At 52.8% G+C, this 239230-nt stretch overlaps 12 protein-coding genes across 24 annotated transcripts; 6 read left to right on the top strand and 6 right to left on the bottom strand.

The window, feature by feature from the left end:
* The first annotated feature begins 27855 nt into the window (after positions 1 to 27855).
* ARID1A (AT-rich interaction domain 1A) lies at positions 27856 to 89894 on the top strand. 4 transcript variants are annotated; one of them, XM_075774066.1, is made up of 21 exons: positions 27856 to 28075; positions 29762 to 29993; positions 52586 to 52798; positions 53496 to 53957; positions 54949 to 55062; positions 70489 to 70729; positions 71129 to 71218; positions 71912 to 72079; positions 72703 to 73018; positions 74282 to 74427; positions 74519 to 74646; positions 77017 to 77226; positions 77787 to 77994; positions 81902 to 82034; positions 82382 to 82554; positions 82734 to 82884; positions 83013 to 83144; positions 83255 to 83351; positions 84815 to 85688; positions 85978 to 86108; positions 86933 to 89894. In XM_075774066.1, exons 2-21 carry the CDS (start codon positions 29856 to 29858, stop codon positions 88658 to 88660), a joined length of 5853 nt encoding a protein of 1950 aa, XP_075630181.1. In that variant the 5' UTR covers positions 27856 to 28075; positions 29762 to 29855; the 3' UTR covers positions 88661 to 89894. The 4 variants fall into 4 exon arrangements, with proteins under 4 accessions (XP_075630181.1, XP_075630180.1, XP_075630178.1 ...); XM_075774065.1 differs by lacking the exon at positions 27856 to 28075 and adding an exon at positions 28354 to 28785; XM_075774063.1 differs by lacking the exon at positions 27856 to 28075 and having other exon boundaries at positions 28814 to 29993.
* A 1479-nt stretch (positions 89895 to 91373) lies between these two features.
* PIGV (phosphatidylinositol glycan anchor biosynthesis class V) lies at positions 91374 to 99573 on the top strand. 4 transcript variants are annotated; one of them, XM_075774068.1, is made up of 4 exons: positions 91374 to 91763; positions 95787 to 95940; positions 97363 to 98520; positions 99159 to 99573. In XM_075774068.1, the coding sequence occupies exons 2-4, from the start codon at positions 95854 to 95856 to the stop codon at positions 99462 to 99464; spliced, it is 1551 nt and encodes a 516-aa protein (XP_075630183.1). In that variant the 5' UTR covers positions 91374 to 91763; positions 95787 to 95853; the 3' UTR covers positions 99465 to 99573. The 4 variants fall into 4 exon arrangements, with proteins under 4 accessions (XP_075630183.1, XP_075630182.1, XP_075630186.1 ...); XM_075774067.1 differs by lacking the exon at positions 91374 to 91763 and adding an exon at positions 92317 to 92396; XM_075774071.1 differs by lacking the exon at positions 91374 to 91763 and adding an exon at positions 92605 to 92677.
* Positions 99574 to 100249: 676 nt separating this feature from the next.
* Positions 100250 to 115007, top strand: ZDHHC18 (zDHHC palmitoyltransferase 18). 2 transcript variants are annotated; one of them, XM_075774072.1, is made up of 10 exons: positions 100250 to 100554; positions 103105 to 103265; positions 105044 to 105193; positions 106605 to 106742; positions 107228 to 107276; positions 107745 to 107847; positions 109357 to 109466; positions 110736 to 110835; positions 113180 to 113272; positions 114150 to 115007. In XM_075774072.1, the coding sequence occupies exons 1-9, from the start codon at positions 100298 to 100300 to the stop codon at positions 113219 to 113221; spliced, it is 1110 nt and encodes a 369-aa protein (XP_075630187.1). In that variant the 5' UTR covers positions 100250 to 100297; the 3' UTR covers positions 113222 to 113272; positions 114150 to 115007. The 2 variants fall into 2 exon arrangements, with proteins under 2 accessions (XP_075630187.1, XP_075630188.1); XM_075774073.1 differs by lacking the exons at positions 113180 to 113272; positions 114150 to 115007 and having other exon boundaries at positions 110736 to 112120.
* A 3037-nt stretch (positions 115008 to 118044) lies between these two features.
* SFN (stratifin) lies at positions 118045 to 119279 on the top strand. Its single transcript, XM_010299452.2, has one exon. It carries the CDS (start codon positions 118156 to 118158, stop codon positions 118894 to 118896), a length of 741 nt encoding a protein of 246 aa, XP_010297754.1. The 5' UTR covers positions 118045 to 118155; the 3' UTR covers positions 118897 to 119279.
* A 5085-nt stretch (positions 119280 to 124364) lies between these two features.
* GPN2 (GPN-loop GTPase 2) lies at positions 124365 to 129890 on the bottom strand. Of its 3 annotated transcripts, none has more exons than XM_075773884.1 (6): positions 129802 to 129890; positions 128320 to 128758; positions 126644 to 126800; positions 126299 to 126459; positions 125535 to 125665; positions 124365 to 125004 (listed from the first exon to the last, which is right to left on the bottom strand). In XM_075773884.1, the coding sequence occupies exons 2-6, from the start codon at positions 128734 to 128736 to the stop codon at positions 124932 to 124934; spliced, it is 939 nt and encodes a 312-aa protein (XP_075629999.1). In that variant the 5' UTR covers positions 128737 to 128758; positions 129802 to 129890; the 3' UTR covers positions 124365 to 124931. The 3 variants fall into 3 exon arrangements, with proteins under 3 accessions (XP_075629999.1, XP_075630000.1, XP_075630001.1); XM_075773885.1 differs by having other exon boundaries at positions 128320 to 128761; positions 129802 to 129882; XM_075773886.1 differs by lacking the exon at positions 129802 to 129890 and adding an exon at positions 128935 to 129100.
* A 606-nt stretch (positions 129891 to 130496) lies between these two features.
* GPATCH3 (G-patch domain containing 3) lies at positions 130497 to 135272 on the bottom strand. The gene is made up of 7 exons (XM_075773927.1): positions 134873 to 135272; positions 134151 to 134569; positions 132669 to 132843; positions 132248 to 132307; positions 131853 to 131974; positions 131586 to 131713; positions 130497 to 130990 (listed from the first exon to the last, which is right to left on the bottom strand). Exons 1-7 carry the CDS (start codon positions 135225 to 135227, stop codon positions 130771 to 130773), a joined length of 1479 nt encoding a protein of 492 aa, XP_075630042.1. The 5' UTR covers positions 135228 to 135272; the 3' UTR covers positions 130497 to 130770.
* A 1443-nt stretch (positions 135273 to 136715) lies between these two features.
* Positions 136716 to 139858, bottom strand: NR0B2 (nuclear receptor subfamily 0 group B member 2). 4 transcript variants are annotated; one of them, XM_075774040.1, is made up of 3 exons: positions 139620 to 139858; positions 138426 to 139526; positions 136716 to 137978 (listed from the first exon to the last, which is right to left on the bottom strand). In XM_075774040.1, exons 2-3 carry the CDS (start codon positions 138967 to 138969, stop codon positions 137698 to 137700), a joined length of 825 nt encoding a protein of 274 aa, XP_075630155.1. In that variant the 5' UTR covers positions 138970 to 139526; positions 139620 to 139858; the 3' UTR covers positions 136716 to 137697. The 4 variants fall into 4 exon arrangements, with proteins under 4 accessions (XP_075630155.1, XP_075630157.1, XP_075630156.1 ...); XM_075774042.1 differs by having other exon boundaries at positions 138426 to 139009; positions 139562 to 139858; XM_075774041.1 differs by having other exon boundaries at positions 138426 to 139012; positions 139562 to 139858.
* A 317-nt stretch (positions 139859 to 140175) lies between these two features.
* Positions 140176 to 149518, top strand: NUDC (nuclear distribution C, dynein complex regulator). Its single transcript, XM_075773821.1, has 9 exons — positions 140176 to 140338; positions 141634 to 141711; positions 143906 to 144106; positions 144577 to 144660; positions 144982 to 145095; positions 145532 to 145726; positions 146343 to 146426; positions 146751 to 146869; positions 148580 to 149518. The coding sequence occupies exons 1-9, from the start codon at positions 140243 to 140245 to the stop codon at positions 148629 to 148631; spliced, it is 1023 nt and encodes a 340-aa protein (XP_075629936.1). The 5' UTR covers positions 140176 to 140242; the 3' UTR covers positions 148632 to 149518.
* Positions 149519 to 154097: 4579 nt separating this feature from the next.
* Positions 154098 to 162824, bottom strand: KDF1 (keratinocyte differentiation factor 1). Its single transcript, XM_075773990.1, has 5 exons — positions 162784 to 162824; positions 161333 to 161502; positions 158120 to 159233; positions 157127 to 157201; positions 154098 to 156468 (listed from the first exon to the last, which is right to left on the bottom strand). The coding sequence occupies exons 3-5, from the start codon at positions 159213 to 159215 to the stop codon at positions 156386 to 156388; spliced, it is 1254 nt and encodes a 417-aa protein (XP_075630105.1). The 5' UTR covers positions 159216 to 159233; positions 161333 to 161502; positions 162784 to 162824; the 3' UTR covers positions 154098 to 156385.
* A 4469-nt stretch (positions 162825 to 167293) lies between these two features.
* Positions 167294 to 167834, top strand: TRNP1 (TMF1 regulated nuclear protein 1). Its single transcript, XM_075773970.1, has one exon. The coding sequence runs from the start codon at positions 167297 to 167299 to the stop codon at positions 167831 to 167833; it is 537 nt and encodes a 178-aa protein (XP_075630085.1). The 5' UTR covers positions 167294 to 167296; the 3' UTR covers position 167834.
* Positions 167835 to 189332: 21498 nt separating this feature from the next.
* Positions 189333 to 197103, bottom strand: LOC104629625 (terminal nucleotidyltransferase 5B). Its single transcript, XM_075773745.1, has 3 exons — positions 196635 to 197103; positions 191813 to 192864; positions 189333 to 191336 (listed from the first exon to the last, which is right to left on the bottom strand). The coding sequence occupies exons 1-2, from the start codon at positions 196815 to 196817 to the stop codon at positions 191845 to 191847; spliced, it is 1203 nt and encodes a 400-aa protein (XP_075629860.1). The 5' UTR covers positions 196818 to 197103; the 3' UTR covers positions 189333 to 191336; positions 191813 to 191844.
* Positions 197104 to 203860: 6757 nt separating this feature from the next.
* Positions 203861 to 234105, bottom strand: SLC9A1 (solute carrier family 9 member A1). Its single transcript, XM_075773880.1, is given in 13 exon segments — positions 203861 to 205796; positions 206626 to 206698; positions 207023 to 207124; positions 207540 to 207654; positions 207802 to 207975; positions 208448 to 208518; positions 208918 to 209007; positions 209267 to 209469; positions 209814 to 210031; positions 210466 to 210716; positions 212079 to 212539; positions 233598 to 233946; positions 233948 to 234105. Coding segments are annotated over 13 exon segments (2556 nt in total). The 5' UTR covers positions 234074 to 234105; the 3' UTR covers positions 203861 to 205473.
* Positions 234106 to 239230: the final 5125 nt, after the last annotated feature.

The following is a 239230-nucleotide window of genomic DNA, read 5'->3' on the forward strand; positions in this document are numbered from 1 at the left end:
AGGGAGGAAATCAAATTAGAGCGTTTCTTTCCCCATCAAAGGACGTTAGTCCTGATACAGGCTTGTTACACTTCGCCATCAGTTATCCCTGTAAGAATTCCAGTTGACCGAGACATCGTTTGGAGGTACGACGGCGCGTTCTGTACATAAGGTGGCAACTTTTCACAGCTGTTTTGCAACGCGCTTGTGCGCGTTACCTCTTTCCCAGTGAAAGAGGCTGTTTTCACGTGCACAAAATGCACCGGATTGAGGAGAGGTGACACAAAACCCAACGCTGCAGAACTTCAACGCTAAAACGCTCTATCAAGCCTATTAAATGCCATTGGTACCGGCAGCAGAAATTGCTTTGCTGGCTAATCAAATGCGTCCCCTCTTTGCCGTCGAGAGCGCAGCACTGCCCGAAGTCCACCCAGCCTCGCTCGTGGGCTGATGAGCGCCTGACAATTTTCTGGTTTCAAATTAAACAGAAAACTAAATTAGCAAATTAATTGTTTGCCGTGTTTTGCCTTCGTCCCCATCAGCTGCCTCAGGACCTGCAGCCAATCCAGAGCCCCTCTCCGCAGTCCCGAGTAGAAGGTGGAGCCCTGCGCTACGTCCTGCTATCTACCAAGTGTCAGTCATGTTAATTTTAAATTACTTTTGTACAGCTTGGTGTCAAAACGATTAAAGCATGAAAAGAAAAACTGAACTAGAGGGAAGGAACCGGGGGGGGAGAGAGAGAGAGAATGAATAATTTACCTTGCATTTACAGCAAGGACACTTAGATTTCTTTAACTCCTCAACTCAGAAGCCTGAAACTTTATATTTCCTCGACTGTAACCTGCTTGGGACTGTTGCCTTGTAGTCTACAGGGAGGCAATAACTGCTCGCAGCACAAAGCCGTGATTTTATCTCAGTTTCTTCCCAGACAAGACTTTTCTTCACACTGCACTCACCGTTTGTTGCAATCCCCAACACAGACAAACCCACCCACGCAGACCTTTTCTCCCCCTCTCAGCGCTCCACTCCCAACTGGGTTTACTCCATAACCCGCACGTACTGTGCTAGATAATTACGTACTCAGAAAATATAGAAATGCATCATCAGATACGGCCTTGAATGTGCAAGAATTAGACTTGTAGGATCGCAGCATAACAGCCCTGTAGCTCTCTGCATCTAGTTCACGCGACCGGCCCGTATGCATTGTGAAAATTTTGGGTCTGGGGCACAGACTGCTTTTATCTTTCTTCTTAACTCCATCCACAGCTTCTTTCTCTTTCCAGCTACTGAATGGCATAATCAGCCGCCTTTGAAATATCATTCTAAATCTGTTGAGACCAGAACAACAGCAAAAAGATTTGTAAGAGGGCAACTCAACATCACCAGAAAATGTAAAACTAGTTTAGACACTTCTGTTGATGTTCACTGTGTCTTCAGCTTACACATAGGAGCATCTTCCAGTCATTAAAACAGGGTATAAATATTTTGAATTATTTTGTCTTGAGGGACTACAACTTGCAATGAGGTGTCTTTGACAGGTGATCGCTAGTAGGGTGACAGAGCTGTTTGGGAAGTAAGAGAGACCAGATAACCGAGTGTAATGCATCCTGCAGGACATGTGTGGGCTTGAACGGATTTGTCAAATTTAGGCAAAGAAAACCTAACCACTAACGGGTGTTTTCTGAAAAACGAGCACACTGTCTTGGCTATTTTTGTTCTGGCTTGTGCTACCTTCTCACTACCTCTCCTTGGCAGCCGCGGAGAGGAGACACCTGTATCTTCTACCTGCATTTTGCTTCCTTGGCCTTAGGACTAACACAGCCTTGTCAGATCCCAAACAGATCGCGTCACGGGTTGAAAAGCATCCTTGAAATTTCCTCCTCCAGAAGTATTTGCTCAACTTCTCAAACATGTTTGCTTTGGCTCGGTAATCTCCACCTCTTCATCCTCGTGGCTGCAGTCGCTGCGACCTGCAGCGTAGTCTCCAGTGAGAAGGTGGGCGCAGGAACCGTCGACGGTAGGTCGTTCGAACAAACGATGCTTCCTCTCTCTGGTCCCCCGTGTCCGTGCTGCCTGTGCCTGGAGCACGGAAACGGTTTGCAGGGTTTAGGAGCTGGGACCGGACAACAGGTTTCCACTTAAGCACACGGGCATGGAAACGTTTCTTTCATTAATAGTGGGATTCCCTTCGCATGACAATGTTTCTTCAGCTGCTGATTCACAAATACATCATTCAACTGACTTTTTGGGGTTTTTTTTGCTTTTCCCATTTGGGAAGCTCCTGTAAACTTCCCTCATCCTCCGCCAGAGGCCTAGCAGGAGGCTTGAAAGATGAAGAGCGGAGTCTCTTGCAGTATATTTCAGTAATATCACTTCAGACGTACCACGTGGGAGTACCGAGTATCAAGTACTCCAGTCTGATAACCACAGCTTTCCCTCTTTAATATGCACTTAGCACCACAACAGCAGCTATATAAAACTAACACCTTTTTTACTAGATTCTGCTAGTCCAGATTCAAATTGATCTCTGCTCACTTGAGTAACTTTAAAAATAAAAAAACATTGTCAGCTGGAACATGACAAATCCAGGTGCAAATACTACAGCGGATCTGGTAATTATTTAAAATAAAGCACAATTCTCAACCAGATTATCTTTTTTTTTCCCTAACCAAACAGGACTGCCTTTCTACCTGGCGCTGGGGGGCTAACAAAACAGCAGGAGAGGGATTTGCGTTGGATCTATCATCAACAATACTGTTAAATCACTTCCAACTGCAAAATCTTTACATAGCAGTTATGAAACGGTTTCAAATTCTAAATCGTCTGCCGGCCAGGCAATTAACATCATTAATTGAACAAAAATCAGCCAGTATAATTGATTTATACTTAATTGCAGAACCTGAAACTTGTCAAGGTGTATCTTTACATCTTGCACTGTCGTGCTGGGGATCCCTGGGTGGGGTGCGGGAGGCACATTATCACTCACACAGTTCTCAGGAATCACTAAAAACACTCCAGTGGTTAATATTAAAAGTCGTCAGTACTGGAGTGGTTTCCATAAAAACAAGAGGACAAACAATAACTTACTCAGACTACAGCAGACTAAAAGGACATTTAGGAATAAAACACTTTTCCTCAATTCATGAAATCAGGGAATTTTTTCCTCTCCCAACACTTGAATTTCCTGCAGTTGGACAATAAGAATTTGAGTTCTTCGTTTTAATGTGTTGGTTTTGTGGGTTTTTTTAGGCTTTTGATAATCCTCCCATGATAATTTAAACTACCTACCAGCCAACATAAAGCTTTTCAGTCCAGACTATTGAATCAGCTCTTTGTTGGTAGACACTTTATCCCCTTGAAGTATCCACGATGATTTATTCTTATGGGACGTGTAGACAAAGTGACATTTTCCTATCTCCTGCTATCTAAACACAAGATTGCAATTACTCCAAAACAACTAGCATCAGAATGTGGTGCGCTATCGGCTTTTCAATAGTGACTGTTTATTAGCTTTCCCCAGGACCTGCTTTTTTTATTGAGGGGGGAAAAAAAAAAAAAAAAAAGGATCTGGAAACAATCGATTCTCAGCCAAAGTTTTTTTTGAAGGAGTTGTTTTTAGTTTGCTGACTTGCTCCAGAGAAAGCTGTCTGTGTGTGAATTCGCAGATCTGCTGATGAGTAATCAGCGAGCTTTTGTGTTTTAATATTTTGATGGTAGAAGGGAAGCAGCACAAGACTGACAGAATAAATACATATATTTACAAGACGTTCTGTACTGATTGGAGTACAAAGACCAAAAACAATAAAAGTGCAACAAGGAGCAGCTAACTAAAAGTCAGATATTAAAAGGGAGCCAAGGCCTAAAACAGAGCATGGATCATCTTTAATTGACCAGTGCCGGAGGAACGTAAAGCGAATGGATCTTTCTTTGTCCTCCAGAGCTGGAGGCTGCTCTTTCAGTATACCCCAAACTATGTAATTTAGAGCTAAAACCAATGAACGAGACAGCACCTTCAAAGAGATCGGGGGGCAGAGGACAACCTTCACCCTCAATTCCCATTTGGATTTTAGATTTGTAAATGAAGCCACGTACGGATTAAGGAAATGGAAGAGTAGGAAAGGTGCCGGGCATCTAGAATCAGGAAATTTCTATGGAAATGCTTGGTCGCTAACAGGATTTACGGGTATCTACTTGCTGTAATGGATCCTTCTCTTCCACATAATTTCATTACACATTGCCTGCTTTTCCTGAGTAATCTCGGCATCCCCAAAACTCACGGATTCAGCAGAGGAAGGCAGATTCTTTTATTTTTTTTTTTTTGGTGGCAAAGAGGTGCATTGCAACAGCAGAGAGGATCAACAACTCCACATTTAAAGGGTGGAAAACTCTGGGAACTGGCAGAGCTGGAGAGATGAGCTTGTAAAAGGCAACAAGCTAGAGGAGACAGAGGAAGTCAGGTCTTTAACTGTTAGAGTCATTAAAGCCCGTATCTAACGAACCACACGGTATTTACTGATGCTGTGTGTCCTTGTCTGTGTATTACGGGCATTTATCAGCAGACTCGCTTCCCCCTCCTGTTTTTTACACTTTTTTTTTTGTGTCTGTGTGTAGCTTGCATACACTATGCATTTTTACTCGTCTCGTTAAATAACGCAAGTACAAAGGTACAGACTCGAAAGCCCTCTCAACTTGCAAGTATCCTTGAGCTAAGTCTAATGGGAATGAGTTTTAGCCCCTTAAGAAAGTCTGGGAAGCGAGAGGAAGAGAAGTATTCAGAGCAAGTGTATTCAGAACAAGAAAAGCCATCCAGGTGTGAGAGCTGGCCCCATTTCCTCGATTTCTTCACCCAAGAAAAGACATGCGAGTGTGCTTTCTGCTAGCTAAAGCAAGGAGCTCTGCGCAGGAGGCGGCCCCGGCTGGCAGGGTGCAGGGGCTAGCAGGGCAGGGCAGTGTCCCCGCCGTGTCCCCACGGTGTCCCCGTCCCGGTGGCTCTGCAGGTCCCTTCCACAGCCGGCTGCAAACCGAGGCCGAGCGTCGGCGGCCGCCCTTGCCATGGCAGCGCACGCCTCGCCGAGCGCAGCGGCAGGCAGAGGGCAGCAAAGGGAGGGTTTTTACTTTTTTTTTTTTTTTTTTTTTTTGTTCTCAGCCCTTTGCAGTTGGAGCTTTCCAGCCCGATTGTGCTAAATGCTTATGTACCAGTGTTTCCATTTACAAACTCGGCCTCCCCTCCCCCCGGGCGCTCTCGCATTAACTCCCCGCCGCTGCAGGCTGCCGCCACCGCTCTCCCACCGCCGGCCCTCTCCCGCCGCCCTGCCGGCCCACAGCGGGGCCAAGCGCCACCCGAGGCGGAGGGCATCGCCTCCCCCGTCCCAAAGAAACCCGGGGTGGAAAGGGAGCAGTTTTGGGGGGTCGCTGTGTTCCTTCCCCCCTCAACCAGGCTGCTTCTCCCCATGCCCCCTCCCCGCCAAGGCCGGGATGAAGGGCTCCTCGTCCCGCCCGCCCCGTCACGTTCTCCCGCTCCCCGTCCCTCTCTTTCGGGGGCACTGCCCAGGTTATGAAGGGGAAAAAGGGTGCCTGCCCCCCTTCCCCAGTCTGCACAGCGGTTATGAGGGAGTTTATCCCTCACTTCTCTCTGCTCCATCTGCACAGGAAGAGGGGGTAGGGGGGATCGGTTTGAGGGGTGTCAGCGGGCTCGGGGGCTGGCCGGACTGCGTGTGCGCGTCCCCGGTGAGGGGGCGGCGAGGGGGCTGTGCCGCGGCCCCCCCCCCCCCCGCCCGCTCCCGGCCTGGGACTCTTTCCCTCCCGTTCCCCCCCCCCGCTCCTAAGCGGGAGTTTCCAGGAAGCGCTGAGAAGAGCCGCAGCACCGCGCAGCCTCTCGCACAGCGAGCTCCTTCCGCCGAGACCGTGGCAGGAACGCCAAGTAGTCCCAACCGCCTCTCTTCCCTCACCCGGCAAAAGGCTCTGTCCCGCTCTCTCTTAGCGGGATTACCGTTACAGAAACGAGGGGAGAAGTGTTTCTTTCCCCCGCCCTCACCCCCCCCCCCCCCCGCCCTTGGAGGGGATAAGTCAGGAGGAAGCGGAGAGGGGGAGGGGAGGTGAAAAAACCAAGCGCCGGCTCCGGCGGAAGGGTCCGGAGGCGCGGAGGAGTGAGGAGGTGCGGGGAGCTCTGCGCGAGGGAGGGGGGGTGAGCGGGAAAACGCGGCGCGGAGCCGGGAACAGCGCCCCCTCCCCCCTCCCGCGGGGGGGCCGCGCACGGGGTGTCTGAGGGGGCGGCCGGCACCCTGCCGCCTAACGGCTCTTCTGCCCGCGCCGAACGGCAAAGTTCGGGGAAACTTTCCCCTGGTTTAGGGTGAGGGTCTGAGGTCGTGCCTCAGCACCCCCAGCCTCACACGACGCGGTGTCCTCCTGACAGGTGAGCGCCCTCGGAGCAGTTTCTACACGGGCCCCGGGGCTGTCCCTTCTCCCCGTGTTGGGTTTTTCACGGCCCCCTCCTTGAGGGCCCGCGTTTCTGTCAGCTCACCTGGGCCCTCCCTCCGGCCCTCACCATCAGCCGGGGAGGCCGGTCTTCCTGCGCCCCACAGATAAGGAGCTAGGCTCACCCCACCCCACCGATGGCCACCGCCACCACACCGGGCGACTTATTGGCTCCTTTTTCTCGATAAGCAGACCTCTGAGTTGCCGAAATGCACCGCCACGTTTAGGGAAGTTTGCCCTAGATTCCCCCCCAATCCCCCCCCCGGATGTTTGACTTCGCACAGGACCCCACAAATCCTAAAGCTGCCCCTACACGAGAGCTTCACATCCTCCCGTTAACCCTGCAGGGAGAGTAGGGCAAGAAACTCTGATCTAAAGCCCTAACACACCCACCCATCCCCTCCCCCTATCCCAGTTACACAGGCTTCGTGTCCTCCTATTAACCCTGTGGAGAGAGGACAAAAGCTAAACTATGATCCTGCTCTGCTTCCCCCATCCCATTCCCAGCTACAAGAGCTTCACATCCTCCTGTTAACGCTGAAAGGAGAGGAGAACAAGAGCTGCTGATGATTGTAAGGCCTAGCTCTGCTTCTCCCCACCCCCTCTGCCAGCCCCATCCCCCACTGCAGCTCCCATAGACTTCCATCCCTCCCATTAACGCTGAAAGGGGAGGACAGGAGCTCTGATGGGTTTTTCTCAGGCTTACTCTGTTTTCTCTCCCCCCCCCACCCCTTACCAACCAATATCAGCTCCACAGCCCTGCGTAAGTGCAAAGCATGCATCTGGCTCTGCTAGCACAGCGACTGAATGCCCCCTTTACTCTCAGCTCCACAGCCCTGCAAGAAAAAAAAAACAAACCCAAACCCTGATTCCCTTCGTTTTGCTTATTCATTATAAGGGGTTGGTAGTGTGCTTTTTAAAACGTGTGATCTCTTGTTTTAGAAGCATCTGTGCTTTCAGATTTTGTCTTGTATCATCTTGACTGTAGCTCTTCATAATAATCTCTTGAAGTGCTCCATTTTTATCCTTAAAGTTCCATTTTATTACCTCTTCTGAATCAGTGAAGGTCAGTTTAACCCTTTATATGTGAAAAACCAGTAGACGCTTTAGAAAAGGGCTGCCTTTTTCTTTACTAATTCATGGTTATAATAATATTTTATTGTGAGGGGTTTTTCCCAGACCAATCCTGATGCATGCTGAAAGAAGTGTGTGCTTCAGCACTGATTAAAGTGATGTATGAGTTAATGAGAAGCTTGCAGAGTATGTGAAGCAAGAGAAAATCTTTAACCAGCTCTGCCGTTCCTTCTACATACCACAAACTTGTAAGCTGTAACCAGAAGGTGGATTGAATATGTGTGAGATGCTGCAGTAGGAGACTCTTGTAATTGCATCACAGGTGGATGCTCACTCAATTAATGTTATTGTCGTTCTCAAAATACCTTAAAGTTGGGTGGATTTTGGGGGTTTTTTTTAAGTGTTTTGAGACTTCATATTTCAAAGTACATTGAAATCCTTGGATGAAAGATGCTACAAGCCTACAAAGTATTATTTTCTGGATTTTTTTTTTAACAATCTCTCTTTTTTTTTTTCTTTCCTATGCTAACTGCTTCCCAGATTAATTGATAACACATAAGAGGCTCTTAGGTGCTGGAGGAACCCTAGCGGTGGTGTCAACATTCTAGTTGTGGGACTTCTAATTTAAGAAACATATTGTCATAAGGAATAAGATCAAGGCAGAATCCTGCTTGCATTTAGGTCCAAATATAAAATACACTTTGGAAGGAGTCCCCAGTGAACACTAAAAGTAATTAAGTAAAAATAAAACTTTTCACTTCAGCCCCTGCCCACCCCTTTTAACATAGACTAGAAAGCGCAACACTGTTTTCATTCCACCATTTTCATTATGTGTCCTGATATTTCTTAATTTTCTATTGCATCTCAAATCCTCAAGTGACTTATAATTTCTGTGATCTGGGGGTATTTCTAGACCATACTTTTAAAGAAGTCATCTCACTTTGTCCCAAAAGGAGTTATTGAGCAGTCATTCTCATAAAAAGGACTGAACTTCCTACAGCTTTGGCTTTCAAAGCCTATTTTTTTTCCCTGTAATTTTCATACTTAATTGTTTAATTCCTTTTTCCTTACATTAAGTAAATATTTATTAGTACCAGTTGGATTTTTTTTTCATCTTCTTAAAAGAACAGAGCCTTGTCACTGAGACAATCACTTCATACTGTACTGAGGAGATGACATAAAAAAAAGGAGTGAAGGAGAGTTGTCTTGTGCTGGGAACGTCAATGCCATTTTTGGAAAACAATACTATAGGAAATGGAAATGAAAAATATGTTTTATGCTGGTGGGAACTTGTAATGAGGCTAAGAGAGGATTTGATGTCTCAGAAAAGCAATTATTGCAAGGGAAAAAGCGGGACTTTATCATCCATTTGTAAAAGTTCTCTGGTTGAATATCCTTTTGGGGAACTGAAATTTGGCTCAAGTCTGTTTATGAACATCTGTTGAATGGAATTTTAAAAAGGCATAGATTATAATCTTAGTTTCTGTTGACTGTTTAAGATGATAAAAAACCCCGAAATAAATGTATCTGCATGCATATTTTTTCCTTGTTTTCCTTGTTTGTTGTTTTAATAATGATCTGGATGAATGTTCAGTAGTCTATACTACTGATTACCTGGTTGTATGTGTTTTCCATACTTTTTAGCATATAAAATACAGCCTTTAGCCCTTTCTGTAGCTGTTTAATTCCATTTAAATACTTTCCTAGTAAGCTTTCAAGTTTCATTTTTGCGTAACAGGAGACTTTTGGATTTTGGTGTCTCTGACATTTTTTGCACAAAGAATACAGCAATATATTTGAGGGAGAATTTTGAGAACTGTTGGGTATTCCCAGAACTCTGGCCGTTTACTTAGATTCACATCCTGCCCACCTGTCTTCTGCTAGGTTTCTGTAAATGCAATCACTTTGTGTCCACTGTCTCTGGATAGTACTACTTCAGCATCTATTTCTGCAGTGTTGGTGACCTCCTGTTATTCAGGGAGGTCTTCACTGTAATTTTCCTTCCTATTATTTTGCCTCTTTTGCAGCCTGATGTTTTTGCTGTTGTTTTATATTCCAAGCAAGGATCCTGTGAATGCTGCAGCTCAAAATTTAGGTCATCTCTGATGGAAGAAGGAAGACCTAAAAAGTAAAAATAAGATTTCAATGTGCCTTCAAAAGTGACAAATCTTTTGGAAAAAATGTACAAACTTATCTGTATTTTGTGACTGTATGGACTGGGGAGAATAGGGGATGCCTTTTTTGATTCCAGAATGTATTTTCATGTGAGTGTGGTTTCTTTCCGATGTGCTTTCCTGGTCTTTTTCATTTTCACACCTGCTTTGAGCTTTAATCACTCAAATTATTCATAGACTTGCCCTGGAAAAAGAAGAGAGTGACCTCTTCCCATCTGGAGTAGATGGATTTACCATCAATAATTGTAAATGGACTTGGATGACTTAATAATGGGTTTTACGCTTAAATTTTTTAATTCTGCAATTTCATTGCGCTTTAAGAATTCTGTGCATGGTCTTTTCCAAACTGATAAGTTGAAGTTATACCACAGAGATTTATTTCTTGCAAAATTATCTCTTAGCATTGGGCTCCCATCTACAAAGTGCTGATGATCCCCCATGAACTGCTGAGTCATCAAAGAACATGCATCTTTCACAGGGACTGGGCCCGTAAGTTGCAGTCTTCTCTTTTCTGTACTTTTCTGTATGATGTCTTTCATGACAAAGAACCTCAAGACAATTTATGAAATCAACAGCCCCAGAAGTAATGCACTGCCTGTTGGGGGTTATGTATTCACATCGATTACAATTTAGCAGTCCCTCAGCCTGTGGGTATCTAAGGGGACACAGAGCCAACTGCTTCTCAATTTGTGTGTGTTGCTATAAGCAGGAAGCTGGAATTGATAGGTATCTGTTGCTATTGCCAGCAACTCTTGTTTTTCTGTTACTTTACTGGCTTAATTTAAATTATTAAGAAACTTGTGAATCTGTTTTGTTTGTTTTCTGTCTTCCTAGCAGCTATCTGCGGTTTTATGTGTATTAAATGTACTAAGCTTCATCTGGCCTAGATGTATAATAAATACCTTAGTAAATGCGGTTAAGTCCAGTTTCCTCTATTAACTCAGAAGAGATTTGTTTCTTATCTGAATTGTTCCTCCATTCAGAAGGAGACAAGCCTTGCATAGCCAGAGTTCACCTCATAAATCACCTAGACAAATTGAACTTGGGGCAGAAGAAGATACAAAATGAGAATAGTTGTGATTTAGACCCAATGAACTTTGTGGGGTTCTGCTACGGGGATGTGCTTAGCATGATACAAACGGAGAGCGCCACTTGTCACCAAATGTGTCTTCATGATGGAGGGAGCACCACGAGGGTGACCTCAGTGAGCTCAGCGATCACGCAGTGTAATCAGGTAGTTGTCCAGTACTTTGATGCTGTCATTTGCATACAGTGCTGCCATTTTCTCTCTGTTATGCTTTTTCTGATGCTCAGAATGCAATGAGATTTTTCACAAGCTGCAGACAGGGTGTTGGGCAGTTTGGTGTCTTCTCAGTGCGTGCTTTCGGTTCACAGAACAAGGTATGTTACTTCTAACGCTGGTGCGGTATTCTCTGCAGCTGTATGGAACGGCCACTTCAGAAATCAGCAGCTCTTCAGCCTCCTAGCCTTTATTAACTGACTTTAACCTTTGGTGATTAGTTAACAGACATGTTAAGAAAATCTGTGGCCCACACGCTCCTCTTTGCAATTCCTGAGACTTGTCAACCAAACTCTGCACCCTTGCCCATCTATATTTCAGTATCCTTCTCATCTTACTGCAGTTTCTGGCTTTTCTGTTAGACATGGAGACATGTAAAGACATCTTTAAGCTGTCAGTGGTTTTGGTGCAAAGAAAGAAAACGCTCTTCAACTTCTGAATGTAGGTGCTGGGTGCTTCTGTAACACCAGTTCACGAGTTTCTTCTTCCCCCTGCCTCCCATATTTGATAGAATATTAATTGGGATAAATTCTAACAACTTCATGTATTTCACAGGCCTATCACTGGCTAGAAGAAATCCAGCAGAAAAAGAGGAATTAACCGCTTTTTTTCCTAATTTCTAACAACTATTTGAAATACCAATGTTTAGAATAGTTACCGTTTTCCAACTATTCAACTGAATTGCAGTTGTCAGCTAAGCCCCCACATCTCAAGTGTGCCTCCCCTCACCCTTAAATATCCTCCACATTAAAGTAGTATTTGGTGGCTTCCATTTAACAGTATTGGTCTCTTACTGATAACTTTTTTATCAAAAGATTAGAAAGACCTTCTTGGTCTTCACCCACACTTTACTACGATATGCAAATATGTCATAATCAACTCGCTAATTTCTTAGGCTGTATCATAGAAGACAGAGCTACCAGACAGAAATCTGTGCAGCAACAATAATTTAGATGACTTGGAGTGCAGGTTCTGTACCAAATGATGCTAATGCACAGGCTACATCTCTTCCTAACCCCGTGGTAATGTTGCGGCTGTTTCTGATGATTAGAACTCTTCTGATGAGTTACCAAGCTGCTCTTTGTTTGGTCTTCTGCCTAATTTAAACAATTCATCTTGTCTTTATTCAATACAAGGTTATTTTCTACTATTAGCTCTTTTATAATGTCTTCATTACTTATTGATTACAATTCTGAAATAGTTGGGGATTGAGGGGGTTCTTTTTGATTCAGAGAGTGTTTGATGAATATATTTGCTGGCACCTGCAATTTCTGTCCTTGTTTCCTCCACTCCTTCCATATATTTACTTTAAGGACCCTTCAAAACAATCTTGACTCCCGTAGTTATGATGGGTCTTTCTTTATAATAGATTAGAGCTTCCTGTTGGTGTTTTGTCATTTCTGAGTAAGGAAGGTCTGATATCTTTCAGCTCAGTTGTTGCTTCATCTCCTGGGCTCTCCCAGGGGTCTTGCACACACTTCCAGTTCTGCCTTACGTTTTTGATTTTGTGAGGTTCCCTACTATTTACATTTCTTCATGTATATCCTCTTCATACCATCTGCTACCTTATGTTTTGCTCATCTCTGAAATTTAGTCACCATATTTCATGCAAAGTTGTTCTACATTATTTTCTTAAAATTTGATTTAAAGGTTCTGAAAGAACAAAGCAAATTAGAATTCACACTTTCTGTGTAGACACCTAAACTGATGAGGGAAAAACTCAATAAACACATTCAAATGCCTTGACACAAATGAATTTGTAACCAAAATTTTGTACATTGTTTATCCAAAAAGGTATATTATCAAATCAACTAGGAGAGTTTTATTACTGACAAAAGTTAAGGTTATTATTAAAGAATGTAGTCTTCTCTATAATCTCTTTTTCTTGGGAATTCAGCAGTTCTTCTAAGTGGTATTTACTTTTGAGTGAGTGTGTGGCTGTGCCTCGTTAGATAAAAGCTGTGGTGCTAAAACTGTTTTACTGAACTTAGTTCCTGACCTACCTTCTGAGGCCATGTCTACAAAGGGATGATACATCAATCTAGTTTGTTTGATCTAATTACAGCTATTTAACTATATTGAGCACAAGTACACTCACCCCACTTTGTTATGCTGATTTAAGGTATTTTCACTGTTAATCGGGTGCACGGTTCGTTCTTGTATTAATTTACGTCTCAAAGTATTCTGGGTGGTTATCCCATGAAGTGGTGTTCTGCTACTCAGCAGTATGTTGGGTTTTTTTCCCACAGTGCTGACAGGGAATTCTCAGGAGTTTGGCAATTCTGTGGGTCAATCTGACAAATTACAATTCCTTTTCTCTTGGCATCCATTGATTTTCGCCTGTGCAACTTCTTTTTCAATGTGCTGCAAGGTTGCATGAAGAAGAAACTGGCAAATCCATGACAATGCATATTCCTGTGAGGTTGCAGGTGGAAGGATTTAGCTCTGTAGCTTCATAGTAGCTTTTTGCTACTTTGATAACAGAAGAAATGCGCAACAAGAAACAGTAAGATGCAATCAACCTGCTACTTCTGTACAGGATTTATCTGGAGCAGTTTACTCAATGGTGTACTGTTTCTGGGTGTAGTCAGCTAGCAGTGGCTGATAGCACAGGGCACTGGTGCAGAGCTGGGATGGCTAGTAACGGCAGCCAAACATCAGGGTGACAAAATTGCATTCCTAGAAACCTGTGTGGATCTCAGCTGCAGAGGCAAAACACAAAACAAAGACTTCCTTTAACATGCAGAAGCCCATTGCCATCTGTGGAAGAGCATAATTTCTGATTAATTCCAACTCAAAACTGGAAGTTTTGTGTCAGGGATATTGTCATGGGATCTTTTTTTATGCATATATCTGAAGAAGCTGCTGATCTTCTGTGTCATAAAGCTTGTCAATGCTTAAGGAATGACCTAGAGCTTTTCCCAGGTAAAGTCTGTGAATCAAATAAGGGTTATGGGGGTTCAAGAAATAAACATGGTCTGTCGAGCCAGGAGAAAGAATTTATGAGCACAGAAAACAACTTCTTAATGGGTGTACACAGCCTTGCTCATCAATGTAGGTGATTTACCATGAATGGATGTAGAATGAATGTAGAATGGTATTACGAAACTTCTTCAGAACAAACTCATTAGAAACTTGATCTTGCCCCATCCATAAGAGGCAGGGAAAGACACTGAAAGGTGGGTAGAAGCCAGGAATGGAAAGACACTTTCAGCGTTATGGATGTCCAGTGAAAAAGCCTCTGTAAAATAGCATTTTATAAGGAAAAACCACACTATGATTTTATGAACAATAGGTAATGGAGCAAATTAATCAAAGAAACAGTGTCTGACTTTATTAACAATTTCTGTAGGTGATGTCATGCTACTGTGGGCTGAGGTGAAGATCTTTAGCAAAAGTGTATCAAAGTAGTTTGACGTAGCAAAATAAAATTAATAAAACAAGAAACATTTAATCTGAAATGCCTGGTAAACTTTAAACTCAGAGTGCTTATGTACTTGCATAAGTGATGCACTTAACGCACTCCCTCATCTCTTCTGGAGCTGGCAGTTGCAAGGAAGTCCTCCAAGTAACTTACTGAAATGGTAGCCTGAGACACTGGCCCAGAATGGTATGTTCTTCGTCTAAAAGTCCACTTTTATAATTGAAATATTCCTTTCTCACCAGTATTTTTCTTCCTGTATTTGCTATAATAATAAATATAGCTGTCATAGAGACAGTCCTTAGGTCCCATGCTCACTCTGAGAGATGCTTATCTGTATCCCATACAGATGTTTGTGTATCCTGTCCTTAAAAAATCTGAAATGCTGGGCATTCTACGCCTTCCAATACTAGTGTTTTCATTGTTTAAATGTCACCTTTGTTACTTTACCAAATCTTACTGTGGATTAACTCTGTTACCTGTTCCACGTTCAGTGGACATGAACATTTGATTGCTGACCTTTACTGTAACAAAATGAACTACTGGTATTTTGTCCCCTCTCAATTCTCACATGAGCTCTCTCCTTTTTCTTTTTCTTTCTTTCTTTCTTTCTTTTTTTTTTTTTTTTAATTAAGCAAATCCAGTATTGCAGTTTGTTCTTGGGGGTTAGATTTCCTCAGCCTCCCAGCATTCTTGTTGCTCTCTTTTATGTTTTTTCCAGTGGGTTTATATCTGGTTTTATTTCGTATATAGTACCTGAAAATGGATACAATATTCTAGCTGAGATTTCACCAACACTGAATTGAGCAAGATAATTGCCATGGGTGTCCTACGTAAAGCAACCTTATTAAATATTTCTGTGATGTATTATCTTTATTGTGTTGACTCAAATTCAGTTTGTGATCCATTATAACCACTGCGTTCTTTAGTGCAGTACTGCTGCCCAGCCAGCTACTCCCCTCCTTGTGAATGCTCATGTCCTGATCCTTGGCTAAAAAAAACAAACAAAAAAACCAAAAAAAACCCTACTGAAAATGTCATGCCTGAAAACAAACTATTACTCAGAAATTCTTAATTTCATAAAAGTTGAATATGAGCTGGAATAGGAATGTTTGATTGCAAACAGGAAAGAACATAGTTATAATACTTGAGTCTTAGATTATAATTTTCTTTTTAAACTTTTTCACTCTCCTGCTAAGGAGATTAGCAGAACAATTTGTTAATGTCCCTTTTAAAAAATAATTTACATAGTTGCTAGAGTTGAGATGAACCAAAGTCAAAACTGAAAGGCATTTGAAGACGAAAATAACAACAGAACTCACAGGATTCTGGTTTTGTCCAGAACATTGATGACATGAAGATACAGTGATGTGAGGTGTCGTCTTGGTCTTTCATACAGTTACTTGGTCAGAACACTGAAAAAAGGGGGAAAAAAAGGAAAAAAAAAAACCCCACCCAAAACTGAAGATGCTTTTTGGCTCCATGCCCCTGCCTGTTATTGTTTATAGAAACATGAAGAGGTGGTAGGCACAAGGAAGGAGTCTTTGACAGCATGGAACACTGCATTTGAAATCATTAGAAACATCTTCAGTGGTCCAACAGTTAAGAACAGAAGGTCCCAAGAAGGGCAGCCATGGCTTGTTTGCTAAGGGAAAATATTGCTGGAGCAGGTATGTTTTGTCTGGAGAGATTAAGGGACTTTAGATGGAAAGAAATAGGTGATACATGTTCCTGGTGATGTTAGTTATGATGGAAATGAAAAGCCATTAGCAAAAACTAGAAATGTGCTGTGAGCTTTATATGGTCTTCTAAGGAGGTGCAATACTTTGGCTTTTCGGAATGCTTTGCCCTTAGAAAAGCTTGTTCTTTCAACAGTTCTCTGCAGAACTAGAGGACCATTGCTCTGCTGAGGGGACAGCGTGTGTAGCCTTGACTACAAGGGTCGCTGCTTAGTTCTCCAAGCACTGTCTGACACTGAGAATTTGCTGAGCTTGTGCGTACTCCAGGGCCAGGTCAGCCTACATATTATTCACTCTCCGTATTTCATGCTTCTTTACGCTCTTGTGACCCGGATGAATTTAACAGGGAACTGAGCAGTGTGTTCAGTTCTCGTGTGCATGGTTCTTACAGTTTTGCCCATCTTAATCCAGTTCCTCACATTGTAATGCAGTCTCTAATTATAAATCAAATCATATAACCTGCCTTCTCAAACCCTGTATCATTCAAGGAATGTGTTTTTTTTCAGATTTTCCTTTTATCCTTGTTATTTGATGTTTGCTTACATATTTTATTTATTGCATATAATTCAAGTGCTGCAGTAAATACAGAATTACTAATTGTAATGGATTTTCCTGATGCTTTTCACTATATTATTAGAATACTTTTAAACCACCATAAATGTATCTTCATGATATTGCAAAGAGATTTTCCTCTCATTTCACTAATGCAGAGCAGGGACATTAATGGCAAAGCTATCAGAGTTCTCCACTGTATCTCTATGTTCCACAGTGATGAAAAAACCCCAAATTTCCAACTCGCCCCAGTAAACTAATTGGAAGGATCTTCATTAATCATCTACCGGGTTGCAGGTGAGCTTTCAAAAGGGGGCTGCTGGTATCAGTTATCCCTGCTGCTTGGACTTCCCTGACATTGGACTTGAGGAGCCTCCCTTGGCCGCTAGACTTTTGCAGGCAATCCTGTCTCCTTTCGTCCATAAGGACATCAAGCTCCGGCATAAAACCGGTTAGTTCCTTTCAGCCTGGTAAGCCCCAGTAGAAGGATTTTTTTTAAATCTAATTTTTCTAATAATAAGACATTCTTTTCTAACTTTCATCTTAAATGAATTCAGGCCTTTATATATGTTTGGTGCCAACATAACCCTTTTGTTTAAATACCTGTGTTCAAGCCATAATTATGTATACAAACTAACCTTTCTTTTGTTAGAGTTAGCTGAAATAAAACATTAGTCTTTTCTCATGATAGGTTCTTTGCTTTTATAAACCATCTGAGGAAACCTTTTCTATGACTATTCCAGTTTTGACATAGCATTCTTGAATATAAACTGTTCCCAGAATTCTGCAAGAGAGCTGTTGCAATAACATCTGGATGTGCCTTACCTGGTCTTTAGATCACATTTATCTTCTTCGTTTTTGTGATGTTTAGTCGTTTCTGTGACTAAATAATGCTGCTTCTCTTCATCCTTCTCTATTAACTGTGATGAATTCCCAGTTTACAAGAATTTTGGCTGTTAGTCCCTGTGTGAACAGCCTTGTGATTTGCATTAATCTTATTACTGCATTCCACCAGTCCATTCCTCAGGATTCCTGTGCTGTTCCAGAACCTCATCCACTGCTTCATTTAGGATATTGAAGTCTTCTGTATTGACGCTTTTTAATTTTGTCAGTAACTAGCTATAACAACACCCTTTTTTTTTTTTCAATTCCTTGTGCTGATGTCACTTAAAAGCAATAAATAGCACCAGTTCTGAGACCAGTGGTGGGGGAGCTTTAAAAGCACTCACTCTCTAGCCCAAAAGTTCCCGTTTCAACACAATTCAGTATGGGGTTTTTAGCCTTTTTTATCCACAAAACTTTTCTTGCACTAATCTTCATATTTTCCAGTTTAACTTGTATTATTGCGTGCTACACCAGATCAAATGCTTTACTGACTTTTAAGTGGGTGAGGTCAACTGTGTTTTCCTTTACCAAGAAAAATCTGCTTTCTTATGAAAGACAACAGATCTGCCTGGCATGATTGCCTTTGTTAAACTTATGTTGCAGTTTATCTGTTCATTTTCCTCCACATCTTTTCCCCTCCAGGGGGAAAATAACTTAAGTTTTACATCTCACTGAGATCAGGCTAATTAGTCTCTAGTTGTCTGGACATTACTTTCCAAGTCTTTGGCTTGATTTTGGGGGTGGTTTTTTTCCTTTTCTCTCCATAGTAGGATGTCAGTTCTAGATTATTTTTGTACCCTTAGAGATGGTAGAAAAAAATTCACTCGTTTGCATCATGACTCAACTGTAGTGCTTCATGTTTTGTTTGGGTTTTGTTTGTTGGTGGAAGTTTTTGTTTGTTTTGGGTTTTATTGGTATTTTTAAAGAAAGGTGCTATGTCATGGCTATTGATACAGGAAAAAGGAATGAATTTTCAAGTATTGCAAAGTCCTTTAAAAGTAAATAAGATGAAGCTTCTTAACTAATGATGGCTGAATCCAGGACTTGGTTATCCTGTGTAACTGTACCAGTGGATCATTATGACCCTTGGCAACACTGACAGTGACATCCAAAAGTTATGTTCCTCGTGCTGCTTCAGCGTTATTTACTGCTATCATTCCTGTGTTTAAACAGAAACTAAAGTGTGCTGGCTACTCTATGCATATGTATAAGGGAATCCTTAAGAAAATACAGTCTAAGAATAGACAAAATAAGTAAAACAATAGGGAGGTAGTGAATCTGGAGGGTCAGGGTTAAGCAGGGAAGGCTGCAGTGCTCTCCGTGATTACATGAACCCAGGGCACTGGAAAACCTAAGTCATTAACTATGTTTCCTGAAGGCAGGAAAAAATAATAGTTTTAAATACTTTGTTTCATAATGTATGTAGTTACACTCCTTACCAATTCATATAATGAATATGAATCTTTCTGAGCACATTTCACTCAGGTACCTAATTATAAAGGTAGGAATGTAAGCAACAACCATTGAATGTTTGGGTTTTGGAGGGGTTTTGGTAGTTGTTGCTTGGGTTTTTTTGCCAGATGCACTCAATATTTTTAGAAATATTTGGAAACTATGTCTTTTTTATGATTCGTCAGTATGTCTGGTGCTCAGGATTCTGTTTTACAGAGAAAGAGAACAGTTCTGACCAATGCTTTTGTTTTACTGAAAGTGCATGTGATAGTATCAGCCTTTATAAAGAAATAATATTGCTGGGGTTTGATTGTGGGCCTCTTTAAAGTCATAGATAACTGTTAGATAAAAATAACCTTGTTTCACAGTTCCAGTACTGAATTCTAAAAGTTCTAGCGAAGCTGGTCTGAATGTGCTTAAATTTTTATTTCTAATGCAAGGAAATTTCACTGAGGAACATACTTGGGAAGTTAGGAATTGGAACTTCTAGGCCATGTACATTTGAACAAGATTACAGGATGGAGGCCTTAAAAGCAGAAAATCAGTCACATCCCTGCACGCAGACTTCTGTGCGCGTGTAAAGTCCTAAAGCTCCCCATGTGGGTTAGATTACAGAATTAAGATTTTGAAATACACATTTATGGGTGACTGTTGAAAGGTAGTTAAGTAGAATTTCTGTCTGACCCTTTCATGGTCAAATGTTTTGAAGGTGGTCAGCACCTTGTTTATGTGGAATATTGCAATTGTTTTATTAAATTGTCTATCTGTTATTTTGCCCGCCTTTGTACATCTGAAATGAAGGGACGTTACTAAGTGTTCTTCCCATAGCATAAATATTTAATAGTTTGTGTGCTCTTTCTCTGTATCGTGTGTGCCTATATAATATCAACAAAATCTTTTAAAATCAATTTTTGCAAGAGATTTTCAAAGCATGTCATATAATTGAGTCACAGTGCTGAGTAAACTAAGCTATTGTAGAATTTAACCTAAAATACTAGAACGAATTTGCCAAATGATGGTATTGTACAAATACGCATGGATTCAGCTAACTTCCCCTGGAGATTTTATTTCGGTTTGATCTAAGTTCCCAGTATTGATGAACTAGTGTCTTTCAGAAATCAAAAAATCTTTAGCCCATTTCAAACCACGAGTTTTCTTTGTTTTCTCAGATGTGCAGATACTCATTTTCTTGAGCTAGGAGCTGATCTGAGTATTCTGGGTGGATCCTGCAAAGTGCTGAGTACATAGTTAACTTTAAGGGAGTATATGCTTAAAATCACTGGGACTGCTGATGTTTAAAATTACGCATATACTTAACTACTCTGATGGCCTGAGGCCAGTGGCTTTTGCATCTTCTAGGACTGAGCCCTAAGTGGACTACAGAGAACGGCTGCAGCTGAATTTTCTTTTCCCATTTTAAATATAAGGTTTAAAGCCCAAATTCTGACAGCTGTTTAATTAAAAATACTTATTTTAAATGTGAGGAATGCAATAAGCAGAGTCGATACGCCTGGTTTCTTTCTGTCTCTCCTGGCATCCGAGCTCACTCCTCTACAGCGTTAGTGCAGGGCTTGCAGTTTTCAGTGGGTGCTCCATTCCTGCCTTATCCTCTTCCATCTTTTCCATCTGCTTCATTCTGTTTGGAAAATGGCAATGTAGAATGTGTTTGGTGTAACCTTAATCCTGACCAGCATCTGGGCTCCGTTTAAAAAAAAAAAAAAAAAAAAAAAAAAGCATCTACTGCAGGCAAGGTTTCTGTATGTGTTTCCCTGCTTTAGTAAAACAAAGTTGGGGGGGGGGGGGGGGCAAGAGAACAACCAAAAATAACTAAAGCAAAATAATATTTATTTTATTGACATGTTCATTAATAGGTAGGCTTTAATGTTTTCCCACATAGCTGGACAAACCGTGATGCTCGTACTTTTCACCTCACCGCTGTCCTGGTGGGTGTCGTGTCAGAGGTAAAACGGGTTTGCACCATTTTAGAAAAGGAGAGAGAGGAGGGGGGGGGTGCCTTTAATTCTTCACAGCCACGCTGTTAATTACTCACAAATATTTAAAAGTTAATGCCACCATAAAAATGCGATGACCTGAAATTCCTGTGCGATGCCTTATGACATTTCCCTATTAAACTTTTACAGGCCTTGTAGAGCTCCCCGATGGTGAGCCGATTTTATGAAATACTCCAGAAGAAACTCCTGAAGATGCAGTCGTGGCGACCCACTCGTGACTGCTGATGCTCCTTCCACTCCAGCCATCCCGTCCCTATTTCACTATCCCGTGTTGGACCTGGGCAGACTGAAGCCGCCGATCAGGTCGGTGAACCCCGATGGCGGCTGGGCTCGCACCCCGGGCCGGGCCGGGAACTGCTCCCCGGGGACTCCTCCGGGCAGCCCCCGCCGGTGCTGGGGTATTTTCAGAGCTCAGCGTGTCGGGCACCGGACGCCTTTGAAAATCTGGCGCTAGATGTCTCCAGCACCTGGAGATCGCGCACATGACTCTGTAATTGTGCACCCTGCGGAGTATCATTGTGTTTAGCCACACGTTAAAACAGCCGCTTCAGAGCGAGTTCCGATCGCTGGGGTGTGACTCCTCATTACAAAGCGCAGAATAACGCTTTTCAGCCAATTGCGCTTCCCCGGTGGGTGTCCCCCCCTTTCCTTTTTTTTTTTTTTTTTTTTTCCTGTTTGATTTTTCCCGACCCCGGAGCCGGCGGCACCGTGCCGCATCTGCCCTGCGCTCTCACTCGGGGCTGCTGAACTTCACTCCCCGAGCAGCCACAGAGGTCGCTTCTGAGCAGCACGAAACGGCTTTTTTTTTTTTTTTTTTTTTAAATTTATTTTATTATTTTACCACCCACCCCCCCCCCCCAGTCCCTCATGGCCGGAGTGGAAAAGCACGTTTAAATCCTGAACTCGGATTTCCCACGTGGTGTCTCGTTGAGCTGCTGTCACGGCCACGCCGCGCACTCCCTTTGCACAGGGCGAAGGCGCTTCTCTCCTGCCTGCGCTGAGAACGCAGAGAGTGATTAACATTTTTAATCAAGCGGTATTTTCAGGAGAGCACACTAAAACCCAAACTTGTGCGAAAAGCTAGTTCTTGCCATCAGCAGGCTCTTGCTTTTTGAATCCACCACCGAGCGTACAAATAAGGAGAGGATTAAAGTTCCACTCCACCTTCTGTGGGTGACTGTTTAAGTGATCGATGTTTGTCAGCGATTTGAGGGTTAATTCAGACAAGTTTATAGTGTTTGGCGTTCTGAGTCTGCAAAGAGCCTGTGTGGTTTTGGAGTGAAGAATTAGCAGCGTGTACTGGGAGACAAAAGCAATTGTTTCTGTGAATATAGGATATATTAGACACATGTATAAGCATTACAGCTGGGGTGTGTGCGTGTGTTTTAGTTGTCTTTTCACCCCATTCAGAGATGATGGTCATAACGCGTGGTGTTTCAACACTTACTGGGGAGAAAGGGAAACGGAGGGTAGGCGGGGGAGTACCCAAAGTTGCATCTGGTGTTCAGACATGCCTGTAATTTCTAAGGGAAGGTGTCCCCTACCTTTAGTTATTTAAACAGACCTAGAGCATGCCTCATCTTCAAGGCCTTCTTCCTGATGTCTCTAGGAGGCACCCTTCATCGAGCAAGGAGATAAAATCTTGGCAAAAAAAGCACCGAAGGATGTAAACCCCTCGGAAAATTCCACTTCCTGCACAGCAATGCCTGTCCTTGGGTCTCTCACTCATTCCCAGGCACTTAACAAGGGATTTCTGCCTGAGGCTACCACACCAACTTTCTAAATAAATGCCGTGCTGCAGAGAATACCCGAGCTCGCTGCTTTGGCAGTTAATCTCAGCTCAGCACGCTCTCTCTCTCTCTCTCCTCTCTTCCTACTTCCCTCCATTTTATTTCTCCGCCGGTTTTTTCTCTTCAGCACACTCCAACTCTCTCTCCTGCTGAACTTGCCGGGAACAAAAGGCTCCGTTCCAGATCCAGCCCGCAGTTGCCGTGAGAAACTTCCTTGCAAGCGCTGTCTGTCGCTCTGCTCTCCCTCCCTCGCTCGCTCCCTCCCTGCCTCGGTAAAATGGCAGTGCAAGAGCTTTATGAAAAGGGTGAAAAAACCTTCTTTCTCAGCTCCTGCCTCTCCCGCAGCAACCCCCCCACCGCCCCAGTCGTGACGCCTGAACTCAAACTTCTCTAAAAATACACTTTAGGAGGGCAGAATTTCACGGGAGTGAATATTTTATATATATATATATATTTTTTTTTTTTTTTTTTTTTGTACACTCCCCTGAAAAGAGCAGCTCAGGGTGGGAGAAACACAGAGGGACAGCTCGCCGGGCGCTGCTGCCTTTCTCCACGCAGGAGAACCCACTGCTGATTTTACCTCCCTGCACGGCATTGCCACTTCCCAAGTACTTGAAACAGAATAATAGTTTTGATTCAGTGGGAAAATCCAGGCCCAGAGTTGAGGTCTTTCTCTTTTCGCAGCTTTAAAAGCCTTTTTTTTTTTTTTTTTAACTCTTCCGAGTGGGGTTTGCAGTGTAACGCGGTTGCTCTGCGAGCCCACCCGACAGGTCCCAAATCTGGTGGGATTCAGTGGGAAATTAGACCGTTGGCTCCTGATCCAGTGCAGGGGTTTTTAGAAACTCCGGTCCGCGTTTTGTTTGATTTTTATTTTATTTTTTTTTTTTAAGTAGATTTACTCTTCCTTCTCCGAGCGCTCAGCACCAGAGAGCTGGTGGCTGAGGTGGAGTCCGGTGTGCATCCCCGCGTGTATAAAATAAATGCGATTTGCTCTTTCCCCGCACTTTATTCTTGTTTTCCTCCCCGAGTTGCCCCCTTTCCGAACACCTCTCAATTCCCTCTGGAATTATTCAATTCCAGCTCCAGCCTTTTTTTTTTTTTTTTTTTTTCTTCTCCTTCCTTCCCCCCTGATGGCTGAGAGCGGCTCTCTTCGATTAGCCCCGAATCCGCACACGTGCCCTAAAACTTGCTTCTGTTCCACTTTTACCACTCCGGGGATGGGTTAGGTGGAAGATGGCGGAGGCCGTGGGGCAGCGGCCGTGGGGTAGCGAACTCCCGTGACACCGGCCCCGGCTGCCCCGAACCCGCCGCTGCCTCCCCGTGGGGCGTCGCGCAGGATGCGGGGCGGGCTCGGCTCCGCGTCCCTTCCTCTCCGCAAACTCCGCTTCGCCTTTTACTCCTCCTAGCGAGGGCTGCTAAAATAAATGCTTTTCCTTGAGTCAGGCCGAGTCCGCTTTCCTCTCTCAATATGCATCCAAAGTTTTGCAGCTCTCTGTCAAGTGTTACCACCAGGCTCTAGCGGGGCGGTTGAAGAAGGGGCTCGTCCCCTTCCCCGCGTAACCTTTGGTGCTCACTCGGTGGGAAGCAGCAAAATCCCGTGTACAATCCACTCCTGCCTTTGAGCTGTGCTGCTGCGCTCAGCAAACTGACAGAGTTACCTTCTGCAACTCCACTTCAGCTGGCAGCGTGGAGCTCTCCCCTGCCTGCCCCTGTGCCATTGTGTCAGCGCTGGAGAGGCAGATTATACAATATCTTGACATTTTATTATTTTTTTTTTTTAAGAGGATAAATAAGCATTGTCTGGCACAATACCCAGCACGTTAGCCACTCGCAGCAAACAAATAACTCAAATAATATTAATCTTAGTGGTTATGAAGCTGCAAGGAGAGCGCTTAACCTAGGTGTGACAGTGGCTAAAATACTGGAAGGAATGGCCTGGGCAAATATAAGCATATTTACAGGAAATGTAATTTTCTTTAGCAAAACTACTCTCAGATAAGCTGAGGGAGGGTAGATAACCTTCCCTTACTCCATTCCATATTTTGCAGCGTGCTCCATGAATTATAATAGATGGGTCTCTTGTTCTTGGGTCCAGTCTGCATATCTCAGCATACTGTGCCTCTCACTAAAATGGAAGAGCATCCTTCCTCACCCAACTATATTAATCCCTTCTCAGCTCATTTCATTCTAGCTTAGTTATGCTAGTTAATACTTTATTACAGAAACCCTACCCAATTCCTGAAGTCATAATCCAGTCCATGTTTGTAGCAAGTTGAAAGGCTGGGGATAATGATAACTTCTGTGTGTGCAAGCGTGAGGGAGCGCGGCTGACTTTAGTCCGGTTTCCATGTCAACGATTCAGTCCATATTTGCCATCACACAGTTGGCAGAGCCTTTTTTTTTTTTTTCCTGGGGGGGGGGAAGACACCACTCCTGTTTCTAGTACTCTAATCTAGACCAGGTTTCCTAAACTGCCTTAGTGTTGGGTTAAATGGCATGGCCACCTTCATGAAGGAGACTTCCACTCAGGAGGAGCCAGCCTAGTGGTGGTGGCCTGCAGTGCCATGTGAGAGCGCAGAGCTGGTTCCCCAGCCTATCTGAGCAGCCAGGGGCTGAGCCTGTTGTGGAGGAAAGCGTGCTCAGCACTTAGGGAGATGGGGAAGAGAGGACTGCTGCTGCATGCTACTTAGCAGGGATCACTCAGGCCAAGAAAAGAGTGTCAGTGCGTTGCAATGAAAAGTCTCGTCCGGTTCTGCCGAGCCGGAAAGAGATGGTAGTTACGACACAGGGTGACGTGACTCGCAGGAGGATTTTCAGCTATGAGATGGAAATGTTAAGAACTGTACCGTCAGCTGCTTCCCAAACCCCATAGCTGGAATTTCATCGAATGCCTTCGTATTTAGTAAAGTACCAGGGCCTCATTGATGAGGCATATTCCAAAATCTGCTTCAGCTTTCACAAACATTTGGTAAAGTGAGTGTCTCCTTATTGTGTGGGTGGCTGGGGAATCCAGTCTGCTTTTCACATTACAATCAACACCAGGTTTCGTAGTCTGCCATAGCGCTCTTTGAAGAAGATTCCAAAAGACTGACACACATGGAGAGGTTGCAAGCATGAGGTCTTTATCTGGACACACCTGAGCTGAAACCTAAACCTAAGCTCCTGAACTGTAGTCATTAAACTTTTGGTGGTGCTCAGTTGGATGGTGAGGCTTTGCTTCCTGAAGTAGACTGTAGCTTTGGAGTTGGGAGATGGTTGCTCAAGACGGTTCTGGGATTAAATGGCAGAATTCTCTCCAGCTTAGTTTATTTTATAAGTTTAGCGTAAATGAAACATCTGAAGAGTATTTTGGTGTTGTGGCGCGCTACAGCCCACCATAAACATTCATAAAGCCACTGGGCCTCACTTGTGAGAGTCTAGCCTGATGTGTTGGAGGAGTTTTTCCCTCTGCTGTTTTGTCTTTCTAGACCCAGGGTTTGATCAAATAACAGGCTCCTCTGAAGAGAGCACATAGACCGACTTTTTGTTCTAGCATGTTCTACAGTTTTCAAATTCTTCTGAAGAAGAGTATCTTGGTGGTTTTGCTGCTCTGTGGTCCACACAGATATGAGTAAAGCTGCAGAGCCTCCCGTGTGAGATCCTAGCACTGTACTGGGGCTCCAACCTTCATGAAGGCCTTTGAGTACTATCACAATACCACTGTCATCATTTATTACCCTTTTCTTACTAGTAGTTTATTTACAGCTGTGGAGAAAGACCAACTGACCAATTTGCTGAGATGGAATCTGCTCCGTGTTGCACAGTCGACTGTAAAGACTGTAAAATGGCAAAGCTGTCTTTGTTCAGGAGCCTGCGGGGCAGTTTATTGCTCTGGAATACATTTAAAATTTTGCTATTTATTGCCCTGTCCCGCCTCCCCTCCCACTTTCCAGCTTTGGAATAAAGCCCTTTGTTCCACCACCTGCATTCTAGATGATAAATATTTTATAGTATAAGTTTTATAATGAGGGTGAGGGTTGAGTTGACAGCAGTAGACACCGAAATCTTCAATTCATCCAGAACAGGCATACAGCACTGGCAGCAATTCAGTCCTTCTACACATTGCCTTGCCTCTTGCTCTGGACTCAAGTTTCCCCACTGTCATCAGTGTCGTTAAAATGGGATTTTTCATGGTGTGTCCCATTAATTGTTAGACTCAGGCCGAGCCCTGTGGTTTTTTCACTGTACAGCTGGTCATGGGGGTTACCTCTGCCCTGTTCTTTGTTTTGAGGTGATGTTCTAAAATGGTAGCCTCAGACCTCAGAAGCATCTTTTGAGTCTCCACCCCTTGTTTTCTGATGTTTTCTCTCTCCTTAAAGTCGTATTTACTTAAACTTCACTTTTCCAAACATTCCCATATTCCAGAGGAGACACCTGCCCAGATTCGGTACATGGGACCCAGATGGAAACCTTACCATGACCGCCATTTTTACTAGGCAACTGTGTCCTAATTTCTGAGAGCTTGGTTTTTATAATCCAAATAACTCATCTTTTTGTATTTCCCACGCTCTGCTGCAGGCCCATACCATTCGAAGTAACACATGCGGCTACAGAACCTGCTGGCATAGGACAGGCCGTGTCCGGGACGGAGTTCCAGGTACGTTTCTGTCCTCCCTCCTCCTGCTCAGAGAAAGGCCGTGGGGATGGAGGAGGTGGGAATCTGGGTCTGAAACGGTTGCAGAAGAGCATGGCCCAATTCTCAGTTCACCTCCTGACAGCTGGGGAGCTTCAGCACCGCATTACCCTTTGCGATTGCCGGAGCATCCCGTCCCATTGCTCAAACGTGTTGTGTCTAGACACGTTCAGGTGGTTTTGGTTCTCCCCATCCAGCCGCCCTGAGGGAGCTCCTGGTTCAGTGCCCACTGCCGTCACTTTGGCAGGAGAAGGAACCGGACTTTCTTGGATGTCCGTGTCTGCAGTTGTAGTTCTGGCGTGCCGCCAACGCCTTTTCCAGAGGGACACAACCAGCGGAGAGGAAATGACAACCGCTAACAGTTTGCAAAGGCTAACTCTAAATGGAATTTCTAGGGACAAAGAAGAGGAGCTTCGTTAACCCACGGGCCATTTCCCCGCTGAAAGCCCAGAGCCGCTGGCCGGTAACGCGGCCCCGCGCCCTCGCCGCTCTCCCGGAGGACTCCCCGCTGGAGGACGTCGCCTCGCTGCCCTGGGAAGTGCCCCGGCAAGGTAAGGGAGGCCGCCCCCTGAGCGGGGCCGGGCCGCTGCCCCCCCCCCCCCCCCGCCCCAGCGCCGCCGGCTCCCCCGCCGTTCGCTCGGGTTCCTGGCCCCGGCCCGCTGCCCCCCGCGCTCGGCGGCCGGGCTCGGCTCCGCGGATCCGCTGCGGGTTTTGCGTACGGCAGCCTCCGCCGCGCCGAGCCGCCAGCGGCCGGGGCCGGCCCGCTCCTCCTTTGTGACGGGGGGGAGGCTCCCGTCCGGGCCGCGCTCCGCTCCGCTCCGGGTTTGGCAGGCGGCCGCGGCGCTGGGTAAAATGGCAGTGCTGAGCCTCGTGTCGGAGTGAGCCCCACTCGGCGGACCAGAGTCGGAGCTGCCGCGCGGCTCGCCCAGCCCGGCCCCGCCGCCGCTCGGCCCGGCTCCGGGGACGGCGCCCGCCCGCCCGCCGTGTCCCCCCTCCCTCCCTCCCGCCTCTCCCGCACCGGGAGCCCCGTCCCGGGTCCCCCCCTCCTCCTCCTTCCCCCCCACTCCCTCCTCCTCCCCTTTCTCCGCCGGCTGCAACCGAGGAGGTACAGCGGGGCCAGGCCCCGGGAAGCCCAGCCCAGCGGAGCCCTCCCCGCCTCGCCAACCAGGCCGGGGGGGAATGAGCCCCCGCTGCCCTGAAGAGCCCGCCGCCGCCTGAGCGGGGAGCAGCAGAGCAGCGAGGCCTCACGCCGGCCGGCCAGGCAGGGAGCAGCTCGGGGGGACCGGTCCGGGGGGGGGTGGCTGGGTGGGGAGGGGGGGGATCATGGCTGCTCAGGTCGCCCCCGCCGCCGCCAGCAGCCTGGGCGCCCCGGCTCCATCCGAGCTGAAGAAAGCGGAGGCGCAGCAGCGGGATTGTCCCCCGGAGGAGGCGGGGGGTGAGGCGGCGGCGGAGCGCGGCGGCGGCGGCGAGAAGCAGGCGGAGAGCGAGGGCCCCACGGGGAAGGAGCTGCAGGACGGGGCCGAGAGCAACGGAGGGGGCGCAGGGGCCGAGTCCGACCTGAAGAGCTCGAACGGGAACCCGGGCCCCAGGCCCGCCGCTGCCGCCGCCACCCTGAACAATAACCTCCCGGAGCCGCCCGGTGGCGGCGGCAGCAGCGACGGGGTGGGGGCGCCGCAGCAGCAGCAGCCGCCGCAGCAGCCTCCCCCTTCCCACCCGGCCGCCTTGCCCCCGCCAGCCTACGGCTTCGGGCAGCCCTACGGCCGGGGCGCCCAGGCTGCTGCCGCCGCCGCCGCCGCTGCGGCCGCCGCCGCTGCCTTCCACCAACATGGCGGACAACAAAGCCCTGGCATGGCAGCGCTGCAGAGCGGGGGCCTGGAGCAGTCCTACCCGGGGCCGGCGGGAGCCCCCGCGGGGCCGCCCCCTCCCCAGAACTCGCACGGCGGCGCCGAGCACGGCTTCCCCAACCACCAGTACAACTCCTACTATGCGGCCGGGGCCGGGCGCAGCGCCGGCTCCTACCCGCCTCCCCCCCAGGCCTACGCCCTGAGCTCCCCCCGGGGCAGCGCGCAGAGCTCCGCTCCGGTGGCCGCCGGCGCCAAGTCCCCCGCCGCCGCCGCCTTCCAGCAGCAGCGCTTCGGGGTCATGGGGCCTTCGGCCGCCGGCGGCGCAGGAGGAGGGGGCGCCACCCCGCAGCCCACGGCCACCCCCACCCTCAACCAGCTCCTCACCTCCCCCAGCTCCGCCCGCGGCTACCAGGGGTACCCCGGGGGCGACTATAGCGGCGGGCCGCAGGACGGAGGAGCCGCCGCCAAGGGCCCGGCCGCAGCGGAGATGGTCTCGCAGTACGGCGGGGGCAACAGCCAGGGCTGGGCTGCGGCGTCCGGCGGGGCCCCGCCGAGGAGCCACCACGCGCCCATGAGCCCCGGGAGCAGCGGCGGCGGAGGACAGTCCCTCGGCAGGAGCCAGCAGGTAACGGCGGGGCCGCGTGGGGCGGGCGGCCGGCGCGCTGAGGGGGGGACGGGCCGACGACGGGACCGGACCGGGACGGGACTGGGACGGGCCGGGGGCGGCGGGGGGCCAGGGGCCCGGCGTGGGGGGACGGCGCCTCTCCCGTGGGTTCCCCCCGCCAGGCCGGCGCTGCCGGGGAGCTGCCATTGTCTGTGCCTGCTCGCTCGCTCTAAAATGGCTGCCTCGCCGCCTTCCCTTCCTCCCTCCCCAGCCTTTGTGCGGGGCTCCCGGCGAGCGGCCCTTGTCCTCCCCGCGGTCCCGGCCCGCTCCGGCGGGGGAGCAGGTCGGCCGCCCCCGGCGGAGGGCGGCGAGGGGCAGCCGAGGCCGGGCGCGGGGGGCCAGGGCTGCGGACGGGCCCGCCCGGGCCAACGCGTGGCCCCGGTAGCGCCGCCGCCATCCGCGTCGCCGCCCGGGCCCCGCCGCCCGGCTCCTCTCGGCGGCCCCGCCGGCCCCCGCCCCGGGGGGCCCGCACCCCTCGGCGGGGACCGGCGAGGTCCGCCCGGGCGGCCGCGGCTCGGCCGGGCCGGTCGGGGCCATCTTCCCCGTCGGGCGGCCCGTTGGGCCGTTGGCTGGGGCCTGTGGCTGCGAGCGCTGGTAAACAGCTCGGCGATGGGAGCAGTAAGTGCAGATCGCTTTGGTTTGGGATTTGAATTATGGAGGTAAAATCCTTCTGTCAAAGCCAGGAGACAGTTGGTCTTAGGTTGACATCCTATCTGTGATCTGATTGGCTCCCCATCTCCTGCTCTTGGCCATTTATAATTGCCTCTGATGTAATGGTACAACAATCCTGATGAGCTCATAAACTTTTACACTCGGCTTTTCTGCCAGCCCCGGACCCACGGCAGCCCTGCCGCTTCGCTCGCTGCCTCCTTGTCCCCTTCTCGCCGGAACCGGCCGTGACCTTGAGGCGGTTGGGTGGCAGCCCCGCATCGGCGGGAGCGCGGCCCCAGACAGCCTGCCCTTGTTGCATTGTGCCTGAAACAAAAGAGGAGGCGATGGCATTTTGTTTGTACCTTGGGTTTATTTTGCTTGTGATGTTTTATGCAGCCTGGAATAGAGTCTGTGTTGTCGGAACAGTGGCAGGGCTGCTCTGCACAATGGGCTTGCTGTTTATTTTGGTTATGCGATTTTTTTTCCCTTTGGTATAAATGATTTCTTTGATGGATCTGAGGATGCGTTTGTTCCTGGCTAATTTTGGCCCTTTTCAAAACTGGGACTGTTTGGATTCTTTATTAGATGGAGAATGTGGGGGGTTTCTGGGGTACATTACAGCCTGAAGAAGAAGAAGAAAAAAAAAGCCAAACAACAAAACAATCAAAGCCAAACTTGTGGCTGAAGCACCAAAAATGGTGAATTATCAATTTACGTTCAATAGGGCTTTAGTATAGGACAGGCCTGAGCCTCTAGCTCTGTGTCTTAGGGCACATTTTGACTTGTTTTGAGTAAGCACTGGTGTGTCTCCTTCTCCCCATAAATAAAGGGGTTTATTACAGACCTTCAGATGCTCATTGTGGTCAGGTTCAACAGTGTCACAACTCTTTGCTTTTCGGAGGAGTGAAAATAGGAAAAACGAGCCTGAGAATTCTGTTTATTGTTGTATGTGTAGAATTACCTGTTTGCTGAAAATACGGATGCAGAGCAGAAAGCAGTACAGTGTACGCATCAGACATTTTAGATACGGGGAAAAGAGGTGCTGGTATCTAATATCTGGAAACCTTGATTAAAACCACGTTACTTTCTGTGTTTAGACGTGCATCTCCAAGGCCTGTCGTGGCCTCGCGCGGGACTGACTTCCCTTTTCATTCGTGTACTTTGCTCTCACTTCAGGCCCTGGGTCAGAGACATTTGATACAGCGTAGTGTGACATGCAGCCTCCAGAGTTTCCCTTCTCGCTCAGTCCTTCTCTCATGTCGACCTGAAAACTGCTTAATTTTTGTTCCTTGATTACCGAAGGCAATGTCTCCTTCAGCGTCTTGAATTACTTAATTGTCTTTTCTGTCAGATTGAAATAGTGCTCTCTAAGAGAGTGGATCTTATCTCTGCTGTGGTCATCAAACTGTCCAACAGTAACTGGCAGCGAGTATTCGATGATCCTCAGTGAAGATTTCAGCTCCACAGGAATATGTTCGTATAGAACTGCGATGTGTCCGGACAAATGTCACGGGCGCGAGGGTGTTTACTTGAAGGTGCTTTTTGTATCCTGAAAAATTTCAATTTAGATAAAATGTTTGCTTAAATATGGTGTCAGATTGAGCTTTTCAAGCAGGTATTTTACTACAGCACATATCTGACAACTGTACTTCTGTCAGTATTCTGATATGAATTTGTAAAAGAAGCTTATTTTGTCTTGGAAAATGAATTTAACTTGATTCCACAAGCTACTGATGTATAGTGTGTTAATATCTGAGTATCTAGTCTCATCAACTGCAATTACTAATGAATAGTTGTTCTGAGAATTAGTTGAACTTTAGGTAGTACAAATAGTGTATATAAAAAAGAAACCACCAACCTCTCCCATCCTGAAAACCAAACAACCAAACAACCCCCCCCAATCCTTTTTGTGCCAAGTATTATTTGACTCCAACTGACAATTCCTTTTTTTTTTTTTTTTTTTTTCCTGCTGGAAAAAGGAGAAGAACAGACTTACCTAGCATGATGAAAAAAGCTTCCGCATGTCATCTGTGCTGCCCACAAGAAATGGTTGATTAATAATAATACTCCAGTCCTAAATAACAACGTCTTTTAGCTGTGTATTCCGTTAAATTCCTTAGATTGGGAGAATTTAAAGCTGTGTCTTTTCTTTGTCTTGTGCAGTGATGAACAGTGGGTACTTGCCACTTAACTTCTGAGAAACTCTGGGAGAGTGAGAGGAGAATGTAATTCATCCGACCAAACACTAGAAAGAGAACCATCTCTTGGTGCAGGCTTGGAGAAGATGATGTGGGAAGAGTGCAGGGTTCCTCTGCTCGGGAATCCTTAGGATAGTGAACCTGAGGTTTTGGGGACGGGAAGCAGGATGATGCAGGGAAGGAGAAGTGCCTTTAATTCTTAGTATTTCTCAGGATGTATGAATGATGCTGTAAGGAGAATTTCATCACATGCTCATCAAGAAAGGCAAAGTGGTTTCAGGCATTTGGGTGGAATATTTCTTCTAATAAAATCAGAGTACAGTCACTTGCAGAGAGGTGGACTCGGATCTGTGGCCCTCACGGACACGCGTGCTCGCTGGCTGGCCCCAGGAAGGTGGTGCAGAGAGACGTGAAGGCAGACGTGCTCTGCGCTTGTGGTGGCTGCGATAGAGGGCTTTGCTTTTTTGTCTGATTAACTTTATAGCTGGGAGCGTGGAGTTGGCTCAAGAGATCAGAATGGCTGTTTTACAGTGTGTGGGATGAGAAATCAGTGGTTTTCTGTGGGAATGACTTGTAAGAAACCAGGCCAGGGATCTCTTTCAGTTTTTCCAGCTCTACCATGTGTTTGTTTCCATCCCCCTTCCTCTCAGAGTGTGTAGCACTTCTGAATAATACGCTGGCTTCCCCAGTGTCTTGGGACTTAAAGGAAACTGCTTAAGAGAAAGGACTTCCCTCCCTTTCGTGGATGGGCATTTCTCGTGGTACGCGCTTTCGCTACAACAAACAACATCTCCTGTAACGGGAGATGTCTTTGGATCGCATTAAACATTGACGTCTTGGATAACCTCCCCATAGGTGCACTGACATCTCTAGGCCTCTTAAAAGTTTGGTGAAGGCAGTTTAAAAATCGTATCTTAATAAAAAAAGGCTTTCGGGCCTGTTGCCATACAATAGCTATTTTTTGTTGACTTAGATCTCAACTTTAGTAGCAAGTGAGGCATGAAAAATGTTGTTGAAAATATGTTTTTTAAAGTAAATTGGCACCAAATGGCTCTGTGCTGCCAATGAGCTGCGATATCTTGGAATCAGAAATTGAGACCTGGCTCCTGTTGGCTTGTGTTGCAGGGTTTTTCCTTGCTTAGCATTGTAATGTTAGGAGCCCTTGAATTGCTTGCAAGGTGTAGTACGCACCAGATCTTTCCAACAAAAAGGAGAGTGGTACATCTTCTTTCTCTGGGGTAGGGTTCACCTCTGAATGAGTGATTTTTAGGCCTTTTCTGGTTTTAGAAAAAGTAAGAAAATTGTGCTAGTTGAATTTTGTTGTTAAGATCTAGTTAATTCTGGTGTGGACACTGAAGGTTTGCTGGCTTACCTTTTTGAATCATCTGTGCTAGTCTGATGTAAACAAGGGGTTGCCTGATTCTCTTAAAAATCTCTTGTTTTCCGAAATAACCATCTCCGTGATGCTCGGTTTTGAGGTGACTGATGTTTCCAGGCAGGATATGTGTAGGATACAGGACAGTAAACTTCAATTCTGGAGTCTCAGCTGGAGCTTTTTTTTCCCCCTGCCCTTATCACCACCAGTTTACTGGGAATCCTGGGACAAACTACACGACTGTTCCATAGTGGTTGTGCCTTGGTGAAATGGGGTTGGCGAGGCTTGCCTGCCTGCCTTTTACAAAATATATATGAAATGCTCTATCAGTCCTTATTTATTGTCTGGGCTAGGGGAGGGTTTCTCCATATGGTGTCTCTTGTAATCATGTTCATTGCGAGACAGAAATGTGATTTCTGAAAGGTTTTATATTTGACTTTTGGGCCTTTCTTTTTTTGGCTAGAATACTTAATGGTTTCCTAAAACTGTCTGTCCCGTTTAATTCCTTTTACCTGCTACAACTTCTGTTTCCTGAAGCGACTGCTCAACAAACAGGCAGAACCTCTTCCCTATTCTTAAATAAAACTCGAAACTGGGGTTGGAGGAAGCATGAGAATTGAATGTTCTGTTACATAGTTGTGTCTTACTGTTCTCGTAAGCTTGGTACGTTCATAACACTTTGGGTTTTTTCTGTAGTCTTATTATTTGAGAACGCTGGTCAATGAATACTACGTTGCGGAAGTATGACACGAGACCCTATTAAGGGTCTTACATGAAGACTGTATCAAAAAACCCAGCAGCTTTTCTTCAGAGAGAAACTAATGTCTAAAATTAGGCTAAATAGTGCAGCTGTTTGTTTTATCTGTTACCTCATATGCGACTTTTCCACCATTTTTCTTCCTACTCTTTTCAAAGGAACACGAACTTGGAAATCCAGTTTTTACCCTATGAATCTGAACCTGTGATCTTGGTAATTAAAATATTAGAGGAGAAAGATGCCCTTTCCAGTTTTTATGCTGTGTATTTGAAATTCTTTGTCTAGTCAGTTGGATTTCTTTTTTGAATTGCAACTCCTGTGTGATGGATTGCTCTGGGGAAAAGCTCATCAGCATGCCATTGCCCAATTCCTGCCAAGAATGTTTGAAACTCTCAAGTAGCAGCAGTAGCAAAGGAGAAACTGAAGGCAGGCGAGTGTAATTGCGGGGGGGGAGGAAATGAAAAAGATAAGCTTGTCAGTATTTAGCATTGCTGTTACGGCTACTTGCTTTTTCTTCTGGAAGGGTCCTTCAACCATCAGCAAGGATGTAAAATCGTATCTCCCCTTTTGTTCTGCTGGGGAAAAAAAAAAAGTTGACAAGTCCTGCATAAGTTCTTCTGTCATGTGCTGATTTCAAGAAGTTCAACCTTTAATTTATCCGGAGGTTATGCATGTGCAAGTAGTAAAACTATACTGGATGTCTGTTAGCCAAAGCCATAAATCTCCAGCTAGAAGTGAATTATCAAGTGGGATTGGAGGAAAAAAGCTGTTTTCTTTGGTGTGCTGGACCTAAACTGCCATGGGTTCTGTCTGGGTCCCTGCTGTCCGTCTCTTCCTGGACAACGTGGGAGGAGTTGATGGCTTTTTGTTTTTCATTTTAGTGGCTGGAAAAGCAGAGAAGTTGGTCACCTGAAGAGAGACCATGTGTACTTTCCGCGGGCTTAGGAAGACCGTGCCCTATTTATAAATTGATTCCAGTAAAATTCCAATCATAAATTTAATGTCATCTCTGCTGTATTGAGTGTATGCTTGTCATTCTTAAGGCTGAAATTCTGTAGAAACTAAGTTTCAGGCAGTCTTTTGTTTCGCCCTGGTACGTAGAGGAGGAACGCGAGGTCTTAAGTTCTTACGATGACTGTTTTTCAGCGGAAGCAGCTGAGATGCTGATGTGAGAACTTGCCAAGGTGAGGCACTAGGGCTGGGACTGGGCGGAGAGTGGAATAGAGGTCTTCTGAGTCTCATCCTGTGCCGTAAGTGTGAGACCATCTTTCCTCCGTAGTATATGGGTTTAACTGAATATATTGTTAAGACCCTTTTAATGGAGTTCTGTGCTTAAAGAAGCAGCACCCAAGCCTGCCCTCGGAGGCTCGTAGAACGAAAGAAGCAGGGCCGGAACAGGAGGAGCTGCTTCTCTCAGGACTGAGCTCATGTACATATTTTACCCGTTCCTGTAGTGTCTTAATCAGATGATAATATGTATTAACATATGGATGAGGGAGGGGTTCCCATTTCTTATTCTTCTTCTGTGCACCTGTACTCCCAGTGTTATAACTCAGCAGTTCAGTCGTGCAACTTGAGCATTTTTGAGCTCCGTCGAGAAGAGCATTTCCAGGTTTACCATGGTGTTCTTTCTGGAGTATTTCTGAGTTTAAGTGACAGCTCAGTAAGTATTTACATAATGTGGGCATGAGCTTTCTGTAGTGAAATGTAAAGGATGCTACGTAATGATAGGTAAACGTAATAAAAGCTACTTCAGAATTTCTCAGCAAATAATTTTTTTGCTTTATATGTTGAAAGTAAAGTGATAACTGTAGCTAGAATCTAATTTCTAGTTATTTTTGGAGGGGAGAAAAAGGAGACAAAAGTGGGTAGGAGCAAATAAAGTAGAGGATCGGTTCGTTCTGTAAATAGTCACGGTAAAGAAATTTCTTTATGGGAGGGTAAGAGAGTGGAGATGGAGAGTGGATGTGTTAATTCCTATGAAATTCCCATGAAAAATCAGTTTGTGTAAATAACTCTGAAAAAGCTACTGCTCCATTACAGTTATTGGCATTTCATGCGATAACCAGCATGTCATTATTTCCTTAAGTTAGCTATAGTAATTGAAACCCTTTCAAGGACAAATTCAATCGCTACCAACTTTTTCTTTTCTTTCCCCCGTTTTTTTTTCTTTTTTTAAATTTGGGTAACTTCCTCTTTCTCCTGGATAATTAATATCGTGCCCGAACTGTCCCAAGAAGCTGCAAGTTAGACACGGAGAGTAGTTTTTGGAGAAGCCGTGGGGGACCCCGTCACAGCTGGTATCCCCTCTCTGTGGAGCAGACCCCCACTGCTCGCTCCTGCTGTGGGCTTGCCCTGTGTTTTGTGGGTGCGTTTGGCCGTGTAGCGAACCAGAGCGGACTGAAAAACGCTTTTACGTTTTTGGTGGGATGTGATGGTGACATCCTGGTTGTGGCTGGGAGGAGAGAGCCTTTTGGTGGTCACCGATGTTGGACTGTGGCCTATGGTAGCTGTGACTTTCCATCCTGAGAGATTCTGTGACTCTTTTGAAAGAGAAATTCTTGAAGTTAGGAGGACTCTGGAATTTCCCCTCGGGGAGAATTACTGGGTTAAACAAGTACTTTCCGCCCCCCCCCCCCTTGTGAAATTTCATTCAATTTTGACTAAGAGAAACCCTGAAAATTGCCATTTCCCTTCTGATGTCAGCACCGTTCTGGCACCCTGCCTGTGAATAACTGAACAGGAATGTTTTAAAAGCTGCGCTCAGGCCACAGCTACAGCTGCAGCTACACCTCCAGACGCCGTGGTGGGAGACCTGCTCTGCCCCGGCCAGGGCTGAGATTTGGGATACGCTCAGACTGGTGCAGAACACGACCAGCCTAAATTGTCGACACTGGGTTGGTACTTTCTTGACGCTGTTAGTGTCCAGAGCAGTGGTTTTCAGCAGCGTGAATACGGTCTGAGAAGCACGAGGCATGGAAGTTGGGAGGGTACCTGCTCTGAAAATGGCCATTCTGTTTTGGGTTTGCAGCACTAAATTTGATATTTTTGGTGAGGAGAATGTGCAAGTGTAGTCTGTGCTGCCTGCAAAATCTTGCTGTTGGTTTGTTGCCTGCATTGTCTTTTGTAGGTGACTATTATTTTTCTTGTTGAACAGAGGTCTGGATCTGAATTCGAAAGGTTGTCTCGCCTGCTGTCCTGCTTCAGGGCAGCATCAGCTGTACCTGAGAACAGGGCAGACGGCAACGGATACGATGGAGCTGCCTCAGTCTGTTTCAGTGCTTTGTTACCCTTAGCATTGGACATTAGGAAAAAATATTCCAACTCAAATCATCTTAACCGAGTATCTCTTGTTGTCCTAGTCTCTCTAGGTATGGAGAAGAGAGGCAGAAGTATATGGTAACCTGTTTTTAAGTGTGTGGCTTTCTGCCTATCCTCTAGTTCCTTGAGACAAACTTTCTAGTTAAATTGCAAAAAGTCTCCCTGTACTTCCAGATGACCGGGGATTGTGTGGAAGGGTTTCGGCTGTCCTGCTTTGCCACCTGAACTTCCAGGGTTCTGGAGCTGAGTGGCCTCGCTCTGTACTTCTCTGTATGGGATCCTTCCTGTAGACTCAGTTGGAGTTTCGTACTTCCTAAGTCTGATGATGGATTTAAAGTCCAAATGACTGTAGGACTATGCACCCTGTACAAGTTTAAGAGGAGAATCTGGTATTCATTAACTGAATGTAAATAATTAAACCAGTGACAGACTGGAGGTGGTCTTCCCTCAGACGTACTCCTTGTGAAGTGGTTTGAAGAAAAGTTCTTACCTTTGTACAGAAGATACCTTGAAATGATGGAAGTGCTGGAATTAGTTAAAACTTGATATTTTTTTTTCTTTAAATTAAATATCCCTGACTTTGGAGCAGACATTACTAATCAAGGAAAAGGCTTCCCATTCAAGGCCAGTTTACTGAGCGTGATCACGTGTTCCCAGAAACTGCCTTTTTTGTTGTGCTGTGGCTGCATGTGGTGTGTCGGTCTAAGGAGTCCTGGAGTCCTGCCCTTCCGGCTGGGGGGTACCTATGTGGGTCAGGGGGTTATTGTTTTTATTTAAAAAAAAAACAATGCCCCTAACTCATTTGCTTACTGTTGTATGGGGGGCATATGGCAACTGCAGTGCTTTGGATCCCCTGAAAAGGATTCAGGGCAGCGCTGCATAAAACAGATTTGGACCTTTTTTTGGTGTGTGGATAATCGAACAGTCCTGTGATAGGAAGCATTCAAGTATCAAAGTATCTCCATGTCTTTCAGTTTATTGTGATACACCAGCGAGGATAGTGTGAGCAGTTTTCCACGTCTCAGAAGCCTTTCCTTGCCTCCGCACCCTGCAACTGGGTGCATGGGAAATCTTCAGAGTAGGTGCTCAAAGCCGTATCTCTCAAAATCGAGGTTAATGCTATAACCACTAGATCATGCTTTCTCTCTCAACATGGGGTTACACCTGAACAGTTTTCTTTGATTTTATGAAAAATCGTATCGCTGGAAATGTTGTTTCTGGCTGCCTGTGGGCAGAACGTGGCTCCCCTGGAACAGGGCGCGTTAGTGGGGAAGGGACTTCCAGGTGGTGAGTGTGCTAACCCTGGATGAGGGTTCGTAATAGAAATGGCATTAAAAACACTTTTATTCAGCTCATGCTCTGGAGGAGAAGCAAAATGCCTGGCTATCTACTGTCTGCTCTTGGATGTGCAGAAGAGACCGACAGACCTATCCCAAATTATCCTACCTGCCTGTACTTTAAAGATACTTCTAAAGCACCTTCTCTGGCCTTCCTGTTCAGTTCACAAGGCATGACAGCGTTGCAAAAGCTTGTTTCCACGTTAATTGTGATTGATTACCTTGCAATCTAGGACAAGATTTCCTTTGAAAAGCTATATGCTGATTTGGTGTCAGGAATTAAAATCAGATGAAGTGATTAGTGTTCTATGAAATATCCCAGAGCAATTGAGTGCTCCTCAGCTTTCAACTGCATCTTGGCCCTTAACCCTTGCCTCCCTTCTCCTTCTCTGGAGCAAGGTGCTAAATCTGTTGTCCGCACGCTCAGGCGAATAACTCATTAGGTGTATTGTATCAGGAGATTGTGGTATAATTTGCTGCTGAGCTTCAAGAGTGTAGATTTACTGGCTTTAATGATGAATGCGAAGTGTGTTGAAAGTGCACTGTGTCAAGGCAGCAGTGATACTTGTACGGAATGGTGAACATGTATTAAGGTTAGCTTTGAATCTGATCACTCTGTAAATGGCAATAAACTGTTCAGAGTTGTCACTGCTGTCAAGGTACAGTCATGTCTCATCTTCCTTTTCTCATATGAGTTGTCTTACAGTTTCTTGTTATACCTGTTCCTGAAACCAGTGAAGACTTTGCAGCGTTGGCTGTTCCTCCTCCCCCCATGGCATTGGCACAGTTATGAATTTTTGTATCTTCTCGCCAGCTGCCAGCACACGCTCCTTTTAACTTGCTAAGCAACTCCCCACGTTGTTCGCTTTGCTTTAAAAGAAAGCCGGATTTTTCTGGACATAGATGGAATAAAAGCCCAAGGACAGAAGCGAGTGTGGTGGTGTGGACCCAGGCTTCAAAAAATCACTATAACCAAGGGCTGGTGGGCTTTTTTGTTTTGTTTTGTTTTTATTATTACTATTTTTAAATAACAATGACCATATGTCACTGCGGGGCTGGGGTTCATGTTGGGCTTGCCAGGTATACCGAACCTGAATCACGACATCATTGGCTTGATGAAGGCTCTAGTAGCGTGTCGTCACTGCTGTCTGGGAGCTGCCTTGGCTGCAGCTCCGAGTTTCTTGCCTACGTAGTCTTTTCATCTCCCCCAACCTCCTCTCCTCTTACCAACGCAGGCATGACAGCAGCTCTGCTTTCTGGATGCAAATAGATCATTTGGGTATAAATACTGCAGTTTGGTTGTTGCTTGCTACAAAGTTACTGAGTGCATCCTTGATAAATGCAGATGGTAACTTGTCATTACTGCAATTTTAAATATTTTTGGTTCCGTGGAACTGGAGTCTTGAAGGCTGAATTTTAAGGCTAAAATAAGAGAAGGCTCAATAAAAATTCACAAAAATAGCATCTGAATTTGTCAGCTGCTGTAATGAGAAGGGAAATAAGTTTTCTTCTTCTTCCTATTTGCAAAACAAAGCTTTGTTACCTTGTATCATGTTGGATCCCTCCTATAAAATACATTGGCGGTGTCAAGAGGGATGGACAGGGTTTAAGGTGTATTGAGTTGCTTCCTAGGGCGATGACACTAGGGCTAACCCTAGTGCAATACAAAATGTGCTCTGAACTCAGCTGCTACCCTGTAACTGAGGTATGTTTGAGATAACCCCTGAAGTAATTAGCGGATCACTACCCCAGGGCTCCTGGCTGGGATAAGGATGTGCCTTTGGGCAGTTCCAGCTGGCTGATCCCCACCGTCCCATCACAAAGCAGAGGTGATGTCCACCACTGAACTCTTGAGTTTGAATTCAAGGTCTGGAAGTTGTGCTAACTTAAACTGAGATTGCCTGTCTCTTCCACAGATTAGTTCCAAACCTCAGATTTCTTGGATTATTTAGATCTTCCTTTATCTTGCATTATAGACACTTCTAAATAAATTCAGTTACTCTGCAGAAGCAAGGGAGAGCCTGTGTAATTGTGAAATGTGGCCTGTAGAAACTACAGGCCCCGACATGCAGCTCTTATTAAACCAGGCAGCTGCTCTGGACAAGATGGAGCTGTGATGCTGAGATGAGGTAGCGTCCGACAGCTGTACCTCTCTCCTACCATGATGAGTGTGGCTGCATCCTCCTCTGTCATAGTGTTGTGTGCAGTAGGAGAGTTGGGGCTGCTGGAGTCCTGTCATGTTTTGGAGTCCTGAGCTGATCTGGAGATGTCTCCCGGGTGTGCCCTCACCAACCTGGCATGGGAAGAGGTCATGGCAAATTCCGCTTGTCCAGTTGAGTCTGTTCAGCCATCATTTATACTGGTGTAAAATGAGACAAATTTGCAAAGTGATGAGATACTCAAATACAGATTGAACTTTCAGACAGACACAAGTGGGTAGAAACCTGCAGTGCTGCATTTTACAGATGAAGAGCTAGCAAGAAATTGGTTTTAGAAAGCTAGGAGGCTATGCTGGAGGTGCCTGATCAACTCTGGAGTGTGCACCATTGGATTTCTGTGCAGAGAGCACTTTTAAAGAATTGGTAAAACTAACTTTACTCTGGAAAGTAAACTCCAGTGAGCCTCTTGCATTGGGTTGTCCTTCAGGCCTAAAGGGTTTGAAAGCGTCCACTGTGTTCAGTAGCAAAAGACATCGGTCCGTGAGATCGGTATTGCTTGTTTTAAAGGAAACGGGTTACAGAGAATTAGCTGAATGACTGAAGTTTGCCACAGTTCGCAGTTGTCTGTATTTATGAGGCTTCTGGAGCTCTTTCAGGTTTTCAGTGGTGCTTAGTGCAAATATTTTGCATCTTGCTAGCGATCTGGAACAGCTGCTCTCTTACTGATCGAAATTAGATCACTTAAGTAGTGGTGACAGTATAATTTTGCTTTTCCATCCTAGCCCTTCCTCCTCTTGCTTTTTTTTATGGCTTGCTCTTGGCCCGGTCCCATTTCTGTGGTACAACATGAGCTTGCTTGCTCCTTCTAGTGTGTAAGTAGGCCTGGAACGAAAATGCTGTAATAAGACACTTCACCGTCTTTTTGTTGACTTGCCTCCAGTTCATTAGAGCAGACGTAGGAGGTTGGCTAAACTTAAAGCCTGATTTAATATTCAGGAAGGAAATTTTCTTTCCATCTTAAAAGGATCACCACCTCATTACAACTATCATATGTTCCTTGGGATCATCTCCCATGGAGCTGAGATGCAGTTTTCTTTACATCTTGGTGTTGCTTAGATTTTGGGAGGAGTCAACGCTTCGGGAATCTTGGGGCGAATTGGTTGAATAGCGTGCTTCTAAAGTGAGTTGAAGTCTGAGAGTGAGGGGATAGCTAGTTACCCAGTTATTTGGACAGAAGGAAATTATATTTTCTTCCTTAAATATAAGTTGAAATTATTTGAGGTGTTGGAGATCACACTGCCCATCTAAATACCAAACTGTGTATTCTGACTCCAGCTACCTGTGAAATGTCTGAACATTTCACTAGTCTCCAGCTATTGCAAAAGAATCATAATCCTTTGTTAATTTTGAGTGCATTTAATTCAGTAAATAGTCTTTTTCAGAACCTCCTGCCATGTTAACATAACCACGTAAGTAGTTGTGAGCTCCTGCTTCTACATCAGTGTCTCTTTGATAAAGAAGGAAACGGTTGCCTGGCCAAGCCTCCTGGTCTGGGCTGGGTTGTCAGATAGGGACAAGGAGTGTCGTCCAGCCTGCCATGGAGAGCGAGAGCAAGCCGTGCCATGGGCAGACTCAGCCTAGGCTTGGGCTTTTCTCTTCCCTGCCATTCAGAGCCCCTGCAAAGGCATTACATGATGGTATTTTGAAACAACGTGGATGTTTAGTCACATTGGTGTCAAAAGAGAGATGGAGGGAGAGGGAAATGAATCTTCTGGTTGTTGCCTAATTTTCAGGTGGTGGTGGATCCCTTGTGCTGTTTCCACAAGGATGTGTGCCAAGCCTGCAGACAGGAGAGGTGTCTCTGAGGCCATGAGGCTGTCATGTTGCTTGTGCATCTAGGGAGGACGAGGGTACTCTGTGAACCTGGCTGTGGGCAAGGCTCGGCCTGGTGCTAACTTGGCATAAAAACAAAGCAGTTTCCCCCCTCTTCCAGGTCAGCCCACCTCAGTGTAAATCTTACTTCAGGTCCTTTTGTGCTACAGCTTTTCCCAAGTCCAGAAAAATGCCCTCTTAATGTGAGCATGCATCTGCCTTTGAGTAGATCCTGAGGACTGCAGAAAACCAGTTGTGTGTTGTCTTTCGATGTGATAGTGGTTAAATACTCTGTCGAGGGTCCTGAGAGATACCCAACATGGTGTGATAAGCAGCGTGGCCATGTGTCAGAGAGAACAACAGACTGAAGAAAGGAACTGAAATCCAGAGCCTCAATAAGCTAGATTTGTTGAATTTGTTAAGGAGGACTTAAAGTCAGGCTGGGAAGGAGAGATGAAATCATTAAATGCACTTTGTTTAAAACCCAGGCAGGCTTGGCACCTTTCTGCCCTTACCTTCTAAAAAACCAGAAAAAACCCAGAACTCTGCTTGTACTTGGGCACGAAGGCTGTACCTCTGTCGGGTTATTTCCAGTGAGGCTTTGAGGTGGGGCTCTCATTTCACATCCCCACCAGTTCACCTTCTGATTGACTTCTTTCAGGAATAAAATGTTCCATAATGATACATCCTGTAAGCAAAACTCTGGTCAGTTTTAATCAATTTGAAGAGTATTAGTAAGAGTGGTGCTTAGGAAAGTCCTCAGAGATGTGTGGACTGGCCTCTTGCTGAGAAATGTTAATAGGGTAATTACTGAATTGTTTTTAGCCAGGAAGATATAGTTCACAGTATAGCTGCTTGGAGAAAACTTATTCATCTTTTTTTTTCACTGGTAAAACTTAGTATCCTGCATTTACAGAAAATCTCTCCATAAGAACTGGTGTAATAAATGTATAATCGAGGAAAGGAGGAACATTTAACAGGGCTGATTTTAAATTTATGGGAGGTCGAAGTAACTCTTGGTTAGAAGCAGGTGACTGAAGTAATTTGGAAAATGTCCTGTTTTCCTTTTGTGTGGAGCATTAGTTTATTCTGAGGTCTGTGTGTTAGCAGAAGATTAGAGGAATAGAAAGTGTCTTCGGTCAAACTCTGACCTACTAGAAAAAGTCAGAAGAAAAACCAGGCTCCCTCTAGTTGCAGAACTGAAACTATTGAGCAGAGGTCAGTTATCTGGACACTTTGGCAACCAGTAATTTAATCTGCATTGGCCACAGATAATGAGATAGTGATAAGTTGCCTCTTGGTTACGTATTAAAATCTGTTAGATTCTAGGATTTGTGGGGGTGAGATGGGGAGTTTAATTTTTGCGTAGCTTACATAAAAATTGATTTGTTCTGTGAGTTTCCTAAAGGGTGGGTGTTTGTAACCCTGAAACCAAACCTGTGCTATATTCCAAAAGTCAGGTGTTGGTACCCCAAGCTTATAGGTATGAGGCCCATTACTGGAACAAGGTGTGGGAGATTGGAGAGGACGACATGTAGGGAACTCTGAAGCAGAGGGTGTTTCTTTGTTTGCTGTTGTTGGCCTGATACTTGCAGGAGTCGAGTACTGCCTCGCAGAAGTGTTGGCTTTGGTCTACTGTGGGTCCTTGTTTCCCAAAGCGATGGGTAGGCAGGGAAAGTAAGTGATGGGTGCTGAGCAGTGCTGGTGCAGGCTTGGTGTGGTGTTGTGCTTATGCTGAGGGACTGAAGGAAGTTGGTGGATTTCTCAAGTTTAAAAAAGGGAGGAGAAAAGAAAAAAAGGAAGTGCACATTTCTATGAAGATCTCAGTAAAACATGCTTGTCGATTAAACTGTCCTGGTGAGACACTTGACACGCTTCAATATAGTGTTTACCATGGGGTTTTCTAGGGGTTCTGTCTTCTGGGGGCATCTTCATCTACTACAGGAGGATCTTTCTTTTTATCTTAACTTTAATTTCCCCTCACCCTCTTCCATCTCTCTTTAAAAGCAGACCACCATAAGAAGAGAGGCAAGGAGGTATGACCCAGTGCACTGGCCCTTCAGAAGACTATAAAAGGCAGCAAGTTCTGGCTGGGATATTGACCTTAGCACAGCCAGTTGCACCTTAAATAGATCAGATGAAAGTGTTCATCTCTGGAAGATGAACTGTGTTTGCCCACGAAGGAGGACAGTTGTTAGTTTGTGCTCGTTTCTCAGCTTGAACTCTCTAGACTGGTTACGGAGGGATTGGAGTAGCTTGTGCGTGGAGTGTCAGGAGATCTGGACAGGCCTGAAAGCGTCTGAATTGCAAACTTGAGGCATAAGAGTGACTGGCTGAAAGTGGGGTTTGCTGAAGCATCTTGTGTTGCCTGTTGGATATCACTGTGTTCCCCCCGTCCCCGTGACTTCTGTTTTCTCAGTGACATCATAATGTCGCTGTGGTTGGATGATGTTCCGAGGGAGCAACTGCCTGCTTCTGTCAGTCTTTCGGTGGGTGTGAATCGTCAAGAGCCTGCTTGGTACTGATGGGTCCCAAGGCTTCGCACCACGTTGGGGCAATCCCTCCTGCGTTTTCATACGTGTTCGTGAGTATCTGTGCTTTATGTGTGGGTACCGTCACACCTAATACAGCTTAATGCTGGTGAGTACGCGGAAAATAGAGTTTGTGTGGACCAAGGCACTGGTGCCTTGATGCTGCAGGCAGTGTAACTCTGATAGTGCCCTTTGAACTTGAAAATGTGGCAGAGGTTTAGTCTAGGGAGAGGCCTTAGAGGTGGGAGTTCAAATCCGCTCACCCCTGGAGGCAGTGTGGATGTGGCGTGCTAATGGTGTTGGATGTTGGGACCTCCAAGACCTGCCCCAGCCTTGGTGTCTCATGGCAGCCTGAGCTCTTGGTAGCCCCAGAGGACGTGGAACGTACTGGGAACGGCAAAGGTCAGTGCAGCCTCTCTGCTTTTTAGGAACATTAACGCTCAGCTGATAAAGCCTCTTGGCAGCCTTGCACTTGATACCAGGTATTTTTCCTGAGTGATTCTCTGTTTGCCATGACTCTTGTGTGGAGGTTCCCCTGCCTGCCTTGGCATGGCTGGTGTTTCTCAGTGGGGTGGAAGGCACAGGAAAAAAACAGGCAGGGAAAGCTGCTGGGTTTGAACCCGGGTCTTTTTCATGAGCCACTGTGGGTATTACCAGCCTGTTAAGCTGGTGCTGCTGTTGCTGATTTTCTGCTTCATACTGGTTGCTGATTTTGATAGAAATGGCTCAGAAAGGTTGGGGGGAGCATGGGTGGGTTTATTCTCTTGCCTGGTTTCAATGATTAAAGCCAATATGACCATGATCCCAGCTGACTAATTCTTAGAGAAAATTACTCCCCTTTCCTAGCACTGTCCATCACTAATATAATTTTTATAGCCAACATGGCAATCTGCTTTGTAACCTCACTGAACTGCAGAGACTCCTTCCTCTTGTCTTTGGGTACCGAGGAGTTGGAGACACGAGGAAAGAGCATGCTCTTCTACCTGGACCTAGTTTCTTCACTTCAGTAAGATCCCATCCGACTTCAGCCTTGGGGAGGTGAGCAGTTCATTCTCTGAGCCTGCAGAAGGATGTTAACCAGCACCGGCGCTGGTCGACGTCTTCTCAGCTTGGCAACTTCCAGATCTCCGGGGTTCGGTGGTCCCCAGGCTTCGGCGGTCCCCGTCCTCCAGCCAGCCTGACGATGGTGGGGGAGCAGCTGCCGCCTCTGGCTGAATTTGCAGGGCCCGGTCCGGCTGGTCTTTGTACCGGCGCTCAGCAGCCAAACAATAGTTTGTGCTCGCGGGGCCATGTGGCGAGTCACGTGCGCCGTGCTGTTTCTGCCGGGGTCCTTGCCCATCTGTTCTCGGCTCTTTCTGGGTTATCAGGCGCTGGTCCAAGTCCTCGCAGGCAGCCAGCTCCATGGCCAGAGATTACGAGCACTAACCTTCCTGGCAGGAGTGGTGTGGCTTTGCTTTTATGCAGATTAGCCATGTGCTTCTCACTTCAAGGCGTTCCACAGGAAAAGACGTTTCCTGTGTTTGGTTCTCGGTGGGCGGCTCCAGCGTGTTGTACCGGCCGGGGCCGAGCCTGTGCGCAGCGAGTGGGCTTGGGAGAGGGATTACGGCGTGCTGCCCCCCCTTCCCCTTCCACCTCCACTGCTACGTCACCACAACACAACCACACGCGCGCTCATACTGTTGGTGTCATTCATTCAGTGCCAAGATTGCTTTAAAAAATTCCCTTGGCCCCAGTTCAAACAGGAGTACAGCTGGGATGTGTTAGATTTTAGGCAGTCTGCCCTCAATTTGAGATGAGTTATAAATAGCAGTGCCGACTTCCTTAACTACCACTCTCCGAGGTAAAATGCAGGTTAATTACTGTGGGAATCAATTAGGGCTTCTCTCGGTTAAACAGCCAGTAATGCTTTTTATTATTTTTTATCACAAAAAATGGACAGCAAATCTGGTCAGGAAAAGATTTCAGATCCAAGGTGAGAGCTTAGGGCTTTTTTATTATTCTTTTGGCCTTTCCAGGTTTTTTTTTGGGCAGCTGAGGAAACCAGTTGTGGCCAAATACCCACGTTTGCCAATAATTGAATGATGCTGATTTGAAACTGGAGAGTTTAGCAAATGACTCTCCTTCCTTTTCTTCCTCTGGCGTAATAAAATACAAATATGTAATAAGGTAATCGGGAAAGTCAGAGTTACATTTTTCTGTACAGCTGCAGAGGGTTTGGCTCTTGCTTCCGAAGTGGGATTTGCCTCTTCCTTTTACTCATTTTCCTGCTGGGACCATTAAGCAAGTCCCCTCCAGTTTAACCAAACTGTTCTTTTGAGAGGCCAAATTCTCTTCTACCGGACAAAATCTGAAAAGAATTGTTTGTGGAATTCTCTGCTTAGAAGCTTTTTTTTTTTTTTTTTTTTTTTTTTAGGACAACTCTGGCATGGTTTTTGAAGAATAGCTGGTTTTCACGATGCCGTTTCATTTTAGGGGTCTGTCATCCTTTACATTACACATACCGATTTGGAGAGCTTTTGAACTCTGCAATTTAAGCTCGCTTTGGGCTTGCTGTTACAAGCTCTTAGTCTAGAAATATCTTAAATTTTCTTGAAAGCTCAGCAGTTTCTCTGGAGCACCGGCTTATGGTCGTTTTCATTACACACCACACCAAACAACTTTGCTTTTGAAAGTTTGACTGGTGACAGGACTATGTTTTCCCAAGTTTTGGTACTTAACAGTGTTATAAAACAGCAGAGATACAAGATTGAAGGGAGAATAGAAGCAATTTCTGTGAATGCAAGGAGGTGTAAGCAGGGGGTCTGGACTTCAGTGATCAAGGAGCAACACTTTCTCTCAATTATGTCTCTCTGTGGCAGGGCCTTTGCTTTTGAAGTGTAATCACAGTAATCTACTCCTGTGGTTTCCTATTGAAAGGATTTCCCATGTATCGGTCCAGAGAAGAATCTCCGGCCTTTTGCAGTCGGAGTTTGGTATTTCCTTATTTATCCTGAAGTGTTCTTGCAGGCGAATGGGCGTCCCTTCCTCTTGGCTTACCCATCTCGTGTAATAGGGGTGTTCAAAGGAGCCGTGTTACCTCCTCTCCCCCCAAAGTCTTTGCACGAGCTCTTGGATCGATCCGCACTTCACTGCGTTTCAACTTTGACTGTTCTTTTCTTGTAGTAGTTAAATTACCTAAAAGGATTGAGATAGCAGATTCAAGTAGACTTCCTGGTGGTAGGCTCTTTAAGCCAGAGCAACGCTGCTAAGAGGAGAGCAGTTAAAGCCCTGTCAGCAAGAGAGATGTGTGTCTTTAATGGGAGATTTTGAAGGAGGAAACAATGCATTGCAGTATTTGAGATGTACATGGCAGCCCCAGGGAGCATGAATTAGCCTGTTGGTTTGCAGGAATGTGTGTATGAAGTAGTTCCTTCATTAGAGATTAATTGGCGTTTACATTTCTTCTGCTTATAGAATTTTATCTATAAGGCTGTAATTTAGAGTGATGCTCTTCATGTTTGTTTTTAGCATCCTCTGTGTGCTAGGGCCTTGTGGAAGAGTGGCAGTTCAAAGCAGCGCAGTTTGGAAGCATGTTGTATACTCCTACGCTGAGCAATCAAGGTGACGACTTGGTCACATCCTGGAAATATGTTTGGGTTTTGTGTGTTGGGTTTTTTCTTTTCTCTTTTTTTTTATGGCTGCATAAACAGTTCCAAATGTTTCTTGAAGTTTTTTAACAGTCATCATGCTTCCTGTAGGAGTCATGGAAAAGTGGATCTTCACCTTGTTTCTATCCTTCCTGAAGATATGGTTAGCTTTGTGGGTGACCGCAGACAAGAAAATCTGTGCAGGGGAGGCAGCATGTGGTGTGTGTGTATTTAAAAAAAATCAAAATGAAAAAAAAAATAAAAATCCCCGAACAGGGGATTTGAGAAGCCGCCCTTGCTAGCGGGTTGCGAAGGTGAGGTAACAACCAGGAGGAAGCAAGTAACAAACGGAAAAGGTGCTGAAATGTTTAGTCAGTAACCCTGACGTTGCACTTGATCAGGTAGGAGGAGGAAGGAGGTGTATGTTTGGGGGGTGACTTGTCAGAAGCTAGGGGCTGGGAAGCACTCGGGGGGGCACCGTTTTTACATAGCAAAGAAGATAATGTGGGGAGGGAAGAGATGTCAGTCATCTAAGGTGACGTCCACCAGGCAAGACTCCGGAAGGGTTAGGGACAATTGCATGAAAGATGTAAACTCAGTTTGCACCCATTAGGGTGTAGGGAAGCTTCGCATGGGTGCTGCCATTCAGGAGGTAAGTCACTGGAGCTCTGAGGAATTCAGACTACAGCCATCAAGATGTCTTTTTTTTTTTTTTTTCCCCCCTCCTTTTTTTTTCCCCTGACTCCCTGAATGGACGCGCCTCTTCAGCGCATGGTATCAAACCCCAAGTGGGTGGATGGCGTGGTTGGTCTGCAGGGTACAGCCATTCAGGAGTGCAGGGATCTGGGGCTCCTCTGAGGTCCTGCAGCCTCTGTCCGTGTTACTCCTCAGCAGTAGCATCTGTGAGAGACTGAATATAAAACATAACTTTTTCAGAATGGTTTTAGTATGAGTATGGATGAAAATGGAAACATCCAGCACAGTCGAGTGTGGCAGGGCCTCTAAAATCTGCCTCGATAGAGAGAATCATGCTGGTGCCATTGGTGCCATGCATGTGGTCGTTTGTTAACAGCTTCCATGGGACGGCAAACACTGTTTGCAGGGGCTGAGCTGGAGTGGAGGAGGGGACTTGGACCTGGTTCTTAATTGATTTGTGCCGTATTTGTGCAAATTTCTCTAAGGGAGCCTGATTTCAGTTGGGTGGGTAGCCCCCCCCCCTCCCCTTACCATAAACGGGGTGTTTCTCCTGCCATCTACATTAAATCCGCTCCCCATGGCCCAGCTCCCATCACCCCACAAGAGTACCATTAACTCCCCGTTGCGCCCCTACTTACTTCTCTTTGGCGTGGGCTCGGTGCTGTGTGGCTTGCCTGGCAGGCAAGACGTAGCAGACAGCTGGTCAAACAAATGTTTTCAGGGTCTGTGTGTTGGGACTTCAAGCTGTGCTGGCTGTTGGGGTAGGATTTTCTGAAGTGTAGCATACTGCATGAACTTTTTTTTTCCTAGGAGGGGTGGATTCTGCAAACATAACTGAAATACTGTTCTAGTCTCTGGGATTCTTTCAGGTTTCCAGCAGGAGCTGGCTTTGTGCGATATTTGCTTGTGCAGGCCTGTAGTGCCACTCCTCAAGCACCTGATCTCAGCAAGAGAGGGTGGATCTGTACAAATACCACCCTAGGGCTAGTTGCAGGAAGGAATGGTGTAATAGAGAGTCCATTGTCATGGTGATCTGGTGGAAAACATCTAATTGGTATTAGTTAGGTCATCAGGAGATCAGTGAACAATTCTTATTCAGTCCAAGTGATGGAGGTTAAAGACTGCGCCTGGGATTCATTTAGAGGTCACTACACCAAAACAGGCTGATGGCAGTTCTTGCTTTAGTGTGGGAATAGCACTGCCTAGGTAGAAAGACTGTTTTGAGGTTCGTATTATTTGTAGGAAATTTGATTGGTTATTCTTCTGTCTCGGCTCCAGGCAGGGGTAGTACAGATTAGGAAGTCCTAGGAAAGTTGCATTTGTTCACTCGTCTCATCATGTCTGCTCTAAAACTTGGGGACCTGACTTTCAAGGGTGACCTTTTTTTTCATGCATCTGAAGAAATTTGATTTAGAAACCCTTATTCTACCAAAGGCAGCAGACACAAAGCACATGTTAAAAAAGAAAAAAACCACCAAAAACTAGAACTGCAGTCTTGAGCGCTGTGAATGTCAGTAACACTGCCCAGTGTTACTACATCAATATGGATTAATTGAAATGCATAAGTGTAAATTAACAGCCTGTAGTGTTTTGGGAGACCTTGTTATATGTGAAAGAAGCAGTGTTTCTTGTGAATATTTAATTTTTCAGCCTAAATTTACCTTGTTGTGGAATATCTGTGCATTAAACTGCTACGTACTATGGGGAAAAGCCACTTGAACTGATAATTCGTCTTTCTTAATGATCTTTCCCCCATTCTTTCCTGTCCTCCGGCCACGGGAGATATGTCAGCATAAAATGACGACTTCTCATTGGGTTTGTTCTTTGTGAAACGTCTGGGTTTGAAAGGGCAGCAGGAATCGTGCTGTAATTCAGAATATAACTGTAGGGTTTAGCACCTGAGAAGAGACAGATGAGCTTCTGCTTCTCTGCCCCAACCTGTTGAAGTTTTCTTCTGGGGTTTTTGGGAAGTTGTGAATGATTCCTATACGTAGCTGGATGTGCATCATGTGTTGTAACTTGCTTTGCAGCCTTCAAGCCCGATGGATCAGATGGGGAAGATGAGACCTCAGCCATATGGAGGAAACAACCCATACACACAACAACAGGGACCTCAGGCGGGGCCGCAGCAAGGACATGGCTATCCAGGACAGCCGTATGGGCCACAAACTCCCCAGAGATATCCCATGGGAATGCAAAGCAGGACGCAAAGTACAATGGGCAGCATCTCATATGCACAGCAGGTAGAGCACCCAAGCTTCTGTAGTCTCTGTTTACAGCAGGGGCAGGCAGAAGAGCATCAAAGTACTGTGTCTTCTGAAGGGACCACCTTCAACCAGGTTGGAATCAGTTGCTTAGGTAAACTGGCATTTCTTCAGGCTACGTGTTGCACCACACCAGCATCCACGTGTGATCGATGTACAGGGACCTGTGGAGTCCTTGCTTCCAAGAGAGGCAATGGCAGAGCAGTGAATCAAACAAGGGAAAAATAAATAGTGAGGGGAACAAGATATTCTTTCTGTTGTGTTCTGTTGAAGACACGGCTGTTCTTACAGAAGAAATTACTTCAGGTCAGTTTTGGCTCATTACGTGATCCAAGTGGCTCCTCCTGTTTGTAGGATTCAAAAGGCTCCCACCTTTTTTGGAGCAAGCGGTCTTTCCTTTCAATGTTACTATTGTTGAAGGATGGTCAGATAGGGATCCCTAAAAACTTAGTTACGTTGCCTACTAAAATAATGTTAACTGCTAAGAATAATGTCGTGCACAAGTGACTTTTGCTGTTGCCTGGGCAGTATGTAGGTAGTGTCATTTCCAGTACATTCCCAGTTAACTGCTCTGCATAGGTCTCTGACTTTTTTTCTTTCTTGAGCATAATCTTACTTGGTGTGTGTATATAAAATACCTTCGTAACCAGTATAACTCTGTCCTCTTCTCCTGTAGATTCCTCCTTATGGACAGCAGGGCCCCAGTGCATATGGGCAGCAAAGCCAGACTCCATATTACAACCAGCAAAGCCCTCACCCCCAACAGCCGCAGCCTCCGTATTCTCAGCAGCCTCCATCCCAGACCCCTCACTCTCAGCCTTCTTATCAGCAGCAGCAACAGCCTCAGTCTCAAGCTCCGCAACTTCAGACATCGCAGCCTGCATATTCTCAGCAGCAGTCCCAGCCGCCCCATCAGCAGTCCCCAACTCCATATCCTCAACAGCAGTCCACAGCCCAGCAACATCAACAGAGTCAGCCTCCCTACTCACAGCAGCAGTCACAGTCACCCTACCAGCAGCAGCAACAAACTCAGCAGACGGCTTCCTCGGCTCTTTCTCAGCAGTCATCCTCATACCCTCCGTCACAGCCGCAGCAGCAGCAGTCTGCGTACTCCCAGCAACGCTTCCCCCCTCCTCAGGTAGGCTCTCTCCTGCTTTGTTTCCTTCTGTAAGTGATTTTTAAATAAACTTGGGCAAATCCTTTTCTTTGTGCAGTAAAGTTGGTTGAACTACATGTCAGCAGTGGCTGGAATGATTAGGGTAATAGATGTGTTGCCTTCTCTGTTGTGTCTAGATCTGTATCTCTTACAGAGAGATACTACAGTGGTAACACGCTAAGCCGTGCTAATACTGCAGTTTTGAAGACTAGTGTAGAGTAAATGCTGCTGATTGGCAATACCAGTCCACAGGATTTTGTACAGGAATGGTTTTCACGCTGTGGTCTGCAGAAGTTCTCCAGGTGGTTTACAGAGCTGCTTGGTTTAGCACAATAGCAGAACACAGTTTGCAGAGTAGACACGTAGATGGTGACGGAAGAGTTTGCTCTTAAATGTAAAACGTGGCTTTAGGGAGGAAGAATAAAGCAGCAAACATGTGGAATTGAAGATAAAATCATGAAGCAGATTTTTTTTTAAAAAATGAATTTATTTTCAGCAAGGCCTAATAGTGTTTTAATAGTTGTGTGAAAAACTAGCTGGGACCTTTCAGCAAACGTTGCAATGCATTGAAGGTAGCTTTTGAAAAGTTGAAGATTTAATTGACTTGCCTTGTTTGTGTAATGAAGTCCTTAGAGCTATTGTAAGATGTTAGAAGATGAAGAAGCTAAGTGGGCAGTCTCCCAGGACAGTCTCTGTTCTTCAGGATCTGTAATAAGGGAAAGCCAGAGAATTCCTCTTTTGTCATGGTTTAGATGACTTCTCCCAATGCTCGGTAGCAGTCCGGCAGTGTTTGTCCTCCTGCGGAGCAGTAGGCGTGCTGGCTCAAACACTTTGCCCTCTTATTTCCTGTTTTGGGCAAACGTCACCGAGGGTACATGATTCTTCCACAATGTGAGAATATACCAGAGCGATTCCAGCAGAGCTTTTATTTTATTCCCATTTGTGGATTTTTTGGTCTTTCTTGATGTTTCAGGAGTTATCTCAAGACTCATTTGGGTCCCAGGCATCATCTGCTCCCTCAATGGCTTCCAGTAAAGGGCAAGAAGATATGAACTTGAATCTTCAGTCCAGACCTTCTAGCCTGCCGGTGAGTGGTGAGCCGATCTGGAAGTGAGTGGGGCGAGGGCAATCAGAAGCACAGCAGGATAAATTAGCACTGGTAGTATTCCACATGGAAATGGGAATGATGGAGGCTGCCTGTGCTTTTTACTAAGTCATTAGTTTCTGGCTTCCCACTGGAGATTAAATGTAATTTACAAAAGTAATGGATTTGAGAGTAAAGTTTAACCCTAAATACTCTGGTCTGCACGTCTAGCTAAAAGAATTTTTTTTTTTTTGTATGTGCAGTGTCTGAAATACCTGACTGCTGTTAGGGTAGACCCTGACCTTCAGGGGAAAATGTCTCATTTTTGGGTTGGTTTCTTGTTCCTTCAGCCCACTGTTGCACCGGTGGTTAGCAGACTGGCAGCACGGTTCCCTTTCTGTGTCACTGGATCCTTACATTGCTGATGTAAGCTTCTTTGGTCCAATCTGACTGAACAGTTGGTGAAAAAGACAAGTTTATTAGTACCTGGAGTGAGGAAGATCAGTCACAGATAGTTCCTTCCTTGACAGATGGAGAATTATATTTTCTTTTGCATTCTAAATCTGCTTGCTGTATGTACAGTGAACAGTTGGGTACGAGATTAATGCCTAGTGTTCCAGCAGTTTTTGGACCAGAATAGTTTAACTTTGGGTTAAAACTTCATCAAGAAAATGGAGAAGGGTTAAAAGTTTAGATTAGTTTGTACAAGTTGGTCTGTGCCTCTGACTTGGAGGAAAAGTTTTGAGCTGCTGAGTTCTGATTTTGCTAGTTATTTTCATGCAGTAGGAAGTGAGTGAGCTTTTATTTTTTTATTTAGCCGCTGGCTAAGTCAGTTTTCTAAGCTGCAGTTGGGTTGGCCGGAGGAGAGTGAGCTGTGTATATAGCAAAGTTATTTTTGCTCTCAGCAATGAGAACGGCTTTGTTGTGAGCCCCTTGAAATAATTCCTTTGGATTGTGGGTACAAATTGTCACCCAAAATACAAAGTGATTTTAGTTCTGACCACCTAATGGGAGTAGTTGTGGGTTGTTTCTTTTTTCTTTCTTTTCCTTCCCCCCCCCGCCTTTCCCCTTTTGGACCCTGATTACAAAGATTTAATTTGTTCTGAGGCCTGGGGAAAAATCCTTTTAAATAGCATTTTTCTTTCCACTCTGCCTCTCCACAAGTTCTTCCATGTGACCCATCTTCTAGCGAAGAATGTAGGAAAAGTGAAGCCACTGAAGTAATTGAAGAAATTGCTCTAGCTCGGAACGGTGGGAAGTCCTGTTTAGTAGCATTGTTGATAGAGCCTTCGTGAATCCTACCAATCAGCGCCCTCTGACTCAGATTATAGGAATTAGTTGCTCTGCTTAGCAGAAGTGGCTCCTTCTCAGCACCAAGTGGGAGTTTGTTTTATACCTTGTGGTTAAATGTATTTGGCCCCTTTCAAGTTTTCCCTTTTCCCAAGCAGTTTAAGAAAAGATACCCGTCTCTGCTGTAAGAGTGAAGGAACATAGACATGAGGGAATTTGATCTGGTTCAAAAGTTTTAAATGTGCACCAGTTTCTGATCAGGTACTTCACAGGTTTGCCGAAGAGAAATACAGGGTGCAGAAAATGGGTCCAGCTTTTAGAACTGCCTGGCTATAAAGCTTGTTTCTGTTTTAAACAGATTTTATAGTAATTTTGTTTTCCTGACTTTATCACTAAATAATTTGCATTTAAGAAGTCAAGCAGTCCTCAACTTACCCCCAACCCCAGTGTATTTTTGGGCCTTCTCTTCCTTAGTTAACAAAAACTAAAAAAAGCGAGACTCCCTGCAGAAACTCACCCTTATTCTTGTACGTGTTTCGTTGTTCTTTGTCCTCTAGCTAGGATCTTGTAGGACAAGACCAGCACCCTTGTCTGTAAATTAAAAATGCATCAGCTGGTGATATTGCGGAATGGTTTAAAGGGAGGACCGCTGAGGTGTACGGGAGCCAACTCTTTGTTTCAGTGATCAATCTCTTGCGAGAAGTTTGGCCTGGGGATGCTTAGAAACAAAAGAGCTGCGTGAAAGGGTGCTATCAATTTCTTTTTATCTTCCTTATATTGCTTGATCTGTCTGTTTTAGAAAGTTTTATCCTACTCGGGAGGATTCCTGGATCCCTGTTTTGCCATTATGTATGACTTACAGAAGCATAGTTAGTTTGTGGGCTTTTAATTTTTTTTGTGGAGTTCTGAGCCCTTTTCCAAGCTGCAGTGGGGGGTGGAATAGCTCACTGAGTGTCTTGGAATCGGGGCAAATTGTGCCATGCTTCATCTTTAATTAAACATAGATCAGCTCCAGCAGGAAAAGGAGGTTGCTGCTTTTTAGGTAATTATGAAGTGTTAAATTTATGTACCTGGTGCCTTTATGGGTCTTTGGCCTTTACACATTAATATTGTACATCAACATTAATGTTGGAATTTTAAGCAATAAAGGGGAGAATCAGCCGATCCTATCGCAATTTCAGGAGGTGATGATCTCCTAAATGGTGACGTTGTCAAGTTGTTCAACTCCTGTGAGTTCTTGCTGGCTTTGTTAGGATCTGCCTGAGAAATGTCGTGTCGATCATTCTGGGTGAGGGTCTTCAAGATATCTTCCCGATAATGATCTTTGTGTCACTAACTAAACTTTTTCCCGATGATATTTCCGTACTCGGACTTTTAACAGCAGAAGAGTCAAATTACTGATTTCTCTAATGCTTTCTCTGCTCATCTGCAAGAAGCAAAATGTCTGGTCTTCCATTTCTGCTTGTGTTATAGGCTGTTCTGAAGTATTTACTGGTTTGTTCTTCCCTTTCTGAAGACTATACTTGCTGTACTTTGGGGGAGAATGCTGCTGCTAACTTGAACTCACTGATGCCTTTTAAAGAGCAATTCCTCCCTGTGAGTGTCCCGGCTGGTAGTCTTTTTTTTTTTTTCTTTTTTCTTTTTTTTTCTTTTTTTTTCTTTTTTTTTTCTTTTTTTTTTCTTTTTTCTTTTTTTTTTTTTTTCTTCCCCTGTAGCAGGCTAGGTGAAGAATTTCTCTGAAGAATTTGCTGCTTCCCTAGGGAGGCTCTGTCAGGATTGCGGCTAAACTAAACTTAGATTGCTGTCGCGTATGGGAGAAGTGAAGTGTAGTTTTTTGTGTCTGGGTGTAATAGAGGAATAGTGATCCTTAGTATAAATCTGTTTCTCCCAGGAGATTCCCAAGACTCTTCTCCTTAGCACAGAATTCTTCCTGGCAAGTTGTATCCAGTTTATTCAGTGTCTTTACCTTTTGAAGCTTGGATTCCGAGTCTGTAGGAGTCAAATATTTTCAGCTATTAATTACCTTCTGCTTACACATGGAAGGTGCTGGTAGCAAGTACAGGGGAAGCGAAGAGGTGCTAGGACATCCATTTGGGTTTGGATTGCAAATGAGTTCTGCGGCAAAATTCTCTGGAGTTTTAGGCTTGTTGGGAGAAATTTTTGTATCTCATTACGGAACGTGCAACAGATTGTTATCATGCCCCAATCTCTGTCTTATGGGCTGCTTTGGAGGAGTTGAGTGCAAGTTCCTGATGTTTTTGAGATGGATGTGGAGTAGACCATTGAGGCAGTGGTTGCCATACCTGGCTGTTCGTACCTTCCCAACCACAGAAATTGATACCTGTGGTGTTAGGACTTCCAGGTTGGCCCCAAAAGCCATTTATACAGCAAAACTGATTTGATACCAGTATATATTGGCTTGTATTTGCTTTTCAGTAGACCTCCTGGGATTTCTTCAGTGAAACTTTCCTATTCGTGGAAGCCAAAACTGTTGTGAGAGGTACTGTTTTCAGCAGTGCTTCGCTAGGAAAGGTTCTGCATGGGGTGGGACTTCTGGCTGAACTAGGAGGACAAATACTGGCAAAGTTTTGGAGGGCCTGAAATAGCAAGGTTGCATTTGAGTTTTTGTCACAGCAAACACGTAATGAAGCAGACTGGGACAGCTTGGACAGAAGTTTCAGAATTCCCATCCCAGAATGTCTTCAGTTTGTTTTGGTCAGTGTACTGCATAGCCTGAGGGAGAAACCCCATCCCTTTTCTGGGCAACTTACTTTCATCTTGATGTGGCATGGAAATCCGTTTTAATCTCAATATTTTGCACTATCGGAAAACTGTTTTGCTTATTTGGCTGCATTTCACTTTGGTTCATCTCTGACTTTAGATCTGAAAAGTGTCTTGTCAATGGCAGAAAGGAATATAACCAAGGGAAAAGATATTCCTGATCCACGTTTAACTTCTGAATGTGTGTTTTGGTCTTGGGTCTTTGCAGATTTAGCAAAATCAGGTTTTGTGGGGAGGGGAGAGGAATGAGACTGCTGACGTTTTGCTTGTGCAAAAAGAACCCTTCTGTGAATATCCACGGCAGTTGTGGGGTATTTTTGTTTGATTACCTCTTCCTTTCTTAAGTAGTTTCTGAATTTGGACACTGGAGGTTGCCAGGGAAGCACTGTTTGGATTTTCCATTCTTATGAAGCGGTCATTTCAACTTGCACTCTCTAGGTACTTGAAGTGGAATAAAGTTGAGCTCTGTCAGCTGCGTCCCCTGACCTGGAAATAATCAGTGCAACAGGCTGAAATGCAGCGAAAAACTGTCTGAAAGCTGTCATGGATGGGCAGGGAGGTGCAGCCCAGGAAATGAATGTTTTCTTAAAAATTCTTTGAGCTCAAAATGAATCATTTTGACAATTTCTTTTGGGAGAGGGGAAAAGAACCTTTTATAGTGGAACTTGCTGGTCACTTCAGGCTCTTTTTTTTCTTCCTTTCTTTTTTTCTTTTTCCATATGGGACTTCCTGCTTCTGTTTGGTTTGTATTTGGCCTTTTGAGCTTGTCTTATTGCTTGCCTTAAGAGAGGGATTAGTGATGTATGCATTTCAAAGCAGGGTAGCTGCATGCTTCGGTGCCTGGGCATCACAGCAGATGTGCAGATAAACACACCAGCACCTGAAGGCTTGCCCCGAGGAGCACGATACCTGAAACACTGCTATTAGAGAGATCGGTGCATTCCAGTTAATGTCGATATGAAGGTTTCTATCCCAAGTTATGGGGATGTGGGGAGATGAAAACTTTTTTTTTCCTGACCAAGACTCCTCTGCCTATGCTTTTCTTGGTGTGCGATTGTGGCTGTCATTTCTGTGTGGTTTCTTGAGAAGGCTGTGCCTTTTTTTTTTCTTTCTTTAATTATTTTAATTTTTTTTATTTTGCTAATAATCTCTATAGCTGTGGAGTGCCACTCGCAAAGCTACCCCAGTCTTCCAGCCACTCCAGTGACATGTTTCACGCCTGTGACCTGCTTCTCAGGGTTGCTCAGCTATTTGTCCATGTGGCAATTTTCTCTCCTCCCACCCCTTCCTCTGGGTTTGAACTGAGCTAATCCGACCTGGTGCTCGGGAGGAAACTCCCCACCCCGCGCTGCATCACTCCGGGCTGTGTGGAGCCCTTCGCCTCCGCTGCCAATAAGCGTCCCTTTCAAGATGATGCTGCACGGAGCCACTGATGCAGCTTCGCCGGAGCCTGCGCTGGCAGCGGGGCTGAGCTATGCTCGATGCCGGGCTCGTTTCCTGTTTCTATTCTGGTCGCGAGCGGCTCTGCTCTGCTTCCTGCCTGCACGCCTCGCACAGATTCCCCTAACCCCCAGCCTTTCGTTTTCTTAGGAGCGATTTCGGTTACGGACCCAACTGAAAGAGGAGACGGCGACCTCCGCACGGAGGTGGGCGGCAGGGACGGCTGGCAGCTCGCTCGGGAGAGAGATGGGGTCTTGTTCTTTTAGGCCTGTCCAGAGTGACTAGGCGGGTCAGTGTTTAATCAGGAAATTGCTGTAGGATGACCAGTTCTGGTCTTGGATCCCGAACAATAGTCTGTGCTCTGTCACACGCATCCCCTGCGCTGCCGCAGCCTGAACATACGGAGCTGCTCCTTGCGCCATAACTGCTGGAGCGCACGACTCACGGGGTGACCCTCTGCTTTTAAACACGCTGTCAAGAAGCTCGTTGTTGTGGGGCAGGGAAATCAGTTGTTCACTTCCTTTTTGCTGCTGACTTGCTGTCATTGGAGACCCTTTAAAATGTGCGGAAGCCTCTTGTTGGTCTGATGTTGGACGTACTAGCCTCATCCTCTTCCCTTTCCATCAAAACTTAACCCTGCCAGAGGTCCCACGCCATGCAGGAGAGGGAGATTCCATGTTGGTGTGACCTTTATCTTCTGCGTGGAGCGGCTGCAGGGATAAATGAAGGTGTTTAACTTCAGCTGACAGCGCTGCACGCGTTGTAAATGCTGCCACACCTGAGCTTTCAGTTTACAGGAATCATTTTCCTGTTAATGTCCTTTTGGCATGCTGGATTGACTTGTCTTGGAGACGTGCACGATCATAAATGCTGTAAAGAAAACTCTTTCCACATGGCGCTCAAATGTGGGGCATGGCAGGGGCCCAAGGCTCGGTCTGCTGCTCTGCTCCCTTGGTGCAGCGGCCACGCTGCTCGGATGGGCTTGTGCCCACACCCTCGTGGGTACAAGGTTCGGGTCGTGATTTCAAACAAGGCCTGGTAATTGGTGGAGGAGTTGTGTAATTTGTTTTTATTATAGTTTTGAATTGAGTCTTACCCAGGCAAATACAATCCTTTATTTAAAAAAAAAAAAAAAAAAAAAGAAAAAAAAAAAGAAGTTGAATTTCCTGAAATGACAAGAAGTGACATCTCTAGGAATTGACTGTTCTGGCACCCTGACCCCAAGGGTTGTACGTCAGCATCTGGCCTGGGCCACGTTTCCATGGTTACGTTACCTCTTCCCGTGCGCACTCGCTGCTCTGAGCCGGGGCGAGAGGAGAATTTCCTTGATTCTTTCCAAACATGTCTTCAGTTTCTCTGTCCCACCCGGATCAGCGGTACCTGGGTGCACTATTGCAGACAGGTTCTTGCCTGGATGGAAGTGGTTTCTCTGGAGACGCCCGAGCTGGCAGCGTCAGGGGGCTCAGACGTATAGCCCCTCATGTCACTCCATCGCTGCCTCCCCACAGGAACGACGGACTTTGGGTAGGAGCTGTCAGCTTTCTGCTGCCTCTTCAGCAGCTTTTTCCAGCAAGAGGACCACCGGGTTCATCAGGCCTTCAAATACCTGATGCCTTAGAAATCTTGTTCTCTCCTAAAATCTTCCTTCCTTCTGCCTTTGTAGAAATTGATTCTGTCACTCTTAATGGTTTCAAAGAGGCCGATAATAATACTAAAAGCTGAGTTGTCTTAAAATCCAAAGTGTTGGCCTGAACAGGGGCCTTTTTAATTTTTTAATTATTTCGAACTCCTGCCTTTGCTGCATTTCTTTGCCCACCCTAACTCGTGTGGTTGGCATGGTGGCATAATCACATGCTGAGATGACTAAATGCTTTGGAGTCTAAATTGAACACATTGGAGACTGGAAAGCGCCTTCCAGAGGAAGCGCTGCTGGGGATTTGGAATATCCTTACGGCTGGCAATAAGAGGGTAGCTTCCTGCCTCTTAGGTGATGTAGTGTTTTACGTGATTGGGGAGTTGTCTTTGGGCTGAAGTAGCTGACTTAAAAACCTCTGGAAGAAAACCAAAAGCTCTTTAAATAAACAGGTGCCCGGACTAGTTTCTCACTTGCATTTGCCTTCCCAAGGCCTGGTGTCAGACCAGCCTTTCTGATTGATATTCTCGCTCCCCCTGCATCCCCACCACCCTCAAAAAAATCCGTGTTGCTAAGACCATCCTCTGATACTGCTGCTCATTGTGCCTGGGCTCCTCCGTGCTTCTTTCCTGCAGTTTGTTTTAGTGTTGCTGTTGAAGCTGGAGGTTTTACCCTTTCGTGTGGCAACGCTGCTGCTGGGTGCCTGGGCCAACCTCTGTGTTCGCCAAAGTGACGCTACTCTGTCAGGCAAAACTTGAGCATTTACCACTGCTGCTTTGAACACTTTATGTTTTACCAATGTTTAACTAAACCTGGGAGTACTTTTTAGAAGCTGAGTTGCTTTCAAAGGGTTAAACAGAAACTCTTGTGGAGAGTTTTGCTGCTGCATTTCCCAGGGTCCCGCAGAAGAGCTCAGCACCCAGCGCTCCCCAGGTGGGAATGCTGGCCTTCCGCATGGTGGGCTTTCTCTTCAGCGACATCTTGTTCTGTGGATGAATCATGTTACTCCTCCTATACTTGGTGCTGCAACTACAGCTTTTGAATCTCTCCAAAGACTGAGAATATGAAATTTGTGTCTGCTCAGTGTTTGGAGGGGGAGGAAAGCCCCCCTTCTCACTCCTCCCATCTTTTTTTCCTTTTTTTTTTTTTTTTTTAAATTTTATTTGGAGGGGAAAGAGAATGAGGGGTGGCAAGGGTAGGAGCAGTAGATGTGATTAAAGCTCCTGCCGAGTAGATCTGTGGGAGTGGAGTATCGACCTCTGAAAAATCAATGGCTGCTGCAGTAGCTGTGCTGGCTGTTTTGCAAGGTCTCCCGTTGCAGGAATGTAGTAAAGCCAGCAACACTTCCGTCTATCGTCCTCCCTTTTTATTTTGTACCTGCTTTCTGCCAAAAGACCAGACTCACCTAGATTTACTGAGGTGGATTAAAACAGCAGCTTATTTTTGCAATCAGAGTAAAATTTCTTGTGTGACACCGAGCCCCTCCTCCTGCCAGCCTCCTTTCCAAATGTTCTTTTTCCTGCAGTGCAGCTAGAGCCAGCAGCTCCTATCAGTTTGTCTAAAGCCAGCCTGGAAGAATGAGCTTTTCAGCTTCTTTTTTGAGCAAGGAAACTGCACGAATCTCTCTTGCATGTTCTAGTCCCCATCTTAGGTTTGTAATTGTCAGCATTGATGCCTGAGAGGAGCTTAAACTCCTCGTAAGGGAAGGGAATATGGACTCCAGCTAGCAGAGGCTGAAGCCTTGATAGTGTTACCTTCGTGATATTTGTTTTAGTGGGCAGGTGTTTTTCCCTTGAAGTAGTAAAAGTCTAGCACTTATTTCCTTATTTCATAAGGACTGCTTGAATGAGTAAGTGGCATGTAATAGGTCCTGAATGTTTTTATGCATGCTTAGTTTTGTAACCAGGATCTTGGGTTTTCCTCCAAAAGAGCTTGCTGCAGAACCAGAGAACTGTCTAGTTTGTAGTTGCTCACATGTGGTCCTTGCTCAGACCAGAGGTCCCTTCCTTCCAGGGATGTATCTGAGGGGCCAAACCCAGTGATTTCATTGCTTAATTAAATCCCTTTGTTCCTTCCAATTGCTGATCTTGTCCCATTTTGAAGGGGGATAGAAGAGGCAAGGCTGTGAGTTTAAAAAGCTTTCCTAAAACGCAGAAGTGCACTGTGCAGCTTGTGCTAGTGTGGCAGTGATCTTCTTCCTGGGCGTTCCCTATTTTTTTATGCCAGGAGAAAGTCATCTCTTTCCCTGTTAAACTAAAAGCAAACTTTTCAGCGTCGTGGAGAGTAAGGGGTGAGAGCTATGTGGCAGTGGAGGAGAGCAGTATGTGGTCTAGGGGGCACCAGCTTGTGTTGCTGGGCTTTGGTTATATTTGATTAGTCTTTAGTCATCTTGAGTAGCTCGGGAATGTGAATGGAGATGCTCCCCACACGTGTATGAACACAAAATCAATAACAGTTAAACTGACAGCTTTGGCTTTTGTCCGGCCCATACTGCACACCAAGACTGATCGTCATCGAGAAGGTGCTTTTGGTGCTGTAAAGATGGACTCGTTATCTTCTGCGCAATAACTGGTGGTAGAAGGGCAGAATGAGGCGAATGGTGGTCTGCCCTGAGGAAACTGGTATATTTTTGGGATAGGGCAGGACTTGGAAATCTGCTTTGGATTTGGAATAGTTCTCTTTCTTCTCATGGCAATGGTAGGAGTTTACCTTCCTGCCCAGGGTGTTCAGCAAGCCTGCAGCTGCCTAACAAACGCCGAGAGCGAGTGCTCAGTGGGTTTTGTGTCTCTGGTGGTACCTGCTGATGGGTTTTGTCAGAATTTTAAAGCATGGCAGGTGAAATTCAGCTGGTGGTGATGCAGGGCTTGCAGGAGCGTGGGCCTCCGCTAAGCTGGACCAGCTCGGATGCTGGAAAACTCCATTCTGACTCTTTGACTTGTCAGCAAGAAAAAAACTTTGGAGACAGTAGGTTATGACTCTCTCTAGATGAAAAGCATCGACTGGATTTCTACTGTAGCTTAAGTTGTGTTCCCCAGCTCCGACTTCTGGTTTCTGCTGGGGAAGCAATCTGGAAGAGGCATGCAGTAAGTAGGAAGGCAGAGTCCTCTCCAGACCCTTCCATCACATCTGTGGGAATCTCAAGTCAGCTTTGCGAGGCGTCTCCTTGGATGTGATACAAATATGTAAGTCTGATGTAAACGGGGCACGGGGAGGTCTCCAGGCCACGTTGTGTTACGAGATAGAGTGCTTTGTGAAGCATAAGATGCAAGACTTGGTTGTCTGTACTGTGGAAGGAGGAATGAGTCTATCCATTTCCCCAAAATAGCAGGGAGATCCTAGCTTGCCAGTCAGCAGTGTAATTTTCATGATAGAGAGGTTTTGAGGTATTTTGGGTGTGGAAATAAAGGGGAAGGAAAGGACAAGCTTGTGATTTTTAAGTGTTGATAGTTCTTGAATGAGTGGAAAAGAAACAGCAGAGAAAATGAAATTGTAATAGAAAGTAGGTATTTCAATTAGTCAGAAGCAATGAAGAGGCTTTTTTCCTTTCAGAAAGAATCAGGGAATAAATTTAGCCATTGTTCTTTGGTCTTGCTTGGAAGCATCTTTATGGAAACAACTGGCCTTACAGAATTTATAAGCTCCACCATGTGCTCATCTCCAGATCATAATTTCCTTGAGTGCTATCTAGTGATCTGATAGTGCCTACAATCATTACAGTCGACTGCGCTCCTTCCCTCTTCCCCCACACTTTCCATACCCACTTACGCTGGGGATGGGCTGGGGAGTAGTAGGGGAAGGCTGCCGTCTCCAGCGAGGAGATCAATTTGCTTTCTGGTCAGTCTTCCTGCTCTTCCAGATCAGTGGGATGGGCCAGAGCAGAGCTTTGAATCTCCTCTCCTCTGGAGTTTTGTTACCTTGATCTTAAGTATTTCTTGTTTCATCTTTATGTTTGTTTAACAAATGAGCTTGTATCAGATAGTGAAATGGTGGTTCCTCTTTTCAGATAAAAGAAAACCTTGTCTTTTCCAGCATAAACTAACCAGCTCCCTTGTGTTGGTCATGCCAGGACTTGCAACCCTTTCCCTGAGATAGATGAACTCCTCTGCCCCCTCCTTTGGGTACCAGATTGTGTGATTTCAGGCATGGTTTTGTTGTGGTGTGAAAAGAAGGTGTTAGCTGCTGAGTCCTTGTTTGTCAGCAGTACTGACAAACCCATGCTGGCATCGGCAAGGGTTGGGCAACCAATCGCAGCTGGAACAGTTATCGTTTCAGGGTCCCTGTGGGCTTCCGCTATCAGGTCACATCCCAAAATAACACTGGGCAGTATTTCAAGTGAAGAAACTCAGGCTTTGGGGCTGCAGCCAGCCTGGAGTGTGAGATTCTGTGTGAAATAGTTGGAATCCCTCCAGCGTTTTTGATCTGCATGGCAGATGAGCAATAAAATGCATAAAAAAACACATTGGAAACACGTGAGGAAATTCTCCAGACCCTGACGTTTCCTTCAAGTTGGCAGAGTTACTGCTGTCGAGCCTCACCTCCTGTCTCGGCTCGATTGGCTGTGCTGGCGGGAGGAGGGAAGGGGAGAGCCCTTCTCCTGGTGCTGCTGTGATTTCCAGGTCTCCTTCTGATGCTCTGTGGGAGGCAAATAAAACCTCACTGGCCCTCTCGTCTTGGGCTTGATCCAGAACCCACTGACAGCAGCAGGTCTCTGTTATTTCAATGAGATTTTCTTTTCTTTTTTTTTCTTTTTTTTTTTTTTTTAAAGGCTTCTCTGCTATGGCCGTCCTTAAAACGATCTGTAGAGAGATTGAGAGATTTCTTTTTCCCCCTAGTTTGTGGTGCACTTAAGTAAATGGGATATCAGAGCTGGAGGATGTCCTTTAGGTTTAGTTTAAAAAAAAAAAAAAAATAAAAAGCAACAACCCAACACTCTGTGCCTTGATGGTTGGCATCCTGAGAAAATAACTTGATAGGTGGAAAACAGCTCTTTACTGATTAGCTGCTTGCACTTAGGCATTCCAGTCCTTGCTGCTCTCCTTCCCCTTGCAGGAGTCGCACTTCTGAGAAACTTAGTCCTGCTGGATAACACACTCAGAAAATGCTGCTGTGCTGGCAGAGTGTTTCTTTGCTGGGAAATGACTTTATTGTTGGAAATCATAAAACTTGCAGATCTTGAGAGGTGAAAGTCACTTTATGAGTTACTTGATTTTTACGGTCCTGTTTCAATTCATGTCCTAACATCCAAGAAAGGCTGACATGTAATTCACTTTTAACTTATTTAAACTGATGATCTGAGAGCCTGATCCACAGCCCTATAGCTAGAAGGCCAACTTTTCCTACATGTGAGGTCCGTGATGGTATGCTAGCAATGCAGAGGGGCCCTCGCTCACACGTCTAAAGCAACCCTGTATTAACCTGCTTAATTAAAACTGAACGTTTTTAAATGACTTGCAGTACTTAGGTTAAGCTTTGATGCATAGGCAGGTCGAAGGCATCAGCTTTAAAGATTGTTATTGAGTTACTTAGGAGTTAATTTTCAAACAGTTTTTAACATTGCTTCATTTTATGTCTTGCAGATATTTTCGTGCCTGGCTTTACCAAGTCATATCCTCTTAGTCTGCCCAGTTTATGTACGAATAGTGCTTGTGCCATGTAGCCATCTGACAGTGACCTCCTCAGATCTCAAACCTTCTCTTTTGCCTCTTGGAGAAGCATGTCACACTCTGATAACGGAAGGAAACTCACATTTCGCCTTGCACACTTGCTCTGTATCTGTCCTTTCGTGCCAGTATTTTGTCTCAGGTGTATGTTTAGAATGTGGTTTTTTTTCCTTTGAGCCTAAAAATCTTTCCTCTGGGTAGCTATAGGCTCTGCCCCTCGGGTCTGGAGGTTTAACTGCTCTGAAATGCCGTACCTGCATAAGCTCACGGTGATGGGGATTTTAAAACTGTAAAGAGTTTTGGCCTTCAGCTTCATTTCAGTGGTGATGAAAACAGTGTTTGGATGCATTTGGTGATTCAGATTAAAAGTACCTTAATGTATTTAAGGGAAATACCAGTGTTTCTGCCCATTTTTAGGTTGGGCTGAATTGGCTTCTGGACATTCTGATCCTTTTGTTGACTTAGAGGAGAATCTAGATGTGTATCTTATACTGGTGGCTGAAGTTAGAGGCAGTGAATCTCAGGGAGAGGAGTGTTTTGCTCTTGATTGTTTGTGTTGGTTGATGCTTTTTAATGCAAAATGTTGGAAATACTGTCTCTTTACTCCCACTTCAGATGGTTTCCGCGGTAGGAATGTGGGGTTTGTCAAAGTTGTCCAGGGGAAAAAAACAAGTAGCTGCATAAAGGAGCAGTGCTTTTGATGTTACAATAGGAAGGTGGTGAAAATTGCAAGAGCTCTTAGACACTATTTTTAGGCTTTTTTCTGCAGTTTTTTAGCTTTCATTGAAATAAAACAAAGCGCTTTTTTTTTTTTTTTTTTTTTTTTAATCTCAGGAAGATAATACTTCAGCAGTAAGCAAATATACCTCTGAGACTGTTGTGCAGGAAATGATCTCTCAAACAGAAGCAGTAATGGAAGGGGAGGAAGGACGTGCTACGCACTAAGTCATCCTACCAAGTGACTGGCGTTTTCAGCTCAAATGTAGCATTTGCCAGCATTTGTTAGGAGTGTTTTGATCACATTCTGCTGTTAAAATAGACAAGATTGCCCTGCTGCAGCAGACAACCGAATGTGGTGCAGCTGATGCCCCACTCTCCCCTTCGTCCTTCTGAATGTTACTGGCTATCCAACGAGTGTGATGAGGTGGTTGGATATCTCCCGGGTTGTTTTTTATTCTTCCCTAACTCCAGTTTTCCACCTCCTAGGATGTGGTGATGTGCTGTTTTCCAGCTTAGATGATGGGGACATGCTGTCAGAGCCTTTTCACACATCACCTGGCAGACAGGTGTTACAGAGTGATAGGGCTCTTGCTTGCTTCTGAAGACTGATAAGTTTGCGGTATCTTGTGTCTGAGGTCCTTCCGCACTGCACAGAGCTGGGAAAGCGTTATCCGAACTGCTGCTAAACAAGGCATCATCCAGTTGGTGTAAATGAGACCAGAGCGTCCAAGTTATTTATCAGTTGGCTTGGCCTTTCTGCATGGTGTTTTAAATGGGGTTGGCTCCATTGACGCTGGTCAGCTGAATTCTGTGCAGAGGCAGTTGATCTGAAATACCTTCAGGGCTCAGTCTGGAACACTTCTGATCCAGGGTTGATTGCTCTGAAAGACTTACAAAGGATAGGTGAAGTCCTGGTAAGCTTTGGTCTGCTGCTACTTCACCTGCCGTGACCCTTTGAATCTCTGGCAGAGATTTTAATCTAATCATGGGAATAGTTATAACTTCCCACCTTTCTGTTCAAACACACCACTACTTACTCTGTCTTGGACTGTTCCTGATTTACTCCTGGCCAAGCCTGAGTAGCTAAACGCACCTTATTATCAGACAGCTAGTAAAATTGTGCATGTTTGATCCGCACATCATCTTCTTGGAAGTATCCCCATTTTTCAGACTTGCTGGCTGATTTTTGGTGCTGTCGCTTTGCAGTCGCTCCTGTGGCAATTGGAGGTTTCAACTTTCTTAGGCTTTTTGTGCTTTTGGATGTGTGCAGTAGGAAAGGGTGTTTTCTAGCCTTACCTTAAAGAAAAACTGAACTTTACGGGCTGATACTGTAACTGCTAAGTTCTGCTATCTTTGAAGAAAGGGAAGTGGGAACCCTGAAGAGTATTTTATGATTTTCTTTTAAATCTCTGTTTAGTTTGTTTTTATCTATCTCAAGTGAGTAGTTTCCCTGCTCATATGAGGTTTATGAATTAATTATGGCGAGGCAGGCTGTTTTCTGTCTTTCAGAGGCTGAGCCACGTTTCTCTTCCAAGCCATGATCACGTGGACCGTCTCCACTATTTGCAATTTTGTGTGTATTGTTGATGCATTCTTTAATTTCTAGCCTCTAAAATGAATTAAAAGAAGCAAGTAGGAGAATTAGCCAGTCGTTTGGACCATCGGCAAGCACTCAGCAAACCAGCTAGGGAACTCTTGGGTTCAGAGACAGGCAGCGGGATAAGAGACATTTGGCAGTTACCTCAGTCTGCAGCAGCCTTCGTTACTGACAGTAACATGAACAGAGTTCATTGATTTCTATTTGTAGTATGCCTGAGGGAGAAATGCACTCTTTCTTAGTGGTATGTGAGAGAACAGTCCCGTGTCTTTTTATTTTTGCCTGATCTGTTTCTCTGTGTATTGCAGGACCTGTCTGGTTCAATAGATGATCTACCCATGGGTACAGAAGGAGCCCTGAGTCCTGGAGTAAGCACATCAGGGATTTCCAGCAGTCAAGGAGAGCAGAGTAACCCAGCTCAGTCTCCTTTCTCTCCACATACCTCTCCTCACCTGCCAGGCATCAGAGGACCCTCCCCATCCCCAGTTGGATCTCCAGCTAGCGTTGCTCAGTCCCGCTCTGGTCCACTTTCACCTGCTGCAGTACCAGGTAACGCTACTCGGCACGTGTTGATCTTTTGGTGGGGCTGCCTCGTGCAGCTGGAGAGTGAATTAAAATGGCCAGTGGGGAGGAATTGGCTGGTGTCGGCACTATGTGGTTATTGAGGTCCTGTGATCTCATTTCTATGTGGTTATTGAGGTCCTGTGATCTCATTTGTTTGCTTTAAAGGAACTTTTAAACGATGCAGTAGGATGGGTGGGATGGCTGGTAAACCAGCAGTGTCATTTTGCTGGGTTAATGTGACTGATCTTGCTCTTGTTTTTCTTCACTGTGGCTAACATACCCTCCTTCTGAAGTTGGTTGTAGTTCTGGTATTTAATGCTCTTGTATCCTGGGTTTTGTGGTGTGCAATTTTTGTGATTAACCACTCTCCTTTTTGCGGTGTAGGCAATCAGATGCCGCCCCGACCGCCCAGTGGCCAGTCGGACAGTATCATGCATCCTTCCATGAACCAGTCAAGCATAGCGCAAGATCGAGGTGTGTGACACAAGTTGAAAGATTTAATTATAAAGCTAGATGTGTAACTAAAAACTTCCTGACCTGATGACCTGGATTCTATGGTGAGGGAGCATTTAAAAGCTGCCCCAGGCTTATAAGCTGCAAGTGTTTAGGCACCTTGCAGTAAATTCAACTGTTGCTGGTGGTTTGGTCTCTTAATGTTCCATCCAAGCTAGTAGTTTGGCTTGTAAGATGTTTTCTCTGGCTTTTGACAAGCTTTTCTGTGAATGTTGCGTGTCCGAGGTCCATGACCGTAAGCTTGCAACGATATTGCGTGCCTTTTCCCCCTAAGAGAATAAGGTTAGTGTGGGGGAAAACACATGTAAAATCTCAGCTGTCATGGCTGAGGGTATGTAGTTGTCACCCTGACAAAACAAGCAAACAAAAACCAACAACAGCAGAAAGCCCCTAGGGTTTGCAGAGTTGTACTGTCTACTCCTGTGACACTAAGGTGTTGGGTTTTTTCTGGTTAAAACAGGAAATTGGATCTGTTATCTTAGCAGATAACACTGGCTCCTTAATAGCAACCACTGTAAAATCTGTCTAGGCTGTTGCTGAAAGGATTTTGTTAGTGGGTCCCAGGGGTTGCTGTTACCTAAGAACATGTGTGTCCAGTGGCACCTCTGGATACTTTGCACTAATAATTGTCTGCTCTGCTCACGGGGTGACCAGGTTACATGCAGAGGAATCCTCAGATGCCCCAGTACAGCTCACCCCAGCCTGGCTCAGCCTTATCTCCCCGTCAGTCTTCTGGAGGACAGATGCACGCTGGAATGGGGCCATACCAGCAGAACTCCATGGGAAGCTACGGACCCCAGGGTGGGCAGTACGGACCTCAAGGTGAGGCACGCTGAGCTCCTCGAGGTGGGAACTGAAAGCAGCAAATACAAAAGGCCTCTCTCTATCGTAACATCTTGTCTTTGATAAACTGTTTCTATTTGTCCCATCTTAATGTGTGGGTAGTGCAAAACAGTGTGCTGCTCGTGAACTGGAAGGAACTGTGCGTTGTTCGTGGTGAGATTGATGAAATATGATGCTTTCAGGGCTAGTTGTACTTCTCAATGTAGGATCCTTCCTCCTTGTTTAAAAAGATGTAGGTCGTGCATCCAGCGTAGTAGAGAAGAAGGGCCCGCTCTCCTTGGAGGGGAGGAAAATTGAGTGTTACATGTTTTGGAAAGGGTTAAGTGAGTTTTTTTACATCCCATCCTAGACCATTTAGCTCACACTGCTCGGTTGAGGTTTGGGAGAGTTTCAGGCAGCTTTTGAATCGATGTTGTTACTTGGCTATGTCAAAACACATTTTATGTGGCTTATATCCAAGTACTTTGACTTTTTGTTGAGGTGTTAACACTCCCCCTCATCTCTGTTAGTGATCTTTAAATATTTGCTGATAGAAGATTTTTATGGTGATTCATAAACTAACTAGTTGAATGATGTTGTTCTTCCCCTTTTTATCTCCTTAGGAGGTTATCCCAGGCAGCCAAACTACAATGCTATGTCCAATGCCAACTACCCCAGTCCAGGAATGGGAGGAAGCATGAACCCCATGGGAGCAGGGAGCCAGATGCACGGCCAAACTGGTGTACCACCGTACAGTGGGCTTCCTCCAGGGCGGATGAGCCATGCAACCATGGGGAACAGACCGTACGGACCTAACATGGCAAACATGCCGCCTCAGGTGGGGACAGGGATGTGTCCCCCGCCCGGTGGCATGAATCGCAAAGCACAAGAAGCGGCCGCTGCCGCCATGCATGCTGCTGCCAACTCCATCCAGAACAGGTAAGGAATGAGATTGCCCCTCATCTCTGTTAAATGTCAGGTCTAGGTTTCAAAGCTGTGGATGGAATAACCTGGATTTGCGGTAATACTGAAGGTAGACCTTCCTTGAAGGTTTGCCCTTCTTGGAGGCTTTTTTGTCAATCTTAAGTGTTAAAAAAGGAAGAGCGTTAAAGCTTGGACAAGCAGTGCGTTGGAATACATCATTAATGGCATGCTTAGGAAATTTTTAATATTCATAGGTGAAATCTGTTTAACTCTGAGATCTCTTCAGTTGTTTTTGCTTTCTGATCTTCCTCGTTACACGAGTGACTTAAAAGATGCTGTGTGTGTGGTAAAGCCCATAAATCTAGCAGCCGGCCATCCAGCTGCGTTTGTCTGAACCAAGGCATTACTTGTCCAGCGTAATGAACTTCTTCCTTTTAGGGCCTTGATGAGCAGCTGTGGGGAAGGGAGCTGGAATTCAGCACTGAACTTTGCAACTATTTTCTGTGGTTGTTGTTTTTTCAAACATTTCAAAGTAGGTGTATGTGGCCTACCAGAATGCCATCAGAGCCATGAACTTGCTTATAAATTGGGTTCCCCCAGTAAAGCTGTTAGATATATTTGTTGTCTGAGTGGGCATTGTGCTCTCTGCAGCCTGATTTAAAGGCTGCTTCTGCAGTCTACTGTCTGATGTTACCTATGGCTGCCAGCAGGTCAAGTTCCCAAATGCCAATACGGCATCAAAGCCTGTCCCTTTGAGTAACAAGTTTGAGCGACAGTTGTGCGTGAGGTTTTCTGATACATGTAAAATAATGTAGCTTGTCTGGGTAACAAAAAGGAAAGAAATAAAGAAAAATCATTAAATGTGGCTGGAGCACTACACTGTTCATTTAGCCAAATCGCGTATTCTCACTTAAATGCACAGGGCTGCAGTATTTGCAGATCTGTTCTTCCCTGTAAAGGCAGCTTTACAGCTGAAATGAAGTTCAGTTTGGGGATGTAGTAGAACAAGATTAAGGGTGGAAATGTTCAGAGCTGAAGTCCCTCTTTCAAAATGGTTTGCATCGCCTTTTCTTTTGAGAACAAAACTTAGGCTCTAGGGTAGCTAAGCTTTAAAAGAGCACCTGATCTTCAGTCTTTTGCTGGAAAACTGAGCAGGAGAAAGTCACTTCTCCGCTTCCTTTGTAGAAGGTTTCTTTTAGCTAACCTGCTTCCTTAGAAGACAAGATCTTAATGCTTAGTAGTTGGAGTATGCATGTGTTTCTTCTTTGCCTTCTCTAGGCCTCCTGGTTATCCCAACATGAATCAGGGGGGAATGATGGGCACTGGACCTCCATATGGACAGGGAATTAACAGCATGGCTGGCATGATAAACCCCCAGGGCCCACCCTATCCGATGGGTGGGAATATGGCTAACAACTCCGCAGGTAAGCCAGTGCTGACTGTTAGGCATTTGACTGATTTTTTTGGGTTGTTTTTTTTTTTTTTTGCGTACTGGATTGAAAATCAGTGTTAAAGATTCTTTTAACTTCCTAGGGATGGCAGCAAGCCCTGAAATGATGGGTCTGGGGGATGTCAAATTAACACCTGCAACTAAAATGAACAATAAGGCAGATGGGACGCCAAAAGCAGAATCCAAGTCAAAGGTAAAATGTTTTGGGGTTTGTTTTTAACGACTCACATCCTCTTCAGCATCCAGGGAAATAAAACCAATGCACGTTAACTTGGATTGAACAGTGCATCTAGTAGTGAGTGTGGTTCCTGAGAGAAACCTAATTTGATACGTCCTCCTTACCCTGAGCAGACTTCTCATTAGCATGGTTGTCCTTGCGGTATGTGATCTGACTGCTACTTGCGACCATGGTTCTAACTCAAGAGCGTGGCAAGTGAGTGGGATATCCTCTTTCGGCATGTGTCATGTTTTGAGTGTAATTACAGAAATAAGTGTCTTGAAACACGTGTGTTTCTCTGCCATCCCCTACAGAGACACACTAGCCCCCAGTAAGGCCAGGAAAGGGACTTTTTTATCAAATTCACACGTTCTTCCCTGTTGATAACTTACGAGTTCAAGCCTCTATCTAGAATTTCTAACAGATGCCTGGCACCCCTTATTTGTATGTTCTCATTTCAGTTGTGGGCTAGTCCTGCCTGTATTAACTGAGGAGAAGGTACCTGAACAGATGCATCTTTTGGGTCAGCTTTATCCAAGTCCCCAGATCCTATGAATAGCTAATTAGGCTGTTGCTTGAATCAGAAGTATAAAGGTAAAGACCACGTAGTTGAAGTGCTCAGTGTAAGGAGATTCAACATGAATTACGCTTGATGTGTCCAGCCCTGGCCGTGCTTGAATTGTGCCAGCAGTTCCAAGAGGTTCTTCAAGATTTATCAGGAAAATTCAAACAATTGAGGATTTTTACTTCTGGGATTCATAAACTGTTGAGAAACGAAGGGGAGCATTTCCCAGCCCTTTGGGAGTAATTGATTTCACTTGCAAACCAATTTAGTTTTAGGAATTATCACCTGCCACAGTGAAACTGCCAGAAGAAGTGTAAACAAACCTGAGTTTGTGTCTGGTGTAGGCTTGGAGTTAGTCAGTTATCACCTCTCAGCTGGGAGGTGGTACACTAAAGTGTTGCACTTGTTTCACAAACAAACCTCTTACTAATCCTGTATTAAAGCCAGAAGAGGGAGGCGAACAAGTTCTTCAGGGAGTGTTTTTCTTTGCGTTACTGCTAGCAGTTTCAAAAGAACCACCAAAAAAGCTGTTTCTGAGCCTGTAGTCTCCTCTTTTGCTACTTGAAGGACATAAATGCTCTGCAAGTTTGATACCTGTACCACCAGCGGTCTGCAAGAAGATTCAGAAGATCTCTCACTTCTGCTCATGTGTTCTGGCATCTGCCTTTCTACTTATGACTTGAATGCTCTTGGGCTAGGAGATCCCAGAAGCTCCAAATAAGGGTTGTTCTGTCCTCCTGGTCTGCACTGTTTGAAGATTATCTCATGTGCTAACAAATGCACTCAGTCTTGGGTGTAGGGGTTCATCTAGAACATCATCAGATTTGAAGTTCACTTCTACTTTGGAAGTTCATTTTTAAGTAAGCTTTTGGAATGCCAAAACCATTTCTGCCTCTACTCCAAATGTGTGTGATCCAGGTGGTGAAAGACAAAATAACACGGTCATGCACTACATCAAAAGACTGGGGGGGAAGCAAGGCGAGGTGCAGGACCACAGGTTTTACCTCTGAATAGACAACAGGGACAATTCCCTGAATCAGATGTGTAGGAACTAGAGTCTGATACTCGTACTTCACAACTGTAAATTTGTATTCCAAATTCTGTGATACCTTTCCGTATCAGTCTTGCTGGATCCTGATATGCCAGTGATAGCAAACCAGTGCAGGAGCTTACGTCTCATCTGGGTAGCAGGAGAGTTCTGTGCTTCTGTCAGTGAATAGACAAGGGAAGAGATGGTCTTTGTGGGGGACCCTCACACATTGGTCAAACAGTTCACTCTAATCTTCATTTTATTTTCAGGCGTGTTTATTTTTATTCCTTTGCAGTGTTTAGTGTCAGTTTAACCTGGCATCTACCGCTTGGGTAAGAGAAGAGTTTAACCAGAGGGCAGTATTCACCCTGGCAGTGTGCAGTAGTCATGGGGAATCTCATTTGCACTTGAATTAGATGTTTTCTTGTATATTTAGCAAACGAGCCCACAAAGGATGTCTCAGTGGTGGCTCTCTGCAAAGCCTTCTTGAGGTTGGTTTGGTTTCTGTAGCGTTCCTGAAACCTTTCACTTTTTAAAGATACATATTTTGTGAATTCCCTGAGTAGCAGCTGGTTTTGTGATACCTTTCTTGAATAATACTTGCCTGATGTTGATCCAAGACGAGTGTAGGTCTAACATAAAGCTGTTCTTAATATAACAGCAGAACTTTGACTGCTTTTCTGAAACCATGTCGGATGTGAACGTGGTGCTTTTGTGCTGCTCAGTCCTGATACCTCTTTCCTTCTTCTAGAAGTCCAGTTCCTCTACTACAACCAATGAGAAGATCACCAAACTCTATGAGCTGGGTGGTGAGCCTGAGAGGAAGATCTGGGTAGATCGTTACCTGGCCTTTACTGAAGAGAAGGCCATGGGCATGACAAATCTCCCAGCGGTAGGCAGGAAACCCTTGGACCTTTACCGGCTCTACATCTCCGTGAAGGAGATTGGAGGATTGACTCAGGTGAGTGTCCAGGAGCCAGCATGGTGCCTGGGTGTTTGTATTTGGAGCTGCCCGCTGCCTGGCAGGCACAAGTCAATAGGCAACACAATTCAAAGTTAGATTTGTAGCTAGATGTAAACTGTGACTTTCCATTTAGCTGTGTTTCTTATCTTTTTATTTTTTAAAATAATGTTTATAAAACCCAGCATTCTTGAAGTGAGCCAAATGTCTGCTCTCCCGTTGCCTGGTTGAGAGCAGTCTGTGGTGAGGTTCAGATCAAGTCCTTTTCTTCCCTGCTTTGTCCAGTGCAAAGATTGGTGATGCTGTCTTTGTCCTTGCATCGGGCTGTCAACTGACCTCATGGCTAGTTTGATTTGCAATCTGTCCCTATTTGAAAAGTTTTCTCTAGGTGAGGAAGAGAGTTTACTAGTTTTTTTGTTTTGAACGCAACTGTATCCGCTCTGCTTAGCCCTTATTGCATCCTTTGTTTTAGCTGGGAAGTGTTGATTTCTCCCCAGAAGATTTCTTGGAGGAGAAGTAGCTGGGATTTTGAGTTTACAGCCTCTTGTTTGCTTGTGCAGGTCAACAAAAACAAGAAATGGCGCGAGTTAGCCACAAATCTCAATGTGGGCACGTCCAGCAGTGCAGCTAGTTCTCTGAAGAAGCAGTACATACAGTGTCTCTATGCCTTTGAGTGCAAGATTGAGCGAGGTGAAGACCCCCCTCCAGATATCTTTGCAGCTGCTGATTCAAAGAAGTCTCAGACTAAGATACAGCCTCCATCTCCAGGTGAGTTTAGACACAGGTTTAAGGTCTACGTTGAATGGTTGAACCAGAAGATCTCTGACACTGTGCACGTGACTCTGTGTGCTGTGGGCCAAACTGATTCCAAACTTCACCAAACCCTCATGTCTGTTTCTAATTAGATGTTCTCTGGATGTGTAGATTAAATTCTTTTGTAATGTGGGAGTGAATGATACTGGGAATAAGTCAAGCCTCTTGGGATAGTTCAGCTTTTGTGTGTCCCACCTCTGTATTAAGTTTAAGAAAAGGGAAAATATAAAAATATATAAATATGTATATACAAGCACTGATGTGCTTACGAGTATGGCACTGCCTTATGAGAATCTGATGGAGAGAGAAGTCTGGAGTTGTCCCTTCAAGGTGATCTCTGCATGTTCTAACAGCAGCCCTTGTTGGTACTCTGTAGCTTTGGGAACCTGCTAGAAAATTGGGCTTGTTTTGACTATGCAAGTGCTACCTTCTGGGAGTAAATGCTTGACGTGGGTGTGCTGCACTCATCTTCCTCGTGAGTTACTTCTTTCTGTCTTCAGCTGAAGATGGTGAGGACTTTCTGTGGTTTTGTGCCCGGAAAGCTTCATAAGCCTATAACAAGTTGGATTCTCTAGAATTCAAGCCCTTTAAAATGAACTTCTGCTGTTGTTTCAAATTTGATGGGGTGCTCCAGTTTCTGAATATTGAAGCATAGTGTTCAATTCAGGGGGAAGAAAAGGAGAAAATGTCTAGGCTAGCAGTGCACGCCGTACTCTTTAGTCTTTGGAAAGTCTGATCGTTTCTGTCTCATTTGCATCGAGTTCACTGCTTGAATTGCTGCTGAACTTGCCAACCCTTTAAGCTTCAGTTTTCCAGTTTGTCTTATAAGTAAAGCCTTCAGATGCTTTTTCTGGTCAGGAGCCTGTTCATGTAGGTGAAATAAAAACTTTGTCTGCTTTGAAGTTCCTGTAAGGTTTGCAAAAAATGCCTTTTTGGTTCTGAAACCTGGCATCATCTTTGTCTAGCTCCTGAGGAGTGGAATAATGAGCCCTTTTTCAATTGTACCGCAGTTGTGTTTCAGCCCTGTTAAGCCCTGATCGACAGTGTGCTTGTCCAAATACTCTGTTGTAACTACATTTATCTATCCTCTTAGTTACAGAGTGTTGTGGGGGTTTTCTGGGGGGTTTTTTGTTGGTTTTTTTGTTTGTTTGTTTTTGTTTGTGGGGGGTTTTTTTGTTGTTTTTTTGTTTAAAGAACTAAATCATGTCTTTTCACTAGTCAGGAAACCTGTCCCAGCGTAGCTTCAACCTTGGTGTATTCTGCAAGATAAAGCAACTTTTGTGTCATTAGACTAAACTTCTGTCTAAAGTGGTGTCTGAGTTCCGCTTAAGCTAGACCACAAATCCATTCCCACTTTCTTTCCAAAACCTCTTTCTTGCCCCCCTGGGATACTAGGCAGTGGAACAAAGATGTTAAGAGCATTTGGAGTTTATTTGGAGAGGGCTGAGAATTTTAGGAAGCCACTTAAAACTTCTTGTAGCACTAGGTGCCTGTCAGCATGGATTAGATAGTGCATCAATTTTTATTTTGTTTTAGCTAATATGGTGGTACGTGAAGGTCGTGAGTCTGCCCTTGGGGCCGTGCTACGGGTGATCTCTTGCTCCAGCACACCAGCAGGAGGAATCTGCAGGGCTGCTATCCCACACTCTGCACCTTTGTGCAGCTCTATTGACTTAGTCCACAGGCTTGATTCCTGTTACAAGAGGACTGTGCTGTATTTCCTATTTAAACTGTTTCTCTCCACTTGTCTTACTCCAGACTCCTGCAACTAGGAATATGCAGAGGCAGCACTGAAGCATGGTTGGTTGCTCTGATCCTTTAAGCTGTATCGCTCGGCATGTTTGTGCTCCGCTTTCACTTTCCTTTTCCTTCTCTCTCTTGCTCCCCTGGATTGGCAGGAACTGAGGGTGTAGGACACAACACAAATTGCTTTCTCAACCCCAGCTCCAGACTCAAGAGCCTTAGAGGAGCATTGAGTCCCAGTGGGCACAACTGTTCCAGGGGCTTGCCGGGGCCGCCCTGATGCAGCGTCCTCCGTACTCGCACACACAGAGACCTGTCTCCCAACAAATCACCCTTACTGGGGAGTAACCTCCCTGTTTGAAAGCCGAGCAGGGCATTCTGAAGTCCCATCATTTGGATGAAGGGCTCTGTTATCCCACACAGACATGTGCGCTTTGCTCTCCTTGCAGACTTCATAACCCGTTGGCATTGGCTTACGCGTCGTTTCAGCCTGTTCTGTCAAATGAACTTCTGCATAACTTTGTGAATGATGAGGATCGCACTGCATGATTCTCCATTAATTGCTTTTTGAGGCTGCAGAGCATCTAAAGGCCTTGCAGGACAATCATCTAGGTAGAGCTCTCGGTGCTGGAGCTGTTTTCCATGCAGTGCGTGTTCATAACCCTCAAAACCCGAAAGTGTTTACAGAAAGGCCGTGGCTGGAGCGGACCGGGTACTGCTTCGTGGGCACTCGGCACGGGTTTTCTGCAAACCTTCCTGGGATCCTGCTCGCAAACTGCAGCGTGTCCCTGGGGAGGCGTAATCAGTCTGCCGTTGGGTTTTAATTCCCAGAGCGTGGAACTGGCCTGGCTCCAACTGTGTGTAAATTTGTGAGTGGGAGGGACGGCAGGGGGTGGGGACAAACACCAAATGGCAGCGACGCAGGGAATGTCTCGAGGCCTCTTCCTGCCGATGCCAGCATTACAAACAGAGACGAGTGGCGAATTCCTGGGGGAAGCGAGTGGAGCTGAACCGCTGCTGACGAGGGAAGGAGAACGGCGGGGAGGGCCCATGAATGAAAGTCCCTGCTGAGCTTGCCTCTGCCCTTCCTTCTCCCAAGACCTCCCCGGGCTGGGAGGGAGTCGCGGAGAAGAGGACAGGGTGCCAGGAAGGTGGGGTGTAAACAAACATGCCCTGGACATGACCTCGGAGGATTTTAATGAATAGCTGAAATGACTCATCAACCAGCAGGGCTGAAGCTGAGGGATATCGGGTGCTGGGGATGGTAACTAATGGAAACATTAATTAAGAGTTCAGCTCTTGCCAGCTGCCAGGAGCATATGAACCTGAGAGCTGACACTGTCACAGCGATCCAGGGGCAGAGGAGAGCTCCTAGAGCTGATGGCACAGCTGGATTACACATGACGGCCTGGGATTTTTGATGAAAGCTTACTGTAGCGTAAAGCAACCCATACAGAGCCAGGGAACTTGCTGGACGAGTTTTGTCATTCAGTGAAAGATCCGGCATCTCCGGCATTCCCTGTTCCAGGAATCCTTGGGAGTGGTGCTTGATTTAACCTGCATGAATTAACCCCTCTCAAAGGGCAGAGCAGACAGAGGAGCTTTGTTCAGAGTTACTGGGTGACTTCAGCTGACATCCCAGAGTTTCCATCACTAGAAAGATCGTGAGACTTCCAGGAGAGGGCTCAAACTCACCTTCTCTCTGGGTAGAAAGAGAACGTGAAAGTGATGGGTCAGTGGTTATTGCTTGGCAGGAAGCACTGTATTCCGTGCTGCATGGTGCACTGCAGAGCATCAACCTTTGAAGCCAGATAGCCTGGGCACACGACACAGTGCCACAGTGGTGGCACAGTGTGTAAAAGAGAACATAATTAAGAACGAAGGCATGATGAGAACGAACACGTCCTCGCAGCTTTACATTACTGTACGTGGTTCTTCTGGGAAGTCTGGCCCCGTATGTCCTTGCAGTGTTGAGCTCCTCGTACTTTTTTGGCCGTATTTCATCTGTCTCTTTCTTGAAGGACTCTTTGCTCTCTGTTCTTGAGGCTGATGTTCTGGGAGGTTCTGGGTTGCGTCTGTAGGGTGCAAAGCTCCTCACACCACACTTCTGTTCTTGCAGCGGGTTCAGGCTCAATGCAGGGTCCTCAGACGCCTCAGTCCACCAGCAGCTCCATGGCAGAAGGAGGAGACCTGAAGCCACCAACTCCAGCATCTACGCCACACAGTCAGATGCCCCCTTTGCCAGGCATCAGGTATGGAACCGTTGCACCCTGTTCCACTACACTGGATGCAGAGTGACTGTGAGTTCTGGGTCACTACTACGAATGGCTGTTTTGGTGGGGCTCCATGGCTTTGCTCCTCCATTAATGGCTCACAGCAACATCGTTGACTCTGCATCTGTGTGTGAACAATCATTGCTTCTGGGATTGGGGTTGAGGACAGTATTGTAGAAGGGCAGTTCTTCATGCTTCTCTTGGACGAGCATGACTGTGGTCCTTCTAGGGGATACCAACACCTGAGAGGGAACACGTGGGGAAAAGTATCTTGAGGAGCACTGTGGACCTCTATAATCTTGAGGTTTTGTTTGGTTTTTAATCAGGAGTAACTCAGTGGGCCTTCAGGATGCCTTTGCGGATGGTAGTGATCCTACGTTCCAGAAGCGGAACTCCATGACTCCAAATCCAGGGTACCAGCCCAGCATGAATACCTCTGACATGATGGGTCGCATGTCTTATGAGCCAAATAAAGATCCTTACAGCAGTATGAGGAAAGGTGAGGAAGTCCTCGTGTGCTCCTTTCCCTTTTCCCCTTGACTGCTAATCCCTGTATCTGGGTGTGCACTGCAATGTGCTGTAGGAGACCTTCTGCTCGCCCTTCTTCCTCAGAAGACGGGACTTATCTTTCTAATGCAGAGGTAGACATGTTTATTGGTTATTCCTGCAATATTTCAGCTCCAGGAAGCGATCCCTTCATGTCCTCAGGGCAGGGCCCCAACAGTGGTATGGGTGACCCTTACAATCGTGCTGCAGGTCCAGGGATGGGTAACATGGCCATGGGACAGCGGCAACACTATTCCTACGGAGGTCCTTACGACAGAGTGAGGTGGGTACTTGAACCTGGTGAGATCCTGGTTTGCTTGTGACTTTTCTGATCGTCGGGGTTTTTTCATTTGAGAAGCAAGGGTGAATTTAAGTGGATGTGTGGGATTTTTGTGTTTGCCTCCAATGTAGGACGGAGCCCGGCATGGGACCTGAGGGCAACCTAGCGACCGGAACTCCGCAGCCAAACATCATGCCTTCCACCCCTGAATCGGGGATGTACTCTCCCAGCCGCTACCCGCAGCAGCAGCAACAGCAGCAAAGGTCTGTGCGGGGTGTTGCCACAAACAGCTCTTCCCAGTTAGAGAGCTCTGAGACTGTGAAAGTGAAGCATGCATCTGATCAGACAAGTAATGCATCTGTTTCTTCTCCAGACATGATTCCTATGGCAATCAATTCTCCACTCAAGGCACGTCCTCGGGCAGCCCCTTCCCTAGCCAGCAAACTACTATGTATCAACAGCAACAGCAGGTAAATCATCAGAAAGTTTCTGATTTGTTCGACGGAGAGACAGAAGAGTTTTAGCTGTGAAATTTGTGAAAAGGGGAGGATAAAAATTTTTGGGGCTGTGTGTTTGCTTTATGAGTGTGTAGAACTAAGTACCACATACAGGAGACTTTTTTTTCCCAGTTTCCAGATAGTTTAAGTAAGTTTTAATTAGCATTTCCAGTGTTGTGTTAGCAAAACAATGTTCTGAGAATGGAGGTTGTGTAGTTTGCAGACGTGCGTGCTCTGGTCAGGCAGCAGGAGAGCAGGAAGCTTTATTGGGCTTCTCTGCCCCTCTGGGAATTTGTGAATCCCATCGTGTTTCTGTAACGCTTTTGGTCCAAGTGATCAGATGAGTTTGGAGTAAGTCCTTGATCGTTCTGGGGAGCTGTGGATCATTCTGCACAACCCAGGGTTGTTTCTTTTTGTGTCTTTGCCTTACTAAGCCCGCAGGCAAAGGCTTCAGACCTGCCTCCACTCCTCCACTGCCTCACTGCCTCCTACTCGTTCTCAAAAACATCAGGTTTGTTTCAGGACAGAGTTTGAATGAACATATCTCTCTTTCCATAATCCTTATATATGATTTGCTCTTTGTATCAGTGCCAAGACCCGTAATGTTTTCCTGATAATTTTGAGTCCTCTGGTTTAGAAGAGTACAGAGAGGGCACTCGCTGAGCTGTGCTAAGAATAATTCCAACTGCTCTGCAGTTTGGCTCTGCAACCAGAGCCACGGGGCGCTGAGCCAAGAGTTCGAGTTACTCTGGTACTTGTCATCTTTGAAGCCCTAGAGCTCCATCTGAAGCCAGTCATGACCGTGGAGCTTCAGAGTAGACTGTGTAACAGCTACAGCATAGACCCTTGGAGGCAAGAGAGAGCTTGGATTTTAATTTCGTCTCGGCAATTGACTGTTTTCTCCATTTGCACTTAAGAGAAACGGGAGAGAATAGTTCTTGCTCCTTTCAGTGATGTGTTTTGAAATCTACAGGAAAGGAAGAAGCAGGAAGTACAACAGTTCTTTTAAGGCATCTTGTTTAATGCTTCATCAGCAACCTCTGTTTTCTGGGAAATAGAAATAAGAGTCTGATAAAATTCCTGGATGTGAAAGTAAAGAAGTACCTGTGCACAGTTTGACTTGCAGTGAATGTATAGTAGAGCGGAGTCTTTTCCAGAGGAAAGTCCTTTCTGTGGGCAGACTTCTGCCCCCAAGGCATCCTTGTAGAATCCACAAGGAAACTACCCAGCCAGCCACAAGGAATTGGTCTTGGCTTGCGAAATTGAAAGTCTGATCCAACTTCTCGTTGGATATGGCTAACGCCGAGCCTTGCCCTCTTATGAGCCGTGCCGTGGGGCATGTCCTCTGGCTCTGAGTAGCTCTACCCACTGAGGTTTTGGTTGCTCGTTTCCGAGTAGATAATCTCATATTGTCGATGCCTTCGTTTTCCCTGTAGAATTACAAGCGACCGATGGATGGCAGCTACGGCCTGCCTGCTAAGCGACACGAAGGGGAGATGTACAACGTACCATACAGCGCCGGGCAGGGGCAGACGCAGCAGCAGCTGCCTCCAGCACAGACCCAGCAACCGAGCCAGCAGCAAACTGCACAGCCGTCTCCACAGCAGGACCTGTATAACCAGTATGGGAGTACATACCCTGCCGCTGACCGCCGATCTGCTGGAGGGCCACAGAACCAGTTCCCATTCCAATTTGGCAGAGACAGGGTCTCGGCTCCCCCAGGCTCCAATGCTCAGCAAAACATGCCTCCTCAGATGATGGGAGGTCCCATACAGTCTACTCCAGAGGGCCCACAGCAAGGCGCCATGTGGCAAGGGCGAAACGAAATAGGGTACAGCTATCCGAATCGGCAGAGCACTGGCTCTGCACCCCAGGGGCCTGCTTATCACGGAGTGACTCGAACAGATGAAATCCTGCATTCAGACCAGAGGGTCAACCACGAGGGACCATGGCCTTCCCATGGGAACCGGCAACCTCCTTATGGTCCCTCTGCCCCCGTGCCCCCCATGACTAGGACCCCCCAGTCTAACTACCAGACCCCCCCTAGCATGCAGAATCACATTCCTCAGGTATCCAGCCCAGCACCTCTGCCCAGACCTCTGGAGAATCGCACTTCTCCTAGTAAATCTCCGTTCCTGCACTCGGGGATGAAAATGCAGAAGGCAGGACCGCCAGTCCCTGCCTCGCATATAACACCAGCAGCTGTACAGCCTCCCATGATCCGACGAGACATCACCTTCCCTCCGGGATCAGTAGAAGCTACGCAACCTGTGTTGAAGCAGAGGCGGCGGCTGACGGCAAAAGATATTGGTAAGAGGAAACTCCTGCTTTTCTCCTTGTGCCCGTCGAGGGGGTGGGTGCTGCCGTTAGCCTTTGGTACAGTGCTGCCAAGTGGAAGAAGAAATTTGAAAGAATTATATTTTTGCAGGTTAGTTGTCTTTTCAGACATCGTTTTGGCATCGTCTGCAGAGAGATTGCTGGTACATGCAGTCTGTACATCATCTTAAACAGGGTCTTCATGGGTCCAAAAAGCAGTATCAAGTATCTCCTTTTTGTTTTTAAAACTCCAGGCGCTGGAAGTATCGTGTTTATGTTACAGGAACTCCTGAAGCCTGGAGAGTGATGATGTCTCTGAAGTCTGGGCTGCTAGCTGAAAGTACGTGGGCCTTAGATACCATAAACATCCTGCTGTATGATGACAACAGCATAATGACCTTCAACCTCAGCCAGGTGGGTGCAGATGCTCTCTGATGCAGGTCTTTGAAGTGCTAATTTTGTAGGGTTTTCTGTCAGCGAGATAGCAACAAGCAGCGCTTGCCCTCGTAGGGCCAGACTCCCAGACATCCCCGTACCTGGGGAGCATGCCCGATCTGAAGAGAGCGTGGGGTCTGGGTAGCTGCACGCTGGTTACTCGCTGGCCTGTGTAATTTGTATGTTTGTTGGTGTGCAAGCGTGCGTGTTCTCCTCTCTAACAGGAAGGGAGTAATGGTGGGGAGGCTGTGATGGACTTTGCAGTGAGAGTGCTCTGAGAGGCTGGAGGCTGCTTGCGTTTTCAGGTGTTGATGGCGTTCGTTCAGCTCTGGCTCGGTCTTTCGCCGGGACAGCGCGCAGTGAGGCTGGGATGCCAGCCCAGAGGAGCCAGCCTTTCTCAGCTAGCTGCCACGTGCCTCTCTGGCTGTTGTAAAAACCGCTCAGCAATACTGTAAAGGCTGTTTTGGTTAGTGCTGCCTTTCACCTCCCTGTGTGTTCACCAGAGGGGAGATACAACCAAGAGCACGTGTGTGTTTGCACAGGTATGTGTGTGTGTGGAGGGGGGCGGCTTGGATACTGACAGTCAGTATCTGGTTTTGCCTTTGTTCCTTTTCTCAGAGGACGGAGAGCTCTCTTTTGGAAACAGTTTATTGCCGGCATGAAGAGAACCCATTAATTAACAGCACTGCATAAATTCTTAGCCATTTATGCCCTGCTTTCCCAGTTGCTCATGTTGACCTAAGTTGTTTTCTGATCACTGTTCCCTTCCTTCCTTCCCCTCCTGTTTCTCTCCTCCCTCATAGCTGCCAGGCTTGCTGGAACTCTTGGTGGAGTATTTCCGGCGCTGCCTGATCGAGATCTTTGGAATCCTGAAGGAATACGAGGTGGGAGACCCAGGGCAAAGAACACTATTAGATCCCGAAAGGTTTTGCAAATCTTCAGCTTCCTCCTCTCATGAAGAAGGGGAGGAGGAGGATGAACCACGGAGCCTGAACTGTGAGGAGGAAGAGGAGGATGAGGAAGAGGAGGAGGCTGCGTTTTCAAGCAAGGACAAAGCACCTCTAGAGAGCAGCGAGGAAAAGCTAGTTAGTAAATTTGACAAGCTTCCAGTCAAGGTCGTGCAGAAGAACGACCCGTTTGTGGTAGATTATTCAGACAAGTTGGGGCGAGTGCAGGAGTTTGAGAGCGGACTGCTGCACTGGCGGATTGGCGGCGGAGATACCACCGAGCACATTCAGACCCACTTTGAGAGCAAGACGGAGCTACCTTTGACTCATAAACGAGCTTCCTGCAACTCTATCTTGAGGAAACGTTCAGCAGCTGAGAGCAATCTGAGCACTAGGGAAGGAGAGACTCCTCCATCCGACAGCTCCTCGGAGAAGAGGATAACTGCCACCATGGACGACATGCTTTCGGCACGTCCGGGCGCCCTGGCAGGGGAGGAGGAAGAGGTCAAAGCTTTGGAAACAGCAAAGGAAAGCAGCAAGTTTCCCTTTGGCATTAGTCCAGCTCAGAGCCACAGAAATATAAAAATTCTGGAGGACGAACCTCACAGTAAAGACGAGACGCCCCTCTGCACCCTCCTAGACTGGCAGGACTCTCTGGCGAAGCGTTGCATTTGTGTCTCGAACATCATCAGGAGTTTATCGTTCGTGCCGGGCAATGACTTTGAAATGTCTAAACACCCCGGGCTGCTGCTGATTCTAGGGAAACTGATTCTCTTACACCACAAGCATCCAGAACGCAAACAGGCGCCCCTGACCTATGAGAAAGAGGAGGAGCAGGACCAAGGGGTGAGCTGCAACAAGGTGGAGTGGTGGTGGGACTGCTTGGAGATGCTGCGTGAAAATACACTGGTCACGTTGGCCAACATTTCTGGCCAGCTGGACCTCTCCCCTTACCCGGAAAGCATCTGTTTGCCCATCCTGGATGGACTCCTCCACTGGGCAGTATGTCCATCAGCAGAGGCCCAGGATCCCTTTCCAACACTGGGACCCAACGCGGTCCTCTCCCCTCAGAGACTGGTTTTGGAAACACTCAGCAAACTCAGCATCCAGGACAACAATGTGGATTTGATTCTTGCAACTCCTCCCTTCAGTCGCTTGGAGAAGCTGTACAGCACCATGGTGCGGTTCCTTAGTGACAGAAAGAACCCGGTGTGTCGAGAGATGGCTGTGGTACTACTGGCCAACTTGGCACAGGGGGACAGCCTGGCAGCAAGAGCGATTGCTGTGCAGAAGGGCAGCATTGGCAACTTGCTGGGCTTCTTGGAGGACAGCCTGGCCGCCACGCAGTTCCAGCAGAGCCAGGCCAGCTTGATGCACATGCAGAACCCGCCCTTCGAGTCGACGAGCGTGGACATGATGCGCCGAGCCGCTCGGGCGCTGCTCGCCCTGGCCAAGGTGGACGAGAACCACTCGGAGTTCACGTTATACGAATCGCGGCTGTTGGACATCTCCGTGTCGCCTTTGATGAACTCTTTGGTTTCACAAGTTATTTGTGATGTACTGTTTTTAATTGGCCAGTCATGACAGCTGTGGGATCCGAGACCCTGTGTGCGTGTGCGTGAGTGGAGAACTTAGAAACTGACTGTTGCCCTTTATTTATGCAAAACCACCTCAGAATCCACTGTCTGCCCTGCGCTGTCCTGCTTCTCCCTTGGGGAAAGATGTCCCCGTTCCCTCTCCCCTTCCCCTGCCCTTCGAATTTGTCCTGAATCCCTTATTAAAGGAGACAAAGTTCTGTCTACATAGAAGACTTTTTTTTTATTTTAACCAAAGTTACTGTCGTTTACAGTGAGTTTGGGGAAAACGACTTGCCGTGTTATCACATTGACAGGCACCACTTTCATAACTGTTTTTAATGGTAAACTCTGAAGGACAAAAGTGACTGCTGAACTCTGTGTGGTTTATCGTTGTACATTCACAATCTTGCAGGAACCAAGAAGTTACCAGTTGTGAACAGACCTTGTCCGAGGGAGGCCTGTGCAGTAGCGTGTAGAACTTCATGTACTGTACACCTTAAACTGTAAACATACTGTAATAACGTCTCACATGGAAAAAGAAAAAAAAAAAAGCTGGATCAGCAGCGAGCTGTAGTTTTTAAAAATGTTTTTAGTTAATGTTGAGGAGAAAAAAAAAGGCTTTTCCCCCAAAGTATCATGTGTGAACCTACAACACCCTGACCTCTTTCTCTCTTCCTCCTTGATTGTATGAATAACCCTGAGATCACCTCTTAGAACTGGTTTTAACCTTTAGCCGCAGCCTGAACGCTGCCACGTGTGTATATATATATGACGTTGTACATTGCACATACCCTAAGATCCCTTGCAGTTTTGTCCCCCTCTCCCCACCCCTTTATAGTATGACGAGTTAACGAGTTGATGACCTGCAAAAGCGAGACACAATTATTTAATCTCTTGCCAGACATCCCTCCCTGGAGGATGCTGTACAGGTCTCTGTGTATAAAGTCATTGCTGTCTCGGCAGCCAATCAACTTATAGTTTATTTTTCCTGTTTTTGTTTTCTTTCTAATCGAGGTGTGAAAAAGTTCTAGGTTCAGTTGAAGTTCCTGATGAAGAAACACAATTGAGATTTTTCAGTGATGAATTCTGCATATTTGTATTTCAGACGATGTAGCTAAAAACTTGATGTAAATTCCTCCCTTTTTTCCTTTTTTGGCTTAATGAATATCATTTATTCAGTATGAAATCTTTATACTATATGTTCCACGTGTTAAGAATAAATGTACATTAAATCTTGGTAAGATGTTTGTAAGGGTTTTTTTTATTAGCAGAATGCGGAGGTAGCTTCAGTACTGCCAGGTCTTGTCGACATCAGGTTGTAGGTCAGCTCCTTCTTGCCGTGCAGCACAGAGACCTCGAAGGTTACAGCGTTGTCTGGGGACCACAAAGTCCCGTCTCGCTTCGGAGACCGTAACGCCGTGCAGTCTGGCTTTGCTTTCTCCGTTTGGCTCGGTGCTGCTTAGGCTCGCCTAGGAGCGGCTTTGCGGTGTGAGGTGAAGCTATGGCGGAGATGTGTAGTTCACAGGGTGAAAAAGGCCGTTGCTTGGAAGGGAGGCAGTTCCCTCCAGCTCTGTAAAATGGAAAATTTGTCATTCCCCTCGCATTTTTCGCATTTTCTTGGAGCCGTGGTGCGGACTCCCGACTTCCTTCAGAGGACGGGGTTTTCCAGCAGACGGAGCTCTGATGCCCTTCAGCAGACGGCCAAAGTTCAGGCTCTTCGTATGAAAACCTGCACGTTTTCGTGGGTTAGTAAGGGGGCATTTTATTTAGCCTGAAGCTTTATCCTCAGGTGATAGCAGAAGCAGGCTGACTAGAACTGCACCGAGCTTGTTTAAGCCAAATAGCTAGTTAAAGAAAAAGGAGAAGCTTTTTTAGAGGTAGAAGTCACTTTTGCTCCAAAAATCAGCATGTTTTATCCTGTTAGTTGTCTCCTAGGAAGCTCTCAGTTCTCAGAGCCCTCCCTGAACTGCATTCCTTAAAACTTCAGGTTCCTGGGAGTAATTGTGCAGAATCAAACTGACTCTTTTCTGAAAAGTCTTGTTTATCAGCAGGAATTGCAGGAGCTCTTTGCCTGGCAGAATAAGACTCCTTAAAATGGATTCTTTCTTGAGACAGGAATGGTGCTCGGCTTCCTTGGCTTTAAAAAATACTGAATAGAAACCAAATTGTGTGCTAAGAATATAAAAATTCTGCTGGACTTTGCCGTTCTGTGACAATGTTGTTGCTTTAAAACCAACTTCTCTGATAATTTTAGTTCTGTATTCCGGGAGCTTTTAGTCTGATTACTGTAAAAAAATTTTACTTCTTTTTCTAAACAGAAAGGATGTCAGCAGCAAGGTTGACGAAGGTAAGGGTGAGCAGCTTTTGTACAGCTTTGGTGTTCGTGTTACGGTGAATTTAATCATAAGTGAATGCTACATCTGGGAGGGAAAGAATAGTCTCAAGTGGTACCAACTACCCATTTTACCAGGATTTATACAACCAAGTGACCCGAGGGGAGTGATTCCACCCCCACCCAGCGCTTGCACGCACGCAGACGCATGCACCTCTCGCAATTCTAAACTGGTTAGAAGAAAAACAGCAGAGACGAGAAATTAGCAAAATGAGAACAAGTGGTGTTCGCGGTTTGTAATTAGGGACTGTTTCGAGAGCCACACCTGATCACAAACTTGGCTGCCCAGAATGCAAATCCTCGATGCTTTGACCCAATTTGTACCCAAGGCTTTCCATTTCTGCAGGCATTCCTCAAAATGTCTCTTTGACCCTGACCGCTCCGCCGTTTCCTGGTTTTACCAGCAAGGGAGAAAACTTGAGAAGCTTGACTTCTTCCCAAGTTAGAGCCCTGATTAAAAGCACCGGCTTGGCAACGATGATTTCCCTTTCGTTCCTGCAGTAGATACGGTCAGGCCGATGTAGCGGCGCGTCGGTTTTAAGCCCAAAGATGTGCCGCGCTCTGCCGTGCCGGCGCGCCGGGAGCGAGACATGAGGTGTGAGGCCGTAGCTGGCGCTGAGGCAAAGCGTGAGCTTGGCTAGGGCGAAAGCAGAATCTGCTGCCTCCGTCATCGCGTGGACGAGATCCTTGAGGGAAACCTGCCCACCCTCTTGTAATGGTAAGTAATTAATATAATAACGCGCTTATTACCAGGCTATTGTTATGTGATGTTGCTTAATGTGTTTTGGCAAGAGACGGTGAAGCCGTGCCCTCGCCGTGCGGCTTCCTTTGAGGTTTGTGTTGGTGCCGCTCCAGGAGGAACACCTCGCTCCGGGCCCGGGCTGGCGCTGGGCTGTGGCGGAGCCGGGCCAGTCCCCGCTCCCCGCCCCGAGTTGCGGCCGGACCCCGGTGGCTGACCCGAGGAGCGGGCCCCAGGCCCGGCTGACGCTCCCCTGACCTCATGCCAAGAGCGGGGAGGGCTGGGGGGCCGCCCCGGGTCCTGCGTGGAGCGAGGTGCCCCCGGCCCGGCCGCCCCCCACCCGCCCGTTCCCCTCAGCGGGGAGGCAGCCCGGGGGAAGGGGCCGCGAGCGGCCGCCGCCTCAGCCCGCCCTTAACAAAGATGGCGCCGCCCGACCCTTTTCCCCTTCCCCCGCCCCCCCCAAACCCGGCCGCCGCGTGACGCGACGCGCAGCTCGACGGCGCGCGCGCGCGCAGCCCCGGAAGAGGCGTAACCGGAAGCGTGACCGCGCGTAGGGGCGGGGCGGTGACGGCGGGATGGAGCCGGCGCGGGAGCGGCGCGTCGGGCGCTCAGGTGGGGGAGGGGCGGGGCCGCGCGCGCGCCGCGGGGGGGGAGGGGCGGGGGGTTGCCCCTCCCCCTCGTGCCCGGGGGGCCCCGCCCCCCAAAGCCGCCCCTGAGGGGACGGGACGGGGCAGGGACGGGGCGGGGGGCGCAGCGAGACCCGGGGAGGGCGAAACCGCCGGGGGGGGGGCAGCGGGGGGGCAGCGCGTCCTGCGGTGAAGCCGGGCCGGGCCTGGTGCCGTCCGGGGGGTTGGCGTTGTTTTCCCTAACGGCCCCTCGGAAAGGTCCCGCCGGTGAGAGCAGAGAGCCGGAGCGGGATCCGTAGGCGCGGTGGGCGGCGGGGGCAGGGCCGAGGCCTGGGCCGGGCCGGGCCCGCTGGGAGCCCCGAGCCCTTGCGAGCTCCTACCGCAGGCTGGTCCCGTGCGGCCTTGAGTATCGATCCATTAATAAACACGAGCGATAACTGTCCCTAATCGTGACAACATCCCCATTAAGCGCTTCAACCATCACCCGCTCTGTGCTGCTGGAGTCTGCGAACCGCCAGCCCGTCTCATCTCCAAAGTGAGGGGAAACAATCCTGCGCTTTGTTCCTGCCCGTTTAATCGCTGGGTGCCGGCCGCAACGGCTTTGCCCGTCTGAAACAAGCGGCAGAAACGGAGCACGAGTGCCCGGCGTCTCCCCAGAAGTCGGTCAGCGCCTGGATGTGCCGCACAGAGCGGGATTCCCGACATCGCTGCGTGCGAGAGCAGAGGCCGAGGTTGAAAACGCGCAGGGGAGCGACCGCGGCGCGTTCTCGTGCTTGGCGCGTCGCGGACCTGATCCGAACGCCCGCCTTTGCTCGGCGGGTCCGTCGTCTCAAGCCGATGGGTCTCGATCCGGCGTAGGTTTTGTTCACACGTGGGAGCTGTTGCAAAAGGCGCAAAGGGGTAGAAACGTTCCCGTTTCCATCCGGACGCTGGGGCTGCCGCCTCCGCACCAACCCGGCCGGGAGTGGAAGCGGCCGCGGGAGCAAACAGGTCCTTAGAACCAGCGCTAGGCCAACGGGATTGACCAAATTCAGTCTTATTTTTTGGTCTCCCGGTTAGAACAGGTGTTTAAATATTTCTAGAGAATCTCCTGAATCTTAACGGCCAGTTGGAGAAGCACCAAGGGGTGCCCAAACCGTTGCTCTCAGTGTTCCGGGATGCAGGTTGGAGTAGGTTTCCCAACGGGAATCCCGTTCCCCAGCCAGGAGCTGATTGCCGGCCGTGCAGAGGGAAGCGATGCCTCAGTGGCGAGTCCCTGCTGCCACCGGGTGGTAATCGCTCTCCACTGCATTTTTACAGACCTTGACCGAATTCATATTTTCATTTATGTGATAATTTACCCAGCGTCTATTTTGTTCCTATTCACGTCCTTTTTTTAGTACGGTTTCCAGAGCAAGCAAAACGCAATTTGTATCTGAGAGCAAAGAGAAGCGCAGAACGCAGAGAGAAAGACGCCTTTAATTAAGACTTTGCATCTTTTTCTACTGAAATATTTTTAACCTGCTTCTGCCTTTTCATGTCCTTTTTCCGTTGGTGCAGGTGCTCTTGCACGCAGCACATTTCAGGGTAGAGACATTCCAGCTCTGACGCCGCGTTCTCTATCGGAACGGTGGTTGTGGGCTGCAGCTTTTTTGTAGGCTTCACTGTTTTCCGTTACAAGGTGTGCTGCGTCGTGACAGGAACAGGCTTTTTAAAGCTGTTTGCTTTGAGCCTTCTTGGCACATTCACACGAAGCTATTTCTCTGCTTTTTTTTTTTTTTTTTTTTTTTAAATATTTAAAGTGCTGAGACAATTTTTGCCGCTGTGCTTTAATAGGATTTGCAGCTGTGAATGTGCTTTAATAGAATTTACAGCTGGGCTGAAGTATCCCCTCTCTTAAAATAACATTGCAGCTTCGTGATTCAGGAGAATGTGCTTCCCACTAGTTGCTTTGTAGCTGTGAATGCTCTGGAGCAAGAGGAGAATATGAGCAAACCCAAAACTTTTGTCTGTGGCTAAATAGGAAGCATAATCCTGCGGTTAGGGACTGGAACTGTAAATGAGCGTATTTGGGTCTTGTTTTTTGCTTTGCTGATGACTTGCTTTCAACTCTCTGATGCGGTTTTTAACCTGCCAGGTTTTTTTTTTTTTCCATCAGTAAAGTGGTAATAGGAAAATCTATAGGAAAATAGGAAGAAATAGGAGTGTTTTTAGATCATTAAGTGATCGGTTTGGGGATCTTTATGTGCTGCAAGGCGCTGGATCAGAAAGATGGCAGGTGGGAAATAGTGCAGGATGTGGTGTCATTGGAACCCGGCGAGAGCTGCGGGTCTTCTGTTTCTCAAACTGAAAAGCAGTTGGCGGCTGGGGAACCAACGGAAGAAATGTGTTATCTTAAAAAGCTGCATAATAGATACCGCCTGCCTTTCGTGGCTCTGGGCCAGTAGTTTTCGTAGCTGGTCCCACAACGTCAATCCAGAATATACAGAAAAGAAAGCAGTGAGACTCCACAGGGCGGTTTAAATCTTACAGGTGAGGTTTGCAGGGAAGAGGTGGATGAGAGCCACCTTCGCATACGCAATTTGCTTGATGGGCAGATGCCCTCACTCTGGGGACCAGGATCCCTGCCAAACTCTTGGAAAATTGCAGGTGGAGAGGGGGGAGTGGTGTGAGCGTCGCGTCCCAGAGATGCTGCTGATGGATGGAAGGGGTGGGGGGAAGCCTGCGTAGCTGAGAAGGCACCTTGGCCTTGCTCTGACGGAGCTCATGGGGTCGGTGCCACAGAGGCAGCCCCGAATAAAGCTGTTCTTGGCTTCCCGGTGGCAAAGGCTGGGCAGAGAGCAAGACAGAGGAGAGAGCGTGCCTGGCAGTGCGCGGCCGCTGCGAGCCCCTGTCTGCAAACTGCATACACGGATGTTACACTCAGAGTCCATGTTTTAATTCCGTCTCCATCCCAAAAGAAAAAAACAAAAAAAAAGTTTAAATCCCATTCAGCGCACTGGAACTGGAATGTGTGCGGAGATGCTTGGCGGAGTCCTGGCTTGAGCTGCTGGTGTTTCTGCTGAGGCAGCCGCTAAGGAGGCCGGTGAGCCTGTCTGCTCCTCGTATTTACACTGGCCCGGTAAGAAATGGGCTGAGAGTACATGTTATAACCTCTCTCCCTCTGCATCCTGGCCAAGGTTAAGAAGTCAGGGAAATATTTTTTTTTATATAGGAACAACATCAAAGAGGTCTTCTGCATCTTCTCCCAGATCCATGATCTCTTTCATAAATGACTTTCTCGTTCATAGAGATGTGCAGCCCTTTGAAGTGCCTGATAGTAAACAAAGGCGCATCATTTACAAACACGACTGAAGCCAGAAATACCTTTCTGTGTCCTCTCTGTTTATCAATTCAGGTTTGCGAAACTGGAAGGAGAATTTCGCTGCCATCACTGACCTACTGAGGCAACTTTCGAGCTCAGAATGGAGCTGGTGAGCAGGCAGGACCCCCACCTCCGAGAGGTCGTGTGGTTTGCGGTGTGCTGCAGAGCCCTGACGCTTCTGCTGCAGGCAAGTCTCCTGTTCCTAAACCAAAGACACTGCGACATCTGTTGTTTGCTGCTCCGAGGCTTCTCTCTTCGGTACTGCCTTGCGCGCCGTGAGCTAGCTGGTTCTGCTTGATTGGGAAATCATCTTTTCCTTTGGAGAACCAGCTGCACCCAGGGAGGCAGGTTGCTGCTAAGTAAAATTACGTACGTTTCCTTGTAACTTTACAATGTTTTCACACCGCTGTTGCAAGAGGCTGGTTTGGCAGCACAAGAGGCTGAAGTCTCTGTTTACCCCTAGAAGAGGAAGAACAATCTCCTCCTGCACGTTCCTCCCAAGTCTCATTTCCAGAGACATCCTTCTCTGAGCGTGGGAGAGCTCGGTTGCTCACTCCACCCTACCTGTGCGTACCCAGCCAGCCAGCAAAGAGTCTAGCCGTAGCCGTGGCCCTCCTGAAACAAAATCGGCCCGAGAAAGCTCTTCAGCAGCCGGCCGCCAGCCAGCTGGCAGGTTGTGGCAGCCCCAGTCTCCACTGGGTAGGGCTGAGTGGAACCATCAGCTGGGATGAAAGACTCCGTGTTACAAATGCCAGAAGCCTGGTTAGACCAGATGTGTGCTTGGTGGTAAAACGGCGGCTTTGTATGTCTTTTAGTCCCAATTTGTTCAGTGTGGCCTTTTTTCTCTGCCAACGCTGAATTTATTGCAGAGGACTCATCCCAGTCTCCATGTAGTTAAGCTACAAAACTTACCATCTGAGGGTTTTTGGGGGTTTGGGTTTTGTTAAAACATTTTTTCATTTGGAATTACATTACAATGCATTAAGTTGCATGCCTCCTATCTCATGAGCTCTCTGGGTTTTTCTCTCCCCTTTTAAAATGCGGTCAGCGCCTGGAGGCAGAGGTGTGTGCGTTCTGCTTGCTCATCTCCAGAAGGCGAACCCCTCAGTGCATGTCAAGCTGCAGAGGCGATGGAGTGATCTAGAGACTAGAGGGGGGGCCTGGGAATCAGCTGCCGTCTTCTGCGTCAGTTTGCTCTGGGAAAACCTTTTTCTCTAGTTCTGTCTCCTCTCCCTTGTACATCAGCTGGGATAATAATGCCAAATTCAGTAGAACAGGAGGCTTACCGGTGCTGCAGAGGTACCTGGAGCGAGCGTATGCAGTTAGATGTGCCTGAGCATGGGGCCGAGCAGCTTTCCCTGCCCAGTTCTGTGGGGATTCGTGCTGGATATATTCCAGAGCTTTATTCAGTTCAGATGTACATGCCCCAAAGATCGTGTTTGCACCTTTTCACAGTCTTACAGGTGACCGTGCTGCAAAGCCCCTCAGCCTGGCTTCCGTGCTGCTCTTGTCTTCTGCTTTGAAACCCAGGAGTCCACCTCCTGCTTGGTGCTTTCGGTAGGGTACGAGAGGATCTCTGCTGGACTTCAATCCTCTCTTCTTTTTCCAGGCTCTGTTTAACCTCCTGATCCCAGATCACGCTGCAGACGCCTTCTCTCCCCCTCGCCTGTCCGAGCCTGGCCTGTGGGACCTGCTGTTGGAGCGGCTGCTGGGAGGCCTCTCGCACTGGGATGCAGAGCACTTCCTCTTCATCGCCGAGCGCGGTTACCTGTACGAGCACAACTGCGCCTTCTTCCCGCTGTACCCCCTGAGCGTGCGTGCCGTAGCTGAGGGTGCTCTGTGGCCCTTGCAGCGGCTGCTGGGTTTGAGGAGCCGCCTCCTGCTCTCAGCCGTACTTCTTAATTCTCTCTTTTCCATCCTGGCAGCCGCTGTCCTGTATAAGCTGGGCTGCGTCGTGCTGCAGTGTCGTAGGGTGGCTTTCCTTGCTGCCGTTCTCTTTTCTGTCAGCCCTGCCAATGTATTTATGGCAGCTGCTTACTCAGAGAGCATGTTTGCCTTCCTGGCATTCAGTGCCATGTGGCAACTGGAGAAGGGGCAGAGCTGGCTCAGTGGACTGCTCTTCTGCCTTGCTTCTGGGGTGCGTGCCAACGGGCTTATTAACGCTGGCTTCTTTCTCTACTCCCGCGGTAAATGCTTTGCCTTCCAGCTCCAGGTGGGTTCAGGATCGGTAAGGAAGCTCCCTCCGTTCTGGAAGGAACTCCTTAGCGTTGCATCTTCAGCGGTTCTGATGTGTGCTGTCATTTTTCTACCTTTTGCTTTATTTCAGTATTATGCCTACGTGAGGTTCTGTGGTCCTGGCACCGGCCTGGAGCAGACTGTCCCCAAGCCGCTGCTGCAGCTGGCTCTGGACAAGGGTTATCGTCTGGCGGCCACGAACGGGGTTAAACCCCCTTGGTGCTTCCAGCGATTCCCCGTGGTCTATTCCTATATTCAAGATGCTTACTGGAATGTGGGCTTTCTAAGGTATTTTGAGCTCAGGCAGATACCAAATTTCTTGCTTGCTTTGCCTGTCACGCTCCTGGGCTCGTGGGCTACCTGGACCTACATCATTGCGAATCCCCGGCACTGCCTAACTCTTGGTCTAGAGAGAAGAAAGAGTGAAGAAGAGGGTAAGCCAAGAGTTGGATTTTGCTGCCCCGCTGTCTTCATGTATGTGGTCCATGCCACGGTCCTGCTGGTGTTTGGATTCCTCTGCATGCACGTGCAGGTAGGACGTTCACAGCAACACACGGAAGTGTTTTCTTAAGGGGAATGCAGCGTGGTGGCCGAGGCAGTGACAGTCACAGGGCAATGCAAACCAAAAGCTTTGCCTTTCCTCTTTCGGAGCTACTTCCCCAGAGAGTTTCCAAAGTTAAGGCCAGGCTTGCCAAGCCCTGCTAATTGGCTCTTGGAGGACAAGGTCGTTATCATGTTGGGCTGAGCTTAATGGATGGCAGTGAGAGGATGCAGAGCCTGTCGCCAATCCCTAGAAAGTGTTCAAAGGCCTTTTTAGGACACAGGGGCACTAAAGGTTGGGAGTTCCGGTGAAAAAATAATGGAAGAGTGAGATTCAAGTCTGTCCTGAAGCTGCTGCCCCTGCCCAGTTCCTGAGCAGCGAGGATTGCAGCGAGGATTGCAACGAGATGGTGACAGTTAGCACTGTGCTTGTCCAAAACCTGGAGACCACTTGACTGCTTACACAAATGTCTTAATAAATGAACCAGGTTGAGCTGAGAGGTGTTTCATTTCAATGCAATAAATCCCAGCAGCGTGAATTGGGGCTGTATTTCAGTCCCCTTTATCAGCCATCTGAGGCAGATAGAAACCTGCAATTTATGGGATTTTTGCTCTCCCTGTCACCTTCAGGTGCTGACCCGGTTCCTTGGCTCCTCTTCTCCTGTCCTGTACTGGTTCACTGCTCACCTGCTTCAAGAATACGAACCTTTGCTCTGGAGCGAAGGGATTGATAATCAAACCGCGGCACCTCGCTCCGAGAAGTCTCTTCTAGAGAAATCTGGTTCCTGTGGGCGAGGGACTTCTGAAAACCCCGTTGTGAGGCTGCTGCTGGACTGTAGATTAATCACCCCCCTCAGCAAATGCATTCTTGGATTTTTCCTGTCCTACTGGCTGCTGGGACTGGTTCTGCACTGCAACTTCTTGCCGTGGACGTAGTGGGGGTGTATTGGTACAGACGGGTCGCGGGGCAGAAGCACCGGTTCAGAATTGAAACTTGTTTTTGCTAAAAACCTTGATGTGTGTACAAGGATGCTGTTGTCTTGGTTACAAAGGCGTTACTCCTCAGTTACTACGTATGTACAGAGCTGTCACTGCGTGGCCGTGTCCGAAACGGGCGCGTTCTCTTTGCTGTGATGCTACAGCATCCTGCCTAGCTCTCTGCTGTCGTTACGGCCAAAATTCCCGTAAGCTGCCCGGAACAGGGAATGCATCTCGGTTCCTACGTCTTCTGGGGGAGGTGCTGCCACTGAGCAATGATTTATGGCAAGGATCCGTGTCTGTCAGATTCTCATCCGTCGGGAAACCTCCGGGAAGTGTCCTTGACGGCACAGCGGGCATCTTTTTTGCAGGGAGGCTCCTGCTGGCTCGCTCGGAGCCCTCCGGTTCCTTCCCTTCCAAAGCGCTTGCTCTCCCTGGGAGCAGAGGACGGTGGCGAGGCGAAGGGGACCGGCTCCGCCTGTTCCCCCGGGCTTGTGGCGCTGCGACTCGGCGCTCTGCGGGTCGGGCAGCGCTGTAGCCGGTGTTTCAGCACGGACGCATCCCCGGTAAACGCGCGGTGTCCGTGTCCCTGTCCGTGTCCCTGTCCGTGTCCCTGTCCCTGTCCCTGTCCGTCCCCCCCCCCCGGGGCTCCCGGGCCGAGGCTGCTCCCGTCGGGCGGGGCGCGGTGCCCGGCGCGGCCGGCAGGGGGCGCGGCGCTGAGGGAAGGGGCGGGGCGGGGCGGACACGTCCGCCGGGCGAGCGGCGGGGCCGGGCCCGGGCGCTGCGGCGCCATGAAGGACTGCGAGTACCGGCAGATCCCGCCCGGGGTAACGGCACCGGGAGCGGGTACGGTCGCTTCGCAACCTCCGCTACCAGCCGACCCGGAGAAGACCGGTACGACCCGGCGGCCCCGGCGGAAGTGGGAGGTGTTCCCGGGCCGCAATCGGTTCTACTGCGGCGGCCGCCTCATGCTGGCGCGGCACAGCGGCGTCTTCGCCCTCACTCTCGGCCTCATCCTGGTCACCAGCGGCCTCTTCTTCGCCTTCGAGTGAGTCCGCGCTGCCGGGCCGGGGGGGCTCCGGGCACCGCCCTGGGGTCTGCGGGGCTCTGGGGTGTCCGCGTCCCGTCCCCCCCCCCGCGTCTGCTGGGGTCCCTCTGGTGTCCCCCCTCTGCTGGGGCCCGGCCCACCCCCCTCGGGATCAGCCCCCCTTCCCTGCGGGGTAAAGGCTTGTGGGGTCTGTCCCTCGGACCATTCCCCAGTGGGGGGCTCTGAGCAGCTCTTGTCCCCTTCCTTGAAGCCCCCTGCTTTCACGGGGAGCCGTGGGTTAGCTGGCATCCCCCCCACGCCCTCGTGGTGGGAGGGAGGTGGGCTGGGGGGGCACTTCTACCCCCTGCCATGGGAGCCCCGATATCCCTTCCTTCTCCCCACTGCCACTGCCCCCCAAGCCATTCCCCCAGACCCACTTGGCAGGCAGTCACTGCTTCCCCTTTACCAGTCCTCCAGGTAAGAGGGGTGGGCAGGGGCAGTCCTGGACCTTGTTTGCTCGGTCTGGCCCCAGTAAGGGGTTTAACATCCTCCCAGGATGTCCTCCTGGTCTCTAAATACCCTCCCTCAGTCTCCCCTCCTGCTCCTGAGGAGAGAACTGGTCCACAATGGCAGCCAGGAACCCCCCAAGACTGGTGGACTTGATCTGTAGTGGCAGCAGGAATAGTGTTTCTGTTAAAGGTGCTTGATAAATGGTGAAACCCTTTGGGGTCCTGCCTTGAGGCTCTGCCCTGGAGCTCTGCCCCCGTTGTGCAGCGATGCCTGGGGAAGAGGGAGCTACATCTCCCCTGGTTCCCTTTCCTTTTGGAAAACCAGCCCGGGAAAGCTCCCCGGCCCTGTGCCCCAAGGGAGAGGAGACCCAAGAGCACCCCGTTACGTCCTGCGCTGCCCGGAGGAGCCGGGGAAGGAGCACCGTTGGTTATTGACACCTCTGAGGGTTTCTGCTATCCCGCCTCTGCGTTTCTGTCTCAGGAGGAGCTTGTTTTTCCTGCCGCTGTACGAAGCGGGGGGGGGTCATGCCTGCCTTTGGATCATGGCGTTATCTCTGTGAGTCTCAGAGTAAAGCTGCCCAAGCCTGCAGGCAGGGAGATGAAGGTATTTGATCGGATTAGAGGTTCTGAGAAGTCAGATGAGCTGAAAGGGGCAGGCAGCTGTGGGAGGCAGTAATGGCATCCCGACGCAAAAACTCCTTTCTTAGTGTCATCTGTGCCTCTCTGACAGCTTTCTCTGCTGTATCTGAAACTAATGGGCAGCACTAGCACAGTAACTGCTTTGTACAGGGCCAGGCAGAGGACATCTGCTTTCCCCTCCCTTCTTGCCTAGTCACTCTTTCTTGGTTGAAGATACCCTGGGGCTTTCCAAGTTGTTATTTTAGCAGTGTGCTTCTGTTGCATGGTCACGGTTTGCTAGGTGCATGGCAAATACATCTTTGCCTGTGTCTACAGTTCACATTTTTTATGTGATTTCTTGTTGCCTGACAAGGGGAAAACAGAATCCAGAGGTTATACCAGAAAAGGGGGTGGCAACAAAGCTCACATCTCTCGTTTCGGAGACCTTTCTGTCCCTCTGTCAGGAAGATGACCGAGGGGCTCGGCAGCAGCATTGGTCTGGGGCCGAAGGGGTTTTGTTGCTTGGTGGCTGCTTTGTTCTGGACAGCTGAGCTTGGGAGTTGAAACAAAAGTTGCTTAATCCTCTCAAACTGCCTTGCAGCATTACTGAGACTTAGCGCTGCCCGCAGACAGCAGGGCTCAAGCAGCTTGCCTGTCTGCGCTCGACTCTGGGTACTTATCAGTGCTTATAATAGCAAATCCCTCTGCAGAGGGAGGGACAGGACGGATCTCCAGCACTGTGCCCTGCAAAGAGCTGTGTTCCTTGGCTGTCTTCACCTGTCGTGCTGCGAGTCGTGGGGCCGCCCTAATGTGGAGTGCGATCGCCACTGTGGTCCCCATCTGTGCGGTCCCCATCTGTGGAAAACCAGCCCCAGGTCGTAGTACAGCAAGCCCCGGCACGGACATCGTCTGCTGAGGTGCCTGGTGGCTTGTCGCAGCAGTGTCAGTGCTGGAAGGCATCCTCGTCCAAACATCTGGCACACCATGAAGGGCACGCGAGTCATCCAGAGACAGCAAAGCTGTGTTGAATCGAAGCCAAATTCCCTCTCGGCTTCACGTGTTGGACCATTTGGGATGGCGTTCACGCTGGTTTTTGATTCCTGCTTAGCTTGGAGTGTTTCTCCATGTGTTCTTGATGCGGCTGTTACAGAAGGTGACTGGGCTTTGGGGCAGCTGACAGGTTTTTGAAACACAATTCTGGGACTTCAGAAGGGCAAAGAGGTTGTGTACAGGGGTTTGTACGGCCGCCGTTGTGCTGAAGACCCTGTCTTCCCCGTGCTGCTCCAGTGTTTTCTGGGCTGGCTCTTGCTGTCCCAGAAGTCTCTGCAAAGCAGCAGCGCTTCAGCCCGTTACCCCATGGTAATTCATAGTGTCACAGCTGATAGCCAGTTCTGTAGCGATGGTTGGTAACAATGCTTTCTTTTTTTTTTTTTTCTTTTAACAGCTGCCCCTTCCTTGCCAGTCACCTCACCTTGGCCATCCCCATCATTGCAGCCATCCTCTTCTTCTTTGTCATCAGCTGCCTGCTCCAGACAAGCTTCAGAGACCCAGGTATCCTGCCCAGAGCCACCCCAAGTGAGGCTGCAGACCTGGAAAAGCGAATCGGTGAGACTTCTGTTCCCTCTCCTGTGTTTGGTCCAGTGCATACCTGTGTGTGTGTGAGCTCACACTTGGTGAGTGTCTGGAGAAAAGGACAGAGTATCAGATCATGAGGCTTGACAGTGTCTTAGGAGTCCTGGTAAGAGAGATGTGACAAGCTCCTCTAGCACAGCAGGCAATGCCTCGAAGAGAGAATCTGCAGAGAAGCAGAGGTGGTTTTTGTTTCTGTTTAGCCCCATGGCTTTCCCAGACAGAGCCCTGCGCAGTGGCTGGGGGCTGTACCCATTCCTGTCCTCAGGATGACACCTGTGTGCCAGGAGCACAGAGTCCCCCTTCAGAATCACGCTGCCAGGGTCTTGAAGTGCCTGGGCTGCTTCATAATGTGCATTAATTAACGTGAATGTTGTCCCAACTTGGAGGAATCTGACCCTGTACATTCTTCTGCAAAATATGTGTGGTGAGGACTTAGGATAATTAATTTAGGAATGAATGCTTTTTAAGATTATGGTTTGCCATTGAGCCTGCTGTGCCGTAGGGTTTTCTTTATTGTAGTGGTTTCTAACGCTATGGTAATATTTGTCCCCATCTAAAACTGCTGTGTCACGCTGTTTTGGAGGTGGCCAAGAAGGTGCATACATCCAGGATTTGTGGACCTTGTTGATGTGACCTCTACTAACAAATGCTTTAGCAAAGCTAGTGTGAGACAACTCAAACCTGCCCCGGTGAAGACAGTTGCAAGGCAATAATTCTACATCTGACTTAAAAAAAAATGGTTTTAAAATATCCTCAGAGTGGTTATCCATGTTTCTATTTATAAGTGCCTAAAGCGGTAATCTGGCTGCAGATGCTGCCTGATGTGCCAGCTGTTCCTGTTAATATAATCCACTCACTATCCTCTTAACATGCTCGCTGTTACATCTCTCTTTTTCAAAGATTTCCTCAGAATTGGAAAGGTGCTCTTTTAAGAGTGATTAAAATAAAGGAATAACCCCCAAAATTGCAAACGTGATACAGAAGTTTTCCAGGTCACGCTTTTGCTGAGCGGAGAAGCAGTCTCCAGCTGCCAGTCCCCAGTGAATAATGAAGTGCCACCACACACAGATGCAAGTTGTGGTGTCCCTAAAAATCCTTGATTTTGACCTTGAAGAGGAGGAATCCTCTTGTGCTACATAACATACACATGTCAAATTTCAATGAAATCTGCCTGGAGCACTTGAGACCTGCTCGCTGTCCTTCCCTGCTGCGATGAAAATGAGCCCCTTGAGCCTGGCGGTGCCGCTGGCTCTAGCTGTGGGTTGGCAAGTTGTGCGCTGGCGGCGGCAGGGGATGCTTCTGCTGAGGTTACCCTGATTTCTGTAACTTGGATGTGTACAGAAGAGGAGGAACCACATGTGCATTAACAGATTATGTTGCCTCCTCATGTTGTGATCCGTTAAACATGCAGAGATGAGTTGGTGTTACTGGGCATGTTGACACTGCTGCTTTTGTGCTCGCTATTTATAAATTGCTTTATGTTCTCAAAGACTTGGGCAGATATTACTTCCTTTTGGCATCCCAGCAGCATTGCCATCAAACAGACAAGGAAAAGATATAAATAATGCTGTAAGGAGCTGACTGGAGTTCCTGGCTGCCCACCCTGCAACAAATCCCGTAGGCTGAGCTGCCTCTCAGCTTTTGATTAAAATCAGGAGAGCACGTGCCGATCCCTTACCCTGCTCAGGGTGATACGAGGGGAGCTTGGGTTTCACCTGCACCCGTTTGACTGTCCCTCCTTGCCCTTGCAGACAGCATGGGCACCTCTACCTATCGCCCACCAGCCCGCACGATGGAAGTGGTCATAAACAAGTATGTGGTGAAACTCAAGTACTGCTACACCTGCAAAATGTTCCGCCCTCCACGCACCTCTCACTGCAGCGTCTGCGACAACTGTGTCGGTAAGCCTGGGAAGTGGAAAGGTGCTGATATCTCTTGTGTGTGGGGAGGGGTGTTTTATGTTCCTGGACAGATTGTTTTTGCTTCTTGTAAAGGATTATAAAGCAAGATATTGAGTGGCTGGTCGTCTTCCTATTTAAAACCAAAGCGTCACCAGCGCAGTGGCTGAGGGTGAGGGGGCAGCACGTCCAAGACTCTGTGTCTCTGCTTTCTCTGGTTCTGGGAGGACCGTACCATGAAACGTGCTTAAGGCCCCCACCAAACACAAGGTTTGCTGCCGACTCCTTGTTGTCTGTGGCCTTGCTGTTGCCAGGCTAGTAGAAGCACCACCATAGATGCTGGTTGAGCTTTTCTGCATCCTCTCCCTGTGCCCTCAGGCTGTCGTGGGCAGGAGGGAATGAACAAAGACCTGAAGAAAAGTCTCTGATGGCCCCACGCAGGTGTAGGGAGCTGCAGGCGAGTGGGCAGGGAGGTTCCCAGCACAGCCTGGCTGCTCCAGAGCAACTTGAACTGGCAGCAGAGTGACGTGGGATTTAGGGACATGCACAAGGAGTAAACTCTCCGAGCAGCTTCTCCTAGTCGTGCACCATGTGGATGCAGAGGCTGTGCTTTACGCTGTCTGCCGAGGCAGCCTGAGGAGCGACCAACCTGCGAGCAGTCCCAGGACCCCAAGGCTCTTCTTCAAGAGAAGTTTGGGAGTTGCCCAGCGTTAAATGTTTGGGGATAGCCGTGAATGGCTGTGACTCCTTACTCTGGAACAGCTCACTGGAAAGCAGCTGTGGCTGGGGCAGCGTTTGGAGAGGAGCTGTCTGGGGGTGTGGGTGTGCGCCTGCCTGGCATGCGATGGGTTTTGTTTGCACTGCTGTCCCCAGCAGAATGGTTACCACAGTCCTGTTAATCTGAAATGCAGCCCTTTCATTAGAAGGCAGTCGGGAGCGTTTCCAGATATATTGCACCTGCCCTGGGTTCCCAGGCACTTTCTGTGGTTTTAGAGGCGTGTATTTATAACTTTGAAAATTATCTTCTGCCCCGAAGAAGGCGGGGGAAGCTGACGCGCAGAAAGGGAGCAGCAATGCTGCGTGCATGCACGCACTGCTGCTAGGTACTGGAAAAACCGCCGCACTTTCCCTGTTTCAGTTTTAGTAATGGTAGATGTTACCAGTCACGAGGCTTGTATTTATACAGGGTTTGGTGAGAGGAATGGTTTGGCCTTTGATGATTAAAAAAGGGCATGTGAGCAGGCGGCAGTGCTCTGTTGAAACTTCTTGCTAACGTACTGCTGCAGATGGGTTCTGGTCTCGAGTGGTGGGTGGAAGCTCCATTTGTAGCCCCTGGTTTTTGGAGGCTAAGCGGATTTCGCTCTGTTATGGGGTGCGAGGTAGCAGGAGTCCTCACCGTGTCCCTTTGTTTCAGAGAGGTTTGATCATCACTGCCCCTGGGTGGGCAACTGCGTGGGGAAGCGCAACTATCGCTACTTCTATGCCTTCATCCTCTCCCTCTCCTTCCTGACAGCCTTCATCTTTGCTTGCGTCGTCACCCACCTCACTCTGCGTAAGTACCACGGGTACTAGCAGTGATGTGTGCCGTGCTCCTGGCTGCAAACGACTTGAGCAGCACTGGGTCAACTCTTCCTGTTGGACAGAGCTTGGGAAGGGTCTGGGTGGTTTACACCAGGCTTTTCAGTGCGGGTGGCCTGAATAGACGGGGTTTCAGACTGCAGGGAACCACAGATCCACCCTGCAGAGAGACCTTGAGAGCTGATGACTGGATTATCCCCTCCAGAGCAAATGAGCTGGTGGGTGCATCCGCTCTTAACCTGGCGGGGAAGGTGACTTGCCCGTCAGCCCCAAATCTCCTGGAGCTGTGTCTGTGCACTGACATTTCTGCAGAGTTACAGGCTGCAGGTGTTTCTCAGGCAGCCAGGCAGATCTGTACAGCCCACGGGGGGGGTGGCTGCGTGCTCGGGAGTGAAGCGTTGGCTGGAGATGCAAGGCTGCCTGACGGCACATCGTTCCTTGTCCCCTTTTGCTTTGCAGGTTCTCAGAGAGATGGATTCCTCACCACTCTGAAGATGACACCTGCCAGATATCCTTCTGATGCCATCGGCTGCTCAGACTGTTGAGCACTGGTGCAGCAATGCTAATTGTGTAACAGAAGTGCAATGAGCTCTTTGTAGGGTCACCTTTGTGTACTTTCCACAACTTAATTTAGTCCCCTGGCTACCTGGTTGGGGCAGACAGGGACCTCTTCATCTGTAGGCTGATAACATCACCAAACTGGGAAGACCTTTAATTCCTTATTTAGTTCACTGCCAGGGACTAAGAGTGGGTGACAAACTTGTTTCCCAGTTTGCAAGTTTACGTGGAAAGGGAAGCGGCTGGACCAGGCTGTGCCTTGGTGGATGCCCGCAGAAAGGCGGAGGGAATGGGCAGCTTGCTGGGATGTTTTCGTGGCCCCAGTGTGTGTGGTCACAGCACGTACCTCCCAAAACAGTCCTCTGCCTCTTCTTGCAGGGTGATTTTTGTTCCCTGAGACTTCCTTGACTTGTTTCACTGTGCTGGAGCTGGTGATTTGTTTTTTCTCAGTCTGGTCTATTTTGGGCCTCTCAGGTTTTCACACTTACTTAGTTGCCTCCAACCTGACGACGAATGAAGATGTAAGTACCTGGACGCTTGTCCTTCTGCAGGGCCAGCCCTGGTCCTTCCTAAGCAGAGGTTTTCAGGGGATCCTTGGCTGCCTGCCTCGGTGCAGTATCTCAGCAGGGCATGCTGCCTGCATTGCCTGCCGTAATCCATTGCAAAGCAAACGACCCGTGCCCACGGCATTTAGGCTGTAGTTTCTGGTAGCTGAGTGGGGAGAAAGCAGCACGCAGCAGTGGGGGACTGTGCCACGTGTGGTGCTTGGCAGTGTCAGGCTACGGGGGTCACGCGCTGCAGTGTTAGAAAGGTCACGTGTGTGTTTTTTCCAGTCTATATGTGGCCCTGCTTAAAATTAGGAGTTCCGAGATTAAAAAAGGAAGGCTGGCCCCGGAGATTTATTTGGGTGTTAGCCTGGGACATGGGTGATCTTAATTCAGCATCCCGCATAACCACAGGTTTCCTCTGAGACCCTGGGCAAGTCCCTTTGTCTCTGTCAGTTCCTCATGTCTAATAAGCAAATAATGTACAGACATCTGTGATTTACCTTCAAGTCTGGGGTGCATGCAGACTCCAAGGGCCAAATGAGTACCCTGAGCAGGGCAGGTTGTACGGAAAAGCAGGATCTGTCTGATCCTCAGAATCAAAATTCACCCTTCTGGCCAGAAGTACCTGTAATCCTTGCTGGAAGCTTCCAGCACTGCAGAAGGCAGGTTTGCATCCCTCTCTCATTTTTTTTAATTTTACTTTTTTCCCCCTCCCCTTTCCTCTCCACCTCTCTGTTACGCTCAGAGATGTTGGCAGAACTGTGCCAGGCCACGTAAGCGAAGCTAACGGAGGTAGCGCCCCAGTACCGAGAGCACCAAGTCCGAAGCGCGTGGCCCGTTGCCTCTCTGGCCATGTTGCTCACGTTGCCAGCCTTATGCTGCAACTGGGGAGAGGAAGTAAAAACAAAAGGAGGAAATGTAATGGTAAATGGTTCGCTGCAGCCAGGGGCCTGAGGCCAGGTATAGCATCTGCCCACTCGTGTGTGCCTATGCTTGATGTCACCGGGGTTTCGAAATCAGAGTCCCAGTGGCAGCTGCTCAGGGTGGGGACAGATGAGATTGTTTCCTCCTGTTGCAGAAATGGCCTGGGAATCCCCTTGCTGTTTGTTCAGCCTGAGGAGCCCAGGAGGGACCATGAGCTAGAGCCCGGCTCTGGTGAGCTTTCAGCATAGTGGAGAAGGAGGGGAGGAGGAGGCGGCAGGTGTTGAGGACGGTGACACCGACAAGTTGCCAGGCAGCTTGGGGAAGGCACAGCTTTGGAGTTTTCTAGCTGCAAGGTTGAACCTTGGCAGAGGCAGGAGCAGCGTATTGCTGTCTCCTCTGGCTGCCTTTCTGCAGTTGTCCTGCATGGTAAAGCAAAGGGAGGGAGGATGTTTGCAGCAAGACAAGCCTTCCACCTCTTGAGCAAGGATTTGAACCGAGTCCATTGTTGTCTAATCGCACCTTTCCTATCTTAATCTGCCTGTATCCTTTTCCTTTCAGATCAAAGGGTCCTGGTCAAATAAGAGGGGTTCAGAGTTTGCCAATCCCTACAGCCATAAAAGTATCCTCACAAACTGCTGTGCGGTGCTGTGCGGACCATTCCATCCCAGGTAAGAGCCTTTGACCTCCACGGTGTTGGGAATTGCATCCTGCTCGGTGAGAGGGGCCTCGGAAAGGACAAATGATTCAGAGGAGACTGTGTCAACACAAACACATCTGCTCCCATGATGACGGGGAAACAGTTTCCCAGTCTCTGCAGAGAGCAGCTGGAGAAATGTGTGAGAGATGTAACTGTTGCTTCTCCTGCTTTGAGCTTGAGGAGTTTGGGTCAATTGTAATTGTTTCGTGGAGCTTGCAGGTTAGACACATCCTGTGATTCAACAAGGGAGAGTAATGACACCAAAGGGCTCAGCAGCAGACGGTAAATACTGGTAGTGGCAGTACTTCTTAGCATGTGTTTTTCCTCCTCTACTCTGAGGATCGAGCACTGTGGCAAGCAGCCAGCAGAGAACCGCACCAGGCAGTGCTCAGACCCCGGGTTTTACCAACGCTTAGATTACCTGAAATGCTTAGTAGCATCCTACCAAATGTGTAACCTGTGAGTTAACCAGAACCGATGTTAAAACAGCAAGGCGGGCAGCAGTTTGCTGCAGATGTAGTGAAGCTTTGGGCCTGCAGCCCAGGATTATCGCTGCTTTGTCACAAGAGGGTGCAATTGGGCAGAGTCAGGCTGGCATCCCCTTGCGCTGGGCTGCGGGAGTGAAGATCTGCACGCTGGCTTGGAGCTCTCGACCTGTCCTAGGGCATGTGGGGATCCTCAAGACAAGTGCGTTCACTGGGTCCAATTTAGATTTATATGGAGCATCTCGGAGGTGTAACTCGGGGTAACACAGCAGCGGGGGAGGATGTCTGTGCAGCCAGAGCCAGAGTGTGTTTTGCACTTACATCTGGCCCCACGCTCTGAAGTACCCCTGAGCTTTTTGTTGGATTCAGAGTGCTGAAATGCCAGTGCTGCCACTTGGGGATGGGAAATCTGCGGATTCAGGGAGCTGAGCTGTTTGCTGGAAGTTTGTGGGGAGAATAGTGTTTTACTCCAATTCTTTCCTCGTTCGTGTTGTTTTCTGGCAAGACCTTTTGCCAGTTCCCGTTTGGGTTTGTGGTGGCCCAAAGCTTTAACTGCCTAAAGGGTGTTTGGTGGCTTGTGTGATAAGTTTGTGGTTTGTCTCGTGGGCAGGAAGCTGTTATGCAGCGTGCTCCTGCCGATGCTTTGGTTAGCTCCATGAGGAGAGCCCTCTCTGCGGCTTGCAAGCTCCCGTCTTCGCGGAGTCTTCATTTCCTGAACTCCTCTCTCCTTGCACCCTTGCCTTTCTGTTTTCCAGTTTGATAGACAGAAGAGGATTTATCCAGCCAGATGTCGGGACCCCATCCAGTCCGAAGAGCGAAATCCCTTCCTTTGGAGCCAAAACTGACACCAGCATGGTAGGAGGCATTCCCTAGCAGTGCTGTGACGTAGCCCAGTGCCTGCTGTGCCTACACCTCGCTCCAGCCTGTACATTCCCCTCTCACCATCTCCCCGGCCTCAGGCGGGACAGCCCTGTGATGCGGAGCTGCCAAAGACTCAGTCGAGCCATATGTTGCCTTTTTTTTTTTTTTTTTAAATTTATTTATTATTTTTTGTTTATTTGTTTCACTGTGATGTGGCCTGTCTGGACTTTCAACTGATAGAGCCCAACAGCATGCAAGACCCTCTGCCTCATGCAGAGAGCAGGGGGAAGCAAATAGGTCTGGGGAGCCACCAGACCTCTGAGCCCAGAGCGTCTGATCCAGGGGGTCGCTGTGTTTCCTGCCGGGGGTAATGAGGTGGGCAAGGGTGGGAGGTGTAGGGACTGGCAGATGGTTCCTGCTCTGAGCTGAGCTGTCACACCTCGTCTTCTGGGCTGGTGGAGCCGTAAGTTCCCTGGTATCCCTGTTATCTCCATGATCACGTTCTGCTTCCCTGTGCCGATGTGGAAAGGCTGTTCTGTCTCTTAATGGCCGGGTTCTCACCTCAGCCGCTGCCAGAGCGGCTTTTCTTTTCCAGAAGCTGCTGTGCCTTGGTAAGTTGGGGCTGTTCAGCTGGGAGGACTCTGGCTCCCAGCAGACATGGAAGGTAGCTAGATGTCCCCGCTGCTGTTGATCCTGTTTTCTGGCTGGTCACTGAGGGGGTGCTGCAGAGCTCTGTGTTTTGGCCCTGTCAGTCAGTAAGACAACGTTCTGCAGCAAGGACACAAGTTAGGATGACCCTCCTTTTAATGGGGAAGAAGAAACACGCAGCATTCTGTGGCTCTCGTCGTGAGATGCTTGTTGGCAAGGCTACAGTTATAAGATTTGGGAACCTTAGCGTGCCGGGAAAGCCTGGTTACGTCCGGTCTGTAGGAGACCAAAAGGCAACAGAAAAGTGGGTGAAATCCTGAGGGTCGCACCCTTCCCGGGTGGAGCTTCACAGAGGAAGCAGTGAGCTGGTCTCTGATAACCCCCTGTTGTGCTCTTGGTTTGGGTTTCTGGCTGGCAGACGAGAGCAGGGCTGTCCCCAGCGCCTTGGGAGTGACCCCCGTGTGCCTGGGCTCAGCCACGGGCATCGTTCCCTGCCTGCAAGGCTCGGGAAAGCCAGGCTGGGGAGCCAGCTCTGCCTCGCTGACACCGGGGCGTGCGCGGGGGAGAGTCACAGACCTTGTTAGCAATACTTGAATCGTGTTATTAAAAGCTGCTGGATATTTTTGCACAATTTGTAGATTTTTTTAATTTTTTTTTTTCTATGTAGAACGTTTTATATTCAGTGCACGTTAGCACTGGGGCAGAGGCTTGCGGCGTTTTCTGTCAAGCTGCCTGGTTAGGTTTCTGTGGGTCAGGCGGAGGAAGCACACTTATGGGGGCAGCCTGTCCCCACTGAATTCACCAGCGTTGTGCTTTGCACGCTGCGAGTGACCGCACCAGCCCCCGTGCAGCTTCGGGACACGCTGGGGAGGGACGGCAGAGGCGGAAGCTTCCCCTGGCTTTACATTTCTGGCTGGCCGCAGCAGAGATCTCAGTGCTTGTTTGCTGTGGCCACCGTCTCTACCTTCCCCTCCACCGAGAGCAGCGGAGGCCGCTGAATTTCTACCGGATCCCGGCAGATGGCCCTCGCCACCCGGGGAGGCTCCCGGTGCTGCTCCGCCAGCCACCCCGGCCCCGCAGGTTGGTGCCATCTCACGGGCCAGGCGTTGGAGAGGCCAGGTGGCCCTTCCCGCTTCTCCTGCGGGGATGTCCCCAGCGGGGCTCGTCCCTGCTGCCTTCGGGGAGCCTCAACGCTGCTTTCTAGGGGCAGGCGTGGAGCCGGGTCTGGCGCTGGGGAGTGAGGAGCAGTGCGGGGGTGTTATTAGGGGCCAAACTCCTTCCTGTCTTTATTTAAACAAGTTTCCTTTGTTACTCAATAAAATTATATTTTTAAAGAGTTAATTGCTTGGATTATTATTTTATTCCTTTAAGACAGAAGAGGGCAGGCGCCTCAGTGTTTAACATCTGTCAGCTTGGCCTTGCCCAGAAGCTCTTAGAACCTCCTGCAGGATGGGGCTACGAGGGACGCTTGGCAGCGATCGGTGCTGCCGTGACTCTTGCTGGAGCAAAGGGCTTTTTCTGTCCCACGTCTCCAGGCTGGGCAGGGTCTCATCCGCTCGCCAGTTCCATTCCTGCAGGAGCCATCACCGCGGCATCCCTTCCCACCCACCTCACGCGGGTCCCCGTAACCCAGTCCTCTCCAGCTGTGCCGGCAGATGTTGAGGCGTGTAATCTCTGGTGTCTTCCCCAGGAGGATGCCTGCCAGGACTTTGCTATTTCCTGCACAGCCTGACGGGATTTGCCCCTTCCTTGGACGTTAGCTCTGCTTTCTGAGGGTTAGCTGGTAAGAAACCGCTTTCTTCTCCCCATCATCCACTCGAGCAACCATCTCATCTCCTCTGCATGACCAGCCCTGTCCATGGAGCCCGTCACCCTCCAGTTGTGTAGCCATCTGTGCGCCCTGTCCATCCCACCAGTATCCCCCTGGCATCCCCCCGGCACGAGGGGTGGCGAGCCCCGCGTTGTGCCGCCTCGGTGCAGAGGGGCTGCCCGCGGCCTCGGTGAGAAGAGAGGGATGGTTTCCCTCAGCTTGGTGCAAGATGCAGCCGCCCGGTCTGCGTGCGCCTGCACGGGGGTGCTTGGGGAGCGGCACAGCTGAGGGTTTGCTCGGGGCAGGGGGTTCGGCAGCCAGGTGCCACGCCGCGGTGGATTGTGCTCGGTGGATGTGCTTGGATGAAACCCCCGACTGATGCAGAGATTTAGTGTTTGGTATGAGCTGTGGTCTGAACAGGAGTGGGAGCCTGGAACAGATTTCTAATCCCAGCTCTGTGGCTCAGGCAATCCCTCCCCTCCCTCCCCTTCTGCCTGTTTGCCTCTCTGTAACACCAGGTTCCTCCTCCAACATGCCCATGGCTGCGGTGAGTTCCTTCCAAAGCGCGTTGTGACGCAGCTCTGCTTCACTTGGGGCTGCGGAGCTGCTCCTCTCCCCCACGTGCCCCTGCCTCCCTCCCTGCACACCCCACAAGCTCCTGCCTGCTCGATCCGCGGCGGCAGTGATGGAGGAAGGCTGCCAGCACTCCTCCGTCCCGGACTGTCTCCCCTTTCTGCCGCTGAGCCCGGGTGCTCCGCTCTGCTCCCCGCTGCTCCTCGCTCATGTATTTCTGGCACTAACCCTCTCTTTTTCTTCCTCTCCTCCTCTCCCTCGCGCTGGGTCGATGCAGTATCGAGAGCCCTGGCGGCCCGCAGCCCTCTGCCCCTCGTGGAGCAGCCTGCGGGGAGCCAAGACACCGCGGGTAGAACCCGAGACTACAGCCATGACCACCACGAGTGCCTCTGCTCGCCAGGGCTACGCGGCTGCACCTTCCTCCCTCCCGCTGCAAGAGAGGGCGGAAAGCGGCCGTGCACAAGGAAAAGCTTTTCCAACCCCGCTCCGGGAGCCGGGACGGCCGTCCTGCGGGTTCAAAGCTCAAAGCCATACAGCCGTCCCACCCGAGTGCAATAACTGGAGTTCCTGCTGTCTCCTGCCGCTGGATGGACTCGTGCAAACAAACCGAGGCCACCGGTGGCTCCCCGTAACCACCAGCCTTACCCCCAGTGACGGTGGCTCCCCTCCCATAGATGCTGGAAGATAGCGGTTAGCATTCCAGTGGGCTTTCAAAACGAGCAGGCTTCACGCCAGCGTGATTACAACCGAGCCGGTGGCGTCACACGCCTGAGCCCACCAGCCCCTCTCCGAGCCGTGTCCGTGTGCCGGAGGACTCTCCTCTGTGGACGGGAGTTGGTGCGTGGTCAGAGTTTACCCTCGCAACACCCCCCCCCCGGCCAGCTCCACCTTTCCTGTTTGTCTTAGCGCGGCTCTAGTTTTAGGAGAAGGGGTTCGAGCCCCGCAGCACCTTGACCAGCCGCCTCCGCAGCCGGCGTTGCTGGAGACTGCGGCACGGGCCGGGCTGGGAGCTGCGCTGCGGAGTTGTGCAGCCAGGCCTGACCCCCCTCCAGCCCAGCGTAGAGCCCAGTAGGATTCACCATCTATTTATGCCTTTTACTTTTGTAACGAATAAAAGTTTCTCCTATTTACTGTAGGCCAGCGTCTGGCTGCTGCTGTGCCGGTGGAGGGGAGCTGCTCCCTGCAGCTCGTGCCTGGGCTTGTCGGTGCTGCACGGGGCGGAGGAGCTGAGCAGAGCCGTGCAGGGCTGCACCCCTCTGCTGTCAGCCGTGCCGGGCACGGGATGGGAGCCAGGAGCTCCCTAAACTCAGCTGGGGCACTAGCCGTTGCCTTGAGGCAAGTCTTAGCCTTCCGTAGCTCTGCACCCTCCTGTACAGCGGGGGTGCTGCTGGGGCTGGGAAAGGAGCGACGGGCAGCACCCGTGGGACCCGGGGCACAGTGAGCACCCCATGGCAAAATGTGTCCCCCACTGAAGTGCCGGGAGCCGGCAGCGTCCCCGCAGCCTGGGGAGCTGCAGGGCTGGATGGGTGAGGACGGGGTGGCCGGGCAGGCTGCGAGCATCCTTCCAGCGCCGCTGGGAAGGGCTACGAGCATCCTCTGCCTCCTGCCTGCCATGGCGGAGCCGCTCGAGTGCCTGGCCCGCGCCTGCCTGCAGCATCGCCAGCTCGGCTCCCGGGACAGGAGATGTGCGCTTGGCCTGGGCGGCGTCCCCCGGGGCTGAGGCTTAGCCAGGTATCCCTCTCTCCGGGGCGATGCACCTTCTCGTGCTGCTCTTCGGCATTCGGGGCACCCACGGGTGCTCCACGGGGTGATGCTGCAGCCGAGCTCACCCGCAGCGATCTGGGGCTCTCCCCTTCACCCACCCGCTGATTTTTCACGAAACCGGTAGAGCAGAATGTTTTTGCAGCCTCCTCTCAGCCCATTACAACCAAAATTTGGCAGCAGCTCAGCCCCTTTGGCAGGGGCTGCCGGCAGATGCCTGAGCAGAGGCTGAGCCGTCGCACACCCCAGCCGAGCTTCCCGTCCCGCTGCGGGGGGGGGTCCTGCCGGGGGTCTCCCCACAGGACCCTTTCGGAGCAGAGCTGACACGGGAGGATTAAACAGCCCAAATGCAGCCGGGCTGGTGCAGGATCAGCCCGAGGTTTTGAAGCCCGGCTGGCAGCGAGTGCTTCACCGGGGCTGGGGGCTGCAGACCCCGACCCCGTACAGCTTTGCTGCTCGGAGGGGTGTGAGCTGCAGAGTAACTAACTCCCACCCGGGGATGGCCGCCTCGCGTTTTTGCAAGGGAAGGAGGTGGGTTTTAGAGGGCCGGGTACGCCGGGCTGCCCGTTTGGCCCCCAGCAACTCGGGGTGTGTGTGGGGGGGTGGGTTTGGGCTTGGGGGAAGCTCTTAGAAGCTCCCTACAGATCTACCACCCCCCCACCTCGTCTGCCAGGCAGAGGGTGGGAGACAACGGTCGCTCCCATGTGGCTGTTCCTTCGGAAAGTGCCTTTTCCCGGCTCAGCGGGACGTAATCGGCTCCCAGCCTGGATCAGGCGCAGCTGGGGAAGGAGCTCGAACTGCCGGCGAGGTGCTGCACGTGGCTCCAGGGGGGACACACGACCGACACGCATGGAGGGGCTGCGGGGAGGCTGGCGGAGCTGGATGCTCTCGTGCTGCTACCGCATGCGAGCCCCTCGATGGGTGGGGGTACCCCAGGACCACCATGTGCCCCAGGGCTTGGCCGGGAGGGGGGGTGAGCAGCCCCAAATCCCCCTTGCCAGGGTGGGGAGGGAGTGGTACGGAGCCTGGGGGTGTTTTCCTGGGCTGCCCATCGCTGGGAAAAGCATCCACGGGTCTTTCTCCCGTTCCCCGTCCCCAGCATCCGCCATCGCCCCATTCCCGTGGGGCAGCGAGGGGGATGACGGGGACGGGGCACCCCTGACTGGGGTGGCACCGGGGGTGGGGGGGGGCTGTTTGCAGGGATGAGTAAAGCAGCGAGTCACCATGATTAAAAAAAAAAACGAAGAAAAAAAAAAAAAAAACAAACCAAAACCCCCTTTTTGCCTTGGCCCGGTGCCACCGGGCGCCCGCCCCACCCTACCCCATCCCGCCCGGCAGATAAGGCCGGGGCCGGGCGCAGGTTGCCAGGCCGAGGCTTCGCCAGCGCCCGGCGTGTGGCGACAAGCTGAAGCAGGTTGAGAGTGAAACTGCAGCGCAACACGAAGCGCAGATCCTAATCGGGGCGGCGCGTTTCCACCAGCAGCTCAGCACCGCCAGCGAGTTCACGTCCAACAAAAAAATTTTAAAAAATTTAAGAAAAACACCCCAAAACTCTTCAATTACAGATTGAGAGACGGGAAAAGTCCCTGGTGAGGTGCTGGGATGGGGAAACGCAGCCCTGGGCTGGCGGGGAGCAGTGGGGGAGCCCCGAGTTCGGCAGGGCTGGGGGGGGGTTGGTCTCCCTGCTGGCACCCACAGTGGTTCCCCCACTGACGGCGTGTTTTGGGGGGGGGTGTCAGGCCGATTCCGCCATGCGGCGGCTCAAAGGCGCAGGGCGATGGTGCCCTGCTTTGGGGCGGTCCCTCCCACAGCGCTTGGGCGAGTTGCTGAGCCTCTCTGCCTCAGTTTCCCCACCTGTGGGAATAAATACCTGCCCGTCAAGCCCTCGCAATTACCAGCGAAGTTAATCACCATATAAAAACGACAGTGATATGATTTGGGGGTGGGGGTGGGTGGGTGGGGGGGAGGAAACCATTTTTATGACCAGCCACACCCCGTGGCCCGTTTCTCCGGGGTGGGGTGGGAAGGGCTGAACGCTGCCGCGTCTCTGCGCGTCCCGTGTGTGTGTGTCCCCCAACCGATAACCCACCCGCCGTCCCCCTGCCGAGCACTTTTAGCAGCGGGACGGACATCCCCTCGGACCCGGGGTGGGGGTTGGCTGCGGGGAGACACCCTCTTCCCCTGGGGCACCCACAGGTGCTGAACCCACCGCCGAACCCTCCCTGGGGACCCATGGGGAGGGCAGGGCGTTGGCCGCCCCCCTCGCCCCTTCCCCAGCACCCGCCGCCCGCGGGCAATGATTCACGGCAATTTTCCTTTTAAGGCCGGGCTCGGTGGGGAGGAAGCAGAGGAGGAGGAGGAGGAGGAGGACACTCCTTCGGCTTCGCTGGCTCCTCCTGCTCTCGCTCGAGGCTCCGACGCTCAGCCAAAAACGAATCCCGGCGGCGGAGCTCGGCAGAGGCTCCGACAGCTCCCGGCCCTGCTCCTCGCCCAAGCGTCTGCCCTGCGCCCGCGTCCCAGCCATGGCAAGAAACCACCAAGTGCAGAAGGCCAAGTTGGCCGAGCAGGCTGAGCGCTACGAGGACATGGCGGACTTCATGAAGGCGGTGGTGGAACACGGGGACGAGTTGTCCAACGAGGAACGCAACCTCCTCTCCGTCGCCTACAAGAACGTGGTGGGGTGCCAGCGCTCGGCGTGGAGGGTCATCTCCAGCATCGAGCACAAAACCGAAGAGGGGGACGACAAAGCGCAGCTGGTGAACGAGTATCGGGAGAAGGTGGAAAGGGAGCTGAATGGCGTTTGCAAGAACGTCCTGACCTTGCTGGACAAGTATCTAATCAAGAAGGCGAGCGATCCTGAGAGCAAGGTCTTCTACCTGAAGATGAAGGGAGACTACTTCCGATACCTGGCCGAGGTGGCCACCGGGGATGACCGCAAGAAGACGATAGACAACGCCCAGGAAGCCTACCAAGAGGCCATGGACATCAGCAAAAAGGAGATGCAGCCCACGAACCCCATCCGCCTGGGGCTGGCCCTCAACTTCTCCGTCTTCCACTACGAGATCGCCAACGCCCCCGACCAGGCCATCTCCCTGGCCAAGACCACCTTCGACGAGGCCATGGGGGACCTGCACACGCTCAGCGAAGACTCCTACAAGGACAGCACCCTCATCATGCAGCTGCTCAGGGACAACCTCACGCTATGGACAGCCGAGTGTGCCGGAGAAGACGGCGGCGAGGCTGGCGAAGAGCCCAAGAACTGAACGGCCCCCGTGGAGCTGGGGACCGGCCCCCACCTGCTCCCCCGTCTCCAGTCCCTTCGGCATCTCTTCATGGTGGTTTTTTTTTTTTTTTTGGTTGGTTTTTTTGTTTGTTTTTTTGGGAGGGGAAGGCGTCTTGGCTCCCCCACGGCCCCCCCCAGCCTGGATGCCGGGAGCGGGGGGGGGGGGGCTCTGCGTGGTGTTTGCTGGGCGGCTTTGGCATGGCCCCCCCCTCCCGTCTTCCCTCTCCCCCATGCTCGTCAGTGGGGTGGAAAGGGAGGGAGGGGGTTGCCTCCATCCCGGCGGGCTGCCAGCCCCCCACTATTTAACATTTTGGGGGGGGGGGGGGGGGCACAGCCCAGCACGTGCCAGCTCCAAACCCGCCATTCCAGAGGGCTGGAGCTGCAGAGGGAGGAGGTGAGGGGCCGGGATGGGGGGGGGGGGGAGGTGTCCAGGCAGCCCCCCCATCCCGGGGGGGGTGTCGCCTATTGCCAAAGCCTCTGTGCGTCTCCAATAAACCGTCTCCTGCACGCCTGCCTCTGGTCTGCCTCGTCTCTCCCCCGCGCACGTGTCCGGGCAGCTCCCGCCGCCGCCGGGCACCCACTTCGCCTCCCGCCCCACCAGGATCCCCCGGGATCCGCAGCACCGGTTCGGCTGCTCCCGATACCCCCCCCCACCAGCCCCACGGCGGGGTCTCGGGGTGCCCAGCGAGCCCCGTCCCTCAGCAACTGCAAAACCGCAGCCCATGGAAGGGCTCACCGGGCGGGCTCTGCCTCCGCGGGGCGAGGGTTTCGGCAGCGCCACGGGGAGGGTTGCTGCTCCGTGGGGTGCACCGAGGTCCCCAACCCTGCAGTGGGGTGTCTCACCCCCTTGGTGCAAATCCACTGTGCCCCAAAACCTGTCGCCGAGGCCCCTGGGCAGGTCCCCAGGTCCTCCCCCACCAGCTCTCCTCTGTGTTCAAGGGGGGGTGTCCCCAAAACCAGCATCGGCAGCGACATGGGGACAGCCGCGGGGTGTCATCGGGGTGGGGACGTCCCCGTCGAGGTCCGGACGCGCTGGGACGGGCGAAAGCTCAGCACTTCTGTCCCTGGCGCCTGGCCACGGCGAAGGGCGCAGCTCACCGAGCACAGCATCCCCCCCCCCGCCAGCACGAGTTTCAACATGAAAAATAATTATAATAAAATACAGTCATGGCACCCTGGGCTATGAGCTCATCAGATCAAGCGCAGTAGGGCTGGGCAGGAACCAGCCTTTGATGGGAAACGCCGGGATGCCGAGAGGAAACGCACGGTGACTCAGGACACGCCACCCCGGTTCAGCGGGGTCCCCAGCTGGGGACGTGGGGGACATGCCAACCCCGAGCCACCGCATGGCCAAAACTCGGCTCCTGGGCTGCCAGGAGCTCTTGGGCTTTGGGGAAACTGAGGCACAGCTGGAGAAATACCCCCCCCCCACACACACACCCCCCCCATCACGGGGCAGCCGGTGCGAAGCCCATGGGGCTGCTGCTCCCTGTGCAGGGACCGGCCTGGGATGTAACGAGGTTTGCAAGGGCTCTGCTGTGGGAAAGCGCTGGCTGCTGTGGGAGTTGAGCTGCACAAACCAGAACCTGTTTGCCCGGGATGGGACACGTCACCTGGAGCAGAGCCGGGGTGCAGAGCCCGGCTGAGGGGATTAACCCCTGCAAACCCCCCACCCCAGCCTCTCGCCTGCCCCGCCCCCCCACAGCATCTTATAGAAGCCAAGAAGCAACCGTGGGTGCTGCCTCGGCCCCGCCAAGGACCAGGTCAGCGGCCCCGGCAGGTTGCAATTTGCTCGGCAGGTCTTGGCTGAGCTTGGGGGGGCCCCCCGGCAGTTTTGGGGAGCCCAGCCCGTTCCCGGGGGGGAGGCCAGTGAGGTGCCTCTGCCTGGCCCCGAGCGCTCCCAGCCTGGGAACCAGCCCCAGACCTGTAATTAGCCAAACTGGGGCTGGCCGACGTGAAAAACCAGCCAAGGGCTCTCGCTGGCCTTGACCCGGCGGTCTGGGGACACGAGCAGCCCGGGAGGGTTAAACTGGGGGGGGTGGGAGCTGGGGGGTGCCGGTAGCCATCCACCCCTGCCGCTTCTCAGGGTCCATGGGTGTCGGGAGGCCGCTGGGGCTCCCGTCGGGCTCCCAGCAGTTAACCGATTTCGACAGTGCCTGAAATCGCAGTGTGGCTGGGCCGTGTAGGAGGACGATGCTCCCTGCCTCCCAGGCGGTCCAGCAGCTTTTCGGGGCTGGGAGGGAGGCCCCCGGCCCCCACAGCACGTCCCGTGAGAGGGTTGTGCTGGCGGGGAGCGTGGGGTGTTCCCCAGGGTCCTCCTGGCCATGTGTCACAGAGGGTGGTGGGGATGGAGGGGACCAGGGAGCCGTCAGGACCCCGATCCCCATCCTCAGCCCCTGGCTGGGACGTGCAGGATGATGCTCTCGGCATCCCTGGCACCACGTGGGACGGGGCGCACAGCAAAGCTCTCAAATGTACGTGGGTTTGTGTCTTTAACACCAGAAGAGCAAAGGGACTACGTGGGTGCCCCAGGGCCGGGGAGTGTCGCCCACCCCGGAGCCACCCTGGGTCCTGGCCCAGCCCCATGCACAGGGCCTGCCCCTGCCGTGGCTAGTGGCCATAGGGTTAAGGCTACTGAAACAGGTCTCTGAGGGCAAGTGGGGGACGCTGCCCGCGGCCACGCTGCCTGCAAAAAGCTCTGCCAGTCCCGAGCGGGGCTGGAGGACCCACAGCCGGGCTGGTCCCTTGTCCCCGCACGGCTCCGTGCCCGGGGCCAGGGCCGGCCGGCTCCTCGCTGCCCAGTGGGGCTGGCCAAGGCTGAGCCACCCACAGCACCCCCCCGGTGTCGCGGCACCAAGAGAGACGGCGCTGGCTGGCTGTCACCAGGCAGACACCAGGATTGCCCTGGGTGCCTGATCTGGGGGCTTTTTAATTTTTGGAGAGGCTTTTCATACTGAAACTCACAGCCTTTGAGCAGGAGCCCCGTGATGGAGCCTGCACACCCTCAACCTTTCCTGGGGCAGATGCTCCTGGGGTCATGCTGGCCCCGTCTTCTGGACTTTAGTCCAGCTCATCCGTCCCACAGCCCTGGCGAGGGTCCCAGCATGGGGCCAAGCCCCGACCCACCTTGCAATGGCTGGGGGTTGCCGAAAACACTTGGCATTTATTTCATCCCGGTACCCACACTTGCACGTGGCGGGCTGGCTGATGTGGCCTGATCCAGACACTATGTTTTGGGGTACAGAGAGGGACCCTGCAGCTGCCTGGGGGTAACCCGGCTCTGGGTGCTCCTGCCTCCCCAGCGAGCAGCTGCGGTGGTACCTTGCTGGGTGGGATGTGCAAGCAGGGCTCCGGCAACGGTGGTCTGGCTGCCAGGCAGGAGATGGGGCTGGAAGCGATGGAGGGGATGCAGCAAACCCCAGCTCAGCGGCTGCCACCAAAGCCCAAACCCCTCCATCCCAAAAAACGTGACCTGCCATGTTCAGTCTTGTCCAGGAGGTCCCACGCATGGTCGGGGTGGGCTCAGCCGTCTCCTGGCACTGGGTTTGGAGGGGCCAGGGCAGGTAGGACCAGAAAGCCTCCCCCCCCCCAGGATATTCCTCAATAGGGGTGACTAATCCTGGCCCTTTGCCCCGGCTGATTGCTCAACGGGAGCGACAGGAGCCAGAGTGTCACCTCCCTCAGCCCCGGGAGCCTTGGCGAGGCTGTCCCCTCCCAGTGTGGGGACGTGTGGGTGCAGGACCCGGCTGGATTTCGCACCGGGGTTCCCCGGTCATCCCTGCCTGCTGCAGAGCCACTTTCTGCTTCGCCCTGCCCAGGAGCAGCGAGTATCGTCCCTGCGGAGCTGCGGGTCCTGATTCAGTCCCTGCTTTCCAAACCTGGGCTGCCAAGAGCCCCGTGGTGTGAAAACGCTGCACTTTTCAGGCTGCAGCTCTTTTAGACCTCAGCATTTCTTGGCTCAGACACAGCAGAGGTTCCCTGAGCTGAGAGGTTTCTATATCACCTTTAATTTCTATTTTCTCCAGCGCGGCAAGGCTGAGGCTGCAGATACTGCCTGGGTATTAAAATAAAAAAGCCGAACAGCCACAAAAGCTTTGATGGCCCTTGCGTAACTCCAGCCTGACCTGACCATACCCTTTTAAGCCAACAAATCTCTCAAAGCCATGAAAAAGCCACCATAAAATTCACATTTTTATGATCATGTCTTCCATCCCTTTACAGCAACTACAGGGCTCAAAGATGACCGGGACAAGTCCACAAGACCACGAGGCGAGGATGGAGTTTCAGCTCCGGTTATGGTCAGGTTGGCTTCCAGACTTTCAGCCCCAGAGAGCACTGAAACGCACCTGCCAAGTTTCAGCCAGGAACATCCAGGGAAGTCCCTGGGCTCTTGGGATAAGAGCTCAGGCACTGAGAGCAGGCAGGAATTTATGTTTGAAATGTCAGTGTAGTCTTTCACTGCGAATGGATCTGCTGAAAGCACAAGCCTCTTTGCCCTCTTTCTCCCCCTGAGCTCCTCCTTGTCTCCAAATCCCAGCCACAAAGCTGCGGGACGCAGGAAAACTTAGTTTTAGTTCCCTGCTTAGCTGCAGTCCCTGCTAAGCAAGACCCCACTCACATTTAGATTCACCGAGTCGGTGGTCTGCAATTGCTCTGCTAAGGACCAGACCGTCCCGCGAGAAGGAGCCGTCTCATTTTACGCAAGCTCTTGGGCAAGATGCGATGCTGAGTCTGCACACCGAGCTGCGAGCCGGGAGGCTCGCCCGCTCCCATCCTACGTGTGGCTGCGCGAGCTGCCGGGAGCGCTGGGAGGGCTGCTTGGTGCAGACGCCTTGCTTTTCATCACCCCAACCTTCCCCGTTCACTGCGCCGGTGGACCCAAGCTGCTGTCTGCAGCGGTGGCACGAGGCTGGGAGCCGCTGCGTCACCGTCAGGAGCTGCAGTGGGTCGGCAAGAAGGAATTATGTGGGAAGGCGGGGAAGCCCCAGGATTTGGGATCTGGAGAAAGCCAGCCCAGGAAAAAGAAGGTGGATGAGGGCAGACTAGGCAGCTTCCAGGAAGGGCCCTACATGCAAACGATGCGCTCTAACCTCCCGCTGACTCACACAGGGTCTTTCTTAATCAAAAGCCTCCAAAAGCCGAGCTTGCAGTTTGCGCGTCGCTGTCAGCGCGCTGCGTGCGCACCAACCGCCAGCCTTCGGCCCCTGGATAAGCACGCGCGAGGAGTGACCTGCTTTCACATCCCACAGTCTCTCTTCCTTGCTCCCTCCAGCAAACGCTTTGGTTGTTCCTGGGTAGATCATAGAGGAACGGGACGTCGCAAACACGGAGCCTTTCTGCAAAGCACACAACGCAGCAGCCGCTGTGACGTTCCCACTAGAGGCTTTTCAGCCTCGGGCTTTGTAGCACTCTTGGTTTTATTTATTTAGGTTCAGCAAACTCACAAGATGAAAGCAAGACCAAGGAGTGTTTTATTAAGAAAGAGTCCACTATTATTTAAAAAAAAAAAAAAAAGAAAACCAACCCTCTTTCTGTCCTCTTTGAGACAGAAGAGAGGCTTATGAGCCTCCTCTGAGCAGGAGGCCCATGTGCACTCCTCCTATGCCGGAAAACCAGAGCTTTTGTCTCAAGTCTTACTGCTCAAACTGAGTTTTCTTTCTCTGGATCTGTCTTGGTCATGATGGGGAGGAGAAGCCTTGGCAAAGGTCAGTCTCCTTTATCTTTCTTCTCTTCCCCTGCTAACCACGCCTTCCCCTGGCTAAATCTCTCTCATTCCTAAGGAAAGACCCAGCCTGCCTTGCACTCAGCCATCGCCTTTCTGCAAAAACGCTGCGCTGTGCAGCGCGGCTGAAGCACAAGAGGTGAAACCCTCCCAGAGAGGGAATCCAGCAGCCAGACCTCTGCCCGGAAAGGCTTTCGCTTGGTCCGAGTCACAGGATGCAGAGATCCTTTAAGCTCCTGGTAGGAAAAGGAGAGGTGTCAAAAGCGAGAGGAGCCGTGGAAGAGGTGGGTGTGTTACAGATCCATCACTTCTTCTTCCACGGCTTTGTCCTGAGATTGCACATACTTCTCCTGCACCGCGAGTGTGCTGATAATGCAGTAATTAAGGAAAACAAGGGGCTGGGCTCAAACACTCCCTTCTGCAAGGAGCTCTGAACGTTCTTAGCAAGGAACCAGCCCCACATTAGCCTGAAGGCTGGCAGGGAGACAGCCGTACTGGCAGCAGCACGCATCACCTGAGTTATTTCTGGCTCTGGCTGATCCCAGACCCGACAAGTACAGGAGAATCAGTTGTATGGTTTGGCCGAGGTGGAACGAACCAGTCCAAGTGAGCGTGAGAGAGAGGAAAGGTGTCAAAAGTTTCCTCCCACATTCAGAGTATCAATTAGCAACAAATGTGGTGGCTTCAGTGTGGACAACTGTCTGCTAAGGTCTGGGCTGAGCCCTACTACACGCGTATCACCAAATGTCACCAAATGTTAGTAACAACCTGAGCCTGCAAACCGCCAGCCCCACTCCAGCCTCTCTTCCCCAGGAGAAAGAGGGAAGATTAAAACTCAGTTTCTCTCAAGGAGAAATTAAAACTCAACACAACAGAGGATCAGTGGAGAAGGATACGAAGTAAAGTGGAAATCGGCTCCCACTGCTGCTGACATCAAAGCTTCCAGGCTCCTTTGCTCCTGGTCTCCAAAGGAATAGCCGTTGGCTTTGTCCACCGCCTGCATCACCTGCCGCATGCTCTCCTTATCCTGAAAGGGAGGGAGATGACACGCAGGAAATCTGGTCCTTCCCCGGAGGCAAGAGCTCACGCTGGGCTTTACCACAGATTTTCTTGGAGGCTCTGAACCACCCACACAGCGCTCAACGCCCCAAGGATGCTGCCAGCCTCCCCGAGCCCAGAGAGGCCGTAGGACAAACAGGGCCCCCCCCCCCACTCCCTTTCATCACCTCTTGCCTCAGCCCATTTGCCTTCGTTGACACTTCTGCAAACTACAAGATGAATGTCTTCAGCCCTTCCTCCCAAATGTATTCCTCCCAATCTTCTAATGATTTTGCGCTCCCCAATTTAACAACGTTTTAGGTAATACTTGGCCCAGATTTGAAATGCAGGCGCAGAAGAGCTGAATGAAGGGGAGTCTTAATTCCCCAGGACACAAGGCCCACAGAGCCCCAAGGTCGTTAGCCTTTTCTTTTCCTTTGGTGCCACAGACCATTTACAAATCTGGGTGCGTTTCACTGTCCTCCTCCACCCAGAGTCTCTTCGCAGTTGAGCTTTTCAGCCCTCGTGGCTCTAAGCAGGCGGAACCTAGCTGCTACCAAACCTGCTGACCACATATCCAATGCTCCCTGTTCTCTCTGCCCCACTCCTCCTGCTGCGTCACCTGGACGTTGAGCGGAACGAAGGACACCAGGCTGTAGTCCTCGATCACCTCCACCAGCTTCTCATTGAGGCGGCGGTAGTTTCTGAAGAAGGGGTCAGAAGCTAAATGATCAACCAAATAAGAGAGGTCCAGGACCTCTGTGTAATAATCCAGGTTGAAAGCTGCAGGGAAACACCAAGAAGCTCTGAAGGCAATCTGTAAATATTGGGGCTTCCCTGGCCAGAACGTGCCAGAGAAGCCGGTGAGATTTACACCAGTTCCCCCACCATCTCCCAGCTATACATCCCTGCACCTGAGCAGCTAGCCCACACCCAATTCCACAGCATCTCTCGCAAAGGCTCTTACCCAGCTTGCCGTATTGCTCGATCAGGTCCATCTTGGAGAGAACGTTGACGTGGGGCAGTTCCACGTGCAGCATGGTGGAAAGCGAGGTGCAGAGAACAGAGATGAACTTGCCAGGGTCCGTGCAGTAGTGAGAATCCACCAAATGCACCGCAGCCAGCTGGACAGCAAAGGCACAAAGGGACAGCGCGATGTCAGGCCCAGTGACGAGTCCATCCGCTTGCTTTTGGGACAGTCAGAGAAGTGGCTATAGGACAATCTGACCTGGCTATGACCACCTAGACTCCTACGCAGGGAAAGTTACCACCTACCCTCCACCTCCTGCACATAAAACATTCTCATCTGTGAGCGCACATACATACACAGAAGTATATGTCACCACGTTCACACCTGTGGAGCACCTGGAGGATTCAGGACCCCGGGTGCTGGTGCACGGACAGGGCTGTGGGGAGGTTCACAGCAGTACTGAAAGACACTTAAACCTGCAACTCCTCTCTCTCCCTTTTCTCAGAGGTTCTTTCTCTGCAGAGGAAGTTTCCAGACGCTTGTCTGAACTCTGCAGGTTTTTTTGTGGGGGGAGCTGGGGTAACTCTCATTCTGAATGACACCACTGCCTCCAGATTTCCACCTTCCCCGCAGGAACGCTCACGCACAGCGTACACTCAGGAGCAGTAACTGTAGCACACCACGCTCTGCAGGGAGAACCAATGGCATGTGGTTTGAAATAATAATAATGAAATTAACGAGCAGTTTGATTCCCTGTGTTTTGTGCAGCTGTAACAATGTGGTCCGAGATCTCTGCGAAGTCACTGCCTGTTACACAATGTTACTCAAAGTCAGGGCTCCGTAGTCGAGGGCGGTTGCATCACAGCGATGCTTCTGCAGCAAAAAAAGCCAGTTGAAAGCTCAGAGGCACTTGAGCGAGCATCAAAACAGCAGTGTAGCTATCTTTTTTTAGTAACTACAATTTCACATACATTTATTTGAATAAAAATAATCTCTAATGTGCAGATTCCCTGTGACATTCTCAAGTAAATGAACTTGCCCTTCTTGCTCACACCACACACGGTTTGCGCATTCATGGTTTGGCCCAAATGCAAAACAAATGCAACGTAAGCAAGTTCGCTTGGTTATGGGACTCTTCTCACCTGCGCTTCCTCATTTGCATTTTCTATTGTGCAAGAAAGCACAGAGCACGTACTACAACGTGGAGAGCGTTTTGGTTTGGCTGCAGGAGAGGCTGGTAGGGCCCGAGATGACACCTGAATTTCTCACACTGGGCTCCCACTCACCCAGCTCACACATCTACCTCCCCGCTCTGAAATACAGCGCCCACTCGGAGAAAACACACAAGGTCTGTGGAGAGGACCGCGGAGCACAGCGAGAGCATGTGAGGAAGGAATCCAGGTTTCTGTTCGTGATAATCCCACTGAATTAAACGCCCTATAAGCCGCTCCTTTGCCAATCCCTCCGAGCATAAAAGGGGGCGAAATTCCTCTCCTTCCCTGATAAAGTCATTTCACACAAAAGGGCCAACACGTTAATAAAGAAAACAGTCATTAATACCCACAACCACAATCAGAAGCTCCGACCACACAGCATACAGGTCGCGAACCCCTTGCACAAGCATGCGGGGTGCCAGGCGCTGATCCCAGCTCCCTGCAGAGCCCTAAACCTACCCTGAAATTCCACTTGGCCAGCTGCGTGAAGACGTTCTTCAGGGCGTTGTGGTGGGTGTAGAGCTCCACTTGCCCCGGGCAGTCAAACAAGTAGTAGTGACCCCTGAACGCGGCCAGCTTCTCCTGCAGCCAGTCAAAGTTGGCCTCCAGGTACTCCATGCAGTAGATCAACCCCCCGTTGGGCCCCAGCTTCAAATTCTCCATCACGTCGGGCAGGGTGATGAGCTCGGCGATGTCCACAGCACACTGGTAGGGCATGGCTTCGTTGGCGGGATCCAGGTTCACGACCGTCACCTTGCGCCCGATCCTGCCCATGAACTCCTGCATGCCATGGCAGTAGGTCGTCTTCCCAGAGCCTGGAGGCCCGATGACCACCTGGCCGAAGGCCAGCGAGCTCCCCTTGCTGCCCTCAGACATGGCGGCTCATTTCCTTCTCCTTCTGCTGACCAAAAGAGGAGAAGTTCCCATTTACCGTTTTATTTGCATTTATACGAATGCAATCTGCTGGAATTCAGACCCAGGGAGCAGGTGGCGAGGAAGGGAAAGTGCTGCGGTGTAACTGCTGCCTCCCGTCACTCCCTGCCCGGATGAGCCCCACACTGGGGCAGACGTTACCCTCTCACCCCCTGGCTGGTGATGCCATGGCTGAAAACGGGCGCAAGCCCCCAACCAGACCCCCAGGGCTGTGCCTGTGGGACACAGATCCCTACTCCTGCCTGCGTGCAGGGGGAGTTGTACCCTAACTGGGTCCTTCCTGATGTGGCAGCACCCACATGTTCCCTCCCTCATCCCAACATGCCCCCACATCCTCCCCTCCATGTCCCCATGTCCCTTTTCTCCTTCACATCCCCTCTCCTCCCCATTTAACACCCATATTCCCACTCTCCACACACCTGCCCCTCTCCCCACGCCAGTCCACATCCCCTCTCCCACACGTTCCTTCCCCCTCCCCATACCCCTTCTCCCCCTCTTTGCCTGCATCGCCTCGTCTCCCCAAATCCCCTCTTCTCTCCCACATCCCCCTTTCACCCCCCGTGTCCCCCCTTCACCCCATGGCCCCCTTTTCTCCCTCATGCTCCCTCTTCTCTCCCACATCCCCCTTTTCTCCCCGTGTTCCCCTCTCTGCCGACATCCCCTCTTCTCCCCAAATCCCCCCACCTCCTTCCGCCCATGTCCCCCTTTTCCCCCCACACCCTCCCTTTGCCTGCACCCCCATTTATCCCCATATCCCCCCATGCTTCCCTTTGTCCCCCACGTCCCTTCTTCTCCCCTACAACCTCCAGTTCCCCCCCTTCTCCCCCACATCCCCCTTCATTACCCAGGTCCCTTCATCCCTCACACCCCCTTCCCCGCCCCGGTAGGCCAACCCTTACCTCCCCTATCTCCCTCACGACCCCCTCCCCACCCCGACAGGCCAACCCCGGTCCCGGTGGACCAACCCCAGTCCCGGTGGACCAACCCCGGCCCCGGTAGGCCGCTCACCTCCCGCCGCCGCCGCTACCGGTGCCCCCGGCACTGGATCCGGGTCACCGCGGGCCCCGAGCGCCGCGTTCCGGGTGAGGAAAGGCCGTCGTTACCACAGCGCCCCCTGGCGGCTTGGAGGGACGCGCAGTTCCTCCATAGCCGGGATTCGAACCCGGGAATCCAAACCCCGGAATCGGGGGTTCGGATCCGGGTTCGAATCCCGGCACTGGCCCTTGTCCCTCCAGCACAACTCCAATCCCCCCCAAAAAGGGGAAATTACTCCCTGCATCCCCCTCTGACACAGCAATAGCCTTAAGGAAGGTGCACAGGGCCAAGCCAGAACCTGTCAGCAGAACATTCACCACTTCACATTTAACCCTCTAGCACTGGGTCACTGGGACGAAGGCTCTTCCCTCCAAAGAGTGCCTGCGTCAGGAAAACGCGGCACAGCACCTCAGAGAACCGTGGAAAGAAGCACCCGCTACACCCGACCGCAGGGAAACGCCTCCCGCAGAATTCCTCCGGAGGCTGCCAGGACAAGTCTTTCATCCCGATGAGTTTCTCCCGGGAGTGTGGGATCGTCACGCCCAAGCAACGCGAAGCTGCGGGCCAGCAGCGAAATTTTGGCAGGACAGTTACCGTGCCACAGCTGGCCCTGCCTGTACTTGTCCTTCCCTGGATCTCAGGCAGCCATGAACTACAAAGTTCTGGTGTTTTTTTTTTTTTTAGGCTGACCTAGCACACAAACTTGGTTGATCCAAGCTTTAAACCACCAGTCAGAAACAAGACTGGCACTATTTCCCCTGATTTGAATGGTCTAATTACGGGGGGGGGGGGAAACCAAAACACCTCACTGAGGCAATTTTTGTTACAAGTCTATATTTCTTCCAAAAATAAATAGATGAACACCCTGCTCCAAACCCAAGACCAGGAGCCAGCCTGTGCTCGGCAGCAGAGGCAGGACAAAGGCTCTGCGACAGTCCATGCTCAGTGCGACTGGGCACCGAAACTCTGCAGAGCACCGTGCGACGCCCGGACGAACGCCATGTCCTGCCTGTACTTCATGGCAGTGGGTGGCTGGCGCCTGAGCAGCTGGTCACCGCTGTCCTTTGGGTCAGGGTCATCGTAGATGGTCGAGATGAGGATGGGAACGTCCCGTCGGGGTTTTTTCACCTTGGTGAAAGTTGGTAGTTTCTCCCCGTGGTACCTAGAGGGAAATGGAAAACGTTTGGTCCAACGTTGCTGAGGCAGTGGGACAGCCCTGTGCATCCCAGCTCATTTCCCTCACGTGCTGCAGGGGGATACAGGGCAATAAGGATTCTTGTCCTATTCCTGGCTGCGAGATTGCTCTAGAATAAGAGCCAGCCATCACAGAGAAACACGGCACTGCACAAAGCCTCCAGAAACCCCACAGATAAGTAGGGGCGAGGTGCACAGCCACACCTCAGGTCACTCAGGCTTTCCCCACCAGAATACCGTAGCAGAGGTGACCCTCAATCCTCAAGCACAGCTCTCCCTCTGTGTTTACGTGCTGCACGAACCTGCAAATGGTTCCAGTCCTACTATAACACCACAAACTCCTCCAAGGAGCACTGGACCGTCAGGAAGAGCAGCATATTTAGCTCTGGAGCACTGTGGCAGGCCCTGCCATCAGCTACACAAAGAAAGGCAGATCCCTGGGACAGCCTTACAGTTCTGGTTCACGCTCGGCTCCTTTTGCGGCCTGTTAGCTGCTGCGTCAGCCCAGAGAGCCTGGGCAGAGGCTCTGAGCACAGGCTGGTGGGGCAGGGTTGGGTACTTACCCCAGCCCCCTCTTGCATCTGGGGTTCTGACCCTCGTTGTCCAGAGCTTCAGCCATTCCGGAGTTGCTGCTCCCCAGCCCCAGCCCCTCTGTCCAGCCCTGCTGCTCCAGCACCTTCCTGCCAAAACCCTGGGAGAGGGAAAACACAACATCACAGAGCTGGACACAGCTCATCCTCATCTTCCCAGAGCCTTCCTCCCCCTAACCCACACGCTCTGAGCATCACCACCGCAGCTTTTCCTCTCCCAAGCACGTAACCAGAGCTCACCTTGGTGTATCTCTCAAAGGTGCCAATCCGTTGTCCTGAAACGGATCCATCCTCCAAACCGTCCCGGAGTCGCTGTTCCAGCCACATCTGGACCGAGTCCCGAGCATCCTTATCACCTCCATCTAGGGAGAAAGAAGCAAAAGTCAGAGCAGCACAGCTCAGGAAAGCTGTTCGTTACCATCATTTCCCCCAGAGCACCATGCAACAAGGAGGCAGAACCTGTTCTTTCTGGCAACTCTCACTGTCAGACAAGAAAAACGTTGTTTCAAGTACACTGACGTCTTGGATGCTTTCAAAGGATGACAGAGTCAAAAGAGCTCCTCAATGCAGAAATTCTGCAGGGTCAGAATTTCCCAACCTCCCTGGTTTCCTGGGGGGAGTTTCAGCTCAGATACCTTTGTCATAGTAGATGCTCATGTCCACATCCCAGTCATCCACCGTCTGCTCATCAAAGTCTGCCAAGAGAAAGAAAACACCAGTTTTGGTGGTGGTAGTGGAAGTCTGACACAGAAGTTTGCTGGTGGCCCAGCATCCTGTATTCTCTAACAAAATGGGAAGAAAAGGGTATTAGAGACTCCACAAACCACAGCCCTTACACAACAGGCTTCTAGTAGGAACGCTGGGGTCTCAGGTGATTGGATTGAACCAGTGCAGGTTTTGTGATCAAGGGAAGGTTTAAAAAGTGACGGCCAGATGCCCATATCCGTAGCTGACTTGGAATGACTGCATGGGGTTATACTCGACTTCCCTGCAGGGCTGGGACCCCCAGCTTGAGGTGGTTTGTTTGTAGCTCAGCAACACAAACACCAACGTTACCTCCGTTCTTCTCCTGCCAGTACTGAGCATCCGTGTAGAAGACAAGGCCAGAGCCGCCTTTCTCCCACTTCAGCTCAATCTCCTCTTCAAAGAGCCGCTCCTCCACACGGTCTTGCTTGGTCACGTCCTCGTGCAGAGCCTCGTGTCGCTCCCACTCCTCACAGGTATCGTTGTCCTGCAAAGGAACCGCTGAAAGGTAGGTGACACCAACACCACACCTCCCTGTTTCCCTGACCCTTGCGGCCCATCACAACGCCCTCTCTCCGAAACAGCTTCGTCGACAGAGCTCGTCTCAGCCTGCAGTTTTCAGGCACTAACATGACCGGCACCGATGACCTCATTCCCCTGACTAATACCATCTTCAGAGTCAGCAGACAGAAGTGGTGAAAAATCCCACATCACACCCACTTCACGGCATGCTTTCAGCAGCGTACCCAATCTGTAACGCAAAGATGCCCATTTAAGGAGCAGGTGTGTTGTACGTAAAGTCAGCACTAACAACAAATTAATTCCACTCAAGTTGATCCCTAAAGAGATTGTGTCGGTTCCAGAGAAGCAGCTCACTGGCACAGACACAGACCAGACTGACAGCTTTACCGCTGCCTGCCCAGTTCTGGGCAGAGCCCTCCAAGGAAGACATTAACTAACTGAGGAACAGCCAAAGGAATGACTGGAGAGCCAGGAAACAGCCTGTGAGAAATGGCTAGAGGAGTCTGTTTAGTCTGGAGAAGAAAAGACTGAATAAAAAGTTTGTAAAGGAGGGAACAAAGCGATCTCTGTGTCCGCTGTTGCTACGAGAACCTAATGGGATAAAATTGCAGCAAGATTTGGCATCTAAATTAATTCTGGTCTAGCAAAGAACGGGAATGGCTTGTCTCAGGATTGCGCTGCCTCCGTAATGACAGAGGTTTGTGAGAAGAGGCTAGACAGGCGTCTGTCAGGTGGAGGAAGCGAGATTGTCTCCGGAGAGCCTGTCCAGTCCAGTTTTCTAGGAGTCTTTGTCACGAAAGCCATTTGTCTCAGAATGACTAACTTCAATCACAGGAGCATTCAAGGTCAACCATTCATACAGCTCCACATGTTGTTTCCAGCACACTAACGTGCTCCCAAATCTCCGGTCACCTCGTTTACGAGCAACAGCAGAGCTGGGCCAATCTGCCACACGGCAGGGCAGAGATCTGCTCCCACAGCACCAGCCTCTGCCTGCGATCGCTCCTCCCGACCAAGCCCTTTGGACTCAGTCCCTACAACCGCCTTGATTTGGACAAGCCATTTTGGAAGCGTTAATGCCCAAACTGTTCACGCGCCAAGGGGCTCAGTGCACTGAGACGTGAACAACCGTATTTTAACACCATTTTTAGACAACTGATTTATACAATACAATTAAAAGATTAAAAATTAGCTCTGAGAGATTTCCATCAGCCCTTCCAGCTTCGCAGCTACAATAGCTAACCTAGGACGGTGCTAGAAAAATCCACTTACGTCATCCGAGTGTGACTCCTCTTCCTCCTTCTCCTGCCCGTCCTCATCTTCCTCAGCACCGTCTGGGTGAGTCACCTCAGACCTTGCCACAGGCCCCTCTTCTTCTGTGATCTCATCCCCCGTAGCAGTGTAAACCCTTTCTTCTTCTATAACTGTCTCAGTGTCCTGGTATTCAAAAGGCACATTCCCATACCTACGGGATGAGCCTGTCTTTGGAAAATCCAGCTGCAATTTCTTGATAATCCGGGGAGGCAGCCTGCAGGCTCGGATCAGCTCCAGAAAAACTTTCAGGGGGGTGCCCACGTTCCCGTAAGGCATGAAGGAAGGGGGGTTGAACTCAGGGAGCCGCTTCAAGTCCGATTCTGTGACAGATTCGCCTGCAGCCGTCTTGTCCTCACTGTAGGGAAACATCTCTGCCCCTGGAGGAGAGAAGGAACGGGCTGGGGGGGAGGGGAACACACACTCCACCAGAGAGGGGTAACCCGGGGTCCTCCCGGGCAGGAGAGGGATGAGCAACCCCCAAAGCGACTCTTCTTGCCTCATTGTGGATTTAAGGCATTAAGGAAATTCTGTGACGGGTTTTAACCACCCGGTGCCCTCAGGTTGGCTGCTGGGACCCGCAGAGGTGGGATCCGGTGCCCGACGGGCCTTCCAGGCCCGCGAGGGGAGGCAAGGCCCGGTGTCCCGTCCCCCCCCAAACCTCCCCCGGCGCCCGCTCGTACCTGTCCCGGGGCTGAGGCGGACCCTGCGGATGAGGCAGCGGCCGGGCAACGAGGTGCCGCCGGGCCCTACCCAGCGCTTGCCCGAGTACATACGGACGAAGCGGCGGGCGCGGCCGGGCTGCACGGCCACCAGGCAGGAGCAAGTGCGCGGCGCCGCGGCCTCCTCACCGCCGCCACCCGCCGGCGGGCGCTCGGGGCGGTGACGGTAATGGAAGCAGAGGAAACCGCCGGCCTCCACGAACTGGCTGAAGTAGGCGCGAAGCTGGGCGGACCGCAGCGCGGCCGGGATGCCGCTCACCAGGCAATAACGGGCGGCGGTTCCGCCATTACCGGCGCTACAGCTGGGCGCCGCCATCTTGCCCCACCGGGACGGCGCGTCACAGGCAGCTGGGCGCGCGGTGATGACGTCGGCTCCCGAAGCACAAAGAGTGGGGCGCCGCCTGGTGGCGGGGAAGTGCCCTGCAGGCGGGAGGGGGCGCGGGGGGGTCCTGGGGTGGCCAGGCCGGGGGGGGGGCACAGGCCTTGGGGGTCACCAGGCCCGGGGGCACAGGCCATGGGGGTGGCCAGACCCGGGGGCACAGGCCTTGGGGGTCACCAGGCCCGGGGGCACAGGCCATGGGGAGTGGCCAGGACTGGGGGGGGGGGGGGGGGGCACAGGCCTTGGGGGTGGCCAGGCCCGGGGGCACAGGCCATGGGGGTCACCAGGCCCGGGGGCACAGGCCATGGGGGTGGCCAGACCCGGGGGCACAGGCCATGGGGAGTGGCCAGGACTGGGGGGGGGGGGGTGGCAGAGGCCTTGGGGGTGGCCAGGTCCCAGTGGGGGGCTTTGGGGAGTGCCCAGGCCTGGAGGGGGGTCACAGGCCCTGGGGGTGGCTGAGCCCCAAGGGGGGTCACAGGTGTTGAGGGGGGGTCACAGGCCATGGGGGTGGCAGGGGACTAGGGGTGTTCAGGCCCCGATGGGGGCCCCAGGCCCTGGGGGTGTCCAACCCCCCCCCCCGTGCTCTGCAGCGCAGCCCCGGCCTTGCCCTCTTGGTGAGTCCCAGCGCTGCGTGTCCCACGATGGAGGGGTGGCCCCTGCGGCGTCACCCCTGCCTCATGGGCAGCGACACGGGTGGGTGCCACACCGGACAGGGGAGTCCACAGTGATCCCCTGTCCCCACGCGCCAGGGGGACCGGTGGCAGGATGGCGGCACCCAGGGCGGGGCGGGGGGGGTGGTTCTCCCCTGTGCCAAAGCGTCTGCGTGCCCGGTTCAGAGCAGCTCTGGCAGCGAGGCTGTTGGGCATCCCGTGGGCCCTGACTCACGCGCGTGTCATGGCGCTGGCATGGCTCAGGGCTGCCGGTGGCTGGCGTGGCCCTGCAGAAATCAGCCGATGACTCAGGTGCACCCTCCCCGTGGAAAATGGACGTCAGGGGGCTGAGATCACTGTGGAAGCCATCTGTCACCGTTCAGCAGGAGCAGTGGGAGGTGGAGGGACAGACGGTCCTTCCTCCCACCGGGCTGCCCGCTAACGTTCGAGGTGTTTCCGTGGGTGGCGCGGCACAGGGAGGCTTCGCGCGGCTTTACCCGACCCCTCGTCTGGATCGGCCGTGGCAAACAGGACGGTGTTTGTGCCCGTCCAGGTGAGTCAGAGCATCCACCTCTGACATGGCTGCTGCGTCAGGAGCCCTCGGGGCGAGGCTCAAACGGCCGGAGAAAGGTGCAGAGTACGGATGGGCTGTGATTCCGCCGCCTCTGCGAGGGGAGCGCTGAGGGGTTTTGTGCCGCGGGGCTGTGCGTCAGACAGCCACCGCTTGCGGCGATCGACACGTGCCTAAAACCATCTTTAAAAAGTCACCACCAAGTTCCAAAACGTGAAACATTTTATTAAAAAAATAATTTACTGCATCTTATATACAAACTGCAAGAACATTCGCTTATAAAATACTGACATCTACCCTGTTGCAGAAGCTGCAGACGGGAGGAGCAAGGTTTCCAGGCGTGCTACGTGTGCACCCGGCTCTAACTCCAGGGAGGGACGTTTGGTTCTAGCACCAAACCAGCTCCGCTCGTCTCCGCAGCGTTTGCAGCTCGGGGGGTCACTTATTGTCGCACAAACGAGGTAAGCCCACAGCCCAAGATGACGTGCAATAGGTGCTCTTAGGTAACCCATCGCTCTGTGAGCGGTTCTGGGGTATTTCATGGCATTACGGAGAAAAGATACAATCTAAGAAAAGGTAGGAGGGGTGAATCTGCACACCCAGTAAGATTTAATACTCTTGGTGCCTGAGGAAGATCATTCATCAATATTTCTAAGATTTCAAGCACAATAGACAGACCAAGACTTCACCCAGACCTGATTCCATCATGTTGGCGCTCAGTAAGCGATCCCACTGAAGACAGGTTATTCAGCCTAAACACCGCAGGATCAAGCTGTTAGTTGAGGACAAACCTCATCTCTCGGAGTTAAGAGCGAAACGCACATTGATTTCAACGGGATTGAAATCAGTGAGGATTTCAGTGAGGAAAAACCGGGACCAGGCTCTAACCTGACCTGCTCTGGGGGAAGGAAACAGGGAGGGAAACCCGTCACCCGCACACACATTCCCTGAAACGGAGACCGGCACAGGCGGAGCAGAAGCTGCTGTAAACTCTGCTGAACCGGAGCCGTTTCTCCGTGTGTTCTGCTGCAACCCAGCTGAATCCTTCGGCCTCGGCTCTAACGAAATGCGCGGTTCCCCGCAGACTCCAGAGCATCTGTCTGGCTAAATCCCCGCTCCTAGGTTTGCTTTGCTCCCCGGCAAGGCGTGGGGATCATCCGCGAGGCCGGTAAGCGAGGGCAACTGCTCAGCACGCCACGCGCGCTGCGGGAGCCAGCTGCCTGCCGGTTATTTCGTACAGCATTTCCGCGATGAGCTCAACGATGTCTGCGTTGCCGATGACGGGTCGGAAGAAGAGATCCGTGATGAGGGAGGGAGGGATCGATTTTAAGGTGGAGGCGATCAGCAAAATATGGGCAAAGCGGCCCTGGTCCTTGGGGTGCAGGGGCTGCAGGACTTCCTGAAGTGCTCTCTGGGCTTCCCGCTGGAGGCTCTCGATGTACAGGGAGGCTCTCAGCCCAGGGACCTCTGCCGAGGGAGAGGAGGAAAAGCTGGTGATGAGGAAGGCTGGAAAACAGCCCCAGGTTTCTCCCATTCCCACCCTTCCCCATTTCTCAGAAGGGGTCTGCGAGGCCACGCTAATGAGATGTACGCAGCGCTACCGAGACGCAGCGATTTCAGGGCTGCCCTTTTGAGGGAGCAGAAGTAGTTAACTGGGCAAACTCATGCTTTACAAATTAAATCCCAGGGTCCTTTATTGTCTGCAGGGCAGGCAAAGTCTCCGGCTTTCACATCTGACATCCCTCCTCCCCGCTTCTCGCTGCATTCGGGTAACCAGCCCTCTGTGCTTTCCCACACGTGCCTGCCCGCGCTCTGAAGGTCTCCGAGCCGAGAGGCACGCACGTTCGGACGCTAACGTCCGCGGGGGTCGAGCTCTCCCGCCGGCAGGCAGAGCCGCGAGGGCTGGGAACTCACCGGGATTGAAGAGGATGGCTCCCTTCAGGTAGGCGTATTCCTTGGGGCTCAGATCCAGGTTCCAAAAGGTGTTGAGGCAGCACTGCAACCGCTGCACGGCGGCCAAAGTGGGCTGCGTCCGCTCGGGCTCCTGTCGTTTGCTCTGCCCATCGAGGAGGATCTTCTTGAGCATGCTGGGGGCCGGGGTCTCCATCACCTCGAAGGTGACCATCTCCTGGACCAGCCCCAGGAGGAAGAGGGGGACCCAGCAGCTGTCCAGCAGCAGGAGTTGATCCTCTCGCGGCAGCAGATGGAAAGAAGGAAGGTTTTTCATGAAGCTGACGGTTTTTACCAGCACGTTGGACGCCGCCTGACAAGTGATGTGAGGTGTGCGGAGGCAGACGGTCCGGCGCTGGTGGCAGAGGCAGCGTTGGTGGGTTGGGCTGCGGCCACCCCGGCTGTGGTTGAGGTTTTGGCTGAGGAGGGTGTAGAGGATGGCGGTGCGTTTGTCTTCGCTGTGGCACTGGCACCTCTCACAGTCCACGTCCGCGCCGCTGGTGGTCATAGCTGAGCCGGGCAGCCGGATTCTTGTCAAAACTCGGTTCCTGCTACAACAGATGGGGGGGAGCCGTAAAATTCCTCCCAAACCCTGCGTTGCAGGCTGGATTCTCCCCGTCCTCCCAGTTCTGCCAGCTCACAGCTGCTGAATCCAGCTCTTATAAGGCTGGGTCACCAGTGAAACACCCCTCCACAGCCTTGACCGCTCTGTGATTAAGTGATCCTCATTTAAAAAAAAAAAAAAAAAAAAAAAGCAAACCCGACCAACCCAGCCGTCCCTGGGCTGATTGGATGGGGCAAACGAGTTCACGCGGCGTCAACGGCCATTTTCTCAATGAATCGCCAGCGGGGAAGGGGGGGGGACGGACGGACGACGGACGGACACACAAGCGGGTTGGGCGGCTTTATCGCGATTACCCAAACAATATAAACAAAGTCATTAACCCAGCCCGTACCATGGCACCAAGGCTCCCGCACCGTCACGGGGCAGGTGTCGCTGCCGGGAGGTTCACACACACACACGCAGGGCACTCGTCTGTGTTTAACGGCCTTGGAAAGAGGAACCTGGAAGTTGTGTTATCAGCGGCTGTTTGCCTAACCTTGCTGACGGGAGACTCGTGTTGTTACAGTCGAGCAGGAGAAGCCCGGTGAACCGACAGATTGTAGCGGTCAATCCCGGGCAGGGCCTGTCGCTTGGTGTCTCTCAGAGGAAAGGCAGGGCAAATTAATTCTCTCATTTTCACCTTTTTTTTTTTTTAATCCGTTGACCAGTAAGAAAGGGAGGAGCCTCTAAGCAGTGATTTCCAGGGGGCTGGCGGCAGGGTGAGGGGTTCCTGAGGCAGAGGCGGAACCTCCCCCGGGGATGGCGGTACCTCAGCGGGGGGGAAAGGCCGGACCCAGGCTGGTGGCTGGGGGCGCCCGGGCCCGCGGCCCTCGGGAGGGCAGAGCAAGGCCCGGCCGAGACACGGGGCAGCGACCTCTGCCCCCGACCCTGCCCTCTGCACTTTGACCCTTGACCCCCTCCGCCGCGGGGTCACAAACCTCCGCCGAGCTTTCTGGAAAGGCCCGGTCAGGCCGTCGCTATAGCAACCGGGCCGCGCGCCTCGCGTCCCTCCTCCTTCCGCTGGATTGGCCGCGGCCGCGGCCAATCCGCAAAGAGAGCGGCGCGGACGGGCGCTGGGATTGGTGGGGAGGGGAGAACGCGTTTCCGATCGCGTTGTTTCCGGTTCCGGGCGCCGGCGTGAGGGGCTGAGGCGGCCGGTGCGGTGGCGGCGGGCAGGATGGGGCTGAGCGCGGAGGAGGCGGCGGAGCAGGAGGACCGCTTCGACGGCATGCTCCTCGCTATGGCCCAGCAGCACCAGGGCGGCGTGCGCGAGGTAGCGCCGCCGGGCCTGAGCGCGGGATGAGGCGGCGGAAGCTTTTCCGTATTCCCGGCGGGAGAGGGGGAGGAGGGGGAGGCGGGACCGGGAGGAGCGAGCGGAGGTGGGAGCGGCCCGGCCTGCTCGGGTCCCGGCCCTCGCCGGGCGGTACACGTGTGGTCCAGGAGGCACGTGTCCGTCCCCCCTCCCGAGAGCGGCGATAACGGCCTAGGCCTGCGCCGGCCCCGGGGAGCGCGGAGGACGCGCTAATTAATTAATGTGATGCTAAGGAGGGGCTGAGGAGCTCCGGTCTGCGCTCTCACCGCGGCCTTGAACCCTGGGCTCCTGCCGCCTCCGGGCTTCCCACGTGCGGGCTCCCTGCGCTCGGTCAGCCCGACGCCGCCGCCGCCCCGCCGGGGGTTTCGGTGTGCGCAGGCAGCGCCCGTGCCCGGTCAGGGCAAAGCAAAACACCGCAGGGCAGGGGAGGATCGAGTCCCTCTGCCCGCTTCCCCACCACAACCAACTGGTAGCGGCCCCCTGAGACCTTGGTGCGGTTAGGTTCGACCACGAAGTGTGTTTGACCGTGGACGTGGGTCCCCTGCTCGTGGCCGGGGCTCTGCTGACTTTTTGGGGGCTCAGAGGGGTTGGGTGGGACCTGAGGGAGGGCTGGAGGGTGTGGAAACATCCCCCACAGGAATAGTTTGGGGAAGCAGTGCTAATAAGTGCTTCTCGTGCTGTAGTGAATCCTCTGGCTGAAATACTGACAGTGCAATTATTGGGAAATAACGATAAGCGAAGTCCACTGAGTATGGATTTCCCCAGGGATGTTTGGGGGTGCCAGTTCATAACTGCTAATTCGGAGGGGAGGGTGAGTTTGCACAGTGTGAAGGTTTAGGTGGGCCAAGAAGCAAAATGTGGTATAGGTGTATACCTGTATACATACGTGTGTATCTGTGTGTATACATACATACCCAGATTCCTGCCTCAGATGGATCTAAAGAGCATTGTGAGTTATCGGCTAGGTACCTCCAAGGGGACCCGAGGGTAAACTGCCATTTCTTCGTGTAAACCACGCAAATGCCTCTTCTGAAAACTGGGATGCCAGGAGCTGGATCTCCACAAACCCCACTGGGTATTTCCTCGGGAAACAGTTGCAGGACTGATTTCAGTATGGTCCCGGCATGGACACGGATGGGGAGTACAAAGAATAAAGGCCGCTCAAGAGATGCGAGGTGGTTTGGAGTCATATGGTCTAATTGCTCTTTTTTCCCTCTTCCCTTTCTCCCACCCACCCTCCCTCTTTCCTCTGTCAGCTCGTGAACACATTCTTTAGTTTCCTGAGGCGTAAAACAGATTTCTTCACCGGTGGAGAAGACGGAGTAGCAGAGAAGGTAAAACCCCAAATCCTCAAGCTTTCACGTCTTCTAACTTACCTGTGTCTGTGCCATGCTAAGACTTCCCTGCCCAAACAACTCAAAGCGTTATGGTGCGCTTGGGGATGAAATATGTCACTGAAATGAAGTAATAACGCGCTGCCCCCATCATGTGTGAGGCACGCACGATTGCTTGTTCGAACGGTACCGACGGTGCGTTTTTGGGTTTTTTTTTCCACGCTCTGGCCAAAGGCTTGTTTGGAAAGCAAATCTGGCAGACGCACTGACTTAACAGTGACAGACACCGCGGTGTTGATAACCCCAGGTTACCTTGTTTGTTCATCTCAGAAAAAGCACAAAGTCCAAATCTTGGGCACATGCGGCTGCACCTTTGTCTTGGGGCTGCGGTGCCTGCGTGGAGCGAGTGTGGGGAGCAAATTTGGGGGTCCGGGTGGCCTCATTGGCAACCTGAGCATCTCATCCAGCAGGTATTCCTCACCCAGCTCGAGAGCTGAAAAACTATGTTGTTTCACTGTAGGGAAGTAAGAGCCAGAGCGTTCAAACATGAACTGAAGGTTTCTTGTTCGTACTTACCAGTATAGCTGCTCTTCCCCTTCCTGGGCTACTGGAATCCCACCAGCAAAGCAGGCGTTGCTGCGTGTCCATTGTGTTAGGGAAGATGTTAAATTGCTAACACAGTGTGTAACGTACACTGTGTAGTCTCTAAAGTGGCAAAGCTAAGGCAGATAGTAAGGGATGGGAAAGAGGATGGTTTCAAAGTGAGAAAGATGAAGCCTACTGCTGTTTTGCTTAGACCAGAGGGCCAATCTCCCCAAATTTCTGGGGACTGTGTGCTCCCAGGGAGTGAAACCCCAAGTAGCATTTCAGAGATGAGCTCTGCCTGGTGCTTTTGGAGGTCCTGGCTACTGTTGGTGGCGATTTCATCGCAAATCCGTGTCTGTAAAGGAAAAGTGTTTGTGTCCTTGGGCGGTATCTGTTAAAATGCTTTATGGTCTTCTGAAAAGGTGCTCGATACAGCCCCTGACACCACAGTAACCACAAAAAAAAAAGAAGCAGCCTCTTCCACAGTCCTGCAGCCTGTGGAAAAGTAGTCATCTTTTATGGGGTGGCATATCAGAAGCCCTGGTGGTGCAGAGTGAGGGGGGTGTGGTGGTACGCGGAGAGAAGTGCGGTGTGTGCGCGCTCACAAGCTCGGGCACTGTAAATAGTTGGCTCGTGGTGGGTCATCGTGTGGTTAGGAACAGAGGCTGGGAGATGCATGCCTTGAATTCTGTATCCTAGGAGACGCTGCACTCGCATTGTGTAAATAAATTTGCTTTCCCCTTTAAAACAAAGCAGAAATACTTGGTTACAAAACTACAAGGCATGGATGCTTTGAGTCACTCTGGAAAGGTGCTGAATCCCCCAGAAGTTTCTGGAATATATATAAACCAGTAGAAACTTCTCCACTCCAATTCCTTTTCACAGGTTCTGACTATATTGTTTTCTGGAGCAGACTTCACTTCTCATACGTGCTGCTTTGCACAGCGCTGCTGGCGTTATCGACCGCGGCACAATTGCTCTGGCTTTCTGCCTGTGTACTCATCTTTCCCTGTGAGCACTGTGGCTGTTTGCATCAGAGGCCTTGAGATTTTGCTTTTTGTAGTCACAACAACATGAGAATTTGGAGTGAGGTGTGAAGCAAAGATTTATGTAGGAACTTGCCCCTAAGTGGAAAACACCAAGATTTTAAATTGTTTCTCCTCTAAATCGTGATGCTGAATCTCTGTCTAGTGCCCAGGGAAAAGCCCAGTTGTGGGAAAGGTACAAAAACTTGGGTCCAGGGTCTCTGTTCTTCCTGCTGTCCTAGAGGTACTGAGTAGCTGTCAAATGGCTGGGGGTTAGGCATCTGCTCGTCCTTTGTCCTGCTGCACAAAGGCCAAAGTAACTGGAGAATCTTTATTTTTCTGTCATCTCCGTGGAAATACACTCCCTGTGTAAGGAAGAAGTAGGAAGGGCTACATTTAAATATTTTGAGTTTTCTCCTAATCTAGATTTTCAGTCAACAGATTAGAGTGAAAATAAAAAGTCATAACATCTGACTAACAAATGTTCTCGTGCTTCTCAGTAGACAGTGAGTTGGCTTCATTTGGGTTTGAAAAAGTGATTATTTTTTTTTTTAAACCCTTTGATATGTGTTCTTCTCTTTCAGCTGATCACAGATACCTTCAACCATCACAACAAACTAGCTCAGAAGGAACGGAAAGAGAAAAAGGCTCGTCAAGAGGCAGAGCGGCGTGAAAAGGCAGAGAGAGCTGCCAAACTTGCTAAAGAAAAGCAAGAAGCAAACGAGCCGAGGATTAAGGAACTTACGGATGAGGAAGCGGAAAGGCTGCAGCTGGAGATTGACCAGGTGAGAGGGCTGGCTGGTGCCCGCAGGTACCACCTAGGTCATCTCCTCTGCTGGCCTGCACGTAGCTCGGGTAGCAGGGAGTGGGTAAAATGGCTCAAGGCTTGTTCCTTTGCAGTGGCTGGACCGCCAGACCGCTGTGCTTCGTAATTAAAATGAGCCTAGGCCAAACTATTGCATTTTCATGTGGATTCTCCCATAACTCGGCTTTCCTGCCTTCAACAAGCTCTCTGATGGTAGCAACACCCTCTGCTACAGTCCCCAAGGTGTGAGGACCAAGGGGTTCTTCCCTTGGCAGTACCGCTTTCCTCTAATGCTGTTCCAAAGGCTGAAAATTCCCCGTCAGTCTTGGGTGCAGTTCTGAGTCCTGCTCTTTAGCCTCAGCTGAAGAGGCTGAGGCCACCTAGTGTCAGATGAGCAAGTTACACAAAGTGCCAGCGCTGTCTGAGTGTGTTTGTTTTCTCTGTAAACAGAAAAAAGAGGTGCAAGGACAGGGTAACAATGTCCCAGTGAAACCCTCGGAGGATGAAGGTGAATCTTCGGATTCTAACAAACAGGTAAAGCTCCTCTAGGCACTTTATTTTAGTCTGAGAGAAATGGGTTTCTGGGCAACCATGAGAACTGCTGTGAATGTGAGGGAATACGTTGAGAATACACACTTAATTCGCAAAGATTTCAATGGGATTTTTTTTGTGTGTTTTGTTTTCCTTTTTTTTGTAATTGTGTTTTAACAGAAACACGTGTTTGTTTTGGGCTAAATTTATGTGAATATCAAATATGTGTAGCTGACCTGAAATTCTTACAAAAACTAGAACTGTTGTTACAAGTGATATCTGAAAACTTGAAAAGCTTCTTTACACTTTAAATTGGTTGCTTAGGAAACAGATGACGAAGAGGAAGATGAGAAGGATAAAGGAAAACTTAAACCCAACTCTGGCAATGGAGCCGACCTTCCAAATTATAGATGGACACAGACTCTTTCAGAACTGGATGTAAGTATTGCCTTAGTAGCAGGATCCGAGGAATCTGAGATGGGGAGTAAGAGCGAGTGCTGGTAGGAATGGTGGAGCCGATGCCCTGTACCTCGGTGGCCTGTGGAAGGTTGTTAGTTGTACTGAGTGGCGGCATTTCAATAGCTGGGAGAGAGCTTGGTAACTAAATACAATTCCCAGAAGCTGTAGTTAACTTTGCCAAACCTTGGTCTTGTTTTAACAAGACATTAAAATCTGATTCCCTTTTTATGGTCCCTGTTGCCAAATTTACTCTTGTATCCTTTCACCTCCTGCTCACTCAGTACCCCAAGGAAAATATTGCGTGCTCTGTCTTACTCCCTTGAAACCAAGGCAGAAAGTCTTAGAACAGCAGCACAAGAGGGTAAGGAGAGATTTCACTGCTCAGCTCCTCAAATCTGATCTTTGTCTGGTCCAGCTGGCCATCCCTTTCAAGGTGAACTTCAGGTTGAAGGGGAAGGATGTGGTGGTAGATATCCAGAGACGACGCCTCAAAATTGGCCTGAAGGGCCATTCACCCATCATTGATGGAGAGCTTTTCAATGAAGTGAAGGTGGAGGAGAGCTCCTGGCTGATTGAAGATGGTAAAACAGTCACTGTGCACCTGGAGAAGGTAAAGCAGAATGAATCAGGGAAGATTCAGGCTTGTCTGCCTCTTCCCTGGTGAAATAAGGGTCTGACAAAACCTTTGACGGCCCTGGGCTTTGTCAGCTGAAGCATAAGAGCCATGCTTATCCTTGGTACCGTGTCAGTGATGCTATTGGAAACAGAGTATTGCAATTTGCCCCTGTTTTCAGCCCAACTTCATGCTAATCCAGGATATCCAGTCAATTGCTCAGCAGTTCAGGAAAAACTGGAAGGAAATCAGTCATTTTAAAGTTGTTCCTTATTGGAACATGGTTTGACATCTGTTAGTGACATGAAAATCCAGGAACAGACCTTACTGCTGGTAGTGTCCCTACTGGGCCTCTCCAAGGGATTTGTTTGTAATCCTGGTTATGTCACGCCAAACGTGACATCTAACACGCTTTCAGATTTCCCGGTTGTGGAAATTGAGGCTACCTAAATGTTTAGGAATGAAAGTTATACCCTTTATGCATGTTCAGATTTTACTGACATGTAGAAAACTGTCAAAGTTTGATTCCAGCAGCTTTTTCTTGTGACTGAGACTTAAAATTCCTAGAGTAAGTCCAGGAAAAATAAAATATTTTTGCTGCTTCATCCTTCAGATCAACAAGATGGAATGGTGGAACAAACTAGTCTCCACAGACCCGGAAATCAACACCAAGAAGATTAATCCAGAGAACTCAAAGGTATGAACCCCCTCCATTTTATGGAGTGGAGCCTTCTTGTAAATGTGCTCACGCTCTGCTCACGTTCAACTTCTACATCTGTTTTTTACCAGTGTAAAACCAATACTGGGAGTACTGCTGTGTATGATGCTATGGTAGAACATAAGCACCCCCAAAACTTCAAATGCATGAAGTCGATTCTACAGATTAGTGTCTGTATAAGAATTTCTGCAGCCCCCGCGCACAGCACAGCATAACCTCGACGTATTCGTGCTCTCTGCAAGCAGGGTGTACGTGTGGGTTGAGTTGAGTTATTCCAATTTTGATGGAAGTCCTTGCTTTTAGTTGTCAGATCTGGACAGCGAAACTCGCAGTATGGTGGAGAAAATGATGTACGATCAACGACAGAAATCCATGGGCCTCCCCACATCTGATGAACAGAAGAAGCAAGACATTTTGAAAAAGTGCGTAGACCTCGTTAATTTGTGGGTATTTGCTTTCCCAAACCCCTCTCCTCTTTGACACAAATATGTGAGCAGAAAACAGGTCAGCCTTCAATCCTACCTGTGTTCGCATCTGCAGTTACATGGTCATTGAATTGTTGGCCAACCACTAGTGCCTATAAAAGCCTGTGGGGGTAGAAAGCATAACGGGAAATTCCTGGAATAGCCTAGCTCTGGAATTGTCTTAATCTGCTGATTTCAAGTCCAGAAAGCATGTTTGGGACTGGAGGTGCCATCTCTGCTGAACTTTAACATGGTCTTGATTGTTTTCTAATCTCCCTCTGCTCAGTAGCCCAGATAATGGCCCCTCCCTACACACCTGCCACCAGACAGCTGTCTCCAGGCCAATAGCACTTTTATGTCTTTATTGCCCTGTTTGGCATAAACACACCTTGGCAGGGAAGTTACTCAGGGAGCTCCCAAGGCCATTTGGGAAGGTGTGGAGGCAATTCTGGGTCATGCAGCTTCTTCAGCAAATGCAAACCCACATCTTATTTCGGGATTGGAAAGAGGATTAGTGTAGCAGGCCTGACTCCTTTTCTTCCTTGGCTTATCTGCAGCGGCAGAGGCTTCACTGTGATCAGCGTGCCAAGTACGGTGTAGGGTGGAACTTTTAGAGCAGAGATCAGACTTCTTTAGTGCCTGTGTTGAGTTAGTAGAGGGGAAGTTAGCCCTCTCCTCCTGGGAAGTCCACATACAGGGTATCTTGCTGGCAAGGTCACTCGTTCAGTGCTCTGGAAGTTTGGCTTGTGTGCAGATTGGCTGGTAAAGAATGGATAGGAAGTTTAGACTTTGTTCAGGCTAAAGTAGATGTGGTGACACCCAGGTGGGTCCTAATCTCTGCCAGTGAAGCCCTCCTGGCTGCTAGACAAGGACACTCCTCGCAGCACCCTGTTTCCATGGAAATGGAAAGTGGAAGCACTGTGGTGGCGGTTCAGGGGAAACGGGGAGATGAGAGCACGGAGGAGGACAGGCCTGCCCTTGCTTGTGCTTTGTGTGTGAATCCTCCCCGTGGTTATGTGTTGTCTCCCTTGATGAACTGCAGGGCAAAGGAGGAAGCCCAGGAGCTTCTGTGTACACTAATCACTGCTGATCACTCATAGGCACAGCGTATTGTTCTCAGAACTTTTCTGATGTGGCAACCTGAGTCCAAATAGCCCTATCTGCTGGGATTGCAGTACATTTGAAATTGCGTTCCACCTAGTCTGAAACCAGATTTCTCTGGTCGTGTCCTTTATGAGTTTTCACTGTCGCAGCACTGGAGATATTCCTCGTGACCCCAGTAATGCTTAAGCTAACAAGTTTGAGCTTAAATCTTAATCTACCCTCACAATCTCCCCTCTGCCCCACAATCAGTGTCATAGCTGCTACGTGTCTGTCCGAGAGGTAACAGTTAAAGGGTGTGTGTCTGATAATTAATAACTCCCATGTGTCTGGACTTGCTGACCCTGGTGGCCGGTAGGATCGCTGATACCACTGACCCGAGGAAAAAGTGTTTGTAGTGTGGGGAGTGTGTCCCAAGGAGCTCAGCAAAACAGTCCCTGCTGTGGAGGGCGTGGGGAGGAAGCAAATCTGGTAGTGCAGGAAGTAGGGATGCCTTACCCCCCAAACAGAGCTGTTCTGCGGCTCCTGCTGACTCATACTCGGCTCTTGTCTTCATTTTCCTTGCAGGTTCATGGAACAGCATCCAGAAATGGACTTTTCAAAGGCTAAATTCAACTGAGCCCTCCCTTTCTCCCCCCGCCTCTTTCAGTCAGCCCGTCGAACGGGGCAGGATACGTGTTGCCGGATATCCCCTGCCTTGGGCAAGTACACACCTCCAGCATCCCCACCCGAGCTTGCTGTGGAGGCAGCTCCATGAAGTCGTCCTCAGTTGTCCTGTGTTGAGCAGATGGCAAGGCCACAGCAGCGACCTGCAGCAGCTCCAGTCGGAGCCATCTGCGACGCTTTCCAAATGGCAATTAGGAGGGTGAGAGCAGAAAGGGTGTTAGGGCTACAGGAGCCAGGCTTGAGAGGTTTTGGGATATATCCTTATTGTATCGCTTAGCTTCATCTCCTGGCTCTTCAGAGCCACTAATCCACTCTTTGCCATTTCGGTTTGGCAGCAGGTACTCCTGAGTTTTACTCCCTCCCCCTCAGCTTTCCTGCTCTCCAGTGAAAACAAGGGCCAGTTTATTTTGTAAAATAACTCTCCTTCTGCCTCTTTGGGAAGGGAAAACACCAGTCTAAAAAAAACCAGCTATTACAGTAGAGACAGACTCTGCTCCTCCTTGCCGCTGCTTCTGTTCTTGCCAGAAGCGGAACAGCCTGAGCCCCGCAGAGTTTGACGGAGGCTGCCACCATGGCTGGAGAGGTTGTCCTGCTCTCCTATGGCAAGGGAAGGCTGGAGAGTCTGGTTGTGGGCAAGGGAGAGGATGTGGGGGGGTCTTTGGGGGTGCTGTTCTTGCTGGGAGCATGTCTCCTGCCTCTTTTCCAAGAGCCTCTCTCCCTGCTGACAGGCATCGCTGCGTTCTCTTCTGAGCTCCCGCTGACAAGTGGCGTTACTCTGCATGTTTGTATCTTTGTTAAAACTGCAGTGCAACATAAAAAAAAAAAAAGTGGCTTATCTCCAGGTAGAGCGTGTGATTTCTCCTGCAGAAGGGATCCAAGCTGCCTGTGCAGGCTGGGATGTGAGCTGGGAGGGGGCAGCGCCTCTGAATGAGGGTGCTGGGGGGGTCGTGCTCTCTGCAGCCCCTGTGAATACCTCTGGCGCTCTGAGGTTGGCTCCCCGGCCAAGAAGAAGCAGTTGGAGCTGCGTGCCTCGCTCAGGAGTGCTGACAAACTCTGTGCCCAGCTTAAACACTCGGGGATGACCAAAGCTCAATTGCTCCAGGCTCTGCTCTCCACGTAGCAGCGCGTGACTGCACTCAGGAAGCCACCCTTGCCCCGGGTTGGCTTTATGATGAGCTAAGGAGGAAAGTGTCATGAAAGCCCGGGCTCCTGTCAGTCCTTTGCTGGCTCCCCCAGATCCCTGCTCCTGCCGTTCTTGCCTCTGTCTCCCTGAAACATTTCCACCTCCTACCAGAGGGAGTGGGCACAAACGGCTGAAAAACCTGCTTGGGCAAAGTCCGGCCTGGCACTGCACCTGGCCTGTTTGGTTTTATTTTTTCTTTTTTTTAATAGTAGGACATTGTTTGCGTTTAGTTTCCCAGATTTATAGGCTCTTGGGGTCAAAAACCAGCACCCACTCAGTTCAGAAGTGACCTTGTGGGTGAGCAAGGACCCAGGTTGGGGGAGCTGCCTCTGCACTGCTGGATCCTGCTCCCATTTATCTTACAGTTTCCCTGTCTGTGCTTTGGCCCTGATAAAACAGTGGGGTCTCCCGTTGCTGTAGGAACCAGACTGTGCCGGATTTGAAGGTGCTTAGCCCTGGAGCGAGCATACCTGCCAGCTCAACCATGGGGCAAGTGAGCTAGGAGGGCTGAGCTGCTGTTGGCGGGGTGTGTGTGACAAGTTTCTCCCAGTTCTCAGCTGTGGGTCAGCGCTACTGCTGCTGCTCCTTGGAGTTGCTGAATATCGGGGGAGACAGCCGGGCTCTGCACCTACAGTGGGATCCGCAGTCGGCCATCAGCCCCTCCTAAGGAGCAAGCGCAAGAGGGCACCGGGGCAGCAAACGAGACTGTGCGTGGTTCACGGTACCACTCCAAGCCCAACCTGTAGCTTCATTATTTCTCTGTTACCCCCTCAGCTCTGTAACCGACACCAGAAACCCCGAGTTTGACCTGATCCGATCGCTGGCAGCTGCCTGGATCTGGCAGCTGTGGGATCAGTGGGTCACTTGGCATTGCGGTGCCTGTTTTCAGTGCAGAGCCCCCTCAGTGCTACCAAAACTGAAATCTCGGGGCTGTTCCTGGCCTCAGCCCCTGCAGGGTTGTGGCTTGTGTGAGCCAGAGTCACAACTGTGAAACTCCTGAGTTTTCCAGCTGAGCCTGGTGCTGAGCTTGGGGCAGGTTGGGTAGCAGCTGAGGGAAGACAGAAAAGGCAGTGGCAGACATGCCAGAGGAAGCTGGGGGAGAATTTTTTTGGGGTAAAGGAGTGTCATTTTGCCTTTCAGGCAGGTGAAGGGAAAAGGTAGACGGTCCTGGGAGAATGGGACTGTAACTGCAGCTCTGAACCCTGCGGCGGGTGAATGCCCGGGGCTGTGTTTGTGAACCGCGGTTGATCCCAGCGCTACCCCTGGACTTCAACCCTTCCGGCCAGCGGAACAGAAGGTGTTTCTCCTGATGGCCTTGTCCTCTGCAAACACCCAGCTGCCACTGACTTTCCCCGGGCCAAGGAGAATCCAAAGCACCCTTTTGCTTCCGAAAGGCAGCTCCCCCCACCCCCGGGAATAAAGCATGTCTGAGGGGCAGGACGGCTCTGGTGCGACCAGCTGGAGGAGTGACTCAAAGAATGCAAAGCCCCCCCTCAGTCTGAGTTACCAGAGACCACGGCCCGTGGCCTCATCCTTGTGACCACGGCAGGGAACCGCTGAGCACCCCGAGGGACGTAGGGAACCCAACCCCACAAATACACTCACATCTCGACGCCCAGCAGACAGGGAGGCCCGTGCTGGAGGGTGGCAGGCCATGAAGGGCCCTTTGCCTTTCCACGCCTGTGTCGAGTCACCCGGAGAAGCCGTTTCGGTGCTGCCACCCGCCGGAGCCACGGCCGCCAGCACAGCCCAGAGCTCCTCCACCCGCCTGGCTGCAGCTCCCTCGCTGCTGGGCCCCTTCTCACGGCCTTTAAAAGCAAAACCTTGAGGATATACAGGCTCCGCAGAGGGCTTTCCATATGGGAAAAGTTTCCCCGTCTTTTTTTCCTCTAACAGCAGCTCTTGGCTTAGCTTTTATTAATGAATAGTGCAGCTCAGACCGTTTGGGAAATGGCCCGGGCTGCTTTGGAAAGAGCAACGAAACGGCAAAACCCCAAAGAGGGAAACTGAGGCGCTACGTATTTAACATTACTGCATGCTTTGAGGAGAAGCCACAGCTCCTCTGTTACTGCTAAGGACCAGGCTGTCAAAGAATTAAGGTTAATCCATCCGCTTTCTAACTTCTAAGCCACGCTGAAATATAAATCAGTCAGTAGTTCAGGGTGCGGATGGGAAAGATGAATTTCTTTTAACACTCAAAGCCTCACGCATCCGTTCCCAGCAGAGTCACTGAGCTTCCCAAGGAACCACCGGCAGCGGGGTGGCATGGGCTGCGCCGTACAGCGGATCCTACCAACGTCACTGTACTAAAGAGCAGCACTTCTGCAGCGCGGTGAGGAGCCACGCACAGCGTGAGGCTCTCAGGAGTCTCCTGGCAAAACCCAAGCCTAATAAAAAAAAAATAAAAATCAAACAATGTCTTCAGGAAAAGTGCTGAGTCAGGCTCCCAAAAGGAAGCACCTGCGTGAAAAGAGCATGTTTACATGCACATGGCCAGGTAAAGGACTCTTGTGTTTGTAACCTCTCCACTTGGGCAACCAAGTTTTTCTGCCAGATCACTCATCAGAACACTCAGTGCTAAAGCTCAGAGCAAAAAACCACTGCAGCAGCAGCCAAGACAGCTTCATCAACAGCAAACACGACCTTCAGTGGACAAAAAAACCAAAACCAACCACCCATACACCTGTGGATTCATTCCACATGCAGCTGTGAGCAAGGAAACCCATGATCCATGCGGCAAAAGCTGAGATGCTGAACACAGGACTGACAGCAGAGACAGATCAACTACGGCATCATAATTTTAAATGCAAAGTTTTCAAATCTTTCCAGAAATGGCAGTGATCTTGCAGCAGCAGTTTTGAAGCAGCCAGCTAGTTGGGAAGCAGAGATCAGACCAGGAACAGTCTTTTCCCCAGAGATTCAACATGCCCAAGAGAAGCAAGAAGCGATTCTGCGTGTTACAGCAACTCGGTCACTCCAGCTGCTTGAATGAGCGCTGCGGGAAGACCAACCTCTTCCAGGACAAGAAACATAGCGAGGAAGGGTAGGCAGAGGGCACAAAAACGTGGCCCAGGCTTGCAGGAGGAACTAGCAGGGCAGCTTAGGAGCAGGCAGGGACAGCAGAGACAAGCGACACAGCCACATCGCAGCACAGGGTGCCGGAGGCTGACCAGCAAGCTGCTGCCAGCAGCCTTTGCTCCATTTCCCTGGGGCCCCAACCAGCTGGTTCGAGGTCTCCAGCCACAAAACCATCTCTGGAGACCCTTCCCAGCCAAAAGAAGTCAGCGTTTACCTGTTCACAGCTTTAAAATCCTTCCAGGAAACACATCTCTCGCACACTGCAGGACTCTGCCTGCTGTCGAAGGGTGACCGGCCAGGTTGAACTCGGTCTTTAACAAAATCGGGACAGAACAGGCAGGGGACTGTGCACAGGACTCAAGTTTGGGCTCAGCCTGCTGCCCAACTGCACGGACTAGACAAGAATCACGAGTTCTTCACAGACCAAACTTGAGGGGGGGGGAATTAAAAAAAAAAAAGGCATTAGTGCAAATCCTGCACACCATCCACTCTCTCACGGGTACCGGGAGAGTTGGTCCTGTACACCAGGGGAAAAAAACCCACCCACGACCACCTCCCTTGTGCCCTCTGCCCAGGGAGGGCAAGGGAAGGCTGGCGGTGGGGAATGGAGCTCTGCAGGTTATCATCTGCCCAGTTCTGGTAGCAAAATTAGAAATTGCAAAACTGGTCCTTCAAGTCACAGGGTCAGAGCCTGAGCCAGCTCCCTCCCTGAGCAGGTCCTGCCCCACCATCAGGGACAGCAGCTGCTGCGGAGCGATTCTTGCATTGTCTGGCAACGACTGTCTACACCACAGGGAATGAGCTGGAAATTCCCCCCCACACCTCCAGGCTCAGTTTTTCCAGACCTCAGTTCCAGCATCTCTCCTCGGGGGAGGTCCAGGTTTCCCTGCACGCAAACAGCCACTTCTCCAGAGGCTCCTTTATTTGCGCCCAGCTCCCCGGTATCCCGTGCACCATCCCGGCATTCAGCTCTATCAACAATCCTCCCCACCACCCCAGGCACAGACAAGCTCTGCCAAATGGACAAAAATATCTTTGGGATAAAAGCAGGGATCAGCAACCCCCTGCGCAACCCCCCCCGCCTGTCCCAGGCTCCCTCCACTGAGAGATGCTCTCCCCGAACTGATGCAAACAGGAACGTAAAAGACACAGCGCAGGTAAAGAGCACATCTTTAGCTTTATAAAAAAAAAGACAAACTGAGACGTTTAAGGCCAAGGAGTGCAAAAGAATCCCGTAAGACACCACAGGTGCACCAGCTTCAGTGACCATCGAGTTGACAGTCTTCCTTTTAGGGAGTTGGGGGGGGGGGTGGGTGTTCTTTTGGGTTTTGGGGTTTTTTTGGGGGGGGTCCCCCAAGCTTAATCCATACGCATTCACTCTTTGTACACAGACTAAACATTAAAAATATGCTATTGCATCTGTCATAGTGATCGGCAGCTCTTTACAAGTCCATCCTCGCCCCTCGCCTCCAAAGCTCCAGCGCGCAGACCAGAGCTACGTGTCAGTGTGACCCATACCGATGCCTCAGTGCACAGGTTTAAGTAAACTTGTTCAAATACGTATGTACAAATCCATTCAGAAGCAGGAAGCCAAACGGGTCCATCAGTACGTGCGGAATTCGGGAGGGGGTGACCAAACGCAGCTCCTCCAGAAGTCCCGGGCTGGCCTTGCTTCAAGTCTTTTTCCTTGCATAAACGGGTTTTTTTCACAAACCGACAGTTTTAAAAACAAAGCAGGGAGGGGAAGCCAAATCCAAGTCTCAGTCTCTTCCCCTTTATTTTCAAAATCTCTCTCCATCAGCGTCTCAAGGTGTGGTCTCAGTAATGTCCGTGATTTATGAAAGCATGCTCTGAAACGCAAGCAGTGGACAAAACCAGGCTCTCACAGGCACTTCAACTGTACATTTCAAAGGGCTTTGGCTGGTTAAATAAGCCTGACTCCTCACGTGAGGAATTAAATCCTTTCTCCCCTCTACCCAACTTTTGAAGAGTAATCACAGGCTATGACATAAAGGCACATTTTAGTTGAATTAAGGCACATTTCAGTTGAATTAAGGCACAAAAACACGGTCCACACCAAAGCACGGGGCCTATTTTGGTTTCCCTCTCCCCAAAAAACAGTGGGTGTGTTTATTCTATGGCTGGTAAATTCAACTAAGCCTTTTCTATTCACGTCCAAGGGCACCCAAATGTATAAACAAGTCCCATGGCTTCACGTGTTTACTTTCTGATAAACAACCAAGTGGCAACACCGGGTAAGATAGAGCTTCCTCCTGCTGCAATGCTGCAGCCCTCAAGGTCGCCTGGCACCGTGCCCTCAGGGTAGCAATTCCACATCTCCTGCTTCCCACCAGCTGTTGGAGAGGGGCAAAGGGAAGGAGAAGGCACGGAGTGCCCGCAGGGGAAAGGCAAGACCGAGAAATTCCTCACAAATGCTCTCGGGAAGCTTTCCTTTCGAAGCAAGATGCTTTTAAGGGAGTTTCTAGCAGAACAGTCAAACAGCCTGATTCCTAATTACAAAAACCTAAAAATGAACAGACTTTCCCTCACCTGCCATAATTTGAGTTCAAGGCTTGCCCGGCAGTCAGCATGACGGGGAAGTGCAGAAGGCTTGGCAGACAAGCGAGGAAGAGCCGACTGGCACACAAGTCTTAGGTCAACGTGTGCAACTGGCAACACCTCACGCCCGCAGACCAGCGGTGACTGCAAAACTGATCCCTGCGGTCTGCTCGGGAGGCGAGAGTGGGGCAGCTGCCCAGGCATCCCACCCCCGGGAACTGGCACTATCTTGGGAGACGAGCCATGAGGCCAAAGTTTAAACGAACCACGTTACCTGAACCTTCTCCTCACAAGGCAGCGGGAGATGACACCACTAAGGGGCAATGGGAAGAACAAATACCACAGACTTAATGTTTTTGGGACCAACCCGGCCACTTTAAATAGAGATCTGGGTCCCTAGAGAGCAGGTGCTTGGCCTTCACCTCAGCATCGTCGCAGAGACACCTTCTGGTTATTCCCTACCCAAGTTAACTTCTGCAATGCCAGAAAGCAAGAACTGTACGACAGATCCTCAAAGCGGGGAAAGGGCTGGGCCGCTGAGGTTGTTGAAGCTAAATGTGAAGTATGGAAATCACAGAAGCACAGGTCATCTGATACTTCCTTGTCCATCTTCTCCTCCCTGGGCACACATTCCACCTCCCAAGTTCACTAGCTCCACAGTTCACTTCCTTGATGTTTTACATTGTCCAAAAAAAAAACCAAACCAAAAAAAAACCATCCAGTGAAATTCAGACAGCAGGACAAATTTGGCTTCAACATAGGATCAGGGTAGACTGGGGGAAAAAAAAAAAAAAAAAAAGGTGGCATAGTACATTCCGTATTGAAAGAGGAGAAATCTGATTGCAGCAAAGCCTCAAGACGCCTGCCTGCTGCTCAGGTCCTTTTCCTTAACAGTACACCTGAAGCAGAGGTGCCCCAGATGAGTCAGTCTCTGTGTCTTGGAAAGAAGAATTTCTGCTTGTTGGAGAGCCTTGGAGAGGAAAGAGAAGACGTGGTGATATTAGACAATGTGAACTACAGCAGCTGAGCGCCTGGCAGTTAGGCAAGCAACTGCCACAAAAGGCGTTGTGTATCATGAGGGAGGAGAAAGCCACACAAAGCCCACGGGCTGGGAACAACCCTGCCTGTATTGTAGCCATCTTCAAGGAGAGATCTGTTATTACACAGCAGAAAACTTGTCTTTTAGCCCTAGGCTGCTCTTTGGAGTGGAGCATGCATGCCGCCAGGATCTGAGCTCAGGGGACAGCCCGTCACCCTCCCCTGCTTCCCTTTTGCACAGTTCCTTTTGTTCCCAGTGTAACCCAGCTGTGACCTCAGCTGGTCACACCCCAAATACAGCCCCAAACTTTGTCAGGATACCAGGAGACTGAAAGCGCTCGGGCTAAGTTCCACGTACGGACAGACAGCACTCCAGACGCGTGTTTCATTCCCTTTCCCCAGCCTCCCGAGCCTCCTTCGCTCCCAAAGCTCAAGAGAACTATACCCCTTACGGTAACCTAAGAGGCCGGTGTCAGCTCGGCCCTTTGCAGATGGTGAAAACTGAAGGCGTACATAACATGGGAAGTTCAGGACATTCCCCTCGCTCCTGTGATGCTTTTGCAGCTAAGACCCCCAGCCAGGTACGTTACCTGCGCTGCTATGCCGCCTCATATTCCTGGCTATCACGTCTGCTGGTGTTTCTTCTGATATTTGCACGGCCAAATCTGGAATGAAAACCAAGAGGGCCTGAGACGGGAAAGGATGGGCAGCTATGACTCAAGAGTAAAGATCCCTGTCAGGGAAGTGACAGGGCTCTCCTTCAGAAGGCACCACCCTCAGGTAACAGGAGAGGTAGAGTCTGATTCTTCAGATTGCTTCCACCATTGTCTTGGTAATCTGAGCTTTATAGTCCTTAAGTACCAGGAAGCAACAGCAGCCTTACTGCTAAGCTGGGAAATGCAACAGCCACACGGTTTCCTCCGTTACTTCTAGAGGTCTCCTTTGCCCCCCATATTCAGCTTTTCAAGGTCTTTCTACAAGAAGCTCTCTTAGAACCTGTTCTGGAGGTCACTCACTTCAGGCTGCTCCAGACAAGGAGAGCATTCCCGGAAGAGCCGTGAGGCTTTCACGCTGTGGCAACAGCCCTTTCCTCCTCTTTGCAGGGATATTTACTGGCCGCTCCTCACCCCACTGCATGGAGGAGGTCTCAGCTCAGTCACGGTACTCTAAGGGTGGCATTAGCAAAGAGCGCTGGTAGAACATGAGGGAGAGAGCCAGCTGAGTAACTGGACATCCTCTGGCACAAGCCAGCTCATCTGGTCATACCAGTTAAGTTTGACTCACGGTCTTTCTGCCTAGCTTAGAGGTGCGGAGGAAAGCCAGAATCATTGCAATAGCAGCAGAATAAGCCCTTATATTACTCAGCACAAACTTCACTGACAGCAAAAGATACTATCAAGAAGCCACAACGCAGTGATTGGAGAGCAGCAGAAGTCTCCAGTGAAACGCAAGGACCTCCGTTCACACATCCCAGGAAAATAAGCCCAGCCTAAAGGCAGACATCAGCTTTCAACCCTGCTCCATCACGCTGATAAAATAACCCTCTCTTACTGAAGCGGTAACAGCAAGGAACCCGCACATACCGTCTTGGCTGATGACCATGGACTCCAGCATTGTTTCATTACCGCTGTCTGGCGCGTTGCCTCTGCTGGTCTTCTCCTCGTGGCTCTGGCTGGCTGGGATAGAAATATGGGGCCGGACCCTGCTTTTCCGGGTGCTGATGCGTATGATGCCTCGGACCAGCCTGCATTCAGCATCCTGCTCATCCAGGTTGTAGTCCTGAGTTATGCTATTGATAAGGTCCGAGATCTTGTTGGTCTTCTCCAGGAAGACAGTGTCTGACGTGCACTTGGCCAACTCGTCGATCTGGTGGACACTGAAGAGCTCCGTCAGTTTCTTGAAGATCAGGACGTCGATCTCCCTGCTGGACATGGAGCCGTTCAGCTCGCTGATGTCCAGGTCAGACTCGTGGAAGGAGTAATACTCCTCCGAACTCCGGTGGCTGCTGGGGAGTGGTGGCTTTTCTATGCTGTTCCTGAAGGGCTTCTCTGACAGCAGCTCTTTGCAGCACGAATCTGATTCCAGGTGGTGGCTGGCACTCCGGTTTTGATAGACAGGAATGCCCTTCAGTTTCACATCTGGGTAGCTGAAACTGCTGCCCATGCTGGACTTTTTGATCTGATTCCCATTCTTCTCAGCGGGAGAGACGTTGGCGGGGCTGTTTGGCAGTCGCCCGTTATAATCGCCATTCTTTCCATCATCGGTGGAGGTCTCGGTCGGCCCAGGATAGGAGATGCAGACACTGCAGTCCTGAAAGCAGCCCCCACAGGTCACTATACAACAGAAAACAGCCTTGTATGTGTTCCAGGCCTGAGACAGAGAGGAACAGCAGAAGCTCTGGTTTGGGGGAGCCTCTGCTGTACCAGAAATAAAGGTAATTGTTTCTGCCTCTCTCCTGTTAGAGTCTTTGAGGTCAGCTTTGCGACTTTTCCTATCCCGCATCTGCTGGGCTCTGGTGCGGCTCTGTTTGATTTCAGGCGTGGAGCCGCTGAACACCTCCAGACTGACATCTGTCTCCTTGGATGGTCTGGTCCGCAGGGGCACAGCCTCCTGGTAGGACTGGTTGGGCTGGCGGTGGCTGTTCAGGTCGTGGGGGAGTCCTGTTTTCTGGCCCAGCATGGCTCACCGCTCAGGCACCTGGAGAACAAGAAGGTCTCAAGTCAAACAAAGCATTTGTCATGAGTCTCACCTCAGCAAGTTGTTGATCAACAGAGAAGGACCTAACATTCAAATTCAGTGATTCCTCAGCTCAGATTGAACATTTCAATTATTTACAGGGATATTTTGCATTAGGACTTACGCTGTTCTCACTCGTCACACAGAGAGGGAATCCAGCCTGCGTTTCAGGGTTCCCCGACTAGCTTTGCCACTTCCTTTCGGTAGACGCTCGAATCAGAAGAGAGAAGTTTTAAAAGGACTATTTTTAGACATCGAAATCCCTGTAACCTTCAGAATAGGTTTCCTCTACGCAGCTGGAGGACGAGTCAGGCTCCAGAGCCCTTGCTCCAGAGCAATAAATGAGCAGCTCAGCCGTAGGTGGAGCCAGCTGACAGGCTCCAAAGGGAAAGTATCTTCTTTTAAACAACTTCCCCTTTGTCTTGCATTCCTTAGGATTAAGCTGGGCCCTGACAGCACTTAGCCATTTCAAAACACACTGTGCCCAGGATGAGATGACGAGCAATCAATCATTATGCAAACTGCCAATTCAGACTCCAGATTATTCGATGCTATTTGAATTTAGAGGATTTAGCAATGACGGCCTTACTACCACTGATGATTTTTGCTAGTCGTGCTAAGACCTTTAGGACTTTGCTAGGAAAATGGATGTCTTCATCAGGCTTAAAGAAGAGATCTTGTCAACAAGTCGGTCTCAAATCACACCTCGTGGGAGCAAAACTTTTACAAAGACCTGCTACAGAAATCTTATAGCAGACTATCTGCTCAACTGTTTTTCTCGTTGCCACTGTAGTAATGCAGGTGCCCCAGGTCTGCACACAGGAGTAAACTGTTTTTACACGATACTACGTCACCCTTCAGCTCCACGGATCCAGCGCGCGGAGTCTGGCACATTAAATCTCCCCATTATGAGGAAAGTTGGGCAATGGTGAGGGAAGTCAGGCCAAGGCTGTCACTCTGCACTTCTATTGCTGCCACTTTTATCCCAGACTGCGGTGGGCCCCTAAATTGTCCACGGTTTCTAAGCTTCTTGGCTAACACTGCTTTCACCCCCAAGAGATCCTTTTAAATACTAATTAGGCTAATTAATAAGCAGTGAAAGCCCAGCCATAGCTTAAGTGGTTTTAGACTGTCCCTGCTGCTCTACTATATACTTTCTATAGGACACCTCAAGCATGAGTAAATAAATTTGTCCCACCTTGTAAAAGCATTGCCTCTTTTTCCCTTTTTTAAAAACAAATAGCAATGTTGTCCCCACAAAGAAACGGGCGCAGACTGAAAACCCTCCCCAAGCAGTTAGAGTACACTGCTGCTTTCCAGGAATATTTTGGCTCCATCAGCTTATAAAAATTTGTAAGTAGAGCATGTCCCAGGAGCTTCCTTTGCACATTCCTGGACAATATGTTAAATATAAAAGCCCCAGATGCTCCAATTTCAGTGCTGACCAGGCAGAGCTCCCTGGACTCAGCATCAGTGGAGAGTTTTGATTGCTTTCACTTGAGAACAACGAGGTTGTTTTGGTTTTTTTTCCCTTCAGCTTCACCATTTTTGTAATGCAGTTAAAAATTGAAAAACAAACTGAAAACATTTGAGCTGATCTAAGCACAGAGCTGCTTACTGGGATGTTTCTCTTAATACTGAGGCCTCATCAAGAGCTCTACTGTATGCATTGCACAGTAATAATAATTTACATAACAATATATAATATTGAGAAGTTTCAGAGCATCTTTGACACAGGGAAGAGTGTTATCTCAGCTCTACAGAAAAAGACTTGCAGGCACAGAGATTAAACCTCTTGCCTGACATTGCACAACCCCCCCGGCTGTGACGGAGACCCCTCCAGCCCTGAACACCGAGCTCGCCCCCTTCCCATCCCAGCGGTTCTGTGACCACAGGATCGCACGTCTGAAGGGTTCCCCGGGAACGCGTGCAGAACACACCTCCTCAATCTGCAGCTTCTCCGGCACAAGCAACGGCCTGAACTGAAACCTGCAGCCAGTTGCTTAACACAGCCATAAACAAAAGCTTGGACTAAAATCCAGATCTGAGCTGGTACTCACAAGATGGTTGGGAGCTTTCTCTGTTCTCACGCAGGCACCGTCTGTGAATAGAGAAGATCCTTCTAAAAAATTTCAGCATCTGCTTCAGAAGAGCGAGGATGGATTCACAGTTTGCGCCTCTGAGGATTAGCCGGGGTCTAAGATCTTCATTGTTCAGAGGACAGGATTTCCTTTGAAAGTTTTTTTAAAAAAAAAACTAAATTATGTTGTGAATCTACTTAATAAAGTCACATTGGTTTGCCAACAACCATATTGCCACTGTTGTTAAAAGCTAGGGAGGTCAAAGCATTAACTTAAAAAGGGGCCAGAGGACCTAAATTCAGGATAGAAGATTTACACATAGATACAACTTCTCCCAAACACACAGAAGCATCAATAGCTTTTAAATTTTCTAAGCAGCCTTGCCAGAAGCTGAAAGCCACCCCGCAAAGCTCCCAGACTCCTGACTGATCTGCTGGCACCGGGCAGCGATAGAGACCCTGGCCCAGAGTTACAGGGGTCCGGCCTCTTCTCTGTGCTCCTGTATCCTCTCCCTCCCCACCTGGGGTATAAACAGCCCGGCCAAGGGGCTGCCTCTCACCAAATGCTTCCTCATACCCCCAGCCCAAAACACCCCCCGTTCCAGCTGACAACCAGGACTCCGCCACAGTGCAGGTAAACAAAATTTGGCCCTTCCTTCTCGCAAACGAAGCGCTGCAAGGAGGGAGACCTGCCCGGGCACCAAGCAGAGGCCCCTCTGCCCACCCGGGGCCCCCGGACACCCTTGGGACGGTGAATTTTCAGGAGAAGAGAAGCTGATGGCAGAGCACAGCCGGCTTCCAGCAGAGCCGCTGACCCGGCCTGGCAGGGCCTGGCCTTTCCCCTTTCCCACTACACCCCTCCTTCGCTCCTCAGCCCTCCAAAGCCCAACCGACCCCAGCAGGGACCAGGGAGACCCGACCCGCCCCCCCCTCCCCCGGAGAGCTCCTACCGCCACCAGCCCGCCAGGGCGAGGGCACGGAAGGTCCCAGAGCGGCGGGACGGGGCAGAGCAGGGGAAACGACGGCAGCACGGCGGGGGGAGCGGGGGCTGTCCCCCAGCCCTGGGTGGGGGGCCGGGACACACGGCTAGGGACGCCTGTCTCAGGGGAGGCCCGGGGCGCACGGAGGGGGAGAAGCCGGTGTTAGCGGTGGGACAGCACCAGGGGCACGCCGGTCTCGGGGGGCGGGGGAGGATCGTGGGGATCCCCGGTGTAGGGGGGGCAGCGCCCGCCCGCCCCTCCCTCCCTCCCTCCCTCCCGGTCGCGGCCTGCTGCTGCTGCCCCCAAGCCCGGGACGGGCGGCCCCGCCGGGGGAAGCACCGAGCGGCGGCGGGCGCTGCCAGCGGGCCGGGTCCGGAGCTGAGGCCGGGGCTGGAGCCGGGGCCTGGGTCCCCCCACAGCGGCGTCGCGGCCCCCCCCGCCCCGGCGTTACCTGCGAGCCAGGGAACGGCGTCCGGCCCCGCCTCACCTGGGCCAGGTGAGCCACGTGACCCGGCCCGACGGGCCGCCGCGAGGGACAGCAGAGTGCGGCGGGCGAAGCTGCTCCGGGCCGCGCTGCCCAGCCCCGGGATCCCCGTCCCCAAGGACCCCCGTCCCCACGGATCCCTCTGCCCGAGGATCCTCATCCCCAAGGGTCTGTGTCCCAAACTGTCCCCATCTCCAAGGGTCCTCATCCCCAAGGATCCCTGTCGCTGAGGATCGCCTTCCCTGTCCCCAGGGTCGTCACCCTTAAGGTCTCCGTCCCCAAGGGTCTCATTCCCCAAGGATCCCTGTCGCTGGAAGGATCCCTATCCCAATGGATCCTCATCCCCAAGAATCCCATCCCAAAGAACCCCCATCCCTGAGGATCCTGCCCCAAAGGATCCCTGTCCTCAAGGATCCCCATCCCTGAGGTTCCCTGTCGCTGAGGATCCCTGCCCCAAACAATCCCCACCTCCCTGGATCCCTGGCCCCGAGGATCCCCATCCCTGTGGATTCAGGCCACTGAATCTCACCTGCACTGGGTGCTCATCTCCCTGGGTGCTGCCTGTGGTTTTGGGTGCCTCGCGCCTGAGTCAGGAGCCCATCCACCCCGCGATGAACCTCCAGCCGGGCCATACCTGGCCCAAGCGCTTCAACACCCCCAAAGCCTTTGGCCACCCCTCCTGCCACCCAGTCCTGCTCTCCCGCCTGGCCGCAGCCCTGGAGGAACCCGCACCCTTTGCGGGGGGTGATTTCACCCTCTCTGCTCAGCACCCTGCAAAGCAACACCATCATCCATCCCTTCTCCTGCTGGCAGCAGCTGTTTGTGCCCGATTTCCCCTGGGGACAGTGGTGACACGGGGCGGGGGAACGTGTGCTGCAGGGATGCCCAGCGCTCCCCGGGCACCAGGGCTGCCGGGCTCAGCCCGTCCTGTCTCCTGCCGCTCGGTGACTCTGTGGTTCTCTGCAAAGGGCTGGTGATTCACTCTCGAGGGGTTGGATCCTTTCCTGAAGGTTTGGAGGAAAGGAAGGAAACCAGGAGGGAAAGCAGGCAGCAGGGCAGGCAGGGAAGGAGCCCAGCAGAACGGCAGCCGCGCGCTGAGGGTGCAGCTGGAGCGGCAGCCGCTCGGCTCAGATGCACCAGCCGGTTCCCGAGAGGAAAAAGGAGAGAGAGAAATCAATTTAAAGGATGGTGCCAATGCCAAGAAGCTCATTCCTTCTCTAAAGGGCACAAAGACCGCGTTTATTTATTTAAGCCTCTGGCACAGAAACACCGTACTTAATTCCAGCCGGTGTCATTTCCCTGGCCGAGCTCTCATTTGTGTATAACTCAAAGCACTGCTTGGAAATATGTCGTCTCCTCCGCTGCCAGGTGCCTTGAGCACAGATCCCGGCCACGAAACCTCTCCCGGCGCTGCCTCATTGAGCCTGGCACTGCCAGGAAGAGCCGAGCAGCACGGTGTGGCCCCCCGAGCCCAGCACCACGCTGTTTAACGCCCCATGGCTCCGGTGTTTTCCCTGTGCCCCATCACCTCCCAGCTGAGCTGTCACTGCGTGCCAGGGCTCCGGTCCCAAACCGCTGCTGCCAGCGTTGTTGGGTCCAGCGTGGTGGGGCAGGGAGCTGGGTTGACCCAGGAGTCCTGGGGCTTAAACCTGAAATCCAGATGCAGGATTCCTTCCCTTAAACTGGGCCAGGACGAGAGAGCAGCACCTCGCTCCCCCCCCTGCCCTGGTTACTGCGACACCTGGGAAAAAACCTACAGAGAAACTGGGAGAGATGGCACTAACATTAATTATTTACTGACTATAATAAGGTTTCGGTTTTCTGGAGGACATCCCAACGCAGGGCTTTAAAGAGGCTGGAGATAAGAGGCCAGCGCACAGCCCTTGGCTACGTTCTCCAGCTGCCCTACCCCAGGGCAGTGCGGAGGGCTGCCAGCATCCCTGGGGAAATACCGGGGACCGGCACGGGGCTGGCTGCGGGATGCAGCACAGTGCCCCATCCCAGCGGTTGGTGCCTCCGCATGCGGCTGCGAGGTGCGGAGGGTCGCTGCCGGGAAAGGGAGAACAACGCTCTCAACCGGGCTTTTGCATCAAAGAGGTTTATTCTGAGTGCTGCTAATTTCAGACTCCTCTGCTAAATCATTAATAGCTCGTCAGCCCAGGCAGAGATCCCGCAGCAGTGCGGGAGGGTTTCTGGGACTCAGGCAGTGACTTATCCGAAGGGGCAGGGGCATTTCTTGTATTTTTCTATTCTTTACCAGCCTCTGTCTGCTCATCTACTGGGATGTGCTATGGCCGGCTGGGACAGTCTGGGGACACACAGCTGCTGGGGGGTGTGCGTGTGTCTCTGTGACACCTTCAGCCTCACTGGCCGATGTCCCCAGCCCATCTGGCCCCATCTTACTTCTTAAACTCATGTCCAGGCACAGCTGTTTCCCGTTTCCATTTCCTTTTCTCATTCTGGACCAGGGACTGGAGCTGGGAAGGTGATGTGCAGCACAGACCTGGGGAGTGACCCAAAAAAGCAATTATTTTATGAGCAGGTGACTGATTGGAGCAGGCACCTCCAGAGGTCCCTCTAACCTCAGCGATTCTAAGGTTTCACTTTGGGGAGATGGGGGAAGCTCACTGCAAGACAGACCCTGGACCTTTCCCCCTTTGAGGGTACCCTTGGGAGTCCAGGTTCCACCAAAGCAGAGCAAAAAAAATCAGAGAGGAGGATGTTCTATTTAATACCTGCCTGTCCCCACAGTTTCTTTGGGTTGGAGGCAGAGGGAGCAAGAGCAGAGCTTTGACCTTGAACCTACGATGGAGCAGCACCCCTCAAATCCCCAAACCCCATTTTAGAGCAGCATGTCCATCGGACACATGAAGATGGCTCAGCCTGGACTTCAGATTTCCTACAGCCTGAAATGGAGCCTGCAGAGCTTAAGCAAATGTCACGGCTGTGTCTCCGACACCGGGCAGCAGCGATGCAGTGGGAGCCGGTGGACAGGCAGGGAAGGGATGAGCCAGCAGCGGGGGCCGGGAGCACTGACGCAGCAGCCTCTGACGCTGCTCCGGTGTCTGGCAGACGTGTGGCAGCGCTGGCAAGAGCAGGAATGCGACGCAAAGCACAAGGGATGGTGGTTTGTGGGGTTTTTTTTCCCTCTAAGGTAAGGAAAGCAAAGCTGCCACCAGCCCACGTAGGGTGGGGGTGACATCCACCGCAGGCCTGGACGTGGCTCTGCCTGAAACAGATTTCAGCCAAAAAAACCCACCCCAGCTTAGGCTTTTTCTCCTGTCTGGGGGTCAGATGAGACCTTGGCACCTGTTTTCTGTGAACTCTTTTATCCTCTCTGCTGCTCTGCTGCGAAACGCAAGCAGGCTTTATCCCACGCCCCTACGTGAAGATGCAGCTGCTGAGCATGGCATCCTGGCAGGAGGAAACCCAAAAAGCAGGCTCCCTGGGGGGAGCAAGGTGGCAGCAGCATCCTCCCACGCCAGCCCCCTCCCCGTGCTGTCTCAGCCCACTCTCAGCTCTGTTAACACAGTCTTAAATGATAATTACGTTGGAGCGATGTTGCTGTGACAGTCATGCAACCAAGGACACGCTGTCCTGGTGCCACATGCCCTGCACCCCAAGGCTGGGACACCCCAGCCACAGTGCCGGGGGGGGGGACGGACGGGGGCTGCCTCCTGCCCTTTCCCTGCCCCAGGCTGCGGGTTGGGGCACCAGCATCCCCCAACCAGCACCAGGAGCTTCTTGAGCTGCTTCTCCCAGGGGCTGCAGTTACAAAACCAGCCATTCCAGTAACCCGTCCCAGTCCAGCCTTTCCCCCTAACGCTTCCCAGTAAATCTCCCCACTACCCCAGCTCAGCCTTTCCCAGTAACCCTCCCCAGCCTAAGCCTTTCCCAATAACCTCTCCAATAGCCCTTCCCAGTAACCCCCTCCCAGTCCAGCCCCTCCCAGTGACCCCCCAGTAACCCTCCCAGCCTTTTCCAGTGACACCTGCCCCCCCAGCTCCGCATTTCCCAGCGACACCCCCCCAAGGGAGGGCAGTTTTCCAGCACCACGAACCACTAACGCCACCGGGCCGGTGCCATAACGGGACCGTACCGAGCCCGGGGCCGTGCCGGTGCCGTACCGAGCCCTAGGACAGTGCTGTACCGAGCCATACCGATCCCGGGGCCGTGCCGGTGTCGATACCGGTGCCGTGCCGTACCGGGCCATACCGAGCCCGAGGACGGTGCTGTACCGAGCCGTACCGAGCCCGGGGCCAGTACCGAGCCCGGATCCGTGACGGTGCCGTACCGGACAATACCGAGCATCCCTCGCCAGGGCTGTGCTGTACCGTACCGGGCCGGGGTCGCGTCTTTCCCCCACCGCCCGGTGCCGGTGCCGGAGCCGCCCCCGGCGGGGCCGAGCCGCACGGAGCCGGCGCCGCCCCCGGGCTATATATCCTCGCCGTGCCGCTGCCCCGCTCCCGTTCCCGTTCCCATGGCGGCGGCGGCAGCGGCGGATCCGGGTCCGACTGAGGGCGACGAGCAGCGCCCCGATCGCGGCGGTACCAACACCGGCAGCAACACCACCACCACCGGCGGCGGCACCGGCACCGGCAGCAGCAATAACAGCAGCAACAACAGCAGCAGCAGCCCCGGATCGGTGGAGCTGGCGGCGGCGAGGCGGCGGCTAGTAGCGGCGGAGGGTCGCCGTCGGGCGGCGGCGGAGCTGGAGGGCCGTGTCCGGCAGGTTCACTGCGCCCTGCGGCACGCCGAGCTCCGCCTGGCCGCCCGCGCCGAGGCCTTGGGCCGCCTGGGAGCCGGTGTGGCCCAGGCCCAGCTGGCGCTGGCGGCGCAGAGCCAGCGGTTACAGAAGGGGCTCCGCCGCCGCCCCCGTCCCCGTCCCGCCGCTCTCCTGGCCGCCGCCCGCGCCCTCCGCAGCTGCGTCCCCTGGGCCCCCGCCCGCCCCCGCGGTACCGCTGCCCCGGCCGCTGCTGCCCGCCGCCTGCCCGCTGCGCCCCGCAGCCCCGCCTGAGGAATGGGAGGGGGTGGGGTGGGGGTTTGGGGAGCCTGCGGGGGTGGTGGGGTCTGGGGTCCTTGAGGGGATCCTGGGTTGGGAACCTGCAGGGTTTGGGGGGACCCTATGGGATGGGGGGGGGGGCGGGGGGAGTCAGCGGGGTCTGGGGTCCAGGAGGGGGGTCCTGGGGAGCTTGGTGGGTAGGGACCCAGTGAGTAGGGAGGGTTTGGGGGTTCCCGGGGGACCCTGTGGGTTTGGGAGTTGGGGGGGGACCTTGGTGGGTGTGGGGGGTCTTGGAGACCCCATGGCATGGGGGCACCCAGCAGGATCTGGGGACCTTGAGGGGGTCCTGGGGAGTCTGATGGGCCAGGACCCAGTGGCTCAGGTGGGTTTGGGGGTTCCAGGAGGATCCTGCAGAGTGGGGGGGTTCTGGGGGCTCCTATGGGGTGGGGGGACCCAGCAGGGTCTGGGGACCTTGGAGGTGGCCTGAGGAATCTGATGGGCTGGGACCCAGCGAGTCAGGAGGGTTTGGGGGTCCCAGGGGGATCCTTGTAGGGCATGGGGGGGGGGTCTGGGGGACCCAGCGGGGTCTGGGGAACTTGGGGGTTGACTGAGGAGTCTGATGGGTTGGGACCCTGCAGGGGTAGGGGGACCCAGCAGGGTCTGGGGACCTCAGTGGTGGCCTGAGGGGTCTGATGGGGGAGACCCTGTGGGGTCTGGGGTGCTTGGGGTTCCCTAGGGGACCCTGTGGGATTGGGGCACTCCAGGGGACCCAGCAGGGTCTGGGGACCTTGGGGTACCCTGAGGAGTCTGGGTGGAGGTGTCCCTGGGGGACACTGGGGGTTTGGGGTGCTTGAGGGACCCTGCAGGGTCAGGGGTCCAGGGGTGTGCAGTGAGGTTGGGGGCCCAGCAGGGTCTGGGAACCCCCATGGGGTTGGGAGACCCTGCAGAGTCTGGGGTCCATGGAGGATCTTGCCAGGTCTCTGGGTGTTTATAGAGGAACCTGCTATCAGCACCCCCAGCCTGGTCTGGGGTCACCTCCCCCCCCCCCCCCCCCCCCCAAAGGCAGCAGGTTCAGGGCAGCCACTATGGGGCAGGGCCCCTTCCCTGTCTGAGCCCCACTGCCCCCCCCCCCCCCCCAAAGGGGGGTCCCCCAGACCCTGGGCCAGCAAGACACTGGTGGGACTGTGCCTCACGCTGGGGCTTGGGTGCAGCCTTCCCGTGCCCCTGTGCAAGCCTCAGTGGGGATCAAGTGGGCTTGGGGTCGCCCCACTTCCACCATCCCCGGACAGTGATTTCGGCTCTGGACTGTGCACCCCCGCGGGGGCAGAGAGCAGAAGAGGACTGGTCCTTGCAATGGCACCGGCACTGTTTGCCTCCCACCAAGCTGGATTTTTGGGACTGCTTTGATGACTGACAAGGCAGGTGACATTTGCAGCCTCCCCGTGCTTCCGCCAAGAGTCCTTGAGCACCCTCAATGTCACCCTGCAGCAGAACCTGTCGCTGCGGGCTCCGGAGGGGCAAAAAGGCACCTGGAGGCGGAGGTGGGCTCAGGACGAAGCATCCCTCTCCGGGCAGAAGGCTTGCGCAGGGCCCCGGCATCGCTGTCCCCATCTGTGCCCCACCAGCCCTGAGCCGGCCTCAGGATGGAGGGCTCGAACCCGACAGCATCAGCCCTTCCCACTGGGAACTGCAGTGCTTCAGCCGGCAAAGCCCTCTGTGAGCCCGTTCCTTCGCCGCACACAGCCGCAGCGTTCGCCATCCCCGGGCTAACGATATCCCGTGCCCGAGCCACCAAAACGGGGTCTCGCTTTGTTGCGCCAAGCTTTTGCAGTGGCTTTCCCCGGAGGCTGCATGAATCCCTCCCTCCTGCTGAAAAACCACTTACCCCCTGACTTATTTATTTTTAATTAAAAAAATCCACTTGATTTGGGCTGGGGTGGGGGGATTTCACTGACTCATGAATGTGCCGCGACTACTTTGGTGTGAGACAGCAGGTCTGTTGTGTAATTCTCGCTTCTCGCCTCTGTGCCGGCTGGTGCTGCTGCCGGACTCCTGCCTGTACGGTGCTGCCTGCACCGTGCTGCCTGTGTTCCGCAGCGGGGCACGAGCAGAAGTAAAGTTTGATATATTTTATTCATTACATGTGGTGTCCTTAGGTGCTGGCTGAAATATAACCAAGAGGGTGATTAGAATGGGGATTAGCAAATAAGCCCTGGTAATGGCGTGTAATTAATACCAGAGTGGATTTCTCTGATTATTGACCCCTTCCCTCCTCTGGGTGTGCGGGGATGTGGAAAATGTGGTAGGAGCTGCCTGCAGCAGAGTGCCAACGCGGGTGTCTGGGGTCCCTGCCAGGCACCGCAGCCGTACATGTATATACACACACATATAGACATAGTCTGTCCTGAAAAATTTGTACAAGGTCACAAATAAGGTACAGCAAGCACATGAATGCGTGCAGAAAATGGGTGGCAGAGAAATATTTGAGCTGCCAGCATGACTTCACGGTCATATGCTGAGGGGGATGTGTCTTTCTCCTATTAATCCCTGTTTTCAGACAATTCTTTTTGGTTTTGTGCTACCCTGTGCTGTGCCCACAGATTCTCTGACACCCCGTATCTCCTCGATGCTCCCTAATTTCTGCCCTTTCACTAAATCGCTGCCTCCTGGAAGTTTTCCCATGCGTGCAGAGCTGTAATCCCAACCAGGAGGTGATTCCCCGAGCCGGGCGGGGAGTTTGCTGCTAATAGCAGCTTACAGGTCTCAGCCAGGAGAAGGGACACATTATCTCTCCCAGGCTTTCAATTAATAGTATGAAATGCACAGCTTGGGTTTAAATCCCTCAGTATTTTTCCCTCCCTGGTGATTATTTGCAAATCAGCTTTTGACCTGATTAGAGCAGAACCTGCTTAAAGGAATTGCAGGGAAAGACCATTTAAAAAAAAAAAAAAAAAAAAAAAGAGTCAACTCCATTAAACCAGTAAGACCAAAAATCATTCAAAATCTTTTGATGCGACGGTTCTTCCCCACGCTTTGGTCTCGGTACAGTTATGGTCTCATCACACTTTGTGTTCCTGCAGCATCTTTACCTGGAACATGACATCCCTTACAATTCAAATGCTTATTCCCATTTTCCCACCGGACGGGGAGGCTGATGCAGTTAGCGAGGACGGGAGGTTGGGTGGAAGGGCCAGGAGGAGATCCCAGGTGTCCTCACAGCTCCACCCTGCAATAGGTGCACGTTGAGCTGAAATAAGGATACCTGTCTGCTCCGGGTGCCCAGGGAACGCCACACTCGGGATTTCAAAGGATGGGGAAAGGCAGTTGGGGTCCCCTCTGTCTCCAGGGGCAGGGGGGCGGATGTCATGTCCCCCCTCCTCTGGCAGGAAGAGCAGTGAGTGCAGTTAAACTGCGTGGGGTGGTGGGGAGGGCGGTTGTGGCGGGATCCGAGAGCTGGCTTTGGGAGTGGAGGAGTAGCTGCAGCTCCCCAGGCTGATGCTGGAGAGAGGCGCTGTACCTGTTTTGGGAAAAAGAATAAAAAGAAAATAAAAAGTAGCCCCAGAGTCCCATTTCACAGTGACTGCTCATGGCCAGGACAACACACTTGTGGGATTGGCCTCTGCTGCGTGGGAGCAGCCACTGCAGCCTCCAGCCCTGAGTAGCCATCACCTCCTGCATCCGCACGAGTCCCTGGACTGTGGGTTTGGGCAACATCTCTGCAGGTAAATCCTCATCCAGTGACTTCTGCAGCACCTCCTGCAAGACACTACTGGGCCCCAGCCCACCGGGGCCTCCCGAAGCTGCGCTGTGGGGTGCAGCATGTCCCATCCCTACGCCATGGAGGTGGCTGTGCTGGCACCCGTGCATCCAGGTTCACTCTCTGGTCCAGCCTCCGGCCAGGAGCCTCCCACTACGCTGTCTGGGGACCATCCTGGTTTGGTTTTGTGGGTGAACTGGCCCATGAACCCCTTGTGTCCCGTACAGCACTGGAGCCCACCCCCAGAAAGCTCTGGCTGACAACGTCACCGGGCTGCTCAAGCACGATGGGGACAGCAGCCAAGTCCTGCTAGGAGGGTCCTGGGCCCGTTTGGGGCATGTCTGGGGGGAGAAAACCCAGAGCATCTCCAGCACAAGGTCAGAGGGAAAACACGGGGGAGAAGCCTCATCCTTCGCTGCCTGCCTTCGGGAGCATCCCCTGCCCCGGGAGCAGAGGGCTTTACATAACCCTGCTCGCCTTCCTGCCCTCCTGCCAGCAGGAATGTTACATAAATAGCGCCAACACTTGTTGGTTTTATGAGATTATTTTGTTACAGACTTTCTGGGAAAAATAAAATTAATGTGGCATGTTAATACCTAAGCCCAGCTTCTCTCCTTTCTGCTGTTAATTCCATCGGGCCAGTCCCAGTGAAGTGTGTTGGCGTGAGACCAGTGCCAGGCAGGGTGGCAGGGGCACAGGCACCCATGGGCAGGGACAGAAACTCCCCAGAGCTGAAATGCCTCCGAGAGGCTGATGCGAGAGTGATGGAGGGGGGACAGGGATGGTGGGGAGTGATGGAGGGGGGACAGGGTGAGAGTGATGGAGAGGGGGGAAGGGGTGGGGGGGGAGTGATGGAGGGGGGGCAAGGATGGTGGGGGAGTGATGGAGGGGGGACAGGGATGGTGGGGACTGATGGAGGGGGGACAGGGATGGTGGGGAGTGATGGAGGGGGGACAGGGATGGTGGGGAGTGATGGAGGGGGGACAGGGATGGCGGGGGAGTGATGGAGGGGGGACAGGGATGGCGGGGAGTGATGGAGGGGGGACAGGGATGGTGGGGAGTGATGGAGGGGGGACAGGGATGGCGGGGAGTGATGGAGGGGGGGAAGGGATGGGGCAAGGGCAATGGAGGGGGGGACAGGGTGAGAGTGATGGAGAGGGGGGAAAAGGGACGGGCAAGAGCAATGGGGATGAGTAGAGAGGGCTACCGCCCTGAAGGTCCCCGGGCCAGGTCCCAGGGACCGGGAAGCCACCGAGGAGGCCCGGAGCCTCTCCGGGACGGCGTCGCAAGAGGGCACTGCAGGAGCCTCCTGCCGCAGCCCAGCGCCGCAGCTCCGCGGTGCCGCGGGACACCGGGCAGACGGAACCGGGGTGCCCCCTCCGGCATGGGGGGGGGGGGGGGGGGGGGGTGGTGTCCCCACGCTGGGGCCCCCGGTCGAGCTTAGCCTCACCCCCCCACCATCCCCCCAGCCCTCCCCTCACCCCTCCAGGATCCCCCCGTCCTCTCCTCACCCCCCCAGCACCCCCCCAGCCCTCCCCTCACCCCCCCAGCACCTCCCCAGTCCTCCCCTCACCCCTCCAGGACCCCCCCAGCCCTCCCCTCACCCCCCATCACCCCCCCAGCCCTCCCCTCATCCCCCCAGCACCCCCCTAGCCCTCCCCTCTCCCTGCAGCCCAGCGTCTCCTGCACAGAGCTCCATATTAGCACTTAAAGGACATTTCCCCACCCTATCACCCCTTCCTCCCTCACCTCTTTCCTCCTGGAACCCCCCAGTCGCCATTTCATGCCCTCTGCCCCCTCCAGCCTTTACTCCTTCAAGAGGCCGTTACAGCCCCAATTAGCCACCGAGGGTGGGAATTGCCCCTCTGGCCCTTGATTTGCCCCTTCGGGCAGCTGGGCCAAGCCTGGGCTCCCCCCCAGCTTTTGGGGGGGCTGGAGGTCACAGCACCGGGGATGGAAACACATCTGGGCATGTTTTTGGCTCCTTTTGAGCTCATGGGTATTCTCATCTTCCCGCCATCAGCCCCCGGGACAGGCACTCTTGTGCTTCAACCCCCAGTTCAGACGTGCTGAGAAATGCCGATAAATCCCCTCTTTTCCATTCGATCACCCCACGCCTGCCCGCTCCCCCCCATTGACAGTCTGCAACACGCCCCCCCCCCCCCCCCGCCCCAGGCCCAAGGGACAGAGGGTCAGCGTGGGATATGCAGCCACCCCATCCCCTGCGTGAAGACTGGTGGATGCGGGGGATGCTGCCCAGGGCCGTTTGGGTGACAAAGGTGAGCACCCTTGTCCCCACACTCCATCCTGCCCCGGCCCAGCACCCCCAGCCCATGTCAGCCTGACCCCATGTCCCCATCCAGGGTCTTGCCCTGGCTCTGGTGGGCTTCCAGGTCTGCGGAGCCTGTCTCAGGGCTGCCCTGCCCCTGCGCTCACTTTACTATGCTAAGCACGTCTTGGTCCAGTTCTCTCTTCTCCGCTAAAGCTCTTTAAGTCACTGATCTGGTTAAACCTTAGCAATCGGTTTGTTTTGCCCTGAGAATTAATGTGCCTAATTCCTGCCCGGCTTACTCCCGATGCCCAGCTTGCGGAGTCTCCGTACCCACGCCGGTATGGCCACGGCCACATCGCGTGTCTTCCCCTGCTCTTGTCCTGGGTGATTTTGACCATGGCAGCCCCACATGGAGTGGGGTCCTGGGCGAATCCCCTGTCTCAGCGCCAGGAGATGAGCGGCAGTGTGTGGCACGGGCAGGATAGTGCCCGGCGGCCCCAGCTCAGTGCAGGCAGGAGCAGTCCTGGCAGCAAAATGCAGCCAGAGATGGGTTGGGGGTGCTGCAGAGTTGGGTAGCTTTGGAGCAGGGTGCGAAGCCATGCCGTGGGGTCCATCGGAACTTGGTGGGTTCCCCAGGAGGATGCTGACATGCCCCCTCTTTTGGCATCCTGCCCCATGCACCCCATTCCTCGGCAAAGCTGGGACGAAGCTCAGCTGTGGTGCCCCAGCTCCTCCTTGGCACGGCTGCCCTGTGGCATCCCCTTCGCAGACCTTCTGCTCCTGGGTGGAGAAGAGCAGCAGAAAGTGGCTTATTCAGCCCCATTCCCCTCCCCACACCCCTTCCAAAAGTTTGGGTATTGAGAAAGGTTTTCTCCAGGCATTTGAACCCTTTTTTTAAGGAAAATGGGGTAAACCCTGCTACATGCAGGCTTGGGGCTGTGGTTTCTCATGGCTTTTCTCCTTCCAGGAAGGCCGAGCTGGAGGAGGCTGTTGGGCAACAGCCTGGACTGTCCAAGCTGTGATTTTCCAGGGTTCAAATATCTGCATCTCCCCTCCGTCCCGGGCTTGGCTGAAGCGCTCTGCGAGCCTCCCATTGCGGAACGGCGTCTCTATTTTCAGCCCGGCTGCCCTAATCTGATCACACGCCTCCATCTGCGCCGCAGCCGGCTCCTTCCCAAAGCCCACAGGTGCTTTATGTTACCAGCTTCGGCGCTTCTGGGCAGGATCCGGCATCTTCTCCAAGGGCTGTGTCTGCGACGGAGAGGTGTTTTATCCTCCCGCTCCTCCCGGCAGCTGATCCCGAGCACCCCGGGACCTGCACAAGCCTCTTCTCTACAGCACCGGGGTTTCCCTACACCCACGGCAGCCAAATCCGCAGCAAGCCCTGGGAAGGGTGATGGAGAGAGGGCTGCACCCCAAAATAGCGCGTAACGTGTACAGCAAAGGGCAAGGTGCACGCGCGCGGTTTTGCCTTGGTCACTCTCCCATGTTGTGCATGGCAGGGCTGGGGGAGGTGGAAACAGATCCCCCCCCGCAACCCCTCGTATATATTTTATATATATTTTATTTTATTTATTTTTATATATATATATATATAAAAAAACCCCAACACCCCACCCCGCAGTAGGGACGTACACTAGGGGAGACAACCCCTCCCCTGCATGTTTTGTTCGGCTGTCCCCGTTAATCCTCAGCAATCCGATGTGACGGGAGACCTGTAACCTGATCACGGTTCGTTAAGGGGTTTAAAGAGATTAATTGCCAAAAGCACCAGTTATTGCTTGCAGCCCCCCCTCACCTTGCCTGCTGCCTCCCCCGGCAGGACCCGGAGGTCCCTGGGCTCTGCACGCCAGGGTGTCCCTGAGGATCTCCTAAAATTGCAGTGCCATAACCCCCAAATCTCAAAAATAATGAGTTTGAGGTTTTGGGGTTCCCTTTCCAGAGGCAGCTCTGGATTTTCACCTGCAAGATGGCTGTATGTCCCGGTTCCCACACTTGGCACCTTCCCCCCGTGCTGCTGCATGTCTGCGAAACGGGTAGCACCCTGACCTCAGCACCCCGGAGCCAGGGCTGGCACGCTGCCCTGAATTTGGGAGGTGGGGATTTAAGGAAAAAAACCTGATTTTTTTCCAACCCTCTGTTGTTTGAAGGTGGATTCATTCAATCAACCAAGCTCATTTAGCAGAGCTAGAAATGGGGCGGGTTTTGGGGCTCGAGAGATCCCAGCGCAGGGGAGCACGGTGCTGGTCCTGCTGCCCAACTCCTGTGAAGGACCGAGCTCCTGGAGCCCTGTGAACGTGCGATGGCGGAGCTGAGTGGCTTTGCCATGTCCCCTTCTTCCTCTTCCCTCTCCCTTCGCCTGCAGGTGTGGCGGACCCGCAGCGCCAGCGAGCTCATCCCCGAGCCGTGGGATGGCCGACACCAGGAGACCCAGCCTCTTCAGATGGAAATAACCCCTGAGCAGGGCACTGAGCCCACCGCCCAGCGCGGGACCCACGAGCACCACGCGGCACCGAGACCCAGCGACATCCCCGGGGTGCGTCAGCCCAACGCCCGCCCGCTGGCCCCGACACTGCTGACGCGCGGCCGGGCTGACGCCGGGGACTATATCAGTCTGTGACAGGCGGGAAAGGAATCCACGGAGGGAAGCCAAGCGCAGGCTCCTCTCGGCTCTCCCGGTCGCCTCGCCTCTTATGGAGAGGAGCAGGAGGGAAGAGGGGCCGGGAGCAGCTCCCGTTATGGAGAAACCCTGGGGAAGCCCTGGCTCGCACGGGCACCCGGTGGGGCCCCAGCAGCCGTCATCCGCCCCGGCAGGACACGACGGGGTCAACGTTCTTGGGTCATGCCATAATCCATGGGGACAGTCCCAAGACATGGCTCGAAGCTGCCCGGCTGCAGCGGGACGGGGGGCTGCAGTGGGTCGGGGAGGTGGGTTTTTCCCCCCCCCAGGTTTTAGGCAGCTGCCAGCCACGCCGGGAGCTCCCCACGCACAGGCGAAGGGACTCGTTGCAATAAAGCACACAGTGATTTCAAAACCAGAGGGACCACGGGCAGGGCTGACACCTTTACATTACTGCTGGAAAGGAGGAGGAGGAGGAGGAGGAAGAGCTCGCATCAGGCATTGGTGTCTTGGCTGGGAGCAGCCAGGTCATTAACCTGGCCTCACCCTGGGGCTTTCCGTGCTCCTAATATCCAATTAGTGCTGACCCTTGATGCTCGGGGGTCAGCCACTCTCTGCCAAGGTGCGAGCAGAAGAACCGTCTGCGAGTGGTCGCAGGGTGCCCGGTGCTGCCGGGTGCCCCAGCGGGTCGGGGCCGGTGCACCAGCCTTCGCCTTTCGCACGGGCTCTTTCCCCGATTCCCATGTTTCCAAGAAAAACTGGGTGGATGGGGAGAGCACCAGCATACGAGCCTGGGAAATGGCTGCTGTGACGGAGCAGCGTCGGGCCTGTGTCGCTGCCCCGGCGGTGTCGGGGCAGGAGGGATTTCTCCATCCTCAGTTGCGGTCTGAGGGCTGCACGATGGTCACACTATATAAGCGATAGAAAATGACGCTTTAAGGTACTGTAGCCACAGGGAAAAGCCTCAGGATGTGAACCCTGGAGAAACTAAATGGTAGATGGGAACCCCCCAAGCACAGCGTTGTCACCACGGGGGCGAGGGGCCGGGGGTGGTTTGGGGCTGATGGCACCGGCGAGGAAGAGCAGACAGCATCTGCTGTGCAATGCCCCGCTGTGACAGCTCGGTGCTGCCACCGTGCAACATTGCTCAACTGCAGAAGGATTTTTGGGGTAGATTTGAGGTCCTTGGAGACCGCAGAAGCTTTGAGCATCTTTGGCACAGGCAGTGGGCAGAGCCCCGGGGGGAGCCAGGCACCGGTACAGCCCAGATCCTCCCTGAACCCTCCTGCCCTGGTGCCCAGCGGGGTTTTACGGGGCCAGCCGAGAGCGATGGCCCTTTGCTGGGCTGCAAATTAAAAGCTTCTTTGTGCAAACGCACAGAGCATAAAGAGGTTCAAAACCTGGGCAGCTCAGCACAGCGACAGGTCAGGGCATGGCTGAACCCCCCCGGGACTGAGTCCGGCTCCCCGGGAACCTCTCCCCGGAGCCGGGGAAGCAAACGCCCCTTCTCTTTCCCACGTGTTGTTTTGCTGTGCAAATATTTGCTTTGGAAAGCGCTGCCTTGCCCCAAGCCCTGCAGCCAAAGCCGGCCCTGGCAGGAAGGCTGCTCGCACCAGGCACCGAGGACGGATCCTGCTCAGATGCAAAACCCTGCGCTTATTGAAGGGAAACCACCGGCCCGGAGCTGGCCTCGTGCTCTGGGGATGCTCCGTGGGGACTCGGGACCTTCCTCGGAGCCGGGTGGGGAGATGCTGTCGCAGCCCATGGAACTCGTGGGCTCTGGCGAGGGGACCCTGCTCCTCCAGCCCCTCCTCAGCCACCTCCACAGCCGGGAAATCACCCGGGGAAAGGGGCAGCAGGGACGGACGGGAGGTCAGCACCCTGTCCCACAGCACCTTGGGGTGCAGGGAGTGTGGGAGAGTCAACGCAGGGTGCACAGGACCATCCTGTGTCCACGCTGGGCTCAGAGCCCCCCAAAATCCTAGGAGACGGGCTGGGAATACACCTGCAGAGGGAACAGCCTTGGGAAGGGCTGGGAAGCTACTTGCATGTCTCCGAGGGAAATCCCAGCCCTTTTGTGCTATTTTTCAACCCCCCTTTGCTCCTAGAAAAGCACTTTTGGCTGGCAGGCAGCAGGAGACGGGTTTGTGGCGGGAGCGGGGCACGGCTGGGGGCTTCAGGGCAGGAATTTGGGGCAGGGGCCCCTGCGGCGGTGGCGTTTCTGGCTCTGCCTGCGCTCCCCAGCCCTGGCCTCCGCGCCGCCGGGAGCCGGACCAGCCCTCGGCGTCTGGGACACTGGCCTTTGTTTCGGAGAATAAAGTTAGCGCTGTTACTCAGCCTGTCGCTATTCCAGCAATTCCTGCCTCCACTTTCGCTCAGCAGCGGGGAAACATTCCTGCCTGGGGGCTGCCAAGAAAAATACGCACCAGAGGGACACGCAGGGACCGGGACTGGCAGCACCATGGTGGCAGGGATGGCTGCGGGACCGTGGCTCCCCTGGGCCCAGCATCGCATCCCGGCTGTGGGGCGGTGCCTGTTTTGCATCCCATAAAAGCCCATTCCCAGCACGGAACACCAGGAACCCATCCCATCAATGTGATGGGTGGCTTGTGGTCCCTTGGGTGACCAAACAGCAACCGGAGGACACGGGGACAAGATGTGTCACCTCCGGTGTTTCCCAGAGGTGAAGCGTTATCGCCGAGTGCCGCCGATTTCCATGGAAAGTTTTGCTGATGCCAGCGGGGCTCCCACGGCCGCAGCCACGTGGAGCCGTGTTTTTTTTTCCCTGCCTGCTTTCTGCCCTTTACCTCGCGATAGGCAAAGCCATCAGCCCGTCCCAGGGGTCCCTCTGTCCCCAGGAACCTGCCACGTCCTCGTGCTGCTCCCCGGCTATTGCCCCGAGAGGAGAATGGTGGCTGCTCCGATAAATCCTTTCTGAGGAATGAAACAACCACCTCGAGCAAAAGCTGTGGCCTCTGCCAGCTCCCACACGCCGGCTATCAACTGGCTGCAGGCAGGGGCAGTGGGCAGGGGCTGCAGGCAGGGGCTGCGGGCATGGGCTGCGGGCAGGGGCTGCAGGCAGGGACTGCGGGCAGGGGCTCGGCAAGGCTGGAGACGATGCTGTGGTTGAGCCGTGGGGGTTGCAGTGAAATCGTAACCTGGCTTTGCTGGGAAAGAAGGTGTGGGAGCTTCGGAAGGCTGCGGTCTGCCAGGCTAAGGGGGCTCGGCCGCAGACTGACTTGCCGCAGCGGAGCACATCCAGCCTGTCTGCGGCAATTCCTCTTTCAGTTCTCGCTGGTGCCCGTGGGAGGACAGACGGACGGAGACTTGAAACTGAAACCCACCAGTGATGGGTTGCACCAGCACCCTCTTCTTGCACCCATTCCTTCCTCTGCATGGGTGGGAGCCCTGATGGAGACGTTTGGGTGCTAGGAACCCCTGTCCTGGCCGGCACGTCCTGCCCACACTGGACTGGGGCTGTAGGACACATCGAGCTGTGTGAGAGCTGAGACCGGGTCCTGCTCCATCCTTTTTTTTTGGGATGGTCCTCTCTCCTCCGCTCCCCCCCATGCCAGGGAGATGCTGGCATTGCATCCTCATCCGTTCCTCTGTAAAATCCCAGAGAACAGCTAAAACCTGCTGCAAATCCTTGTGAGCACCAAGACCCAACAGCTTTAATCCGGCCGACCAAGGACGAAGCAGAAAGCCCGGGGCAGCACACCCGCAGCTGGGGCTCCGCGCTACGATGCCCAACGCAGGGAACAAAGGGAGGTCGGAGGCCTGGAACGTCCCTTCCTGGCCCCGGGGACATTAAACAAACCCCAAGAGACCATTCTCCCTTTGTCAGCCCCGCAGGTCACCCGAGGTTTGATCTACAGCCCAGCGTGGCAGATGGAAAAATTCCCGGTGAGGGTTTTGGATCGGGTCCCTGCCATTTTCTTCTGGTCGGAGAGCTGCCGGCAAAGCTGCTGGGACGCTGCTTGCTGCGGTGCGAACCCCGAAAAGCCCTGCCCCTCCTTTCGAACCCCTCTGAAATCGGTCGTAGGTTGTATTTTCCCCACTCCCCTTCTTTCTGAAAGCTTTTTAAGTCCTTCCTATGTCTGAGAATAAAAGTTTGAAGCATGGCTGCCAAACCACAGACCTTCTTGTCAGCTCAAAGCCTGGAAACATCCCAAATTTAAACCCAGGCTGCACCGGGAGCTCCTGGGGTCACAACCCTCCAAACCCATATCACCCACTCCACCTGGATTTTAGCCCAAATCCCCCCTTGCTGCCAAAACTTCAGCCAAGATGAAGCTGTATTTCCGTTGGAGAAGAGCTGCTGAGGGTTTTGGGGAGAAAACCTCCATCCTGGCACCGCAGCACTCAGCCTGCCATACCCATGGCTCTGGCCGAGTCCGGGATGCGCAGGGACCGATCCCGGGGGGGGCAAAACAGCCACATTGGTTTCCTCCTACCACCCATGCCTGTTAAAGCAGGCAGTAATATGCCCCCAAAAGTCAATTAAAAAGGTAAAAGTCTTGCTTGGCTTTGCCCAGTTGCAAAGTTGACCCATCCCGAATGAAGCAAAGAGCACAATATTCCCACTCGCTGGGGCTTATGCGCTTTAGGAACCCATCAATTTAGCCGTATAATTGCATTATAACCCAAAGCTATTTTAAGGTTGCTATCTCCTTCTCCTAGGCTCTTCTGATAACCCCAAAGTTATGTACATAAATAACACTAAATGGCTGTAATCTCCCGTACTGCGCACAGAGCCAGCGCTGGGAGAAAGCGGCCAGGACACAAAGGTTGCTGTAATCTTGAAATACCTGAAGAACAGGACATGGTGAGGGGAATTTATTACCTGCTGTCTCATTCTGCTCTGGCCGGGGCTGCCCAAGCTGCAGAGTCACCGGGGAGAAATTCAAATAGTCCCACTGACAGCAAATAACCCGGCCCCGCTGTGGCTTTCCAGGTTTTGGGATTTTTTGGTGATGTGCTGGTAGTGCAGATGATGCCGCGTTGCTGGGCTTGGGCTCAGAGAGATGGGAAAGGGATTTTCGGGGCTCGCCTCATCCCGCCGTGCTTCGTGGGACGGAGCTGATGCTGGCAGCAGGGTCATCGCCATGGGGGGACGGTGCGAGGCAGGATCCGACCTCTCCATCACGCGTAACCCAGCATGAGTCTCGCACCAGGCAGCCCCGGCACCGGGCCGTGCCGTGCTGATGTGCCATCCCATGATGGACACACGGGGTGAGGGGACGGCGGGGACCCACATCTCCTCCCTGTCCCCTGCACCACGTGCAGCTTGTGGGCTCGTGTGGTCCCGGAGCAGGACACAACCCACACGCGTGTCCTGGCATGTCCCAGCACACGTGTGTGCACCCGGAGGGGGGTGCTCAGTGAAGCTGGAAAACTCATCCTCCCCTCCTGGGAGGTGAAAGGCTGGATTAGACCCCCCCAGCCTGGGGCTGGAGTGCAGCACAGGGCGCAGGGACAGCCGGGTCCTTATCTCGGCTCTCCTTATCACGCCTGGGTACACGTGCCACATCGGGGACAGGCACACGCTGACCGTGCACAGCTCCGGCAGCTCCGGCCCCAGCCGCGTCGGCTGGAGAGGAGGAGTCGGGCAGATTGGTATCACAAAGCACCGAGCTCCTCATCATCTCCTTTTTCCAGCCCGTGTCCTGCGAGAGGACAATTAAAAGGTCTTCCCTGGGTGGAACATGCGGCGTGGGGACTCCCAGAGCTGCCCCGTCCGGTTTGGGAGGGTGATGTTCCCCGGACACCCCCACCCACCACAGGCACCCTGCTCCAGGCTGTCCTGCTCGCACGGGTGGCCCTGGTCCTGCCCCGGCTGTGACAGTGGGCTGGTGGCAACCGCGTCCCCCGGCCCCTCTGGCCCTGCCGGGCTGGCTGAAAAGGCAATTCCCACCGGGACAACGCAAGCCCCGGGCATGGGAGGACGAGGTGCAGGCGGCACCTCTGTCTGGATGGAGCCAGGGGTGCCGGTGGGTGCTGTCGGTGCACAGCCCCGAGGGTGCGTCGGGCTCAGCCAGGCTCCATGTCCCCTTCCCGAAGCTCAAAACCTCGTGCTGGTGTTTTGGCTCTGCCATACAGCACCTCCCGGCACCCCTTTACACCAGGGAGTGCAGCCACCTGAACTGGCCCCGACGTTTCAGACACCCCCTGAGCTCCAGCGTGACCCAGAGCCGCGGCTCAGGACAGCCCTGGGTGCTCCCGCCTGCTAAATACCCTTTCCAGCAGTATTTCAGCTCGAAACAATTATCCGGTGCTCACACAACTGCTCCTGCCTAAACAGACCTCTTCATCCTTCCCAACGGATCCGGCTGGTGCGTTGGCACGCCTGCGCAGAAGCCCCAGGAAAGTCTGGCTGCGGGCACGGTGGCGTTGCGGGGGGATCCCGGTGAGCATCCCGTTGTGCCGGGGCAAACCGTCACGCTGGTCTCTTGTGTCACTCACAGCCAAGTCCTGCCTGGAAATGGCCCCGAGAGCGCTGGTCTAGCCCAGCCGTGCACGGCTTATCGAGCTGGACCGGCTCCCAGGCGCCTGGCCAAGATCAGGCGGGGTCAGGCTCTGCTCTGCGTTGGAAGGACACCCCCTCCATGTGCACCCCCTCCATGTGCACCCCCTCCATGTGCACCCCCTCCTCGGGCACCCCCTCTCCAGCTCCCCCCCAGCCTGATGCTCTCCCCAGCCCGGGTGCTGTCTCCGCACCGGCGGGGCTACGTTGCACCCCCTCCCATCCCCCCGTTGATGCACCCAGACACCCCAGCTCTCCTCCATACCCACCCACCAGCCTGCCGGGCTCGGTGCGGGTTGCAAACCCGAGCAGCCGGTGTGGGGGCTGCCGGTGGGTTTTCATACTGTTTTCATGGTTTTCATGCTCCTCGAGCGTTTCAGCGTCCTCCTCTTCCACAGGAGCAGTGATGGAGGCAGCCCGTGGGGAGCAGCCCTGCGCGGTCAGGTTTGCACGTCCCCACGGCGCAGGGGACGTAGATCCGAGTCCCGTTACAGGCGCGCTCAGACATCTGCTCGCCGAGGGATGTCCTGGCACGGGGGGCAGGAGCCGGCGTGCGAAGGAACAGGCTCAGCGGCGACCACGTTCCTTTCAGGAGGTGCAAGGAGGAGCAGGCTCCTGCTGATGGCTCCACCAAGGAGAAAATCTTGTGCGGACGATTAAGCTTTACCCCAAAGCAACCTGAAGGCAAACGTAGGCAGCTGCCAGCCTGTAGTTAGAGCAGAGAGAAAAAAACCCCAACACCTTTGATCCTGCAGCCCTCAGCGGCACGAGCCGGTGGCTGGGGAGAAGCTCTGTGGTGCCTTGGCTGAGGTTTAGGGGATGGGGGGAGCGGTGGGCACCCCCTGAGAAGGAAGGAGGAAAGGGAACGAGGCAGCAGCCACCGATGGGCCTAATGAGAGGGTGGATTTCCTCAATTATAGGATAACGCCGGTAATCCCGGCTTTCGAAGGTTTAGGCGAGTGACAACTGCTGCGGGATGAGCTTGCCTTCCTCCCACCCACGCGACGGCCAAGGAGCCCAGCACCTTTGCTGTGCCGTGAACCAGGGAGCGGAGCAGCTCCCCGCCTGCCTCCAAACACAAGCCCTGGCACCCAAACACCCTGCAGCACCCTCACCTGCCACAGGGTGCCTTGGCGTCAGCTAAAATCCACCAACCGCCCTGGGGGGGGATGGAGCCCCCAGCCCAGCCCATCGTGGTGGCTCCTGGCCACCAGCACACTTGAGCCGACAGCATCTGCCATCATGTCTCCCGGAGGCAGGAGGCTGCTCGTCCCGGCTGCCGGTGGGTTTTACACTTACCTGGGGCTGCGGGGAGCTGCCAGTGCTGCCAGGGGATGGCTGTGCCGGCGGGGAAGAGCAGTGAGCCCCGGAGCTGGGTGCTTCCCAGTTTTTCAGGGGGTCACTGCCCTGCAAGGGAGGAATTTCCTTTGCTCCGGCCAAAAAGATGCTGTCCCTATCGCTGGGGCAGGACAGCGGGGCGGCAGCGAGAGGGGCACTCGTGGAGCCGGATTCAAAACCTTGTTTTTCCCCATTGTGGCCCCCCCGATCCCCCTGCAAAAACCTTGAATGTCTCTTTTATTCTCCCCATCACCAAGAGCGAAGAAAGAGGTGCTTGGAGATAAGAAACCGAAGGGATGGCTGAGAGATGGGGATCGGTTTTGGCAGTGGATAAACCATGTTCATCCAGCTGGGAGCCGGCTGGAAAGCAGAGCTTGTCCCTGCGGTCTCTGCTCGCTCACCTGCCAGCCCGGGATGGCCTCGGGGTGGAGGGGTTGAGGTTGGACGTAAGGCAGCCTGCCTGGATAAAACAAATCATCAACGAAATAACTACCGGGCAATTATGGCTATTAGCGATGCCAACTGTCTCCAATTCCCTGGGCATTAATGGGAGGTGGAGGGTACCCGGCCCCTCCCAGGGGTAGGTCACCCATGACGTGGGATGGCGGTGAGGATGCGCTTACTCACGTCGCTCTGCGCCGTCACGGGCAGCGCGGCAGCACCCACCGAGCACGAGCCAGAATAGCAGCATCCAGCCCCAAATGAGCAGGTTGGGTTCAAAGGCCGCCGCCTCCGGGAGGGCGCATTACTACCCCCCCACACCCCCGAGCTTTGGGGTAGGAGCAGCCCCGACGCTGCAGAGGAGGACACACGTGCTCCGCAGTCCCTTGCCGGTGGTTGTCACCATAGGGAGGGGCTGTGTCCCTCCTGCCTTCCCCCATCCACAATTAGGGGTTGTTTGGGGTTTTTTTTAGCCTTCCCAGAACGGCAGCGCTGCTCGTGATCTTGACCAAAACACCTCCAGGCAGATGATCGTCCTTTAAGGGACCAATTCCACCCGAGCCCCATTGCGGCGGCGGAAAAACTCCTCTGCGAAGGGGGATTACACCCTGGATGCTCAGCCTTTACAATCGGAGTATGCAGGGACCGTCTAGGGCTGCAGGGGAGGAGGAGCTGGGGAAGAAACTGGCTTAACTCGTTACACTGGTGATATTTGAAAAGGGTGGTTAGTACGTGGCATGTTAACATTATGTCCAGTTTTTAAGGAATGCATCCAGGATTCATTAGGGGAGCAGTAGTTAGGTGAGTCACGCTGCGGACATGCGGATTTAACTGGGATTTCAAGCCCAAATGACCTTTAATTGCATATTAGTAGAGGGATGCTTAAAGTAATCAGTTGTTCCAGCCACGCCGGCCCGGTGGCTACCAGGGAAAAGGGAGGAGGGCTGGAGGGGTGTCGTGCATCCAGCCCCTCCTTGGATTACAAGGCAAAAATGTAGGCCACGCAAACACCCCGGGGAACGCGCTGCTTGGTGGCTTTTCCTTTGAAGGCAGGGTGACACTGCTCTTGCTGAAACTGGGGTTTGATAGCGGCAAGATAAGCAGGGTAAATATGCCGTGGTGGCAGGAGAGGGCAACGATCAGCCCCGAACAGAGGGACCCCGAAGAGGGATGTCCCCATCCGTCACCAAAGAGAAACCTCCCGGCTAGGAAGGAGAGGTGGGAACAGCCCGTCCGTAGTCAGCTACGACACCCTGGAAAAATGATGCGAGCTCTTAGGAGTGAAAATGCATGTTCTCGCTTGCACGGGGAGGCAGATAACACATTACCGCCCTGCACCTCCCCGGGCACCGCTCCAGCCTAACGCCTGTCTCCAGAACCACGCTCCCACCTACGACTCCTCTCCTAGAAATGCCATTATTTCCCCTCGGCATCGCTGAAGGGGCACGCAGTGGTTTGGGGTGGGGGGGTGTGCAGGGACACCCCATCCCTGGCCCAGCTCACAGCTCAGTTCTGCAACCGCTCGAGGCTGCAGAGTGACTCCCCCCCCCCCTTTGCTAAGAAAACATGACTTTGCGATGGCTGTCAGTCATTCTCCTTAATAACTTGAGATGCCAGCAGATGATTTCAATCAAATTTGTCAGAGCCATCAAGTTTCTACAAGCTGGAAGGGGTGGCCGGGCACAGGGATCCACCCAGATCAAGGGAGCAGCCGCTGGGTGTTCGGCACACGTGCGGCTCTCACCAGCTACGGCTGCCGCCGCGGCTCGCTCCACCAAAGCAGGAGCTGCTGGAAGAGAAGGCGCAGGGAAGAGCAGACACCCAGCCTTAGCTTTTGCGGAAGCAAATGTGGGTTTTTCTGGGGGACTGCTGTCCCAGGCGGAGCAGGGGAGAGGCTCTGCACAAGCTGATCTCTCCTTGCGATGGCTCGGAGGGAAGGGAACGCCCGAGCTTCCCGTTCGAGGCTGGATGCGAGAAGTCAGAGGTGGGAGAAGGTGGTTGACATGGGATTCATGGAGCTTCCCACTGCAGCTCCTCACCACCAGCCGAAAGGTCGGCAGCAAATTGCATTTGGAGCTGAACGGTGCAAATGCTCCATGCACAGGACCCCCCCCAAAAAAAAGGCAAAAAACCCCCCAGCCTTTTAAATGCTCCTCCAACATAAGCTGAAATCCTATTTGTAATACCAAAACCTGAACCAGAACCTCCAGCAGCCGGAGCCAGCTGATAAGATATGAGGGTTCAACGACAGAGCACAAGTCGCACGTTTCTCACTTCACCCCGTGAAGGCTCAGCTGCTCCCCGACCTCAGGACCGCGGCAAAGGGGACCGAGTTTGTGCCATCCTCCGGCAGCTCAGCCCCGCCGGGAGCAAACTGCCCTCCCGGTATGTACATATCAATGAAGCATTTGTCTCGTGCTTGGCACCAGGCGTCAGAGCACAAGGGTCCGTGTGCTGGATCGCCTAAACACAGCTATAAATGGAAAGAGGAGCCGCACAGACAGGCTGTTCTCTCATTCTGCGTGATCTCAAATAGCAGAGTTAACACCCGCGCTGCCCGAGCGGCTACCGAGGAGGTGGGCAGCCGGGTAGAAATGCTGGCGTACTACAAGAGAGACAGAAATACAATTCGAACGCCACGCTGGGTCTAGCTGCATCATGCTGGTGCCACCCTCGGCATTGAGCCGAGGGATTAAGGACAGCTGAAAGCAGGAAGGTTGGAGCAAGATGCTTCTTGCATTCTGGAGATTCAAGGCAAATTCCTCCTGTTTCAGTGATTTGTGGGGCTTGGCCAGGTGTCCTTTCAGGAGAAAAAGCTGCTGTGGGCAGGTCTGCAGCTGTAAAGCCTGCATAAGCCCTGGAAATGATCCAGCTGATACAACACTGAATATTTTTTGGATGCATCTCAATGCATCGATCACCCACCAGCCCTCCGCAGAGGTGCTGCGGGGCACGTACCGTACTGCCATGCTCGGGCTGCGGCGTGGGCTTCTCCGCTCCCACCGCAGTCATTTGAGCTGGACGCTGCCAGCATAACCCAGAGCCGTGGGCATAACACCAACGGTCTAAAAATAGGGAATGGCCACCCCAACACTGAGGTTGAGGAGCTGAGGTTGAGAGAAGCACTCGGGCACCCAGCATGCACCAACACACCCATCGCGAGTCCAAACCTCATCCACCAGATACTCAGGCACATCCTGACTTGTCCATCACCCGCTGTTCAAAGAGAAAAATAATGACAGACTACAGGCTGTGAGAAAATATACAGGTTGTTTTTTTTTTTATTTGACAATTAACAAAAGAGGGATCCAAATCTCAGTTGTAAACATTGATAGCTCCTTTCTGATCACAACTAGTACTTTCCACGAACATCCTTTTGTATCGTTTGATCCGCTCCAACAATGACAAGCCGACTCTGTCAGGGCTTTTGCTGCTCCGCTCAGGGTCACAAATCCAGAGGCAGCTTATTCAGAACATCAACAGTCATCAGCAGGACCCACCGCTGGCACCCAGAAGACAGCTGACAAACTAAGCAGATATTTTAGAGCCGCTCCTGTACAAAAGACGCTCAGGGAAGGCAGGAGCTCAGCGCTGGGTTGCGTGCCAGGGAGAGGCAAGCATCCCATCTCACTGCCAACAGGTTGCGAGAGAAATCAGCCCTGCAAAAGCAGGATCCTACTTGAGCAGGCAACAGGGATGCGGGTCTTACGTGGTGCCAGCCCAGCAAGAACCACCCAGAGCTGTTGTCAGAGGGAAGCTTGGCCCTGGACCGTAAAAAATTGGAGATGCAGAGCCAGCAAGTTTGTCCCAAGGAGGGACTGGCACGTCATCGGCTCGATTGTTGCAGTGGAACCAGAACTGCCTGTAGCTTGACAAGGGGAAGTGAAACTTCATCTTAGGTTGGAGGGCAGCCAGAGCTGGAGGAGCTGCACCCAGCTACAGGCAGCCAGCTTCCAGCCATCGCACAGCCATCTGGCCTGAACATCAGCAGGTCCAAGCTTTTTTTGGGACATAACTTTTCAGAGCCTCCCGCCCTCCCCTTTCCAAGAGGAACCACTTTGCCAGTGGGTCAGCTACACAAAATAAGCAAATCTGAATTACTCAAGCAACCTTTTGCTGTTCACAACCATCAGCAGACAAGAACGAAGTCGTGGAAAGCCAGCAGCAGCGAGTGTCTCCCGGTGCTGTCCTTGAGCCCAGAGACCTCAGATCACCACCAAAACCGAGCAGGCTGCCACATCGAGCCACCCTCCCCCACCAGCAACTTGAGGAGCCACCAGGAAAGAGGAAGATGCACAACACTAAAGAACAACATTATAAATAGAAACGTCCGTCAGCCACCGGAGCGATCTGCCAACAGCTACGCACTTCCCGGGCTCCGTAGCTGCTTCGGTTTGAGGGACCATACGAGCAGCATTGGGCCAGGTCCAGCCCCAGGACCTCAGCTCCCTCCTCTCGAGGTGACCAGGCGGTTCAGAGCCTGGTCCTTTGGTGGGAGTAGGGTCAGCCATCTCATTCCCACACTACCCAGATGGATAAGCAAATAAGAAATCCAACAAATTTGAATACACTGTATTTATTTGTAACAGATTCTAAAGAATCTAGTGAGTCTATGTCAAGCCCATCGCATGACAAGTGATACAGGTGTAGGAAAAAAACACATTTAAAACAAAATCAAGTGCCATTCAAGCTACTGGAATCTTCCAATTGCCCCCTCACAGGAGGCAGCACAGTATCACTGCAAGGTCTAGAAAAGTTCAGATTCAACCCATTCACAAGAGTCCCACCACACACACTCTGTAAATCAAAAGTGCAATCTCAATGTAAGTTGCCCTGTCGAGCTGTTGGCTGTAGGGAATCTTTTTGACATCTTAAACGGGAAGGAGGGAATCTCAGTTTAGTGCGTCTATGTGTTTGTGGGTAGAGGGTAAGCAGCCTGTAAAAAAAAGCATGCTACATGTCATCTATGTTCATCTGAAGTTTAAAATGCAAGAAAAAAAAAGATCTTCCCTTGAAGCCATGAAGGCGGCATACTTAGGATCTCAAAAGCAGCCCTTAAACCAGTTTCACCTTGCACTGGGAAAATCTCAAGCTCCCACCACGTGGATCAGGCTCTGGGCAGCAGGGAGGGCTGGGGCAGAGTCTACACACCAGCCTTGTCCGTGAAGGCAAAGCTGCTCTACGGGAAGGCGGTTAAACCTGTAATAACTACATCATTAGCAACACTTCCTCAGCTCTGACTGGATAGGAAGCAAAGCTGAACCAGTTTCAAATTGGTTAGTTGATGTTAAGTATGAAAGCCCCTAAATCACTCCCTCCCCATCCCTTACGCCCACTCCACATCGCCCCTACCCCAAAAAAGGTAGCAATCTGGCTATACACATTCCAAGGATCTAGTCTTTATTAGAGTGTTCAGTCTGCCCAGCTATTACAGTTTCATCACAAAAAACAAAAACAAGTTAAAGATACTCAAGTATGTCAGCCTCGGAGGGAGCACCATGAAGTCACAGTGTTCCCAGAGCAGCATCTCTAGGAGCGCCTGCTTGCTCGCCCACCTCTCCATCCGTGCATAGTTAAGTCTGAGATGATGTTTCACGAGAACGGGCACGGCAATCCAGGCACCTCAGTGAAAGACTGTTTGTGCTCTCAACACCCAACAACTTCAAAGCCACATTTTGACTAAGAGCCAAACCCTCAAGACACAAGAGGGTTTGTTTAGAGAAGACATACTTTTTCCTAAGGCCAACTGACTTTTGCACAACCCCACCTCCCCACAAGCTCCATTTCTAGCTAGAGAATGAATTTCAAACGCTATCTGTGGCTCACATGTGGAATTACAAAGCTGGAAATAGGCTGCTTTTGAAGATAGAACCTGCCCGAGGGAAGATCTCCAGCCATGGCAGGCTAGAGTCTGGAAGAGGTCTACCTATCTCCTAGAAGGACATGGGCTCCAGCCCCCATCACAACAACAGCTGGAGATAACTGACTAGTGAACCAGTTGGTTTGTGCTTCAAAGGACAAGCCTCATCTTCCCAGATAACCCAGCTGGCCTCTGGCTTTGTGCATTAAAACCACACTGCATGCCAAAAAAAAAGCAGCATTTCAAATTCCCCTAGAAAATACACAATTAGGTACAGTAGCCTGGGGCAGGCTCCTGGACAGATCTTCTGCCTCATCGTTTATGTACACAATTATGTTTTGGCACTGCAGACTTGGGAGCTTGAGTAAATTCCTATGTAGGTCCCTGCTGCCTCTTCTCCATAAAGCTCTGCACAGCATTTTCCACCATGCACTCCCCCCCACCCCAGTGCCCCCAGTTTTAGGCATTTACAGAGTCATTCAAAGCCCACCCCTGTTTATGCAACTCCACTTTGAGACAGCTATTTGCTACAGCTCGTCCTTCACAGGCAGCAAGCCATGCCAAAAACCTCAGCGACATGTAACCTGCAATCCCAGTCTTGCTTCGGCGAGGTTACTAGAAATGATCTTATGACCCACCCACCCCCCAAACAGAAACATTTTCCTCTTCGGACATCCCCACTCAAGCTCTTGGGATGTCAGCCCCTGCAAAAAAATAAGGTTTACAGTACAGTTGTGTTTGTATTGTTACAGGCACTTAAACAGGATTCTTTGGTCCTTCAAAGGAATTAGCCACTCTGGCTTCTATCTTCAGAAACCACAAGTCTGCACACCCATAACACCTCCCGCACTAAAACACAATTCAGATCCATTCCAGGGCAGTGCAGCTCTACCTTAGCGTAATTCTACAATCTCCCCTCACACACCCCCACCCTCCCCCGTTGCCTCCAGAATTCAATAAGCCATCGAATCTTCCTGTAAACGTCCCAATCCTCTAGTTTCCATAACACTGCACTTCCCATCACAGTGTACAGCAGACAGGCCTCGTTCCAACAACCCCAGGAACAAGACGCTCAAGCGAGAGTCCAGGAAGTTTCCTTTTGTTGCAGTTCTAGAAAGGTCTTTTTTTTTTTGCCCCCCACCCCCCCCCACCCTCCCTGCTCCCCAAGGCAAGGAAATACCTTGGAGGACAGACCCTGAAGTTTGTCCTGGCTCAGTTACAGGGAAGCCACGTTGGGTAGGACTGATTGCAAGGCAGGAAGGGCTGCACGTGGGTGACGTAGTAGTTGAAGTTGATTTCACTGACGTAAGGAGCTGGCTGGTAGTAGCAGGTAACGTTTGTGACCGTGGGGATGATGTTTTGCTCAGCCAGGACTCTCACAGCCAGCATGGCAATGAGGTTCAGGGTCTGCCTCCTTTCGTGTCCCATAAGGCAGACTGTGCTCTCATTGACCACCCTGTGGAGGGTCATCAAATAGTCATATCTTTTGCTCTCCATCCCAACAAAGTGGCTCTGAAGGTAGCACTCCAGCTTCCTCTGCTGCTCGCCGATGTCAGAGAAGTCTATGAAAAACCTGGAGCACATGTATCTCTGTAGTGCCTTCATATCCACTTCCGATTTGGGCTTAAACCCCCTCACCAAGAGGTTGCAGTACTTCAGAAGCCCCCCACCTCTGATCTCCTCTGGGTTCCTCGTGGCGATGACCCTGTTCCGGAGATGGTCCATTGCCTCCTCAAAGTCCCCATACATGCTCTCCCCAGTGACCGTGGGGTGGAAGTTCTCAGCCATGGGGTTCTCTGAACACTCCCCAAACAGCAGAAGCGAATCCAGGATGATCTGGAAGGAGTCCACGCTGAACTCGAACTGCCGTCTGAGAGAGTCCACAAATTTGAGCTCCACGTTCTTGCCGCTGTTGTTGGAGAGCGATATGAGGCTCCAGCGGTCGGTCTCGTTGCATACCTTCACAAGCTTCTGCACGTATGCCTCCTTCAGAGTCATGGGGGTGATCTTGTCTTTGTTGACACCTTCTGGGAGGAAGTCAAGAAGGCAGTCCATGACCACATCTTTAACAAGCTGGAAGACATCTTCAGTCTTCAGATCTACACCAAAGATGAGATCTAGGTCTTTGTAACCCAAACCACTGTCTTGATGTAGAACGTGACTAGCTGCTGAGCCATTCAACCTTACGTTATGAACTGCAATTCCTTTCTTCTCCAGGCGACTACGGACAACCTGAGATATAAAGAGAGTCAGTGAGAAGCAAGAAAGCATTCTCGGAACAGCCTGGTTACAGCAGCAGGATTCACTCCCTGCACTTATATGGGTCACTCCAGTGCACGACAGTGAAATAAAAAGCTAATCCATTAGAAATAGGTCACTTTGGAAGGCATCCAGAGTCTTGCCAGCAGCTGGGGGGGCCTCTCCTCTACTTACTCCCTTGCATTAGAGGGCTCTTACTGCACACAAACAGCTGTTTCTGCTTCCAGTACAGCTGTTTGCCATTCCCTTCCTTCCCTCCCTCAAAGCTGAGAGGTTATCTGAACCCATTTTTTGGGGTGGCCTCTGCCCCCTTTGCCTCCCCATGGTTGCAGCCAGCCTTTCCAGCCATCAAACCAAGACCAGCCGATCCAAAAAGGACACTAAATACAAGGCAGCAGCACAGTCTGCAGCAGTCCTCGTTGATTTAATCAGGGTGGCTCACTCCTTTTAGCCATCCCCTTTGCCTGTCAAGATTCATTAAAGGCAAATCAAGATGCCAGAACTGCTCAAAAGCCCCAGCCAGGCGTATGCAAGTTCATGTCCTAACTAGTAAGTGTATCCTAACAATTTCCAGTGTGTCAGAGCTTCGTGCTGAACTTGGCACGCTATCAAGCACAAGAGGCAGCTTTCATCTTACGGGTGTTACTCCAGTGATTTGAATGCTGCCTGCTCAGTCCTGGCACACCCACCAGTACCTCCAAAGCTTTGTTCATTTAGAGCGAAGCTGAATCACTTGCCTGATTACTTAACATGCAGGAGGCTGAAATAACCCCAAGACCATAAAATAAACTATCTGGACACCAGCTTGTAATTTGAGTTTAACTGAGCTCAAAGATCCCAGGAAGATTAAGTTCATGCCTTCCACCAGAAGCTCTTCCCATCCCTCATCCTGCTTTCATGTTTCTCTAGCAATTACCACTGTCCTATGAGTCCCAGCTAGCCAGCCTGCTCAGCCAGTGCTTGAAGCAAGGCTGGAGCTTGAAAGAGCCAAAGCTTGGGATACAAATGGACAAGCTCTATCACTAGCAGCGAGCCTGACCAGGCTACGCAGCCCCACAAGGCTGTCCTAGCTCAAGAGAGGCCCCACTAACATTCAAAACCTTATCAGAGGGGCCAAACCCACTGCTTGGTTGACGCAGCCCTGAGCAGACAGTTCTGGGGACACCAGTGAGTCTCAGCAGCTCTGAGACTGCCCCTGCATGAATTTTGTTTGGAAGAAACAATACCTAAAGGTGAAGGGCAGCAGTACATGATCCATAGCTTGGTCACCAAGTGGTCTGTGACATGGTAAGACACCACATCTTCTGCTGCTCCAAGGTGCCCTTGCAAACAGAAGGTATCTCGGTACCAAGTTGCTGAACGTTTTTGAACTTGGAGGTTGTTAAATCTCATGACGCAGCTTCTCTGCCTGTGTTTCCCCTGTCACTCCCTGACATGAGCCACCGCTGCTCAGGCTAGAAACGTGCCCGGGCTCCTCGCCAACCGAGCGGTGACCATCGCACATCGGGCAACAGTTAAACCAGTGAGCTATTCGCCATCGGAAGTCCCAAGTCCCCACCAGCAGATCCAACCCAGCCATGAACACAGTTATTCTCAAAGGCAGACAATCAGAAAATTGAATTTACTCCTGAGAAGAGGCACAGGGTTATTGCCCCACACAGAACAAATATCAGGCAGTCGATCCAAGGGAGTTCCTGGTACACAGTTGTTGCCAACTGAGCAGTCACCAGAGTCACTCGCCCACGGCACGGCTCCAGCACCACTTGTGGAGTTAAGAGTTTTGTGCTATTAGGCTTAGAGCGAGACAAGATATAGGTCACAAAAGTGTTAGATCCAGAGCTAGGACCAGATCTCATTCCAGATTAATTTCCTAACCCCAAAGAACATCTGCTTAACCCCTTTCTGGGCACAGCTCAGGACCTGCAGCATTTCAGACCCAAGCTTCAGGCTTGCAGGTCTGCCCACACTAGATGTATTCAGAAAAGGGAGAAAAACCCCTCAAGTCAGTCTTGTCCTCAATCACCCAAAAAACCCTCCAACCTGCAGAAAGCCTCGCTGTTTCCCCGAGGCCAGCAGGCTTCAGCCCACCAGTCTCAACCTGAAGAACATCTCCCCAGCCACACCAGTGGGTTCAGGTATGCCTTTTCCCCAGAGGGTTGGATATTTTGAGGGTTAGGCAGCTGCTGACCTGCTTCCCAAAACAGCACCTCACATTACATGCGGTTCAGATAATTGACTCTGACAGCCAGGCGGGAGCAAACCTTGCCTGCGTCCTGACCTGCCGCTTCCCACCTCCCACAACAACAAGAGCACATAATAAATAACTGCCTTTTAGGTTACTTGTTTCAGATTAGTCAGCCCTAAATACAGGGTCTGCCAGCGCGGTCGGTCAGAATTACAGCCCTCAGTTATTTAGTGTTTGAAGTTGCTACTGGCAACATCCTTTTCAGCAGCTCCGACACCAAATGGCTTCAGTTTCGTGGAACCAAACAGTAATAACCGGTGGAACATTTGATGCTGCGGTGGGCTTTTAACAGCGCCGAGCTTCGCTGGCCTTGCACAACCCAAGGGCAGCATCCTGACGGTAGCTCTCAGCTGTCGTTCAGTTTAAAGCTTCAGCGGCCAAGACTCAGCGCTTCTGCCCCCAACAGATGCAGCAGGAACTCGAGGAATCTGAAGTCGGCTGAGGCTTACACAGAGCCGAGCGTCTTTCAAATGTCACCTTTCCATTTTCCGAGCTGAAGCAGAAATATTTCTCAAGCAGCCAAGGCTTCAAAAAAATCCTAGTGATTAGTTTATTGTGAAAGCCAGTTTGGTTTTAGCTTTGTGAATAGTCTTTTTAATTAGAAGCTAACATGCCCGATTTTACATTTGATGAGTCATTACTGAGGAATGAAGTTGCCTCCCAAACATGAATATGCATCAGCTTATTTGAACTACATTGTTAATTTAATATTAAACACAGTTGTTACTTTATGGTTAAACTAACAGGAGCTCTTTAACAAGATGAAGTCTTAGGCAGACTCTGGAGGATACGCTCAGCGTGATGAGAATCAGAGCACGCCGACATTTGATCCAGCATTTAAATTAACAACCGACTCTTAACAACGCACAAGCCCGACATGACCACCAGCACGGAGCTCCAAGAAGCCCCTTCGCCTCGGCCACCCGCACCTCACGGCTCTTCGGGCACCAAACCATCCCGAAAGGAGGAAGAACGCAGGATGGGATGAAGCAAAGTGGGATCCACGGCACAAGCCGCAGCAGCTCCAAGGATCAGGAATGTGAATTTTAAATGCATCTGATTTTTCTAGAGAAGCTGTTTCTAGGACAGTCCTTCCAGTTTGACGCGTTGCTGCTGCCAGACCAGACGAGGCACGCAGCAGCTCCAGCCCCACCGAGACCCCCAGGACCAACCGAGCCCCCCCCGGGCACGATGGGGCCGGCTCCCCACTGCACCCCCACTCAGGTTTACCCCCCTCCCCGGGCCGGGAGCCCTGCGGGACAGCGCGGGGGGAGGCAGGGGGTGCCAGGCCGGGCTGGCTCAGGGCCCGGCGGGCCGGTTACCGCCGCCTCAGCAGTTTTATTTTCTCCCTGACCCCCACGGCAGCGGGGGGGGGGGGGGGGCAGAGTCCAACGAGGCGGCGGAGCGGGACCCGCACCCCCCCCAATTCCCCCCCCAGCCCCATTCCTCAACCCCGGGGCCCACCGCGGCCTACCCGCCCCCCCCCCCCGGGCCTCACCTGCACGATGGTGCGTGGCCGCACCGAGAGCGTGGGGAAGTTGCCGCGGCCGTGGATGGGCACGGCCTCGCCCAGGATCTGGTCCAGCCGCTGCACCTGCTCCCACGTCAGGACGCTGAAGCGGCCTCCGGCACCGTGCTGCTCCGAAGAGCCCGGAGCGGGCCCCGCCGCCGCCGCCAGCATCGCTCTCCCCGCCAGGAGAAACGCCACCGGAAGAAGAGCTCGAGTCACCCGGAAACGGCCCGGAAACCAGCCGGAAGTGCCGGGTTGGGGGGGGGAACCGGGAGGAAAATTTAAAAGGAGGAGGGGAAAAAAACCCAACAAAACCAACCAAAAAAAAAAAACCCAAAAAAAAGCTGTTGCTGAGAGGAATGCTCCCGCGGGGCGGAGGCGGGGAGGCGCGGTCGGTGCCCGGAGGGGACGCTGCAACAAACCGGCCCGCGCCGCCCCCCACCCGCCACCGGCTACACTGAGCACTGCGCTGGCTCGCGCCCTGCCGCCTCCTTATATAGGCCCCCCGGCCGCGCCCCCATTGGCCCGGCCCCGCCGCCAATCCCTGCCCGGCCGCGCCGCCCTTTCGGCGCTCTCATAGGCTCAGGATGAAGGTTGGGGCTGGGCCGGGCGCCAATCAGAGGAGCGGGTAGGGAAAGAGGCGGAGCGAAGTGTGGAGGGGGCGGGACAGATCGGTGGAGCCCCGCCCCTCCGGCGTGGCCCGCTGCGTGCGGGAATCCCGGCGGTGATTGGTCGGGACGGGGCGCGGGTTAAAGGGACACCCCACTGATGGCCCGTGCCCTGGTACCCCACCGATACCCCACCGATACCCCACCGATACCCCGTCGATACCCCACCGATACCCCACCGATATCCCACCGATACCCCACCGATACCCCACTGATACCCCACCGATACCCCATCGATATCCCATCGATATCCCACCCATACCCCACCGATACCCCATCGATACCCCACCGATACCCCACCGATACCCCATCGATACCCCATGGCCTCACACCCCATTGATGGGCCATGCCCTGGTACCCCACCGATACCCCATCAATACCCCATCGATACCCTATGGCCTCACACCCCATCGATGGCCCGTGCCCTGGTACCCCACTGATACCCCACCGATACCCCATCAATACCCCATCGATACCCCATCGATATCCCATCGATACCCCATGGCCTCACACCCCATCGATGGCCCGTGCCCTGGTACCCCACCAATACCCCATCGATACCCCATCAATACCCCATCGATACCCCATCGATATCCCATTGATACCCCACCGATACTCCATCGATACCCCATCGATACCCCACCGATACCCCATGGCCTCACACCCCATCGATGGCCCGTGCCCTGGTACCCCATCAATACCCCATCGATACCCCATTGATACCCCATGGCCTCACACCCCATTGATGGCCCAAGGTTTGCTACCCTTGATCTGATAATCAGCGATCTGATGCCCCACTGATGCCCCACGCCTGATACCCCAGGGATACCCCATGGCCTGGCACCCCACAGTCCAATGCCCCCCAGCCTGACCCCCACCCCAGGGCCCTCTCTCCCTGGCCAAACAGTCACCCCAGAGACCCACCGCACCTGCCGGCTGCAGGGAGCTCTGGCACCCAGGAGACGTGGGGTGACGCCACAGGGTGACACCCTGGGGTGATAGACCCCACCGGCTCAGGACACCTATGCTGGGCACCCTTAGCCCCAGCATCAATCCCAACCCCTAAAACCCACCGTGTGGCTCCACTGCCAGCCAAGCCACCGCCTCCTCCCCAGGCCAGCCGTGTCCCTGGCCGCTGGCCGCCCATTTCCTTTCATCCCAACAATTCCCATCACTTTAAAGAGCTCATTTCTCCGTGACATTTAACCCTGCAGACATTTCCAGGAGGCGCCTCCCCGCCGAGCCAGGGCCCGATGCCCTGCGGTCCCACGGACAGACAGGCACAACTCCAGGCTCCGCATCTGCAGCCGCCATTCCCATTTCTCTCGTTCCTGCTTGGAGCCGGGATCCATCCTTAAAAGCCACGAGCCCCGTTGGGCAATGAGCCAGCACTGATTTATTTTTATACCCTCGCAGGGGTATATTGCAAAAACACCCCTGAAAATCCCCAAACCTCCAACCTGGGACATTTTGCAGAGTTGTTGCAGAGCTCTTCCAAGCTGCAAAGTCCGTCTCCGAAGCCAAGGCTTGATGGCGGCAGGTTGTCCCCTCCCATATCCCAGGGGTCCACTGCTGGAAGCTGGAGCTGGCTGAGGAAAAAGTAACTGAGTGATGGGGGGGATTTGAGTTTGGGGAGAAATGGGGTTTCTAGGAGCACCCACAGCTGGGGTTGGAGGGGAGAGGAGGTAACAGGGTGTCCCCGAGCTCTGGTTCCCTCTGAAGTCCTCCCCACCCTGAGAAGCACCAATAGCCCAAGGGGTCCCCACAGGGCGCTGGAGTCCCCTCCGCTGGGGTCTCCGTGTGGGGACACTCCTCGTGCCGCGGCATTTCGCTCTCTGGGTCCTGCCGGTGTCACTGCGTGGCTCCATCAGGCATCTCTGTCGGGATTCAATGCTGCTCTCGATTATGCCCCACGAGGCTCTGAATCGGGGCATGGGAGGAGGGAGCCCTGCCAGAAAGTGATTTTGCAAGGAACTTCATAAAAAATCAGGCAGCTGCCTGCCATTGCAAAACCCCTTTGATCATGTCGGCAAAAGAGCCGGATCAGGAAGAGTTTCCCAAGAGGCTGAGAGGGGCCGAATGGCTTTAGGGATCAGGATCTGTCCCAGGGGTCTGGCCGGGGGGATTTGGGCTGGCTGGGTGCTGAGCACCCCATGGGCAGGGCTGTTTAGGGGACCCTGCCAGCCGTGACACCCCTGGGCGATGGGGCAGGATGCGGCTGTGGAGCCGATGGGATGCACGATGCGCTGCAGATCCTTGCGGGACAAGTCGGTGGCCTGGTGATGAGCTAGGAGGGACACGCTGGCGATGCCCAGGCCGAGAGGGACCGGCATGCTGACGGCTCTGGAGAAAACATCAGCTCATTAAGAAGAGCTGACGTGCTCCGGCCGGACTGGCTGAGCTGCTCGTTAACATCCATCACCAAACGATTATCCCAAAGAGCTGCCCGCAGCAAACCCAGGACTCGGAATGGCACCAAGGCCATTTCCTTCCAGCTCAACAAGTGCCAGCCCGGGCTTTATTCGTTTGTTTTGTTGGCAATTATGGAATAATCACCCTCTTGGGGTGAAATTCGGGTGGATCCTGCCTCCGGGGTGATGGCACAAAGGTTGCAAAGCCCCTTTGGGGGTGTGAGGGGGGGCCAGGGGCTGGGCCAGGGGGCTCAGGGATGCCGTGACCCCACTCGCCCCATGGATCCGGGGTTGGGAGCATCCCGGTTCTGCGCGGGGACGCCGGCTTTGCCCTGCCGGGAAATCACCTGGGGAGGAGCTGGGGTGTTCCTCCCTGGCGTGTGCGTGGGGAGGAACAAGACACCCCACTGCCGGGGGGGATGGAGAGGGGCAGGGGCTGCCAGGACTGGGGGCTGGGGGGGGTGGTGTGGCAGTGCAGCCCCCCCCCATCCAAGTGGAGCCCCCCAGGGCGCTGAGGACATTTTCCAGCCCTGATCATCCGTTGTGGGCTGCTCAGTGGGAGAGGTGGGTGGAAAGGCCTGGAGGAGCTGGGGGAGCGGGACAGGGGGGTGAAAGCCCAACCTGGAGGTGAAGAGAAACCTTGGGGACTCCCTGACCTGCGTGGGACCGGCTCTGTCCCACCCGCCATTAAGCAGGGTGTGCGCCAACTCCCTGAGCAAGCAGGAGGGACCAAGCCCTTCTCCCGGAGCCACCAACGTCACCCAGCGTCGCCCCAGGGGAGCAGCAACGCTCCCCGTCGGGGCGGGGGCATTCCTCCTGCCCTGCTCCCACAGTAGCCGCCCACGGCATCGCCGCCGTGCACATGCCAGCCGTGTCCCAGGCTGTCCCTCTGCCCGTGGCGGCTGTCCCTGTTGCATGTACCCGCTGTCCCGTGCACGCACTGGCCATCTCTGTGCACGCCCCGTGCACGCACGCCAGCCACCTCCGTGCAGATGCCAGCGGTCCCCGTCCATTTGCCTGCCATCCCCACGCACATCGTTCACGCAGACATGCCGCCGTCACCACGCACATGCCCACGTCCCCGTGCCCAGTGTGGGTTTAGGAGGTGGAGCCCTTCTCCTCGGCCGTGTCCAAAACCTCCCTCGGCAAACACCGTTCCTGGATACCTCCCAGTCGCTCGCATCTACCATCCAGCCCCGCTCGCTCCCGCACAGCCTGTCTCAGAGGTGCCACCGTGCTCCTGGCCGCTCGCTGTCCCCAGACCCTCCCTGCCGGGCTACCCGTGTCCCTGGGGCTGTGCCACCGGCTGCCTCCATGGCCCGGAGCGGCCACGGCGAGGCCAAATTTGGCATCGCAGGCAGCACAGCTGTGTGGGGAGCACCCACGTTCACTGCCTGGCATGAGGGGTGTCACGGCTCTGCTCTCTGCTCAGGGTCCCCATGTCACGAGTCACGACCCCCAGGTCCCCCCAGATCCCCAGCTGCCTCCCGGAATTAATGCTAAGTGATGACGCCGGGACGCCCTCGCCCTGGAGACAGCCACCTTGGAGGCCCTGAGATGAAAGGGACCGCAGGGTGTTATTACTGCAGGTGACGTGCAGCTGGGGAATGGCACCTGTCACCTCACCCGGCTGCTGCAAAATGCTGCCTGGGGAGTGCGAGGGGGGACACGGTACCGCCAGGGCACGAGGAGGGGGACACGGCACCGACGTACCCCCAGAGTGGGGCAGGGACTGAGCTGCCCCCTCAAAGCTGCTCGGGGCGTCACCAGCTGGGGAGGTCCCCGTCCCCCAGTCCCTCCGTTGCATGACCTGTGTGTCCCGGGCTCGGTGGCTTCCCGGTGACACCACGTGCTGTTTTGTTTGGCGTGACTTGTGTTCTTAAAGCCGTGGCAGGGGACGACCTGTCTTAATGCCACTAATTTGAGCCTGGTAGAAAACACAGCTGGTCCGTTCGTGCTGGTTTTTAGGGCCCCAGGTGATGCCCGGGCACGGCTGCGGGTGGTGGCAGCTCTGGCACACCCCGTCCCACCGCCCCGCCGGCCGCCCCGCTAATGCTCCTCTTGGGAAAGCTGGGGAGCCAGCCGGGAGTTCCGCTTTGGGGGGCTGCTGAGCCCGGAGCCGGTGACGCTGGAGGTGACTCCACAGCCCTTCCCGAGGGGGTCTCGGTCCTCGCTGCTCGTGCAGCGGTGTGGGGCTGCGGGGCCGTTTGCTCTCTCCCTTCCCCGGGCCGTGCCGGACCACGCAGAGGGAAACTGAGGCACGGGGCAGCCCAGCCATCCTGGCCAGGGCAGATTCCTGCAGCTGCAGAGACAGCAGCTCTTTAATCCCCCCGGATGGGGGTTACAGGAAGGACCATCACCGCCTCGGCACACGCGTGTGCGGGGACGGGCTCGTCCCGCTCAGGGTCCCTCTCTTCTCCCTGCCCTTGGTGCCACCACCTCAGCCCCAAGGTGCTTTGGGAGGGAGCGGAGGGAGGGGGGTACAGGGCACGAGGGGGGGCACACGGGGAAAAGGCATCGCCGGCAGGACCGTGGGGCTGTGGGCACGCACCGGGGCCCATCCACCCCCCCCGGCCTCGGCACTGCGTGTGCTTTGGCGGTTGCTCAGCGGTGACAGCCCATCCCTGGAGGGATCATTAGTCCTTCCTCATTACAAAAATTACTCACCCTTTGAGACAGAAACAAGAATATCCTGGAAATGCCTCGGTTTGGTGAGTTCTCGCATTAAAGGTATGACTGAAATCAAGAGGGCGGCCGCACGTGATGCTCGCTGGCACGTGGGGCGGGTGAGATGCTCGGGCAGCCCCGGGGCTGCTGCGCACTCCTGCTTTCCCCTCCGTGCCCAGGATGGGTGACCGTCACCTGGCTTCTGGGCTGCGGCCAGCCTCTCTCGGTGCTCCTGCCCTTTGGGACAGGATGGCAACTCCGCCGCTCTCCTCCCAGACCCAGCTTTGCCCGTTCCTGCCAAACCCTCCTGCTTCGGGGTCCTCCCGTCAGCACCGCTGCCCCAGGGACGAGGCACCCCGAACCCCGCGTGGGGTGCAAGAATGGCACCCACCAAACCGGCACCGCCACGGGCCCCACGGCATTGCCTGCCCCATGTCCCCGGTCGCCTCGTCCTGCCCAGAGACCCCTCGGTAAGGGAGGGACCCCGGGGGTGCGGTAGCTGGGCCGAGTCCCAGCCCGGGGCCACGGGGGACCCTGGGCTTCAGGTATTTTAAGCACATGAGCAACGCCAGCCATTATGCGCCTGCCGGATGGTGAGGAGGTGAGTCACGGCCTCGTTGAATCAGAGCTTTAATTTCCAGCAATGAAACACGCTCCCATTGCAATTGCCCAAAAGTGAGGAGCTCCAGCTGCCCCGGGGCACCCCCAGCCCTGAGGGGGGTCCTGGGGGGGGGAGAAGGTGCAAGCGCTGCTGGGGCTGGGAAGGTCTTTCTGGGGGGATTTTTGGGTCGGGGTGCAGCCCCTCACCCGGGTGCTGCCTCGAGCCTCTTCCCTCTCTCCGCTCGTGGGGTGCTGGTGGGAAGCGGCTCCTCTCCGAGGGCTCGGTTTCAGCCCCGGCTCCTGGGGAAAGCCAGGGAACAACAACAAAAAAAAAAATCACAAGGCTCAAACGTCCCCAAGCCCTCTCCCCTGGGGATGGAGCAATTAGTCCCCCAAAACCCCGGCACGGTGCAGGCAGGGACCCGGGACAGGCAGGTTCCTCCCCGGGGACCACGCGCTGGGCTCAGGGTGGGCAGAGCTGCCGGGGCGCCCAGTCGGCACCTCAAGGCCACGCCGGGGAGATCGGTGCCGCTGGGAAAGGACCTGCCGTTTGCCAAACCTTCCCCCTGCAAAGTGAGAAAAACAGCCCGTTCCCCTCCCAACGTGCCGGCGCAGCCCCGGGGAGGGATGCGGGAGCCCCGGCTCTGCGGGCCCTGCGTCTTCACCAAAGTTGGGAATGGCTTAAAATGTCGTGTCCCCCCCTCCCCAGACGGGGCTCCCCATCTCCCCGAGCCATGGTGGGGAGGTGAGGGACGAAGCCTCCATCCCGACAGCGACGGGGACGAGGTCTCGCAGCCACCTCGTTCATCTGGGACGGCCGGGACCCTGGGTCGGAGGTAAGAACCCAAAGAGCCGGAAAAACCCCTACTAAAAATTAACATTAATTTATTAGAATATTCATGATAAAAACCAAGATTCTCTTTACATGTGTTTTTTTTTTCTTCTTTTTATACAAGAGAATTTTCATTGCTTTTTTTTCCTCCTGGAGACAGAGCAGGGCAGGCAGGCAGGCGCAGGCAGCGACGTGGGCTCTCGCCCCAGCGTGACGAAGCCGTGCGGATGCCAGACCCCCAGGGTCCCGGTTGGGATGCGGAGTGGGTGGGCGTGCAGGAACGGGCGCCCGCTGAGGCAGCGGGGCAGAGACGACGCGCGGCAAGGCACGGCGTGGGGGGGGGGGGGGGAAGCGGCCCAGGCTCCCCGGGGAGGGGGTGATGAGCACCCCGCGGCACGGGAGATGCAGCACCCGTGGCGAAGGGCAGCACGCGGTGGGTGCCGGGTGGCACATGGGGGACGAGGCGCCGCGCTCGAGCATGAAGCGGGACACCCCGAGCCCGGGGAGGGCTGTAAGTCACCTAAAGACCCAGCGCTCCCTCCCAGCTGAACCTTGGGGGAAAGCCGGGTCCTTCCCAGCTCAGCACCCCCGACACCCCCAGCCGTCCCCCTCAGGGGGGAGACTGTTCCCCTCCTGCCAACCACGTGTCCCCACGCTGGGTGAACCATCCCCAGGCTCTTCCCCAGCCCCTCTCGGTCGCAGGGAGAGAAAAATAATCCCCCCCCCGCTCCCTGTAGCAAACGCAACCCCTCGCACGCCCCGTCCCCGTGCCCAGAGCCCGGACGCCGTCTTTGGTTAAGGAGCGGCTGGTGCCGCTGCCGTGCTGCTGGGAGGGCACAGGGCGAGGGGCTGAGGCTGCCGGAGGGTCCCCACGGGGACGGGTGACAGATAGCGCTTCCAGGAGGGACGCAGAGGCCCGAGCTTGTGGGGCCGCTCAAAGCGAGGGGGAACCCGGCCGCCCCCTTGCATGGCTCTAGGACATTTATTTAACAAGACCTGGCGTGAAATGCAGGGCCGGAGGAGAGGGTCCCGGGTGGCAGCCGGCCCCGCGGGGGAAGCGGCCAAGGCAGGGAGCAGCAGCACAAGCCCCAGGTCCCTGGGAGGGTGTCGGGTGAGGCGGTGGGTGCACCAGCCCTGGCGCAGAGCCTGGCTCCCGTCTTCCCATCTCTCCGCTCCGCAGCAAGGCGAGGGGGCAGGTAAAACACAAGCCGGGGGTGAGGCGAAGCCGTGCCGTGGGGCAGCCTCCTCAGACGCCTGCAGCTCCCCGGCCAGCGCAGACCCTGAGGCGGCCGCAGCCACCCCGAGAAGCCGCTCGCAGGTCCTGAGTGGGTGGGCAGCCTCCGGGAGAGCCCCGCCGGGGCTGCGAGGCACCGGCAAACCCCAGCGCCGGGCGGTAAATCGTCTGTCACCCCCGGGCCGTGGCGGCCGAGGAGCCCGGTGCGTCCCAGGGGGCTCCTTCCCCGCTCCTCGGGGCCAGCCCAGGGCTTGGTGGGCAGAGCTGTCCTGGCAATCCCAGTCCATCCAGGATGGTCTCCCCTTCCCAAACCCGGTGTGTAGTGACAGAGGAAACCAAAAAGAGCAAAGAAAGAAGAACAAATGAAGAGAGAGAGAAACCGTATAGAGGCGTGTGAGGCTTCGCACGTCAGCTGCTACTGCCCCTTGGGGATGAAGGGTTCCCCCTCCTCCGGCTCCGGCCGGGGCCCCGGGTCGCTCAGGCATCGCAGCATCCGTTGGTTGCTGGGGCTGTCGCCAGTCCCCGGGGTGAAGACGTCATCAGTACCCGGGGAGGAAGGCTCCTTCACCCGCATCACCAGCCCCTCCTCATCCTCCTCGGGCGAGGGCGGGAGGCCGCCGCAGCCCTTGGGCTCCTCGTTCATCAGGTCCACCGACTCCGGGGACTGCGGAGAGGCTGGGTCGATGGTGATGATGGGCAGGTTCTCCGAGTCCGCCTTGGGTTCGTAGGCCAGCGGGTCTGCGGAGGCAGAGAGGGGTCAGGCAGGGCCGGTCGCGCGGTATCGCAAACAAACTGGGGCAGGATAACCTGGGGAAGGGAAGGGGGGTCTCAGGGACCCCCAGCTAATGCATCCCAGTGTGTGGGGCTGGGACGCCTGGGCTCACTCACTCTCTAATTTCCAAGTCTGCTGTTTAATTCCTTTTTTTTTTTTTTTTTTTTTTTTTGATCTCTGGATCTGCTCCAGACAGCCCAGCCCTGCTTCCCAGGACTGCGCCATTTGCAAGGGGCAAAGCTGCCCTCTGCCGATTAACCGCCGGCTTGGCAAGCGCCAGCAGCAGCGTCACACCCCGTCACACCCCGTCACACCGTCCCCAAAGCAGGAGAGGACACAGGAGGAACCAGAGATGGCAGTGCAAATGTGTGCTGGAGAAGCCGGGAGTCCAGGGGCAGGTCTTGGGGCTGAGCACTCTGAGGGCACGGAGAGGCACGGCCAGAAACGTGGCTGTGTGGATGGAGCGAGCTGAGCTCCGGACCGATCCACCGACCCGGCCAAGCTGATTTCCTGGTGGGAACCAGGCCAGGAAGTGAGCCGGGTGCTGAGCTTCTGCTCGGGCAGAGCCCACCGCGTGTCCCGGGCTGCACGCAGCAGAGCTCGGGCCCAAGAACAGCAAACCCCTGGGGCTTGGCTGCGTCGCACACGAGGGAGCAGGATGGGGCCGATCGGCGTTGGAGAGCGGCAGAGGGGATGCAGGACAACGCAACCTCCGAGTGCCTCGGCACCAAAGTGCCGGCGATGCCCAGCGAGGTGCCGGCAGCGGCGCTGCTCCCGCAGCTCAGTCCCACCTACCTGAGCCTATGCGAGCCCGGGACATGGTGGGAGAATCGAGCTTGTGAGCCGGCACCGTCAGGTAGTTGTTCATCTGGAATCGGAGCACAGGGAGCGTCTCCATCGGAGTGGCCAGGATAACAGGGGAAGGGGAGGCGGGGAATTGACCCCAGGCCACCGGGACGAGCGAGGAGCAGCAGCGGGATGCAGAGGACACACGCATGAGTCTTCCCAGCTGCGCTGCAAGGACTTGCTCGGACCCTGAGGCGATCAGGGGACCCCCAAGGCGTGGGGTCACCCACAGTCATCTGAACCTCAGCCACCTCCCCACGCAGGACGCCAATGTCCTTCCCAGGCTGGGAAGCCCCCCTGGCCCCCCCCATCCTCCCCATCCCCTGCTCCAGCATCCCCTTGACACCTTCTGTTCCAGCTGCCGGGCCTTCTGCCTCCGCAGGAGCATCTGGTTCCAGGCTTCCTCGTAGGGGTCGGCCACAAGCGTGTGCCGGTTGTAGGATCGCAACTGGGAAAAAGCCCCAAGAAAAGGAGAGAGGTTAAAAAAAAACCCTCACACCGAAAGGCAAAGGAAGGTCACGGCATCGCTTCCCCTGGAGATGGGTGAAATAGTCACCAGTGGGCAGAGTACGTCCAGGCGAGACGCCGGCTCGGTCCTTGTGTACTACTGTGGGATGTCTGATCTGCACCCACCTCAGCCCAGCGAGGGTTTAAACGCTGCGCTCAGCCGCCGACCAAGCCAGCCTCCCCCTCAGCGCTACCCCAGCACCGTCCCGGGAGGAAACCCAGGAACACAAGGGGCAGCAGGGCAGGGACGCCGGGGGCAAAGGGACCAGCTGGCCCTGAGGGCTTCTGGTTGGAAGTGGTCCTGGCCACCCCCAGGGAAGCAAAGGGGACACGCACGGTGCCAGGGGACACCTTACCCTCTGCCTGGTTTTCTGCAGGTTGTTGCGAAGGATTTTCCGGATCTCCTCCTCCTTGTCCTTGGACAGGGCTGGAAGGATGCGCTCCACGGGGAGGGTTTTGGGGTTGATGTTCCTGCACGGACAGACAGGATTCAGAGTGACGCTGCGATGGCCACGGCAGGACCGAACGGCTGCTTGCCCTGTGGCCACGAGCAGGGAGCGCTCAGCCTACGCCAGCGGCCCATTGGAGGCACAGGATGGCCAGGGCCGGGGAACTCACTGGATGGAGACGGTGGAGACAGCGGAGGGGATCTTGCCTATGCCTCCACTCTCCACCAGCTCGATTGCCTGTTTCATCTCCATCTTGTGATAGAAAGCGATGAGCTGGGGCTCCTTGGACCGCTCCCCCGCAATCAGGCACTTCTTCACGTACTTCTTGTTGAAGCGATTCAGCCTTCCCGAGAACATGGGGAAAGGAGGAGCAGCGACACATCAGACCTTCCCCTGCCCTGGCACCACTCCCTGCTCCCCATCCCCGGCCTGGCCCAGCCCAGCAGAAGATGGTTCAGTTCCCACCAGCGCAGGTCAGGCCAGGCTTCCCCGACTCCCTCCCAAGCCAGGAAGCCTCCAAAACACCCAGCAGCAGCTTGTACCCACAACGGATGGTCCTGAGCTCCTGAAGGGACCAGCCACCGGCAGCTCCCACACTGCCGTGGGCACGTTGTAGGTGGCGTGGTGAAGGGGTGCGGCCCTGCGGCCCCACTCGCACCCAACCCAGGGCCGTAATTCATCGAGGGGAGTGTGTGTGTAGCTGGTACAGCCCAGGGAAAAACCCCGGCAACGGGCTGGAAGACCAGCCAGGTGGTGATTCAAACCCTTCCCCATCTCCCCCACGGGTCCCCGAGTCACCAAACCTCCACACTCACTTGTCCTTCCAGTGGTGATGCCCGTAGTGACCACAGATATCCTCGATCCCCGTCAGGAGGTGATCCAAGAACTGGAAGAGAAGGTCCAAGGCGTGGGCAGCTCATAGGGCTGTTCCCCACCCTCTCCCCACCCCGACACCCACGCTGACACAGGGGTGAGGGCACTCAGGGGGTGCAACATCAGGGCTGTGGGTCCAGGATGGGCCTCAGGAGGGCAGCACGGTCCTACGCAACTGGGCTGCTGCTCTACCAGGCACAGGGGAGGTCTGGGTCGGAGCGGGCACTGGACGACACAGACGGGGGAGAGCCCTCGCTCCGTCCCCCCTTACCTTGGGCACCGATTTAGGGGCAGCTCCCGCTCCGTGAACCCGCCTGGTTACAGCGGTGGAGGCGGCAGAAGCAGAGAGAGAAGAGGGCTAAGGCGGCGAAGAGAAGCGCGCGGGAAGGGCCGGCTGGGCGCAGCGGGTTACCTGCGTGTGGATCTCTTCGTTGATGGAGCGCTTTGTCTCTTGCTTCTTCTTCACGGCCAGCAGGTCCACCAAGGGCCGGATGGTCATGCCCTAGGGAATGGGGAGGGTGGGTTAGATCTCTCCCCGAGGCACGCCGGTGGGAGCGGGACGGGTTCAGCCCAGCCGAACTGTGGGGCTCTGCGCTGCCAGTGTCGCTTGGCAGCTCTCCGTAGCTTTTGGAGAAGGGGGACAGTGACAGGGTCAGGGATGGAGGCTGGGGACGTGCTCCTCACTCTCCACACACGCGTGGCTCACTGAATAATCCCCTTTCCCTCTGAAACCACATCGTGACCACCTGCGTGCCACCAACCTGCACGAATACTGTGAAGAAGATGACTGTGATGATGGCTGTGAGGAACATGTCCCTCATGCCGAAATGCCTGTAGTCCAGGAGGTAACAGAGGGAGAAGGCGATGGCTCCCCGCAGGCCCCCGTAGGCGATGATGAACTGGTCCTTCGGCGTCAGCTTCACAATTCGGAACTTGTTGATGAACCAGGTGAGGACCAGGACGCCTGGGGGAGCGGGGCAGGGCCTCATGTGAGCAGATGGTGAAGGACCCCCCCCGGCAGCCCAGCCTGCAGCCCAGCGCAGCGTCACCCCCCAGGGCCATGGGTGCAGGTGGGTGCTGCCTGCTCGCTCATCCCAACGCCCCTCACCAGCTTCAACCCTGAGTCTTGCACAAACTTGGCCTCGACCCCGTCTACCCACAAAGCCAACCACCAGCAAGGCTGATGCCCACAGTGGACCAGTGCCACCCAGTCAATTCCAGTCTCCCCAGCAAGGCAAACTTAGGCCTCATGGTCCCAAGAGACTCAGGACTGTCCCCAAGGACTTTGCCACCACATTGACACCTCACCTAAAACTCTCGCGATGAGGCAGAAGAGGAGAGTGCTGATGACGAAGGTCCAGTTCCAGTAGTGGTGGCCAGCCACGGTGGAGACGCCCAGGAAGATGAAGATGAGGGTCTCGCTCACGCTGCTCCACATCTTAAGGAAATACTTGATGGTGGTGTGGGACTTGTGGGAGATGTTGGCTTCCACGTAGGGCCGCATGACCACGCCAGAGGCAATGAGCCTAGGGGCAAGGTTGGGGCACTCAGCAGCCATGGGGACACGGGGACAGCCCCAACGCCTGGCCCCGCAGCGGCTTTTTGTGCTCTTATACCAAACCCCAGAGCAGGACAGGGCTTGTGAGACACCAGCAATTATTCAAGACCTTCAGAGAAGGCAGCACGAGGTTTCTCCTTCCCCTTGGCAGGGCAGGAGTGAGCATGGGAGCCAGGCAGCACAACACCACGTCGTCTTGCCCAGGAGAATGGGCAATGGGCTGCCAGCACCCCGGGATCCGTGGGACAACTCATGGGAATCGCTTCCCTCATCCGCCTTTCAGCATATCCCGGCCCAAACACACCTCTGGCCCTCGCTGGGCATGTACTGGCCATGCTGGGACCAAACGGTGTCCTGTCCTGGGGACAGGAGGGCATCTCATCCCACCCGTGCCCAACTCACGCCATGATGCCGGAGAGGTGGAAGAGCTCAGCAGAGAGATACGCCATGTAGCTGTAGAGGAAGACGAAGAGGGGCTCGATGACTCGGATGTGGGAGGTGAAGCGGGACGTGAAGGCAGTGATCAGCCCATAAATGACGCCCACGAAGACACCGCCCAGCGATACCACAAAGAAGCTGAGGAAGCCGAGGATGATATCGATGATGGTCACCTGCTCAAAGGTGGCAAACTCCTCAAAGAGGTGGTAGAGGACCTGGGAGGGAGAAAGGAGAGGGGGGAGTTCAAACTGCCCCGCTGGCAGGAGACAGCCTCACCTCGGAGGAGACCTGCACGGGGACCTTCCTCGGGAGAGCAGCCTCACGAAGAGAAAAGCCGCATCTGCCCCGCTCAGCCCAGAGAACAGCCCAAACCCTTAACGCAGCTTTGTAGCCAAGAGGGCAACCTCGCAGGAGGAGCCCACCCCGGGCTGCATCGCCTTCTCCCACCCCCAGACACCATTTCCTGGAGAGATTTTAAAGCAGAAGCCGACACAGGCGTGTCAGGATGGGCAACGGGCTTCGGGGCATCCTGCAGGCATGGCAGCACTGGCGAGCAGAGAGAGGGTGAGGTGCCAGCTGCCGTCTGCCAGGGCCAGGTCCCGGGACACGGGCAGGGACAGACGTGACAGCAGAAGGCAGAAGCATTCCCCAGGGACGGGAGCGGGGACACAGACCCTGCAGGCAGCCCCTCTGGTGATAAAAGGGGGAGAAGCGCCTGGGAAAAGCCCGGTGGTGGGACAGCACGTTCCTCGTCAGCGGGAACCTTGTCAGCGGGGCACTGAGCAGCCGGCTCTGAAGAGGACAGCTGGGATATGGGAGAAGAGCCAGGAAAAAGCAGTGGGTTAGAAATAAATTTAGAGGTCGGCTCTGCAGAGGAGGATGACGTGCTGATGGCCAAGCCAGCAACCGGACACAGATGTCCTCTGGAAACGGCACGGCCCCAGAGTGGGTGGCCTGGTCCCTGAACCTCCCGAAGGTCCCTGCAAAGCTGCTGCTCAAAGACTGGGGCTGAGGGGTGACCCGGGTGGGATGCCAGCCTGGCCGCAGCCCCCACGGCTCTCCCCTTGCCATGGCTGGCCGTGTCCTGTCCTCACACCTCCTCGGTGCCACAGCAAGGAAGACCGCATGAGGAAGGAGACAGGAGGGAGCAGCAGCCACAGGGCAGTGCTGCCTGACCCAGCCCCAGCTCCTCCGTGCTCCTGCTCGCTTTTTTGCAGCAATTTCACCCAGGAGAGCAAATTCCCAGGAGACCGAGGCGCCGGGCACAGTCCTGCTCTTCACCAAGAGGCGGCAGCTGGCTGGGCACGTGCTCTCAGCCTCCCCAAACTGCCAAGTAAAACACTTCACCTTAACCCACCTCTGCAGTATTTTAAGCCGCTATATTTAACTTTGCACCTGCCAAAGGTTAGGAGCAAGCGGAGCTGCCGCAGCTCAGCTGGCAGGAGGCACCCGGCAGCTTGTAACGGCCCAGTCGACGGTTCTGCCCGCAGGGCTCCATCGATAGCTGCCAATCCTGGTGCCACCACCCCGAAACGCTCCACCAAAGCGAACCCCGTCCCTCCCCCTCATCCACTTACGACCGTGACGGCATCGTTCAGAAGGGACTCCCCGAAGACCAAGATGTGGAGCAGCTCGTTGATGTGGATCTCCTCGAAGACGGCCAGCACGGCCACCGGGTCCACGGCTGAGATGATGCTGCCGAAGAGCAGGTTGGCCAGGAGGCCGATGTGGTTCAGGCCGGGGCCGCCGAGCTGGCACACGGCATACATGAGGCCACCCAAGAAGAAGGCGTTCCAGAGCGTCCCCACCACAGCGAAGATGAGGATGGTGCCCAGGTTCTCGGTGAATTGGCGCAAAGGGAGGAAATAGCCAGCATCCAAGATGATGGGTGGGAGGAGGAAGAGGAAGAAGACATCCGAATTGAGGATGGGGGGCTTTTCACCCACCCCTTTGATGAGCCCCCCAACCAGCAGGCCCACCACGATGAGCAGGCAGCTCTCGGGAACGATGTTGGACACCGAGGGGATCACGTGGAATCCTGGAGAGGAGGAGGAGAGAGCAAGACACACGTTGGCTACGCGACTGGAGGATGGTCTCTGCAGGACACCCCTGTGGGAGTCACGGACCAGTTCCCAGCCCTCCCTGCACTCTTCAGGATCCTTTACTCTTTGTGTGCCTCAGTTTCCCCTTCTAACCTCCTTCTTCCCCACACTCTCACGCTGTAAAGTGGAAAGCGCAGCTTCACCAGCCCCACGTACCCTGGCATTGCTTGATCTCAGGTCAGAAAATAACAGCGAGTCCCAGTTCAAGAGGCAGCAGCCGCCCTCTCGGCACCCCGGGGTCTCTGAGGGGACCCCCAGACCCCCGCGACAGCCGTCTGCGGCACAGGCAGTTCTCACAACACAAGCTGTCGCTGGCTCCAGCTCTTCCCGTCGCAGCTACTAATCCCGAGCGCACGTAGGCACTGGCATTTACCTCCCGTCAGACGGCAGCCTGCCCACCGAGTGCTGTTACACCCGGCACAGCAGGCTCTGGCAGGAGCCACCAGCACCGTGCCCGTCCCCGGGTGTCCCCGGCGCAGGGGGGGACAGGCAGGGGACCTGGTGCTCGGTGGGTTTGAGGGTGCAGTTGGAGCGGGTCCTTATTCCCCCTCCTGCAGCTTCAGGAGCAAGCTAGGAGGTTGCAGGCAGGGCTGCTTGCCGGCACGGAGCAAGGACAGGACATATCCTTGCGGCGCAGGGCTATTCCTTGGGGTGCAAGGTAAGAGGGAACTCGTTTTCCCCTTTTTGAATCACAGCACGACCCCACGCACAGGTCTCCAAGCCAGCCGTGACCCGCCGGGAGGACGTCCATCCACCAAACACCCCCCAGCCTCGGCAACGCGGGCAGCTGCCTGTCGGGTCGGGCAGGCAGCACGCCGCCAACCAAAGCAGCGCTTCAGCCAACGCGCTGATACCCACAGAAGGATTTTGGGTTCCCTGGATCCTCTCCCAGGCTTTATAATTATTATTTTGAAGTGAGGCACATTTGTTCTCTGGCAAGGGAAGTGGTTTAAAATAAGGAACCCTGCCACGGCATCCCGTGTTCCTCAGTTCCTTCTGGCCGGGCGACTGTGCCATCTGCACATCATTTCACAACAGATTAAAAAAAACCCCTCCTCCCTAACGAGTCACCATCCCGCTGACGATCCGGAGCCGCGCTGTGCCGCGGTGAGCCCCCCCATCCGTCCCCCCCCCGCCAAGCCTGCGGGGACCACATCTGCGCCGCGGTGCCGGCTCATCCCTCCTCCACCTGCGCAGCCGAGCGGGGAGGGCGCCGCACAAATTCGTCTCCGATGGGAAAAGCAGCTGCTTCCACAATCGCTCCCAAAGGACAGGCAGTGAGTCAGCTACTGACCACGGCCACGGCCACGCACAGGACTCCGAGGGCAGGATTAGACCTCAAATTGCTGCCTGAGCTGCAGGCGCTGCCTCTGGCGTGGGCGAGCCTGGCACGGCAGAGGCCGGAGGATTCATCACACCCAAGGCTCCACGCAGGTCCGGCCGTGGTGTTTCGGCAGAGCCCGGGTGGCTCCGGTGTGTCTCGGGTGCTGGAATGACGTGGGAAGGAGTCTGGTTTCTACCTCGGTTTTACCACAGCAGCACCCATCTCTGAGCAAACCGCCCCGTGGCCCTTGGCTTTGGGCACGAGGGGAAGCCGGGAGGAGACGGGAAGCATCCCAGCTTTCTCCCAGTGCTCTCCCAACGTCCGGCCACCTGCATTCAGGGACCTCCCGAGCTGGATGCGGTTCCTGATTTACCCCCATGGGATTTTTTTTTTCTGTCTCCGATCCTCCCCGGAGCTCACACAAGCGCTGAGCATCCCACGGCAGCCCTGGCAGGGAGCTCCCCGTTGGAGCGGAGGCGATAATCCCTTTTCCTAGCACAGCTCGCGCAAACACCGGGAACAACCGGCCCTTCCAGCACACGGGGCAATCGCCCGTCTCAGCATACGCCAGCCCGGGCTGGAATAAGGTTTAAAGCCACACAAGCAGTGAGAAGCCCGCAGCAAATCAGTTTTCGCTTGCTAAGTACGTTCGATCATGAATAAAACACAAACACTGACAATTAAGCATCTCTCACTTCTTCCCCACAGGCCCCAGGATCCCATTAAACTGGAACATTCGCGTGCTGATGTGAATTCAATGTTTTAGAGCCTTTTTGTAGGGCCCTAAAAATACACTCACGCGGGCTGCATGTTAATTATGCCTTTGATTTCGCTGAATCTCAGCCATTTTTCGCTCCCCGCTTTCCCCGCTCAGTATTTTTAGAGCGCTCGAAAGCTCATCGGTACCAATCTGTTACTGGGATCCCGCTGGGATCCTGCTCCAAGCGCCGGGCCGGCATCCCGCGTCGGGGTGAGTAATGGGAAGAAAGGCTCTCGTCGCGGGGGCGATGCCAGGCAGGGATGAACCGGCCCCATCCCAGCTCTGCGCCTGAATTTCTCTCCCGGAGGAAGAGGAAGGCTGCGGCAGGATGCTGGGGAGCGAGGATGTCAGGGGACGAGGATGCTCAGCCACGGGCACGTCCAGGGGCAGTGGGAAGGGGAATAGGTCTTAATAAGAGCCTTAATAGTAATAATAAGAAGCTTTAATAACCCCCAGGCTCCTGTTCCCAGCTGCTTTGGTAAAAGATTATTTGCACAGCAGGTAGCCGTGCCGCTCGCCTGCCCGGGTACCTACTGCTGCCACCCGCCTGTCCCCAAATGTGGTGGCCCCGCTGCAAAGTGGGATTCATCTCCCTGCAGCAAACACCTCCTCTGCCACCAGTGAAACCCGGGACGAGCCGGGAGGCAGCAAGACCCCCAGCGCTCCTTCGTTTTCCTCCGTTAAGCTGCATCTTCTTCTGGTTTTTTGCCGCAGCAGAAGGGCAGGAGCCGGCATCCGAGAGGAGGGCTCTGCGTGACTCGCGCCGGCTGCGCGGGAAGCGGTTCCCTAAGGAGCGAGGAGCAGTAACGGAGAGGCAGTGCCTGCACCAGGCGTACGAGACTCGCGGCACATCGCTGCCTGCACGCCCTGAAGAAACAAATGATGCGGGAAGGGGGGGGGGAACAACACACGAGGCACCCGGTCTCCGGCACATCCGCATCCGGAGGACGAGCAGGGATGCACGGGAGCGAGCAGGTGAGCACAGGGAGCAGCTTTTCCTGCAGAGAAGCACCCGCTGGGTTTCGGCTGATTTTCCTGAAGCCCACCAGGAGGGGAGTCCCCCCGAGACCCCATTGCCCTGCGAGCGACCCCGTGGTCCCCAAATCCCCAGCACGGGGCACGCACAGTCACCCGAGTCTCTTCCTTTGGAAAACAAACTCCGTGGGAGCAGTTCCCCTATCAACGGCATCAAACACCGCTGAAACTATTAAAAGCAAGAACAGTTGAGTAAACATCAACCCTGAGAGCCCGAGCAAACAAGGAAAAGGAAATCCAGAAGTTAATAGTTCCTATTAAAATGGTTTCTTGTCCACATCACGCACCCCCAGCTTGCGTGTGCCGGCCAAGGTGAACGCGGGGACCGTGGGTTGTGATTTTTTTCTTGGGTTAGGGCAGAAAGGAGCTGGGAACTGGCTTTCCAGGCTCAACTTCAGCAGAGCTAAGCCCAGCCTAAGCACTTGAAGGACAGTAGGAAATCACCATCCTTCAAATCAAAGTGATTTTGGGCGAGGAAAGCTGTTACAAGGCGATGTCTGTGCTGCAGAAGAGTTTGCTCTGTAGCTTCTGAACACCAGTTGTCTCCATTTCAGTGTCAGCTGATTTGCACGGGGCCATCTCCACCCAAGTGCAGGCAGTCGGGGGCAACAGCAGGAATTTTCCTCCACGAACCGCGGCAGCAGCGAGAACCCCCGACGTCTGGTGGATTATTTTCTCCCTCGATGCATAAAGCAGGCTTGTATTTTAGAGGCCGTGGAAGCTGAACGAAGATGTCTGAGCACAGCGAGCCACCCCCGGCCTCCAGACTTTGCAAGGGCCAGTCCCTGCCCCAGCAAACACGAAGGCTCCCATTTCAGCTGCTAAAGGTTCATCCCCATCCTGCCAAGGGAGAACCGGGCTGCTTTTCCCAAGGCCCCGGCTGCTGGCGGATGCAGTGCCATGTAAATATTTACTCCCGACCAAACAGCTTGGGAGAGACTCCGACCTACGTGTGGGTTTTTTCCTTCCTCGGCTGTAACTGGGTTACAGCACACGGGCTGGATGCCGGGCATGGTGCATTATACAAGCTCCATCCAGAAACGTCTGCTCCTTCGCTGCCTAATGACTCAAAACCCACCCTCTCTGATCTGCCTCCATCCTCAGCCTCCTCAGGAAGAGCCTGAAGGGACACGGAGGGCAGGGACACAGAGGGAAGGGTGCTGGGCACCCAACCCAGACCCAGCATCCCTGCCCCGGGGGAGCGCTGCTGGAAAAACGAGCCAGGTCCCAGGCCAGCGCTTGCCCGAGGCAACGTTTCTCACGCTGTGGCTAAAACAGAGGGGATCTCCATGCCCTGAGCTGCTCACAGCAATTTGGAAACCCTTTTTCAAGGCCAGAAGAGGCTGATTTGCAGCTCTCAGACTGCCGGCTGCTCTCAAGGTGGGTTTGGGAACCTATTGCAGAAGGGAGCAGGGAGCATCCCCCTTTGCTCAGCCCAGCCTCATCCCGCAGCAGAGCGACCCGAGGACCACAGGCGCCGTGTCCTACAGCATCTGCAAGGTCCCCTCGCTCCCCGCCTGACGGCATCGCCCCATCCCACCCGTGCAGGGCTTCTCTCCCTCCCCATCACCTCGGGCGCTGCCATACAGCTCCGTATGGCATGAGACCCCAGGTCAGGCTTAGTCCGGACCTCTGGCAGCGCTCCCCTAATTTTAAAGACCTCTCTCAATGCAGTGCGGAAAGAACATTTTAATAACGTTTTAAACACTTCAAACAACATTTATGGTGAAAGAAATGAGGCAAAGCCTTCACACACTTCCCTGCTCCAGGTCAGGTCTGGGGGACGCCTACATCTCCCACCTCGGCTCCCACCGTGAGGATTCAGCTGGAGTCGGAGTCGTAAGAGCAATCCCCACGGTGCTAAGAAATACTGATGTTCAGAGGCGATAAATAAAAAATAAAATAAAAATTTAAAAATATTACTATAGATATATTATATATATATAATGCCGATGCTGGAGGCATCAGTCCTCCCGGTCCCCAGACCTGCCGTGCACTTGTCCCCACGAGCCAGTCCCCGCAGCTGGGATTGTCACCAGCCATCGCATCCTCCTGGACCCGCAGGTTAACCTCCCCTCCTTTCACAGGAGGAAAAAAAAAAAACCAAACCCACGAGGGAGGAGGGAAGAAAACCCGGTGAGCGTCGGGGGAGGAAGGAGGGAAGGGAGAACGTGATGTGGCTGGGAGGGCTCGGCACGTTCACGGTTAAGCAGGATGCTCCTGCGGCTTCACCCCGGCTTCCCAAGCGCCCACGCACTGGGAGCGTTGCGGGAAAGCCAGGCTGCTTCCAGGAAGATGCCTGTTAGCTAAGAGGAGGCACAAGAAATGAGAACGGTTACAAAAGCACCCCATCCTCCCAGGCTTCAGAAGTTTATTGGAGCGGCTGCAGGCTCCAGCAGGCAGGCAGCAACCCCGAGAGGGAAATCACACAATTATTAGCCAGGGATCAGACAGCTCTTCCACCCTCTGGATGACTTTTTCCTGAACGGAGGTAGATGAGGGGTTAGTCTGGGCGAGGGGGCGGTGAAGCCCCCTGGGTGATGCTCGCTGCAGCCCCGGGGACCCATGGGTGCATGTTTGGGCTGCAGGGTGGGACTGAGCGGCGGCGCAGCTTGGGTGCGGAGCGCGCTGCGGTGCTGGAAGAGCCCCAGGAGAAGGCACGGGGCTGGGGAGGTGGCGGCGAGGGGGAGCAGGCATGCTCAGAAGGGCTGCCCTTCTGAAGGACACTGCAGAGAGCACGGGCTGGAGGGGACACACGTGGCTCAGCAGCACCAGGGCCCCTCCAAAGGCCACTTTAACCCTTTAGGACACCAGGCTGGCAGGGTCCGGGGGGGCCATGCAGAGACACAGCGGCCCTGCGTCATCAGCAAACCCAGCGACCCGGTGGCGAGGGATGCAGGAAGGTGCAGACACCTTCCCACGCTCCGGTGGGATACGGGGACCACGGAGAGCCCCGAGACGTGGACGCTTTGCTGGATGAGCCACAAAGTCACTGATGTCTCACCAGCCGTGGGGACGAGTCATCTGGAAAGCCGTTACCCAGCACCATCCCCGTCTTTTGTCTCTGCTTAGAAGGAAGGTTGGGGCAGGGAGGAGGGCTGGGGCTGGGCTCCAGGGTCTGCAAGGCACCGAGACCACCCTGACCTGGCTTTCATATCCTGCATTTTGGGGTGGCCCAGGCAGGGTTAAAGCACTGCGAGGATGGCGACGCAGGAACAGAACATTTTGCAACCGGCTCCCGAGGGAAAACCCATCTCACGCTGCCAGATTTTACCCGCAGCTTCTCTCCATTTATCCCCTTTTCCTTCCAAAAAAAGGTGCTGGATTCCTCTCTTCCCCCTCCCGACCATCGGGCGTTGCTGCAGTCGCCCAAAGATCAGCCAGGCTTTGCCCAAAGATCAGCCAGGCTTTGCTGATTGCTGGTGGCCTCCAGCACAAGCCTCGTGGGACGTCTCGTGGGAGCGTGTCTCAGCTCCGCTGTGCAGCTTTCCCTTGTAAAATGGAGCCGGATTCATCGACCTGCCTGCAAAGACGGGGAGCGAGGAGCCAGGGGAAGGGCACGGAGGGAGAGCTGCATGCGCCTGGCACCGTCACGGCTACCAGATGTAATGGGGAAGTCTCGAGGGAAGGGGATGAAAATTTAACTTGCTGGAAAGGAATTAAATAGCTGGTGATTTACACCTAAAAATAGACCGAAGCCACGGCTCGTGTCACCCTGCAAGGGGAGGAGGTAAAGCCGCGATACTTAAATTACATCCATCGCGTCTCGCAAGCTCCAACGTCACCACCTGCCCTCAACCTTCAGCCCTACCGAGCACCGATGCGGCTCGCTCCGGCAGCCGCTCCGCCGGGACGGCACGTGTAGAGCCCGGTCGCAGACCGGTGGGAAACAAACAGCCCCTCGGCTTTGCCAAACCCTTTTCTGCTTCAGCACGGAGCAGAGTTTTAACGCAGGGCCGGGTCTCCCGAGTGCTCTCCTGCAGCTCTCTTTGGGCTGGTTTCAGCCATTTGGGTTACTTGGGGCAACCTTTAAGAGAAGCCTCAATATCCAGAATGGAAAAGCTTGGATTTTCCACCCAAAAATGACATTTCATGTTTAGAAGTTGACTTTTTTTTTTTTTTTTTTAAGATACAGGTACAGAAAGAGCTCCTTAGCAAAACAATGTCCTCCAGATCAACCCAAATATTTCATTCAAACCTGATTATTTTCTCACCACAAAGAAAAGCCAAGAATCAGGAAGGTAATTAATTTATACTGCTTTTGTGATTCGGTTAATGCAGATACCACACAAGGGCCACAACAGCCGGCACCCACCCAAACCTCACCACGGGCTTGGCGTGCAAAGCAAGCGCAGGGAGAGAAGGGCAAAGCAAGCCATCCAGCCCTAATTTGGGGGATCCCTCTTCTGCCCCCCCCCCGCCATGGGCAGGAGGCTGTGACCAGCCCGATGCTCAGGACCTGGGTTAAAAATCCACGAGCACCCAGCGCTGCAGCCTCCAGACGTGTTCAGTCCGTAGGGATCGAGTACAACCATTTTGTCCGCTTTAAGCGGGGCACGGGATGCAGGCGGGGAGGGAGATGCAGCCCCGTGCTGCACCGCAGAGCTCTGCCAGCTCAGACCCACCGAGGCCATCGCTGCTGGCACCGCCGGGTCCCCGCAGGCTCTGGCCACCCCAACACAAGGTGCCCAGCCCGGCTGTGCTCGTGGCCAACTCCCAGCCCTCAGTTCTGAGCTGGATTGCACGCAACATCCCTACAAGTCACGTCACCAGTCAACAGCCATTAAAACCCGTTGCTGGCTGCCGAAAGTACGGTTTTATTTGCTCTCAGTGTGACGTTACCGTCCCCTTTACCTACAGACCTTGCCCAAACAGCCGGGTCCCACCTCGCAGCCACTGAATCGCCCCTTGTTTTCCCTCTCGTCCCCCCATACTGCAAACAAACCGGGGGCAAATGGAAATTTTCCTGCGATAGGAGACCGAGAGCCACCTGGTACAGCCTCCAGCTCGCTCAATCCCGTGCATCCAGCCCTAACGCCTACGGCGAGGCAAGCGTGTAGGGGAAGGTGACCTGCCTGGACCCTGCCCACTTTGCAGAAAGATAAGAACAGCGTTGATAGCATCGGGCCAGCCCACGAATGAGTCAAAACCTGAAAGCTACAGAACAAAAAGCATTGTCAGGTACCAGCGCGCGACAGCTTTGCTGCAGCTTAGCGACTCAGCCGCAGCGACCGATAACTTGCGCTGGCCTGGCCCTCATGGACCTTGCAAGGACTGGTGCAAACTGGCTCGTTAAGCCCTTCAAGTACAGCCGCGTTAGCTGTGTGGTCGGTGCCGCTAGCGCGGCATCACAGCATCAGGGAAGAGCCCTTCGTCCCCGGCAAAGGGCAGACGGCTTCTCCTCGTCTCCATCGCCGCGAGGGGCTGGCGGGGGGGGGGGTTTGCAGCAAAGCTGTGATGTCTGACAGTTTCCCAGCTGCACCATCCTCCCACAGCAGCAGTTTGCAGCCAGTTCCCACTGGCAGGCCCCGAATAAATCCTCCGATGAGAAGGGAGACAAGTCTAGACACCCCGCACCCCCGAGGCAGCGGAGGGAGCAGACACGCACTTGCCTTTCCCAGATCTCGTTGTCCCCTGGGGACTTTCGGGGAGCAAAGCCCACACCCCAGAACAGGATAAGCAGAGAATAAACTGCAAGCAGAGCCTTCCTCCCCCCGCCCCGCGCACACGGGGGACGGATGGATGCCAGGGCAGCGGCAGGAGCGATGCTGGTCTGGCACTCTGCAGAGTCAAGCGGCCAAAGAGAGGACGGTTCGGAGCTGGGCTGGGGCACGAGGCTGTGCTCTTTCACGCCTGGAGCCTTTCAGAGAGCAGTTATTTAGAGCCGTTTCATGAATTTTAGCTGCTAGGATAAGCAACGGCCGTGGGGACCGGCGATAACGGGAACGGGTCCGGCATGCTGTCAAACCAGCCATTACGGGTACTGCTCCTCCTCACCCCGCACCGGCCGCTGGCACCGCGGGGTTGGGAGCGCAGAGGGCGAGGAGCTGAGCCACATCGCCCACGAGACCCACGCAGGCAGCGATAGCCACGGCAGGGCAAGGGCAAAGCCTCTTCTGGCAACTCGGTGCCCGCAGCAACGTCGTGCAGGAATGTGCCTCTAATCCTCAGTCGTGCCAGGGCCTTGCCTTCCCCTGGGAGCGCCTGCTCACCGCCCCCCCGGGGCCGCTAGCTCCACCGAGGGCCGTACCAGCCGTGGCAGGCATCGCTTGGCTCCGAAGGGATGCAGGGGTGCCAAACTTCACGCTCTGTCAATGCAACCCCCCTCCCAGCCACGGGCAACATCAGCAGAGAAATATCCACGGATGATGATGGCACTACCAAGGAAACCCCAAGGTTGTTCCTTTAGTGTAGGGCTGGATTCGGAGCTGGAAAAAGGTCCCAAAAAGATGAGCAGTGTGGGGAACACAACCAAAGCACATCCTGCAGCAGCCGGAGTCATGAGCCGCATGCAGATGAGCCCAGCTCCCCATCGGCCCTGACACCCCCTCCAGAAGCAAAAGGTTCCCCTCGGCCAGGGAAATCTCATTTTCTCCGCCCAGAGCCCTGCTGGAAGGTCGCAGGGGAGGAGGATGCTGCTGCGCTGCAGCCAAGTGAAACGCGGCTGTCGTGGGACCTCGATGGCGACGCTGCAGTGCTGCAAAGCGGGAGGAGGATGCGACGATCCCAGGCGCGCACGAGAGCTGTGAATCATCTGCAGGCACCCTGGATATCAGCCTGCCAGGATGGGCGGACCCCCCCTTGCAGAAAGCCGCTGTATACACTTACAAACAAGCTGTTTATGCAGACCAAGAGAACTTCAACGATAACAAGGAGAGATCTCTTCCCTGGGGTCCAGTCCAGGCTCGGCACGACCTTGCCCTTCCAGCACAAAGCTGGGGACGAGGGGTTGCTCCTTGATTTGCAGTTTGCCCGCTCAGCTATTCCCCCCCATCCGAAGGGGCCGTGTCCCTCTCTCTTTCCGATCACCCAGCATGGGACAGCTCAGGGAAGCCCGCTGAGACCTTTGCATGGTCCAACACCACCTGACATTCCCCGCAGCTCTGCAAACCAGACAGCAAACGTTCGCGCCGCCGAGCCTGCAACTTTGCATAGGAGTGCCAAAAAGCCGGCAGCGATTCCTCCCAATTAAACCTTGCTGCCCTAACCCAGAAGGTCTGATCAGCCAGGCAAGCCAACGACAGCCCGAATGCTGCCCTAATCCTCCCCCCCTCCAACTCTAAAAGATACACTAATTAATTAAGATCAACCCAAACTAAACAGTTGGCTCTGCTGTGCTGCGTGGAGCAGATTGCAGCAAACTCTTAATTGTGGCACTGGCGTCCATCAGTGGGAAAGGAACTCATCCTGCTCCCTGTCTGCACCGCTCCAACTTGTGCTTTCACTTGCCTTAGGCTTCGGTTTAGGTTAGGCTTAGGTTTAGGAACCAGCCTGGCCAGGGTTCCAGCCCAGCCAGCACCTCCCCGCAGAGCTGGCCCTGACCTGGGGCACCCACCGCAAGAGCCACGTCCAGGGGAGACCCGCGGCCAGGAAAACCTCCCTAAAACAGGCAGGGAAGTGCCAGGGCGCAGCTGCCCTCGCAGGCAGGGCAGGGCAGGAGCGATCACTGCCTCCGTGACTCACTCGCCCCTGATTCGGCTGGCGATTCACAGGCAAGCCCTAAAAAGACCATTTCCCCCCTCCTCCCGCCACGTACTTCACGCCAGGACGCCTGCGTGGCCGGGAGGAGAAGGTGCCCATACGTGACCACAACGCACCGTGACGGCAATCCACGGACAGAGGCGTTTAGTAGAAACACTTGAATTATTTTTTTTTTTTTTTTTTTTGAGAGCAGGGAGAACCGATGCAGCAAAAGCACGTGCCCTCATTTTATCTCCGAAGCACTCACAAGAAATTAACAGATCAATTGGGAGTCTTTTACAGAGCTGGTATTAATTTTCTCCCAGCTGTAAAAAGGAAATGAAAGATGAAAGACATTAAATGGACTTGCCCAAGTGCCCAAGAGAATGGCGGGAGAGCTGGCGTGAGAACCCAGCAGCTCCCAATTTCCAGTCCTATGTTTAGATAATGCTTCTCCTTCAAACCAGAAGAAAAGCCAAGGACACTCTGCAAGACAAGCAGACATGAAGAAAGACCTAATTGCTATTAAAGACCGAGAAACCCACGGCCCCTTGGACTGTCAACCAACAGCTACAGCTTTTCAAGTAGCGAGGGAAACACGGAGCCAACCGGAGCAAGCAGCGATGGCTTGGGAGGCTTCAAGGCTTGGTCCCATCACTTCTTGAAGAAACCTCTTCCAGATCCAGCTGTGCACAGCTGTGAGCAAAACAGCTCTCCTCCACCTCTCTCCAGCTCCAGAGCTGCCCCAAGATGCTGCCAAACCCGACCTTCTCCTCTGGAGCTTTGAGAAACCGGCGCCACGTGCCAAGCTGGCTATTAAAAATCTCCGGAGACTCGCGGGTACTCCGGTAACCCCAATCCCCGCTGACTACATTCCTCTAACGGGCACGTTCCAAGGCCGCTCCCAAACCACAGGCTGAGATTAGCAAACCTGTTTAAAGCCTTTAGGCGTGCTGCACGCACAGCGTTTTCCAAGGCGGGACCGTATGGATCTTTACCAGCGTGCGGCATTCATCCAGCAGGAGCTGGGCACGACGATACGGAGGCGCACGGGGACAAACCGTCCTGCAAATTTCTGCTGTTGTTGCTCCAAGACTCATTTTGACTCTTCCCCACCATCTCTCGATGGGTGCATCACGCAGCCAAGCCTGCAAAGCTGGGATTTTCCTGGCACGGCTCGTTTATCCCGGAAAACTGAGTTTTCTATAGGGCAACAACATCCTTATGCAGGTTTACATCCTTCAAAAGCATCACAACAGCGACAGCAGCTGGACTTGAGCATTTTGAGGAGGCCTAATAAAAGAAGGTCTAGAAAAACTGCTTATGCTCCAGGGAAAGGGGCCAGGAGCTAAACATACCCGCTCAGCAGCCACGCTCTTCCCAGATGGCTTCAGCTGCAGCAAGACACACTGGATACCGCAAATAGCTGGGCTAGGAGCGGTCAGCGCAGCACGCCTGCCTCGAACTGGGGGATTTCTACAAGAAAACCATCGGAATTAATTTCTGCACGGTGCAGAGCTAAACTTCACGGTGTTTAATGCAGATATGGAATTGCTCTGGAGCAGAAGGTACGCAAGGTGATGTGAGGAGACGGCACCTGGTCACCCAAAATAAGGCTCCGGTCGCTCTCCCAGCTCTTTGCCCTCAACCGCATGGCGCGGCATTTAAAACACGGTTCCCGCTGGCCCTCGAAGCCTCGGGAAGAGTTAAAGCTGAGCCAGACCAAGGTGACCACGGACAAACTCCGCAGGCAGAGCAATGCCAATCACCCTTCCCAGGAAGGGCAGATTTCCTACCAGGAACACGGGCAGGAAAGACAGACAAAAGCTTTTCAGGAAATAACCTGTTGGGCTCCACTCCGACGGGAGGGAGGAGGTAATTGCAATTATCACTGATTACTCCCAGGCTTTGCAAACCCAGACAAAGCAACACCACTCGTAGCACACGCCAGCAGCGCGTCGAGAGCCAACGTGAGCACTCAGTCGCCTTTGTCTCTTCTCCAGCTTTTGGCAGGAGCCACCGGCAACGCCGAGACCCCACCGGCCGAGCCCGCGCTGGTGAGACCGGGGGGGGGCTGGAGAGCCGTCCCCGTCAGACGCCATTTCAGGCTTCCAGCATCCCTCCCCGCCAAGCCGGGATGCAGGCGATGCTATTTCACACCCAGCCAAGCTAACAGCAGTGCTCCTGGGAGCAGATGCTCTCTCCTCTACATGAGAGGAGCCCGTACGTTGCAAAACGCACCCCCCCAGGGACCGAGGCTGCCGTGGGAAAAGCCCTCCCAAGGGAAACTGAGGCACTAGCAGGGCTGGATACACCAGCTCTTCTCTTTAAAAGCCTGTGCGGGCTTAAGTCTGTGCCTGTGGCATTTGTGCTGTTAAGATCTCCAGCGCCGGGGTGGGAAGCTGCTTTCTCTCCAAATACATCATTAAGATTTAGCACGTCGTGACGCCGAAATGCAGAATAATTCCAGGCACTGAAAAAACCCCTCCACTGCAAATCTGCAAAAGGGAGTCTGCTTCTGCAAATGTGTCCTGCAGGCTTGATAAAGAGAGGGGAATTATTTCTCTACCAGCACCCTCTATTAAGCAGAATTTAAGAGCTGTCCCTCGAGGTCGATTGTATTGCGACTTTCCGGAGACAAAGACCACTGATGCTATGACATTTATGAGTCACTCCTGAGCAACCCAAGGAAACGCATTTGTTCTCTTCCGATTACAAAAAGTACAACTTTGCGTTCTTCAACCTTCCGCTCAGGGATCTCAAAACATCACTCCAACCTCAAAGGAGCCTTTGGTCACTCCCACCCCTATAAATCCGTCACCCAGGTGGGTCAAGCTCTCTTGGGAAGGAACCCCAAGCCATGGGGTGACACACCACCCAAGGTGACACACCACCAAATTTGTTCTCACCACTCCACTCCAAGCAACGATCAATCTCTGATCTCGCCTTTTCTGACAAACACGCAGCAACGTGTGCGTGCATGCCCATCTGTAGAGCTTTTCATTTCATTTCTTCCCTCCCAAGCAAACACACGGGCGTTCTTCTGCCCGAGGAAAGAGCAGAAGAACAAAAACCTGACAAGATAGCCATCCCTCAATTAACACACAACTGGAAGGCGTTGGAAAATTAGAGAGATAAGCAAGATATCAAACGCCATGTAGAATAGATGGCGATCGTACAGCTTGCCTAAGGCGGTATGTCGGCTGGCACCATGAAGTGAGAGGACCAAGCATCGATACTTGGTCCAAGTCAAACCATCGCCACAACTTCCCTGCTCCTCTGCTGTTCCCTTTGAAGCCGGCCAGCCCTGATTTCCAAACACCGAGGCTGTTATCAAACCTACACCAGCAGCTTTGAGCCCTGACAGCCGAAAAGAAACCGCTGGCGACCCAGGCAGCCCAGCGAAGCCAGCGTAGGGGAGAGGTGTAACCCAGCTCCGTCTCTGCTCGGCAAGGCTGTGTTTTCACAGAGTATTCCAGATGGAATTCAGTTTTTATTTGAACAAATTAAGCCTTGGGGACCCAAAAGAGAAAAAAAAAAAGTAATGAAATCAAATGTTTACGAGGCAGCTGCAGTAATTCATCCTCATTATTGCTTACTTTTAAAGTTTCCTCTCTCGCTACGCAGAGCTCCAACGATGCTCTAGGACAGGACCGACTCCTGCGTGACCCCGGGACAGTCCCTACAGCCCCCACCATCTCCGGAGCCGACAGCCAAAACCCAGGGCTTGCAGGAGGGAAAAGGGAAAGGATTATGTTAATGGCATACTCTTTTGCAAGCCTGACGAGCTTCTGGTTTATACAAGTGCCATTGCCATGTCTGTGTCTCTCTGCAGAAGAGGGGCTCCAGTCCCTTGGTGCCCCAGGTCCGTAACCCAAAGAACGACCCTCTCCCCTTCCCTCCACCGCCACCCAGTTTTCCCAGGTGTAATTCTCAAACCCCGAAGGACTCTATTTAGCCAAACTAACCGCAGACAAAAGGCTCGTTCTCCACCCCACGAATTCCCAAGGGAACTCCAGCACCTCTGGGTATCGGGGCTAAGCTGCGGCTGGGTGCCTGGGCAATTTGGGATGGAGGACATGAACCAAACAGACCAAATATCGGCACGTTCGGCTTCTACCCCACAAACCACCCCAGCTCAGGGGAGGGACAACTTCACGGCATCGCCCCGAAAGCTGCCCAGCACCCATCTGGGCTGTGGCCATTGCAGGACTCTACGAGTCAACACCCACACCCCAAATTTCACCTGCAGACTGTGCGGGAAGCCAGCCCGTCCCTGACACCCGGCATGAGGTGTCCAAGCCTTCCGTTAATAAAGGGGATGAAACATCTTTGGTTCCTGAGCGGCCTGGAGGTCCAGAAAGCAGAACCAGGCGTCACTGCGGGCGACGGGGTCCCCGCGGGGGGCAAAGCCATGGCTGCAAACCGAGCGTAATTCTGCTTTAATGGACATTAGGGCTCACTGGGGAGGTACGGGCTGTGGTTACAGACAGGTTCAGCTTTTCCCACTCCATCACCATCCCGTATTTCACAGCGGGAACCTTTCACTCTTCCAGCCCTAATTAATCTAATGGTTTTCTCAGATCCGTGGAGAGAACAGTTTGGATGTTTTTTTCGCTCAGACATCAGCAACGGGGAGACCAGGGCGGGAAAAAAAATGTCATGGCTGTTCTTTCTGAGATGGCACAGCAGAAGAGAAAGGGAAACCGCAGCACGCGTTTGGATCATTCCCCAATAAGGAAGCAGGAACGCAACAAGTCTGCATTAGAAGAGGCTGTTTAAATTCATTATCGTGACAATTTACACTTTTGTGGCATCAGCTGCATCGCTATTTCAAAACCCTTTCCTGACAGTTATTCATCGAGCCTCAATTCCCCTGCAGAACAGCCACCAGCTCAACGATACAAGCGGGGAAACGTCTGGGCTGATCTCAGACCACACGCCACCTTGGTACCTGCAACCCACGCATGAAATAACCCAGGGCTGCCGCTTGCGAGCGGGCAGGTTTGAAGACAAACATTTCCCTCCGACTCAGCGACAGAATCTGCATCAACCAGTCCCACAGATCCAGATGAAACAGCCGACGAAACCTCCGGCAGCCTTTCCCACCGGCCAAGCTTTGCCGACGGCCGTCACCGGCGAAGCCTGCCCGGCGCAGCTCTGCCTGGCGCCCGAGAGAAGTCAACCTTGAAGTGGCAGGAGGGGAACAGAGATAACCTCCGGCACGCTCACCTCGTACGTCAGACACACGTTATTTCCCACGCGGTGACGCACGTCTTCTTGGTGTCCCCTTTCCCGGCCTCGCAGGTGGCGCTGGTGTCCCCACGCCGGTGGCTTTGCTCTGGGGTTTCTGCCACGTCCGGTCTCAAGATCTAGTTCCTGCACCCTGTGCCACCACCGCAAAAGGCTTCCTACCCCGCTTATCGCCCCTCACCCAGACAAATCCCCAAGTCCCTGACTCGCAGGTCCCCTCCGAGGAGGGATGCGGGCTGCTAAAAGCATTTGAAAAGCACCCAAGTGTTTTAGCACCCAAATCTCGCTGCCAGCCAGCACCCGCCAGCCTCTAAAAACGTTTCTCTGGCAGTTTTGAAATTGTCCCTGCTCCTCGGAGCGCAGGAGCCACCCCGCCGTGCCCAGAGCCTCCACAACCCCATCGCATCCGTCACGTTCTGCTCTTCTTTTCCCGGCTCCTATCACCAGCTCACAGGCACCAGGAACTTCCTTAATCTTGTTCCTCCCGAGATACCAGCAGCGATAGGGATGGTCGGCACTGGCCAAAGGCAACCGCTGCCGCAGGAGCGGCACTGGACGCCGAAGCCTGAACGCCGGGATGCACCGTGCCCGGTAAACCGGGCTGAAGATGCGTCACCAAACAACCCCCAAAGTGGCAGCGTGTCCCCACATTACACACCGCTGCCCACAGCTCTGGGCTCCTTTTCTGCTCGCTTGGCACAGGCTCTCTCCCCTGTCTCACTTTACGCCAGCCCAAAAATCACACGGGGGGTGATTTTTCTACAAGTATGGGGTTGGCGCTGGCTGCCGTCAGACGGTCTGGAGGGAGGGGGAACATCCCAGACAACAGCCCCGAGTCAGACAGACGAAAAACTCGAGCGCTGCGAAGGGGGAAGAAGAGAGAGGGCGATGACTCAGTGATTGCTACAGGCTCCAACCCCAACCGGAGCATCGCGTCAGGCAGCGAGCTCACGTCTAGCGTGCATCAGCGAGCAAAAAACAGGGTGAGAGAGCTCAGCCATGAAGTAGTGCCTCGCGGGAACCCTCCGCAGCGCGGATGTGGAGGAAATCGAGTCTCCGCTACGCGTTTGAGCTGCCAGGTGGAATGGCCAGGATGCTCCAAGGAAGCTGGGAAGCTCTCGGATGCTGAAGCGCAGACAGACGGCCCCGCAGACAGACAGCAGGGCATGCCTCGATCGAAGGCGGCTCCTAATGCGGGATGGAAACATGACTGCTGTGCTTTTCTGCTTTAGGAGGCAGGGCCTGAGATGTGCTTTGCAGATGCAGGTAACCCCAACTCTTCTCCAAGGTGGGGAAGAGCTGGTGGCTTACAATAAAGCTTTGACCACCGGGCCCCAGCCCGTGTCCATGCAGCCAGCAAAGGGACCGCTAACCACAACCTGTTATTTACATTCCTGACTCACTCCTTCCGTTTCCCCTGAAACGTAAAAATACTTACAGCTGAACCCGAATTCCCCTGAACATCTCCTGCAGCCACGCGAGCCGAAAGGTCAGTCCTCGGAGTCAGGAAACCGAGAAACCCCCCAGCCCTTCCCTACCAGTCCTTGGGCACGGCGCGAAGGAAACCCTTACGACATCTTTGCAAAACCTTGGAGACGGGCACAGAGAGCCGCCGATTTGGGTGTTTTACGAAGGTCTGACTTTCCGCGGCAATGTGACAGGTTGACACAAAGTCTGGTCGTAACCCTCAGCAGCGAAGGCTTCGCCACTTTTACTGGCAAAGTCAAGGCATCACCAGATGTGGTCTGGACGTAGGTGGTGGGGCTCTGGAAAGGCACGGTTGTAGCTATCCCTCACCCCCTCTTCTCCTACACTGTCTTAAAATATCGTGTGACTATTAAATAAAGCAGCCAGCGCTAGCCTTCCCCTTCTCTACTGGGATTAGCAAAGCAGAAACAGCCCACGCCTGCAGGACACGCTGGGCTGACAAGTCCCTCTGTCCCAGAAAGCCACCCCCTGTCAGGTGGTGAATCCTCCAGGAACCAACCTCCTTTGAGTCGTTTCACAAAAACTGCATCAGGAGGGGAAGGGCTCAGCTCCAACCTTTGGTTCCCCAAAGAAACTCACAGTTAGGGCTGCTGGAGAGAAGATAAATCACCTGGAAGGGACAACCCTGGGACACATTTAAGCCCAAGTAGCTGTCTGAAGCATCATGAGGGGAAACTGAGGAACAGGACGAGGGTCAGGTTGCATCTCCTGGCCCAGAGCAGAGCCCTGTAAGCACTTGGAGCTCCTTTACGTGGTCACCCCGCGCTACGCCAGCAGATGACACCCAGAAACCATTCACGGGGTTGAAGAGTCTCAGTTTTGCAGCAACATGTGGGTCAACCGTCTGCCCCAACCCAGCGAAGGAGCATCCTGAGCTGGAGGAGAAGCTGGGGAAGGGAAGTCAGGAGGTGCCAAGCTGTCATGCACAGCCCACGCTGCACAAATTCCCCCTCTGGGAGAAAAGATGTTTGTCCCCCGCACCTCGGGGTTTTGCAGGGTTACCCCGATGCATCAGTAAGTGCCCACTAACAGGACGGGGAGTGGGGGGGGGAGAGAGGAAGCGCTGGAAATTCCTGCTCTGCTCGTCATCCCCCTTCCCGACGCTCCAAACCCTGTCCGGTTTAGGGAGCCCAGAGATGCGTGTGCCTCATCCTGCCATCAGAGACCGTACTGCACAGGCGTGCAGCACTGCCCGGTTGTGTAAGAGCTATCCCTGGGTGAAAAAAAATCCTATTTTGCTGCTCCTGCACAACCTCCTGTGATCCAGGGAGGGATTGATGGGGCCGGTACTTAGACATCGAGCAGCGAGACACTTTTGTGAGCAGGGGGAGCCTGAATAATCAACTGTACCAGCAACTCGGGCACGATATACCAAGACAACAACGTGAACAAGCAACGCTATCCCCTTCAAAACCCCGGAGAGGAAGCCGAGGAAAAGGATGCCCCAGGACTGCTCTGCCGTTGAAGCCCCTGTTAGAGGTGTAGGTAACCTAAGGTATGGATTTTGGCATAATCAGCATCCCTGGAGCTCTGCAGAGCACCCGCCATCTCCAAAGGACCCTTGCCAAACTTGCAAGGCAGCTCCTCCTAAAATATACCCCTTCAACACGCAGTCTTGCATAATACTTTTAACACGTTAAGAACCAGCAGGGCTCAGCTCACCACCAGAAATAACTTTTCCTGCAGCACAAACGAGCCCTAACTTCAGGCAAAGGCGACAGAAACAGCTTCACGCAGCGACCCAACGCGGCGCCGACGACGGAGGGTGCCCGTGGGAGAGGGGGGACCCCCCGCGTCCCCCACCACCTACGTCCCCGGGGAGCTGCTTTCCGCTGCCCGTTCTGGTGCTTTCCAGCGGCGGTTTCTCAAAGCACAGCCGGAGCAGGGACGCAGGCCAACGCTGTTAGCCCCTCCTTTCTCCAGCTTCCGCACAGATACTTTGGATTTCATCACTCTTTGCTCTCCGAGGCAGGAGGACTGAAAATGCAGTGCAATAGCCTGAAACAGCTAGCAGAGGTCGCTTAACATGCGCCGGGTGAGCCCTGAAAAAGGAGATTTCGCGGCTGTGTTGCCTACGGTGAGACACCTTCTAGCTAAACGTGTCTTAAATCATTTTGGACAAAGCCGGGAAGGGATAAATCCCACGGATCCCGCCTGGTTCCATTCTGCCCCAACCGCTTGTCTCCCAGACAGGCAAGAAGCCTCCAGGTCTGAAGTGTTTGCACTCCTGCACCTATATGTAAATAAAACACCCAGGAGGGATTGTGAAAACGGGGCTTTACCGGCCTACGCGCTCTCACAGCAGGCTGGGAAGAGGATGAGGTGTTTTTAGGAAAAGCTGGGCAGGGAGTACGTGAGCACCTGGGGGTCTCCCGGAGCCCTCCGGGCCAGGACAGGGCATGGTTTCCAGCAGGCACCAGCTCAAAAAAGCTCCCAAAGGAAGATTTCAATCAGCAAGCCGGAGCGCTCCGTAAGGAGCACTGCCGTTAGCGTTATTAAATCGCTGATGGTAACCGAGGAGCAAAATGAAGGAAACGCAGAGCTCCCTCCCCTCCCGTCACCCGCTCTAAGGCAGGAACAGGGAAACATTTCACCTGCCCTCTTGGCTTTATCCCCACCGACGGGACCGCGGCCAGCCTGATCTCTGCGCTGCCGGAGGCCAGGTCCGGCACACCGGTGCCGGCGGGTGTAGAGCAGTGACGTCACGGCACAAGCTTTGGGGTTAATTCGGTTGGTATTGATCCAGCTGCAGAAGTTTGGAAAACACTTTGTCAACAACCCCCGCCCCGGCAGACTGATGCTTTCCCAGAGCGGGTCATCGCAGCGGGTGACTTTTCCCAGCCCCTGTGGGCCCGATGCTCGTTATCTTTAACGCGGGAATCCTCCGGACGCCTTGCAGAAGAGGCAGCTGCGCACCCTGGTTTGCTGCGGAGGTGGAGGAAGCACTCAGGAAATTTTTTAAGTGACTTTCCAAGGTTACAAAAGGCATCTGCGGTTGAGAATGGAAGCAATGAAACAAACCGGACGCTTCCTCCCCGCTGCCGCCCGAGTGCCAAAGGGAGGAAAGCAAACCTGGTCCAAACAGGGGATGGTCAGGGGGCGGGGAGCATCTTCAGCCCCCCCCGCTCCCGGACAGCCAGGTGAGCAAGCCGGGCTGGGGTGCCACTGCCGCGCCGGCCAGGCCTACGGCAGAGACCCAAGGTCGTGGGGAGAGCGGTGCCCACCTCCTCCCCGGGCTGCCCGGGGGGGGGTTTGCACAGGATGTGCAGTGGAATCTGCCCTGGTTTGCCTGGGGGGGGGGGAATCCCACCCCGGGATGCTCAGCGTGTCCTTCCTTGGGATGCTCCAGACGGTCCCTCCTTGGGATGCTCGGGGTGCCTGCCCCACGAAGCCGGGGGGGGTCCCTCCCCGGTGCCCTTCCCCCGGGGACCCCGCCGCGACGCTGCCGACCTACCCAGCTTCATGAGGCAGGCCAGCAGGATCCAGAGGGAGATCTCGAAGGGGACGCGGACGTGCTTGTAGTCGATGCCCAGGACGGGGAAGGCTTTGCGGGGCTTGGCGTGCCCCTCACCCGACCCGTTGGCCGGCTGCTTGTTCAACGGCTGGATCTCCTGGGCGGAGGCGGGCGGCGCGGGGGTGAAGCCCCCGATCTCTGCCCCGGGCAGCTGGGCCGGTTGTCCCTGCGGGGGCTCGGAGGCCAGCATGGGGTTGGCCTGCAAGCCCTGCCCGGGCAGCAGCGGCCCCAAGAGCAGCAGGGCCCAGGGTAGGGCGCACAGGGCCGCGGTGCCCATGGCGGCGGCGGCGGCGGCGGCGGCGGCGGGGGGGTGGGGGGGGTTCGGGCGGGCGGCGGGGCCCGCCGGCGGCGTGGGGCTGGAGCCGCCCCGCCGACAGCCGGAGCGGAGCTGGGGCGGCAGAGGAGCCGGGGTACATCCCACCGAGCGGCCGGGGCGGCCGCGGGGAGGAGGAGGAGGAGGAGGCAGGGGGCGGAGGCAGCGCCTGCGGCGGCGGGGCGGGGAGGATGGGGCGGCCTGCGGAGCGCGGGGGGGGCGGGGGGTGCTGGTGCAAGAGGGGTGCAGGGCGGGGGGGGGGGGTGCGTGGAGGAGGGGGTGCGGTGCGAAGGGAGGTGCGGTGGGAAGCGGGGGGAACGGGAGCGGAGGGGTGCGAGTGGAAGACGGGGTGCTCTGTAAAGGCGGGTGCCGCTGCGGAGCGGGAAGGGGGGGGGGGGGAGCGCGGGAGATGGGGGGGTGGTAGTGCAAGAGGGGGTGCAGGGCAAAAGAGGGTGCGTGGGGTGAGGGGTGCGATGCAAGGAGAGGCGCAAAGAGGGGAGGAAGGAGCGAGGCAAGGAGGTGCTACTGCACAGGGGGTGTCTGGAGGGGAGGGGGTGCCAGCGCAAAGGGGGGAGCAGAGGAGCGGGAGGGTGTTACGGTGGGATCCAGCTGCAAAGGGGGTGCGCAGGGGAGAGACGAGCAATGGACACGGGTGCGGGCCTCAGAGGGGGGTGCAATGCGAGGCGGGGTGCAAGGAGGCAAGGGGGTGCAATGCAAAGAGGACGTGCACGGAGGCAGAGGGTGCTAACGCAAGGTGGGACGCAGGCACAGGGGGAGGGGGAATGCAAGGAGGGGTGCACAGAGACGAGGGGGGTGCAAGGAGTCAAAGGGGCTCTAATGCAAGGGCAGGGGGGTGCAAATAAAAAGGGAGGGAAACGGGATCTGCAGCCTGGCGTGGCGGATGCCCACTGCTGGAGGGGTGCAGTGGGGTGACACAGCACTACACCGTGCCCGGCAGCGTGGGGGTGGCAGGGGGACTGCGGGTGCACAGCCCAGGCACCCGGCAAGGAGGCAGCCGGGGGGCTCACGGGGCTGGTGGAGCACCCTGAGGCCCTGAGGGAGAGCGGAGCGGCCACCTGCCTCCTCCGCGTTTGCTGCTTGGACAGGCACAGCCACGGTCTGCTTGGCCTCAGCGTGGGGGCACTGCTCTGGGGAGAGCTCTGGGGCAGTGGGATTTGCAGAGCGATGAGTTCCAGGGGGCTGGGCTGGGTGCTATTCTGGACCAACGTGGTGCTGTAACCCCATCGGTGCTCGTTGGTACCGCCGTGCCCTGCGCCCTTGTCACCAGTGTAGCCTGAGTCACCAGGAAATCTGATAAGGCTCTAACAAAACCACTGGAGTAGTGTGGGGGGGTTGCTAGATACCGCGCGACTGGGCTCAGCCACCCTGATTTCTTGGCTGTGCTACCGACTTCCTGGGTATCACATGTACGTGACCAGAGCTATCAAAACCAGCGGGAGTTTTAAACTGATTTATTAGCTAAACCTGGGGGGCAAATGAGCCTTTAGGTAACGATCCAGCCCCTAATCCTTGGGGGCACTCGGTGTGGGGGAGGCATGGGTCTTTGACGTGACACATGGTGGCTACAATTCGAGCTCTGAAGATTGTACTTGTTGCTTTGCATCGGTTATGGTCTTGTTTTAAGATGGCATCAGCTCCCAAGTGCTGGCGGTCGGATTCAGTCAGGGAAGGCTGCAGGGAACGCTGCCCTTCATCCTGGCAGACGGGAGGGGAGCACAGCAGCATTGCTGCAGCTACTTGGTGGAAATCATCATCCACAAATGTGACCCATCAATTAAAGTGAATCATTAGCCTGAGCAGGAACCAGCTAGGTGTGTCAATTCCTCTCTTCCGCTTGGTTATGTTCTGGATGGTCAAATTAATCTGTTTTAGCAATTAAGCAAAGAATCGTGAGCGTTTCTCGTTTTGAAAGGGCTTAGTCATATCTGGGTGAGAAGCCTGATCCTAGACGATGGCCGTAGGTACGTGTCTCGGTTGAAGCAGGACTGTGCACCGGCAGCACGCAGACAACTAGAGACTTGTTCAGGAGAAAACACGGGCTGGGTTTCCTTCAGAAACAGTTTCTAGAAGCTAAAACCGGTACAATGTTCCCATGAAATAACCAGGTCAGATTTTTCCACCTTCCTGTTCCTGGATCAATGGGCAGCCGTGGTGGGAAGGTCTGAGCTGTCTAGTACCTGGCTATCGTACATTTGCCAGTGGGAGATGCAGCATCAAATTAACTCCTTGCTACTTTGGTACGTTCCCAACCTCCTTGGCTGAATGATACTGGCTGGACAAGGGCCTTTCAACCTATTGAACTCCGCAAAATATTTCAGTTGGTGCAAATTCTTGACAAAGTTAAAAGATATTCCTGCTTCCCCTGAATCAGAAGGCGAAGATCTGGAGACATCCAATTAAATCTGTGTTCCTGAGATAATCCATCAGCACTGCAGTGCTCTGACAGCGGCAAATATCCCCATCAGGGCCTTGGGGCTTTTTTCAGTTATTTGTGTCTCTTGCGTTAGGAGAGCAGTCCAGTCACCTCCAGCTTTTCATGGCCCAGCCGAGATGCTCGCCGTGATTCTTGGAACTTGCACCACCTTCGCACAGGGAGGGAGCGTAATTAGGATTAAGGTTCTTAACCTGCAAAGGGAGAGAAATACAACTGCACGAACAGGCAGAGGGAGCTTTAAAAAATGTCCTATCAAGCAAATTGCACGAGTCATAATACACCAGAGTTTATCCTGTTGTGTCTTGGAGAGCAAAATCAGACACTCTGTATATATCTAAGTTCGTAATTGCTGTCCTTGGCCTCTGGAGATAACTTCACGCCTCCTGCCTTTGAGCAGCCATGCAGCTAGGCACCTCCTCTGACCCCGACATGGCTGATACAGTACCCAGCAAATGCCCGGAGCTGTGTTTACATGTAAATCATGGAGAATTCAGCCCTTGTATTGAGAAAATCCTCCACAAAGCGTTGCTATTCCATGATTGTCCTTGCACAGGGAGGTAAACCCAGGCAGACACCAAAAGGGAAGCGTTTTCTGAAGTCGTGCAAGCAATCAGCAGCAGATTTGCTCAAAGAAACCAGGAGCGCAGACCTTGCCATACATACCAGCTGCAGCCCACACTGGCTACAAGAATATTTCAATACATTTACGGCCCATTTCTGTGTTGGACCCAGCTCTTTCTTTCTCATCCTCTGTGCATTGATTTGGTAAGATGAACGTGGCACCACTACATCTCTCTCCGTTTAGACTTTCCTCCTGTTCCCCCATCCCCACTCACAACTCACAATTGCCTGAGCAAAGTGGGTGCAGGTCGGGCTTTCCCTCTCAGTTAAATGATTTTCTTTTTCTCTGGTCTGCCCCAATAAACCGCACAGAGAGGTGGAAAGTAACGGCTGCATGACTCTAAATGTTATTTCAACTGCTCTAGCCTAACCATTTCAACCCGCAAACAAATCCTAGTCCAGCTCCAGCACTTGCTGGCCAGGTGTCTGCAGGACAAACCACGTTGCTTCTCTCTCACAGGATAAGATCTATGTCTATGAAGCTCTGTAGATGTGCACTGTGACCTCCTAACTATGGCACGGGGTATAAAATTTAACTTTTGTGTGCATGTTGTGGCCTTTTTACGCTGAATTTTCTTTTTTTTCCTCTGTGTAGCATAGATTGAAGACAGGAGAGAGATATTTACTGAAAGCATTAAAAAAATGCCTTCTGCATTACTTAAATTGCTTTCCCTCAAACACTGTAAGAAGGGCAAGTCCAACTCTCGGGCAGTTTTCTTCCTTGCTCCCTGTACCTTTCTTTGGACTGAAAAACCCCGCAGTACTGTTTCACGAGATTCCTCTCCAAGGTGGTGTTTATACTGCAGGAGGTCAGGCGCTGGGAGGAGAACGCCTTGTTTACATTCCCCAACGTGCCTCCAGTTCCCTTTGAGACTGCAGCGGGAAATTTCAGCTCTGATAGTCAGAACCAGCAAGTTCCCCCCGTCCTCCTTGGCTTCAGCCACTGTTAGGTCTATCACCAGCTCAGAAACAAAATCAAGCTCCTGTGCCCCAATTTCTTCTCCATCAGCAAGTAAAACTTACGTGTCAAGGGCATCTGAAGCCTGCCTGATTTTCTGCACGGAGCTTTCCATCCCCATGAGGACAGCATCTGAGAAAAGAAGATAAAACCCTGTTGTAAGGATGATAGTGATGGATCCCAATTATTATTTGTTTAATTAAAAGAGTCTGGACAGATGCAGAGTCAACAATTAACAATTAGCTTCTGTAAAGAACTTTGACAGCGGCTGAACAAGTTAATGGGTTATGAGATGAAGACAAATCATTATAGCTAATGGTTGGTCTGTTGTTTATGAGTCTGGAGGTGTAGGGGAGAGTCCTCGTGCTTCCACGTAATGTCTGATTTAAGGGGCTTTTTGCTCCTTCTGCTAACACAGAAAAGGCAAGTAGCAATTTTCATCTGTTGTGCAGCTGGGATTATCTAGGAGCCATGGAATTAAGTTCTAAATGAAAATTTAAACTATTCATTACCCTTTATTAATAGACTTCAGAATGTTTAATTGTGGAAATAAATTATAGAGAGATGAATCCATAACTTTTAATTTATTTTACACACACACGCCCCTTTTCAGGAGACCCCATCCTTGCCTTCCCGCCAAGGTCTGGCGGCAGGGCCGGGAGCCGGGCTGGAAGGAGGCGGCGAAGGGAAGGGTTTTGCAAACACTGCCACCCCCTGGCTCTTTCCACAGAGGTGTAGGGGTTTTTTTTAACCCCCCAAAACCCTAACTTTGTGCTGCCTGAGAGAGCTGTGCGCTTCACTTCCAGGAATTACTGGTGGAAATACCAGACGTTGGCCCGCGGGGATTCGTTTTTCCGCCGGGACTCGGTCACAACGCGCTGCCTGTGGGGAGTCCGACGCCACGCAGCTTCCCCTGCTGTGGGACGATGGGTGCGGGATGGCTCCTGGCTGCAGCGAGGCCTGCGGGGTCCCGGGAAGGGCCCCGTGAAGCCCAAGCCCCCCATGGAGGCCGTGTTTGAGGGCTGGTGCGGCGCAGCCCCGGCACCCTCTGGGGCCAGTGTGGGAGGCAGCTGGGGCTCAGGCCCCGCCGCGGCCTGCGAGCTGAGGGGATCCCAGGCCCAGCGAGGGCTGGCTTGAAGCAGCCCCCGGGCTCGGTGAAGGAGGAAGGAGAGCCGCGGAAAGGCCTGGCGGGAGGAGCACGGCGATGCGGCCGGGCCCGGAGGCTC

The sequence above is a fragment of the Balearica regulorum genome, chromosome 22 (assembly GCF_011004875.1).
Source record: "Balearica regulorum gibbericeps isolate bBalReg1 chromosome 22, bBalReg1.pri, whole genome shotgun sequence".
Taxonomy (NCBI): Eukaryota; Metazoa; Chordata; class Aves; order Gruiformes; family Gruidae; genus Balearica; species Balearica regulorum.

What these genes read in the sequence shown, in the direction of transcription:
- PIGV (XM_075774068.1), top strand. Translation starts at nt 95,854, where the DNA reads ATGGAGCTGGTGAGCAGGCAGGACCCCCACCTCCGAGAGGTCGTGTGG. An exon ending in CCCTGACGCTTCTGCTGCAG is followed by an intron (nt 95,941 to 97,362) that starts GCAAGTCTCCTG and finishes TTCTTTTTCCAG; the next exon opens with GCTCTGTTTAACCTCCTGAT. An exon ending in TCCTCTGCATGCACGTGCAG is followed by an intron (nt 98,521 to 99,158) that starts GTAGGACGTTCA and finishes TGTCACCTTCAG; the next exon opens with GTGCTGACCCGGTTCCTTGG.
- LOC104629625 (XM_075773745.1), bottom strand. Translation starts at nt 196,817, where the DNA reads ATGCTGGCGGCGGCGGCGGGGCCCGCTCCGGGCTCTTCGGAGCAGCAC. An exon ending in GGCCACGCACCATCGTGCAG is followed by an intron (nt 192,865 to 196,634) that starts GTGAGGCCCGGG and finishes TTTATATCTCAG; the next exon opens with GTTGTCCGTAGTCGCCTGGA.
- GPN2 (XM_075773884.1), bottom strand. Translation starts at nt 128,736, where the DNA reads ATGTCTGAGGGCAGCAAGGGGAGCTCGCTGGCCTTCGGCCAGGTGGTC. An exon ending in TGGCCAAGTGGAATTTCAGG is followed by an intron (nt 126,801 to 128,319) that starts GTAGGTTTAGGG and finishes TTTGCTGTCCAG; the next exon opens with CTGGCTGCGGTGCATTTGGT. An exon ending in CGAGCAATACGGCAAGCTGG is followed by an intron (nt 126,460 to 126,643) that starts GTAAGAGCCTTT and finishes GTTTCCCTGCAG; the next exon opens with CTTTCAACCTGGATTATTAC.
- SFN (XM_010299452.2), top strand. Translation starts at nt 118,156, where the DNA reads ATGGCAAGAAACCACCAAGTGCAGAAGGCCAAGTTGGCCGAGCAGGCT.
- ZDHHC18 (XM_075774072.1), top strand. Translation starts at nt 100,298, where the DNA reads ATGAAGGACTGCGAGTACCGGCAGATCCCGCCCGGGGTAACGGCACCG. An exon ending in CGTCTGCGACAACTGTGTCG is followed by an intron (nt 105,194 to 106,604) that starts GTAAGCCTGGGA and finishes CCTTTGTTTCAG; the next exon opens with AGAGGTTTGATCATCACTGC. An exon ending in TGCGGACCATTCCATCCCAG is followed by an intron (nt 109,467 to 110,735) that starts GTAAGAGCCTTT and finishes TCTGTTTTCCAG; the next exon opens with TTTGATAGACAGAAGAGGAT.
- NUDC (XM_075773821.1), top strand. Translation starts at nt 140,243, where the DNA reads ATGGGGCTGAGCGCGGAGGAGGCGGCGGAGCAGGAGGACCGCTTCGAC. An exon ending in TGCAGCTGGAGATTGACCAG is followed by an intron (nt 144,107 to 144,576) that starts GTGAGAGGGCTG and finishes CTCTGTAAACAG; the next exon opens with AAAAAAGAGGTGCAAGGACA. An exon ending in TCACTGTGCACCTGGAGAAG is followed by an intron (nt 145,727 to 146,342) that starts GTAAAGCAGAAT and finishes TTCATCCTTCAG; the next exon opens with ATCAACAAGATGGAATGGTG.
- GPATCH3 (XM_075773927.1), bottom strand. Translation starts at nt 135,227, where the DNA reads ATGGCGGCGCCCAGCTGTAGCGCCGGTAATGGCGGAACCGCCGCCCGT. An exon ending in AGGAGTCACACTCGGATGAC is followed by an intron (nt 132,844 to 134,150) that starts GTAAGTGGATTT and finishes GTTCCTTTGCAG; the next exon opens with GACAACGATACCTGTGAGGA. An exon ending in CTGGCAGGAGAAGAACGGAG is followed by an intron (nt 132,308 to 132,668) that starts GTAACGTTGGTG and finishes TTCTCTTGGCAG; the next exon opens with ACTTTGATGAGCAGACGGTG.
- ARID1A (XM_075774063.1), top strand. Translation starts at nt 28,848, where the DNA reads ATGGCTGCTCAGGTCGCCCCCGCCGCCGCCAGCAGCCTGGGCGCCCCG. An exon ending in AACGCTTCCCCCCTCCTCAG is followed by an intron (nt 53,958 to 54,948) that starts GTAGGCTCTCTC and finishes TTGATGTTTCAG; the next exon opens with GAGTTATCTCAAGACTCATT. An exon ending in AGATTGGAGGATTGACTCAG is followed by an intron (nt 77,227 to 77,786) that starts GTGAGTGTCCAG and finishes TTGCTTGTGCAG; the next exon opens with GTCAACAAAAACAAGAAATG.
- NR0B2 (XM_075774040.1), bottom strand. Translation starts at nt 138,969, where the DNA reads ATGACCACCAGCGGCGCGGACGTGGACTGTGAGAGGTGCCAGTGCCAC. An exon ending in AGCCATCCTCTTCAATCCCG is followed by an intron (nt 137,979 to 138,425) that starts GTGAGTTCCCAG and finishes CTCCCTCGGCAG; the next exon opens with AGGTCCCTGGGCTGAGAGCC.
- TRNP1 (XM_075773970.1), top strand. Translation starts at nt 167,297, where the DNA reads ATGGCGGCGGCGGCAGCGGCGGATCCGGGTCCGACTGAGGGCGACGAG.
- KDF1 (XM_075773990.1), bottom strand. Translation starts at nt 159,215, where the DNA reads ATGCTGGGCCAGAAAACAGGACTCCCCCACGACCTGAACAGCCACCGC. An exon ending in CATGGTCATCAGCCAAGACG is followed by an intron (nt 157,202 to 158,119) that starts GTATGTGCGGGT and finishes TTTTCATTCCAG; the next exon opens with ATTTGGCCGTGCAAATATCA. An exon ending in GAGGCGGCATAGCAGCGCAG is followed by an intron (nt 156,469 to 157,126) that starts GTAACGTACCTG and finishes TTCCTCTCCAAG; the next exon opens with GCTCTCCAACAAGCAGAAAT.